The sequence below is a fragment of the Odocoileus virginianus genome, chromosome 3 (assembly GCF_023699985.2).
Source record: "Odocoileus virginianus isolate 20LAN1187 ecotype Illinois chromosome 3, Ovbor_1.2, whole genome shotgun sequence".
Lineage (NCBI taxonomy): Eukaryota > Metazoa > Chordata > Mammalia > Artiodactyla > Cervidae > Odocoileus > Odocoileus virginianus.
This window is the reverse complement of record NC_069676.1, coordinates 53,514,576-53,730,765: the sequence shown is the minus strand read 5'-3', so window position 1 is coordinate 53,730,765 and position 216,190 is coordinate 53,514,576. Positions and strand designations below refer to the sequence as shown.

General features: G+C 43.0%; 2 protein-coding genes, 1 long non-coding RNA gene and 1 other non-coding gene across 8 annotated transcripts; 2 read left to right on the top strand and 2 right to left on the bottom strand.

Annotated features, from left to right (window-relative positions):
* The first annotated feature begins 9,050 nt into the window (after positions 1–9,050).
* PLAC8L1 (PLAC8 like 1) lies at positions 9,051–30,217 on the top strand. The gene is made up of 4 exons (XM_020872306.2): positions 9,051–9,389; positions 17,334–17,470; positions 28,571–28,707; positions 29,962–30,217. Exons 1-4 carry the CDS (start codon positions 9,265–9,267, stop codon positions 30,100–30,102), a joined length of 540 nt encoding a protein of 179 aa, XP_020727965.2. The 5' UTR covers positions 9,051–9,264; the 3' UTR covers positions 30,103–30,217.
* Positions 30,218–32,470: 2,253 nt separating this feature from the next.
* Positions 32,471–176,433, bottom strand: SH3RF2 (SH3 domain containing ring finger 2). Of its 5 annotated transcripts, XM_020872209.2 has the most exons (12): positions 176,196–176,433; positions 174,572–175,061; positions 114,934–115,203; positions 111,124–111,219; positions 102,090–102,161; positions 101,366–101,689; positions 65,749–65,840; positions 64,113–64,283; positions 56,904–57,154; positions 53,027–53,382; positions 50,895–51,191; positions 32,471–35,332 (listed from the first exon to the last, which is right to left on the bottom strand). In XM_020872209.2, exons 2-11 carry the CDS (start codon positions 174,947–174,949, stop codon positions 50,928–50,930), a joined length of 2,274 nt encoding a protein of 757 aa, XP_020727868.2. In that variant the 5' UTR covers positions 174,950–175,061; positions 176,196–176,433; the 3' UTR covers positions 32,471–35,332; positions 50,895–50,927. The 5 variants fall into 5 exon arrangements, with proteins under 5 accessions (XP_020727868.2, XP_070321675.1, XP_020727874.2 ...); XM_070465574.1 differs by lacking the exon at positions 32,471–35,332 and having other exon boundaries at positions 50,860–51,191; positions 176,196–176,432; XM_020872215.2 differs by lacking the exon at positions 32,471–35,332 and having other exon boundaries at positions 50,860–51,191; positions 56,922–57,154; positions 176,196–176,432.
* LOC139034414 (uncharacterized) lies at positions 62,235–75,467 on the top strand. Its single transcript, XR_011486891.1, has 2 exons — positions 62,235–62,474; positions 63,186–75,467. It is a non-coding gene; the product is annotated as an uncharacterized lncRNA (long non-coding RNA).
* Positions 133,242–133,348, bottom strand: LOC139034496 (U6 spliceosomal RNA). The gene has a single exon (XR_011487042.1). It is a non-coding gene; the product is annotated as a U6 spliceosomal RNA (small nuclear RNA).
* Positions 176,434–216,190: the final 39,757 nt, after the last annotated feature.

Here is a 216,190-nt window from a genome sequence, read left to right as displayed (position 1 = left end):
GTTGTGTTTAAAGATCAAGCCAACAGTATTGCATATTTTTTTTTTTCTTTCTGGAATGTCTTTAGATATTGTCTGTGTCATCTCTTTTTATATGAGGAAAAAAGATATTGACTGACAGACAAGAAAAAATTTGCATTTCTTTTCTTTTTTTTTTTTTTTAAATTTGCATTTCTTGAAGGATTTCATGTGGAGAAAGACCATTTCTGATAATCCTAGGAAACTTGAATTCTAACTTTCAGATCATGTGAAGAGATTGTATTGAACTTCCTTAGTTTGCTTCATACAATTTGAGATTACAGGGCCTAGTTGAATACTTTATTACAGATTCATTAAGACAAATCATAGAATGTTAGAACTGAACAATCCTTTAGAGATCAAGAACATATCATTGTTTATCTGCTAGGAGCAGGCAGTATAGCAGAATAGATAAGATTACCTGCTCTGAGGTTAGACTAGCTAAGTTAGATTTCCATTTCTTCTACTTGCTACTTGTGTGCTTTTGGCCAGTTACTCAACCCATTTCTTCATCTATAAAATGAAATTAATAATGTACCTACTTTCTAGGCTTATTGTGAGATACTCAGAGGAAACAATCTAGGAAAATCTTATATATTAATAGCCTAGTGCCTGGCAAGTGGTAAACCTTCTGAAATGCTGCTGCTGCTGACCTTCAATGATTTGTACTGAATACTACTATACTACTATTATCAGGGTATAGTAGTAGTAGTGATAATCGACTTAGGAGTAATAGGATTACTATGGCTAATAATCATGTCATATTTGTTTGGTTCTTTTGGGGCAACTAATTCGTTTGCCCTCCATTAGATTCTTTTGTTTCTCCCTCAATCTGCATAGCTATAGTTACTCCCTAAATTAAAGTAATCCTTCCTGAGGCCTAAACAAAGGCTACTTAGGTTTAGTTTGGCAAATTAAATGAAGTGTGCTTGGTCAAAAAAAGAAAAAGAAAGGAAAATAATTTTAGTATTGTGAATGATTATGCCTGTTTTAATAAATGAGGCTATGAACCTATGCTTCCTTGGATTACAGGTGAGTTGGGATTCATGGATTCTCTGTTCCCTCAGTCTCAATTCCAATCTGTCTCTCTTAGAATAGATGTCTTGCTAGACTGAATATGTTTTTTGTGTTTAAAAATATGTAAGTTTTGTATAAGGAAGCCTCTAAATGTAAGCCTGTTATTTTATTTAATGTGCAACTGAAAAAAAACAGCAATTAATTGAAATACTGAGTTAAAAACAAGTTGCATTGGGCTTATTGTATTAATATCATAGGAGGTGGTTACCTTCCTAAATGAACAATGAAACAGAGTTCATCAACAAAGCAAAAACCTATGTAATCACCACACAATCAAGGAATAGCACAATACCAGCACCTCAGAAGCCTCCACCCATAAAGACAAACTTATGGCCCAGTGTATGAACAGTCTTTATACGTGTTCCATGTGAGATTTTAAAGAATGTTTATTTGGCAGTTGTAGAGTTCTACATATGTGCATTAGGTCATAGCTGCAGATTGAATTGTCCAAATCTATATCCTACTCTTCTGCTTTCTTAGTGTACTCTCTATTTGGAGATGTACTAAATCTCATGACCCTGGATTAATACATTTCTCCTCTAGTTCAGACAACTTTTGTTTTATATATAATATTTTATGCTGTGTTTGATGCTATATATAAAATTTTGATCTACATAAAATAGTTTTTGTTTTATATATAATATTATGATGCTTCTGATGTTATTCAGAAGACTGAATATCATCAGTCTTCTTTTGGTTAGTGTTCATATAGAATATCTTTTTCTATGCATTTACTTTTAACCTTCCATAGCTTTATTTTCTTTTTACATTTTATTGTGCCAAATTTTAAACCTTTCTAAAAGTTAAAGTAATCAACTAGTAAACACCCATATACCTATCACTGAGATTTATATTTGTTTCATTTATGCTCTCTCTTTAAACATACATTTAAAAAAATATATTTTGGAATAATTTTAGCTTTATAGAAAATTTGCATCTAATTATGGAACGGAGAAGGCCCCCCACTCCAGTACTCTTGCCTGGAAAATCCCATGGACAGAGGAGCCTGGGAGGCTGCAGTCCATGGGGTCGCGAAGAGTCGGGCACGACTGAGCGACTTCACTTTCACTTTTCACTTCCATGCATTGGAGAAGGAAATGGCAACCCACTCTAGTGTTCTTGCCTGGAGAATCCCAGGGACAGAGGAGCCTGGTGGGCTGCCGTCTATGGGGTCGCACAGAGTCGGACACGACTGAAGCGACTCAGCAGCAGCAGCCGCAGCAATGTATGGAAAGTTCCAGTACACCCTTCATTAGTTCCCCCAATATTAACATTTCATGTAACCTTGATTCAGTGGTCAAAAATAAGTAATATTGGTACACTGCTAATAATAACTAATATTTATATAATATATATTTAATATATAGTTATATATATAATAACTAATAACCACTAATAACTAATGTTTAGTTAATATTAGTAATATTAACTAAAGGCTTCATTAGGACTTTACCAGTTTTTCCACTAATGCCTTTTTGCTATTATAGGACCCTATCCATGGTACCACCTTGCACTTAGAATATACTTTTTAAGAATTTTGAGCCATTTGACAGTAAGTTGCAGAAACTGTGATAATTCATTTTTCAATACTTTAGCATGAACCCCTAAGAACTAGGACATTCTCCTATATAAAACACAATATACACATATCTTGCCCAAGAAATGTAACATTGGACATATATTTTATATGCACAGTATAGTTTAGCAATAGTAGGTAATAAGTGTTCCTAATACATGAAGTAATAAAATTTCCAAAATATCTCATCAATAAATTTTTTCAGGGGTCTACTCAGAGATTAGGCGTTACATTTTGTGTTCATGCCTCTTGATCTCCTTTACACTACAGCAGTTTCTCAGCTTTTCTTTTTCAGTCTTTCATCACAGTAAAATTTTTTATGGCACTCTATGCCAGTTGTTATTAAGTTTGCCTCACAGTCTAGATTTATCTGTTTTCTTCTGGTTGAATTCAGGTTTAAGTCTTGGCAAGAATACTACATGAGTGATATTTCCCATTGCATAATGTATTCATGATTGCTGGATTCATATATTGTTGGCATATTCCTATTACTGATGATGCTAAGTTTGATCGTTGATTAAAGTAGCATCTTCAGATTTCTCAACTGAATAAGTGATCTTTCCCTTTTATAATTAATAAATAGCCTGTAAGGTGATATTTTAAAAACGTATGTGAATATCCTCTTTGCTGGCAGACTTTGAGGAAATGGTAGCACTCATGGATAATTTTTCTGCCAGTAACTACACTGATAGTTCTTAATTTTATGGTTTTTTTCTCCATTTATTAGGTATCATTCTTCTGTAAAGAAGAGATTTCCCCTTTGTTCCCAGTTTTTGTCTTTTTTCATTCGTACAAACCACTATGGACTGGTGGATTCTTTTTTCATATGTGCCATAACCTATTACTATTGTTATGCTTTGACTGCCCAGCTTTTCCTGAGTTATTACCCAATGGGAGCCCCTTCAAGCTAGTTCCTGTGTCCTTTTGCTGTCTCCTCATCAGTCTTGGAACATTTCTTTGCTTACTGGTACAACAAGAAGTTTCCAGCTCACCTTGTATTGTCCTGTCCCAAAGCAGGAATCAATTTTTTTCTCCTAGGAGCCCTGCTTCATTTTAATGGAGAATGGTATTAAGAAATCAAGATCTGGGTGTTTTGTGTGCTCATTGCGCCTAAATTTTTTTTTTTAGGCCTTTCCAGTGGACAGAGCTAAGAAATACATGTATACATATTTTTAAAATCATAATTTTATCTAACGCTGCAATTCTTCCTTGCCTTCTCCCTGAAAATATCTGTATCTTTCTTCTCACAGAGTGAGAACTCTGGATCCCAAGAACTCATTTGGTCTGTTAATAATTTTAAAATTACCAATCCAGGGCTACTATGAATGACAAGTTTACTAAGTAGAGTTCAATATGGATTTTTTTGGAAAAAATTTGCAGTTCTTTATGTCCTTAAAATGTTTCACACTAAAACATATAGACAAAGTTCAAATGTTACCTGAATGAATTCCTTTTCATTTGTGGTTTTAATACAATCATTTGTCTCTCTTTTCATTCACTTTTATGCTTTGTTTTTTTCCCTTTTTATTTATTTTTTCAGTAATTAAAATACTTAACACTGTTCAAAAGTGAAAATTACACCCATTCAGAAATTTTTACTTTTTTGCACCACCTTCCCATATTCTGTAGCTAACCATTTCATTAGTTTGTAGATTATCTTTCCTGTGTTTCTTTATCCAAAAGCAAGCAAATGTTTATTTTTATGTACTTTACTTCTTCTTTTCTCATTTAAAAGTAGATGTTATAATTGCTTTATACCTTGTTTTTTTAACAACTTTATTTTTTGATTACTATATATGTAAGTATTTTTCTGTTTTAGTTCATGGAGGTCTCTTTCTTTCTTTGTCCTCCTCCTCCTCTTCCTTTGTCCCCTTCTGTCCCTCCTCTTCCTTCCTTTGTGTTGTAGTGTTATAAAGGTGTACCCTAATTCATTCAGCTAGTCTCTTATGGATGGGCGTTTAGGTTGTTTATAAGTTTCTGATGTTTTATAGAATCTGTATAGAATTATATAGTGACAAACTGTGGATGTGTAGTTTTATATTTGCGGAAGTGTATCTTAATAAATTTATAGCAGTGAGCTTGTACATTCAAGAGTAAATGTATATATAGTTTTGTTAGCAGATAATCTGGGCAAAACATATTAGGCAGAGGGTACAGCAGGTGTAAAAGCTCGTAGGCAGGGGCATGCGATGTGTTCCAGGAATAGAAAAGAGGCCACGTGAAGACCAGGCCTCGGGAGAACAAGTGACCTGCCCATATCCCATACACCAGTGGCAGAGCTGAGTTAGAGTCCTGGCCTCCATGTCTCCAGTCCGTTGCAACACACGTATTAGACAAGGAATGCATGCATGAGAGACAAGAATGCATTTGACCAAGGCCAGCAATGTCAGGGCTGTTAGGTCAGAAGGGGGAAAAGTTTCTTGGATTCGAGTCAGATAAGACTTGGCAAATGAGGTGGGACATGAAGGGTGATGAGGATTGGAGTAGCAGCTAGGAGAGAGCAGAGCCGTATTTCTAGCTTTTAGAACTATGTGTGGATGACTGCTTGGAGGTGAAAGTAAATGCATGGCTTGTTTGGGAGATGATGCCAGGAATGGAATGTTTATCTTGGCAGAATGCGGGAGAAATTGGAAATAGATAAGTTAGCAGTAAATTGGGCCTTATAATGATCCTTGGATTCTAGGCAGATATTCAAAGTTGATTTAATTACCTCAAGAATCATTGTACATTTTTGAGATAGGAATAAGATGACATGTTCCTTCATGTCTTTTATAGTTTGTGGTAATTGTGTCTGTTTTTCTCTTGAAAAATTCATTCACTTAGTCGTTCTAATGACTGTTTACTAGTTATCTATGTGCCTGGTTCTCAATGTTAGCTGATACTTTGGTATGCTGTTTTCTCTTAGATTCTTCACATCTGTCTTAGAGAATACTCAGTTGCCACCCAAGATTTCTAGCATCAGTTAAGTTTTCTAATTGCTCACTGCTCTCCTTAGAACTTAATTGGTTTTAAGGTAGGGAGGAAAAACCCTGCACACTTGAAAAACAAACAGGATAGGACATGATCCTTGCTCCTAAGTAAGGGCTTGAGGAATGTGACAAAGGAGTACTTAATGTCTTTTCACTTTGGAGAAGTAAGTGGTAGTTTGTTGTATCCCTTGTTTTCCTTATACTGGAGTTAGGTCTAGAACTGTGCTGTCTAATCATGTGTCTATAGAGGACTTGAAATGTGAGTAGTCTGAATTGAGCCACGAGGTAAAAGCATAGAATACACTTCAGATTTCAAAGACTTACTGTGACAAAGAGAACATAGAATACCTCTATAATAATTTTCTTTTATGTTGATTATGTGCTGAAATAATATTTTGAATAAATTAGATTAAATAAAATATATTAATGTCATTGATTTTGCTTTACTTTTTAAAAAAGGGCTACTGGGAAATTTTAAATTGCATATATGACTTGCATTTTATTTCTGTTGGATGGCATGGTCTATAGATAATGAGGTTTAGGTTAAACATTACTTCCTGTTGTCCCACTCTTAGTGATGCTAAATTTTATAATTTCTTCAATCCTTCATTTTAAAGATACATTTTGATTTTGATCACTTGCAGAACTTTCCATTATAAAGGTATATATTTTTAAAATCACTTTCAGAATGTTTGTTGTAAAGATACATTAAAAAAAAAACACTTTTTAGAACTTTCCATTGTAAAGATACATTTTGAGTATTTCTCCAGAGTTAAAATCGGTTATTTCTTTTACAAATCAAATCTGTAGAGTGATGATTTGGCATCTTGGGAATGTCCTATTCTCAATTTTTTGTCTGATGGTTTTATTACCCCAATCCTTTCCTGAATAAATTATGTTGGAGACTGTGAAAAAGAGTGATTTTTTTAATGCCAAAATATTACCAAACCAAACTTGGATTTGCTTGTCCGGTGTGCAGCAAAGCCAATTTACTGACAGTGGGTGTGGTGAAGGGAATTAAAGCATTTATTTGTGGGGTGCCAGGCAGGGTTAATGGGCTTCCCTGGTGGCTTAGATGCTAAAGAATGTGCCTGCAGTGCAGGAGACCCAGATTCGACCCCTGAGTTGAGAGGATCCCCTGGAGAAGGATTGGCAACCCACTCCAGTATTCTTGCCTAGAGAATCCCATGGACAGAGGAGCCTGGTGGGCTACAGTCCATGGGGTCACAAAGAGTCGGACTCGACTGAGTGATTAACACACAAGCAGGGATAATGAACGGGCAGCTTGTGCTCAAAAGACCGGAACTGTCTGATGGCTTTTAAGTAAGAGTTTTTAAAGACAACATTTGGGGTGAGGGTTGTAGCTCCTTCACTTTCTTCTGATTGGTTGATGGCGAAATAACAGGCTAACGTTTTGGGAACCTTAATCATCAGCTTTCTTGTTCCAGCCAGTTTCAGGTTTCTATGCTTATGGTTAGCAGATAATCACCATCTTCTACCAGGTTGGGGACGGTGGTTGGGGGGGCTTAGTTTCTGTAGAAAAACTCGAAGATATGCATCAGATTGTTAGGTATATCCTTTGAGGAGCTGGAACTCTGTTTTCTCACTGAACTGTTTGCTTTTCCTTTGTTTTTGCATTCCCTCACTTCCCTAATTAGTAATTTGCCTTAGTCTACTTAGTGGGAAGGCCTTCGAGACTAAAGGCATTTTCTGCAAATAAAGAACAGGGAACATGGAGGGATTTCTGTACCTGAGAGGCCCCTGCAATATCCTGTTCAATTTCAGTCCCCCCTTTTCTTTGATACTCTTTAATCCTGAGGGGAAGAAGGGCTGAACAAGAAAAAAAAGGCTTTTTCATAGCGTGGTAAGTCATGAACTCAGCAAGGGAACTCTGTTTTAGGGGATTGGGTTTCAGCTATCATTTCTTTTCCGTAAATAGTTGTCATTCTTCTATAAAGAAGGACATTCTTTTTTCTTCTTTCTCTTTTTCATTTATTTTTTAGGTGAAAGAGCTGTGTGGCATTTGGATTGGTCACTTTATTCAACAAATGCTGTGCTGTGCTCAATCACTCAGTCATGTCCAACTCTTTGCAACCCCATGAACTGCAGCCTGCCAGGCTTCTCTGTCCATGGGGATTCTCCAGGCAAGAATATTGGAGTTGGTTGCCATGCCCTTCTCCAGGGAATCTTTCTAACCCAGCGATCCGAGCCCAGATCTTCCACACTGTAGGCAGATTCTTTACCAACTGAGCCACCAGGGAAGCCCTGTATAACAGATGTTTGATGAGAGAAGCTGGGACAAATGAAATTTTAAAATACGGAACTAGCTTATGTTGCTCATTTGTCAAAGGAATCTTATTTTAATCTTTCTGCAACATTAGTACTCACTTCTTAATTTCTGTTATTCTTATAACCTTGAATTTTCATAGATAGCACATTTATTCAGCAAATTATAGAGTGCTTATTAATATTGTTTCAGACATGTGTTAAGCACTTGAAATAGAGTGGTGAGCAATGTGGCTGTCCTTCATGTAGGATTCATCCTTACAGTTAACAGGACAATGAGAGCCACCCGGACCTAGTGAATGAAGGCAGTCATGAAGCTATATCTGAAGGATCTTGATTGGGAGGGATTACATGGGCTTTTGCTAACAACCGTGTTCATGTAAATGCTTTGAAGTTCAGAACCCTAAACAGTCATTCTTTATGGTTCTCATAAGAAGAATGTACAGTGTAGTTGGCTCCTGCTGTCTTTCGAGTGTAACAATGAATTGTGATTGCAGACCTTTCCCCTCAGTGTGCAGTTTTCTTGAATTTTTCTTCTCTAGGAACATTTTTCTAGTTTTTCTGGTGTCCATGTCTCTGTAAGGTGTGCTTCAGAGACTCCTAAGACTCTGAAGATGCAGAGCAGTAGGGAGGCAATCACCAGCCAAGCCCTGCCTTGTTCACTAGATTCCATCTGGGCCATGTAGTGAAGAGGGAGTACCATTCTCCTGCTGTAATCAAAGAAGTCCATGGAAGAGTAGGAGACTTCTAGAACTGTGAAAATCCTTAGAGGGCTGGGACAACTTAGCATAGCTTAAACTTTAGAAAACCATCTTTTATGAGGTGGTTTCAAGCATGAACTCTGGGCTTAAATACTTTGTCTCTGGTCTCCGCCTCTGGGACTCATGTCTTCTTGCTGAATTGGACCAGCAGCCTTGGGGATGATGATGATGAGAGGCCCCTCCCTATCGCTTCTCAGCTATAAGGCATGGCTGAAATCTGTAACCTCTGAGTCCCCTAAGGACAGGTCAAGTGATGCTTAGCTAGATAAATGTTTGCTAGAGTTACCTCTTCAAGGGATTTTTCCACCAAAGAGAAGTTTTCTTTTTATTTAACTTAAGCTATATCTTCAGCAGTATCTCCTTTCATGTTAGTAAGATGGCCTTGCCCACAGTTAGGTGTGTACCTGCCTTTAAAGAAATAAGATACCTGTCAGTTACACTGCTATGACCTCAGGTTCCAGAATATCAAGGCAACATTCTTTAGGTGTTTCATTTTGGATTGAACCTAAGTTTAGAATCAGGCAGCTTATTGTTGAAGGGAAAAAGGATATCCCAAGAGACAAGAAAATACCTGTTAACTATGGATTGGTTTGGAAATGACTTCTGTAAGTTTCCTGAGGATGTTTCCTTTCTCAACACACGTGCACCTCTGTTGCTTTCACTCATATCATCTGAAGATGAACAACATTTTATCTCCAACTTGAGGTACGAAGTAGGGTGATTTTACCCCCAGCTTTCGCTACTTGATTGGAATATCAAATCAATCTCTTCTTATAAGGAGCCAGGAAAAAGAAAACTGGGCTCAGGAAGAAAGTAGCCTCTATCATTTCCCATGTGTACTTGAAAGGGAGGCAACTGACTAGTTCTTCCTGGCCTTGCTTGGCTAGTGAAAAGAGAAGACCTGACTTGGATGAAAGGGTGTCCGTATATTCTTAACTTAAAATGATGAGCCCTGATCAAGTGAAACTTTATTTCTGGTGGCTGCCAGTAATTTCCACCCTTTTGAAATCAAAACTCAAGAGTCTTGACTTCAGTTAAGAGTTTGAAATAATCAAGGAGGCTTCAGTGGAAGGCAGAATAAATTCTTAGTGCTGCAAGTCTCAATAAGGAAGATAGTGACATGACTACCACCACCACCCCCTCCTGCCCCCAGTCAAAGCACCGGATGTGTGGGGACATGCAGTGGGGAGTGTGTTTAGCTGCCTGAAGAGGTGAAGTTTAGAGTGAGGGTGAAATAGGGAGAGGCTGTGTATGTCATCCAGCTCTCTTCACTCACTTATTAGCAGCTGATAACGAGAATGACTGGAGTCAACCTCCTGCCTTTCACCAGTTGAAGCCCTTCTCTGCTTCTTTCCTTTTTGGTGACCAACCCTCTTGGTCTGCCTGGGACTGTCCATCCTGGGAAAACCCTTAGGCCAGGGCAAACTGGAATGATTAGTCCCCCTGATTGAATTTTGCGGTATTTGAGTAAGACATGTGACCGCTGAGAAACTGCCCCAGGTCCGCTTCCTCTGTTACTAGTTTCTCAGAAAACGGTATATATGTGCAAGATCCTTAATTTAAATAATAACAGTAACTGCTATCTACTATATGCCAAGTACCTGGTGTTTAATCCTCAGCGCAACTATGTAAGTAGGATATTTTAAATCCAGTTTTATGCAAGAGATCAGAGCTAAGGGCTGGAGCAGTTCGTGTTTTCCAAGGTCAAACAACTAGATTGCAGCTGAACCACATTTGACTTTAGTGTGTCTAAAACTAAGCTCTGTCCCCTTTGCACTAGTTGAAGAAGTTGCTGGATTTGATAGCAAATGGTTAGCTGCTCAGATTGAGAAGCTCTATGACCATCAGCTTTACCCTCTGCTTCCAAACTCATTCCTCTTAATGGTAGTATAAGATTCTACCTATAGAATATAGAGTAATATACAGAGTTACAAGCTGTGCGTGCATGTGTGCTTAGTCATGACCAATTCTTTGCAAAACTTTGGACTGTGGCCCTCCAGGCTCCTCAGTCCATGGGATTCTCCAGGCAAGAATATTGGAGGGGATTGCCATGCCTTCTTCCAGAGGATCTCCCTGACCCAGGATCTGAACCCATGTCTCCTGTGTCTTTTGCTTTAGCTGACGGGTTCTTTACCTGCTGAGCCATTGTGTGTGTGTGTGTGTGTGTGTGTGTGTGTGTGTGTGCTCAGTCACGTCCAACTCTTTGCGACTCTATGGACCGTAGCCCATTAGGCTCCTCTATGCATGGGACTCTCCAGGCAAGAATACTGGAGTGGGTTGCCATGTCTTCCTCCAGGGGATCTTCCCTACCCAGGGATCTAACCCTTGTCTCCTGTGTCTCTTCCATTGGCGGGTGGGTTCTTTACCGCTAGCGCCACCTAGGAAGCCCCCGCTTAGCCACTGGAGAAACCCATAATCTGTGTAGTTCAGTTCAGTTCAGTTGCTCAGTTATGTCTGACTCTTAGTGACCCCATGGACTGCAGCATGCTAGGCCTCCCTGTCCATCACCAACTCCCGGAGTTTACTCAAACTTATGTCCATTGAGTCGGTGATGCCATCCAACCACCTCATCCTCTGTCGTCCCCTTCTCCTCCCGTCATCAGTCTTTCCCAGCATCAGGGTCTCTTCAAATGAGTCCATTCTTTGCATAAGGTGGCCAAAGTATTGGAGTTTCAGCTTCAGCATCAGTCCTTCCAATGAATATTCAGGACTGATTTCCTTTAGGATGCGCTGGTTGGATCTCCTTGCAGTCCAAGGGACTCTCAAGAGTCTTCTCCAACACCACAGTTCAAAAGCATCAATTCTTTGGTGCTCAGCTTTCTTTATAGTCCAACTCTCACATCCATACATGACTACTGGAAAAACCATAGCTTTGACTAGACGGACATTTGTTGGCAAAGTAATGTCTCTGCTTTTTAATATGTTGTCTAGGTTGGTCATAACTTTTCTTCCAAGGAGTAAGTGTCTTTTAATTTAATGGCTGCAGTCACCATCTGCGGTGATTTTGGAGCCCCCCCAAATAAAGTCTGTCACTGTTTCCATTATTTCCCCATCTATTTGCCTTGAAGTGATGGGACTAGATGCCATGATCTTAGTTTTCTGAATGTTGAATCTGAAGCCAACTTTTTCACTTTAGTTGTGTCCAAAATCTGTGCAGGAAGCTACAATAACTACTTTAGTTTGATACCTGTAGCAGCCCCTGAATAACTATTCAATTTTTAAAGGAACTACGAAGTAACTGGCACATAGCAGATGCTCAGTTAAGGATAGCTATGCTTCTTATTTTAATTTTGACACATGAGCTATTATATTGAACTGAAATGTTTTAGCTAATGCATGTCAATTCAAACATAAAAATGGCCAAAGATCCAGAATATCCAAGGAAAGAAAATAATACAGTTCTTGAGTTCAAAATTAAGCAAACACATACACACAAAAACCAACTTTTTTTCCCCCACCAAGGAAAAGCTATCTCAGTTATTTGATTTGGAATAGAGAAGAGGCTTCCTTGCCATAATGAGGTGTTACACGTATAATGCTGAGGTAGAAGCAGAAAATTCTAGGGCTCTAAGCTACAAGTACATTTCTGGGGAAAATCTAATCTTGGGGCTCAGCTCTAAGAAATTCCTTTACTAAAATCATTGGAAACTCTCAGTGTAATAATGGAAGTCCCGACTTGTAGGGATCACATTAAGAGGTAAATGCACTGGGTTGTGTGGAGGCATGTAAGAAGCCTTTAGGTTACTCTCAATAAAAACTTGATGTTTTTATGTAATCAGTTCACACCTGAGAGTTGTGCCTTTACTAGAGGATGAAACACAGTTATGGTCACATAATTTATAGCTATATTTGAGGAGGACTCATATAACAGATATAACTTGTTGAAGGTGAAAGAGGAGAGTGAAAAGGCTGGTTTATAACTCAACATTCAAAAAACTAAGATCATGGCATCCAGTCCCATCACTTTAGGGCAAACAGAAGGGGAAAAAGTAGAAGCAGTGGTGGATTTTCTTTTCTTCAGCTCCAAAATCACTGTGGACAGTGACTGCAGCCATGAAATTAAAAGACACTTACTCCTTTGGAAGGAAAGTTATGACAAACCTAGACAGCATGTTAAAAAGCAGAGACATTACTTTGCCAACAAAGGTCCGTCTAGTCAAAGCTATGGTTTTTCCAGTGGTCATGTATGGATGTGAGAGCTGGACCATGAAGAAGGCTGAAGGCTGAAGACTGATGCTCTTGAACTGTGGTGTTGGAGAAGACTCTTGAGAGTCCCTTGGACTGCAAGGAGATTAAACCAGTCAATCCTAAAGGAAATCAGTCCTGAATATTCATTGGAAGGACTGATGCTGAAGCTGAAGCTCTAATACTTTGGCCACCAGATGTGAAAAGCCAACTCATTGGAAAAGACCCTGACACTGAGAAAGACTGAAGGCAGGAGGAGAAGAGGATGACAGGATGCGATGGTTAAATAGCATCACCGACTCAATGGACATGAAATTTAAGCAAACTCTGGGAGATAGTGAAGGACAGGGAAACCTGGTGTGTAGTCCATGGGGTTGCAAAGAGTTGGACACGACCGAGCACCTGAACAATAATAACAATATATAACGGAAGATATACGTGAATTCAGTTTTATGCAACTCAATAAATGTGTACCCACTAGGTTTCAAGGAGTGTTCTAGAGCCAGGGGATACAGGGAGAAAGCACAGGCGCCCCCTGACCTCAGGGAGTTCACATGGAAGCAGAGGAGATAAGATACATATAGAGGTAGTTTTTCTAGGACCAGTCTGAGTCTTCACAGGGCCTTAGTCTGCTCAGACTTCCATAACAAAATGCCACAGACTGGGTAGCTCACAAAACAGGTACTTTTCACAGTTCTGGAGGCTGGAAGTCTAAAATCAAGGTGCCAGCATGGTTGTGTCCTGGTTTGCAGCCTTCTCATTGTGTTTTTACATGGCCTTTCCTCTCTTATGAGCCAATAGTCCTAATGGACCAGGATCCCACCTCTATTCCTCATTCAACCTTAATTGTCTCCTCAAAGCCCTGTCTCAAAATGTGGTCACATTGGAGGCTAGCTAGGTCTTCAACATATGAATTGGGGGGGATATAATTCAGTCTATAACAATAGGCCCTAACCCACATTATAATGAATATATTAAAATGCACCCATACCAAATGTTATACCCATTATTATTATTATTATTTTGCTGCATAGTAAGTGAAAGGAATTTTATAATTCTGCTTTTGAAATTATTGGGCTCTGAGTAATTTATGATTGGCTGCTACTACTTAGCAGTCAGTCATTCTTGGAATTTTTTTTATTTTACAAAATTAGAAAATCATCAATTGTTTTCAAATGTAATGAAATAACGTCTGAATTCCAAATTTGACCTTAATGAGATAGATACTAGATTTTTATGTTTAATTGAGCATTAACTAATTTATATTTTGCAGTTTTTATATTTTGTAGCCAATATATTTTTTCCAGGTCTCAAATACTTCTGTAGGCTCTTGTAAAGCTTGCTAGGCCAAATGCCTTGTCTGTAATGTCAAATGGACGAAAGGGTGGGGATGTCTCTTAGCTCTGCTTCACACTCCTAGGTAGGTCACTCCTAACTTTCTTCGCTCTTCCAAACTCTGGTGTGGCATTCCCAGCTGTTGTGTCTCACTGGTACTATATCCTGGCTGTGTTCCAAGCACCCTTGTCCCTTCCACCCTACCTCGTAGTTTGTTGTCCTTGCCATCTCTGTTACATTGACATCACCATCTACCTGGTAGGAGACTCAGAAGTCATTGCAGTGATCATCAGTCTCCCAAGTCTCCCTGTTTCAGGTTTCAAGCTGTTATCAGGATGACTACATGGGAATTGCCTGGAAACTTTGAATATCGATTTCCATGCCTCATCCCTGGAGTCCTGTGTAGTGGTCTTGGGGCTTGGGTATCATAGGTCTTGGGAATTTTTTTTAACAAGCTAGTTGCTGTCAGGTTTGAGAAGGTGTGGACTTGGGCAGTATTGGTGGAATGAAACAAGAGATGTGGATATTCGTAACAAGAACAATGTTCCCTATATTATGATAACATGAAATCCCATTGGCTTTAATGTTCCATATCAGAGGTTCTCAAAGGACTCCCCAGCTGTTTCCAAAATGCCCCCAGAGTGTTGCCTTAAGGATGTTCAGGAGCATTCTCTCCTGGCCTCTAGTCTTTGTGTTCCAGAATAGGAAATGGCAGCCCACTCCAGTATTCTTGCCTGGGAAACCCCATGAACAGAGGAGCCTGGCAGGTTATAGTCTGTGGGGTCACAAGAGTCAGCCATGATTTAGCGACTGAGCATGCACACCCTGTAACAACAGCCATTACAGGAAGAAATTCTGCTGTCTCTTTATTTTCTCTCAAGTATGAGGCAGGCTCTTTATTTCTCCATAACACATCAGAGACCAAGTGCAAACTCATAATGAAGCTTGCTAAAAGAGCAGAGCAAAACGGAATAACTCCTATTATGTACAGGCTCACATGCATTTTCAGCCGCTCTACCCTACTCTTGACCCGCCCCTTCCAAGGCCAGACAGCAGTTTATCCTTCACTTTAGTACTCATTCCAGATATATCCCTATGGTAAGAGTTCAGGCAAAACTAACTTTCATTCCAAGAAAGAGATGGAAATTTTTTCTCACCTTGCTGTTGAAGCCTGTCCCCTGGGCCTGGTTTTTTATTTCAGAATGATTGAGCAGAATAGCTGTGCCCTTCAGGGAAAATCAAACCAAAGTTGTACTTTGTGGCTGCACTAGGACAATCATACATACAGTACTTTGGTGTCGAGATATATTCTGAAGTCCAGATTATTCACTTAAATGATACCATCTGTTCAACTTCAATAGCCTCATCCAGATTTAGATGTATGTACGCTTCGTCTAATTCTTTATTTGTCTTTTTAATAAAGGTTCAAAATCCTTGCAGTATAGCCTTACTCATGGTCACTTTGTTACACATGCTCTTGGCATAGTAAATGAATTATGTGTCCATCAGTTGATGTAATAACTGTATATGGTAGTTTTTTCTTTTTAAATTTGAACAAACAGAAAGCAGAGAGGTTAAGCAGCTTAACCAAGGTCAAGCTTCCAGGAAAGAGCACACTGAGGTTTGAACTGAGGCCCCTTGGTTCCAAATCTGTGAATCTAACTATTATGAAACAAGGAGAAGCGCTGAGGTAGACTGAATATTGAACTTGAGTAATGGGACTTGGAAGAGTAATGCCGTTAATTTAGTCCAGTTCAGTCGTTCAGTCGTGTCCGACTCTGCGACCCCATGAATCTCAGCACGCCAGGCCTCCCTGTCCATCACCAACTCCCGGAGTTTACTCAAAGTCATGTCCATCGAGTTGGTGATGCCATCCAGCCATCTCATCCTCTGTCATCCCCTTCTCCTCCTGCTCCTAATCCCTCCCAGCATCAGGGTCTTTTCCAATGAGTCAACTCTTCACATCAGGTGGCCAAAGTATTGGAGTTTCAGCTTCAGCATCAGTGCTTCCAATGAACACCCAGGACTGATCTCCTTTAGGATGGACTGGTTGGATCTCCTTGCAGTCCAAGGGACTCTCAAGAGTCTTCTCCAACACCACAGTTCAAAAGCATCCATTTTTTGGCCCTCAGCTTTCTTCACAGTCCAACTCTCACATCCATACATGACCACTGGAGAAACCACAGTCTTAACTAGATGGACCTTTGTTGGCAAAGTAATATCTCTGCTTTTTAATATGCAGCCTAGGTTGGTCATAACTTTCCTTCCAAGGAGTGTCTTTTAATTTCATGGCTGCAGTCACCATCTGCAGTGATTTTGGAGCCCCAAAAAATAAAGTCTGACACTGTTTCTACTGTTTTCCCATCTATTTGCCATGAATTGATGGAACAAGATGCCGTGATCTTAGTTTTCTGAATGTTGAGCTTTAAGCCAACTTTTTCACTCTCCTCTTTAACTTTCATCAAGAGGCTTTTTAGTTCCTCTTCACTTTCTGCCATAAGGGTGGTGTCATCTACATATCTGAGGTTATTGATATCTCTCCCGGCAATCTTGATTCCAGCCTGTGTTTCTTCCAACCCAGCATTTCTCATGATGTACTCTGCAGATAAGTTAAATAAGCAGGGTGACAATATACAGCTTTGACGTACTCCTTTTCCTATTTGGAACCAGTCTGTTGTTCTATGTCCAGTTCTAACTGTTGCTTCCTGACCTGCATATAGGTTTCTCAAGAGGCAGGCCAGGTGGTCTGGTATTCCCATCTCTTTCAGAATTTTCCACAGTTTATTGTGATCCACACAGTCAAAGGCTTTGGCATAGCCAATAAAGCAGAAATAGATGTTTTTCTGGAACTCTCTTGCTTTTTTGTTGATCCAGTGGATGTTGGCAATATGATCTCTGGTTCCTCTGCCTTTTCTAAAACCAGCTTGGGCATCTATGGGGGAAAAACTCGGAAGAGGTGGTGTGACGGAGGAGGAGGGAGGGAGGTGGTAAGGTCAGCTTGGGCTCTGGAACAACAGCCACTGGGCATCATTGGGTCTTTGTCTCTCTATCACTCTGTCCTGGCTTGAGGATTATCTTTCTGAATCGTCTTCTTTGTTTCCAAGTTAATCACCATCCTTGACTCTCTAGGAGCCGTGCACCAGCCCAGGCTGTGGTGAAGCAGCCTGTCTGGGGAGCCAGCGGCAGGACGGCAATCACAGCCATTGTCCGGACTGGTGGGGACTGGAGCACCGGCCTCTTCAGTGTCTGCAGAGATAAGAGGATCTGTATGTTTTTTCTCTTCCTTTAAGTTCTTTACTATTTTCTTTCCTGAGACACCAGTGGGTAGAAAAACTACATCAGGTGCAAGGACAGAAATTAAATGGTTTCAGACTAGTTGAACTAATATTCTAGTGACTCCAATATACTCCTTGGCAGGAAGAATTTTGTTTTCAGTTATGTGGATGTTTTGAAAGAGTAAGTGGTGACTTAAATTTTTTTTTAAATGACAAAATCCACTGTAAACAAAGATGCACAAAATGGGCTCCCTTGTCTGCAGCTGATGGAACATAAATTATTACAGGTTTCTTGGTGAATGGCTCATAATACCTGTAAAAACGACCTCAAGTGTGATGTAGCCTTTGACCTAGTAATTACATTTTTAGCCATTTAGTCTAAGGAAACAAATCATATGCAAGGTTTTAGCAGCGTCATTAAAATTGGCAGCACTGGTTATTGTAGCAACAATCTAGAACAAACTAAGGATTCAATGGGGGCTTCCATACCATGAATTATTATACAGCCTTGAAAAGTCATAAGTATCATAGAATGATACTTACTGAGATGGAAAGATTTTGGGATACATTTTTAAGTTAAAGAATCAGATTGTAAAACCACACACATTAGATATTATTTGAGGGAGGATATTTAGAGAATTATCTGGAAGGATACAAATACAAATGCTTACAGAAGTTGTCTCCAGATGGTATGATAATGAATAATTTTTCTTTTTGCTTATTTCTAGTATTTCTGTGTGAGGAAAGTGTATTACTCTTATAACAGTAAGACCAATCATAAAAAGAAGCTCCCTTTGTTGACTGAAATCTTTTCAGATGTTAGTTTAGCTGTGAAGTACCCACAATACTCTACTGCATGATTTTCTCCTGGGTTAAAGTTCAAAGCACATGGATTCTATTTTTACCTTAGGACTTTCTGACTGGTCTCTGGTACCACCTGTCAGTATCCTTTTCCAGGACCTGATGCTCTTGCCCTAAGGAGTAACTTGGTCACAGAATCTCCTTTTTGCTTGGGGGTGGTTTCCTTTCTGATGGATGAGGGCTAGTCTCTTAAATTCAATAGACTTGAATATTTTCAAAGAATATGGCTTCCCATCCTGTAGAGGCTCTGGCAAGATCTGAATTTGTCCTAAAGCCTCACAGGATGGATCAACCAGAGGCCTCTGAGCCATCATCCAATCCAAAGCTTATTCAGCTGGGTCTTGCTGAGTCAAAAGCTCTAAACCATTTTTGGTGTTCTGATCATCCAAGCCTGAGCCTTCATTGTTTGCCTGGGCCTCACAGACAGGAGACCTCCCAGCGCTAAACCATAGCTTCTGTCGCTGTCCCTTTGACCATCTGACCCAGAGCCAGGCAGATTTCTTCCTGCCATTGCTACCCATGTGAACTCCTGACCAGACAATTATGGCAACTGTTCTCTGATTCTCTCAGGGTTCTTCCTGGTTCTTGTCCACACTCTCTGACCTTGGTTGTTACCCACTATTGTAGTACAGAGAAGGCAGAATAACCATAGGGAGATACAGAGACCTTACCCCAGTTTGGGAACTGGACGATTTTCCTTTCATAGCTTGTAGCTGGTGATTGGGAGTTGGGGTATCAATGTATTTCCAAGTAGAGCAAAGCTTGATATATAGTGTAGTGGCTAAGAGAACATATTTGTGTTGGGTATAGTCCTCGCTTTAATCTTAACTCTTAACTTAATCTTAACTCTGCCTCTTACTGGCAATTTGACCTTGAACAAATTCTCAGAGTTTTCATTTTTTCACCTCTAAAATGAAGGTAAATAAAGGTGCCCACCTTAAAGATTGTCAAGGTTAAAACAGATAAGGCATAGAACCCACTCAAGAACACTGGTCTGGAACATAACTGGATCAAAATTCCTGTCCACCTATAGGCTCTGCATGTGGCCTTATTTAGAAACAGTCTTGCATTGTTGTCAAGTTAATAAGAGGTTATGCTAGATTAGGGTGGGCTCTAATCCAATGACTGGTATTCTTAAGGAAATTTGGACAGACAAACAGCAAAGATTGCCATGTGAAGACAGGCACAGATTAAATAATGCATCTATAAGCCAGAGACTGTCAAGGATTGCCAGAAACCACCAAAAGTTTGGAGACAAGAATGGAAAAGACTTTCCCCTAGAGCTTCCAGAGGACCAACTCTGCCAACACATTGACTTCAGACTTCTAGCCTCCAGAATTCTCCAGTGAGAGAACACTTTCTATTGTTTTGAGATGTCCAGTCTGCGATATTTTGTTATGGCAGCCCTAGGAAATTAATACCAAAGCAAACACTGAATTTCATTAGGCGGCTATGGGGGGCAGTTCACAAAATCAGGAAATAAAACAAAAACCTGCGCTTACAAGGGACAAGATGCATTATCAGGAGATAGTTGACAAACTGGTCAACTCCAAACATTTTAATCCTTATGCTTTCCTGTCTGGGAATTGCTCTGTCAGCAATGGAGCCCGTTTTGCCTAGCCTAAGTCATGCCTGCTGCTTGACCAGCCCAGGGCATTTTGAGTGACAGTTCTACCACTATGGCTGGCCATAGTGAAGGGGTATTTTCCTAAATTCACTACTGGGGTGTGTTACCAGGAACACCCCCCTCCCCACTGCAATAATACACAGTGATGACCTTAGTAATCTCAGGTATTAATATTGTTATTATAAATTTTTATCTTCCAGCATGTTGAGAGCACAGAGTAGAATCAGGAGACTTAGACTAGCTGCTGCCTAATTCCAAGAGTACTTAAAAAAAGTTGATTGAAGAAAGGACGGTTCCCCACCCCCTCCGCCTTAAACCCTGCACACTGGGTCTTCTGGGTCCCTGCTTGTCCACTTGAGAGCCCATTCTAGGGGCCAGGGAGGAAGGAAGGACATGTGAAGAATACAGTATTCTTTACAGTTGGATGTGACCTGCACAGGAGAGGCCATGGATATTATAGTACCAGGTGATGGCGAATGTTCTGTGTCCTAACTGATCTTCCCTGGATGGGCCTCTGCTTCGTGACTGCTCATAGAGTCTCCAAGCTCATTGTCTCACCAGAAAATTTAAAGGCAGTATGACCTTGTACACTGGTTGTCTGCTCCACAGTTCCCAGGACGCAGCTGGAGCACTAGTGCCATGAGTGGTGGATTTTTTTCCTTCTTTGTTTAAAAGGTCTACTTCAACCACAAAATTTTATTTCAAGCAAATCACTGTGACAGTAGTTGTGGCAAACTTGGAAACAAAAGGGAGATCTTCTTTCCATGACTTTGTTTCACATCAGGTTCCCATCCTGGAAACCGTTTTTTGCATTAAATGTTGAGAATGACTGCTACAATTTGTCATCCATTAAGCAAAGGGTACATTATGAGCAGTGATGATTTCCATTTATTTTTGACATTTTGATTCTTCATTTAATTGCGGTTCTACTTTTTAAACTGCCTCCCTCTTCCCACCTCAGCTTTTTCATCTGAATTCACACTGCACAGGGATTAGAAATAGGTGCTTCTATGTCCTTTGAAGATGCGGCTTCTGAAAGCTCAGATGAGAAGATGAAGCCAAGATGAAATAAGTGGCTGCGAAATGGCTTCATGGGTGAAAGGCTGGCCGTTCCAGCTGGGGATGTTTGTGATGTTGTCTCAGAGGAGGTTGACATGGAAGGTGTAATCAACCTGGGTTTATAATTCAGCCAGTATTTACCTATGTATAGTCATGTGATAGGTGTTGCAGACATAATAGTGAATAAGACAGAGATGGTTTCTGAGACGAGATAGGCAATAAGCAAATAGACAAAATAATTGCAGTGGTGCTAAATGCCATGGAGGAAATAAACAGGGTGTTCTGAAAGGAAATTATAGGGGGTAAGTAAAGGATGGCATCTCTGGGGAACTGACTTAAGTTGATTCCTGAAAGATGGGAAACAGCCAGCCACTAAAACCACCTTTCCTTTGGAGGCACCACAAGTGTCAGGTAACAAAGAGCTTTGTGTGGACGAGGAATCATCAGATGCCCAAGGTGAGGAGGGGGAAGCAGGCCAGGAATTTCTCTTTGGTTTTCTGGAAGAGGAAGAGACATGAAAAGGCCCCAGGCTGGGAGTCACATCCCTGAACTGTGTTTTGGGTACACTGCATACCATCTGCAAGCAGTGACAACTGGTCGTGCTCACTGGTCTTGCCCAGCAGAGATCTGACTAACAGGAGGCGCTTATGAATATTTCCTGAATGACAGACACATCAGTGAATGAATTTTAACCTGTATTCTCACTTGCTTCCTTCTTTCCTGCACTTCACTGAAACAATCATACAGAGTCAGGAGGGATATTGAGGTCACCTGGTCTGGGCCCTCAGCAGCTTGTCTAAGTTCTTCCTACAGGAGGCGTGGCAAGGACCTGACAGCCTTGGCTTTCTGAACATTTCTGGGGAGGGGGGCTCCTCTCCCTTGGAGCCAGCTCAGTGCTTTAAAAAAATGATTTTGAATAGATTACCAGGCACATGGTACAAAATTCAAAAGTACCTGTCCCTTTAGTATATGAAGAACAGGAAGTTCATCCCTGTTCTCCCGTGCTTCCCAGTTCTCCCCAGAGCCCATCACTCTCGCCTGAGTCCCAGTGTAGTCTGTAAAGATATAAACCATTTTAATGAAGATAGATTAATTTTTTTATTAGAAAAGTATCATATAATCATGGGAATAAAGAAAAGTATAAAAGATTATAAAAGAAGAAAGCTGTACCCTATAAATCCTGCCATCAGAGATAAACATTGTTAATATTTCAGTATCCTTCCAGATTTTTTCAGTATATGTGGTATATATAATTGATGCAAATAATGGAATTATAAACACACAATTCTGCATCTTTATTTTGTTTTAATTTAACAACATAGGTGATCAGACCTTATCAGCTCTTCTGGAGCTAATATTTTAAATGGCTGCATAGATTGCATTGTATGAATGTACCATAATTCATTTATCCACAAATGCTTATAAGCAGACCTTTTTGTGGTTTCCAGATGTTTTGCTGTTCAAACCAGTGCCCTGTGAGTGTATTCGTGTAGGTGCCATTTGGTACGTGTGTCCGTTGATCTGTTGGGTAATTGCTGAGGAGATAGTAATTGCTGACCTGCTGGTCAGATAGCATGTCCCATTTTACATCTCGACCGAAGTTGCCAAACAGCTCTCCATTTAGAAGTTGTACTAATTTACACTCCCACCCACCTCAGTGTATGAGCACGCTCTACTCCTTTTTTAAGAATCTTTTTTTGTTAGGTGATTCTGCCTTTTTGTGATAACTGATCTGAAATGTGCCTCGCTGCAGTTTCCACCCACCTTTCCTGCTTCTGCTCTCTGGGGCTCCACATGGTTCTGTGTGGTTCCTTTTTATCTTGACTCCCCCTGTGAGTTAGAGGGATGAATAGTGAGCCACATTCCATGCTTGAGGGTGGAGTTCATGTCAGAGAACAGGCCAGGAATATTTAGGCTGTGGAAGCTGACATAACCACCAGGCCTTTGAGTGTAAGAGGAAGAGGCTGAATTTATGGCTTGGATCTTTCTTGACCCTGAGTTTCTTTTACAAAGAAAAAAAATATACATATCTATATTTATATGTATGTGGCAACCCGCTCCAGTACTCTTGCCTGGAAAATCCCATGGATGGAGGAGTGTGGTGGGCTACAGTCCATGGGGTTGCAAAGAGTTGGACATGACTAAGCGACTTCATTTCACTTCACTTCATTGGAATATATAGGAGAAGGCAATGGCAACCCACTCCAGTGTTCTTGCCTGGAGAATCCCAGGGACGGTGGAGCCTGGTGGGCTGCCGTCTATGGAGTCGCACAGAGTCGGACACGACTGAAGTGACTTAGCAGCAGCAGCATTGGAATATATATGTGTGTGTGTTTGTATATATATACACATATATACTTGCATATACAAATAACACATGAATATGCTTATTTTATTTAAAAATGGAACATTACAGAAAACAGAACCATGTCACTCTTTTTCATTTACATATGTATCTATTAGTAATATATACTACTGCTTTGTAGCTCTTTAAACAAAGCATAAATGGTATTATGCTATAATATTATTATGCAGTTTGATTTTTTTTAACTCAAAATATATCTTAGAGATTTATCCCTGTTGTTACTTAATTTATCTTTTACTGCATTCTTAATCATCCCCTAGTATGATTTACACCATCATGGTTTATTTATGCTTTCATCTATCAATGTACACTTGTTTTAAATTTTAAGTCACAAATAATGCAGCACTGGATATCCTTGTACCTGTCTCTTTGTGTGCATGTGTAAGCATTACTCTTATATGTGGAATTACTGGATCCCAGAGTATTTAAAAACTTTACTTGATTCAGCCAAGTTGCTTTTGAAAGTGACTGTGCCAATTTCCACTCCCATCTGTCTGGGGAGTACCTATTTCTCTATGGTGTCCCACAACATTTGATATTGAAAAATTAAGAAAAATTCGGCATTCTTATTGGTAGTAAATGGTTTCTGATTGTCAATATGCAATTCCCTGATTACTAATAATGTTGAACAATTTTTCATGTTTGTTATTGGCCATTTGTGTTTCTTGTTTAGTGAATTACCTATTTGTGTCTTATGTTCATTTTCTTCTTTTGTTTAGTCCTTTATACATTGATTTGTAGGTTTTCTATATATTCTGGATACTAAACCTTGGTCTGTGATACAGGTAGCAGAATTTCCTCCGAGAGTCTCCTTCAGACAAAGGATTCCATCATCCTGCCCTGAGCAAGGATCTTTCATTTCCTAAAGAAGCTGCATAATTTCAGCCTGTCCTACAGAAATAAATACCAAGTGGTGGTAGTGAGGGCACTGTCTTGGAACACACAACCCCACAGTTGTTTACTAGATAAATATATAAAACGTGAGAACATATGGCATATGTGATATGTGTAGTTGTTGAGACTTTGGAGTCAGACTTATTTGAGTTCAAACGTGGCCTCTGCGCCTTCCTAATAAATGTATGAACTTGGGCAAATAGCTTAAATCCTCTGGGCTTTAGATTGCTCATCTGTAAAATGGGCCTAGTAAGAGTAAATTTTATAGGATTGTTGTAAGAATTGTGAGTTAATAGATGCAAAGTACTTTTAGCAGGGCTTGGCACATGGTAAAATCTGTATAATTACCAGCTATTATGTAATAAAACTTTGGCTTTTATAGTGCTTTGTTTTTATTGTATCTGGCTTCTGTCCCAAGGTAATTGAATTTTGGGTGTGTTTCCTCAGTATCTGTTACTGCCTCATAACGAACACTAAGATAACGTGGCTATACAATGGGAAGGCTTAAAAATAAAATTAACAGCATGTGTTATTTAAAAAGACATATGAGTCATAAAAATAAGGTACAAGAATTCCAGTGCACAAAACAACATCTTTACAAAAGGCTTTTGAGGGATGGTGGACATTTCTTTGTCAATTAAAGTGGTACGGTGCAGGCAATTGTATAAACACAATTTATTACTCATTTAGCTTGCCAGCTTTATAATTATGAAACTTTGATTAATTTTTTATTTGCAGAGATACACACTACTGTATTTTGTAATTCATGCATAAAATGAGTTTTGGTTGACTTCTATGTACCATGATTTCAAAGTTCCCTAAATCAGGGCTACATACCATATTACCACTCTGAACTCACATTAAGTTCATGGGCCACTTGCTATCATCTGACCTGTTCATACCAGTTGTCAGTGCTGTGTGGGGCCTGCTGATCTCGCTAGGAGTAATGATTTTTTAAATGTGGGATGAAACATCCTAGACTTAATCAAGGCTGAATTTAGTGTTTGCTTTGGGCCAAGTGATGACTGCAATACATAAGCTAGAGATTATCTCAAGATTCTTGATGAAAGAGAGGAAATAGACCTTCTGTTCCTGGAAGGTAGGCTGCTCCTTGTCCTCCTCCCACTCCAGCGCCTTGCCCTTTGTGCACATGTGCTCCCTCACCCCTTACATGAAATGGAAGAAGTCCAGAATTCAGGCACATAACCTGGAGGTTCTAAGATAAAACAGCATTCCTAGATTTCTGCTTCTTTGTTACTGAAACTGGGAGTGGGACTCTGTATTCCTGACTGTTGAAGAGGGAGGGAGGGATGAGGAGTCAGAGACTGGTCTTAGGGTGTTCTTCTTCTTCTTTAAAAATTTGTTTATTTTAATTGGAGGCTAATTACTTTACAATATTGTAGTGGTTTTTGCCATACATTGACATGAATCAGCCATGGGTGTACATGTGTTCCCCATCCTGAACCCCCCTCCCATCTTCCTCCCCATCCCATCCCTCTGGGTCATCCCAGTGCACCAGCCCGAGCATCCTGTCTCATGCATCAAACCTGGACTGATGATCTATTTCACATATGACGATATATGTTTTATGCTATGCTCTCAGATCACCCCACCCTTGCCTTCTCCCAGAGTCCAAAAGACTGTTCTATACATCTATGTCTCTTTTGCTGCCTCACATATAGAGTTATTGTTACCATCTTTCTAAATTCCATATATATACATTAGTATACTATATTGGTGTTTTTCTTTCTGGCTTACTTCACTTTGTATAATAGGCTCCAGTTTCATCTACCTCATTAGAACTGATTCAAATGTGTTCTTTTTAATGGCTGAATAATATTCCATTGTGTATATGTAGCACAGGTCTGTCGATGGACATCTAGGTTGCTTCCATGTCTTGGCTATTATAAACAGTGCTGTGATGAACATTGGGGTACACGTGTCTCTTTCAATTCTGGATTCCTTGGTGTATGCCCAGCAGTGGGATTGCTGGGTCACATGGCAGTTCTATTTAAACTTTTTTTAAGGAATTCCACACTGTTCTCCATAGTGGCTTTAGTTTGCATTCCCACCAACAGTGTAAGAGGGTTCCCTTTTCTCCACATCTTCTCCAGCATTTATTGTTTGTAGATTTTTGGATAGCAGCCATTCTGACCGCATGAGATGGTACCTCATTGTGATTTTGATTTGCATTTCTCTGATAATGAGTGATGTTGAGCATCTTTTCATGTGTTTGTTAGCTATCTGTATGTCTTTTTTTTTCTCTTGTATGTCTTCTTTGGTGAAATGTCTGTTTAGTTCTTTGGCCCATTTTTTGATTGGGTTTTTCATTTCTCTGGAATTGAGCTGTAGGAGTTGCTTGTATATTTTTTAGATTAATTCTTTGTCCATTGCTTCATTTGCTATTATTTTCTCCCATTCTTAAGGCTGTCTTTTTACCTTGCTTATAGTTTCCTTCATTGTGCAAAAGCTTTTAAGTTTAATTAGGTCCCATTTGTTAATTTTTGCTTTTATTCCCATTGCTCTTGGAGGTGGGTCATAGAGGATCCTGCTGTGATTTATGTCAGAGTGTTTTGCCTATGTTTTCCTCTAGGAGTTTTATAGTTTCTAGTCTTAGGTTTAGATCTTTAATCCATTTTGAATTTATTTTTGTGTATGGTGTTAGAAAGTGTTCTAGTTTCATTCTTTTACAAGTGGTTGACCAGTTTTCCCAGCACTACTTATTAAAGAGGTTGTCTTTTCTCCATTGTATATTCTTGCCTCTTTTGTCAAAGATAAGGTGTCCATAGGTGCGTGGATTTATCTCTGAGCTTTCTATTTTGTTCCATTGATCTATATTTCTGTCTTTGTGCCAGTACCATACTGTCTTGATAACTGTAGTTTTGTAGTAAAGCCTGAAGTCAGGCAGGTTGAAAATGGAATTATCAGTTAGAAAATGGATATATGATTTATAGCACATTTATACATTGGAATTACTACTCAACAATAAAAAGAACAAAGTATAGATGCCTATAACAACACTGATGAATCTCAAGAAACATGAGGTTGACCAATAGACAGTTATGAAACTAAACATGATCCACTTATATGAAGTTCTCAAAGAGGTAAAACCCCTCAATGGTAATAGAACTCAGAATAGTGATCACGTCTGGAGTGGGGTGGGAGGACTGGGATCATCCAGGAAGGGGCACAAAGGAGCTCTCTGGGGTGAGTGTTCTACACGTTTGGGTACTTTGGTGAATGTGATTGTCACAACTCATCCAACTCAATGTTTATGATCTGTGGATTTTCTTGTATATAAATTACGCCTCAATTATGTATTTACTGAATACATTTTTAAAGGTTATGGTTAATTTTTTTTGTTGTTCTTTCACAGTTCAGATTACTTGTATTCATCAATGTTGTCATCTTTTGCAATGATGTTAACATCTTAATCATTTACCAGGGGTTTATAACCTGCGGCCCAATGATAGCTTTCAATGGATCCTTGAACCCTGTGAAACTGAATGCACAATTTTGCATTTCTGTGTGCATGTATTTTTCTTTTCCCTTAAAAGTTCATAGCTATCACCATGTACTCAAAAGTGTCCATGACCTCAAAATGTATTTAAAACAGAACCTCTGTGTTAATGGTTCATGCAGGATGTGTAGGGAATGGTATCAGTAAGTTAAAGATGAATGAATGAATAAATGATCAACTGTTTCCAGTACATGTTTGAGGAACCAAGCCTCTGCTAGTTTACAGATTAAAACTGGTAGGTGTCAGTGACTCCATGAAACTGCAAACATTAGAGAAACCTTCAGGCCTGAGAAATAGAGTAAAGTCCTGATAAGAATAGCAGGCAGAATCAGTGTATCATAAAAGAGCATTCAATCACATATATAAAAAAGACACCTGCTATTCAAAAGTATTATATACTGTGTCTATTTTAAATATTGAAATTAGATAGATGAACATAATAGAAGCAACACATGTTTCAACTATAAAAATTATTTAATGCTTTTCTCTTGACAGTAAAAACAATTACTGTAGTGAATGTTAACAGAATTGTAGCAGATTCAGCTTCACCAGTGTTTAACAAAAGAAGACAATTTTGATGTGGCTCAGTTATGGCAATTTTCATACACTGAGTTTTGAGAATTGGTTATTCATCTTCAATCCCTGATTGTAGGGAGACAAAGCAGCATTAAATTGATGGCATAGGGTTGTAAATGCTCTTTGAGATGTGAAGTGGCTCCAAGCACCTCTGAGAACCTTGACTTGCTTTTATGTGATTATTGACAGGTTTCTGTGGTCTCTTTTGTCCCATGTGTCTTGAGTGTGACATCGCCAGGCATTATGGAGAGTGTTTTTGTTGGCCATTGTTACCTGGGTCCACCTTTGCACTGAGAATTGGCACCAGAGAGAGACATAAAATATGGGTAAGTGTGTTTGGATGTGTATGTATATGAGAACCTGGATGGATGCCTTTCAAACCTGTGATTATTTTTATAAATGAGGTGTGTGTGAGGATATTAAAAACACCATACATAGTGGAAGGCTTTGGGAAAGGAAAGGGAAGAAATTTCTGATTTCACTTGTTACTAGGATGTATATTAAACCAAAATGCCACATTTTGGAGGGTATTTCTAAGGGAGACCAGATTGTTGGCCAATGAGCCACTTCTGTTTCTCTCTTATTACATCAAGAGAAGACAGTTGTTGTTGTTTAGCTGCCCAGTTGTGTCCGACTCTTTGTGACCCCATGGACTGCAGCTTGCCAGGCCTCCCTGATCCTCACCATCTCCCAAAGTGTGCCCAAGTTCATGTCCATTGCATTGGTGATGCCATCCAGCCATCGCATCCTGTCGTGTCCTCCTCCTGCCCTTAATCTTTCCAATAATGACAGGTAGACATGAACCAAATTTGAAGGATAAACCTGGGATGATCTCACTTAAAACGGAGACTCTCTGGCATACACAGAATTCACTTAGGGGATTCCCTGAGGGCACTTCAAAGAACCAGACAATTTCTAGCGTGGTTGAGACTGAGGTACAAGGAGAGACTGAGGACAGACAAGTCATACCTACTCAGATGTGGACAGATAAAAAGGCATCTTTTTATCTATTCTTATGAAATGATCCCTAAGATGTATATTTAGCAAAAGAATATATATATATATATTTAAAATGTAATGTGTACGCATCTGTATATATCTGTATGCCTAGACTTAGAATTTATCTGGAAGTCTATATAAGAACTGCCCACAATGGTTGTCTCCTGACAGGTAACTGGGTGACCAGGGGGATTTACTTTTTACTTCCTCTCCCTTCTTACTGTGGGAATTTTGGATCATATATACTTATTACTCCAAATAAGTAAAGAAAATAATTAATTATAAATATTAAGTTCTAAGAGAAAAAAGAGATGTTGACAGAGGATTTTCTGTCAGTTAGACAGTGTTTCTCAAGTATGAAGCCCTGAGGGCTGGTCTCTGAATTGCAAGGCTTGATTAGCAGTCGAGGTGTTTGGCACCTGTAACCCCGGGGGGTTCGTGTCCGTGGGCAATGACTTCAGGGTGGTGGTGGATCTTGGGAGCAGTGGACGGGATGGGCCGCGAGGTAGTACTGTGGAGGTCTCCAGTAGCGGAGCTGAGCCTGTGTGACGGCCCCAGAACACACGCGGTTTCTCCCCTAGGGCACCCTGTGTGAGGACTGGCTGGCAGTATACTGCTGCTGGCCTTGCTCCATCTGCCAGGTGGCCCGGGAGCTCAAGGTGAGGACCTCCCAACTCTATGAAATCTATACGGCCCCTTCAACCAAAGAAACTTTTATTTGATAGAGCAAGAAAACTCCTTCCTCACTTGCCCACACCCTCCTCTTAAATCCCTCTTGTGGAGAGATTGTTCTTAAGTTTTCACTGAAGTAGTACGAAAATAAACGGCTTCCCACTACTGTGTTTACTGTTGTCCTTTCTTCACACATACCCCCTGATGAAGACACTTACTTGTCTGAAGTTGCTGTCCCAGCTCAGCCATGTTAGGCAGGTTAGAGAGGTAAGCTTTGTGCCCTCCACACCCTGTCTGGAGTTTGGAAGGTTGAATTTCACCCCCCATCTTCCCCTTTCACAAGGGATGTCTGGGAAGCTGGAAGAATTGTTAAATGGCTTTCTTATGCTAAGCCTCTTTTCCCAAAGTATCAATGATGGGGCAGAAGATGGTTAATTTAACTTTTGTTTTATCTTATTACTTTTAAATTTTTATTGGAGTATGGTTGATTTACAATGCTGTGTTAGTTTCAGGCGTACAGCGAAGTGAATCACATAAGACCTGGACTGGGCCCTAAACACCACTGTAATACAGGAGCACTGTCCTTCCTTTGTCCTGACTCCTTCAGTCCTGACTGCATAAAGGAGACAGCCTCAGCTTGTTGCTGACTTTGAACAACTCTCCAGTACTTATAAATCTTTAGCCCCAGACTCAAAGCCTTAGGTGGGCAGCTGTTGAATTGTGCCCCTCCCCCAACCCCTTTCTGCCAAAGATATGTTTAAGTCCTAACTCCTGGTATGTGTGAATGTGCCCTCATTTGGAAATAGTCTTGCAAATGTAATTAAGATGAGTTAGTAGGGTGGGCCCTAACCCAATATGGCTATTGTCCTTACAAGAAGAGACGAGACACAGAGGTAGAGACACACAGAGAGAAGACAGCTGTGTGAAGATGGAGGCAGAGACTGGAGTGGTGCTACCACAAACCACAGAGTGCCTGGGGGTACCTGAAGGTAGGAATTGTTGTTCAGTTGCTAAGTTGTGTCCAGCTCTTTGCCACCCCATGGACTGCAGCACACCAGGCTTCCCTGTCCTTCACTATCTCATGGAGTTTGCTCAAATGCATGTCCATCGAGTTGGTGATGCCATCCAACCATCTCACCATCTGTTGCCCCCTTCTCCTCCTGTCCTCAATCTTTTCCAGCATCAGGGTCTTTTCCAATCAGTCAGCTCTTCACATCAGGTGGCCAAAGTATTGGAGCTTCAGCTTTAGCATCAGCTGGGAGACGCAAGGGAATATCTTCTCCTAGAGGTTTCAGAGGGAGCACTGCCCAGCCAACATCTTGATTTTGGACTTCCAGCCTCCAGAACTGTGAGGGGATAAATTTACGTTGTTCTAAGCCATCCAGTTTGTGGTTCTTTGTTACAGCAGCTGTAGGAAACTAATTCACCCACCATCTACCACGTGAATAGAATACTCTTGTTTTTGTTAGCGTGGCAGCATAGAGCAGTGCTGAGGACCCTGGGTCTGAAGCTGAACTGCCTCCTTCACTTACTAATTGTGTAACTACAGGCAAATTTGTGAATCTGTCAGTACCTCAGTGTCTTCCTCTGTAAAATGACAGTGCTGACTTCACAGGGTTGTGAGGATTTTAACAAGTCAAGACACTTAGCTCAATGTTCAGAAAGGAGCAAGGACTTGGTAAATATTACCTACTATTACTATTTACTATTACCTTATATTCATAGTACATGATATACTCTTCCATTTACAGTTGGGATATAAAGTTTTCTATCAAGTTTTAGATTAAAATTAAGTTAATTAGAAGAAGAACATTAAGTAAATGATAATATAAATGGTTGGTGGATAGGGCAAATATTGTGAAGGTGGTAAAACATGAATTGAGTGCTTGTAGGTGCCAGGCACTGTTTCAGAACTCTACATATTTTAAGACATTTAATCCTTAATATTCGTCAGGAAAGTGCTATTATAGTTCCATTTTCCAGATAAGAACTTGAACCACAGAGAGGTTAAGTAACTTGCCCAAGGCCACACAGCTAGCTGGTGACAGGCAGTCAGACTCTTGAGGGTGTGGACTAAGCAAGCAGAGAATGTTTCTGGCCAAGAGGCTGTCTTGGCCCCTTGTGGTTTGACAAACCAGCATTTGTTCTAGGGAGGTGAACTCAGCCTGGTGAGCGTGGAAAGGAAGTGTCACTCACTCTGCCCCCCAGTCATCCCCACTGAAAATAGGCAATTCCTGTCTGACAAAGTCACTCCTCTCCTCCCAGCCCTGCTTCTGGATGTCCAGGGAAGCTGCCAGCAGCCAAAGCCCTATGGGAACAATAAAAGGCTCAGTGTTGACATTTAATACATGATAAAGTACTCCCCTCTCCAAGTCAGCTACTGAAAAAAAAAAAAAACAGGCCTGAGGGATGAGTCTATTAAGTGAAAAATAAACCTCTTTTATTGTTTTGAGCGAAAACACATAACTGCGTTTCACAAGTTTATATCTGGGAACAATATGAAATTTTGGCAAAGGAGACTGGGGTGACCGCTCCACTCTCACATGATGAGCCCTCGATGTGTGAAGAGTAGATGGCGTATCATTCACTGGCTACTGACCCAGGGCTTCTCTCGGCTGCGGTCAGAGGTGGTTAGAGGTGTGAGTGAACCTCTCCACACGGGAGCCCCGCCTCCACCCCCACCACTTTCCCTTTGCTTCTTCTGATCAGCCTGAGTGGTAGAGCAAACTTAACACACTTCTTTAGAGCCACAAATCCAGACAAGTGGGCTCTGGGCTCTAAAAGCGTTGAGTCTGCCAGTGAATCATGGCATATCAAACAGAATTAATACATGGATGGTTCTTTGAAAATGGACGGTGGAGAGTTGTCCTGAAGCAAGGTGGCTTAAGGGCCATGACTTCTGGTTGCCCCTAGAACTTGTCAAATCCGTGAAGAAAGAAAGTAACAAAAATTTGTGCTTCCTTCCCAGGAGAAAAGTTATCCAACATACAGTGTTTAAGTGAGAGACAGCAACCTTGATCTTAAGCTGTCTATTTCCTCGGACTTACAAGACACTGTCAGTGGTACAAATCTGAGTTACTCAACAGTGGAGGCTTCTTCTATGTATTTTTCTTCTCACTAGAAAATTCCTTTTGATTTTCTAAGATATAGAATGTGGAAAGGCTCTCTGATAACTCCTTGTGGGCAAACAGCACCCACACATAAACAACAGACATTTCAAAGTAATCCATTCAGATCATTATAAATTACAAAACCAGAAAACAAACACATGACATCCCACCACACCTTTTGGGTTTCCAGTGGCATATACTAACAAAGAAATATGCTGCCAGCCCTGGAACTCTCTATGTTTTAGAACAAAGATATGAAAAGTGTCCATGGCCCTATAAAATAATTTCTATATGTTTATATATTTTACATGTCTAAGGTTTATTTATACAATTGTCCATAATGACTAACATGTAATACCCCTTCTATAAACATTATTCACATACATATTACCTCATAAAAATTTTCTTTTGGTCTATTAAAAAATACTGTACTGAAAAAACAAGCAGAGACACAAGAGTCTATAGATTTTCTGCTGATATTTCCATGGAAAGGTGAAATTTTCTCTTCTTCTGTTTTCTCTTTCTTCCTTTTTCACCTAAATAATACCCTCTCCCCTGACCCAATATAAGAAGCAAGAATTCTAGAAGATGAAACTCAGAACTAATGATTAGCAAACTGTTCTCAGGTGCATTTCTGGCCTGACCTCATTCTAATCACTCAAATTCATCTGAATCTGCCTTCCCACACCTCCACCACTTTTGACCCATAGCCATTTGAAATCTATATCCTGAAGCTGACAGTACAGAGATGAAAACTTTAAGGAATGGGGGAGCTTTTCTTAAGCTTCTGAATATGGCTGGGAACAAATCAGGTTCTTTAATTTGTGCTTTGGGGAAAAAATATTTGTTTTACTGGCTAACCAGTTTCAAAGGAATAGCTAAATCTTCATGAAACCCTCCATGAAACTGTAAGCCGTGAAAAGATTCCAGAGATGAAAAAAACAGTATGTGTAAATATTGGGAGTGGTGGTTTCTTGCTGTTCTAAATGTGAGAGGCAGAGGCCAGTCTAAGAAGAAGCATATCTGAATGAGAGAGCCTTGAGGACACATTTATAATTAGCCAATGTGAACTAATGGTTTCTGGGCATTACAAGTTGTATTGTTTTCTCCAATCCAGTTTATACAACTTGCTTTTGTGTGGACAGCTTTCCTATACCTAATGTTTTGGTATATCATCTATAAAATTAAAATTCCTCCCAACTCTGACATTCTATGATTGCTCTGAAAAGTGAAGTCATTGAAACCTATCTATAGGTGAGCTGTAGGGCTTCATGGTTGTAACAAGTAGATTCCAGAATCTGAAGGCAGCATCTCCATATTCATTGCTTCCAGTGCTAAAGAGCAGCCAACCAAACCCGAATTCATAACAGAGAAAATGGAACCAAAGTTTAGTCACGGTGTTGAGAGAAAAGAGATGACTGACAGCTGGTGGCACCCTCATAGCCCACGTGTGAGAAGATGTCATTGCGGCATCAGCCTTTCTGTGGTCTCACTGGCCTCTTGCCTCCTCACTCACCTCTTGGCCAATAAAGCCAATGCTGTGGGGCTTCTAACAAAACCCCTCTGGATCAGGAAGTGTCAGGGTGAAAAGGCAGAATGGAATTGGAATGGGAAAGAATGCAGATCCGGTGGAGTGATGCAGCGTGTGGGGTCAAGGGAGGGGGTGAAGGCTGGGGACAGTGTGAAGCAGCCCTGGCCTCTGTGGCTTGAACACCTGAGAGGAGAACGTGATGCCGCCCCCGGCTCTGCTCCAATCCGAGCTGGAGCGACAGGCCAGACACATCTCTGGGAGGCACTCGGTGTCTGGTCTTTTCATTTGTCGGTTAGGTGCCAAGGTGTGAGAAACTGGCAAGAGGAAATTTGGCTTTGGCAGCAGAACAGAAAAACAGGAGGGCCAAGGGTCTGGTGTAACCTGTAAAGTCACATGGCTCATGTTTCCTCCAGCCTGGCCCACCACCCACTGATATTGAGGGAAGGCAGATTTACTTTTTCTCCTGTTCCCCTTCTGTCTTGGAGGCCAGTCTATCGGTATTCCTGTACCGTCCCTGATGTCCAGGGAGTATCACATGGCCCAGAACTCTGCACTGAGGAGTTTCCATCCAAGCAGACAGTTTGTCTCTTCAGGATCCCATTATTACTCCTCCTCCCAGGAAGGTTTCCAAGGTGGGATCTGTGAAGGTGAGAAGGATTTCAGAATCTATTTTGTGTAAATGCAGCCAGGTTCCAACTACAGTTCTTTAACATTTTAAAGTCTTTTGGGCAGGAATATGTCTTTTCATTTCACAAGAGAGAGACAGTGTTGTCCACTCATCATATCAGGAGACACATACTCTCTACTTTCCCATTTCTGTGGATGCTAACTTCGATCTTTCGGTTAAGGTGGTTGTTTACCAGCATTCTCCACTATCAAGTTGCTATTTTCCACTTTTTGATTAATAAGTATCTTTGGAGGAGATACTCTGAGCTCTTCAGGGTTTTACCCACTACTTTTAATATCCATGGGTGACTCTTGCCCAAGTCAGTGGCTAGTGTAGTGGTTACCAAATGGTCATTTAAAAAAAATTTCATCATTCCTTCTATATTTTGTAGCTGGGACTCTACTGTCAGGAAGAGCTTTTCCTTCTCTCTCATTACTCTATGTATATAGTATAGACTCAAGGATTCCTCTTTGATTACTTGTAAGGGTTATTATCCATTACTGCCAAAAATGAACAGTCTGGATCTATTGAAGAAATGCCAGGCAAACCCTAATTGAGAAACATTCTGTAAAATAAATGGCATATATTCTTTGAAATGCCAGAATCATAGCAGACAATGACTCAAGGAACTGTTCCAGATGAAAAGAAACTAAAGAGACAAATGTGTGGTCCTGGATGGGATCCTAGACAGGACATTAAAACCTTTCTTCTCTGTAGAGGAATAGGATAATTGGATAAGAGCTGTAGATTAGTTAATAGTGCCATATCAATGTCAATATCTTGATTTTGGAATTATATTGTTGTTAGGTAACATCTCTGTTTTTAGAAAATATACACTGAAATATTTTAGGGGAAAGTGAACATTTTTAGCTTGTTCTCAAATGGTTCAGAAAGATTTTATATATATAATTTATATTAAATTTTAATTTGACATTTAATTTGTATATATGTATATACATATTTAAAAGAGAGAGGGTCAAAACACACATGGGAAAATGTTAATATCTAGGGAACCTAGTAATGAAGGGTATACAGGAATCCCTTGTACATTTTTAGTAACATTTCTAGATATCTGAAATTATTTGAAATAATTTAAAATTCACAAGGCCTCAGAATGTCTTCAAAGCCTGAAATAGTGTATTTTGATTTCCAAACTCAGCTTGCATCCCTATCACCCCCACACATGTAGCCAGTGTCCTCCCCTCCCTGTGTGTCCCTTGGGACTTCTTCTTCCTGAGCACATTCGGGGGAAGTGCAGCCAACACTTCCAGCTTTCCCTTGTCCAGGTGAGGGCAGGCAGTTTGGATGGGCATCACAGGAGCTGGCTGCTCTCTACGACTTTGCTGCCAGTGCTTGGCTCTTGGCCCTTCTGAACGCAAATGAAGTCCCAGCTGACTATGCTGAAGTGGGACAGGAGAAAGCTAAGAGGGTAATGGGAAAGTGGTCCCAGAACATTGAGAAAGACTTGTTTTCTAAAAGACCCAGGCTCGGGGTTTGTCCATAAGTGAGTTCCACGAAAACCCAGTTAAACAGGAAATAAGTAGAAGAGGGAATTTTCCATTTCCTGTCCAAGGTCTTTCCTTTGGAGTCTGATTTCTTTTCTATCCAAGGACTCCTGCTGATTTAACAGGCCAGTTTTCTCCTTGGGGAAACTTTAGTGATGATCACAGCCTCACTCTTTTCAGGGTGACATGGGACAGTTGGATCTTGCAAGCAAAGTTTATGGGAAACAGCAATCTGGGGAGTCTGACTCGAACTCCCAACTCTTGAAAGGCTGAACTATGATTTGTTGTTACACAGAGTGTACTGAAGGAGGCTGAGCTTTCAAGCAGGCAGCCACATCTAGGCTAACCACTGAGCTTCTATACCCTCTCAGGGCCTCCCAGTGAATTGCAGGACTTACTCCTTTGTTGATGTGCTTCACTCACCATAACAGCAGGTAAGAGCCGTGGGGGGCTTACTGGGGCTGCTTCCTATTCAGTGGGAGAAGCAGGCATAAATACAGAGTCTTCCTCCCATCAGGATAATAAGTTACACAGGATCTGGAGTTATGCTGTCTCCATTGTCCATCCCCAAACGTGGGCAGGAGTTTCAGCCTGCTGTTCACAACTTTTATTTATTATTTAAAGATTTTTTATTATTATCTCTTTTGGTCAAGCCATACAGCAAATGGGATCTTAGTTCTCTGACCAGGGGTCGAACTCATGCCCCCTTCATTTGAAGCACAGAGTTTTAACCACTGGATCACCAAGTAAGTTCACAACTTTTAGTCCTTAAAAGGGACAGTGCCTGGGTTAGTCATATCCTGCTTCTTCTACCTTTGCCTAAGTGGGTACTGGCACTGATGCTGGGCACCTGCCTTTGGAGATGGGTCAACCCATAGCTATCCCAGTGGGCCCAGAAATGACTGCTTTGGTCTGCACATCAGGCCTGACATCAGCAGCTGGGAGCATATCCCTCTGAGACTGGAGGCAAAGTGATTTGAGTCAACTGCTTCTCGATCTCAAGGGAGTAGTAGCGGTTTGTTAGCTCTCTAAGTACCTTTACTGTGATGTAGCATTTCTGAGAGTCAGCAGAGGGACAGGGTAGTGATAGGAAATAACTGCCAATGGAGGGCTGACTGCCACATGGATCTGACCTTCCAGGTTGTGCTAAGTGATGCAGAAAGAACTTCAACTCTAGGATCCACTGACATCTTAATAGACACCTCAAAATCCTATCAGTGGCAGGAGGTGTGAATTTACCTGTGGCTGGCGTTGTGCTCTATTGGGTAGCAGCTCATATCAGTCCTGTGTCTACAGGCCAGGGTTTTAGGATTAGGCAGGTGATGATTCTTTGTTTATTAAGTGATCAGGGGACAGGTCTACTTGAAGTAGAAAACCCTGATGTCTGCAGGAAAACTTTGGTGTCTCATCTTAAATGATGTGGCAAGTAGCTTCCAGTGAACACTAGAATCCAATTGCCTGGATTTATTCCCAAGCTCCAGCATGTTCCAGCCGTGTGACCCCATGGAAACTATTTAATCTCTCTAGGTCTTAGTTTACTTATCTGTAAAATGGGCACAGTGATAGTGTTTACTTTGTCTGGTTATGGTGAGATTTTAAAATCAGTCAATACATCTTTTTCTTCTCTCATTGCCATGGCTAAGACTTTCAGAACTATGTTGAATAATAGTGGCAAGAGTGGGCACCCTTGTCTTGTTCTAGAAAAATGGTGCTGATGAACCTATTTTCAGGGTAGAAACAGAAATGCAGATGTAGAGAATGGACTTGTGGACACAGTGGGGAAAGAAGGTGGGATGAAATGAGGGAGTAGGATTGACATGTACACTACTGTGAGTAAAATAGACAGCTGATGGGGAGCTGCTTTTATAGTGGGGAGCTCAGCTCTGTGCTCTGTGATGACCTAGAGGGGTGGGATGGGGGGTGGAGGCTCAGGGCAGGGGGACATATGTGTACACGCAGCTGATTCACACCGTTTTACAGCAGCAACCAACACAACATTGTGGAGTAATTATCTTCCAATTAAAAATAAACAAAAGATGAAAATTTAAAAAAATCAGCCAATATAAGTAAAGCACATAAAAGAGTGTCTGGCACAAGGCAGGGTGTCTGTCTCTCATTATTGGTTCAAAAGTATTACTATAAATTAAGAGACCTCTTCAAGGTTATGTGTTAAAATCCTGCTTCTTGATTATCTCAAAGAACGGAAAACCATACAGGTGGATACAGATCATTAAATTGGCTCATGATCACACTCATTACCAGAGTTTCTTTTGCCTTAAAAACCTAAATAGAGTTATTAAATCTTATATCCTAATCAACAAAATGAGGATAACAATAGCTCAGTATTTATTATACTTTATATAATTGTCATGAGGTGGCCTCTATTATTCTTCTCACTATATAGGTGAGAAAACTGAGACTCAGAGAGGTGAGATGACTTACCCAAAGTGACATAATGAGTCACATTTGAGGTACAACGGGTGTTCTGATTCTATAGCCTGGGCTGTTCACTGCCATGCCAGAGAGAGGAGAGCGGAAGAGAGTGAAGGAGCTGGGGATGGGAAGGGGGAAGAAGGGAGGGAGGGAAGGGGAGAGGGAGGCTGGCAACTGGTAAGTATTCTCGGAATGAGTAAGTGGGCGTGGGAATTCAATAAACGTATCCTAACGATAACAAAGCAGATGACATTTCATGCCTTGTCTACATAATTCCAAACAACCATTTGACCGCTTAGAAAAATGAGATTGCTTTTTGCATGCTGCAGAATCACGGCTTTAAAGAGCTGCGAGGGCCAGTCCCTTTGGAAGGTGAGTTTTTGTGATCCTGCAATCCTGGAATGCTAATGCCTGATCCAAGCCCCTTGTTTGAGGGATGAAATGGGGCTGGAGAAAAGGGAAGCAAATGCCTCTAAGTTTGTGGCATCTCCTTTAAGTTTATTCTTCCTGTGAAGATCCTTCTTGGCAGGAAAAGGGAGGATTCATTTATTCTCCAATTGTTCATTCAACACATAATTGATTGATGACCAAAAATGTTTGATAAATGAATGAATTTCCTTGACACTTTGAACTTGTTCCTGTTCCTCTCGTTACTGTGCATGTCTGAGTTCTTCTCAGTCTTCGAATCTCAGCTCAAATCTGGCCTCCTTGGAGAAACCTTTCTTGTCCACTCTACCTAATGTCACTCATACCTCCCAGTCATTGTCCCACCAGTTTGTTTCCTTCATAGCATCTGTCATATAGAAATAATCCTGTGTGTTTAATCATTTTCCATTTATTGCCTTTCATGAAGGCAGGAATATTACTTGCTTTGCTTTGTTCACTGTTGTGAACTGTATGGAACTGTATGGAACAAAACCTCACACACAGTAGATGCTCAATCAATATTTGTTGAATGAAGATGAATGAATAAGTGAATGAGGTGACATTGATTTCTACCCAGGAAGAAAACATTCTGTGACTTTAAATGGAGATGGAGTGAGAGCTAGGATGTTGGCCTGGAGCCCCTTGGTCATAATGGCATGTCCAGCAGGGGTTTAACTAATCAGCACATACATTTCCTGAATTACAAAGTATGCCAGGGACATTTAATTTCTGTTAATTGGCACCGAGGAGGAGGGGTTGTTATCAAAATCACCAGCCAGCTGGAAGCATGTCCGTTGCAGACCTGTTTGCAAATCAGAATGGACATTTCATAAACCTTTTCAACCTTGTGAGGCCGCAAGTCCCCAGAGGGGCCGCACCAAGGTGCTCACTAGCTGCTTTCAGGGTCATAGACAGCCTTAAACCTCAGACCTTCAACAGATGGGAGGTAAGCTGTAGGGACAACCAGAAGACAAAGGACTGATGAGGGTTATGGCATGAGATGCTTTTAAAAATAACTGTCATATTGCCTCCACCCTGGCACCATTCACCTGCTGGTCTGAAAAGTGAAGAGAACAAAGAAGCTGAGAGTTTCTCGTCTTGCAGAGCCAGCCCCACTGCTTCCTTTCTGTGACCTTAGACAACTGATTGATCCTCAGAGCCTCAGATCTGTTTGATCTATAAATAGGGGACAATAACACCCAACTCATGGGATTGTTGTGAAGGTTAAGTGCGAAAAGGCATGTAAATAGTCATGACAGCTAACATCACAGTGTTTTCTATGAGCTGGGCATTGTGCTAGTGACTTCACGCCCTTTATCTCATTTAATCCCTACCAAACCATCAAAGAAAGCACAATTAGACCCTGCATTGTACAAACAAGGGGACTAAAGGTGGGGAAGATTAAATGACTTCCCCGTGGTAATACAGGGAAGAAACGAGAGTCTGGATTTGAATCCAGGTCACCTGACTCACTATGTTTGTAACCTCCCCGTAACAATCCTCTAAGGCAGTGGCCCCCAACCTTTTTCGACACCAGGGACCAGTTTTGTGGAAGATGATTTTTCCATGATTTAGCTGCAGGGGGATGGTTTGGGGATGGTTCAAGAGCATTACATCTATTGTGCACTTCATTTCCTTTATTACTTGGGTTCCCTGGTGGCTCAGCTTGGAAAGAATCCATCTGAAATGTGGGAGACCTGGGTTCGATCCCTGGGTTGGGAAGATCCCCTGGAAAAGGGAACTGGCTACCCATTCCAGTATTCTGGCCTGGAGAATTCCAGTCCATGGGGTCACAAAGAGTCGGACATGACTGAGTGACTTTCACTTTTATTTCCACTATTATTACATCAGCTCCACCTCAGATCATCAGGCATTAGATAGATTCTGGAGTTGGGGACCCCTGCTCTAAGGGATTAGACCAATACCTGGCATTTAGTACACATGTAATGAATGGCAGCTAGAAGGATCTATTCTTATTCTAGCATTTCTCCTGATCTTGCCATCACGCCTTTGTCATAACTGCAAAATTCACTGCTAGGGTCCCTTTTGCACACCAGCACCTGGCCTGTCTGTCTCACTTCATCTTCTCAATGACTTTGTGAAGTGCTGATTATTGTTTTCACTCTTCACATGAGTAAAGAAAGTCTCAGAGAGGTTAGTTAACTTGGTCCAAGATTAGACAGCCACAAAATAGTGGGGCCAGGATCTGAGCCCAGGGACATGTGATTCTAAAACCCAGGTGGTTTCCTCTCTATGTAATAACCATTCTCCATGCTACCATCTTTCAGAATATCTTCCTGCTCAGTGGAGCTCTCCTGACAACTAAAACACTCCTTGCGGGACTTCCCTGCTGGTCCAGTGGTTAAGATTTCACCTTCCAATGCAGGGGGTGTGGGTTCGATTCCTGGTTGGGGAGCTAAGATCCCATATGCCTCGTTGCCAAAAAACTGAAAACACAGAACAGAAGCAATGTTGTAATAAATTAAATAAGTGATTTCGCTCAACTGTGTCTGACTCTTTGTGACCCCATGGACTATAGCCTGCCAGGCTCCTCTGTCCATGGGATTTTCCAGGTAAGAATACTGGAGTGGATTGCCATTTGCTTCTTCAGGGGACCTTTCCAACCCAGGGATCGAACCCTGGTCTCCCTGATTGCAGGCAGACTACCGTCTGAGCCACCAGGGAAGCAATAAAAATAAAAATTGGTTCATATTAAAAAAAATAAAAGCAAAAAACCCCACTTTTTTTATCACTCCTGTCTTGCACATCTCTCTGTTTGATCGAGACTAGCTCTTTCTTATACTCCATTTCTGAATTGTGCCTCTCTATGTATGTATGGGTAATAGCTACCATTTATTGAATACTTTGATGTACTGCATACCACAATCGGGGCTGTACATGCAGGATCTCGTTTAATCCTGCTGAGAATCCAATGAGGTGGAGGTTCTGATTTCCATTTTATAGATGAAAAAGCAGGTTTAGGGAGGTGGTGTAGCTTTTCCAAGTTGCTTTAGTCATTTGCCAAAGGAAACATAACTAGTAAGTGACAAGCTGGGACCAAACCCCAGACAATCTGATTCCAAAACCCACCACTCTAGCTATTATGTTTTGTTGTTTCTCCATATCTTGTTAAGTTCCAGTGGACTGGGAACACAGCTAGAATAGCTACCACCAAATCCTTGTTGACTGATGTTTTAAAATTTAGTTCTTTACTGGAGGTCTCCATGAAGAAGGTCCAAGCTATCAAATTTGCCAACATCTAAAATGAATGTAAGCTTAAAAAAGAATTCAATTTATAAATAGAATGTGCAGGATGGAGTATTTGGAAATGTGGTTCTGATATCTAAAAGAAGCCTTCCCTTCCAAACAGTATGATCCCGTCTGTCTGTCTGACCGCTCTGTCCTTTGTCATGGAAGCTGCTGCCATCACTCTTGAGTGGTGACTGCCATGTCTTCCTCAGGGAGTGTGGTCCTTTGGGTCTCTTCTAGACAGAGAAGAAAAACATCTCCCAATGAACCAGGCAAGAATGAGGTGGGAATCCAGGTACGATCCTTTGAAGGTGATATTTGAATTCCTCTTTGGTCCTTCAGGTGTTTTTGCTGCCTCTTTATGTTTTGATTCAAGTTTGCTTTTGCTAATTTGTGAGAGTCTCCTGACTGCAAATAGTTTTCACAATTCACTCGGATGGTCCAGGGAGGAGTTCTTGTTTTCATGGGAAAGATGTTAGGATGGCTCTGGCCTCTAGGACATGTGTGGCCTACAGCAGTCAAACTCTGACATTGCAGATGGCCTTCATCAAGTCAGTCGGTCACGCTAGCAGTTTCTAACAGCATTAACCAAGGGTACACAGAGTGGCCTTTGTAAATGTGTTTTGCCTTTCTCTCCAGGTCTTGGCTGGCATCACTTTAGTCTTTACCAGACTGCAGCTCTTGTCCATCCAGCAGTGACCCTATTTGCATAATTAGCTTGCATCTGTGGGTCTGTATTTACTCCCCCAAAGCAATTGCCTTTGAACTTTGGATAAATACCAGCATGGAACACTGGAAGATGTCAGCTCACTGAGCCCTCTTGTTCCCACAGAGAAGATGAAAGTGGGGGTCATTTTTGAAATCATAACCCCCTTCTTCTGAACTGCGTATCATTTAGAGTGAGGACAAGCAAAACCAGAAATAGACTCGTGAAGAGGGAGAGATCTAGAGACCTCAGAATGATCATCGTGTTCTGATGTCAATGATCCAGAACCACATTGCAAGCTTTGGTTCTTTTTCAAGTTGTTGGCTGTGTCTGGCTGCCCTTGCAACAGGGGTAGATGTGCTTCTCAGATTTCTTTGTACAGAACATTCTCAGTCACCTTCTTTCCCACCCCTGCTTCTTGGTTGATAAGACCCGTAACTTATTCTCTGGGAGGTTTCACCCGAGTTAAACCATCCCCCGACTCCCATCTCCATCTTCATCCCTGTGGTTTCTGCAGAACACACACACTTTGCCTCCTCTCCAACTTCAACCATGTTACGTGTTTACAGTTGCTACTGAAGAAGAGGGACATGGTGATTCTTTTTTTCTTTTTTTTAAATGGAGCTTTCTGGGTCAGGGATTGAACTTGTGTCTCCTGCATTGGTAGGCAGATTCTTTACCACTGAGCCACCGGGGATGCCTGGGACATGGTGACTTAAGATTACGGTTTGGATTTAAGAGTTCTGGGTTCTAGTCCTTGTTACCTTGGACAGATCATTTGACCTCTGGGCCATAATTCTAATCTCTAAAGTGGAATAACAGCAGTACCTGCCATCACAGGGTTGGGTTGGATTGGATGGCATGCCACACGTACAGTGCTTGGTACACAGCAGGTGCTCAGAAAATGGTAACTATTATCACTGGATGAAGAGTTAGTAGTCTCCCTTCCATTTCAAACTCATTATGTGACCTTAGTCAAGCTGCTGAAACATCCTGAGTCTCAGTTTCTTGATCTGTAGTCTGTGGACAAAGATAGTTTTTCTCTGAGCATTTCATGGAGTTCTTGGAAGAATCTGGCAGCAGCAGCAAGATGTATTTTAGTTTCAGAATCTGAGAAGCTACTCTGGTTTCTGCAGTTGGCTACCCAGAGGCACCAGGCAAGGTGCAGATGAGAGCTGTGTTGAAAACCCTATATTCAAGGAATGTAGGCACAGTCGCAGCCCATATTTTCCTTATTCAGGAGCAACAGGGTCTCCTAAAGCAGCTGTACTTGGAAGAATTCTTGTAAAAACCCCTTTAAACTCGAATGCCTCAAAACCAGACATGCCAGTGCATCAAAATCTCAAATCCCAGCAATAAATCAAAGCGTTTGAGTCCCAGTGACAGAAACCAGATGGGAGTTTAAATATTCAGGCTGGGTGTGTATGGCCTCAGGTTGCAGTATCTTTTTTGACTAGTGTTTACTGAGTACCTCTATGAGCTGTGCTGAAAGTTCCATATGGTACATGAGTGGGATATGTACACAGGAATGATAAACAGGGGATTTAGGATAGAGGTTGTGAGGGAAGTGGGAGGTGGGGAAGGAAGGAATGAAACTGGGAGAAGCACACAGCAAGTTTCAATTATTTTTTAAAAAGCTAGGTGGTAGATAATATGGTTATTGGTTTCATGGTCCTATATAATTATGTCTATAGAACATTTAATTATAAAAGGGGAGAAAAGCAGAAAGAAGCGCCAAATCCAGAAAAGAAGTAGTGAGAAACACCATTCTGTGGGAGCCATATGTATTTTATCTATCCTGTTTACTCTATCCTTGTTGCCTCTCATAGAGCCTGGGCCGGGGTGCATGGTGAATAACTGTTGTTGGATGGATGGATGGGTGAATCTGTAATGCTCCTCCATGTCCCCCATCCCATCATCTTTGATCCCACCTCTGCTGCCTTCCATTTGTCAAAGTATAGGTCGATCAGCGGAAGGGCTTCCTGGGAACATTTTGTTTCTACTCTGGTCTAGGACACGATACTACAGCTTGGCAAACAGCAGATGGCTTGATCATCATTTAACATTGTTCTATTTCAGGCAAAACGTCCTTGTGAGTTTTATCCTCAATGACGCCAACCTGCTGTAAGGCTCTCTGGAGTTAATTCCCCCACTTGGTCTTACCTGCTGAGTGACTGTCTTTCATGGTCTCCTAAGAGGTTTCTGCAAGTACTAACATTCCTTTCACTCAACCCGAGGGGGAACTGGGGTCTTCACTCTCAAGACATGAGCGAGAGAAGCCTCAGTGGCAGCAGCTGCTGCCCCGGGAGGGCCCAGCTTGTTAAGCACGTGCTCCCAGCTGGAGAGGCCCTTGTCCTCCTGCTGCTTCAGCTGCTCGCTCCCCGGGCAGGGAGTCGGACGCTGTGGGGCCGGCCTGTGTGAACAGGCGGTGAGAGGATCAAGATGGGGGCCTGTTCATCTTGCTGAAGTGAAGTACGTGCCTCCTTACCTGCCTGTGAGGCAGCAGTGGAGCTGGGACACTGAAGTGCGTCATTTACACCTAGGAAACTCTTAGCTGAGAAAGACAGGTGAACAGGCATGGAAACTCCTGTCCTTCAAGTCAGCTCCTTGCCTCAGCTGAGGGCTGCAAAGGCAAATGTTAAGGGCTGAACAGTGGCCAGGATGGGGGCCAGGAAGAGTGATGGGCCTGATAGTAGTGCTCTCAACTTCTGAGTGACCTCTCTGGGCCTTACTCTGTGCAACAGGGTAACAGTCCAGACATTTCAGAATCAGTATGACATAGTGAAAGTGTTAGTCGCTCAGTTGTGTCTGACTTTTTGGGACCCTAGGCTCCTCTGTCCGTGGGATTTCCCAGGCAAGAATACTGGAGTGGGTAGTCGTTCCCTTCTCTAGGGGAATCTTCCCAACCAGGGGTCAAACCCAGGTCTCCTGCGCTGCAGGCAGTCTTTATTGTCGCAGCCACCAGGGAAGCCCAGTATGTCATAGGCGCCAGCTAATCAGAATGAAGAAGGGTTTCATTGCTGCAGGTCTCAACTGCAGCTGGCCTTAGCTTTTTAGCTTTTGGATGGGAGAGCGATGGGGAGGACCTGGAGAAAGAGCCAGGGTGTGGGAGTGGGGAGAGGCCCCGGGGAGCTCAGAGAATCTACTATTCACCTATCAGTACAGGATGCTTTCAATATATTGACAGCCAGTGTGACCATATTCCTGCTGAATGTCAGAGCCAAATGTCAGCACTACTATACCGTACAAGAAACGTGAACTTACTCTCCTTTGTTATGTACCTCTGAATCACTTGGGGAGCTTGTCGAAAACACATATGCTTAGTCCCCACCCCAGAACTACTGAACGGCATCCTGTAGGGCCCTGGCAGGGACCACTATGCTCCTGAGACGTGTGTGCCTGGATCAGCTGATATCCGGGGACCCAGCTGTATGTGGAAGGGGTTTAGAATGCTTCTGAGATGAAGTGGAGCACAGTCTGGAGGGGAACACGCCCAGTTCAGGTGCAGGTCATGTGAGTGAGTGAAGCAGGCTGCTGGGGTCAAGGCAAATTGAAGAGCACGTGTCCATTTCACTGAAATCTTGACCTTGCCGCAGCCCCCTCCGGATGGCTGCCCGTTGGGAACGCGGGCCTGGTGTAGATGGACTTTCTGAACGTCCCAGGGAAGCTGGAAGTCTGTGAGTCGGAAGTCTGTGAGTCAGAAATCAGCGATTTCGTTCGGCCTCTCACTGAGTCACAGGTGGGGCCACTGCTTTAAAATCTTCCTGCAGAAGCTCTGTCTATGGGAGGGCGCGGGGGAGGAGGTGTAGCTGGCCCCACGCGAGCTGGGAAGGAGACAGGCTTTAAGTGAGGACCTTGATGCTGTTTGTGTGCCTGCTCAGTTGCTCAGTCATGTCTGACTCTGTGCAACCCCACGGGTTGTAGCCCACCAGGCTCTTCTGTCCATGGGATTCTCCAGGCAAGAATACAGGAGTGAGTGCCATGCCCTCCTCCAGGGAATCTTCCTGACCCAGGAATTGAAGCCAGGTCTCTTACGTCTCCTGCACTGGCAGGCAGGTTTCTTTATCACTAGCTGCTTATGGCGACCATTTCCTCAAGTGTGGTCCTCAGAGTCTGTCCTCAACTGTGCCCCTCCTTCATCTCTCAGGTGTCCCCACCTCTGTTCCTGCCCCAGCAGAGCCTGCCCACAGCAGCTTTCCTTGCACTGAGGTGTCAGGGCCGATCACAGGGTGAAGGCGGGCCTCTTCTAGGGACTCCGAGTCTTGGCTGAGGGTATAGAGCTCTCACAGGAATGTCTGGCTTCAGACGTGAGGTGTTCCACACCCACCTGGGATCCCTGGAATGTTCCACACAGGAGCGGATTCTTTGTACTTGAGGACAAGAGAACTTGACTTGGTTGCTACATTTAAACCCACTGCCAGTGCTTCTTACCCCACTTGGACACCCTTTCTCCCATCCTTTTGCCTGCCTGACTCTTTCCTGTCCTTCAGGTCTCAGCTAGGTTACTTGGTCTCCTTTCAGCACCACAGCCCTGGGCAGGCCCTTATTTAGACTTTCTTGCCTGGAATTTCAATAACCCACTTTCTTAAAAACATTCAAGGCTAACCTTTTTCAGGTATTCACTATGTACCAGCATGACTTCAGTCACTTTATGTTACCTCAGTTAACCCTCACAATTACCCAGTGAGGCTGGCACTGTTATCAAGGCTTTTAAGAAGTCAAGGCCCAGAGAAGTCAAGTACCTTGCCCAGCATCACACAGCGAGCACGTGGTAAATGGGGACTGGACCTAGTCTGTGTGCATCAGAGCCGGCAGCTGTAACCAATGCGCTGTGCCTCCTCTCCATGGTCTGAAGTCGGTAAACTCACAGCAAGGATGCTCTTTTGGTTCATTGAGCATAGTCCCGAGTTAGGCTCTGAAGTTAGATAGCTTGAACTCAGGGTGAGGGCAGCTATCAAACTCGGTCTGCTACTGTCTGTGGTTACCCTACAAGCTGCAGCTTTCTAGGCTCTGTAATTGGAATAGTTACATTTGCCATATAAGGTTATGGTGGACATTATAGGAGAGGATGTAGTATCCAACATGGTGATGGAATAAATGACAGGAAGTGGCAGTGAGTTCAGCTTCTACCATCCTTTTCAAATCCTCAGGTGACTCAGCAGAGATGGGATTTGTTTCGGAGAGAGGGAATTTGCTGCTGAGGAGGGGGAAGGGGGCTGGATGGAATGGGATGGAATGGGAGTGGCCAGTCTGGCACTGCTTACAATTCTCAGAAAGGTTACTCTATAGCGATCGTGGGCAACGGGATGAATATTCTGTTTCCTTTGGAGGGCATGGATTGTGTCTTCGTTACACTCAAACAACCTGCTTTTCAGCCACAACAGTTAAAAATTAACTGGCTCTAGTGCTACTGAGGCAGAGAGTAAATGTTTGGTTGTCTGGGCATGTCACACGTCTGCCGCTCTGGGGGCAGATTGCTAAACTCATTGTGAGTGCTTTTTGGGGTAAATATGAGGGGTAGGTACTCATATTTCGAAAACTCATGCGATGCCTGCCTGTCTTGGTGACTTTTCTCCATTTCTCCATCTGGATGACTATTTTCACCTCACTGAATCATGCAGTTGGGGTGACGATTTTGTGGAGTAGACATGGGTCAGTATCTCACAGAAGCACCAGAACATGTTGCCATATTGGCCCTACCAACCCCAAAGGTCTGACATGTGCAGTAGTCCTTGGCAGGATGATGGTTTTGATTGTGTTTTATGAAGGTCTGGAAAAGTCTGGATAATTCAATTTGCCAAGTGTGTGGTTGGTATGTAAAAGATAAATGTTTTTAATCCCAGGATCTTTAAGAACTGTCCAGGGAGAAGGTCTAATTAGACTTGTCTTTTTTTTTTTTAAATGATATCCAGGCTTAGGATTAAATGGCATTCATGCACTGAAGTGCCCACATTGATGGGCATGCAATAAATGTTAAATCACAACAATTAAGTTTAATGAGAATTAATGGTTTGTCTTACAGCACTGTCTCTGCTCCCTGGGCTGCCCTTTAGCCTTGTTTACAAGGCTCTGCCTGGCTGTCCCACTCAGTCAGCCCCCATCTTAGTGGGATTGCCTAGCTTTGCAGACTCCGTCCTTCTTTCCCCACCTGCCAAGAATGTCAAGGTCAATCTCCTCCTCTTTGGTCTTCTTCCCTGACTGATTCCCTAACCCCCTGCCTTTCTCTCTCATTCTCATCATCTCTTCCTTCTTACTCCCTTTCCTCTCCAACTTTATTTGTCCAGTTCCTTTTTACAGACACTTTCCTCTAGAAGGGACCCCCACCTAGCTGTGGATTGCCATCTTCCCCATGATACTGTTACCTTATCCTGCAATCCAGGAAAACATCTAGTCTGCCCCAAATAGAAGAAACTAGTGGAAGTGAAGACTGTTTGCAGTGCAAACAGAATGAATATCTAAACTCAAACGCCTTATGAAGTTGTTTTTAAGCACATTGTGTTTTCTTGGGGAAGTCAGTCTAGAGCCAGGGATGAGTAATGGTTCACAGTGCCATACAGGACTCTCTCCATAAGTACATGCTTCCTTCTTATCTCCTGTGTAGGGCAGTATGTGGGCAAACAGATTGAGAAGCTTCAAGTATGACAGCAGTCAGCTTTCTCTCTGACCTTGTCTGGAGCAAAGCCAGGGAGCTGACTCTCTTTGGTTTAGAGGGTTCTTGGAATGTTCACAGCATTCATCTCACACCCCTCCCAAAAGTTCTCCCTTGGCAGCCAGGACTGTGACCCAATGGAAGGGAAAAAGATACAGTGCCTACTAGTGGCCTGTATCCAGGCCCCAGAAGATGGCAGAAGCTGTTCTAAGATGTTGAGGTCAAAGAAGTAATGCCAGTATTCTACTACTGTGACCGGCTGAACCCCCCCTTTAGAGCATCATAGAAATTCTACACAGAGCACAGGGAATGAGGGGTGCACACTTCACCTGGGACGAGAGTGGGCAGGATGAGCTCCCATTCCTTGGTCTGGGCAGTCATCTTGAGACATCGAATCATCACGTGTGCAAGGTCACCTAGTCTACCTTCCTAGCCAAGGCAGGAATCCCCGCTCCCACCTGCCCTTTCCTGGAGCTAAACAAGGCAGAACAAGGACCCATGCTCGAGTCCACAAAGAACAGCAGGACGCCCTCAGTGGAGGCATACTATATTTAAATGCAATTCACCTCTTTGGGGTCTAGGAAAAGCCACCTGTAGATTCATTTGCTGGGAAACGCGGTCTGCGTGGCTGAGGCAGTGGATGCCGGGGTCACGGTTTTGCTAAAAGCTGACTTCCTCCGGAGGTCTGTCTGCTGTCCAGAGTGGCAGCCGCTTCGGTGGGCGAACAGGATGGTCATCTCCGGGCCCGCGGGGGCTGCCTCAGGCTGGGACCCCTTTGGGTTGGCTGGCTGTTCAGGCTTCCCAGAGGTGTGGTGTTTGGCGGGAGGAGGGCTGTAGTTCTGAAATCTCACGGTTTTGACTTGCTGTAAGACAGGAGAGCAAAGGGTCATGGCTGAGGTGCGAGAACTGTACTGTTTCCCCCGGGACTTGGCTCACACTGTTCCTTTACCCTTGTCCCTTCTGGGAATGCCTCATTCGTGTGTTCCTCCAGCAAATGCTTGTGTCTGCCATGAGGGTCCACCGGGGATCACCACTCTGTCAGGTGCTATGTACAAATCCAAGAGTGAACAGAACTGCCCTGACAGATGACAGGGAGAACCAGTGCTTCCGTGGGGAAGAATAAGATGCTAAGGGAGTGGGTAGAAGTATCCAGTTGAAGCTGGAATGGGGCTTGTCAGGGAAGGCCTTCTAGAGGCAGAGTTATTTCAATCAAGAACTGAAGAACGACTGGGGATTATCTAGCAGAAATAGAAGGGGCAATTACCGACCTAAGAACCCAGGACCTAAGGGTCCTGGGCAATAGGGTATGATCCTTTCTAGAAGATATAAGTTCACCTCCCCTGTCTCTTCTTCACCTGCCAGTAAAGCCTGTCTTAAGGCCTACCTCTTCCTGAGGCCTACCTGCTGACTGCATCACGTTCTGTGATAAACTTATAAATCCTCAAAGCAGAGCCAGCAAACCAGCTCCCTGTCTATGTGGGAGTCACCACCTCACATTTGCATAAGCCTTTCCTCTCTCCCTTCTTTCCTAGCCTGTTACAAGACCTGTCTGGTACAGTCGTGTTTACCTTGCCATTCCCTGTCTTTTGTTTGTTTGTTTAGTCACTAAGTCATGTCTGACTCTTTTGTGACCCCATGGACTGTAAGCCCTCGAGGCTCCTCTGTCCATGGGATTCTCCAAGCAAGAATACTGGAGTGGGTTGCCATTCCCTTCTCCAGGGAATCTTCCTGACTTAGGGACTGAACCTGCATCACCTGCATTGCAGGCAGATTCTTTACTGCTGAGGCACCAGGGAAGCCCCAAAACTAAACGATAACAGTCACCTAATTTTCTTGTTACCTCCTCCATCCCACCATCTTTCTTTCCTCAAGGATATTACTGAGAACATAATACGTTTACAGAAATTCTTATGTGTTCTTATGGAAAAGCCATAACCACAAAGGTCCTGATAAGTCAATGGAGTAGTTATAACTCTGTGTGACCTTGACAAGTCACTTACACTCTCCTGTGTCTGTTACCTCTTCCATACTGTGAACAGATACACATTGTTCCCTGTGTAAGCACTTTACACATCTCATTTAATTTCCACTCCAGTCCTGTGAGGCTATGACTCTTCTTACTGCCGTTTTACAGATTAAGCAAAAGAATCTCAGAAAGGTGAGATGTTTTAACTGGAGTCACCAGCTAGCAAGCAGCAGAGCTGGAATTCAAAACAACATTGTGTCTGAGGCCAAAGCCATGCTTTTTCAAGTCACCCCTGGGCCTTGAAAGCAGGATGTATGAGATATTCTGGAAACATCAAGGAGATTCAGTAACATGTCCAGGGAGGATGGAGGTGGTATGACGATGTGGAGGGGGTTGTGTGTGAGGATTCCTTTGATTCCTTGTCCATTCAGAGTTGAAATCTCAGGAGCTGGGATACTGTGCAGTTAGGGGTCTAAAGAATCAGGTCCCCCTCATGTCACCTCATGGTCATGCATGCATATTCAGTTGTACCCAAACCTTTGTGACCCCCATGGACTATATTAGCCTGCCAAGCTCCTCTGTTCATAGAATGTTCCAGGCAAGAATACTGGAGTGGGTTGCCATTTCCTCCTCCAGGGGATCTTCCCAACCCAGGGACTGAACACACGTCTCTTGTGTCTCCTGCATTGGCAGGAGGATTCTTTACCGCTGCGCCATATCACCTACTCCTACCTTCTCGCTGCTTCTTGAGTTTTCTGGTTTCACCAGGATGGAGGGTGGGGCAGATGCAGGCGGTTTGGGGAGAGGCTCACTCTTGATGGGGATTTCTTTGCCTTCCATGATGAGGGAGCTGGCTGCCGTGTGGATCCTGGTGTCGCTGCCCCTGCTGACGCATGTGAGGGCAGGCTCCCCGGTGGGAGCGGGCTTGGGTCCCAGCTCTGCCACCACCGTGGAGGCTGAGGAGGGGGCTCCCTGTGGCTGGCAGAACTGGAACTGCTGAGGCTGGACCACCATGGTGGGGCTGCGTCTGAAGGAGCCCACCACGAGGGTAGGGATCCCCGACTGGACGGGTCTCTGCAGAGATCCATCTGGGGAATTACAAGACAGAGATATCAGCCCTGGGGCGGCTGACAGCAGCTGGGGGTGGTGAGGGGGGGCTGGGGAGGCAGTGCGTCCTGATATCCCAGAATAGTTAAGTGCTTTCCCAATTTGACTGTGCTCACATTCTCCCAGGGTCTTTCAAAGGTGACCTTATTCTTTTTTTGGTGCTGTTTGCCGATGCTGGCAGCCAGTGACTGGCTAGGTGAATGTTGGTGGGGGGTGGTGTCAGAAGGTGTATTACCTCCGTTTGTCCTCTGTCTGTCTCTCTGTCTCTCTTTCTCTCTCTCTGTCTCTTTCACACAAACACACATACACACTCCTATGTTCTCCTTCCAGGCCTTTAAGATGGGGCATGAAGAAGACAGTCCTAAAGAGAGGGCTTCACAGTGAGAAGAGAAGAGAAATGTCATACAGGCCAAAGAGGACACAAAAGCAGAGACAAAGCAAGTGACAGCAGACATTGAGATCACAAGGATGAGTCAGTTGAGAGGCATGAGCAGGAGGGAGAGGGGAAGGGACTCTGACCAGCTTCTTGAAGAAAATTCTGATGGAAGCATTAGGCCTGTAGTGTGGGGACCTCTGCTCTTCATCAGGTCTGTGGGGAGGAAAGCTGAGTGGGATTTAGAGACCATGTGTACTGGGCAAATGTGACAGTAGTTGGAAGCAAATCTGGAAAGGCTATTTCCAAGTTAGGGTTGGGAGCGGATGAGCTTCAGGAAGTCCCATGACACAGGCTCTGGAAACCGATCTCTTCTCAAGGAGCCAGGGGCCAGTCAGTCACATCACCTTCCTGCTCCTCGGCCCCGCTGGTTGTAAACTGGAGCTAACAACAGTACCTCATGGGCTGGGGTAAGATTATATTTTATGATGCATGCAAAGAGTTAGGATAGGATAGTGCCCAGAAAATAATAAATGCCCCCATGTTTTAAAACTTTTTAATTTTTTCCTTTTTAGGTAAAGGAGAAACAAACTGTAAAAATGCATGCCTGGTCCAGGAGTTTGGTTTTGCTCCTTTCACTTCCCTGAGCTCATTCCCTTTTTTTTTCTTTTTTCTTTTTTTGGTTTTAACTGAGATGAGCCTCCTCTGTAAAAGGAAGCCCTTTCCCTCAAATTCTCCAGAAGACAGGAGATCCCTACCCCTATCTCCAGGTCCTATGGGTGACCTGGAGAATCAGCAAGGTATTGCACTCTGAGGGGGGTAGTGGGAGAGACACCCTGAGCCGCATTGTGGGTCATTTCTCCATAAGGGCCTCCCAGCATTTGCAGCCACAGCAGAGACGTCAGTCCTCTGTGACACTCTATGGACACGGGTGTGAATCAAAGTTACGTGTGTCCAGCACAGAGGGCCCATCCAAGGCCATGTTCTGTGTCATGACCCTTCATCAGGATGGGTGTGAACATGAAAAGCAGACACTCACTCAAGAGAGTCAGTATTCTCAGCCACCGCCGGCAAGCCAGCCACCGCTTACAGGAGTCTGACCTTTCAATGTCGACATTTATTTTTCCACTGACAGCCCTGTGAGGTGCACATAGTCAATTCTCTGTCATTTCTCTTTGCTTTGGGGAGATTGATAGCTTGACCAGCCTCACCTTGGGGAAAGGGAGAGAGAGAGCTTCTGGGACCTAGAAAAGTCAAAGCCATGCTGGGCAGACCTGTCCTTGTCCTGTGCTTAGTCACTCAGTCGTGTCTGACTCTTTGCAACTCCAAGGACTGTAGTCCGCCAAGCACCTCTGTCCATAGGGATTCTCCAGGCAAGAATACCGGAGGGGGTTGCCATGCCCTCCTCCAGGGGATCTTCCCGACCCAGGGATCGAATCCAGGTCTCCCACATTGCAGGTGGATTCTTTACTGTCTGAGCCACCAGGGGAGCCCAGACCTGTCCTTAGGCTCTCGGAAATGAGTGAAAAATCAGTTTATTGCCATATCTGTTTATCTTATGGGTTCCTAATTTCCAAGAGGTTGGAGCTTATTACATGTGCACACAATGCAGTTGGTCAAAACTCCAAGTTGATCAAGACAGAGGTGAAGGAAGAGAGGCAGTGTCCGAAAGTAAGTGGGAAACATTGCCACGGGGATGTTCTTCTCGGTATTCATAAGTGTGAACATTTCAGCACTAAGTGAACTGATACATTCACATTATGGGTGGGCCTACCATGATCTGCTGAATTGTAAGCACTCTGATAATACTAGTATGACACTAAAGCTATAAAAGCAGCTCGCATTTCTGGAGTGCTTATTGTGTGCCAGGCACAGTGTCGTTACTATTAAATGGATTCTTTCATTACTCTGATGAGGTAGGTGCTATTTTTATTTTCATTTTTCAAACGAGAAAACTGAAGACCCAAGAAGTAAGTAACTTGCCCAAGGCTGTTGTGGTGGGATTACTTATTGTGTGTTTTGCAGGGACAAAGGGGAGGAAGGCACTGGAGGGTGCAGAAGGGAAACATGATTGGCTCGAATTAAGAGGCAAGACTGCTGGGATTGGTAGTCAAGCAAGCGACTGGAAGGCACTGAGAAAGAGTAGAACCGAGATAATTGCTTTAACTTTCTGGGGGCATTTTCCTGTGTGGCATATTGCCCCACAAGTGAATCCTTTGCTCTGACTAGTACTGCATTTTCACCTTTAATCATTTTTTTAAGATTGAAGGAGGGATGGCAGAGTCCAGTCTAAGTCAGGGGATGTAGAACAAATCAAGTTGACTTAGCTTGGCTTCTTGTCTTCTTCTAGAGAGGTGTACAAATATAGAGGTTTGATGTGTTATATAACAATGGGTCTCAGAAACTTTTTAGAACCCCCCCAAATGAAGTCTTATGCAGAGGTTCAATATATTAGAAGAGAAAAGCATGACTTTTAAGATGAAGGAAGTTACATAACTGCCATGTGTGCAATGTGGATGTTATATAAAAATAAAAGCAAGGTGCAGAACAATGTATTAAGATTACATGGTATGCATGTACATGGATGAGAACTTGGGACTGGGGGTGAAGGATTGGAAGGATATATTTGTACAATATAATGTAATTTTGTACAATATAATTTTTAAACTTGTACATATATTAGTTAAAGTGGGATTCAGGGGCTTTTAGCATAAACTCCTCTTTTCCTCCTCCATGCATCCTTCATTTCCATTTTGGTACCCACTGAGGGTTTCCACAGAGCACAGTTTGAGAAACACTGATCCAGCAAGTACTTTGGTCATTCTGTCTTAATAAGAACTAGCATCCAACCTAGGCCATGTTCTAATTATACTTTGGTACTCAGGGCTGGTATCATCCCAATCAGTGTGTATATATGTAGTGACTGAGGGCTGTGACCCTGAGATTGTCTGGCTTCATCTAATAAAACAACTTGATATTTGGGAAATGTAAAGCAACCTCAAAGCGAAGATCCTTGTTTTTGCCAAAAAAAAAAAAAAAAAAAAAAAAAAAACCCACAAAACAAAACCCCAAAACCACTCTGTTTGCCCAGAGTGAGATTGCTCCCATCCCTTAGGTCTAGGCACGTACCTCTCTGCCACCACTTACTCTTTCTCATGCTACCTCGTCCTTTGCGGAGAGAGCCCTGCCCCAGGGTCCCCAGGCTGGCTGGGCTCCGCACAGGGTTGACTATGGCCGTGGGCACGAAGACGGACTTGAAGGGCCGGCTCTGCCGGGGATCACTTTCTGAAATACTGCCTTGGGAGGACACAGAGGAGGTGGATAACGTCCATGCGGTGTAGAGACCAGGACTTCGGGAGTCTGGAACGCTAGATGTCTTTCTGGTTGTGCAATTTTTTTTTTTAAAGAAGAAATAGAAAAAGAAAAAGTTCAGTCAAGAGTCCAATCATATACCACAGTCAGCTCCCAACCATATACCACCTGTGTCCTCTCCTCACCTACTGCTACCCATATATACATACCACACAGAGTCTTACCTACAGAGGCCTCAGCTCCCACACCTGGATAACTGTGTGGGTGCGCTGAGGGAGGGAAGAGGTCTCCTACTGAGTCCTGGTGGGACAAGAAGATTTGAATTTCATCTTCTTTCCCTCCAGCTCTGATCACTCCTCATCCCATGTTCCTTCAGCCCTGAGTTTAGAGCATAATACCTGGTATGTGTTCATCTCACTTTGGAGGGGCAGTTTCTTGTTTGTTCAGTGACTTGTCCACCAGATTCTAAACTCTTTGAAGGCAGAGATTTTATATGACTTATTTTATATCTTCTGTGTTCTGCACATGGTGTTAAAGTGTTGAATGGCTGCCACAATGCACTTAGCACTGAAGCCAGTCATTTTGGGTCACACATATTGAGCACTTAGGCTCAGATGGTGAAGAATCTGCTTGCAATGCAGGAGACCTGGCCTAGATTCCTGGGTTGAGACAATCGCCTGGAGAAGGGAATGGCTACCCACTCCAGTATTCTTGCTTGGAAAATTCCAGAGGAGCCTGGCGGGCTCCACGGGGAGTCCATGGGGTTACAAAGAGTTGGACATGACTGAGTGACTAATACTTTCACTTTCACTGTATGTCTGGCGTTGGCCAAGTCCTTTGCCCACATTATCTCATGGGTTCTTCACAACAGCCTTCTGAGTTAGCAACTAGAAATACTACTGTTTTGTAGATTAAAAAAATACAGATTTACAGTTATTTGAGATTTGAACCTAGGTCTAGGCTGGCCCTTGTCACCCATGCTCTTATCACTGAGCTACACTACCTTCTGGCTAGTCAGAGCATTCATCATTTGGAAAACCCTGCATCCTGCTTGAAATAAACAAACCAAAGGAGCTGGTAGGCCCTACACATGCCTCCACAAAACCTAATCCTTTAGCCTTAGGCTCTAATTTTTAAGACTAGTATTTAAATTTTGAAAACAGCAATCTCGTGCCCATCGCTTTCCAGCCTGCAGCTCCCTGAACCCCGTGGGGAATGGCTGTCACTTTACACGCTCCTCTTGTCCTTGTCCCATCCTACCCCCAACGTCACCACCCCAGAGGAGTAGTCCATCAATCACCTTGTCACTCTGTTGATTCAGTAACCTCTGCTAATTCCCTGAAGCTAATCAACTCAGCCAAGGTCCTGGCACAAAGATGTCTCATGTAGTTTCCTTCCTGTCAATGCCTCCAGGTTTCTCTTTAGGTAACTTCCTCTTATTTCTCCTTTTTCTCTCCTTCTTTTGCTTAAAAAAGTGTATGTGGTTTAATAATGAGCCACCAGTATTGCACGGGATGGGAAACGCACCACGTAACGTGGCCATCTCTGCCCCTGCAGCATATGCGGCCACGTGCCCTGGGGACACATGCTTGTGGTGAGGGGGTTTCTGGCCACAGCTTTCATTCTCCTCTGGTCTCTGGGGATGCAGTTAGGGAAGTGCAGTGGGCTGGCCACCAGTCAGAGCTCAGATTACATTCTGGAGATGAGGGCTGGGCTGAGAGAACTCCCCAGCTCTGGCTTTCATGGCAGTCTGCATCTGCCTGTGTTTTAAACAAAGACCTCAAAGTGTAGGATGCTGCAAAATGGACCAGCAACAGGGAAGACAGGTTCCAAACTGGGTGGCAGTGGCAGCAAGTACAGAAAACAGTTAATGAGGCCCGAGTCAAGCTTATTCCACCAGTCCTTTCTTTGGACAACTGTTTACAAACTGAGGTGCAACCTCATTTTTCTGGGCCCAGCATGAGGCTGGATTCCAGAAACTTGTAAATTTCAAGTCCCTTTCCCAACACTGAACCCCTCTATGTTTTTTGGCAAAAAGGTCAACATGGGCCTCCCTGGTGGCTCAGGGGCAGCGAGCGAATCTGCCTGCCAGGGCAGGAGACCTGGGTTTGATCCCTGGTCCACGAGGGAGCAACTGAGCCCAAGTGCCACAAGTGCTGAACCAGTGCTCTGGAGCCCAGGAGCTGCAACGACTGAAGCCTGAGCACCCTAGAGCCTGTGCTTTGCAACGAGAGAGGCCACTGCAATGAAAAGCCCATGCACCACAACTAGAAAGTGGCTCCTGCTCACTGCAACTAGAAAAAAGCCCAAGCAGCAACAAAGAAGACCCAGAGACCCAGCACAGCATCTCCCCCAAAAAAACAACTCAGCACTTACGCAGCATGCTCTTCTAACATCAAAATGCTGTGCTAACATATATTCATTAATCCCATGACACCCGAGATCTGCCGACGTTATGACCCCTGTTTTCTAGATGGAGAGACCGAAAGGCATTCTGGGTTTCAAGGGGAGGTGAGCGTGTTGCCTCTGATTTGCCCCACTGCACCGCTTTGAGTGTGCCCCCCTTCCCACCTGAGATACAAGTCCTTAAGAGCTTGTGCAGTACATGAAAGGGGCATGCCACATGTGCCGTCTACCCTGCTCAGTGGTGGCAGCAGCCCCTTGGTAAGGCAAGAGCTTGCACTGTGACAGTCTGTATACAGTTCTGTGTAGCAAGTTAAAGGCCAGTGAGTGGTGGCCCACCTGTCACTTTTCTCTACCCCTTAGGCAACGGGATGGCATATGAGTCTGCTGAAGGCTGCCTGAAAGAGAAGTATCCCGGCTCTCTGGGCAGAAAGGCGTTTATTGGGAGGACAAAAAGGAGTGGAAAGAGCTTGGAAACAGGATCCTAGGGAGCCTGCTGGGAGTGGCGAGGCAGGAGTCTGAGGTGGGCAGAGTCTGATCAGGGGCTGCTACTTGAGTGCCCGCCGTGAACGGCCTTCAACTTGGCCCATCTGCTTCCCTCCCTCGTTCCTTCCTTGATCCCATTTCCAAGTTCTGAGAGGCTGAGCCTGTCCCTCAGCTGGTGATGAGCTGGGAGAGGGAGGCGAGAGGGAGAGTGAGGAGGAGGAGAAGGAATGGGGAGGAGCTGGCCTGCAGCCTCTGAAATGGGAGGATACAGGCCTCCGCTGAGACTGGGTGTGGAGGAGGAAACCCAAAAGCATGCAGGTGCTGCTAGGAAGGGCCTGAATGAAAACGTGGCAGGTGCTGTGTACCCCCGACCCGTGGGCTATCTCTGGGATCTGGAGACTAGGTCATGGTGGCAGAGATCTAGGGGTGGTCAGCACAGCTGGACAGGCTGGCGTTCCCCTCGAGCACAGAGCACTGGGGCTTCACACGGCACAGCAGCCTCTCCTCTTTGGTAATTCAAAGGCTTGCTTGCTGAACCGTAAATCAAAACCCTGGCATTTTGGTCAACTCTAGTCTCTCAGTTGATCCCCAGACTCTGTCTGGCTCAGTGCATTAGAAGATGATGCTGATTAAGAGTGAAGGTTCCAATCTCAGGGGGCACCTCACACCTTGGAGGTCTGGCTGTCTTAGAAAAGGCAGTCCTGTACACCACGGGGGCTGGAGGTAGTGCAGAGCCACCCCTGCAAACACACCATGAAAATGGGGGAAACCTCTCACCCACACAGAACCGAAGAGCAGAAAGGGACCTCGCGCATGTAGTCCAGCCCACTCAGTAGCAGAAACTCTGCTGACAAAGGATGGCCTCATTCAGCCCTGAGAACTGGGAGGAGCCAAGCCTCCCGCAGTGGGAAGGGTTGTTAAGAACAAGGGTGAGCTGCCCCCAGATAGACAAACTGAGCATGTCATCTGCATCCAAGGTTTCAGGGATGGAAACTTTCTCTGCATCTGGGAGGCTGTCAGAGAAAACACACACACAGGGAAAGCATGGATCTGCTGTCAGCTAATAGCCCTAAGGAGATTATACTGTGACAGTGACTTTCCTTTCCGGAAATGCTGATTTCCTGGAGGCAAACACTCCCATCAGCATCAACAGCATCTCAACATATGCACAGAGTCAGGTTTCTATGAGCCAGGGGTGGGGAGGGACTCATGGCCACCTACGGTGCTGCTGAAGATCCATCCACCATCTGACACACGGCCACCTTGGCTACAGTGAGTCCAGAAGCTCATCATTTGCCCAAGAATAGATCTACCTTGGAGAAAAGCCAAGGAGAGAATAGGAAGCTGGAGCCTTGAGCTACATTGGAAAAGAGTCCCATGTGCATTCAGTTAGGGTGATCTTAAGTCCAGGTTTTCCAAGGAGAGTTTGTTTACACCTGCTCTCCTGGCAGTGTCCCTCTTCTATCTCAAAAACGTCCTAGTTTGGATGATGAATTATACAGTGACTCTTACTTTAGTGGTTTTTTATGGAATAATCAGGACTTCGGGCTAAGGCCTGATGCAAACGCCCCAGTAGAGTAGTAGAGATGACCCTAGAGAGTTCACGATAGTTTCTTCCGTGGAAGACTATTCGTGATTTAAGGTAGGTGTTTGCTCTTCCCTGTCACTCCTGAACTATCCTCCCACTTTCCTCAAGACTTCCCAGCTTGGAGTCACAAGAACAGACTCTACCATCTCCTACTCTGCCTTGTTGCAGGCATTACTTTCCCTGTTTCCTTGGGGAATTAAGCTCCCAGCTCACGGTCATTCTCTCCACCACAATGGATCCTACCTTGATGATTTCATCTAGTCTTTGGGCTTTCATCTTAAACCTAGACTTCTTTCTTAAATGCTAGACTTGTATACGCAACCATTTACTAGGGATACTAAGGCATCTGAGACAACGTGCTGCAAACCAGGCTTTTGCTTCCCCTCACTAACACCTCAAGACCTGTTGTTCCTCTTTTGGATTTCAACTCCATCTCAGTAAAAGGCAACCTTGTCTTCAGTTACTCAGGACCCACTTTGAATCCTCTCTTTTTACATTCAGAATTGGATTTGTCAGAAAATCCTGTTGTTTCTACCTTTAGAATAAACCAAAATCTAGCCACCGCTCCTTCCCTCCCTCCACAGCCAGCACCTTCATTCATTTCACCGTCAACGTCCCCGTCCTCCCCCACTCCCACTCCACCCCCCAGATTCTTACCATATCCGCTTAACTAGTCTCTCTGCTTCCACCTTTCCTGTCTACAGTGTACTCTCAACCCAGCAACCAGAGGGGTTCTGATTACAACACAAGATAGGTCATGTCACGCTTCTGCTCCAAGCCCTGTTAACATGGTTGAAGTCACATTCCTCATTATGACTGAGCAAATTCTGAATCTGAATCCCTGTTACCACTCTGGCCTCATCTCTTAGGAGCCCCTCTCACTTCCCTAATCCAGTCCTCTCGGCCTTCACGTCAGTATACTCCTTCCCCGGGGCCTTTGATCTGTTCTTGCTGTTCCTTGGGCTTCCCACATCCCTCCCTTCTTCCTTCTCACTGCTCTGCCAGGCCACCCCTGACCAAACTATTAACATTGTAGTCACCCCCACGTAAATTCTATCCCCCTTTCCTGACTTATTTTTTCTTCTTAGACCTTATCAGCACACCACTTATATTCCTTATACATCTTATTTATTTTCTGTCCCTCCCACCAGAGCATAAGCTCCAGTGGGCAGAGATTTCTGTGTATTTTGTTCACTGGTGTTTCTCCAGTGTCTAGAAGGGTGCCTGACATACTGTGCTCAATATATATTTGCTGACTAAATGGATTAAAGCATCAGGTATAGGCATCCTTAGTTTGCCTTTGGAGATTTTGCAAATGTCTAACAAATTCCGAGAACCACTGAAGGGAGTAACTCTGACCCTCTATTCCAACTTTCTGGCATGCAAAGAAATCTTTTTGTCTGGATCTCTTGGTACCCACACTTTGCCTGTATTCTATCTAGAAAGGGGATCCGCCACCTCAATAAACACAAGTGCAGTCGTTTACTGAACCAGAATCTTCTAAGCTGTATTCACTGGTTCACTTTCCCCTGAGGGAACAAGCCTACTTCCTGGTCTATACAGTCTATTATGGTCTCTCTGACCTTGTCTTCTGCACTCAAACAATCCTATTGTCCTTCTAGGTTTATCCAGTGATGTAGCTTCTATTTCCTCACCATTGCAGCCCTCCTCTGGACACACTGCCCACCTACAGGAAGGTCCTCCAAACTGGCCATATATGACTCCTTCTCTGACCCCCATAGAGAACAGTGGGATTATCCCTTTCCTTGGAGTTATGACTCTCTGGTATGTCATAAAGGTAGTGTTTATGTGTGGTAAGGGGCTTGGGACCTTGTGATAGGCTTTGCCTGGACTTATAGGGGGTGGAGGCAGCACCGGACTTACAGGAGGCGCCATGGATACTTTCGGGGGCCTGTGTGTACTTGTGGAGTATGAGGTGGCTGGACAAACCACACAGCAGTGCAGTTGATGAATGTGCCAGAGAATGAAAACGGCTGGAAAAGCTGTTTGGAAAGAAGACCTGCAGGGTAACTAGCACATGACTGGGGGGTTGGATGTACGGGTAGTGGTCTGAGTCACGAAAACTCTGCCTAATGGCCCCACATCCTGGGACGTCTCCCAACGTGCTCCTAGAGGTCTTCTGATCATTGGGCTTTTCCATTGTGCTACGATTATGGAGTGTCTGGGTGAAGACAGTGAAGTGTGATTTGTGGGGGTTGTACGGTAGAACTGAAATCTAGTTCTTGAGCAGGCTGGTTACCTGCACATCACTTTCATCATCTGTAAAATAACGCCCACCTATTGGGATACTTGAGCATAGCCAAAGAGTTAAAAGATGCAAAAGCATCAATACTTGTAAAATGTGAAGAGCTATTTAAAAGATAACTATTTTACTATTTTTTTAAATTAATCATTAGGAGGATAGTGAAGCAAAAATTGTTTCTTGGCCCACACTCTGAAAGGATTGAGTCCTTCAGCCATTCAACTCAGAGATGGACTCTGGCCTAGATGATCCAACCCTCTGATGCCTGAGATTGGAGAGGACGCACCTGAAAATGGGGATGACGTAGTTGTTGGGGAAGATGCCGACTCGCCCGGTCACCAAGGAGACGCCCCTGAGCCAGCCGTCCTGGTACTTGCCCAGGACCCTGACGCCCTCTCCCTTCTGTAGGTCCAGTTCGTCGGGTCCATGGGCTGAGTAGGAGTGCAGAGCTATAAACCTGGGGAGATGCAGGGAAGTGGTGAAGTACGCTGGTGAGTGTGCCTAGTGGAGGGCATGGAACCAGCAAAGGGTGAAGGGAGAGGAAAACTCAGAGTCCATGACCCAGTGGTTAGCACTAAACATCCTTTAAGAATTGAAACCTCACTCTGTAAGGCAGATGGAAACGGTGGAACCTTGTTGAAGTTGCAGTGGAGGGGCCCAAATCCCTGCCCCCTTCATCTCCTTGCTCCTCCATAGAGTGCCCTGAAGCTCCAGGTCACTCACTGAGGTCACATCAGCATTTTGACATTGGGGAAACTGGCCGAGAATAGAGAAAGGAGTTGGTGACCAGGAATCAGTGGCAGAGTCGGGTCAAAAGCCAAAGTGATGGTTCTATCTAGGATGCTTGTTCACACTGCTTAGAGTACCCTCAAGACAGTGGTCAGAGACATCAAGGTTCAGGGAACCGAGGGGTCAGCATAGAAGCCTCTCTGATCCATTCCCTCTCCTGAGGGTAGTGACGTGTCTAACCCCCAAGACGCTAGCTTAATGTAGGCAGCAGATCGACATGGGGAAGTGGGAGGCAAGGGTTAATTTCATTGTTTAGGCACACAGTGGAATGAATATTGGCTGCATTGTGGGATGGAGGAGAATGTGCTTGAAACGTGGTAGAAATGTTCTTGGGTTGGAGCAGTGACTTTCCACTCTGGAGTCCACATAGTAGGTTGGGTAGGTAACATCCAGGTATGAGCTTGGGGTGAAGACCCTGGGGAGTAGTTAGGCTGTGGAAGGAGAATAATTACCCAACTAAAGGCATTAAAAATAACCCACTTTGGTTTCCCAGGTTTGGGGTTAAAAGTTTATGGCTTCGAGCTGGATAGACGCTAAGGCAGCAGTTTCCAACCTTTTTGGCGCCAATGGGATGGTTGCAGGATGATTCAAGTGCACGTTCAAGTGCACAAAGTACATTTATTGTGCACTTTGTCTCTATTATTATTATACCAGCTCCACCTCAGATCATCAGCATTAGAGCCCAGAGGTTGGGGACAACTGCTCTAAGGACTTGGAGGCACTGACAGGTTTTATCAAAGGGGCTAGGAGAATGTTCTCATCTGCAAGATTTCTTTCCCTCCTGAAATGTTGTATTTATTTCTCACTGATACAGTGGCATCTATTGATGACCAAGCATTGTGAATCTAAACAAAGACAACAGAAATCACTCAGTACCCAATCTCCCTGTAGGGTTTTGGTACATAAACTAGTCTCTTTCTGCTTTTGTAAAATAATGAGCCAGGATGATGTAGTTTGGTAATTTGTATTTTTCATTATTATTTCCTTTGGACATTGTAAAGGAAGGGAAGCTGTTGTTTCTCTGCATGGGATGGCTGGGGACGGGGGATGCTCAATGACAGAGGGATGGCAAAGATGACCCCTCTGTGACAGGACCAGGAGTGGAGGGTTGAACTCATTTTTTTTTTACTCACATGTTAGCTGAGAGGTGTTGCTGGGAGCCAGGAAGACTGACAATGGCTGTGGAATGTCCTGGGGAGGCAGGTGCAGGGTGATAGGTGCTGACCTGCAGAAACAGCAAGCATTAGGAGCCAGACCCACAGCAGAGCTGCTGCATTCTGACGCAACTGAAAACCAACAGGCACGCCCAGCACCACCCATCGTGTGCCTTTTTCTCTGTGGTTTGTGGCTGTGGGCAGAGCAGAGTGGTGGTGGATTGGTTTATGGTCTGCTGAGGTGGTATGCCAGGGTCACATTCCGAAAGACTGCTCAGATAAGGCCTGGGATGAAGGCCTGATCGACTTACAGCCAACAGAGCACTGCCAGGCTCTGCCTTATGTTCCCCCGGCCCCTCTCCACCCATTTCCTAGTGCGCTCACCTCCCTCTAAGAAAACCTGTTCGCGAAAAATGATACGATGGCTAATGTTGGGAACGCTCGCCAGGCAGTTTTAAGTGCTTCGTAAGTATCAGCTAGTTTAATCCTTATTAATGGTACTAGTATCATCCTTATTTTTGAATGAGAAACTGAGGGAAAGAGAAAAATCACTCAACAAGAATGAACCAACATTTAAAACCAGGTACTCCAGGTCCTGAGCCCACACTCTCACTAGTGTTAGTATTAACACACACACACACACACACACACACACACCAGTTTATCCTGTGACTTAGTGATGGTGAATCTGCAAACTCTTCACTTTTCCAGGCTGAGAGAGGGGGCAAAAATTCTAAAAGCATCTGGAAACTGCCAGCTATCCTGAGGCTTCACTTAGTATCTAATGTCTTACCTTGCTTATTTTCTTCGTGGCACATATCACAGACTGTGATTGTTTCCTTGTTTATTTACTGACCATCCCCCATCACTAGACTACAAGTTCATGAGGAAGGGACTACATCTTGTTTATCTTTATGTTTCTTATATGCATAATATGTTACTTGTAACTTAATGAATGAATGAAAACATCTTTCTACCCACTACATCAAATACTAATGAAACCTCAACTATCTCCATGCCATCCAGAGTAAATACATTCAACCAGTCTTCAGTTATCTACCTTTAAGTGATGGTAACTACATATATGTGCCTTTTTAGGACTGTGCTTTGTGGGTACAACTATTATTTGCAGAATGTGTGTTTGAGCAGTTGTGAATCCATTACTTGAGTATGTATGTACAAGTGTGTATGTTTATTCAGAACCTGTGACAATTGTATGTACATGTTTGATGGCACTGGTCTATTGTATGTCTTATGTTCATGCATGTGGGTCAGATAAGCATGTATGCTATGTGTGATATATGTATGTATGGTTGTGAGTGTCTATCTGGAATTCTGTGTATATGTCTATGAACTCTAGAGGTGTGTGCAAGAAGACATGGATATAGTTTTATGTGTGTGTCTGTGTCAATGATTGTATAAATGTATGTATAGTTGTGTATGTATGTGTGATGTTTCAACTCAGTTATAGGATCAGAAAACCATTCCAGTTAGATAGTAAGAAGGGTTAGCAAGAGTATAGAGAAATCTAAACCCTCATACAGTGTTGGTGGAAATGTAAAATGGTTCCAGCCTTTTGGAAAATAGTTTTGCAGTCCCTCAAATAATTCATAGATTTACCATATGATTCATTAAGTCTGACATTCAAGAGAAATGAAAACATACATCCACACTAAAGCTTGTATGTGAATTTTACAGCAGTATTATTTATAATAGACAAAAGGTGCCTACTTTTGTCTAATGTCTAAATGTCTACTGGCTGAAGAATGAATAAAGAAAACATGGTATATCTATACAATGGAATAATATCTTTACAATGGAATATTATTCAACCACAAAAGAAATGAAGTATTGATAAATACCAGAACATGGATAAACTGTGAAAACATTATGCTAATTGAAAAAAGCAAGACACAAGAAACATTACATAGTTCTGTTTATATACCTTAAATGGGTTAAATGTAAAATATATTTTATGGTATGTAAAATATGATATGGTATATAAAATATATTTTAATAAGCTTTTTAAAAAGTCCCAAACTATATGATTATCTCAATAGATGTATGAAAAGCTTTTTACAAAGTTTGACATCCATTATGATAAAAACTCTCCAGAAAGCAGGCATAGAAGGAACATACCTCAACATAATAAAGGTTTGCCATATATGACAAACCCACAGCTAGCATCATATTTAATGGTGAAAAGCTGAAAGTATTTCCCCTAAGATCAGGAATAAGACAAGGAGGTCCATTCTCACTAGTTCTGTTCAACACAGTTTTGGAAGTCCTAGCCGCAGCAATGAGAGAAAAAAAGAAATAAAAGGAATCCAAATTGGAAAAGAAGAAGTCAAACTGTTACTGTCTGCAGGTGACATGATACTACACAGAGAAAATCCTAAAGACACCACCAGAAAAACTACTGATAGCTCAGAGCTCATCAAGAGCTCTAGTAGTAAAGTTGCAGGATACAAAGTTCATATAGAAATTTGTTGCATTTCTATATGCTAATAATGCAAGATCAGAAGAAGAAATCTAGGAAACAGTCCAACTTGGTGGGGAATCAGTATTATTAAAATGACCACACTACTTAAGGTAACCTACAGATTCACTGCAATCCATATCAAAATATCAAAGGCATTTTTTTAACAGACCTAAAATAATTTAAAAATCTATATGAAAACACAAAAGACTCCAAATAGCCAAAACAATCTTGAGAAAGAAGAACAGAGCTGGAGGGATGACAGTCCTTGACCTCAGATTATAGTACAAAGTTACAGTAAAAAAAAATGGTACTGGCACAAAAACAGACACACAGATCAATGGAACAGGTTAGACAGCCCAGAAATAAATCTATGTACTTATATTCAATTAATCTATGACAAAGGAATCAATATACAATGGAGAAAAGACAGTCTTTTCAATAAATGATGCTGAAAAAACTGGTCAGCTACATGTAAAAGAAATTAGAACATTGTCAAATACCAGGTACAAAAATAAACTCAAAAGGATTAAAGACCTAAATGTAACACTGGATACTATAAAACTCTTAGAGTAAAATATAGGCAGAAAACTCTTTGATATAAATTGTAGCAGTATTTTTGGATCTGTCTCCTAAAGTAAAGGAAATAAATGCAAAAATAAACAAATGGGACCTAGTTAAAAAAGTTTTTGCACAGCAAAGGTAACCATTGACAAAATAAAAAGACAGCCTACTGAATGGGAGAAAGTATTTGTAAATAATATGACCAGTAAGAGATTAATATCCAACATATATAAATAGCCCACACAACTCAACATTAAAAAAACAAAATGATATGATTAAAAAATGGACAGAAGAATGGAATAGACATTTTTCCAAAGAGGAAATGCAGATGGTAAACAGGCACAGGAAAAGATGCTCAACACTGCTAATCATTAGGGAAATGCAAATCAAAACCACAATGATATATCACCTCATACCAGCCAGAATGGATGACTATCATCAAAATGAACACAAATAACAAATGTTGGTGAGAATATGAAGAAAAGGAAATCCTCATACACTATTGGTGGGAATGTAAACTGGTGAAGCCACTGTGGAAAACAGTATGGAAGTTTCTCAAAAAACTAAAAATAGATCTAACATATGACCCAGCAGTTTGACTCCTGAGTGCATGTCCAAAAAACCCAAAAACATTAATTTGAAAAGATATTCTCACCCTAATGCTTAGAGCAGCATATTTTACAATTGCCAAGATATGGAAGCGATGTAAGTGTACATCAACAGGTGAATGGATAATGAAGATATGGCACATATACACACACAATGGAATATTACTCAGCCAGTAAAAAAGAACAAAATTTTGCTATTTGCAAGAACATGGATGGACTTGGAGGGCATTATGCTAAGTGAAATAAGAAAGAGAAAGACAAATACTATATGATATTACTTAATACCTTTTTCGCTGTATAACTCTATTATCGAAATCTCATCACTACTGCTGCTTTCTTGTGATTTTTTTTGGCAAAATGTGTGTATGCATATACCAACATCATATATCTGTATCTGTTTATTTTTTAATTTATAGAAAAATGCCACATTATGGACACTATTCTATTGCTTTTTCCTTGTATTAATACATTTTTAAGATTTTGGGGGCTTCCCTGGTTTCTCAGTGGTAAAGAGTCTGCCTGCAGTACAGGATGTGGCAGATCCCCTGGAGAAGGAAACTGCAACCTATTCCAGTATTCTTGCCTGGAAAATCCTACGGACAGAGGAGCCTGGTAGCTGACAGTCCATGCGGTTGCAAAAGAGTTGGGACATGACTTGGTGACTAAGAACAACAATAAATAGTGGAATCTAAAAAATACAACAAACTAGTGAATATAACAAATAGAAGGCAGACTGACAGATACAGAGAGCAAACTTGGGGCTGCCAGTGTGAAGAGTGGGGAGGAACAATATAGGGGTGGGGGAGTGGGAGGTACAAGTTATTGGGATACAAGATAGGCTACAAGGATGTATTGACAACATAGGGGATATAGCCAATATTTTGTAATAATTGTAAGTGGAAAGTGACCTTTAAAAATTTATTTTAAAAAACCCCCCAAGACATTCCTTGGTCATCCATCTGAAAGTCTCCAATACTTCATAAAGTGTTGTGCACTTTGCAATCAAACATTGTCACACTGGTTCCCTCAAACAAGCTGCCGGCTTTGGGCTAGGCTGCTCCTCCCCTGCGACTGGGCAAGATGTAATCCTTCTGGGATTGGGAGATGTGCCTCGTTAGGTGAACAACTAATCTTATGTTTGTGAAGGCTGTTGGATCACTGATTAAGCAGGATGAACTTCACATAACAGCTGTGACTTTCCATTGTTATGCTTGAGTAAAAAGTCCTACTGTCCTAGGCACTATTAATCATTTAGGGAGGAGGAAGATGCCAGAATGCAAAGAAAACCATCCCTCCATTACACCTAAAGTAGTTCTCTTTTTACTTCTTTAGGTCTTCAGCTGGAGAGGTGGGTATTTCGCTCCTAATTGGAACAGGGAAACCTGCCAGAACTGAAATCACTGGGTTTGTGTTGGATTTCTTTCTAAGGTGAAATGGGAAGGGAGGCCAGATTTTCAGTTTGAGGTGTCAGGGAGGAGAAGGGAGAATACAAGTGGGGAAGGAGAAGGAGGGAGAGAGGGAGACTGTGGACAGCTCCGAGAGTGGGGGAGGGAGTCAGAGTCTGGACAGAGACACACGGGGGAAAGAGGAAGATCCGGAGGGATAGAGGAAGGAAGAAGAAAGGGGAGATAAAGATTGGGGAAACTCTTATAACTCATTCAGAAGACAAATAGCCCAATTAAAAGATGGGCAAAAGGGACTCCCCTGTTGGTCCAGTGGTTAAGAATCCATCTTGCAATGCAAGAAATGTGAGCTTGATCCCTGGTTGGGGAACTAAGACCCACATGCCACGGAGCAACTAAGCCCATGGGCTGCAACTACTGATCTGGTGTACCACAGCCAGAGAGTCCATGCAACGAAAGATTCTGCGTGAAACAACCAAGATTCTACATGCCCACAACCAAGACTGACTGCAGCCAAATGAATTTTTTAAAATGGGCAAAGGACATCACAAAAGAAGATAATATCAAGTGGCCAGTAAGCACATGGAAAAACGTTCAACATCAACGATAATCAGGAAAATGCCATCAGCAGATGAATGGATAAGGAAGCTGTGGTACATATACACCATGGAATATTACTCAGCCATTAAAAAGAATTCATTTGAATCAGTTCTAATGAGATGGATGAAACTGGAGCCCATTATACAGAGTGAAGTAAGCCAGAAAGATAAAGAACATTACAGCATACTAACACATATATGTGGAATTTAGAAAGATGGTAATGATAACCTTATATGCAAAACAGAAAAAGAGACACAGATGTACAGAACAGACTTCTGGACTCTGTGGGAGAAGGCGAGTGTGGGATGTTTCGAAAGAACAGCATGTATATTATCTATAGTGAAACAGATCACCAGCCCAGGTGGGATGCATGAGACAAGTGCTCGGGCCTGGTGCACTGGGAAGACCCAGAAAAATCGGGTGGAGAGGGAGGTGGGAGGGGGGATCGGGATGGGGAATACATGTAGCTCCAAGGCTGATTCATGTCAATGTATGACAAAACCCACTGAAATGTTGTGAAGTAATTAGCCTCCAACTAATAAAAATAAATGAAAAGAAAAAAAAATTAAAACCACCGTGAGATACTACTACAAACCTATGAGAATGGCTGAAATTAAAACGACTGACCATACCGAGTGTCAGTCAGTGAGGATGTGGAACAACTAGAATTCTTATCTGCTCCTGGCGGGTGCCACAGGACAATGAATTGGCCATTTTTTATTAAAGTAAAACATACGTTTACCACACTGCAATTCTACTCACAGGTTTTTACTTAAGAGAAATGCAAACTTATGTCTATACAAGGACTTGTATAGGAATGTTCATAGCAGCTTTATTCGTTTTAGCCAGAAGCTGAAAACAACCCGAAGGCCAATCAGCTGGTGAATGAACAAACGGTGGTACAAATACAATGGAAAACCCCTCAGCAATACATGCAATGATGTGGATGAATCGTAACATCATCCTAAGTAAAAGCAGCAGGACACACAAAACTACATACTCTGTGATGCCATTTATGTAACATTCTTAAAAAAAACAAAAGTATAGTGACAGGTTAAGAATTGCCAAGAGCCAGGGATGGGGAGAGATGATTCATTGCAAAGGGGCACAAGGAAACTTTTGAGGGTGATAGAAATATTCTATATCTTGGTTTCAGTAGTCATCACATGCCTTTTAACATCTGCCAAGTCATTGAGCTGTATACTTAAAATCGTTGAACTTTATTGTATGTAACTATAACTCAGTAAAGCTGTTAAAAAATATGACTATATTATCTAGCTGGCAGGAAATGACCTTAGCTTGACCCAGCCCAAGCGCTGGAATTAGTCAGCAAAGGATACAGGGGTGATAGGTTAACCTAACAGTGGGCTAGTGATCTTCATATGGCAGGGGGCCACCTGAATATGGGAAAAATCAAATGTGGATACCTAGGGATCAGACAGAGATTCCATCAGTAAGGTGAAAACAAAAATGAATGAATGTATGGAGTGAGAGCAAGAAAAAGCCAGGGAGGGAGGACAGCCAGAACAAGACAGAGACGAAGGCCCCACCCGGTAAAAGAAGACAGCCAGGTAGATGGCCAGCTTCTGAGGAAGGCAGGTCTGTTCCTGTCAGTGGTATTCAAGACACAGGCCCAGCCTGTTGGAATGAAAGGGCCTCCGGTGGGTGGTTTCCTGAGGTCACCTATGACCTCGGGTCCCCGTGCCACAAAGGGTTTGTGAGGCTACCTCTGAGGTCCTCTAGGCTCCGGTGCTTCCTGGGGTAGGATCCGGGGACCTGAGCAGGATGAGAGAAGTGCTGGTATTCCAGAATGTGGGTGGGAATTTCTGCTCTGTTATAAAAGCATTTTTTCCTCCTTTTGAAGGAAATGACTCATTGAAAAGAAGGCTTTATCAGGAACAGAGGAATGCACAGCTGTGTGGCCTCTGGGCGTTTTCAGGTGTTAAGTAAGGGAGGAGAGGGGGCTCGGGCCTGGCAGGCCGCTGCAGTATTCCGCTGGCCCTGGCCTCCCAGATCACTTGGGACTCAGCACCCCAGCCCAGGCCTCTGGAGGCAGCTCTAGCCTGCTCAGGCGTTTGGCTCTGCGACTTGAGCATTTTCTAGCATATGTGATCTTGGGCAAAGATCAAATTCTGTGGCTCCTCCATTTCCTTATCTGTAAAATGAGGGCAATAATGGTATTTCTCTCCTAGAGTTGTTATGAGGATTGAATAAAAGAACCCATGTGTATTATTTAGCACAGTGTAAGTGCTCAATACATATTGCTTATTAAAAAATTTTTTTTTTTCTATTGAAACAGTTGATTTACAATGTTATGTGAGTTTCAGGTACAGAGCAAAGTGATTCAGTCACATGTTGGGTCGCTCAATTGCATCTGACTCTGCGACTCCATGGACTGTAGCCCGCCAGGCTCCTCCAGGCAGGAATACTGGAGTGGGTTGCCATTCCCTTTTCCATATCTTCCCAACCCAGGGATTGAACAGGGGTCTCCTGCATTGCAGGCAGATTCCTTACCATCTGAGCCATCAGGGAATCCCTATTCAGTTATATATAGATATAAATATATATAGATATAAATACATGTGTGTGTGTGCTCAGTAACTAAGTTGTGTTTGACTCTTAGTGACCACATGGACTGTAGCCTGTCAGGCTCCTCGGTCCATGGGATTTTCCAGGCAAAAATTCTGGAGTGGGTTGCCATTTCCTCCTCCAGGGGATCTTCCCGACCCAGGGATTGAACCCACATCTCCTGCATCTCCTTCATTGGCAGGCAGATTCTTTACCACTGAGCCACCTAGAAGTATTCTTTAAAATTCTCTTCATTATAGGTTATTACACGATGTTGCAGAGAGTTCCCTGTTCTTTACAGTGGGTTCTTGTTTTCTGTTTCATATATCGGAGGGTGTATATTTTAATTAAATATTCCTTATTTTGAGCTACTAAGAGATTAGCTGCTGCGCGGGGTGTGGGTGGTGTGGGTGGAGCACCTCCTTTTACGTGACAGCCCTGCCAGGTCTTGGACTGAGAGCAGGACCCAGGAGTGAGGTGGGGATGGGAATAAGCAAGCCTCCTCTCTTCTCTTCTAGAGGTGCTTTCAGGTTCCTGGCTTGCCAAAATATGTTTGCTGTCCCCCACCCCGCCCCTGCTGTGGTACTCAGCTGTCTTTTCTGGGGCTCATGCCTCTCGGGAGCTTGCTGGCCATGGGGCGCGCTCCTCCTCAACAGAGCGTGAGCCAGCCCCTGTGGGCCAGCATCTCAGGAGGCCCAGGAACGAACAAGGGCCTGAACCTATGGAATGTTCACTCGGGGCTGGGAGAAGGGCTGCATTTTAGAGACAGAAAATTAAGTATCATATGGTAGTTTCTATACCACCACTATGGATAATCTAGAGTTGACCATCGAACTTTACAGAGTTAAAAATTCCTTCTACTCTTTTATTACGAGAGACTTGAACCATATTCAACAGTTGCAGTGTGTGGGCCATATTTGGTCCCCAGCGCTGGAGCTAATGGAACGACCAAGACACATAGAGTTCCTTCGTCAGGTGGACCTCTCCCTGTATACTGGGGAAGGCGCTTAAACCCACAGCTACATAAACACAGCACATGTTGGCATGGAGGACAGGGTGGGGCTCAAAGTGCTCTGGGCGCTGCTGGGAGAGGCTTGCCTCGGTCTCCAAGAGGTATTTCACTCACACGCTGCAATTCCAACACTAATTTGTGACACACAGGCCTCATTTTTGTCATCCTCATTTCTGCAGATAAGCTGAGATGGAAAGATTACGTGATATTCAGGCACATGTGGGTGGTTAAATTGACACCAGGAGCCCTTTTAAGTGCTGACCAAGGTTAGCACTTGGGGCTTGCCTGGTGGCTCAGCTGGTAAAGAATTCGCCTGCAATGTGGGAGACCTGGGTTTGATCCCTGGGTTGGGAAGATCCCCTGGAGAAGGGAAAGGCTACCCACTCCAGTATTCTGGCCTGGAGAATTCCATGGACTATTCCATGGGGTCGCAAAGAGTCGGACACGACTGAGCGATTTTCACTTTCAAGGTTAGCACTTAACTCCACTTCCCTAGAGAGCTCACGTCTGTGAGGCATGCTTGGGGATCCCAGAAAAGCCTTCTAGCCAAATTCAGCATTCATTTTTTAAAGAAAAAGAATTGTATTTATTTATTTATTGGCTATGCTGAGTCTTCACTGCCAGTTGTGGCAAACAGGGGCTGCTGTCTAGTTGTGGTGCGTGGGCTTCTCATCGCAGCGGCTTCTCTCGTTGCAGAGCACAGGCTCTAGAGCACAGGTGTTTCAGTGGTCGCAGCAGGTAAGCTCGATAGCTGAGGCTCTCAGGCTCCAGAGCACAGGCTCCGAAGTTGTGGCGCATGGGCTTATTTGCTCTGTGGCATGTGGGATCTTCTCAGACCAGGGATTGAACCTGGATCCCCTGTATTGGCAAGAGTATTCTTTACCTCTGAGCCACCAGGGAAGCCCTCAGAGCTCTGTTTTTAGGGTCACAGGTATGTCATGTTCCTGATGACCACTGTTCCTGGCCAGCGTCTCCTGTAATAGACAATAGATCTGGAGACAGGTAGGCTATGAAGTGGTTTTCTGTTTGTTCATTTTTCTTCTTCATTCCCTGGCAGAAGCGAGGTCCTTACAGTGTCAGAACTCCGTTTACCAGACCGCTCCCCTTCCTTCTCTAAGCCGGTCTCAGAGCCAGCCCAGCCTGCAGTCCCTCCCTATTCTGGATGAGCAGGGAGCAGCTACCCAATGCTATGATCTGTCCTGAGAATAAAATCGTCTGAGGAACAGAACTCAGGAGCTGGCAGCAGGTTACTTTGGGTCCATCTCAAAAAGTATCTTCTAGGGGACTTCCCTGGCGATCCAGTGGCTAAGACTCCTTGCTCCCAATGCAGGGGGCGAGGGTTTGATCCCTGGTCAGGGAACTAAGATCACACATGCTGTGAGACATGGCAAAAAATTAAAAAAAAATTTTTAAAAATGTCTTCTAAAGTACATAGTGAGGTCAGTAGGGGTAATCCTGTGTAATGCTGTGAAGACAACGCCATTTCCATCTTCCAGGGGGTCATCAAAGCTTAGAATATTCTCTGTGATCTGGCTCCTGCCCCCTCTCCAGCCTCACCTTCCTCCCACCCCCCACCCTCCCCCCTTCACTTCCTTCAGCCGTGGGTCTTTTTTCAGCTCTTTGAGCAGATCACACTGTTTCTGTCACCCCTGCCCTTTCCAGACCCCCACCCCACCTCTGCTCTGTTATGTTCCCTTGTTGCTGACATTTAAAATTTTATATATATATATATATATATACACTATGCATGAAATGTGCATATAATTTTTTTGTTATTTAAAGAAGAAGAATGAAACTAACATCTGCATACAGCACCACCCAATTCAGAAAACAGAATAAAAACAGGAATTGAACACTGTGCTTAGAGGCCCTCTGCATATTCCTCTGTAATCAGATCTCTTCCCTCCTCCCAGAGCTGACAATGCAGAAATTTAGCTAATGGTTCCGGCACTTTTCTATGCAACTTTTACCATGTCGGAATACATTCCTAAACCACATGTTGTTGAGGTTTGCCTGTTTTTCTGAACACAGGGCGTATGGATGCATGTTGCGTGTGTTCTTCTGTGACGTGCGTTTTTCTGTTTTAACACTAGGTTTTTGTGGTTGGTTTTCACTGCTGTCTCATATTTCATCATGTGCACCTACCACCATCTAATCATCCTATCATTTATGTGACATTTGAGTGATTTTCAGCTCGGGGCTGTCCTGAATGATGTTGCTAGGAACATTCTTGTCTATGCCCCCCGTGCACACGTACAAGAGTTCCCCTAGGATCTATGCCTGTGTGTAGAATTGATGGGCTGTAGGGTAGGAGCCTGCTCAGTTTTATTAGGCAATATCAAACTGGTTCCCAGCATGGCTGTAACAATTTACACCTCTCCCAGCAGTGAATGACAATTCCTGTTACCCCAGTGTGTGGGAATGCTGAGCTTTTTAATACCTGTCTGTGGTGGGTGTGAAATGATATCTCATTGTGGTTTCAAATGAATTTCTCTGAGTACTAATGAGCTTGGGTTCCTTTTTGAATGTTTATGGGCCATTCTTATTTCTTATATGCAATGCCTGTTTATTTTCTTTGTATATTTTCCCCTTCTCTTGGGTTATTTTCTTATTAAGTTATGGAGTTCTAATATTTTGGATATGAATTTTTTTGTAGCTTGCATTTTTTACTCTGTGGTGTCCTTTGAAGAGCTGAAGTTTTTAATAGAGTCAAATTTACAATATATTCCCTTATGGTTTATACTTTTGAAGAATCTTGAATATGATTTTTTTTTTTTTATCCCAAGGTCATAAAGATATACTTCTATATTGTCTTCTAAAAGTTTTATAGTTTTGTCTTTCCCATTTAAGTCTTTAACCCACCTGGAATTGATTTTTTGACAAGGGAGAAATCCAATTTCATCTTTTTCCACATGGATACCCAATTAACCCAGCACCATAGTTCATTCTTCCCTTCTGATCTGCAAAGCCTGCTCTGTCATAAATCAAGTCTTCATGCTGTATCTGTTTCTAGGTTTTCCAGTATGTTCCATTGGTTTAATAGAATCTCTATGCTAAATCCAGGCCATCTTAATTACTATAGGTTTAAAATAAAATTTGATATCTGATAGGGTAGGTCCCATTCTTCACCCTAACCAAATTCTATCTTCTTTCTTAGAAGTATCTTGGTCATTGGCTTTTTGTCCTTCCATTTGAATTTTAGAATCACCTTTTGAGTTCCACACAAAGAGCCCACTGGGATTTGAATTTGTAAAAAAATTGGGCGAGAATCAACATCCTAAAAACTGTGAGTCTTTCTATCCAAGAGCATAATTCTTCATTTATTTTAGGTCTTTTTTACAATTTTATTTAAGCATAGCTGATTTACAATCTTTTGTTAATTTCTGCTGTTTAGCCAAGTGATTCAGTTATACATGTATGTATTCTTTTTCATATTCTTTTCCATTATTATCACAGACATCAAATATATTACAGTTCCCAGTACTATACAGTAGGACCTTGTTGTTTATCTGCTCTGTATTTTGCACTGGCTAATCTCAAACTCCCAATCCTTCCCTCCCCCAACCTTCTTTAGGTCTTCTTTAATATCTTTTAGTAAAGTTTTATACATTTTCTCCAAAAAGGGCCCGCATATCTTTTGTTGGACTTATAAACTGAGTTGCTATGGTAAATGATATATATCTTTAAAAAAAATTATTTTTCTGTTTTTCTTTTCAGAATACAGAAATGCAGTGAACTTTTTTGTATTGATTTGTATGTAGTAACTTTGCTAAGTTCTTATTTATTCCTAATACACTTTTCTAGATTGTTTTGAATTTTCTATATAGACAACAATATCATCTGTAAATAGTGACAGATATGTTTCTTCTTTTCAAATATTTAAGCTTTTACTTTTTTTCCCTATCTTCCTTCCTATCTTTCCTTTTTTTCCAGGTGCTCTGGGAGGGACTGTGTTGAGATGAAACATGATGGACATTTTATTCTTTTTCCTAATCTTAAAGAGAATGCCTGCAACGTCTTACCATTATGTATGATACTTGCTGTAGACTATATAAATTCCACTTATCATGTTCCCTTTTACTTCTAGCTTGCTAAGATTTTTAAATATGCATAATGAATAGCTATAGAATTTTATCAAACCCTTTTCTATATCTATTGAAAAGGTCTTTTTTTCCCTTTAATTTGTTAATGAGATAGATTATACCGACTAATTTTGTAACATTAAACTAACCCTTCAGTCTAGGGAAAATGCCAACTTAATCATGGTATATTCTATTTCCAGACATTTTTGGATTTGCTTTGCTAATAGACACTTGAGGGGTTTTGCATCTATGTTTATAAGTGAGGTAAAACTCAAATTTTCCTTTCTTATGTTGTTGTTTTCTGGTTTTTGAAATTACAAATATCAGCCTCATGAGATGAGTTGGGATATATTTTTTTTTTCTTTCCTTCTTTAGAAGAGTTTGTAAAAAGGGAAACTATCCTCTCCTTGAAAATGTGAAAAAACTCACATGTAAACCTGTCTGGGCCTGGGGTTTTCTTTGCAGTAAGATTTTAAATTTCTTTAATGGTTATAATACAATTCTAGAGGGTTGCCAAGAGCTATGTCTCAGACATAAAATATTTTTCATAAACCTTGTTTGCTGGAGATAAAGTCCTGCTTAACTTATTTGCCTACTGGCCTCTGCCGGGGCTTCCTTTGTGGCTCAGCTGGTAAAGAATCTGCCTGCAATGTGGGAGACCTGGGTTCAATCCCTGGGTTGGGAAGATCCCCTGCAGAAGGGAAAGATTACCCACTCCAGTATTCTGGCCTGGAGAATTCCATGGACTGTATAGTACATGACGTTGAAAAGAGTCGGACACGACTGAGCGACTTTCACTTTCACTGGCCTCTGCTGGGGAGGAATGTGGTATCGGAACATCTGTATAGAAGCTTGGAAAACCACAGCTGATGTGGTCCCCCACACTGTCAGTTCAAGCCCTTAGCATCTCCAGGCTATCACCGCATTACTCAAGAAGAACCCCATGGGGACAGTCACTGATTCAGTGGATTTTGTATAACTCCTTGAGACACTATGCAGCTATAGCTAAGAGAATGGACTTCAGGGGCCGTCTGAACTGAGTTTGAAATTTGGCAGTCTAACCGACTGTATGAGGTTCAGACATATTTCCTCCCAGCCTTAATTTCCTCATCTATAAAAAGGGGCGATAACAATACCCACGTCATCAGATTCTCATAAGGATTCAATTGGAACATGAATGCAAAGTACTTTGCACAACCTAATTGTAACATTGCTACTATTAGGAGAAGGGAGACATACAAAGCAGAAATGTGAGAAGCAGCAGAAGACAGGACTTTCTCTATGTTGTAGGTGCCAGGAACTGGGGAGTGGGGGGTGAGGAGTGAGGAGGGGGAATGGGGAGTTAGTTTCTAATGGGGACAGTTTCAGTTTAGGAAGGTAGAAGATTTGGGGGATAGATGATGGTAAGATTTGCATAATGGTGTGAGTGTATTTGTTGTCACTGAACTGTACAGTTAAATATGGTTAAAATAGTATGTTTCCTATTATGTGACTCTTACCCATTTACCACCATAAAAAACATCAAAAAAGAAGAAGAAAATAGGGCTTTCTCAATGAGACTGGATTTTAAGGAGGAAATATTCTTTCTCTGGGATTCAAGGGCCAGCTTCAATAGTCCAGATTACCTTTGAGAAAGACCCAGTGATGGGTGACTAGCCTTGTATGTGGGACATGTATTCAGGAGTCTCTTTCCTAACACTGGACTGGCCTGTTCTCATGCATGCTGAGGTTCCAGTGAAGGAGGGCTCTGGCACCTCTCCACAGCTGGACTTTGCACTGACTTCTTGAGAAAATGCAAAAACAACCTAGAGGAGTGTGATGGGGAGGGAGGTGGAAGAGAAATTTAAGAAGAGAGGGGACATATGTATATCTATGGTGATTCATGTTGAGGTATGGCAGAAACATCACAATATTGTAATTATCTTCCAATGAAAAATAAAATAAAATTTAAAACAAACAAAAAACCCCACACCTCAAACCAGAAAGGCAAAATCTTCTTTTTTAAGTTCAGTCCTCTATTTGGGCAAAGAATGTCCCCAGCTCTGCTACTCCCCTTCCATTTTTGACCTCATGTCTTCCTGAGCCCAAGAGCTTGCTGCCTGCAAGGCAGGATTTTAGTACCAAAGCAGAGTCTGATGACTTGAGTGCCATCAGTACCTTCTGAACTGCTGGGCTATACCAAAACCTTAATTACAACTCTTGCCCTCCTAGTCATAACAGTCCATTTGAAGAAGTAACTGCTTGGCAATAACTATAATTAAATCCTCTCACTGGGCTTCCTTAGGGGCTATAAAAACCTAAACAAGCAAAGTTCCTCTTGAGTCTGCTGTGGGTCCTCTCATGGTCTTTATTCATAGGAGATGCTTGTCAGGCATCTACTGAGTACCAAACTTTGTGCCAGATCCTGGGGATGGATGACAAAGGCCACTGCTCACCAGGATAGCACAGACTGAATGAGAACTCTTCTGTCTGTCCTACACCTGGGTCCTGCCCTCACATCTTTCAGACAAGAACAATTTCTGAATATCTAGAAATTCACATGTTCTCCTTGCCTCTGATACAGACATCATGTCTTAGAAAGTGGCTTTTTATGATGGAGAGAATGGAGCAGACAGTTATTTGTTGAAATAAGAAAAACAGACCCACAGGAGAGCTAGATGGAGAGAGCAGCAGACGAAGACCAGTCAAGAGACAGCCTGGGATCATTGTACAAAACGTGGGTTCTGAATGCAAATTTTTCTAGGTACAGCTCCTCACTTTATGACTCTTTCAGCATGTTACCCTGGGGAAGTTATTTTACCAGCCTGGCCCTAAATTCCTTCATCTGTTTTAGGTGAGGTTTAATAGGATTTTCTCTAAGGACTGTCAGTGTTTATAGGTTTACTTTGGGAGAGTCAGTGGAGAAGGAAATTGCAACAGGACTTTTAATGGTTAAAAAAATTTCCTTCTAAAGAATTTAGTGAAGGGAATTCCCTGGTGTTCTGGTGGTTAGGACTTGGTGCTTTCACTGCTGAGGGCCTGGGTTCAATCCCTGGTTGGGGAAATAGGATCCCACAGTGGTGTGGTGCTGTTGAAAGAAAAAAAAAAAAAAATTAGTGAGCCCAGGAATCATGTGACAATGTGAAGTTCACTTGGCATCTTCAGAAAGCTGATTACTTGCCACACATCCATTGTCTCATTATTTTAAAAATTTCTCAAAGGATATCATAGCAACCCTAACGGATATTTTTAAGAAGAGAAAAAAGATAATCACTCACTACCCCTCCACATTATTGAAGTAGTTGTCTTTGCTACTTCTGAGTAATTAAGTCCCCTTAGTAAATGAAGGATTTACAATCTTAGAAACTATAGGATCTAGAGTTGTCATGGTACCCTGGAACACTGCCTGATGTATTTTGGTTGACAAGTTGGCTTTCCTCTTCTGGATTATTGTTACAGGAGACACTTGGCAGACCTCTGATGTGGTTGTCAAACTAACAATTTTTCCTTCCCATGGGGTTGATAGAATGTGGTTGTAAAGTCCACTGAAATCCAGAGGTCCTTTCTTGAGACAAGCTCAGGAATCTACAGTGAGTGAAAAGAAGATGTAGGATTTCCAGTGCAGGAACTTATAGCCCCTTTCTGGACAGCGTGCTTATTGGCTTTATAAGATTCTGTAGAAATCAGAAGAAACTTGTCTACTACAGTCTCAACTTAGATTTCAGTAGCTCTGGTTGTCTGCCCAGAGGGGTCAGTCTGTGGTGCCTCCACAGACTTTAGCGCAATTCTGTATGTCCTGAGTGGACCACACCAGCTTATAACCCTAGACTGTATGCACAACTGATGGACCTCACTTTTCAGGGCACTGCATCCGACAGGAAATAAAGGGAGAGCACAACCTTTCAGACAAATTCCATTTCCAGGTGTCATATTTTCATCTCACTATGGTTGGAAGGAATGAAACCATGGACTTGCACTAAGAAGGAGGCCCTTGCTTAGAACAACTGTCAACTTATTGGTTTTCCCAGCCTGTAGAACAGTGGCTTAGCACTCAATAAATGTCTGCTGAGTCTGCTTCCAGAAAGGTCCATGTCTGAACCATCTGGGAGAGATGTGAAGATACTATCCTCCCAACTCTCTTTTCTGTTGGCATTTAGAATTTGTTAAAACCAAACAAAAGAGTCATATATATTTTTTGGTGTGTGAGGGGGAAGTTTTACTTTTTGTTCTTTGTCTTCTCTTGATGTTCCTTAGCTCAGCCTCTTCTCACAAACTGAGTCTCAGTGTCCATGGAATTGGACTAACAGGCCTCCTGTACCATTCGAGGATGAATGTCTGATGCCTTTTGATTGTCAAGCATTCTGAGCGTTCCCAGCCTTGAGTGAGGCAATGAGAGATGGGTTGAAGAGAAGGCACAATCTTTGCCCTAAAGGAGTGTCTAATCTCACTGAGATAAGATAGAGAACACCACAACAGATCTTGGAAATCACAACCACCTAAAGGGCTAATATTTAAATTGCTCCCTAGGGCTCCCACATTCCTAAGCACCCTATTAGCTCAAGTCCTCTTCACAACACACCAAAGGGCTAAGTATTAGGCTGGTGCAAACGTTGTGGTTTTTGCTTTGTTGAAATTTGCTGTTTGATATTGGAATACATTCTTAAATAAGTGCAGTAATCTTATATGTCATTTTAATGTGCATTTCTCGCTTCATGCTTTTTGCTAATGACTTATTATTTGCTGTTTATTTTTATATTTATTTTAGAGTATGGTAATGATGTTAGACAAAAAGCAGATTCGAGCGATTTTCTTTTTGAGTTCAAAATGGGTCGTAAAGCAGCAGAGACAACTCGCAACATCAACGCAGTTGGTCCAGGAATTGTTAATGAACGTACAGTGCAGTGGCAGTTCAAGAAGTTTTGCCAAGAAGATGAGAGCTTTGAAGATGAGGAGCACAGTGTCCTGCCATCAAAAATTGATAACAACCAATTGAGAGCAATCACTGAAGCTGGTCCTCTAACATCTACATAAGAAGTTGTTGAAGAACTCAGTGTTGACCATTCTATGGTCATTAGGCATTTGAAATTGGAAAGGTGAAAATGTTCGATATGTCAGTGCTCACGAGCTGACTGCAAATCAAAAAGTTGCTGTTTTCAAGTGTTGTATTCTTTTAGTCTATGCAACAACAATGAACCATTTCTAGATCGAGTTGTGACGTGTGATGAAAAGTGGATTTTATATATGACAACAGGTGATGACCAGCTCAGTTTTTGGACTGAGAAGCTCCAAAGAGCTTCCAAAAGCCAAATTCACACCAAAGACAAGGTCATGATCACTGTTTGGTGGTCTGCTGCCCGTCTGATCCACTACAGCTTTCTGAATCTCTGTGAAACCACTATATCTGAGAAGTATGCTCAGCAGGTTGATGAGATAGACCGAAAACTGCAATGCCTGCAGCTGGCATTGGTCGATAGAAAGGGCCCAATTCTTCCCCACAACAACACCCAATCGCATGTTGCACAACTAACACTTCAGAAAGTTGAATGCGTTCATCTGTGAAAGTGTTAGCCACTCAGTCCAGTTGGACTCTTTGTGACCCCATGAACTGTAGCACATCAGGCTCCTCTATTCATGGATTTCTCTAGGAAAGAATACTGGAGTGGATAGCCATTCTTTCTCCAGAGGATCTTCCTGACCCAGGGATCGTACCTGGGTCTCCTGCATTGCAGGCAGATTCTTTACCATCTGAGTCACTAGAGAAGCCCTATATTCACCTGACCATTCGACAACTGACTGCCACTTCTTCAAGTATCTTGACAATTTTTTGCAGGCAAAATGCTTCCACAACCAGGAGGCAGAAAATGCTTTCCAAGAGTTCCATGAATCCCAAAGCATGGATTTTTACGCTACAGGAATAAGCAAATTTATTTCTAGTTGGCAAAAATATGTTGCTTGTAGTGGTTCCTATTTTGGTTAATAAAGATGTGTTTGAGCCTAGTTATAATGATTTAAAATTCACAGTTCAAATTTGCAATTACATTTGCACCAACCTAGTACTATTATTATCATCACCAGTCCCATTTTACAGATGAAAGTCAAGGTAAAAATCCATTACAGAAATTTGACCAAGGCCATAGAACTGGCAAGTGAGCAGAGCTGGGGTTCAAACCTAAACATCCGGACTTGAGAGCTAGCCCTCGAGCTCCCTACATAGTGTTCAAAGCAGTGTGTGCAGTTGGGAGGTTGGATCAGAGGCTGTCAGGGCTGGAGGCTCCTGAGAGTGCGTGAGTCAGCGAGGGCTGATGTCTGTACCTTATCTGCTGGGCTGAGCCAGGACAAGTTTGCCTGTTTTCTGGGAACCCTGCAAGCATGCCTGGGAACAGATCTCCCAGACCTTTGTCTCCCAGGGTTTCATGGCACACAATTATGGCTTTCATAAGGCACAGGCAGTGGGACATAAGGCGGACTTTGGCTTTGGGTGGAGGCTTGGCAAAGCCTGATGGGGAGGAACAGCTGCATTTGGAATCACACTTGATGCTCAGGTGGCCGCTGGCCAAAACAGGGATGTCACCACACCCAGGTCCATTATCCTGATTATGAGCCAGATGGAATGGCTGTCCCTTATGTAATAGTCAAAGCTATATATATATATATATATATATATATATACACATATATATATATTTTTTTTTTTTTTACAGTTGTGGTAAGGGGACTGAGGTTCTTATTAACTATATTTGAACCTTGGAAAACTTGAAGCCCAATCCACTTGGCTTTATTTATTTATTAATATTTATTTTTATTTATTTGACTGTGCCAGGTCTTAGTTGTGGCATGCAAACTCTTAGTGGTGGCATAAGGGATTTAGTTCTCTGACCAGGAATCAAACCCCGGCCCCCTGTATTGGAAGCTTAGAATCCGAGCAACTGGACCACGGGGGAAGTCCCTCCTCTCGGCTTTACAACTCTAGTATATGAGAGCTGCAGCTTCCTTGGTGGCTCAGACGGTAAACAATCTGCCTGCCAAGCAGGATACTCAGGTTCGATCCCTGGGACAAGAAGATACCCTGGAGAAGGAAGCGGCAACCCACTCCAGTATTCTTGCCTGGAGAATCCCATGGGCAGAGGAGCCTGTCGGGCTGTAGTCCATGGAGTCACAAAAGAGTTGAACATGACTTAGCGAACTAACCAAGGGCAACAACATACGAGAGCTGCAAGGGACTGTGGAAATAGTCTAACCTAATCTCCTGAGCCTCTGAAGGGGAAACGGCATGCTAAAAGTCACACGTGGGATTTGGTGGCAGAGTCAGGTCAGGTCCCCACTGTGAGAAGGGATCCTGTGATGGTAGCTGGTTCAAGTGGTTGGTTTACATGGTTTGTTTGCCAGACTATGTTTCATTCATTTTGCCAAGTATTTTTTGAGACTTCCCTGTACCTGGCTCTGACCTCAGGGAGTTTATATTCTAATGAGGGAGGAGACAAAACAATAAACACAAAAATGAAAAATGAGGCAAGAGACTCAAATATATGTGCTAGGAAGGAAACAGAATAATGGGAGGGGCTGGCACTGGAGAGGGTGTTTTTGATTCCAGTCTTCCCACCTGGTTAGGATGACCTTGGCCATGAATGTTATCCAAATCGACAGGCTGCCCACCCTTTGCACCTGGAAAGTGTGCCTTCTGGGCACTTCAGCTTTGGGGTAGGTCCTGTCCCCTGCAGTGCACAGAGGGTTGGGGCTGAGGACACATCCTCTGAAGGCACATTTTTTCCATATATGGGAGGCCACAGTCTGGGAGGCAGTTGTCTGGCCCCACGCCCAGGGGCGCAGGTGTTTTTGTCCTCTGACAGAAGCCCTAGACACTAAAGCACTAAAGCACGGGCACACCCTCAGCAAGGGAGGGTGTTGATTAAGTGCTAAATCCCCAGGGCTGGCAGGGCGTGAGCAAGCAAGGCACAACGGGATCAGTAGACTGGGCGGTAACACCCTTCATCCTCTTTATGTGGCATTTGTAGGGAGCCCATCACCTACCTTCACTTGTATGCTTATTTCTCCTTTTCTCTTCGGCTGTGCCATGGGGGACCTTAGTTCCCTGACTAGGAATCGAATCTGTACATTCCGCAGTAGAAGTGTGCAGCCTTAACCACTGGCCTGCCAGGGAAGTCCTACACTTAGTTCTTTGTTCAGTTCCTCACTCTTACAAGCATTCCCTCACTGATACGCTCATTCACATCTCCTTCCTTTCATCCGACACCCCAATCACTTGATCATTCCTTCATTCATCCATTTCTCAATCTCTTGTTTAGGTTTATTGACTCAGACACCTTGGTACACTCACTGGGTTTCATCCACTTTTTCACTCCACATCAACTAACATTTCCTAAACACGTCCCCATGCTGGGCTTAACTAGAATTAACCCTGGAGGGGGTCAGGAGGCCCCAGTTACCTTATGGTTAAGGGGTTTAGGGTAAGAAGACAGCAGTTTCATAAAAGCCAAAACAAGATGTGAGGTGACAGCTATACACCAAGAGGCAGAGATGAATGGCTGAGGGGGTTCAACCAGCTGGTGCCTCTGGTGTCTCGCAGGCATCTGAGCTGCCTCTTCCCTTGTGTGGCTGCAAGTGACCAGGTACATGTGTTCTCACCAAGGCATCAGGACCTCAGAACTCACTAGGAACACTGTTAGTGTTAACTGCAGCTGACTCTTGGCGATCCTATGGACTGTAGTCTGCCAGGCTCCTCTGTCCATGGAATTCTCAGGCCAGAATACTGGAGTGGACAATACAGAAAGAATGAGTGGGTCTGTGAGCCAATATGACTTTATTCTGGGGGATTTCCCTGGTGGTCCAGTGGTAAGACTCTGCACTCCCAATGTGGGGGAGCGGGGTTGGGTTTGATCCCCTGTCAGGGAACTAGATTTTGCATGCCTCACAGCGTGGCCAGAAAGTTAAAAAAAGACAAAAAGTCTTGAGTTTTGGATACTGGAAATGGGATTTCATTTAATTTTTACACATCATGGAGTACTCTTCTTTTGAGCCTCTCCTACCCCCAACCAATTAAACCTGCAAACACCTTCGCAGCTATGGGCCATACAAAACCAGGCTGAAGGCAGCATCTGGCCAGAGGCCTATAGTTTGCCATTTAAACTGCTCCCCCAAATAAATGAATAGTGGATAATTTCCAGGTGTCAATAGCAGAAATAGTTTGTAGAGTATAGTCCTTCTCTGGCAACTGAGAGATGAGGGCCCAGCAAGGGCCTAATCTTAGGCATGGGGAAAATGATTTTGAACATCAAGGGCAGACATTCTCCAATCTCATTCATGTTCTGCCCACTTGAAAGGGATGCAAGAAAATGACTAAAGAATCGTGAATGCTCTCTATGACCTGGTATACGTTGCTTCAAATATATTAACAGTTGGTCTTCCCAAGGCTTGCCCAGGACTTGGCACATGACAGGAAGTCAGCAAATCTTTATCAAATGAATGGCTGTCTGGCATGTGGTGGGCACGCCATGTTTGTGAACAGGATGGGGAAGGCAAGGAGCCTTCCCTAATCAGTGGCAGCTCAGGTCAAGGTCAAGGCCAGGGTAGCGGGCAGAGCAGATAGCTCAGTTAGGCGGCTTGAACCTAGCCCAGTGGGAGGGAAGGGTCTGTTCCTGTGACTCTGCCCTCTCTTGTCCTCAGAGCTGCCCTCGACTCAGCCGTGAGAAAGCACATTGCCCTAGCTGATGTGTCTGGAAACAGACAACCTGGTGTTTGCAATGCTCTCTGCACATGTAAGCAGGTTTTACTATGTATTAGTTGTGCAATTTGCCACCAGGGCTGGACTGTTTAGGAATGGGAAGAGAGGAAGAAGGATGGGTTTGGCATCTTTCAAAGCTTGTGCTTTGAAAATACAATAAACAAGTTTTTTCTATGAAAAAAAAAATGGCCCATTTCCCCAGAAGTTTCTCTCTCCTTTTCTTTTTTGAGTACATGATTACTCACTGAAAATAAAATTCCTCAAGCATTAACAAAGGGCTGTGATGGGGCTTTTATTTTGTTTTTCTTTGAGAGCAATTTGTTAAGAGCAGGCTCCTTGTGCCCTCTGTGGAAACCCTCACCTACGGAGAAGGCTTGATTTTTAGCTATGACTTGAGAAAGCATGAAAGCAGTTAATTTGCTGAAAAAACCCAGATGTACCCCTAGTCCAGTACAACTGCAGATGATGCCAGCTAGGATGATACAGAATCACAGAATCTTGGATTATGGGCATGTACATGGATGGCAAATACAAGTCACACCTGCCTCCTTTTCCTACTCCTGGGCCCATGATAGACATTACTAATCAATCCCATAATTCCTTCCCAACGAGCCTGGTTGCTGCCCTCGATTTGCTCTTAAACTGTCCCTGCGAATGATCAAGTTGGTATATGAGAAGTCCCACTCCTGCCACCCGGGTGGGGAAAGAGTATGGGCTTGGAAGAGAGTCAGATCCGAATCTTCTAACCCAAATCTTGAAATGTACTTGCTGGGTAGTATTTAGCTAATTACTTAGCGTCTCTGGGTCACAGTTCCTCCATCTAACATGGAAGTAATTACATCTCTTCATAGTGCTCCCAGAAGCTGGTCTGTATGTAGGACCCTGGCACTGGGCCTGACACCTGCTACCCATGCCACAAAATTAGCTCCTTCCCCTCCGAGCTGAGCAGAGTGGAAAGTATACCTGTTCCAACAATCCAGTCAATATGCAGGTTCCCTTGAGCCTCTCCATCCCGGGCACATGAGTCTCCAATTGCACATGTCCAGTGATGGCACTGGCAGGTCTACCTCTCCTGCCTTTGGAAAGTTCCAGTTTCCTCCAAAGCCCTTATATTCTTGGCATGTGTTTGGGAAGAAGGGGCTGCTATTCAGAAAGGGCGTTTGCCTTGCACAGACCATATGTTAGCTGCCATTAAAGGAAAAAAAAATTAACTTAATTTTGTTTTGTTTTTTTGGCCCACATCACTGTGGGTCTAGTTCCCCAACCAGGGATTGAACCTGTGCCCCCTGAATAGGAAGCACTAATCTAACCACTGGGCCTCCAGGGAAGTCCCCTTAGCTGCCATTTATTCTGCATGTACTATATGCCAGGCCCTGGGCTATGTCCTGCACATCAGCAGTCCACAGTTGGGGCTGATTTTGACCCTTGGGGACATTTGACAATGTCTGGAGGCATTTTTTGTTGCCACAGCCGGGTGGTGGGTGCTCCTGGCATCTAGTAGGTAGAGGCCAAGGATGCTGCTAAACACCCTGTGATGCATAAGACAGTCCCCACAACAAAAAGTTATCTAGCTCCAAATGTCAGTGCTGGGGTGGAGAAATCCTGTGTGTGAATATCTCATTCACTTTCGTAACAGGTCTGTGTGAAAGGTGCTCTTACTGAGTCTTTGCAAGTTTGAGCCACATGGACAAGGTCCCTGTGCATTAAGGACTGTCCATGATCCCACATTTCTGTATACAACCCCCCTTGTCCCTGACTGTACCCCACTTTTCTCTTTCTCTTGTCCTTCTATTTTATTTTTCCTTCTTGCTGAATTCTGTGTGTGTGTGTGTATGTGTTTATGCGTGCTGCAGGCCCTGGCGGCCTTGGGGATCAGTTACCCTTGCTCCTGGCTCCCAGAGCTATGGCGTCTGCGTTAAAATGTCTGCAAAGCAGGCTGGGCCACTCCTTTTTTCACCCAGGCAGGGCTGGGGCTCCAGGATTAATTGGGCAGAATGATGATGTAAAGTTTAAACTCTTGTTGGAGAAATGCTGAATCAAAGAAGCAAGCCGGGTTAATTACTGAACTTGCTTTGGTCACCAGAAACAAGAATGGCTTTTCCCCAGGGACCTCAGAGAACCTGGGCAGGGCTGGGATCTGAGACTGCAGGCCTCACGGGGCACCAAGAGCTGCTGTTTTTCTGGTGTAACTTCAGGATAAAGTTACTGGGACCAAGGAGAGGGACGCAATTCAACATCTCCTTTCCCCTGGCCTACTCCCTTTATCCTTCTGGTCTCCACCTGAAGGTCACAGCCTCCAGGCAGGCTTCCCTGACCATGCTGAGTCTCTTCACTTCCCATTCTTCAACCTCACAGCACTTTGCACATCTACAACCACGAAATCAGGTATTTATAGTATTTTGGTTAGTATTTGTCTTCCCTGCTGGTCTGGAGTGTCCATGAGCATAGGGACCACATCTGTCTGGTCCACTGTATCACCTGTGCCTGGTGCATGGGGGGATCCAACTGCTGCTTCACTGGCTGCTTCACTGGTGGACCATGAGGCACTTGGGCGACCAGATCAGGTAAGGATGTGGCTTAGAGAAAAAGCTGAAAGGTACCAACAGAAGATGGTGGAAACAAGACCTTGCCTCAGTCTCTACCCTGGTCTCCTCCTGTGTCCAGTCTTTTTTCCTGGCTTTTCTCCTATGGGTTCCCCATGGAGTTACAGTTGAGAGGCTGAGCTGAGCAAGTACAATTGCCCCAGGGGCATCCTGGATACAAGCCCAAAGCCATACTCCTGCCCTACTTCCACAATTATCATTGCTTATCAATGAAACACAGGGACTTTTGGAAGCCTCTGCACTCCCAGGCAGGCTCTGACAGAGCATCCTTCTGAAGCGTGCTGCTGGTGAACGGCATGCTCCGCACAGGCCAGCCCCGGGGCATGGGCATGGGGACCTGACCCAACATTAATCACACAGTGAACATTTATTGAGCCATTTTCTCCTGCCAACTCCTGGCCATTAGCTCATATACATGCACCACCTCATTTTATCCTCATAGCAACCTTAAGAGGTTAAAAAAAAAGAAAAAAAGAATCACTACACCAGTTCCATTTTATAGATGGAAAAACAGAGGCCCAGAGAGATGAAGTAACTTGCCTGATGTCACGCTGCTCAGTAAGAAGCAGAATGAGAGCTGGCTGACCCCTAAAGCCCTTACTTTCATTCTCTCACTATACTACTTCTCCTTAAAGTACCAAGAAGTTCTTTGTTAATAAGCTCTTAGAGAACTCTACCTGACACTTACTGGGCCTGAGAAAGCTTTGCAGTAGCCAGAAAGGAAACAGGACTCTTGTGTAAAAGTGTGCTTGAGGGAAGACTGGAGGACCCACAACCATGACCATCATTAACTAAATAATAGGAACAGTTCTTTGGGTGCCATTTACATTTTGAGTGTGCTATTCACTAACAGAGCAACAGAATGCTCAGGTCTATTTGATTATTCCACCTAGAAGATGAGAAAACTGGGACCTAGAGAGGCAAAATGCTTGCCCCAGAGTCATTTGGCTGGGTGGGAGGGAGCCCTTGGGATCAGATTCTTAGGCCTAACTGGTGACAAAGTGGCATGTCAGGTGGTGACAGCATGAGCGCTGTGCCAAGAACTGCTACTGCAGCCTGGGACTACATGGCTCAAGGGCAAGGCATTAATGATGTAGTAAAAGGACTTTTAGTTTGGTCTTAAACTGCAATTAATTTATTTTATTTCGGGGAAAGACATTGACTCAAGGAATCACCTCTTCCTGCCGATTTTCTTACATATAAAATGAGACAAGATCACTCTCAGGTCAGCCAGGAGTTGTGAAAAATATACCTTAGGGAATTCAGATTGGGAGGGTCACCTAGATCTTGGAAGATGTCTCTCTCATTGCTGGGTTTAAGCCAGGGGTCCTCCTCAATCACACCAAATGATGCTATGTTCTAAACCAGGGGTCCCCAGCCTCCAGGATTTAATGCCTGATGATCTGAGCTGACGCTGATGTAATAATAGAAATAAAGTGCACAATAAAAGTAATATGCTTGAACCATCCTGCAACTATCCCACCCGCCTCCTGCCTCCCAGGTCTATGAAAAACTGTCTTCCACGAAACTGGTCCCTGGTGCCCAAAAGGTTGGGGACCCCTGTTCAAAATGCCCTGCTTGGAAGCAAGCAGGTAAAAGCAATGGTGACAGCTTAGTTGGTTACGGCTCATCCCTGCAAAGACCGTGGGTGGAAGGACCTACCCATTTTGCGGATGAGGACTTGAGGCTCGGTGGGGTAAGGTACTTAGTTCATTGTCACTTAGTCATTAGGAGGTAAAGTCATGGCATGAAGCTTTGAGAAGGACTCAGAGCCCTTCTATTCATACTAAGAGCCTTTCCTCTATAGGGAAACATTAAAAACCACCCCCAAATCTAACAGCAGTCTCCATAGGCTCCTGCAGCATTTTCAGTACTTGGTTTCTAATAATCTATGCAATGGGAGAGATTTCTTCTTGGCTCTCATGATATCTTTCCTGTGCTGTTTATGTTCCTTCCCTCTTGCAGACACACGAACACCAAACCAGTCTGTAAACCCACATTTGGAAACAGAAATCATCTCCTTATCCCCACAGCAACCCCGAAGCCCTTTCTTCTCCGGGCAGACCAAACCTGGTCTTAGCCCAGCTGAGAGCCGATCCTCAGGAGGCGGCCTGAGGGCAGTGATAAGGCTGTAAACAAGGAGGCTGGCACAGGCAGGCAGCGGAGATTAGCCTAGCTGGCAGCGACCAGTGGAAAAAGGGGTAGCAGTTCGGGAGTAGCCAGAAAAGAGAAGGTGCTGAGAAATGAGTCCTGTCTTTGAACCAGGGGAACGCCCAGGAACAAACAAGGAAGACAGAGAAAGACAAACAGGGAGCAGGTGGTAGAGAATAAATATATAGTGGTTAACTCTGGAGTCCCCAGTAGACCTTGAGGGCCTACGATATGAAAGTTTGGAGATCATTGTGAGATAATGTATTTAAAAGTCCCAGGGAAGGATCTTACACATCATCAGCGCTTAGAAAGTAGTAATCATTCTTAAAGAAGCATTGTAGTTTAAAATTCAGGAGGGCTGCATCAGCAGACGAATGGATGAGGAAGCTGTGGTACATATACACCATGGAATATTCCTCAGCCATTAAAAAGAATTCATTTGAATCAGTTCTAATGAGATGGGTGAAACTGGAGCCCATTATACAGAGTGAAGTAAGCCAGAGAGATAAAGACCAATACAGTATACTAACGCATATATATGGAATTTAGAAAGATGGTAACGATAACCCTATATGCAAAACAGAAAAAGAGACACTGATGTATAGAACAGAATTTTGGACTCTGTGGGAGAAGGCGAGGGTGGGATGTTTTGAGAGAACAGCATCAAAACATGTATATTATCAAGGGTGAAACAGATCACCAGCCCAGGTTGGATGCATGAGACAAGTGCTTGGGGCTGGTGCACTGGGAAGACCCAGAGGGATGGGATGGGGAGGGAGGTGGGAGGGGGGATCGAGATGGGGAATACATGTAAATCCATGGCTGATTCATGTCAATGTATGACAAAAACCACTACAATATTGTAAAGTAATTAGCCTCCAACTGATAAAAATAAATGGGAAAAAAAAATTCAGGACGGCTGATAGATTTAGAATGTCATCTTTTTGCAACCCCCAATAAATGGTCATGAATGGCTCCTCATGAATGGAGGAGGGGAGTGTGTTGACACTGCATAGCCATAACCAGTAATACCCAGAATGTGGAAAATGCAACAAGACAAATGACTTGGCTCTTTTGTACATGTCCATAGCAAAGGATAAATGAGAGAGAGAGAGAGAGAGAGAGAGAGAGAGAGAGAAGATGAAAGCAAGAGAACCTGTAGAATAAAAGAAATCTAACAGACGCATCAACCCAATGCAAGGTGTTTACATCATTTAGATGCCATTGAAACAAACCATCTTATAAAAAAACATGTATAAAGCAAATATAGAAATTGGAACATGGGCTGAATAATGCTTTAAAGAAATTATTGTGATAATGGGATTGTGCTTGTGTTAAACTCTTAGGGAAAAATACTGATATTTTAAAAGAGACACTGAGATGTGTACAGATGAAATAATATGATGTCTGAGTTTTTCTTTAAGATGACTGATGGGGGAGCAGGCTCAGGAGTGGGGATACAGCTGAAATAAGATTGATCCAGGAGTGGATAATTGTTGAAACAGGGTGATACGTACAGGATGGTTCATTGTGTTCTTTTTTAAACTTTTGTACATGTTTGAAATTTCCTGTTCAGAAAAGTTCCAAAAATTTACAGGAGAGTGATTTAAGAGAAATCTAGCAACTAACTACTAAGAAATTTTAACTGCTAACATTTTTGATAGTAATAGAAATGGAAGCCAAACACTTTATATCCATTTTACATCTTTTGATTTTCCCAACAACTTTGTGAGGTAGGGGTTCTTCCTATTTTCTTGATGGAAACTGAATGAAGCTTAGAGTGTCTCCTGATTTGTCTGAAGTCTCACTGCTGGGATGGGGGACAGGCATCTGGGTCTAAGGCTGGAGGGGTTTCCCCTATGACACTGCTTCTCTAGGTGGCTCCTGACTCTTCTTTACCCAGCGGATCTGGCAAAGTAGAGGGTGGCAGAGGCCCTCTGCTTCTACTCTGTGTCTTTTTTTTTTTTTTTGCTTTCAGATGTCTGCCAGGGAAGTTCTGCTAAGGCATTAACTGATAATGTATGAGAACAGTTTAAGGGGCTGTCTTCACCCAAGGGGTGTGCTCTTGACCATTTAATAAAGATATCTCAAGCAGCTGTTAGGTTCCATAGGAGGTACTTTGGGGCAGATAATGAAGACATGACACAGAACAGTTTGAGGGGCCAAGTGTCCATTTAATGGAGCCTCCCCACTTTCCACCCATGAATCTTTGAGGCCAGTTTGGCCAGTTCAAGAGAGCTCCGACAGCATCATTGTGAGTAGGGATTTGCTGTGTGAAAATTTTAAAGACAAAATTTATATTGGGAGATATCAAAATAAGAATATAAATATAGGGTTAAGCTTATTTCTGTAAATTACCTTAGATGGAGGATAAGCTAAGAATCTTAAACATACATTAGCACTGAGACTGTGTCCAGAGGAAAAAAAAAGATGTTACTACTCAGTAAAAAGCATCTCTCATGGCCATCCTGAGTACTGGAAGTTCGGGTAGGGAGACTTCTCCAAAAGGTGAAGACAAAGGGACATTGGAGATCTGGACTTAGAGTTGAAGCTCCCAGAAACTACTTCATTCAGGATATTTAAGATATTCGATCAAAAGGAGAGTCAGCTTTATAGACCTCGGAATTCCCTAAGGTGCATGACAGTTCATCTTCCCAGGAGCCAGTGAAAAGATGCTTAGACTTGCCGTTATCAGCCTGGGATGGGATGGAGGAGGCCTGGGTGTGGGAATCGCACACTAAGGAGTGATTTCAGTGACCTGACTTCCCCTCTCTGTCTCACCTCTTTTGTTTTCTGGGTAATCAGAAGAGTGAAAGAGGATTGGTAGTTACTGGGTCGGCAAAAGTTCCCTGAATGAAATTTTTGGCCAATGCGATATTTAAGTAAATCAGAGGCCTCTATCTTTGTTTTTGATTCTTGAGGTAAAATATGCTATTAGAAAACTTATTGGGGTTTTGGAACGTCAACAGCAACATACATGAATAAAACTCCAACCCTGCCCCTAAGAAGTTTGCAATCTAGTGAACCTTTAAGATACATACGAGGTACTTCCAGCACAGAGAACCCAGCTGTAGACAATACGGTGTGAACACAGGGGAAAAGTGAATTCTGCAGAAGAGGAGTGGCAGATGTTTCCTTGAAGAAATGGTGTGCATACAGGGCTTGGGGTGTGGATGTGTTTGTGACAGGCCATTGCACCAAAAATAAATTCTAGGAGGAGTAACATTTATTTATTTCATGAACATTATTCATTGCTTAGAATAATGCAGGCACTGTGCTGGGTACAAGGGCAAAAAGCCAAGAGGCGGCCCAGTGTCTGCTGTACTCGTGAATGTTGAGGGATCACGCAACTTTCGTGTGTGTATGCTCATGTGTGGACTTCCCAGGTGGCACTAGTGGTAAAGAACCTGCCTGCCAATGCAGGAGATGTAAGAGACTTGAGTTTGACCCATAGGTCAGGAAGATCCCCTGGAGGAGGGCATGGCAACCCACTCCAGTATTCTTGCCTGGAGAATCCCATGGACAGAGGAGCCTGACAGGCTACAGCCCATAAGGTTGCAAGGAGTTGGACACGACTGAAGTGACTTAGCATGCAGGCCTGCATGCTCATGTGCACACGTATAGGGGAGAAGCAGCGAGGCTGGAAGATTATAGTCAGATGAGGGAGGGTCTAGAATGCCCTTAACTATTTAGGAGAGAGAGCACAGGTCTGCCCTCAAATCCTGGGTCTTTCCAGCTTTAAGGCTTTGAAAAAGTTTCCAAATTGTTCTGTCCCATAGTTTGGGCTGTTTGGTAAAATGGGCATGTGAACACCTACTCGGAAGAGTTGTGAGAAGAGTCATAACGTCTGTACTTCATCTCTTATAGTTTCTTTTTTCTTTTCGTTTTTTCTTGAGAGTTATGTCTTATTTGGTGAACATTTTTAGGGCTGAAGCAGCATCTCAAGTAACCCTGAGAGAACTGCTCTGAGGAGGCAAGGGAGGAAGTCTTATAGTCTCTGACTTTCAGTGGCCACTTAATTCATGGCAGTATTACAGCCTCTGAAGACTGTAGAGAACCGCTGGTGGTCTCGGGAGGAGAAGCAGCATATCAGATTTGGGTTTTCAAGAGGATGGAGGCCACAATGAGGAAGCTAACGAATGCCCTCTTCTCTGCATCCAGAGCACTTCACACGTGTCTTAGTTCTGCACGTAATTACTCTGGACTTCTGCTTTCTAAACTATATTGCCTCCCATCTTTATAGATTTTTGCCGTATCTACTTCCCACTTGTACCTTGTTAACTTACTGTTCTTAAAAAAAAAAAAGCTTTGAAATTTTAATAAAACAAAATTTTTTTTACAGACTTCTGTGAACATAAAACTGGCATCTCTTATATGATACAGAGGATAACCATCCAACAACATGATAAAAACATGCAGTGTTATGAAGTTCAGACATGGGCAGCTGGTGGCTGAAGCCCTGAGCCTGATACCTTGCTCTCTCTTCCTGATGCAAGGAGATTAGCACCCTGGTACAGGATGTTCCAGAAAGACCAGCTCCAAACTGAGACTTTCTGATATCACCAAAAGGCTTGGGGAAAACTGGAAAGGGAATACCTGTCTCTACGACAGTTCTTGACTGTAAAATTCCAAGTATCTTCATGAGCAAAGTCCGTGCAGGTGCCAACAGGGGCCTCATCTCATTTCAGGAAGTCCCAACTCCACTAGAGTCATTTATGTTTTATATCCCTGCTAGACTGTGAATTCCTTGGGGACAGGCACTTACTCCTGCTGCCTTCAGTGCTGCACATAAAACTTGGCCACAGTCGGTAGTTCATAAAGGAACAAAGTGATATTAAATGAAGACCTTCTTGAGGTACAGAAGGCTTAGGACAAATTCTTTACTGAGGGGTGGGCAGGGAAGAGAAGGCCTTGGAGTCTACAGGGAATCAAATGAAGACATGCAAGGAAAGGGAGGCTAAAGACTTTCAAGATTTTGCCAGATGACATCTTTGCTGATGGCATAGTGGAGTGACAAGAGTCTATGAGCCAGAATCACATGATTCTAGGGTCAGTACAGACTCTTGCTGTTCACTAATTACATGAACTTTGGCCAAACTGTTTTTCTCTCGGGGCCTTAATTACTTTGCTATAAAGCGGTAACAATACCTCTCCTACAAAGGCTCTTACCGTATTTTAGAATGTCGGGCAGCACTCAGGAGACTGGCACTTCCCTCCCTCCTTCCTATCCTTTTACTTTCAATACATGTTTGAGGTTATTACTGCTGTTCTTATTGCTTTGGTATAGAATACCCAGGACTTGCTATGGTTACTAGTACACTGTAAGCACTCAACAGATGTCTACTGGCTGGAAGAGTTACAATGACCTGTGGTCTTTCTGTAGAAAACAATTCCTCCTCCCATCTTCCCTCTCTATGTATATGTCACCACTGTCTGCCCAGATGTTTAAATCAAATGTCTTGATTCCTTGATTTACTGAGAACCTACTAGGGACTCTGTACCATAGATGGTGCTGGGATGTGGAAGGAAGGAGGGGCTTGAGAAGGCAGATCCAGTCACAGCTCTGAAGGATATTAGAGACAAAGGAAATAGGAGACCTTGTCACTGGCTCAACTTGCTTCTCATCTTTAGATATAGCTCTTAGGTGGGACATTTTACAAGGGTGTTTTTGACAATATCTGGGCAAACGTAGAAATACTGATAATCCAGTGCCATCTGAATCTAGAAAAGGCTATCAGTACTGTGCAGTGGTTCCTTGGGGACAGGATATGCCAAAGCTACACTTTGGAATTCTCACCATTTGTGAAAATTAAGAAGAAATACTGTTGGATTGATTGAAAAGTTCAGTTGGGGTTTTTCGTAAGATGGTACAGAAACCTGAACGAACTTTTTGGCCACCCGATGCCTGGGCTTCTCAGGTGGCACTAGGGGTAAGGAATCCACCTGCCACTGCAGGAGATGCAAGAGATGCAGGTTCAGTCTCCAGGTGAGGAAGATCCCCTGGAGGAGGGCATGGAAACCCACTCCAGTATTCTTGCCTGGAAAATTCCATGGACAGAGGAGCCTGGCGGGTTACAGTCCATGGAGTCGCAAAGAGTCAGACAGCTGAGAGCAGTGTTAGTTATTAGTTAATGCTTGTTTGGATTCCTGCTAGGATTCTCTACTCTGGTCCAGCCTCTCTGTCTGTGAGATAAATTGACCAGGAAAAAGAATTTAAAAAGCACATGGAAAGTGACTCTTGGCTAAATCCTTTGGAAAGCTAACTTATAGCTGAGTGAGCTAGCCTAGGTCTACTGGATGTGGGCTGTACTTCAAATACCTATGTCTGTATAGAAAGAATGATTTCAGAAGATTCTGCTGGTCTTTCACTTAAGTATGTCACTAGGTCCCCATGTTGGAGGGCATGTGTGTGTGTGTGTGTGTGTGTGTATAGGGAGTGTTGAACTTTGGGCACAAACTGTGTGTGTACTTATAAAAAAGCATTTGGAGTGTGTGTATAGGAAGGGAAGGAAATTCCTGATTTTTTAATGAAAGAAGAGTGTATGAGCAGGGTAGAGTGTAATTGTGTGTGCGCGGTGTGTATGTAATGCAAGTGGCGGGCAGAACGACATCCACAGCCAGCCCTCTAGAGATGCAGACAGTGGCATAAGGTCTGAAGTGCTGTTGGAAGTGATTGTTTTCCTTTTAGACCCAGCTCACAGGTCTTTGAGGAGCCCTTGACTTTCTCCTCCTCCTTGACTTGTTAAAAACGGATTAGAGTCCAATTAAGTCATTTAATCCCAAGGTAGAGAATCATGTTTAAAAACAAGATTTACAGCTTAAAAAAAATTGCACGTTGAGGTCTGTCCTTTCAAGTTGCCACCTGCATGGTTCCAAAGAGTGTTTATAGCAGAATACCCGACATGCAGTTCTTAATTACTTTGCCTCATACCTCCGGTCCTTCATCTTTTAAAGCATCCTTCAACCTAAACAGCCTCATGCTGTCAGAAGTACATCTGCACTGCTGGGTGGTCAGGATTGCCTTTTGGCTTATCTCCCTACAGTAGGCAATTCAGGGGCCAGGCTTAACAATAACAGTGGTAGTATCAATAATAATAGTATTAAGAGCTAATGCTTATTGGGTACTCAGTATGTGCCAGGCACGGTACTAAGCACTTTATATATATTATCTTATTAAACGTGTCATAGGAAAGCACCACGACTGGCTTCATGAGTGTGTGACATGTGGAGTCACATGTGGCTCTCTGCTCCGAAGGGCCCTTCACTTGGTTTCATGCTCTGCTGTTGCCATCTTGAAATTCTTAATCATTTTTGATCTGCATTTTCACTTTTCATTGAGCCTTGTAAAGTATATAGCTAGTCCTGCAAACACCCAATAACCCATAGTTTCTCTTTTTTCTTTTCCTTCCCTTCCATGTGATGTCTGACACATTGCCAGCAGATGAAACAGTGAATGTCAGACTGTGATCCCAGAAAACATGCTATTATTGCTCAGGAGGGATGTTCTCTAAGGGGTAGGAACCATGCCATGGCTCTTAGCATGGGAAAGCAACCCTCTGCCTCTAAACCTCTCTCTTCTCATCTGTGAAACGGGGGTAACAATAATAGTAATACCTAGCTCATAGGCTGTTTCAAGGGTGAAATGAGATCATGTAAAGACAGCTCTGACATATAATACATTTGACATTAGTTATTATTAATGCATTATAAGGGCTTAGCAGGTACTGAATATCCAATATTGCCTGTGACATGGTGTGGACCACTTGCCCAACTCCAGGGTGGCCTTCTCCTGGGGGTTTGTTCCCTACCTGTCCCATGGAGCTGGGGGAAGCATCCGCTTTCTCCACGTGCTGGGTGCTCACAGAGGGGTTGCTGGAGCTGATGAGCACTGGGGTGCTGATCTCCACCATGTGGCGCCCCGAGGGAGAATGCACCATCCTGTTGAGGGTGTTCAAGGCTGTTGTGATGGAGAACTGGCCGGGCCCCTTCCTCCTGGATCCCGGGCCCCTTCGGAGGGTGGGCGTGTTGGTTGCCTTGCCTCTGCAGGGGGAGGACACCAGGGACAGGTTTTTCGTGTGGGACGATGGACGGCCTTTGTTCTTCTCTAGGAGGTGTCTTGCGGTGAGGTTTGGCTGAAAAGATGAAAGATCCAATAAGAATTTAGTCATCCTGACCTCGTGTGAGCAGCTATAACTTCCCCAGGCTAATCTGAAGCCAGCACCAATGCCACCACCTCAGGTGTCACTCCTTGGACAGTTTCCATCTTTTATCCATAAGTCCCAATCCCTCTCCTGTATCAATCAATTCTCACAACTCGCTTGCATCATAGGTACAACTCTACTGAGGGCTGAAGAATTTAAAACAAGCCATGATACTCTGCTCTGATTTGCCCATCTCTCTCAGCATCATCGCAGCTTCCTTTACCTGGAAGACCCTTCCCTTTTCTTCTAGCTCCCCCTGAGACCCCCCTCCCCCAACCTTGATTCAACTGCTTGTCCTTCAGCTTTCCCACTGTACATTGTAATCATTTACCTTCCTTTCCTCCACTGGACTGTCAGCTACCTGAGGGCAGGGTGTTCTCTGCTGTATCCCAGGGTGGTGTTCCTATGGGTTTGTGGAAGAATGGGTGGATGAAGTTGCTCAGGTTCACACATTTGATAAGTTTGACCAGAATGTAAATCCATTCAGGACCCTGGATCATCTAAGGCTAAGACTATCTTCTACTACTTCTTTTAAATACTTTGATCTCATCTCCATTCTCTCTTGTTCTATACCTCTTAGTGCTGGTACATCAGAAAAACAGACAATCCCCTTACCATGATTTGTGGTGTAAATATCTACCAGCAATTTAACCACTGTCTAGCAAGATTCCTGTAAACCTACCACCAGCCCTTGCCATCGACTTCCAGCCAGTTCTAGCGCTAGCACCACCACTGACTGTACTGTATTTTTTGAATACTCTGCCTGTCAAGCACCCCATGAGTTCATGTCCTTCAGAAATCGGAAATATGCTGACAAAAGGGATGGTGTGAATAAACTTTCGAGGACAATTAAAACGTGTCTTCATCATAATGCTTGTCACCAGGTGCTCTCTAAAATTGCACATCTCATTCTAATTCTGAAATTCAGTGATAGAGGGAAAAAGGAATTTGCTCATTTAAGAACTGTTTTTTCATTAAGCACTTTCTAATGAAAATGTTCAGATGATTAAGATGATTAATAGAGTTGAGATAGAAAATTTTAAAGGAGAGGTAGTTTCTGCCTCCAGAAGCTTATAATATTGGGGAAAAAAACCATCAAGTGGGAAAGGGGCATTATTACTTTAAAGATAAGAGAGTTGAGGCCCAAAAGGGGTGATTTATACATGGTAGAGCCAGCACATAAACAACTAAACAAGAAAATATCAGGCAGGGACTTCCCTGGTGGTCCAGTGGCTAAAACTTCCTGCTGCCAAGGCAGAGAGCATGGGTTTCATTCCTGGTAATATTATAGGATCTATTCATAGATCCTATAAGCAGCAACTAAGAGTTAGCCTGCCAAAATTAAAGATCCATTTGTCACCATTAAGACCCAGCACAACCAAATGAATAAATAAATAAAGCTTAGGCAGTAATAAATGCTCTTATGTGTCAGAGAGTGACAGGGGGTGGAGGCTACTTCAGATTTGGGGGGTTTGGTGAGGTGTCAAGGAAGACCTGCTGAGAAGGTGACATTCAAGCTAAGACATAGATGCCAAGAAGGAACAGCCATGTGAAGATGGGGATAAAAATATGCCAGGTAGCAGGGTAAGCTAGTGGAAGAATCCCCAAGAGGGGGCAAGCTCAGACTGTTTGAGTAAAAGACGTGAAAGAATCAGAAAGGAGAATGGTCTAGAGCGAGTGAGGAGCAGGTGGCAAAGAGGAGACCACGGAGACGGGCAGGAGTTGGATCACACCAGGCTGGGAGGCTTCAAGTTTATTCTAAGTGTAACAGGAAGCGTTTGGCAGGATTGGGGTAGAAGGGTGACATGATCTGATTTATGCCTTTATTTAAAAGCTCATGCTATGGTTTGGCAGTTTCTTACTTAGCATCTGACCCAGCAGTCCCACTCCTAGGTAATTACCCAAGAGAAATAAAAGCTTAGGCTCACTCAAAAACTGGCATACAAGTGTTTATAGCTGCTTTAGTGTTAGCTGCCAAATAACTGGAAACAACCGCAATGTCTTTCAACTGGTGAGTGAGTAACCGACTCTGGCACATCCCTACCGTGGAATATGACTTGACAATAAAAATGGATGAGCTTCATATACACCCAACAACACGGATGAACCTCAGGGGTGCTATGCTAAGTGAAGGGAGCCAGACTCTGAAGGCTGCATTCTATTCCATTCCATTTCTATGACCTTCAGGAAAAGGAAAACTGCAGGGTCAGAACACAGATCAGTGGGGTGTCCGGGAGCAGGAGTCAGGGAAGGAGCTGACTTCAAAGGGGCAGTCTGCCTTTGTATTTTGGGGGAGGTATAGGAACTATTTTACATCTTGATGGTGATGTGGTTATACTGTATGCATTTATCAGAAAAGCAGAAAGACCTATTAAGAGGCTACTCCATTGCTTAGTTAGAAAATGACTGTGCCTTTGACTAGTAGATTGGAGACAAGTGAACAGATTCCAGGACCTTTCAGGAGGTAGATCCACAGGACTGGGAGTTTGACAGAAGCATGGGGTGGGGAAGAGGACTGATTTGTGTGCCTAGGTCAGCAGTAGAGCCATTTGCTGGATCGAGTAACATTTGCTGATGGGGAGCAATCATGATGCTTGGGAGACGATGGTTAAGTTGTCCCTTAAAAGATCAAATTTTACTGTATGTAAATAAAAATACATACATCAAAAGCTCATTCTGGCTGCTATTCAGAAGTGTCAGGCAGGAAGGAGGGTGATCAATTGGGAAATTACTGAAGTTACTTAGGGCAGTTCTAGTGGAAGCCTGGACCATGCCTCACGTCCCCGCAGAGCACACCTCCCACTACTGTTCCCCCGGGAAGAGGATAATACACCCTCTGAGCTGAATGAGTAAAATTCTTTCTGGTCATTCACAGCCACAACGAAATAAATATATATTTTTTCTGGTTCTACCTAATTTTTCTGTCCCTAGGTGAGCAACACTGTGAGTATTTTCCATCAGCAACACAGACAAAGAGCCCCATGTGACTGTAGGTCTTCCCTGTCCTCTGCCAGTGTGATTAATAGCTCAGCCGGGGAAGGACTGCAGAGCTCTTCAATTTGCACTCACTCATTCAAAACAATATCCTTGAGGTTCATTGGGCTGAGCGAGGTTCACATGACCCAGGCAGGCCCCACAGGAGGAGTCCTGACAAGAACTGGCATAAGCTTGGCATTTGTTTTATCACCTTTTATCCAGGTGCAATTCAATAAGTCAAATGATACATTAACAAGAAAAATTCTGTTGATGCCAAAAACGCCCCACTTTGTTGCTCCCAGAAGGAAGCTCTCCTTCCTTCCAGTTGTTCTGCATGGCCTTGGTGGTTCAAAACTTATTTAAAGAGTTCTCAGCAAGTGCTGGTCTTAATGAAATGACTGGAGTCAACATTTAAGTGCTGCTTTAAAAAGCTCAATTTGGATTTCAAGTAATTTTTGAAAACCAGGTTCCCAGATTAGAGCAACCACTTGATTATCTTTCCCCCTCCTAGCAATTAGAAGAACAAATGAAGCGATGGCTAGTTTGATGATGATCGTGAGGGTTCTTGTAATCACTAATTTTAGAGGTGGAGTGGTGGGGAGAGTATCCAAATGAATAATCATTAAGTGTAGAAGTTTTGGGAAAGAAGGGTATCAGAAATGGGTAATAAAATCAGTGATGCCTTGTTTTCCCATACTGATGAAGAAGCTTCTTGAAATAATACAAGGGACTATGTAAGCTCTAATCTACAAAAATTTAAGCACCTACTATGCATCCAGCTAGGGATTAGTTGAGGGGCTTCCCTGGTAGCTCAACTGGTAAGGAATCCACCTGCAATGCAGGAGACCCCAGTTCAATTCCTGGGTGGAGAAGTTCCCCTGAAGAAGGGATAGGCTACCCACTCCAGTATTCTTGCGCTTCCCTGGTAGCTCAGATGGTAAAGAATCAGCCTGCAATGCGGGAGACCTGGGTTTGATCCCTGGGTTGAGAAGATCCCCTGGAGAAGGGAAAGGCCACCCACTCCAGTATTCTTGCCTAGAGAATTCCATGAACAGAGGAGCTTGGTAGGATACAGTCCATGGGGTTGCAAAGAGTCGGACCCGACTGAGAAACTAAACTCAGCACAGGGTTTACTTGTAGCTGATCTCTGTCCTTGGAGACATAACCACCATCTCCCAAACATCACAATTGTTCCTCTTCACCAAGTGTTGCTTCATCCAGCAGATAGCCCTACCACTGACCTAGGCACACAAAGCCAAAAGTGGGGTGTTATCCTTGACCACTTCCTGGCCCCTGTCCCCCACTCCTGTGGATCTACCTACTCAAAGGTCCTGGAATCTGTCCACTTGTTTCCAATCTACTAGTCAAAGCCACAGTCATTTTCTAACTGAGTGATGGAGTAGCTCAGTTGATCTTTCTGCTTTTTTTTTTTTTTAATCCCTCCTCCTCAAATCATTTTCCCCACTGCATTCAGAGCAATCTTTAAGAAACCCAAATCTGGATTTCCCAGGAGGGTAAAGAATTCACCTGCCAATGTAGGGCACATGGGTTTGATCCACATGCCATGGAGCAACGAAGCCCGTGTGCCACAGCTACTGAGCCTGTGCTCTAGAGCCCATGAGCCACAACTACCCAGTCCATGTGAAGCAACAAGTGAAGCCTGTGGGGCTAGATCCTGTGCTTCCCAAACAAGAGAAGCCACCACAGTGAGGAGCCCCTCTCTCTGCAGCCAGAGAAAGCCCATGTGCAGCACCGAAGGCCCAGCACAGCCGAAACGTAAAAACAATAATCAAAAATAGAAGCCCAAATCTGAAGGAGCCACTGCCTCATTTTAAATATTTCAGTTGTGTCCACTGATTTCTGGGTCAAGTTTAAACTTCTTATGCTATGGCAGGAATGCTCAGCACATATTCCATGTGATCCTCTATACTTGCCAGCTGGCTTTAGGACAGAAGGGATTATGTGACTCGTTCAGGCCAATGAACTATGAGTAGGAGTGACAAATGTCACAGAGCTGAGGCCTTTGCTGGTGTACAACTCCCTCTTCTTTACTCTTCCCCTGCCATGAAACCTAGGAAGTCCATGTGTTCCAGATGGCATAGCTTTAAGATGGCCCAGCCTCATCCTGCAGGGTTCCTCAGTGACTGTGTGAGCACGGCCTCTTACCACTGTGTGGTGAGCAAGTAATATGGATTAGATATAACTTTTCTTGTGACGCCACTGAGATATGGGGGCTGTTTATCACCATGGCATAACCTGGCTCATCTGGACTAATGCAGGAAGGTTTACAAGGTCCCCTCTGGTCTGGTTCCCATTTGTTCCCCTGGCTTTGTTTTCCTGTCTCTCTCTTACTCTCTAAGCTCCAGCTCTAGTATTTTTTGGTTCTTTGGAGGCTACCACCCTTCCTTATCCTGCAGGACATTTGCACATATTGCCTCCAGTCCCCCAAACTCTCTTCCCTCCATTCTTACCTAAACAACTCCTAATCACTTGTCAGGTCTTGGTTTACAAGGCATCTGCTAACACCCTACTCAAGTAAGTTGCACATCATACCCTCCTCCCCCCAGTAATTCCCTCCCCTTCACTTTTTGCATCATTCATCACACTTATAATTACTTATTAATGTCTCCCTTACAGTCCTTGAAATTAGGGACCCATATCTGATTTGTGTCACTAGAACTTAGCACAAGACCTGACATAGCAGGCATTCAATGAAAAATTAGTTGCACGATTGAATATATATTTAGGATGAGGGATGAGGTCATGTTGAAAGGATGGTTCTCTGAGGTTTTTTCCCAGTCAGTTGGAACACTTCCCAAATATTTTTTCATTCATTTGCTTGTGAAGCTAATTTTTTTAAAACTTATTTTTAAACACAGTATCTGCTCTGTGTTGGGCTAGCCTGTGAAGTACAATGCACATATTCATCAGGTGTTCAGAGAAGAAAGAGACAGCTGAATGTTCCAACTAGTTACTGGAATTTTATGGAAAAATAGGTTTCTAGTTGAGCCTCATAAAATGAGTGAAATTGAACAAGTAGAGAACTCAGTGGGTATACCTGGATGGGGCTTCAACAAGAGAAAAGGCACTATCGTTCGGTGGTGAGAGTAGGAGGCCCAGCCTCTCTGGACCCTTCCATCTTTCCCTCCCTTCCATCTTTCCTTCCTTCCATACAGACGGGGCCGCCGGGGGTGGGACAGAGGGAACCTCAACACCTGGGCAGTGTTCTGGGCACTCCACTCACTTCACAACCTGCTCTGGCTCTTCAGATGGAAATACTGGTCCCTTCTCTGCAACTCTGCCTCTGTTTCATTTCACCCCACCCTCCTTTTACTTCTTTTATAGTTCGGCATTGCTCACTTTTAAAGCTTTGTGCTTGGTAAGCGCTCAACAAATGTAGTTAACCATGAAACCTCTCTTTCAAATTTGTGATGACCTGCTTCAAGCTGGGGTGAGGCTGACGGCTAGAGAGGTTAGAGGCTATAGATGATATATTATCTGGAGAAACAGGGAGATAACCTAACAGGTGTTCTTTCTTTCTTTTAAAGTAGATTAAAAAAAATAGAAGTAATCTGTGCTAATTTCTGAAGATTTACAAAATACAGGGTGGGAGAAGAAAATGGAAATCATTTAGAGTCGCACCATCTGGTGATCACGACTGTTAATATCTTGGTACATATTCTCCCAGTCCTTTATCCATTTATGCACACACACACACACACACACACACACATTTATAAAGCTAGTTTCATGAGTTACTTTGTTTTTTAAAAATTGTGGTGAAAAAATACATAGCAAATTGACCATAATCATCATCTTTAAGTATACAATTTGTTAACGTTAATTATAGTCACAGTCACATTTTTGAGAAACAAAACTCTAGAACTTCATTTTCTAAATCTTGAACTCTACAAGCATTAAAATTTATTTTAGCTAACAATCCTAAGTGATCAGTGCAAAGAAATAGAGGAAAACAATAGAATGGGAAAGACTAGAGATCTCTTCAAGGAAATTAGAGATACCAAGGGAACATTTCATGCAAAGATGGGCACAATAAAGGACAGAAATGGTATGGACCTAACAGAAGCAGAAGATATTAAGAAGAGGTGGCAAGAGTACACAGAAGAACTGTACAAAAAAGATCTTCATTACCCAGATAATCACGATGGTGTGATCACTCACCTAGAGTCAGACATCCTGGGGTGTGAGGTCAAGTGGGCCTTAGGAAGCATCATGACAAACAAAGCTAGTGGAGGTGATGGAATTCCAGCTGAGCTATTTCAAATCCTAAAAGATGATGCTATTAAAGTGCTGCATTCAATATGCCAGCAAATTTGGAAAACTCAGCAGTGGCCACAGAACTGGAAAAGGTCAGTTTTCATTCCAATCCCAAAGAAAGGCAATGCCAAAGAAAGTTCAATCTACCACACAATTGCACTCATCTCACACTCTAGCAAAGTGATGCTCAAAACTCTCCATGCCAGGCTGCAACAGTATGTGAACTGAGAACTTCCAGATGTTCAAGCTGGATTTAGAAAAGGCAGAGGAACCAGAGATCAAATTGCCAACATCTGTTGGATCATTGAAAAAGCAAGAGAGTTCCAGAAAAGCATCTACTTCTGCTTCACTAACTATGCCAAAGCCTTTGACTGTATGGATCACAACAAACTGGAAAATTCTTAAAGAGATGAGAATACCAGACCACTTTACCTGCCTCCTGAGAAATCTGTACACAGGTCAAGAGGCAACAGTTAGAACCGTACATGGAACAATGGACTGGTTCCAAATTGGGAAAGGAGTACATCAAGGCTGTATAATGTCACCTTGCTTATTTAACTTATATTCAGAGTACATCATGTGAAATGCTGGACTGGATGAAGCACAAGCTGGAATCAAGATTTCTGGGGGAAATATCAATAACCTCAGATATGCAGATGACATCACCCTTATGGCAGAAAGCAAAGAGGAACTAAAGAGCCTCTTGATGAAAGTGAAAGAGGAGACTGAAAAGTTGGCTTAAAACTCAACATTCAAAAAACTAAGATCATGGCATCTGGTCCCATCACTTCATGGCAAATAGATGGAGAAACAAGGGAAACAGTGACAGACTTTATTTTCTTGGGCTCCAAAATCACCACAGATGGTGACTGCAGCCATGAAATTAAAACATGCTTGCTCCTTGGAAGAAAAGCTATGACCAACATAGACAGCATATTAAAAAGCGGAGACATTACCTTACCAACAAAGGTCCATCTAATCAAAGCTATGGTTTTCTCCAGTAGTCATGTATAAATGTGAGAATTGGATGTAAAGAAATCTGAGCACCGAAGAATTGATGCTTTTAAACTGTGGTGTTGAAAAAGACTCTTGAGAGTCCCTTGGACTACAAGGAGATCCAATAAATTCATCCTGAAGGAAATCAGTTCTGAATATTCATTGGATGGGCTGATGCTGAAGCTGAAGCTCCAATACTTTGTCCACCTGCTGCAAAGAACTGACTCCTTGGAAAAGTCCCTGATACTGGGAAAGATTGAAGGCAGGAGGAGAAGAGGATGACAGAAGATGAGATGGTTGGATGGCATCACCGAGTCAATGGATATGAGTTTGAGCAAGCTCTGGGAGTTGGTGATGGACAGGGAAGCCTGGTGTGTTGCAGTCCATCAGGCTGCAAAGAGTTGGACATGACTGAACTACTAACTGAACTGAACAATAAATCACAAACATCTTTCTATAATACCAGATACTCCCTGATATTGAGTATTATCTTTTAACATTTTATTTTTAATGGGCTTGTATTTTTCCATCACCATAATTAAAAAAAACCCTAAATCCTTATTGCTGTGTAGTTAGATTATTTCTGACTTTTCATCACTAGGCACAATGCTATGGTAAACATTTTTGTGCATTTTGTACATACTTCTTTGCACATTTGTTTTATTATTTCCTTATAATCAACTCTCAGGTGTGGAATTCATGACTCACAGGAGATGTACATTTTCAACATCCTTGATAGAGTTTAAGTCTGGAGATGAGAGATAATGGCTATTTGTACTCCCATCAGCAGAATGAAAAGGCCTATTTTCCCACACTCTTGCAAGAAATGGGTATTTTGTAATAAAAAAAACTTTTTTGGCCTCACAGCATGGCATGTGGGACACTAGTTTCTGGACCAGGGATCAAACCTGTGCCCCCTGCATTGGAATCACGGAGTCTTAACCAGTGGACCACCAGAGAAGTTCAGAAGTGGGTATTATGGACTAGCATCTTTTCTTTCAAGACTAGTTAGTTCTGAAATAAGCCTCATATCAAATAGAAATTGCTCTCAGGCATCACTGTAGCCTATGTATAATTCTAACCTCACATCAGATGTAGATTTGATAGTCACGTACCTCTACAAACAAGATTGGGAAGATACCGACTTTATCTCCAAGCTTGCCTTCTGCCCAGTTCTCATCCACTCGGCTGATCACAGTGATGATATCATCCTGAAAGACAGAAAGTCTCCTGGTTAGCTTTTACTCTCAGTTTTCTGGGAGGGAAAGCTTTCCATGGAGATCAGCTTGGAGTCTCAGACGGTGTAAGGTGCAAGTAAGGTAACTTTTTCACAGTCTATTTACAAAATCTCTGCTAAAATACTCTTTTCTCCATAAAGGGCAGTATTGGGTCACTAAGACCAAAAGAGGAGTAGAAATAATCTGGAGCATCAAGGAAATCCATTAAGAAAACTTGGAAATGTCTCTAATGTTCCATCACCAGCAGAATCAGGGCTTTTCATTTAAATTAATCTGATGAGAAATCAACATGGAAGACGTAGGGAGACAGACTTTTGGCTTAGCAAAAGGAAGAATGTATTGTACTCTGATTTTGAACACTTTTCAGAACAAGTTCAATTTTTAATGTATCAAACATAAGATGGCTTTTTATTCAAGTTTTTATTATCAAAGGTTATATGGAGATTTGTAGAAATGTTTGGAAACGTAAATAGGCAAAACAAAGAATTCTATCACAATATAGATACAATCAGTGTTAACCTCTTGGTTAACATGTTTTTCTTCCAGGTTCTTTTATATGAAGATAAAATACATATAAATAAATATATAAAATTATAATATATTTTATATTTAATATAAAAATTAGAAACCAAAATTTTAAAAACTTTTTCTAAAACATGTATACAGGCATACAATAAAGCATAAATATTTTAGATGTAAAGCTTGATGAAGTTTTATAATTGAATATATCTACAAAGCCCCCATCTGGAGCAAGAGATATGAATATTTCCAGTACCTAGATGGCTCTTGTGCTTTTCCCTGACACCTAGCAAGAGGTTACCTCCACTCTGACTCTAGCATATATATTCATTTGACTTCTTTTGTATTCATTCAAATGAAGTCATATAGGATACACTGTTTTTTTCCCTTAGCATCAGGTCAGGAACATCTTTCCATGTCCACACCTGTTCATTGACCTAAGTCTGAATATTCATCCATCTAAATCTGAATATTCATCCACTGATCTCTCTGATCTATGTCCCTTAGTAATGTAGATGAATCCAAATCTAAATTCATTATGGCACTATACCATTTCTTAGATTTCTTTGTCCTTATTATAATCTACAATTACACATGTTTACATTATGGTTGCTATAATGTCTGTCTATCCCATCAGACCATAAACTCTATGTCTGTAGGGCCTGGATCTATTTTGATCATTTTTGTCTCCAGGACCTTATACAGTGGCTTCCTTTTAGCAGTCAACCAGTTAGTTTTTATTATTTTTTTATTGAGGTATAGTTGATGTGCAATATAAGTTTTAGGTGTACAACACAGTGATTCACAATTTTTAAAACAATCAGTATTTCTTGAATGCATGCATGGGTGAATGAATGAATGCATGTGTGAATAAACTGGAAAATTTACCGAGACAGAAAATACCAGGAAAAGAGTAGCTTTGGGAGAAAAGACCTTGAGTTTTTTTTAGACATGCTGAATTTAGGAAGACCATGAGATTTCCTAGTGAAGTCTCAGTCTATGATAGTCTTCTGCCACTGTGCTGCGCTCAGTCATGTCAGACTCTTTGTGACTCTATAAACTGTAGCCGACAGGCTCTCTGTTCGTTGGATTTTCTGGGCAAGAATACTGGAGTGGGCTACCATTTCCTCCTCCAAGGGATCTTCCCAACCCAAGGATCGAACCAGTGTCTCCTGAATCGGCAGACAGATCTTTAACGATGAACCATTGGGGAAACCCTGATAATCTTCTAGGAGGGAGCAAATCCTCTCTTCTGAGTCCTTTGTCATAATTTCCCATTTATGTGTCCGCTCCTTCCACTAGACTGCTGGCTCCATGAAGATATGGACAATGACTCTCCACTGTATCTGCATAGACAGCTTGGTACATGGGTGAATTCAACAAATGAACAAGTTCTTGGGTAAGTGTCCCGGTTTGCAAATTCCCAGAGAGGGGACACAAAAGCAGATATGCTCCCTGCCTATGTCTTCCTCTGGCTGTATCCCCAGAGCTCAGTGCCTAATGCCAGGCACAAAGTAAATACTCAATAAACGCGTGTGGAATTGAGCAGCTGTCCTCTGGCTGTAGCCAAAGTATAAAATATGCAGGTCGGCTACAGAATGGTATTCTTGAGGGGACTCACTCTGAGGTGTGAAGACAATAACAAAGATCAGTATTTCATAATATGGAGGACAGTGAAGTTATCTGGTCTGAGGGAATCTGAAGCAAATCTCATTTCAGGGAGTGATGGAAGAAAAATGTTTTACAAAACAAAAGACTTTCCTGAACTTACTGTAGCAGTGCTACTTGCACTTGTATTTGACTTAAGTTGCAAAGAATAAAAATTACCCCAACTTTGGTTTCTATGAGAAAATTTGAATGTTTAGGGAATAATAAATACTGAATTTTGTTGTTGCTCGTGTTGTCTGTATGTTGCTAACTCTTTGCATCTCCATGGACTGCAGCGTACCAGGCTTCCCTGTCCTCCACTACCTCCTGGAGGTTGCTCAAATTCGAGACTTAGATTACAGTTGACCCTCTGAATCCATGGACTCTGCATCCTCAGGATTCCATGTGTCCTGGATCCACCCCTCACCCCAAATATACAGGGATGGCTATCATCTAGACTTTAGCAGACTTGTTACTTACAGATGGTGAAGAATCAGCCAATAAAAAAGAGAGGTTAAAAAAATCATAGGTAACTGGTGTCCTTGGAAAATGTATCTTGTAAGAGGTTATTTATGTGTAAAGATATAATTATGCTATTCTGTGTGTTTGGAGTGGTTTTTAAAAATTTACTGATTTATCTATGGTTGCGATGGGTCTTTGTTGCTACACACGGAGTTTCTCTAGTTGCAGAGAGTGAGGGTCGTTCTTTGCTGTGGTGTGCAGGCTTCTCATTGCGGTGGCTTCTGATGTTGAGGAGCACAGGCTCTAGGCAGGCAGGCTTCAGTAGTTGCTGTTTAGAGTGTTTTGAATGCAATGTCTACAGACAAAATAGTGTTGTAAACAAGCAGTAGTGAACTTGGTCAGCAAGAATATCCTTACAGACACTCAATGAAGAGGTAAGATCGGTAGTTCTATACAGCATGCTATTAAACTATGTTTACAATTTTCTATCTGTTTCTCCCACTACTCTGCCCAAGCACAGATGCTGTGACATATTCGTGCTATCTCCCCAGTGTCTGAAAAGAACAGGTGGTCAAAAGTGACTGCAGAATGAATGAATGAATGAGTGTTTGGATACTTAGTTTCATAATTGCAATACAAATGTTTGAGGACTGCCATCAAACTCCTGTTAGATTTCTCTGGTGACTTCACCTCCATATAATTTGAACTATACATACACATAACATATATTGGCACACATTGTTCATCGGTGTTTGGTCACTAAGTCGTGTCCGACTCTTTGAGACCCCATGGACTGTAGTCCACCAGGTTCCTCTGTCCATGGAATTCTCCAGGCAAGAATACTGGAGTGGGTTGCCATTTCCTCCTTCAGATCTTCCTAAGCCAGGGATCAAACCTGCGTCTCCTGCATTGGCAGGCGGATTCTTTACCACTGAGCTAGCAGGGAAGCCTGTATAAAATGTAATTTTAAAAAATCAACAAATATTAAACAAACACCTTAAGTTCTACCACAGCCTTTATGTGGTCACTGGCGACTTTGGTGGCCGCCCGGAATCTCACCTTGAGGAAGGTCAGGCAGTCCTGGTTCTCACTCCTGTCCTTGTCGCGAAGGTCAAAGTTGTAGAGGGCCCGGCAGAGTGGGGGTGGCTGGGGCAGCTGCTTGATGACCTGCACGGAGCTGGCTGGGAAGACTCCACTGACTCCGTTAATCTCCCCCTGGTACAGGTTCTCATCCAGCTGTCTTCGGAGGAGGATGACATCTCCCTTATTAAACCTCAGGTCACCGGGGTTCTGCCCTCGGTAGTTGCATAAGGCCTTGGCTCGAGGAACCTGCAGTGACACAGATTAAGAAAATATGTATGGCTTAGAGGCCGGAGGGACCAAGGGGTCACATTAGGTACTAATGACAGAGCACCTTCCACGCACTAAGTGCCAGAGGTGGATTTCCTTGTTTGACCTTTGAGACAGACAGTATTACCCCCGTTTCTGTGGTGGAGAGACTGAGGCACAGAGGGTGTAGTAACTCACTTAAGGTGGCACAGCTGGGAAATGGCGATAGGGGGCTTGAAGTCAGACAACCTGATTTTAGAGACCCTGTTCTTAATCACTATGCAGGGAGCAGGACTTTGGACTTGACTGCAACTATGGGAACTTGAGTAAGACCGTGACTCTTGCTAGGAATACTGATTGTGAATTCTGGCTTCACCTCTTTGCTACTGTGTGACTACAGTCAAGTTATTTCATCTTTCACTTATAAGATGAAGCGATAACAATATCTACCTTATTAGAGTTGCTGTGAGGACTAAAGAATATTAATGATGCATTTGTGTATTGTTTCATATTTTGCATAGAGTGTGCTCAATAGATGACACCTCTTAGAATGATCATCTGTAATGTAGGGCTATTGATATCAGTTCTACCTACTCCTCCATGTTAATGGAAAGAAAACTGAGGTGAAAACTCCCTGAAAATAGAAAGTGCTATGTGAGAGTGATACACCATAATTTGTCTTCAGCCTTGTCTAGAAACTGAAAACCCCATGTGTGTTTGGATCTTTAGCAAGCACAACTAAGACAAATTAACAGTCAGAAATCAATCATCACTTTAAAAAAATCAGCTAAAGAACTGTCATTTGTCAAATCAGTTGTCAGTCTAAATAATTATTTCAGTCAAATGCATTTTTTTTCCTAACTGAAACGAGTTTCTCCACAGAGAAATGGTCTCACTCTGGTCTTGCTTGAAGTCAGTTTGACAAATGGAAAGTTCTAGTAACTTGGGTTTTATAAGAAGCTCTTCAGTGTCACCTGCAATTGTATTGTGTTTTCCTCAGTCATTGGGTGGAGTAGCCCCTCGGCTGGGGACAGTCTTGCTATTTATGAGGGGGAGGTAAGGAGACATTAATTCAGTTCTTCAAGGACCTTCTGAGTCTTCAATGTTCATTTAAAAATGAACTGCAAACAGCTTAGGGATCGAGATAAGACCTGAACAGCACCATATTGCTAACGGGATGGCAGACCAGTGCTTTTCTGCTGGTCCCTGGGGAGTTAGACAACCACAGGAGCACAGCTCATCTGGTGGACAAGTGAGCCAAGATGTATGTACTGGAGGTTTAACCCAGTGTTGTGTATAAACAGAATCAGTTGAATGAATTATGATACACCCATACAATGGATATATGCAATCATTAAAGTTGATGATGTTGATCTATAATTAACAACATTGAGAGTTACTCATATTGTTAAGTATAACAGAAGAGATTAAAAACAGTTATGTATGCTAGACTTTCTTTATATATATATATATATATATATATATATATATATATATATATATATATTTACCTGGGGAAAATGTTAGATGGCTGTACACTAACAGTTGAAAAGTGGTTATTTCTAAATGGTGAGATTTTTGAATATTTCAAATAAAATTTCCCTAAGTGCTTTGATGAGTTTTCTAGCTTTTCTACAAGGGAGTAATTGTGTTGTCTATTAAAATTGGGTGGTAAAAAGAAAATGAATGAAGCTGGGGGGTGAGAAGTGAAAGGTATGGGAGGAATTTAGGAAGAAATTAAGCCAAGCTAAGTAGGCTTAACAAACCATGAAACTACCCTTTGGAGAAGCTGTTCCCTTACATGAGAAGTAAGCAGGAGGAAGCAGAATGACAGGAGAGGATTTCTGGGGGATGATCTAAATCTGTTAGACTCCCAGGGTGAGCTGTATCAGGGAGTAACGGTTGTCAGTCTCTATGCTTTCTCTCAGTTTTATGTCGTAATATAAATCACATTTTTCTGGGTACGTCAGCATCTGGCACACACAGGTCACATTTACCAGCTCTGCTGAAGCTGAAGCTCCAATACTTTGGCCACTTGATTCGAAGAACTGACTCAGGGGAAAAGACCCTGATGCTGGGAAGGATTGAAGGCGGGAGGAGAAGGGGACGACAGAGGATGAGATGGTTGGATGGCATCACCGACTCAATGGACATGAGTTTGAGCAAGCTCCGAGAGATGGTGACAGACACGGAAACCTGGCACGCTGCAGTCCATGGGGTCACAAAGAGTTGGACATGACTGAGCGACTGAACTGAACTCAACTAGCAGCTACATCTGGCCAAAAGGATATAAAAACATTTTAGGAAATGTCCTTACTGAGAGGGACTGACTTTATTTTCCTTTCCTCCATTTTGTTGTGGGGAATGTGGACATGATTGCTGGAGCTCTCACTGCCATCTTGAACAATGAGGATGAAAGTCTCACCTGAAAAGGGGGGGAAGTAGTCTGCATGGTGGAGCTGCTAGGCAAGTCCTGGATTACTTTACTTCCCAATTTTTATCCGAAAGCTAAATGAACTTCCATCTTGCCTAATACACTGTCATTTTTGATTCGTAAAAGGAAAGGAAAGCACAGGAAGGAGGAATGAAAAATTAGGAAAAAAAAGAATTTAAGCCCTTTGACTTTGCATAATAAGGATGATATCAATAACTAATATTTATTGAGTGTTTCTTCCTATGTACCAGATACTGTGCTAAGCACCCCACAATATCTTTTATTTAATTCTTACCACCTGTGATTAGAAAACTGGGGATCAAAGAGGTTAAAAATTTGCCTAAGTTCATGAACTGTTTAGCTGCATTTTTATGACACTTTCCCACCCATCCAAGTTTGATGCCTCTGGTCTGAGTTACATTTTATTCTAACTAAAATAGGAGCAATGGAGATTCAACGTAGGTGTTGTAAATGGCCAAGTTGCTTTTTTCCTTTCTTTTCTGGAAGACATTCCCATACAAGTGGCTTATATATTTTAATGACCACTGAGCAAGTATATTAAACTAAAACTGCAAAAACTGCTTAAATCTCTTTGAAGAGACATAAACTTTGAAACCCTGAGATAGTACTGATTGTCTGACCATCTTCGTCTTATCTCCATCTCCCCTCAGTAGGGATAAAGGATTGTGGAAGCAGATTGTAAATTCTACTTTTAACATGAAAATATTTTTCATCACCTTTTCTCTTCATTCTCCCCTTTTATTCTCAGTTCTACATTCATACTTATAGGAAACATTGGCTTCTGTGTTGTAAAGGTGGTGGAGGTGGGGCTGGGGATGGGGAAGAAGAAAGAGAGAGAATCTGAAGAGGGGAAGGAAATGAACATTTATTGTGGCTCTGGCAAGCCATAGAAATTTGTCTTATTGCCCTACTGTGGGTTTCCCAGGTGGATCAGTGGTAAAGAGTCCACCTGCAGTCTAGGAGACATAGGAGATGTAGGTTTGATCCCTGAGTCGGGAAGATCCCCTGGAGAAGGAAATGGCAACCCACTCTAGCATTCTTGCCTGGAAAGTCCCATGGACAGAGGAGCCTGGCAGGTTACTTACCATCCATGGGGTTGCAATAGAGTCAGACACGACTTAGCGACTAAGCAACAACAATAATTGCACTTTCCATGTAGTATCTCATTCACATGATCTCAAAACCTGTGAAATAGTTTTATCTTAACTTTATCAATGATGAAACAGAAGTTCTGAGATGTTCAACGTTCAGGCAAAGTCACACAGCCAATGACCAGCGGCCCTGAGACTGACTTCCGTTCATTTGACCTCAAAGCCCTGACTTTTGTTTCATCCTCCTGAAATCACCTAGTATGTTATCCATCATAAAATTCATTTGGGGTGTTGTTTTATAATCAAAATCTGAGCAGAGTTTGAATGTGATTTGCTTGCTGCTGGTCACATTAGCATGAATTATTGAACTCCAGAGCCCTCATGTAAAAGTTAAGCACCTGAAGAGACTCAGCTGGACCAGATTCTATCTGGCCCTCAAAGGTTCTCTCAAGGGAAAATGACTCCAAGTTCCACATCAGCCATCACCTGGAGTATGGCTGGAAACAGCTTTTACCACCCTGTTTTCTGTATTGACAGGTGCAGGTGGGAGGGGCCATGAGGATGAAGCGAGTGTGGAGGTTTCAGAGTCAGGTCATAACCAAATGTTTTTCCTGGTGCTTTTCAAAAAGCCAGATAATCCAATGGAAGGCTGAGTGTGTGGCTAACAAGCTTTCCTTTTCTGAGATTCAAAAGGCTTAATAAGTCAATGTGCCGGTCTATTGATCTGTCACCTCAGTAGGGTCTGAAAGCCTTGAGGGCCATTCTTTGAGGGAAGATAAAGCACAGGACACTGAAATAAGGAAACAGGGGCATGCAGAGATATTCATGGTAAAATTATGTTGCAGTATTTATGTGTGTTACTAGTAAAATGGCAGGCGCCCCTTCTCTGAGGATCCACCGGTTTGGTCTCCATCTTCTCAGAGGCATGTCATTCACTCTGGTCACACCACATACACATGGGTATGTGGCCCAGGCTGGCCATTAATAAACTAAGTAAGGCCCTGTGGGGGCCTTTCTGGGGACAGGACTAACCCCTATTCAGTGCCATGTCCTCTGCTTTTTGTTTATATGAAAAAAGTTTTAGCCTCCTAAGGCTTCTCTGAGTTTCAGAAAACAAATTTAAGATGAGAAAATGCAGAAACAAGAACAGCCAAGTAAGACACAATAAATAGTTTAGCCATAATACAAAGTCAAGGACCTTTTGTTTCTCATCAAGGATGATAGGTAATATTCTGAGCCATGTCCTTGAGTTGTTTTATAGATACCAAAATCCCCATCAGGTGAAAAAAGTGATGACCACATACACATAGAACTCAGACCAGTCAAAACCTAAAGGTTGATGATGTTAACTCGCCAAATACCACCCAGTTACCTCTCCACCAACCAATCAGAACAATATCCATGAGCTGATCAGGCATCCTGCAACCCTCTCCTTCATCTTGCCTTTAAAATCCCTTCCCCGAAATCCTTTGGGGAGTTGGATCTTTTGAGCATTAGCCACCCATTCTCCCTGCTTGGTGTTCTGCAATTAATGCTGCACTTTCCTCACCACGACCAATGTCAGTAGATTGGTTTTACCTTGTGAGTGGACCCAAGTTTGGCTCAGTAACAGAGTGCCCAAATCCTCCTGGTATAATGCTGGTACAGGGCAGGCATGTGCTCCAAATAGGGTCAGTTAGAATCTTCTTTGATGTGTGATATACAGACACCCAAGAAGAGAGTGTTTCTTTTGGATCATGAGCCTGGAAGTGGTGAGCCTTGGACTACCAGTGATGATATTTCCCAGACACCAGACACACCTTCTTGAATGAAGGTGCAGAAGGCAGAAGAACTAGTGATATCATGAGATAAACAGGTAACTATAATAGGTATTGATGGATAGAGCCTTGGCAATAATATTTGAATGCCTACATCCAGCTATGACTCAAGGATACACAGTTAAATGAGATGATATTCTCAATGTATTGTTTATTATTGAAATTGCCTGGAATTGTTTTCTGACCCCTGAAACTGAAAAAGTCTTGATTAATACATACTACAACCCTATAGACAGTAAAACTGCAAAACAGAGAAATAACCAAATGGCAGAATTAAAAAACAGCAGCAGGTCTATCTGCCAATGAGCTCAGAGCTTATTTCCAATTGGAAAATAAAGGAGGAGGTAGGTGGATTGATAACAGGGTAAGAGAAAAGGAGCCCAAATTGAGTGGAACCATCACAGTGAGTCCTGACAAGGGAAAAAGCTTTGCTGCAGTGGGCATTAGCCTGCTCCTGGGTAACGAGCTGTTTACCATCATGAGTGGCACTCCCCACTTGTTTAGAAAGAGGCTGGCCTGGTTCTCTACTCCTGGCATTGGGTGGGGCCAAAACCAACGTGCTGACCTAACAGCTTGCCTCCCTGCGCTGGTCACAAGATGGCCCATCATGGGAGGATGGAGCCAAGAGAAAAACATCCTGGCCTTTGGCTCAAGTTATCAGTCACCAGGCTATGAATTCCCTACCGGATAAATTAGGGTTCATGTCTGAAACACCTCTGAAATTCTATCTCTGAGGCCTGGACACAAATAGGTGTTTAACAAATGCTTGGTGAATGAATGAATTTGTGAATTAATCCAGAAACATCCAGGAATTGCCATTCTTGGAGGGAAAGAATGCATATTAGATTACTAATTATGACTGATAATAATTATTTGAAAGATCTATTGGCATGAGCTAGAAAGTAAAAAAAAAAAAAGGAGAGTTGGGGTCCTATTTTCCAAATTGTCCTGAATTTTAACAATTTAGTGCTACACATACTCAGAAAGGGTTCCATACTCAAATAGGCTCAGGAATCACTGAGTTGAACAAAGTCATACAGGCTTGTTTGCTGGCAGGCTTCTCAGAAGCTCCACTCCGCTAGTGTGACTTCGTGTTGCCATCTGAAGCACTTTGCAGATTGGCAGGAGCCCGGGGAATGCTGGGTAAAGTAAACGTAACTTCCCCGGTGACTTCACTCTGCTCATGAGGCAAAGGGTCAAGCTGACTGGCCTGGGTCCTCACTTCCTAGTTGCTTTCTTGGCCAGCTGAGCCATCCTGCCTCCTTCCCTCATGGTGACAATCCTTTGGGAGCAGGTATCAGAGGCAAGGGAGTATATTTAAGAAAGCGTTTGCTTGCCCTTGTGCTCATGTATCTCTGGTGAGGAGGGAGACCCCCACCCTCCCAGCACTCACTCAACAACATCATATCTGACTGGCCTTGATAAATCCCAGACCATCTGTTGCAGGGGGCTTGAGATCACCAGAAGGTCTGAATCTGGACATTCCTATCTGAGGCCAGGCTTATGAGACATACTATGAGAATTTCTTTTTATCACAGAGAATTTCACCTGCTCAGGGAGTGGTACTAGGGTGCAATAGAACACATATGTTAAAGTCAAGGAAGACGGTTTGCATTCTGGCTTTGGTAACTGGCCAAATCACTTAGCCTTCTTGCTTCTTAGTATGGATCATTCATAAATTGGGGCTAATACTAATACTTCTTTGTGTAGTAAACTCGATAAATCTGTGTTAGCCAAACTCTGCAGATTCCAGTGGAAGATTTGGCCCATTCACCTGACATAACCTCTAAGTTCCTGGAAAATCCTGCCTGACAAGAGGAACTGTTTGCTTGGAGCCTTGGGACATAGCAGATAGTCTAGGTGAACAATGTGATTTATGCTGGGGGAGAGGTTGGGTTATGCAGTAAAATCTTGACCTCTGGAGGGGCTAGAGACTAAGGCCAACTGCATGGGAAGCCAGTGACACCTACCGGACTGACCCCCCAATAAGAACCCTGGACATCGAGTCTTGGGCAAGCTTCCTTGGTTGGCAGTACTTCATGTGTGTTGTCATGCACTGTTACAGGGAGAAATAAGTGCTGTCTGTGCCACTCATCTGGGAGAGGACGACTAAAAGCTGTGCCAGGTCTCTCCCGGATTCTATCCTGTGTGCCTTTCTTTTTTTTCATTTCTGACTTTAGTCTGTATCCTTTCACTGTAATAAACTGTAACTGCATATAAGGGGGTTCTCTAATGGTTTAGACGGAAAAGAATCTGCCTGCAATGTGGAAGACCTAGGTTCGATCCCTGGATTGGGAAGATCCCCTGGAGAAGGGAATGGCCACACACACACATTCTTGCCTGGAAAATCCCATGGACAGAGGAGCCTGGCAGGCTATGTATAACAGATTTGTTCAGTTCTGTGAGCCCTTCTAGGGAGTCACTGAATCCTGGGGATTCTTGGGGACCCTGAACACACTTTCTCATGGGTTTTCTGAGAGACCTAATGAGATAAATTAAACAGTGAGTAAAATTCTTAGCAAATAAGAAGTATTTAAATTAGAATGCTTGGAGATTTTTTTGCCCAAAGGAGGAGAGGGGAGTAATGAGCTTGCTGTTATACCTTCTGGACTGACTTTTCCAGTCGTACGTCTTACTCTTTCTTTCAAGAAGTATTTTTTAAAAATATTTATTTGGCTACACCAACTCTTAGTTGTGGCACGTGGAATCTTTCAGTTGTGGCTTGTGAACTCTCAGCTGTGACACGCAAACTCTTAGTTGCAGCATGTGGGATCCAATTTCCTGACCAGGGATCGAACCTGGGCTACTTGTATTGGGAACACAGAGTCTTAACCACTGGGCCATCAGGGAAGTCCCTTACGTATATTTGAGTGCCAACTATGCCAGGTCTTGTCTAGTTGTAGGGGGAAACAAAGATCAAACTTATAAGTAAACAATTATGTACATAACTAGAAGTTGGAGTGTTATAGGGGAGAATAGGGAGGTGAGAGACACTGAGGAATAGAAGGTGAACCAGTGCAAGGAAGATTCTTATTATTGGTTCTATAGCTAAACATCTCCATTGTAAAGCAATTATCCTTCAATTTAAAAAATGTCTCTTCTGTCCTGTGACTTCTGTCATGTATCTCTCTCCTCTTTCCCTGAAGTCTTCTGTCTCAGGCCTCTTCTGCTTCTGGGCAGAGAGCTGAGAGGGCACAGACCCACGTCTGCCTTCTGTATCTACAGCCACTGTGAGTCAGTGGGCATGGCATTTCTTCCTTCCCACCCTAATCAAATATCAATCAGGCACCCAGAACATGCCAGCCTTTTTTCCCCTGGTCCCTCCTGCCTCCTTTCTGAGTTACCAGGGATCCTAAAGCAGGAATTAAATTAAATTCACCCATTCCAGTCCATTTTAGTTCACTGATACCTAAAATGTTGATATTCACTCTTGCCATCTCCTCTTTGACCACTTCTGATTTACCTTGATTCATGAATCTAACATTTCAGGTTCCTATGCAACATTGCTTTTTACAGCATCAGACTTTACTTTCATCACCAGTCACATCCACAACAGGGTATTGTTTTCGCTTTGGCTCCATCTCTTCATTCTTTTTGGAGTTATTTCTCCACTGATCTCCAGTAGCATGTTGGGGACCTACCGACCTGGGGAGTTCATCTTTTAGTGTCATATCTTTTTGCCTCTTCATACTGTTCATGGGGTTCTCAAGGCAAGAATACTGAAGTGGTTTGCCATTGCCTTCTCCAGTGGACCATGTTTTGTCAGAACTCTCCACAATGACCCATCTGTCCTGGGTGGCCCTACATGACATGACTCATAGTTTCATTGAGTTAGACAAGGCTGTGGTCCATATGGGGGCTTCCTTGATAGCTCAGTTGGTAAAGTATCCACCTGCAATGCAGGAGACCCTGGTTCAATTCCTGGCTTGGGAAGATCCCCTGGAGAAGGGATAGACTACCCACTTGAATATTCCTGGGCTTCCCTTGTGGCTCAGCTGGTAAAGAATCCATTTGCAATGTGAGAGACCTGTGTTTGATCCCTGGGTTAGTTTGATTAGTTTTTTGTGATTGTGGTTTTCATTCTGTCCACGCCCGATAAGGAAAAGAGGCTTATGGAAGCTTCCTGATGGGAGAGACTGACTGTGGGAGAAACTGGGTCTTGTTCTGATGGGCGGGGCCGTGCTCAGTAAATCTTTAATCCAATTTTCTATTGATGGGCAGGACTCTGTTCCCTCCCTGTTTGCCTTGAGATCAAACTATGGTGGAGGTAATGAAGATAATGGCAACTTCCTTCAAAAGGTCTCCTGTATACACTGCCACACTCAAAATCACTGCAGATGGTGACTGCAGCCATGATTGCTCCTTGGAAGAAAAGCTATGACCAACCTAGACAGCTTATTAGAAAGCAGAGATATGTTACTTTGCTGACAAAGGTCCGTCTAGTCAAAGCTATGGTTTTTACAGTAGTCATGTATGGATGTGAGAGTTGGAATATAAGGAAAGCTGAATGCCAAAGAATTGATGATTTTGAGTTGTGGTGTTGGAGAAGACTCTTGAGAGTCCCTTGGACTGCAAGGAGACCCAACCAGTCAGACCTAAAGGAAATCAGTCCTGAATATTCATTGGAAGGACTGATGCTGAAGCTGAAACTCCAATACTTTGGCCACCTGATGCAAAGAACTGACTCTTTGGAAAAGACCCTGATGCTGGGAAAGATTGAAGGTGGGAGGAGAAGGGGACAAGAGAGGATGAGATGGTTGGATGGCATCACCGACTTGATGGACATGAATTGAGCAAGCTCTGGGAGTTGGTGATGGACAGGGAAGCCTGGTGTGCTGCAGTCCATGGGGTCGAAAGAGTCAGACACGACTGAGTGAACTGAACTGAAAGCAGGAAAGGGCTTCCCCGGTAGCTCAGCTGGTAAAGAATCTGCCTGCAATGCAGGAGACCCTGGTTCGATTCCTGGGTTGGGAAAATCCCCTGGAGGAGGTCATGGCAACCCACTCCAGTATTTTTGCCTGGAGAATCCCTATGGACAGAGGGAGGCTACAGTCCATGGGGTTGCAAAGAATCAGACATGACTGAGCGACTAAGCACAGCACAGCAAAGCAGAAAAAGGGGGAAGAAAGCAGGAGTTCACAGCAGTGGTCAGAGACAGAACCACCTACAACCAGTAGCCTCTTTTCAGGGTCACTATTAGCATGCTTTCATTTTTCCTTCCAAACATTTCTATGAGATTGCTTTGGGGGTGATTTCATCCCCCCAGCACAGGAAGTAATCCCCAACACATTCATAGTGATATCCCTGGCTCCTGACATCAGCTGGTTTTTGATACACAGCTTGGGGTTGCTTTTGAGATGAGTGGGGTCTCTGGTCCTGAAGCTGTTGGTGGCCTTGTCTTCCTCCAGGTAGGGCACAGGGGACCTTGGAGGAAGGGCTGGAGGTGTGTGGGAGCCTGAAAGACAAAGGGAGGAGCCATCTCACCCATTCTGGGGGGCCATTCTGCCCTCATTCATTTTTCCCACTCCCCGAGAGAGCTTTTCCTGTAGGTGTGGTGCTTGGTTTATGAGTGTCTTTCCATATGGTTTGAGAAGCTGAGCCCAAGGCACCGTAGAGGGAGGAAACATGAGTCAAATGACCCTCCCACCATCACCGCCACTACTCCCCTTGGGGGGGAAGCTCTGCTCGCATGTACACTGGCTTTCTCCTCCAGGTTCTTTCTATCTTTTGCCTCCACGTGGAGGTTTCTGGAGTGGAAGGAGCAATGACACAGTTAAACAGCACAGTGTTTCTGATCACGGAGCCGTCTGGTCTGGGCACTGGAGGTGGCCCCAAGATGTGACACCCAACTTATAGACTTGGTCCTTGAAGCACTGCACCTCTCTGGGCCTCAGTTTCCTTAACTGCAAAGCGAAGAAGGTGAATTTTACCTTTCCTTCCAATGTTCATGATAATGGAAGATTAAGTGGATAATTAAAGCTCCAGGAGGATCTCTGTTTTTTCCCTTTTTTATTAAACTTTTAATTTTGTATTGGAGTGTGGCCGATCAACAATGTTGTGATAGTTTTAGGAGGACGGCAAAGGGACTCAGCCATACATATGTACGTATCCATTCTCCCCCACACTCCCTCCCATTTGGGCGGCCACATGACATTGAGCAGAGTTCCTGTTAGGGGAACTACTTTAGAATATACCAGAATATACCAGAAATAAGGGCATGGGATGAGACAAAACCAAACTGGCAAAATGTTGCTAGCCATTGAAGAGTCATGGGTAGAGGCACTTTATTCCACCACTCTCTCTGCTCTCGGGTATGTGTTCCTCCAGAGAATGGCTGGTGAGTAAAGATGTCACACAGGATAGGATGTGAAAAGGAATGAAGGGATGTGAGTGCCCCAGACCCTCAGGGAAAGTGACTTTGGCGAGCGGAGCTGAAGTGGCTGGGCTTGTCTTCTGCTGTCCCAAAGTTACATCTGGGTTTCAAATGCTTTACTTCTTAATCTCCCTCCTTTCAGCCCTGGGTGTTTTTGTGTATGTGTGCCCACTCAGATGTATTGGCATCTTAATCTGGTGATACCCAAAGAAAAAGTCTGCATGACCTTTGCTGAAAATAGACAGCCCTGGGAAGTTAGAAATCTCCGCTCTCAGTTCAGCTGTCCCTGAGACAAGACTGTCACCACCAGGACCTTCTGCACCTCTGCAGTCGTGTCTGCCTCTTTGAAATAAAAATTCACAGCATCCCTCTCCTTTTTATCAAATGGAACAGACGTGACCTTAGAGGAGAGTACCCTGCTTGCCTACAGAGCTGGACCTGATGTTAGGAGTGAGTGACTGGACATCAGAGAAATACTGAAGACCCGCAAGTCACCTGTCACACTGGGCACTGGATCATTGGAGTGGGAAGCTTGAATTTAGGGAAATCCTCTGAATGTCCCTGAGAAATAGAAACTGCTTCTGAGGGCTAAGCCATAGAAGTATTCCAGCAGTTATTTGCAATCATATTCCCAATAAGACAAAGTCTGTAGTCTTCCTAGGAATATGAGATGTTGCAGAATACATGGATGGTTGTTTTTTTCCATAAGGTCTTGTCAAATAGATGCCAATATCTTTGGCATGGAGTCTACGTCTTCGGCATCTCGGTCTTTGGGAAGCCTTTGCTGTCTCATCCCACAAGGTTGAGTTGAGCCTCCTTTTCTGTGAGCCACTGCACCCTACACTTCCCCCGGCACAACTCTCATCCCCCTGTATCGTAACTGCCGGTTTACTTGTCTGCTTGTCCATCAGATTTGAACTCTGCCTCAGCACAGTCTACAATTTGTCCATCTTTGTACTTCCCATGGGCTTCCCACGTGTCACTAGAGGCAAAGAACCCTCCTGGCAATGCAGTAGATGTAAAGAGGTGCAGGTTCGATCCCGGGGTCAGGAAGATCCCCTGGAGAAAGGCATGACAACCCACTCCAGTATTCTTGCCTAGAGAATTTCATGAATAGAAGAGCCTGGTGGGCTCCTGTCCACAGAGTCACAAAGAGTTGGACACGACCGAAGCAACATGATGTGTACAAAGCACTCACACCTGACAAAGCAATGCCATCGACTTATTATCCAACACAAATGTACTGAAAACCTACACTAGTTAGACAGATGCTGTCTCTGCATTTATGGGACTTATATTCTAGAGGCACCTAGTAACTCAATATTTGTATTTGTTGAATGAAAGCATCTGTTAGATGAATGAAAGAATGCATATTAAGCCACACCACTGCCACTTAAATTCAACTCCAACCTTGATATTTTGCCATCTCTGCTCCTGACATAAAATTCTAGTAGGCCCAACTAGCTATTTTTCCAGGATTGAAGAGTATCCAGGCATGCTAGCCACAGATAAAAACAGTATTTCTCTAGGTCATCCTTAAAAAAAGGCCGCATTACTTGAAATGTGCTTTGAGCTATGTCCGTGTCCCCATTTTGCCAATGTATACCTGCCTTGGAGCCTCCTACTGCTACAGACTTTTTCTTGCCCACATGTCCTCTTCATCAAGGGTCTAATCTCCACTGCAGGAAGCCATGATGAGTGACAAAAAATGCCAGCTGGCAGCCCCAGGAAAGGGAGCAGAAGGGAGCAAGGAGGTATCTTTTTCTGCCTATTCAGAACATTGAAGTCCAATTTCTCGCCAGCCATGTGAGCCAAAGACAGCGGCTCCCAACAGCTGTTGATCTGAGAGGCTCCGGTCCCAGCCCTGTGACCCGGGCGTCACTGACACTCCTCATCCACGTCTGAGAGCAGGCTGGCATGAAAGGGTGGCTCTGCTGTTCTCTTCCGTGAGGGCTGGATTTGGGTGGGCCTGCTTCAGATGGCAGAAAAAAAAGAGAGACCCACTCTGTGAAGAATCTTTCTGGTTGTGGATGGACATTCCTTGATAATTGCTGCCCCAGTGTTCCTCATGTTCCCATCCCTTTCCTCCTCATCTTGGTGGTGTGCTGGTTAATGAGCTTTCCAACAAAGGGGAAAAGATGGCTCTGATATGTAGTGTTTGCCAATTTCCATGATGTAAATACCCTACCTGGGCTACCAACCTGGCATCGCTGAACATGGAGTTGGGAAGACAGGAGATGTGTGTTATTGCCTTTCGTGGGCCCAGAGGAGCTGAGTTCAATGCCGTGACACAGCCCGATGCCAGGACATCGCTAATTCACACTGGCTCCAGGGGTAAAAGACTGTACAGACCAGTACAGTTTTCTTTCTGCAACTGGGACTTTAGGATATGGGTGGTGAAATACTCCTGCATCTGTTAGGTCACTGGGCTCTAACCATCATGCTGCATGGTTAGAGTTATGCTTATTTGGTGAGGAAGAAATCGAGGCCCAGGAAGCTCGGACCAGCCTCAGCTCTCAGAGCTGGGTTTGCTCAGTCCCTGTCTCTCCACTCTTCACCCTGGTCGTTCTCCTCCCACCCTGATCACTGCGGTTCAACCATGCATCGTCCTGTACTACCAATGCCACATGCACGCTTACTTCTAATGTTCTTCCAGGATGTTCTTTCAGCATTCCACCCTCTTCTTCTCCTGCCCAACTGCTACTTCACTTTTAGGTCTCAGCTTAAACTGTGTGTCCATGAAAGCCCATGTCAGGGCAGGGGTCTCTTCCAGGTACTTTAATGACACTCCCTAGCACCACCCCCATCACAGTGTTGTTCAAATGGCTTGTTAATGAATCTGCCTCCTCCAAGACTGTAAACTTGGTGAGGGCAGAAACTTTTTTTAAAGTTTTTGTTTTATATTGGAGTACCATTGATTAAAAATGTTGTGATAGTTTCAGGTGTACAACAAAGTGATTCAGTTAGACATGTGTCTTTTCTTTTTCAAATTCTTTTCCCATTTAGGTAGTTAATAGCATTGAGTAGACTTCCCTTTGCTGTACAGTAGATCCTTGTTGGTTATCCATTTTAAATATAGCAGTGTGTACATATCCATCCCACACTGAGGGCAGAAACTTTTATTGGGTTCACCATTGATCCTAGTGCCAAACACAGTCTATGGCCCAATAAGTATTTTTAGAATGAATGAACCCATGAACGATGGTCTCCTAACCCTACACTCACAGAAGGTTTTGCTTTCCACACTATTTCCTATCAGGATCCCCAGAGAATCCATTTTCTTAGATTGGTTGAGGCTTTCTGCTAGAAAGCATAGCCAGCTAGACTGCTCACCATCCAGAGGAGCCTCCCCCCTCCCCGCCCCGGGCTCTGCCAAGTGTCACTGAAACAAGCTGAGAAACCTGTTCGGTGTGCTCTGAAAAGTGCTCGTTACACACATGCCAAGACAAAGACACAAGGCAGGAAGAAGATTCCAGACAGAAGCACCTGCCCCTCTGGGAAAGGAAGAATGGTTGGGAGATTCTGGAACCAGCACGCCCTAGAACTTGCAAGCCTGAGCCTTCCGGCTTGGCCTTGATTCCCTCAATTTCCCTCCGAGGAGGCAGGGTAGGGTCAGGGCTGCTAGTGCGCTGGGAGCTGCTTTCCTTTTAGCATCACGGAATCTCGTACGTAGCTGCGTGTCTCATTGCAAACATAAGATCATTGTCTGTAAACACAGGTGGCTGCCACTTAAAACAGGCAGGGGTGGTCTGGCACATGTGAGTGACTTCTCTTATATTACATAAGCCTGCCTAGTAATGCAAACTTTGGGGTGGGCATCTTTGATCTTGAGCACAAATGAGGAAAAAATAATTAAACAGTCATAGAGGATATGACGATGTCTCTAGAAACATTCTGTCCAAATGTCTGTCTGTGATGATGGAAATGTGTTATTCTGCACTGTCCAATACAGTATCTACCAGCCACACATGATTACTGAGTACTGCCATATGGCTGTTGTGAAGGAGGAACTGGATTTCAGATTTTATTGATTTTTAATTCATACAAATGTAAATAGCCACATGTGGCTAGTGGCTATTATACTGGACAGCACCGCTCTGGATATAACAGTTAAAAGAAACACAGAAAGGGGAATTCCCTGGTGGTCCAGTGGTTAGGACTCTGTGCTTCACCGCGGAGGGCACAATCTTGATTCTGGTTGGGCAACTACAATCCCACAAGCTGCGTGGTGTGGCCAAAAAAAAAAGAGAGAGCGAGAAATATAAAGAACTGAAGAACATACTAAATGACACAACAAGATGCAAAAGAAAAATTCAAAAAGTGGGAAACTATAAGACAAATGACTGAATTCCTCTAATGAGAGATAAGAGAAAGTGTTGTATATGTGTGTGAAATAGAGAGATTAAAAGACATGTAAGATGTAAATCCATGGCTAATTCATTTCAATGTATGACAAAAACCACTGCAATGATGTAAAATAATTAGCCTCCAACTAATAAAAATAAGTGGAAAAAAAAATTTCATGAGAAAAAAAAAATAAAAGACATGTAAGAAGTATATCAATCAAGTGGTAATGTGTGGTCATTGGTGGATCCGGATTCAAACAACACAATCATTAAAAACTTGTGAGACACAAGAAGCTCAAACCAGTGCTCTGTGACAACCTAGAGAGGTGGAATGGGGTGGGAGGTGGGAGAGAGGTTCAAGAAGGAGGGACACATATACCTACGGCTGATTCGTATTGATATATGACAGAAACCAACAGATTATTGTAACATAATTCTCCTTCAATTAAAAATAAATAAATTAAAAACAAACTTCTGAGACAATTGGGGAAATCTGAACACTAATTGGATTTTTGATGATATCAAGGAATTTTTAGATGTGATAATGGTATTGAGGCTATTTTTTTTTTTTTGAGGCTATGTTTTAAAAAAGAATCCTTCATTATTTTTTTAAGCTATTTTTTCCATTTATTTTTATTAGTTGGAGGCTAATTACTTTACAATATTACTTGCCATACATTGACATGAATCAGCCATGGATTTACATGTGTTCCCCATCTTGAACCCCCCTCCCACCTCTCTCCCCATCCCATCCCTCTGGGTCTTCCCAGTGCACCAGCCCTGAGCACTTGTCTCATGCATCCAACCTGGACTGGCGATCTGTTTCACACTTGATAATATATATGTTTCAATGCTATTCTCTCAGATCATCCCACCCTCGCCTTCTCCCATAGAGTCCAAAAGTCTGTTCTATACATCTGTGTCTCTTTTTCTATCCTGCATATAGGATTATCGTTACCATCTTTTTAAATTCCATATATATGCGTTAGTATACTGTATTGGTGTTTATCTTTCTGGCTCACTTCACTCTGTATAATGGGCCCCAGTTTTATCCATCTCATTAGAACTGATTCAAATGTATTCTTTTTTAATGGCTGAGTAATATTCCATTGTGTATATGTACCACAGCTTCCTTATCCTTTCGTCTGCTGATGGGCATCTAGGTTGCTTCCATGTCCTGGCTATTGCAAACAGTGCTGCGATGAACATTGGGGTGCACGTATCTCTTTCAGGTCTGGTTTCCTCGGTGTGTATGCCCAGGAGTGGGATTGCTGGGTCATATGGCACTTCTAATTCCAGTTTTTTAAGGAATTCCACACTGTTCTCCATAGTGGCTGTACTAGTTTGCATTCCCACCAACAGTGTAAGAGGGTTCCCTTTTCTCCACACCCTCTCCAGCATTTATTGCTTGTAGACTTTTGGATAGCAGCCATTCTGACTGGCGTGTAATGGTACCTCATTGAGGTTTTGATTTGCATTTCTCTGATAATGAGTGATGTTGAGCATCTTTTCATGTGTTTGCTAGCCATCTGTATGTCTTCTTTGGAGAAATGTCTGTTTAGATCTTTGGCCCATTTTTTGATTGGGTCATTTATTTCTCTGGAATTGAGCTGCAGGAGTTGCTTGTATATTTTTGAGATTAATCCTTTGTCGGTTGCTTCGTTTGCTATTATCTTCTCCCATTCTGAAGGCTGTCTTTTCACCTTGCTTATAGTTTCCTTTGTTGTGCAAAAGCTTTTAAGTTTAATTAGGTCCCATTTGTTTATTTTTGTATTTATTTCCAATATTCTGGGAGGTGGGTCATAGAGGATCTTGCTGTGATTTACGTTGGACAGTGTTTTGCCTATGTTCTCCTCTAGGAGTTTTATAGTTTCTGGTCTTACATTTAGATCTCTAATCCATTTTGAGTTTATTTTTGTGTATGGTGTTAGAAAGTGTTCTAGTTTCATTCTTTTAAAAAATATAGAACGCTTCACGAATTTGCATGTCATCCTTGCACAGGGGCCATGCTAATCTTCTCTGTATCATTCCAATTTTAGTATATGTGTTGCCAAAGCGAGCACAAGAATCCTTATCTTTTAAAGGCACCTATTGAGATGTGCACAGATAAATAAAGATGATACATGAATTTTATCTCAACTTCATGTAGTGGAAGGGGAAAGCAGGGTATAAGTGAAATAAGACTGGATAATCGTGGAAGCCAAGTGATGACTACACAGCAGCTCAGCATTATTATTTTGTGGTTTTTATATTAAGAAACTTTCATAATAAAAAGTTTTAGGGGTCTAAACAGCAAAGTGATTCAGTTATACATACATATATGTATATAAACATACATACATACATATACATTCTTTTTTATATTTTTTCCATTATAGTTTATCACAGGATATTGAATATAGTTCTCTGTGCTATAGAGTAGGACCTTGTTGTTTATGCATCATACACACAACAGCTTGCACATGCTGACCCCATATCCCCACTCACTCCTCTTCCAATCCTCCCCCGTGGCAACTGCAAGGCTGTTCTCTATGTCCATGAGTCTGTTTCTGTTTCATAGTTAGGTTCATTTGTGTCATATTTTAGACTGCACATATAAGTGATATTATATGGTGTTTGTTTTTCTCTTTCTGACTTCACTTAATATGATAATCTCTAGTTGCATCCGTGTTGAGGCAAATGGCATTATTGCATTATTTTTTTATGGCTGAGTAGTATTCCATTGCATATATGTACCACATCTTCTCTGTTCATCTGTCAATGGACATTTAGGTCGTTTCCATGTCTTGACTATTGTGAATAGTGCTGCTATGAACATAGGGGTGCATGTATCTTTTTAAATTAGAATTTTGTCTGGATATAAACCCAGAAATGGGATTGCTGGATCATATGATAGCTCTATTTTTAGTTTTCTGAGGAACCTCCATACTGTTCTCCATAGTACCAACTTACAATCCCACCAACAATGTAGCAGCTCCCTTTCCTCCACACTCTCTCTAGCATTTATAGCTTTCAGAATTTTTGATGATGGCCATTCTGACTGGTGTGAGGTGGTACCTCATTGTAGTTTTGATTTGCATTTCTCTGATAATGAGCAATATTGTGTGTCTTTACATGAGGCACCTTCGTTTTTTAATACCTTCTCAATTTCACATTGAGAAATCAATTTGGATACACTGATCAAGATTTAAACTGGGTGTTTTTTTTTTGCTTTGTTTTTTTGACCCAGAAATCCTAGTTCTAGGAATTTTTCCTTCAGACATATGGAAGAATCTATAAAAGATTATGGAGTGGGGAATCATTTATAAGAGTGAAGAATTGGAAATAGTTTAAATGTCCTTCAGCCATGAAGTGGTTAAATAAATGCTGGCATGTAGCCAGTGAGGAGTGCTAAAGAGCTTGAGAGAGGATGCGATACATTGGCATGGACCACCATCAGAAAGATGTCCTCCATGATATACTTTTAGGTAAAAAAGAAAACAAAATTGCAAAAAAAAAAAAAAAAAAATATGTGTACTATGATCCAATAGAAAACTACATATTTGTTGCTGTTTAGTCACTAAGTTGTGTCTGATTCTTTTGCCACCCCATGGATGTAGACCACCAGGCTCCTCTGTCCATGGGATTTCTCAAGCAAGAATATTGGAGTGGGTTGCCATCTCCAGGGGATCTTCGCAAACTAGGAATTGAACTTGCATCTCCTCGGTTGGCAGGTGAATTCTTTTGCCACTGAGCCATCAGGGAAGCCCACACATGTGTATGTATACATATTTTATCAGTGTGTAAGCACAGAAAAAGCCTGAGGGAAAACAATATGAAACTGGGGAGGGGAGGAGCTTAAAGAAGTACCACGAATAATAAACAGCTGGCTTTTCCATCAGACAATCTGGCTGCTCTGATCTGAATGTTGTGTCCCTCAAAAATTTTTATGTTAAAATCCTAACCCCCAAAGATGATAGAATTAGGATGTGGGGCTTAGCAAGGTGCTTAGCTCATGAGGATGGAGCCTTCATGAACAAGATTAGTGTTTTTGTAAAAAGGACTCCACAGAACTCCCTAGCTCTCTGCCGTATGAGGACAGAAGGGAGAAGACCTGAACTATGAACCAGGAATAGGGCTATCACCAGAACAAGACTAGGCTGGTGCCTTGATTGTAAACTTCCCAGCCTCCAGAACTGTGGGAAAGAAATTTCTGTGGTTTATAAGCTACCTGGTCTGTGGTATTTGTTACAGCAGCCTGAATGCCCTGACACTGGCCCTTGTTCCCAGAAGAAAATGAAGGCAGCATCTGTGACCGAGAAGTTTCTTTGGTTAAGTTCAGTGGTTCAGTGGTTAAGACTCTGTGTTTCCAATGCAAGGGGGCATGTGTTCAATCCCTGGCCAGGGAACTAAAATCCCACATCTGTGCAGCTCAGCCAAAAAAAAAAAAAAGTTTGTTTTTATGGTAATAATAGCCACCAGTTACTGAGTGACATCCTGTGCCTAGCATGGTGCTAAGAAATCTATACACACATCTCTCACCTACAGGCTCTGAAGTCAAGCTCAGATTCTCCCACTTGCTAAGTGTGGGACCATGGACACTTCAGCTGTTTCCTCATAAATAAAATAGAAGGGAAAATAGTACCCAACTCATGGTTATGAGAATTCAGTGACATAAGGCATATTAAGTGCCTGGCACATATAAGTATCTCATTATTGTCTTTCTTTAGCATTTCAACAAGTTTACAAGGTAAATACTAAATTCATCCATTTGACAGATGGGAAAACTGAGTCTTAGAGGCAGTGGTGTTCTGGCACCAGCTTGCATGAATTTAGGAGAGCTAATTGTTAAATTTTCATGAAGTTTTTGAGTTGGTTGACCATCATGCAGGTAGCTTGAAATTAGCTGAGATGGGAGTGTGTACACCATGGAAATCAGTAAACACTGCATTCCCACTGAGCCGTTTGTTAAACATTTACCAGCACTCTATCACTTAGAGCAGTTAAATCACTTGTGTCTAAACCCCGTGGCTGGTAAAAGGCAGAGCCTGGATTTGAGCCCTGCTCTACTCAGCTTCAAAGATCTTAATGTTTAGATAGGGTTTGTCTGAGTAAATCTCTCCTTACAAGTGAGAATTCTCATCTCCTGGACAAAGCTAGTAGGATCATGCTCTTCAATACCATGTCCCTAGAAATAAGGTTCTCAAATTTTAGAGCACCTGAGATTTACCTGAAGGGCTTGCTGAAACACAGATTGCTGGCGATCTCAGAATTTCTTCTGCATTTTGGGGTGGGGTTCAATCATTTGCATTGCTAACCAGTTCCCAGGTGATGCTGATCCTGCTGGTCTGGGGACCCCAGGTGGGGAACGATGGTTCTGGCGCAAACTCTAAAGCTTTGTGCTGTATATCTTCCATCATCCTAGTGGTTTGACTAACTCTTCTCTGATTAAAAGATGGGAGCACTTCCATACTGGTCCAGCTCTAGAGCTTTCTACAGGAGACCATTTTGGCAAGAGGTTTATCCTCCCAGCAGTCTGAGCAGAAGGAGACAGGAACCAAATCTTGGTGCCTCTCTCTCTGGTTGGCCCCATTTAGCTCTGGCTGGTATCCCAGGAGCCTGAGCTGCTCCCCACACACAGCGGGAGGCAGATGAAAAAAAAAAAAAAGGAACATTTGAAAGTCTATCTTTAAAGCCTGGCAGAAAGTGAGCTGCCCTATAATTACACCAAGTGAACTAGTTACAACTTCTCTCGTATTGATGTAGGATTATTAAGAGATTGCTCACACAGCCCTGTGGAATTCAACTAACGAATTTAGAGATATTTTGTTAAACCACCCTTCTCTTCTAACCACTTTCTGCCTCTTAAATATGATAGAACACAAAACCAGGAAGGCAAATGAAGCAAATCCTGAATTAATGTTCCTCATCAGAACGTGATTGCTGCTTTTAAAACAGCATAACTTTCCTAACCTAATGTTCTGACTTAAGTATCTCTCTCTCTTTCTTTTTTTGGTAAATGGGGAGAAAGCAAAAGAGCACTGAGGGACTTTCCTGGAGGTACAGTGGTTAAAACTTTGCCTTCCAATGCAGGGGGTTTGGGTTTGATCCCTGGTTAGGGAGCTAAGATCTTACACATGCCTCACTCTAAAAAACCAGAACATAAATAACAGAAGCAGTACTGTAACAAATTCAATAAAGACTTTAAAAATGGTCTGCATTAAAAAAAAAAATCTTGAAAAAAAAAAAGAGGGCATGGAGATATATATATAAAAGTCACCTGTGGCCATCACTGCAAAGGAATATAGAGAAACTGGGATGTGAATCTGACTGTCCCAAGTCCAGATTTAATCCATTCTCCCTGCAACAGTCTTCTGTGGACACCCCAGTTAATTGTGCAGAGAAGGGAATAGATGTGGCCGATGGACTGAGGGGGCCACTTTTGCAATCCTGGGCTTGGGAAACTCTCTTGCCTTAAAATGTACTGTGGGCTTATACCATTTGGATCTGCTTTGAATAAAGAAATCGGGGGACGTGGATCTGGGAATATGAATTCTTTAATTTTTAAATTTTATATTGGAATATAGTTGATTTACAACATTGTGTTAATTTCAGGTGGACAGCAAGGTGACCCAGCCATACATACACATATCTCTATCGTTTTTCAGGGGAATACGAATTCTTGCCGGCAATTGGGATTCCAATTTCTTGAGAGTAGGCACTAAATCTTATTAATCTTTGTAGCTCCATATTCCTGAGCATATAATTAGAGTTCAATACACTCAGCAAATGCTTATGAATGACAGAATGCTATTGTGGAAAGAACAGGGGCTTTAGAGTCAGAGCCACTTGCATTCAAATCCCAGCCCTATCTCTGACTCTCTGTGTCATCTGAAGCAAGTTATTTAGCCTCTTTGACACTTGTCTTCCTCATCTGTAAAATGGGGGTCAATCAGTCCACGAGATTTTGTGCATGCTGATACAGCTTTGGACACTGGGGCTACGTCAGTAAAGCAGTCAGAATTTCTGTCCACAAGATCTATTAGAGCTCCTGTCTCAACCTGCCTTTCACGAAGCCCACATATGAGACAAGGGTCCGAGTTCCTGGTTTCAAATCCTGCCTCAACCCCACTACCTAGCTGTGACATCTCAGCAAGTGAATGGTAATAGGACCAGCTGCATGGAGATGCTGTCAAGACCTCTGCACCACATATACACGTGTGCCTATATGTATATTTGGGCAGGTAAGTTACACAAGAGGCCTGCCCTCCTGCCAAGCAGCTGATATGGTCACATGTCAGGGTTGGATAAGCAGAGGTTGGATTCAGCCCTCATGATACCTCTTTGGCTGGGTTCCATGTGCAAATACACATAAAGCTCCTAGAAGAAATTCCCTGGTGGTCCAGGAGATAGGACTCCACACTTTCACTGCTGAGGGCCTGGCTTGCATTCAATCTCTGGTTGGGGAGCTAAGATTCCACAAGCCGCAAGGTGCGGCCAAAAAAAAATCTAGAACAGCACTTGGCTATCTTTAATCAATAAATGCTATCTTTTATTATTGTGGGTGTATGATGAGACTTTTCTTTTTTCTTTTGAACTTTTTATCTTGTATTGTGGTATAGCCGATTAATAATGTTGCCATAGTTTCAGGTGAACAGGGAAGAAATTCAGCCATACATGTTACATGTATCCATTCTCACCCAAACGCCCCTCCCATCCAGGCTGCCACATGACATTGAGCAGAGTTCCCCGTGCCGCACACTAGGACCTTGTTGGTTATCCATTTTAAATATAGCAGTGTGTACATGTCCATCCCAAACTCCCTAACTATCCCTTCCTCTGTCAGCCAGAAGTTTGTTTATAAGTCTGGAATCTCTTTCTGTTGTGTAAGTTCATTTGTATCATTTCTTTTTAGATTCTACATATAAAAGATGAGGTGTATGATGAGACTTTAATGTATGTAAGGCATCTATAGTATATAGTTGGTGAATACTATATAGTATATATAGTATACTATATAGTATATAGTTGGTGAATAGCTGTTAATTCCCTTCCTTGAGTCTGTGGAAAAATAATAAACATATATGTCAGAACAAAGTGTAGGTGACCGGCAACCATTAGCTACCTTGTCTTTTCTTTTATTATAGTAGGTGCAGGAGGTAGTTTGACCTAACGAAAAGAGCTCTGGGCTAGCAATCAGAAGACTTGAGGGACTTCTTTGCTGGTCTGGTGGCCAAGGCTCCAAGCTCCCAAAGCAGGGGGCCTTGGTTCAATCCCTGGTCAGGGAACTAGATTCCATATGCCGCAACTGAGAGTTTGCATGCTAAGAGTTCGCTAAAGCTCCTGCATGCTGCAACTAAGACCTGGTGCAGCCAAATTAAAAACAAAAACAAAACTTGGGTTCTGGCTTCCATTCACCCATTGCTCGCCTCTAATTGTTCAACTGACATTCACAAAGCCTCAGTTTTCTCATCTGTCACTGAGAAGAGGGTGTGGGTTGGTCCAGGTTGTGTTTCGCCCTTGTGACGTGAATGCACTTCACTGTAACGAGTTCGTGCCCTGTACAGTGTGTGTATAGACAAAAGGGTATGTGCCAGACTCTGCAACATGGTGAGTGGGTGAGTCTTTGAGTGACTTTCTGTTCTAACATGCTCCATTATTGACACTAACTGAGAAGACAGGACTTGCCCAGGATCACACAGTGGGTCAGCTCTACATGGTTTCAAATGACCTGAGCTTAGAGAACCACGGGGAGGATTGGCTGGAGTGCCTAGCTGTCAACTGGATGGCCGAGGCACGTGCGCGTCTCTTTCACGTCCTGGGCTTGCCTGGGCTCACTGGGTTACAGTGGCGATATCACTTCTGCTCAATTTGGCCTAAGAGTCTATCCAGCTCAGATCCTTTATCAGTCAGTGACTAATATCTTTCACTTCCCATTGACTTTTCCAGTTAGAACAAGACTATTCAAATTCCCAGTCGGGCATGAATGAGGCAATCTTTCTCTCAATTTGGGGAGTGAAACTGTGGCATGGTGGTTTCTAAGCAGTTAGTCATTTTCATCTTTAGGCAAGTGCATGTCAATTGAAATATCCCCTTTTGTTTTCCCTTCTTAACTCAATCTGTAAAAGAGTGAATGAAAGTCATTATTTATCATCGAGTGTTTACTGTGAATCAGGAATCAGGCTAAAGCAGCTTTAGATGCAATATCTCATTCAATCTTGATAACTAGACTACAAGGCGGGTTTTTTTTTTTTTTTTTTTTTTTTTGGCTGTGTTGTGCAGCATGTGGCATCTTCTATTCCTCAACCAAGAACTGAACCTGTGCCCCCTGAGTTGGGAGCATAGGGTCTTAACTGCTTGACTGCCGGGGAAGTCCTGAGGCAGTTATTACTGATGTTTTACAGGCAAAGAAATTTGAAGCTCAGAGAGGAGGCGTTGCCTGCCCAAGGTCACACAGCTGATAAACAGGTGGTGGAGTCTGAGAACGAAGCCCAGCCTCTTGCATCCTACATTTATTAAAGATCCCTCTTCAGGTAGTGCTACAGGAGTGGCTTCACGGTTGTACTTGCTGGATATTCCAGGTCAATTAACTCCACAAATATTACTAAATCCGTCACATGCAAAGGAAAGTTCTTTGTTGCTGTGCATGTGACGTGTCACTGCCTTGCTCAGGCTGCACAGTATTTGTATATGTTGTTCATGGCAGGTGTGGAACTTTTCAACACCCTTCATTCCTTGTTGAGTGTCTGCTATAAGTTACATTTACTGGCTAGTTAGTACTATGTCCTAAGACAGCATCTCAACTGAGTCTCAGAACAGTCCATGAGGTAGGTCCTCTTGTCCCAACCCTCAGAAAAGGGACGTGAGGCACCGAGCAACGCCACAGCTTGTGAATGGCGGGGGCCAGGTATGAGGAAAAACTGTCTTCTGTTTCCTTGGCCTCTCTGCTGAGGGTGCAGTGCCCCTGTGTAAAGTCAGAACTCAGCTCAGATTTAAGGCTTGGTCAGACTCCTGCAGGGTTGACTGTGAACTGTAAGGTCAATGGTTTCACTCATCTCTCCCTCTGGGCAGGAGGGGACCAGCTGGGGGCGTTGTCAAGTCAAACAGCGCAGGCAGTGGGGGTGGGGGCCAGGGTAGCCATACTGCCAGCCCCAAATTGGTGCAGGGGTCTGTGTCTAAACCCTTCCTTTCCCTCACACTGCTGGCTGAGAGTCATCTTCTGTCTGCGGGAGGAGGCTTCCTGTGCTGCCTGGAGCTGCTCTGTGCAGACATCGGAGGGAAGTCAGGGCTGTACAATGTTCAGCCATCTTCTTGGAGCAAGGGTTGGAAAATACTAGTTCCAAGGACTGATGCTGAGTAGTACTTTTGGAGCAATCGAGGTATAGTGACTGTTGGAAAACCGAGCTCCAGGGTCACCTGGGAAGGATGGAACGCCCAGGAATAGAACAGGACATTGCAAATGAGCCGTGAAAAACAGGCCCAGGCTCCGGCCCAGCCACCTGGGCCCAGATGTGCTCCTGCAGAAATTTGGCAGAAGGTGGGTATAGGATACTGCCTGGATGAGCTGGCATCTCCAAGGTGCCAGACTGCAGTGCTTCATTCCAGGTTCTGAAAAACCCAGGTGGGCCAGAAAATGGTTCAGAAGCTGAGACTCATCAATGGTCCCACCAGCTTCAGTTCATGTTTTTCTAACTGGCTGCTTCCTGCTGAACCAATCCAATATATTATAGACCTAAGATTTCCTTATTGATTGCCAACTCTTTTAGGAACAAATTTGCAATTACTGGGAAACCCTTTTCTCTCTTATTTCTTTATTCTCTCTTTTATTTTCTTTCTCTCTCCCATTCTCAGCTCTCTTAAAACATAGAATAGTAGTTATAAACTTGGACAGTGGAATCTATCTAGTAGAAATGATTGTAAATTCTGGTTTTACTTTTTACACTATGTAAACTTGAGAAATGGAGTTGATTTGAACCCTAGTTTTCTCTTTTGCAAAATGGGAATATTAGTAACACCTACTGCACGTGGGGATAAAATAAACGTAAAGATGACTGGCACAGGATCTTGCACACAATACATGGTTAATAAATGTTATGCATGCTCAGTCACTTCACTTTGTGACCCCATGGACTGTAGCCTACCAAGCTCCTCTGTCCATGGAATTCTCCAGGCATGAATACTGGAGTGGGTTGCCATTTCCTCCTCCAGGGGATCTTCCCGACCCAGGGATGGAACCCATGTTTCTTGTGTTTCCTGCATTGGTAGGCAGATTTTTTTTTTTTTTTTTTTTTTTTACCACTAGCGCTACCTGGGAAGCCCAACATGGCTTAAAGGCCACTGTCAACTTCATCAGCTTCATTATTGCTCTTTCTTTCTCTGTTGTTCCTAGATCTCTCTTGTTTCAGAAACTTCCTGCTACAGGAATATGTTGTTCCTGTGTCTTCAACCCTCTTTGCCAAGTTCTTTAACTGGCTGTCTCTTATCCATCTTTCAAGTCTCGGTTGAGGTGTCGTTCATTCAAAGCCTTTCCTGACTTCCAAGCACAGGTCAGGTGTCTCTCCAGGGGATCTTTCCTTCTCCAACCACAGCTCTTAATATCCTACATTCTAATTGCATGCTCACATGCCCGTCTTGCTCCAGTGAAGTGTGAGTTCCTCAAGGGCAAGGTTGGTAGTTTGGTTCCTCTGTATCCCTCACACCTTGCTGTGTGCTTACCACTGTGACTCAAGCAGCAAATAGGACCAAGGTTCACCCCCACGGAGCTCAAACTAGGATCAGGGTAATGGATAATGCCAGCCCCAGCTCCTCTCAAAATCTCTCAGCCAAATAGGCCAGGTGGTTTGCCGTGGTGGTAGATCATCTGAGGTAAAGATAATATTGGTAGCCTCTGTAACTCGCAGAAGGGTGCAAAGGCTGTAGGAGCAACCGCAGAGCAGATGTTTCCTGCTGGCATCATGTGGCCCCAGATACTCACACGTTGAGGCGGTGCTTGGGTTAGGAGAGGACTTTGCATCTAGTCCATTGCCCCGTCTGCGGCTGTGGACAGTCACTCATGATTACCCTGTGAATAGCACCCTGGAGCCTTATCTGCAGGGAGAAGTCAAGTATTTGGGGTGGTAGTCGTGGAGATGGGGGGACTCCACACCCTTCTAATGCCTTTACTTCTGCACTGCTTTTGGAGTGCACCAGTTGGTCCTGAAGAGTAGAAATGGAGCCTCTGATATTCTGGTAGGATGCTAGAGGAGTCCCTGTCTTCTCTACCTAATATGATTAAGAATGTGACCTCTCTCTTCCTTCTTTCCTCCGTCCCTCCTCTTTTGGTATTATTAGTTTTATTTATTTATTTTCCAGAGGAATTGATGCAAGCAAAATAAGCTAAATAACATGTTCAAGGTCATCTGATGAATGAATGGTCTAGTAAGGACTAAAACAAAGTCTCTCCGGTTCTAAATTCCAAGAAGTATATTCACTGAAGAGAGAAAGTAGGTTCATATCCCAGTTTTTCCCCTCCTAGCTGAGTGACTTTGGCCCAGTCTCTTCCTCTTTATAACGAGGATGATGATACCATCAACCTCATGCACTTGTTGTGGGACTAAAGGAAATAGTTCACATACAATGCTCAGAACTTCGTTAAATGCTCAAATTTGTTAGACATCATCAATGTAACTTTCACTTTTTGGCTATTCCAGGTCTTGTGTTTTGTCTTGTGTCTTAACGTTGCAGATGGGTCTTAATCTGACCATTCTGGATTGATAGTCTTATGTACCAACACTGCTGGGATCAGCTCAGACCATGTGATTTTTGTTTTTTTTTTCTCACCACAACACCTAGCACGTGGCTGGACACAGTGGACATCTTGATCGGTTATTCAAGCCTGGATGCTTGCTTCCCCCATCCTAGAAAACAGCATGGTGTTGAGGAATAAACACAAGCTTTAGAGCTATTTGCTGGCTGGGAGACTTCAGAAAAACAGCCCGTCTTAATTTCTACTTTCCACATCAGTCAAGTGGAAAGAATAACCCCCACCCTGTATAGTCCCTGCAGAGGTGAAATGACATGTGAGGAGCCCCGCATGCACTGATCCCTTCTCTTCCCTCAACCAGCTCCTGTAACTAGGACAGTTACCTCCTGATGCTGGGATCCGGAGGGAAAGAAAGAGAGGCAGACTGCTGTTTACTGGCTTGTTGCTTCATTTACTTACAAACCAATAAACCCTGCTTGTCAGCTTTTGACTGGTAGGAAAAGTTTCTAAGCCCAAGGGCTCAGCTTGTAGATGAAACAAATATGGCTTCTTGCAGTTTTCAAGTCCAGACACAGTCATGCAAATAATATTCATAGGCTGTTTGGGGCTGAATTTCTAAGTTCTTACAAGACAAAGCGGAGCCCTGATCTAAGAAGAACCAGCCCAGTGCAAAGGAAACCTCAAAACTTGAGACTATTTAGGGTTGGAAGTCCTTGGAACTGGGTTCTCATTAATATTCCTTATGACTCAAAAATGAGTCAAAGCTTTGTAAAGAGATTGATTTCCCTCCTTCTTTTCAAATGCTCTGAGAATAATGTGGAGATCAAACTGCATTTCTAAGCATGTCAAGGAAAATTACACATTCATTAATTGTCAGAACATCTGAAAATCACTAAATTCACTTCTCTCTTAAAAAAAATTCTCAAAGCTCTTAATTCCCAGGGGGTTGGGAAAAACTGCAAGAATAGTTTTCTCATGCTGACTTTCATTTCATTTGCTAGAGTAAGATGGGGCCCATTCAACACTCAATAGGAAGGAAAACAAACATAGCACAGTGGTCAAGAGTACTGGGTGGGCAAATCTGATTAAAAATGCACAGAGAGGCTGAACAGACACCTTTCCAAAGAAGACATACAGATGGCCAACAGGCACGTGAAACGAGGCTTAACATCACTAATTGTCAGGAAAATGCAATTCAAAACCAAAGTGAGAGATGAGTTCACACCTGTCAGAATGGCTATTATCAAAAAGACAGCAAATAATAAGTGTTGGCAAGGATATGGAGAAAAGGGAACCCGCATATACTGTTGGTGCCACCACTATGGAAGATGGTATGGAGATGCTTCAAAGAAATTAAAAATAAAACTAACCATATAATCCAGCTATTCCACTTCTGGGTATTTTTACAAAGAATATGAAAATAGTAATCCAAAAATTTATTTGTACCCTATGTTCATTGTGGCAGTATTTATAACACATGAGATATGGAAATAACCTAAGTGCCCATCAACGAATGAATGGATAAAGAAGAAAAAAAGATATGGCTGTGTACACACACACAGACACACAATGGAATACTACTCAGCTATACAAAAGATGAAATCTTGCCATTTGCAACAACATGGATGGACCTTGACAGTGTTATGATAAGTGAAATAATTCAGACAGATACAGACAGATACTGTACGTATGACTTCACTCCTATGTGGAATAAAAAAAGCTATAGACAAACCAAAACAAAGTCAATGAACAAATCAAACAAAAACAAACACACACGCAGGGTAGTGATTATCAGAGGGGAAGGGATGGGCAGCGGGGGAAGAGTTTGAAATGGGTAAAATGAATTAACTGTATGGTGACAGATGGAAAGCAAATTTTTGGTGGTGAGCACATTGTAGGCTATACAGAAGTAGGAATATAATATTGCACACATGAAATATATAATGCTATAAATCAATGTTACTTCAAGAAACAAACAAGCCACTAAGAGGTGATGAGAGAATGCTGGTTTGGGCTCAGACTATATCAAATGCCAACTCAGCCCTTACTGGCAGTAGAAATCTGGGCAAGCAAGCTATTTAATGTTTCTTTTTTTTCCTTCAAGCAATACATGTTGATTTTCAAATTTGTATGTAAACATGTAATTCAGGGAAACATTGAAAAATAAGAGAAATTTTAGAGACTAGACTTTCAGATACTTAAATATACTATGAAGTCTTTATAATAAAAGTGTGGTATAAAATATAAATCCATAATGTGACACACTTCAATTAATATAAGTTAATGGTGACATCACAATTTATTAGAGAAAAAATTTTTATTTTTATTTTAAAAAATTAAGTTAAAATATAATAAAATGTTGGAGAAGTATTCCAAATATTTAATTTTTCTTGAGTCTCAGTTTCCAGGATATAAAATGGGATGATGTTGGTACAGTTACCCAAGGTTTCTGTGAGGATTAAATGAGTTAATACATGTAAAGCCCTGAGAGAAAGGGTTTGGTCATGATTAGCCATTATTATTATTATTAGGCAAAATGAGTAGGTTCTTTGCACATCAATCTCTTCTTTCTTGTTAAGTAGAGTATTTTCAGTTTAAAGGGGTAGGGAGAGAATAAGTCCTAGGAGAATGTGCTCACGATATGTGATGCTACAGGATGACTTTGGTCATTCAAAATCCTGGGAACCACACACACGTCAGTGGGTATACTGACCACCCCATCCCGATCTGCCTGGTGTTATCTGACAACTCACAGCTGGGATCCTTCTTTCCTCTAAGCTGGTTTACCCTCTCACCTCTGTAGCTGCTACAAAAATCAGGTGGAGAAACAGGAGGTGTTCAAATCTGCCCTCCAGCCCTTTCCATCACCTCAGCTACATGACAACCTGGAGTCCTTCTGATCAAATTCACCCACGATTGAAATTGTTTTTTTCTCATCTCCTTCCCTCCCATCCTTCCTTTCCTTCCACTTCCCACCAATTCCTGTTTCTTTGAATTCCCATTGCATTGTCAGCCCTACACTGCCTACTTGATGATGCCATTCAGCCTTGAATTTTTTTCTTTAGTTCTTCCATAAATAAGTCTTTTCTTCCAGCAAAATTCTAAATTCAAGGGCAGGAGTTGTGTTTCCTTCTTCTTTATAACCTATATAGGGTTTAGCTCTCACTAGATTTTTTTCGCACTATGCATTTTTAACTTGATGTACAGTTGACATATAATCTTATGTCAGTTAGAGGTGTACAATATACTGATTTGTAATTTTAAAGGTTACACTCCATTTATAGTTATTATAAAATATTGGTTATATTCCTGAGTTGTATAATATATTCTTGTAGCTTATTTTATACCTAATAGTTTGTACCTCTTAATCCACTACTTGCATATTGCCCCTCCCCCTTTCCTCTTCCCATTGGTAACCACTGTGTGTGTGTGTGTGTGTGTGTGTGTGTGTGCGTGTGTTAAGTCGCTTCAGTTGTGGCTGACTCTTCGTGACTGTATGGGCTGTAGCCCACTAGGCTCCTCTGTCCATGGGATTCTCCAGGAAAGAAAACTGGAGTGGATTGCCATGCCCTCCTCCAGGGGATCTTCCTGACCCAGGGATGGAACCTGCATCTTTTATGTCTCCTTCATTGGCGGGTGGATTCTTTACCACTAGTGCCACCTGGGAAGCCCTAGTAACCACTAGTTTGTTCTATCTGTGAGTTTGTTTCTTTTTTGTTTTATTCACTAGCTTGCTGTTTTTATTCAGATTCCATATATAACTAATATCATGTAGTATTTGTCTTTTTTTAGTCTGTTTGACTTACTTCACATAGCATAATACCCTCCAAGTCCAGCTGCATTGCTGCAAATGGCAACATTCGTTATTTTTTATGGCTGAGTAGTATTCCATTGTGTATATATATGTGGTATATATACCACATCTTCTTTATTCATTCATCTTTTATGGATACTTAGATCAGCTTATAAATAATGCTGCTATGAACATTGAGGTGCATGTATCTTTTTGAAATAGTGTTTTCATCATACCCAGGAGTGCGATAGATGGATCATATGGTAAACACTCTTTTTAGTGTTTCTGAGGAACTTCCATACTGTTTCAATAGTGATCACACCAATTCATATTCCACCAACAGTGTACAAGGGTGCCCTTTTCACCATATCCTCATCAACATGTATTTATGTTATTTTTGATGACAGACATTCTGACAGTGCACTGTACATTTTTAATAAACACTTGATGGCTTGATTTATCTGTTTGGCAGCAGCAAGTAAATAAATTACATATTCTGGATATAGAAAATTTGTTCTAGATTAAAAAATATGTTCAAATATGTTCTAGTCTGGCTGGATATCTGGCTGAACTTAAGAACAAATTCAGGTACCTCTATGCTGCTCCTAACAGTTCTTTAAAATATATGTGATTAAGAAGAAATAAATCTTATCTATAAAAAGTCTAGGAACTTCCCTGGGGGTCCATTGGTTAAGACTTTGCCTTCCAATGCAGGGGGTGTGGGTTCGATTCCTGGTGGAGGAGCTAAGATTCCACATGCCTCCCAGCCAAAAAACAAAACATGAAATAGAAGCAATATTATAACAAATTCAATAAAGACTTAAAATTAAAAAAAAAATCTAGAAATTATAAAATGTATTAAGAAGATATAGCTCCCTTTTTTGCTCTCTCCTCTGTTCTACTTTCTGGACAGTAGTGTGGTATTACTTGTTTAGTCGTGTCTGACTCTTTGCAACACCATGGACTATAGCCTACCAGGCTCCTCTGTCCATGGGATTCTTCAGACAGTAATACTGGAGTGGGTAGCCATTTCCTTCTCCAGGGGATCTTTCAACCCAGGGATCGAAACTGGGTCTTCTGCATTGCAGGCAGACTGAAGTTTGATGTCTATGCTTCTGATTTGCACTATTCAATATGGAAGCCACATGTGGCTACCAAGCACCTACAATGTGGCTAGTAAAATTTAATGTGCTGCAGGCACACACTAGATTTCAAAGACTTGGTGTTCGAAAAGAACAAAAATATCTTGTAATTTTATATTGATTACATGCTGAAATGATATATTTTGATATATCAGATTAAAATACATTATTAAAATTTAATGTGGCCATAAAAAAAGCTAAATTATATACGTGGCTCACATTATATTAGAGAATACTGTTCTAGGATTTTTTTCTATGCATATACAAATCCATATAAATGCACAAACATGTGTAAAGATAATTTTAACAAAAATATCCACATAGCACATGTAGATATGCTCTGCATTTTGCTTTTTTTCATTTAGCTATACTTTGTGGGCATGCTTTATTAGTATATTTAGATCTATCTTCATTTTAAAATATGGCAATAGACATTCTGTTGTATAGATAGATCATTGTTTATTTGATCATTTCTTACAACTGGGGCTGTTGCCAGTATTTTCTTTTATAAGCAATGATGCAGAGTTTAAGCATCTATACACAAATATTGTTAAGCACTTCACTAATATTTCACAAGTGACATTATTAAATTAATAAGTACACATATCTCAAATTTTGATAGATTAAGCCAAATTTAAACGCTTTTTGAGAATCTGATGAAGGTATGGACTCTCTCTCCAGGAAATTGCACACAGGCAAATATGTGTATGGTCATCCATAGAGTGTCAGGAATTCAAGGATCTCCTGAAATCAAAGTTAAGAAGTACATGTACACACTGCTCTATGGAAAATGATAACCAACAAAGCCCAGCTGTATAGCAGAGGTAACTCTGCTCAGGGTTATGTGGCAGCCTGGATGGGAGGGCAGTCTGGGGGAGAATGGATACACATATATGTATGGCTGAGACCCTTTACTGTTCAACTGAAATTATCACAACATTGTTAATCGGCTATACTTCTATATAAAATAAAATTTTAAAATAAAATATAAACAAAACCCGAACAACAAAAACAAACAAAAAAAAAAGTTAAGGAGTCTACTGCTGGTGAAACAACTTGCCTTAAATTCAGCTTCTAGGAGTCCTGACTATTGACTAGAAGAGACAGACAAGCCCACAGTGGTCCAGCACCACGGGTGGAGGCAGATCTAACTCCACACCCTGGTGGTAGGCAGACCTGGGTTCAGAGCCCCACTCTGAGGCTTACACCTTGAGCTCACCCAGCCTCAGTCTCCTCCACCATGAAGCAGAGGAACACAGCCTACCTCTCGAGGTCTGACAGGCACTAAACAAATATTATTTCTCTTTTGGCACTTTTGCTGAAGGATTTTACCCTGAGGCATCTTTGATCCACCGACAGTTAACAGACTGCCCTCAGGGCTTGGTACCTGGTCAGTGACCAACTCGAACAGGAGTCATAAAATGGAGAATGAGAAGAGTGAATTCATATCTATGTTGAGCTTACTTAAAGGCTGGGCGCCTTTTCCCTACACAAAAGTATTGTTTTGAAGCAGTTGCCTAAGTAGGAACCATTTAAAACAGTATTCAACTCAAACCAGGGCTCCCGTTCCAGTATTGGGGTTCCAACTGGCAGATTTTCACCTAAAGGATAAGAGCTAAAGGTTAAAAAGAAAAAGGCCTTTTGAAGGATCTTTGGTCCCTGTTTATGAAATCATTAATTCTATTTGCTTCATGATGACCCATCTTATCACCTCTTCACTCCCACCCATGAAGTCTGGATTATTCTGAGTGTAAGAACCACATCTCCTCTGTCTCTTGGATCCCCCAGCATCTGGTACAGGACTGGATATAGAACGTGTATTTTAATTCTTGTGAACTAGAACCCCTTTCAAGAGGTCCTCAATACAGAGAAGAGAGGTCTGTTTATTTTTTTTTCCAAATTATTCAGAAAATTGGTCTGAAAATTATGCAAGCAACAATAGTTAACATTTACTGAGCATTTACAAGGTGTCAAACATTGCTATAAACCATTGCATACATTGCCTTCCTTTTTGCTCACAACCTCAAGGTATAGGTGTTATTGATTCCACTTTAAAGGTGAGGGAATTGAGTCCCCAAACAGGTCTCAGCTAGGTCACTTCTCTGTCTCACTTCCATTGTCCTCTCTCTGCCATGCCCTCCTCACAGTGTCCCTACTTTGCCCTCACCCAGTCCTTCACACAAACACAGCCAGGATGATCCTTAGAAAACCTAAATTAGGTCATACCCTTTCCATCTGACGCTTGTGGTGGCTTCTCATAGCCTTTAAAATCTGACTGGCCCCGCCTTCCTCTCCCTTTCCCGGCGACTCCCCGCCCCTTCTGCACAAGGCCTGAGGGCGGGTCCTCTAACAGTCCACTTTCTCTTCGGCTGCGGCCTCTGCATAAGCCACATCCCTGCCTTGGATACTCCTGCCCAGCTCTTTAGCTGGGTCATCCCAACTGATCCTTCACTCCCTTGGGAAGTAACTTTTTCTCATTCCTGATTCTCATTTTACATAAGACTCCCTCATCAACTTTTTTAATTGAAAAAATTTATTGAAAAAGACCCTGATGCTGGGAAAGACCAAGGGCAAAAGGAGAAGGGGATGACAGAGGACAAGACAGTTGGATGGTATCACCGACTCAATGGACACGAGTCTGAGCAAACTCTGGGGAATAGTGAGGGACAGGGAAGCCTGGTGAGGTGCAGTTCATGGGGTCACAAACAGCTGGACACGACTTAGTGACTGAATAACAACAACATCAACTCCTGTCTAAAATATCCCTCCCCAAGAGTAGGCTAGAGCTTTTGGACCTTTTTCTTCTTATTACCAGACACACCTTAGAATGTCACATGTGTCTATCTCTATGTTTTACTACTTAGCCTCTCTGATGAGATGGCACGCTCTGTGACAGTGGAAGCTGCATCTCCATTTCTCTCCACTGCGCCCCTCCACACCTCGCAGTATGTCTGGCATATGGTGGCTGACAAATATCCGTTGAAAGGATGAATGACACTTAGAGTGGCTCATCTCAAAACTGATTATCTCACCTCTTTTCAACTTTGAAACCCCCAAAATGCCCACTCTATTGCTCTCTGTGCAAAAGGCAATGTTTGTTGAAATGAATACAATCGAGTTTCAACTTTCTTTTCTTTCTGGCAGTTTAACAGAAGACTGCCATCATCCTAGTCCAAAATGGTGATGGCTCGAGATAGCAAAATGATGATTGCTCAGAATAGTCTTACGATGATGTGTAACACAGTGAGTCAATTGACCATTGACTGTTGGGCTAATATAGCCCCAGATAAACAAGTGCACTCACATCACTCTTCATTTGATAGCTACCTACAGAATCAAACAGAAACTGAGGGTAAACACCTCTGACACAACAGGGTGGTGCCATTTCTGGGAGAAAACCTGAAAAATTGCAATTGGCTAAAGTAGGGCTCTTCTAGCTTTTGCTTTTTGAAAAACCTTGTCAGAAATAACAAAAGCCTCAAAAATGAGTTGGCCATTTAATTATTCTCAGCACATACAAGAAAATGTCTTTCTACTGAGCATTTTTTGTGAGAACAAAGTGGAGTGTGAAGCAGATCACTTAAGGATTCATAGTCCAAATTGACACAGCATGCGTCTATAACATGTTCGCCTCTGGTTTTGTTGTAAATAGAATTGAACTAGAACTGCAGTTTTCATACTTTCTAATAATATGGAGACACGGCAATAAAAACCCAAAACAATTAAGGGGGACTCCAAGGAATCAAAGAGCTGGGGATGAGGGAGAGGGTTGAGGAAGGTCACCTGATGTTATTTAATCCAGCCCCTGTGTTCAGGGGGCTTGAAGGTAGATAGCTACAAGAGAAGATAGGAGGGGGTTTGGTGTTTAATCAGCCTGACAGGACTGATCAGCTTAGTAGTTTTTCATTACATGAAAACAAATTCTCTTCTGCAATAGTTTAAGGTATTGTGCTCCATTTGTTTCCTTTTTCTTCCGTCCTTCCTCTCTTTCTTCCTTTCTTTATTTTGGGTTCAGTGTGGTTATAGCTCCCAGTATAAAGTTTTTCATTTCTTACCCAGCTGAGCTTAATCCCTTCATTCTTTGGACCTCTTTTTTATTGGGTAAGGGGAAGGTTTATGCCAGCCCACAGCTAACTCTATAAAGTCATTCATTTTTTGTTTATCCATCCACCCATGAATCCAGTATTTATTTTGTGCAAGCTATAAAAGAAAGAAATAATTGAGCACACACACACAACAGAATATTATTCACCTAAAAAAAGAATGAAAAAATGTCATTTGCAGCATCATGGACGGATGTAGAGATTATCATACTAAGCGAAGTCAACCAGAGAAAGACAAATATCATATGATATCTCTTACACATGGAATAAAAAAAAATGACACAGAGGAACTTATTTACAAAACAAAAATAGACTAACGGATATAGAAATCAAATTTTTGGTTACCGAAGGAGAAGAGGGTGGGGGAGGGATAAATGAGGTATATGAGATTAACAAATATATACAACCACATATAAGACAGAATAACAACAAGGTGCTACTGCAGAGCACAGAGAAATATATTTAGTATCTCCTAATAACTTACAGTGGAAAAGAATCTGAAAAAGAATATATAAGATAGACATTGCATTGTAAAAGGGTTTTCTTTTCTCTACACCCTCTCTAGCATCTGTTATTTGTAGACTTTTTGATGATGGCCATTCTGACCCGTGTGAGGTGATACCTCATTGTTATATATATATGGAATCATTTTGCTGTAAACCTGAAAACATTATAAATCAACTATACTTCAATTAAAAAAAAAATTAAGAACAAAAAGAAGTGGCATTTGAATAGGACCCTTAAACTGTGGGCAGGATTTTGATACACTCAGCTATGGGGTGGTGAAAAGGTTGGATGGAAAGTCAAACAGTTCAGGGAAATAATAAAACATTGGGAGAGGTACTTGGTATTTTGGTTTGTTTTTGCTTTTAACTGCCATGCATAACAGTTAATCCTAAATAATACTAAAGATGTGCCCAGGATTTCGGTGTATTCTTACTGAGATGTTTGCACAGGCTCTTCTCCTTCTGTCAGCCACCTTTCCTTTATTCCCTAATAATTTTGGCCTAGTCCCTGTAGTGCAGATGGCTGACCCCACCCTGCTCTCTGTGGCCACGTGACCTAGTCCTGACCAGTCAGAGTGTTCCTTACATCCCACCCACAGCAATTTCTCAGAGGGTCTCATAAGACACAAGGCAAGCTAATTAGCATTTCTGGTATAGAGTTGTCAAGGAGAATACCCTCAGTTTCTCTAAGAGTAACAGCCTTAAGAATGTTGTAGAGTTTGACTGCCAATATCTTCCTCCTGGAAAGAACTTTTCTAAGAGTGAAGAAAGCAGTGGCAAGTAGGGCAGAGACAGAGAGCTATGGAATTCAGATTGCCATGAACCCTCAGACCCTGACACTCCTAAGATCCGTTCTTCAAATCTCCATGAAACAACCTATCCTCTAGTCACTCTCCCCCCCGCCCCCGCCCCTTTTATTTTGCTTAACTTAGTTTGGCAAGTTTTGCAAACTGCAACTGAAAACATCTTCACACATAAAGCTGATAAACTGTGTTGACACAAGGGAAATTTTCTTGGATAAGCTGGTCTAAACAGTAACAATAAAAATTGACATTTCAGGTTGACATCTGGTTTGGCCAACTTCTCATGCTTGATAAGTTGACCGCTTCAATCAGCAACTTCAGTTAAAATGATAAAACCACTGTGTTTATAAGACAAGCCTAAGTAGATGCCCTGACTTTGAATTCTTTACACCAAAACCACAAAGTTCTTTTAACCGTGAATCACCATTATTATTCGTATATTTTAGAGTCTTGATCCCTTTCATTCCAGAGAATTCTGAAATAGTTCCCTATCTGCACCTAGGATTTTCTGAATGTTGACTTCATCTGCCTCTGAAAGGTTATCTCTTCCTCTGGCTCCCTCCTTCCCCACAGGGAGAAAGAGGCAGGATGGTCTGGAGAAGAGTCAGCAAGCTTTCCTGAGAAATGAGAAAACTCTAATGACTCAACGCGTGCTGATTTCTACTACCAAATTAGGGAAAGACTGTCACAAGTGACAGCTAAAGATAACCCTCTGAGGAATTTTCCCTACTACACTCTTTTGAATTGACATTTGACATGAAGCAAAAAAAAAGATGGATGCAGATGCAGGAATACAGTGGTTCCTGAAAAATCCTACTGTCTTCAAAAACCATACCAGTTTACCCTCTTCATTTTATCTCCACAGGCAACTTTCCAAGAGTCAAAGCTGTGTAATGCTCACTGCTGGAGGATGTGTTAGCAAAGCTAATTTCAGCATCTGTATAAAATTTTCCATCAGTGGCGTGCTGCTATCAAATATCACGCTACCTGTGAAAGCTCTTTGAGGGACTGCATTTTAACTTCCTGCCTTATTTTCAGTGAAACTGAGAATTGTATTTGTCATCTGCCTTGCCTATTGGACTCTTTGATCCCAGTTTTGACCCTACTAATATATCTTTAAGTGCCAATATCAATTTTACATGCTGTTAATGTTCTTCCTAGGTAAGAATCTCATCTTCTATTTCAGCAGACTTCCATTGGTAAAAATGCCAGGTTTCCATTTATCAGAAATATTACACCCCCCTTTTCCCTCAGCAAGAAGAAATCAGACAGCCATGAACGTTAGACATAAATGAGTTATGTCAGCCTGCACACCTCTAAACAAAAGTTCAGGGACGAAATACTTTAGATACAAGGAAACCAGCGGAACACAGGACTTTAATTTCATCTTAGTTTAGTCAGTATCAGACACAAAGGAGTCTTGGGATTTGGAATCAGGTATTATTTGTTAAAGTTTCAGGATTATTTCAGTCCAACAGGTATTTACTATGTGCCAGGCAAAGAGCTGGACACGACTCAGGGAGCACTCATGCACACAGGCCCTGAGCGAGGTGGTGTTGGAAAAGGATTTTCTTTCTGGGGCTGTGGAGCTAGAGCGATGTAACGCTCAGCTGTCTGCTGTCATGCTTCTTGTGGTATGTGTTCATGATTCTTTTGAGTGCCATGTATCTGAACTCCTTTTCTATGTTTAGAGAGTCACCCCCCCTTACGAATTTTAGCACATGGGAGAAACTGCCTCAAAATTACGAAGCTGTAAATCCCTGCTTTATTGGTACCATTTTCAACCAGGGGCCAGGCTCTGTCAGTGACAGAGATCTGACTTGGACTTCAAATTGGGAGTGAGTGACACAAGAAGGCACCCAGGGAAGACTCATCTCCACTTCTGTGGGAAGGTGGTGGGCATAATACAAAGGTGACCTCCAACTGCAGTATCAGGAGGAGGGTCATGGTTGGGGCCGGGGGAGATTCAGTGTTCAGTGTCTGCAAGGTCCACCCTGGAAGTCAGCACTTGGTCATCTGAGGTGGTGTTCCTGGCAAAGTGGCTTCAAGTCAGTCTTGCAGCCTTTCCAGAAATTCTGTGAATTTAGTAATCCTGACTCTTACTTTTATTACTAGTACCTCTACACCTTGTTGTTGTTTAGTTGCTCAATCATGTCTGACTCTTTGTGATTCCATGGACTACAGCCTGCTAGGCTCTTCTGTCCATGGGATTTCCCAGGCAAGAATACTGGAGTGTGTTGCCATTCCCTTCTCCAGGGGATCTTCCCAACCCAGGGATCGAACCCTAGTCTTCTACATGGGCAGGCGGATTCTTTACCACTGAACCACAGGGAAGTACACTATTACTACTACTACTATTATTATTTGCAGTGGATTCTCTTGTTTGCAACTAGGAACCCTGGGGGATGCACCTTCTTCCATCCACATTATGGAGAATGTTATTTGTAATTGGGCAGAATAATGCCATTATAGGGAAAGAAGTGGAGTTATGATATAGGGGTAATCTTGCAAGACAATCTGGGTCCTTTGAGGTCCTGAGACCAGCTTTCTGATCTTCCCGTTTCATGAGTTAACAAACTCCCACTTCTGTTTGAGCTCATTTGAGGTGGGTTTCTGTCACTTGCAAGTAAAAGAGTTCAGATGAACACAGATGAAAGCAAATGAATATTATGTATCAGGAGGCTCAAAAATATTCATCCCCTTTGAGCCAGTAATCACTTTTCTATTCTTTGGAAATAATTTAAAATGTTTAAAAGACAAAACCAAAATAGTGGTTGCGATTAGGCAAATGCTTGCATAAGAAAGGGCTTTCAGAGCACAATATCCATGAAATTAGAGCCACTTGAAGTCAATGCCAGGCTCACCTCTTTCATACCTTTTGTTTCACATAGGAAAGATTTTTCTTTCACTGCCATCCTAGCATTGTTCTATGTCTCTCTGTGTAGTTTGTCCCTTGTTCTTTCCCCCAAGTCTTTAGAAACTGCCTCTTGAGGCTCCAAATTGGCGTAAACTGTAAGACCGTGGAAACGTTTACATGCGTTTCAGCCCAAACTGCAGCTGAGCGCCAGAGGTCTCAAAGTGCCCTTACCAGGCCACGCTGCAAAACACTACACGTGATCTGAATGTGCTCATGTTTCTAAAGGAGTGCTTTATGCTGAAATCTGTTTTGGAGGCCTCTGATACAAGTCCAGCAAACTCATTACAATGGCCTGGGCAAGAGGCAAGGCAGTTAAAATACAAGGTGCTCAGGCCAAGATTCAGAAAGCCTGGCATTGCTCCTGCTGTCTATTCACAGGTAAACTGTGTAGCCTTGGCTAGTCTTTTCTTCTTGCTAAGCCTCAGACTCTATATTTGTATAGGAAGACACTGCCAGGCGGTTTCTTATGGTCCTTTTCAGCTCTGAAAAGGACCTGTGCTTTGTGATTCCTTACAAGGTGATATTTTTAAAGAAAGCCTGAGATGAACTTGGGTTAAGAGCACCTTTTACATAACACCAGTCTCGGTCAGGCCTCAGGCAGAGTCATGGGAGGAATTCGTTTGGATGGGTTTCCCCCTTGAAGGAATCTGTCTTTCTGAGTCCTCAGAGTCAAGTCTCCTAAAACAGCACCTAAGGATGCAAGCCTGACATGGCCCCAATTCTGCTCCTGGCTGGGGGCACCCAGGGAGTTGGTCTGAGTTCTGGACACTGGCTCTGGACAACCCAGTGATTCAGACTTTGTTGTTAGTGTTCAGTCGCTAAGTTGTGTCCGACTCTTTGCGACCCCATGAACTGCAGCACGCCAGGCTCCCCTGTCCTTCATTTAATATCAAGAACAGGCATTTGACACAACATTGTAAATCAACTATACATCAATAAAATAAAATAAAAACAACCATTTGAAAAGACAAAGCTGACTTACAGATCAGGAAACAGGCTCAGAGAGTTTCAGTGACAGCCAGCCAGTGAAAGAGCTGGGATCAGACTCAAGTCTTTTGGCTTTAATGCCTGTGCTTTCCCTTGTGCCTGACTGACATTCTGCCAGTCAACACCACTGACCTGTTCAGACAGGGGGACATGGGGCTGATCCTCACCTCCTCTTGGGTTTAATGTGACACTAGAGCACCTTAAAGTCACCAGCTATGACCACATCCAGCTTTGTCTCTTGATCTCTGTGATGCCCTAAGCAAATTATTCATTCTGAGCCTCAGTCTCCCTACCTGTAAAACGGGATGAAGGTAAATGGTATCTATATTACACAGAAGTTGCAAGAATTAAATGGAAGGGCTTCACATAGTGAGTTTTCAGTGAGGTTTCAAGGGTCCAGTTTGCATACCCAAACCCATCAAGTTTCACTATTTCTACTTCCAAGTGTATTCTCAAGCCCATCCACTTCTCTCCATCAAACATAGCATCTTAGTTCAGGTCACACATCCAGAAGACTTGAAATTGCTCTTCTATTCAGTTGGCCAAAAAAGTTCACTTGGGTTTCTCTGTAACATCACACAGAAAATCCTAAATGAAAATTTTGGCCAACCCAGTACTTCCATTCTTGTTCCCTAGAGATTCACTTCCCACCCAAGAGCCAAAGTAATATATTAAATTGAAAATCAGGTCAGATGGTGTCCCTGCTTTAGTCTTTCTCATTGTATCCAGGATCTGAGTTCCCTTCTTGACCATGGCTTCTTGATCCCTGTAGACCTTCCCTTGCAACCTTTTCTCATGCCTCTCACCTCACTGCTTATCATTCCTTAGCCAAGCGGGTGTTTGGTCAGTTCCCCAAACTCAGCGAGTTCCTTCCGGGATCAGGCTCATGATGTCCTCTACCACCAGAACCCATCCTCTCCTCATCACAGAGCTGCCTTCTTTTCATCACTCAGATCTCGGCACAAATGCCTCCCCTGATCAAGGATCTTCCCTTTCACCCTCTGTTTCATATCCGTGTAGAGATAAAAGTTAGTTTATACAGCAGACACTTGGCACAATTTGTGATTATCTTGGTTATTTCGTGTGCATGTAAGTGGCACAGTTAGTGCTCTGCCCTTATCTTCTCAGGTCCCGTTCCCATTTCTGTGCAATTCAGCTTCACTTCCAATACCCAGCACCTGCAGTTCTGTAGGAAGACTTCCCTTGAGCTACCAGAACATACTGTGCCCCTTGGGGTAGCTCTTAACCAATGACTGACAGGTATAGGGGTTTAAATGCTCCAGATCTCTCACCTCTTGGCCACAGTAATTAAGGTCTGAGTTTTACATTGTTTCCTACAGTTTTTCCAAAGGGTTAAGTATCAGTAACCCACTGTGGTGAGTGGCTTCAAAACACACCTTAACTAGTCACCTCCCTCTCCTGTATGAGGTCCCACTCCCTGATCAATGTCGTCATGCATCCCAAATTATCTATGAGCACTCAACCCTCATGTCAGAGTCTGATTCCTGGGGGAACCCAGCTAAGACCATGGCTTTTTTGTTCTTTTATCGATCCCAGGAGAGTGTACATTTTATGTCTATCTTGTTCATGGTTATATCCTGCTGCCTAGTTTTCTGTCTGGTACACAGTGAGAACACTCAATATATAATTTTGTAATGAGTACCTACTAGTGATATTACTACTGCAATGTAGCACATTTTCCTTTCATTGAATTTAGTTTATACCACTAACCTACCTTGCTTTGTTGGTGGCTCAGATGGTAAGGAATCTGCCTGCAATGCGAGAGACCCAGGTTCGATCCCCGGGTCAGGAAGATCCTCTGGAGAAGGGAATGGCAACCCACTCTAGTATTCTTGCCTGGAGAATTCCATGGACAGAGGAGCCTGGACAGCTACAGTCCATGGGGTTGCAGAGTCAGACACAACTGAGCGACTAACACACATATCTTGCACCCATATAATGTTACATGTTTCTTCCCAAATGTACAGAATAAAAAATATTTGTCTTCCACAGTGCTTTCAAGAGTAGCATTCCTGTTACAGTATTGTTTTAGCAAGGTTTATTATGGCTGGAGGCTCTTTACTGGAAGAGATCTCAAGAGACATTCTCTAAGACTGTGTCATTGCTTCCTGAAATTCCAGCGTGGAGATACTTGAGAGATCTTTTATAAGACAGAACTGCTTATGTTTTAGATAGTTTAAGCAAAGGGCAACTGGGTCCTGTACCAGCTGCCCCCAGTAGAATAAGATGGACAACTATGCAAAGACGGGGGCAATAATAATACTAAACAATAGCAAAAATCCCCAACAGTAGGAATGTAAATTTGTGTAGCCACTGTAGAGAACAGTATGGAGGTTCCTCAAGACCCTGAAAATAGAACTACCACGAGATGCAGCAATTCCATTCCTGGGCATACATGTGAAAAATACCAAAACCTCTAATTTGAAAAGATAACATGCACCCCCATATTCATAGCAGCACTATTTACATGTGCCAAGATATGGGAGCAACCCAAGTGCCCATAAACAGATGAATGAATGAAGATGCGGTATATATAAATACAATGGAATATTATTCAGCCATGAAAAAGAATGAAATTTTGCCACTTGCAACAATGTACAAGTTGTGTCCCAACTCTTTTGCAACCCCATGGACTGTAGCCTTCCAGGTTCCTCTTTCCATGGGATTTCCCAGGCAACAATAATGGAGTGGGTTGCCATTTCTTTCTCCAGGGGATCTTCCTGACCCAGGGACTGAACCTGTGCCTCCTGCATCAGCAGGTGGATTCTTTACCACTGAACCACCAGAGAAGCCTTGAAAAGGGAGAAATTTATGCATCTTTTTCTTTAAAACATAAATGCAAATACTTCTGAATCATTTCCATATTCTGTAAAATCTTTGGTACAGTGGAATTCAGAGACTCAGAGAATCTGACTTTTTCTTTAACCATAGTAACTGCTAACATTTACTAAGCACTCAGATACATTTCATGTCACAGGGCTGGTTCTCAGCTAAGCCAGGATTAAAAGCTGACTTTCCTGAATTTCAGGCTCTATTTTTCACCACCTATAATAGACCATTTTGCCTGTCCTGATGATAGGTTTCTGAAAGGAATGGAGCATAAATATTTTGTTTTAACTCTGTTTAACTTCAAGTAAAGCAGACCAGCTTTGGATCAAAGCCTGACATGTCTCCTGATAACGTATCTCCCCAAGGTTGCTCCCCTCCACCCCTGCTACTCCCACACACTTGTTTCATTGATCAGCTTCTCCCTTTCCTCCTCCTTCTCCCTGGCTTTTTTGCCCCTGTCTACATCTCCCATGTGTCTTTTCTGCCTTTCTCTATCCCTACCTTTCTCTTTTCTCTGACTCCATTTCCTCCTCTGTCTCCCTCTCTATTCCCCCACTTAGACGCATTTCTACTAGTTAAACCCTTCAATTTATGACCAAGTGGCATCCAGTTAAGACACAGCATATCATGCACATGGAGCTGGATTGGTTAGAGATTACCTCGTCCTCTGGAAGTCTATCAACCACATTAGAATGGTGGTGTCGGTGCCAACAGAAAGTGACTGGTAATGGCAGATGGTGCAGGGCTCCCTGGGCTGCCAAGGGAGCACCACAGTTGTTCTAGACACCCTAACTGATCTGGTTAAGAGCCCAGTCATTGGATGTAGGCAAACCTGGTTCAAATCCTGTCTCTTCCTTCATCTGTAAAATGAGAAAACATCATGGACTTCAAGAGGTTGTTGGGAGAACTCAAGAAAACCATATTTCTTTCACAGTGTCTGGGGCATGGTGTGTGCTACATGATGGTCATAGTTATTAAGGTGCTAATGAGAAATGTCCACCTCCCCTCTGGCTTCTCTCTCTTCTGGTCCCACCTTCCTTGCCCAAGCCATCAGGACGAGCATGCCATGTGATGGAATTTGCCTGATTCTCTAGGCCGTGGGACAGCAGTAGAACAGAGAAGTTTGAAAACCCAGGACCTGTCTCAACCACAAGGTTCTATGATTGTGGGGGGAAAAAAAATCTTAGTTATTCAAAAAATTAAGAAAACAAAAAAATAAATAGAAACACGCATGCATGCTAAGCACTTCAGTCATGTCCAACTCTTTGTGACTCCATGGGCTGTAGCCAGCCAGGCTCCTCTGTGCCTGGGATTTCCCAGGCAAGAATGCTGGAGTGGGTTGCCATGCCTTCCCCTGGGGATCTTCCCAACCAGGGATTGAAGTTGTGTCTCTTATGTCTCCTGTATTCGCAGGCGGGTATTTTACCTCTAGTGCCACGTGGGAAGCCCCCCTCCCCCGCCGCAAAAAACATATTTAATAGCAAATTCTTTTCCTTGCTCACACAAAGGGAAGTAAAAGGAGTAGATGGAAAGTGTTCTTTTTGTGAAAATCCTGCATCCTGGGTCCTTTTTATGATCTCTCAAGAAGAAGAAAACACTGCCATCTCCTTCTGTTCTTCAATCATTCCATTCCTTCTTCCTTCCAGCATGCAACCAATCTCCTTGGATTTCCCTTATCCACAAAAGTTCACCACTCCGAGGAGAAACTTGAAATCCAGAAGATTACCTCTCCTGCTCCTCCAGAGGGCCAGAAAGAGAAGTTTTCTCTTTTTCCCCTCCTTTTCTCTGCCATTTCCGTATACTGAAGAAAAGCCCCAAATAAGATTTATGGCAGCCCTGCCTTTCTCCCATCCAGGAAGCTCGGTAATGTCACAGCCAAGCACCCTTCCTGAGCACAGCTCTGCAGAGATCTATTCCTGCTCCATGCCCACTGACTCTGCCGCATTGCCTTGGCAACCAATTAAAATACTCCTATGTGTATGGCGATATCATCCTTAATTCTGCAAAACCAGGGGAACCTGCTCAGAGGAATGCACTTGCCAGTTTTTCTGTTCTCTCTATCTGACTCCATACTGGTCTTCCTTTTTCCACCTCTGAATCCCCTGCAAGCACTTGCGTGCCATTCCTAACACACCTGGCCTTGAGTCAAGAAACACCATGGTCAACAAGACAGGGGCTGAAAGGCATCCGGGGGGTGAGATAGCAGGGATGTCTCCTTTCCTCTTGTCCCAGGGGAAAACACCAGGGCCTTGAAGATGCTGAATCTAACTGCAGTTTCTTGCATTATCACCAACACTAGGCATTCAGTACTTCAATATTTATTGAATGCTGTTTGCATTTCAGGCACTCTGAAATGCAAGACAAGACACCCCCTTAGCCCCAGGAGCTTACATATGCTGGGAGGCTGGAGGGTAGCCTCTGAAAGCCCGAGGAGGAAGCCACGGCCGACTGGCTTGGGCTCTGGGACAGAGGGCTGATTTCCTGGAGGAGCAACGGGGACACTGAGATGGAAAAATGGGCTGCAGCCAGCCACGTGGATCCATTTCCCAGTTAGGCAAGTGTGAACCACTTGCCTACTCCAACACTGGCAGGTGGCTGATACCTTTAAATGGGGGTGGTTAGCGTCAGGCACCCTGGGAAGTATTTGCCTTATTTCTCCTTAGGTTAACAGTGAATAATCAAGTTCTCTCATCAATCCTCTTGGCTTTCCATGTTGTGAGTGTGAACGGCAGCCAAAAGGCATATTTTTTGAAACCAGTGGTGTGGGGACCATGATGCCAGGACTCATCACCCAGTGTACATGCCTCTCAGTGTATTTTGAGGTTTGCAGTCCTCAGTGTCACGGGTTGCTGTGAATGGTCAAGAATAAGACTAGCTGCAGGGACTTCCCTGGTGGTCCAGTGGCTAAGACTCCACACTCGCAACGCAGGGTCTGGAGTTCAGTCCCTGGTCAGGGAACTAGACCCCACATGCTGCATCTAAAGTGTTTGCATGCAGCAGCTAAAGTTCTCAAGTGCCACAACTAAGACCCAGTGTAGCCAAATAAAGAAATAAATAAAATTAAAAACAAACAAAAAAAGACTAGCTGCATTTAGGTCTTCCCTGGTGGCTCAGTGGTAAAGAATCTGCCTGCCAATATAAGAGATGCAGGTTTAATCCATGGGTCAGGAAGATCCCCTGGAGAAGGAAATGGCAACCTACTCCAGTATTCTTGCCTGGAGAATCCCATGGACAGAGGAACCTGGTGGGCTACAGTCCATGGGATCGCAAAGAGTCAGACATGACTGAGTGACTAGACAACAAGCTGCATTAAAAAAAATAAAATAAAATGTAACCTCAACAACTGCCCTGAACACAAATACGGGAATGCTCAATTTTGATCTGCAGCCATTTTCTCCCATTGTGTTATATGAAATCTTCTTGAGCACAAACCTCTTATGTGTGAAGTAGACAGAAATGGTAGCAGTCATCTCAGATTTGTAGAGTTAAATGAGTTTCTGTAGATTCTGTAGTAAAAAGTGCTTTACTCAGTGCCTGACACAGTAAGTCCTTTGTTTTAACACTTATTACCTGCCTCGTAATTATTACCTTACGTGGCTGCCTCCCAAAAGTCCATGAGCTCTTTAAGGCAGGGTTTCAGCCATTTTGGTGAATTATTCAGTTTTCCTGGGTCTCTTCCATGTGTTCATGTTAATAAGAATCATATATTATTTGCTTTTGTTCTTCACTAGAGCTTGGCATTGGGTCTTACTCATAAAAGGCATCCTGTATATGCTTGCTGATTGAATGAGGCATAGGAAATAATAATAATGCCTCACAATTATTATCAAGAAGTAGTATGTGTCACGCCCTGTGCTAAGAACTTAACAAGAGTTGTCTTGACATCCTCCAAATGAAGCCACGATCACTGTTACCCCCATGTCTTCAATGCAGTAAAATAGCAGGCTGACCGCAATAAGCGTGGTAGTGCTTTACAAGTTAACCGACCTGGATGAGTTCGAGCAAACAGCTCGCCCTTACTCAAAGCGTACCTCGCCAGACCGGTGCTAAGCACTTCACAGGGATTGACTCACTGAATCCTCCCAAGAACCCTAGGAGCTGAGTTCCCTATTTTCATCTTGTAGCCATGATGCTCAGAGTGACTAAATAACGACCAGAAGCACACAGCCAGTAGACATGAATGACGAGCCTTGGTTCTGAATCACAGCGTTATCTTGTTTGCTTATCTCATTGGAAGTCTAAGGTCAGAGCAGCAGAAAATTACAATATATATTTGAAAAATGATACTAAAAGACTTATTCCTCTTACCCAGAAAGAAGTTTAAAAATATACATGTGAATATCTATTTGTCTATCTACACACACACACACACACACGTACACATACACACCAGGAGGCAATGAGGAGCTATTAATTGGTACAGAGTTTCACATGGGATGATGAAAAGTTCTGCAGACAGATGGATAGTGGTGATGGGTGCACAACAATGTAAATATACTTAATGCGACTGCCCTATACACACAACAATGGCTAAAAATGTCAATTTTATGTTGTATATATTATATACATGTATAACATAGGTTTATCAGCCTGAGAGGTGCAGGAGTCATGTTCCTACCTGAAATGCTGCCTTCCTTCATGGAGGAGGCCAGGCCAGTTTAGCACATAACTCGCTGGCGAATTCTTCTGATGCTTCATCCTTTCTGTCACTGGGGCTAAGTGTAAATTAACTCATCATGAATATTTTCCCCTCCATCAGAGGAGTACATAGCATTTGTGGATTCCAACACAGGAATGTGGTCATATATGGAGACACATTTCCTATCCTCTTAGGGTTAACAAGTCATGAGCTAAGTGGCTTTGAACTTGGCCCACTATGTTTTCTGGGCAGTACTGTCTGTCACCCCAAAAGGTATTTAATAAGGTGTTTCACCTCCAGAATATTTCATCCACCACATGGCTTTATGCCTAATATAATATGCTGCTCATTCTTCATAGAGCTTTGTCATGGCTCAATTCAGGAAGAGCCCATTTCCGCATTATGAGGGGTTATTATTCTATGACTCCATAAAGTCTACCAAAAACGTGAATGTGTTCATTCATTAATTCAAAAAACATTTGAGGGTTCCTAATCTGGGCCAGGCTGTAGGTATATGCTCCAACATGGTACTGAGACCCAGACCCAGGACAAGTTGCCTGTTGTGCTGGTGCTTGGATAAAAGATTGAAAAATGACAGCGATCTAAAGTGAACTCAGCTGCTATTTGAGTCCTGGAGTCTGAGCCCATGAGCATTCCTGCGATGAGCTTTCAATGGTGTGAGCTTTCAAGATGGAGCCTGGCACGTAGCAGGCCCTTAGAAGCAGTCTGTTGAATGCCCTGGTTTCTGAGTCAGGCATCGGGAACAGTTTGACCCTGGCGGCTGACACAGACCCACGTTGCAGGAGGCAGCTCATGACGGACAGACTTGCCTTTCCCTGCCCTGTGTTCTACCCCTAGCTGTGGATGTGCTGGCTAGAGTTCCTGCATGCTGGGGTTGTCAGGTAACCTGACCATTTCAATGAAAAAGAGTGGTCCGTCTGTCAGTGAAGTGGAAACTGCTCCTCAGTTTACCCAGGGAGTTTGGCCACCTGCTCAGAGCAGAGATATCTTGTTTGGCTGCTCTGAATCCATCAGGTAGATACAACCCATAGGCCACGTGATGACATGGAAGCAGACACAGACTTCATTACAGAGTAATTGACATGTGCCTTCCTAGTGGTGGTTTTGAAGCAGATAACCAGTCATGCCAACTCCTCTTCATCTCTTTCTCCCTCTCTTCCAACTTCCATTCTGTTCAAGATATCTCATTGCTCCTAGCCCCCAGGTGCCCAGGCTAGACCCTGCCTTTTCAAGCCCTGACTGTGTCCTTTGTAACCATTAAAATGCCCATTTTTTAAAAGGAAGTTTCTTTTTTTAGCCAAACTTCATTTCCCTTAAACTGAACCACCTCCTCATTTGACATTTTCATAAACCATTATCTTTTGAGTCTAAGACTTCTTTGTCTTAATCACTTTATTGGGTTATAATTTATATACCAAAAATGTACTCTTTTAAGTGTACGATTTGATGAATTTAGACAAACCTATATAACACCACATAAAACATTTGCATTACCCAAAAAGCACTATAGTTTGCCATTTCTGGAATTTTATATAAATGGAATCAGACAATATGTACTCTTCAGTAAGACAGTCCTTTTTTCACATCTTAACATTTCTAAAATTGGATGTATCTTACAGTGAACATCTAATATAGTAGTTCTTTTTTTATTCCCTTTAGGGCTATAACTAAATAATGTATCTTATAATAGATAATATCTTTAAATCAGGGATATGTATGTATATATTTATACACATATGCTTAATACACGTATCTAATTAGTTGGTTTTACCATCAGACAGTAAGCACTGGGAAGGTAGAAATCTTTCCTTTGTTGTGTAGATTCCCAAAGTACCTATGGCTGACTACTGACAGAAACTAGGGGACTTTGTTGATGGTCCAGTAGTTAAGATTCTATACTTTCAATGCAAGGGATGTGGGTTTGATCCCTGGTGGGGGAACTAAGACCCCATATGATGTGTGCATGACCAAAAAATAAAATGATAGACGCTAAATAAATACTTCAGAAAGTGGTGGTAGCAAGTTTCAAAAAGTTTTCCAAAAATATCTTCTAACGACTAAAACTTGCTTACAACTCTTCTTGGAATGCATCAATAGTCACTAATTATAATAGGAATTCTCTTTGAGGGCTCAGCTATCCCTGCATTAGTATGAGACAACATTTCCCAAAATTTGTTCTGTGGACAATTAATATAACTCACGGCACTAATAAAAGTGTTAGGGTTACCGCTGTCACAGGAATTTGGGAAATGTCTCTTATCACTGTCCGCTAGTTGGAGATTCACCATTCTTTAGTGCTAAAAGTACGGGAAAGTCCTGCAGCAAAGAAAAAAGGTTTAACTCTGTTTCAACCTGAGGTTTCTTTGACTCTGGAGTTTTATGGAACCTCCATTAATCACTTACATAATACAGTTTGTCAAAGACAGGTCTAACACATAAGCATAGATTCAAAAATGAGAAAGAGGAACTTCCCTGCTGGTCCAGTGGTTGATAATCTGCCTTCCAACCCAGGGGACACAGGTTTGATCCTTGGTCCAGGAGCTAAAATCCCATAAGCCACAGGGCAACTAAGCCTGAGTGCCACAAGTATTGAGCTAGGTCTTCTAGAGCCCACGCTCGGGAGCAAAAGAAGCCCCGGTGTGATGCAACAGAGAAATCCCCCGTGCCCAGCGAAGAATCTGCACACCTCAACAAAGACCCAGAGCAGGCCAGATGAAACAATAAAGATAAATGAAACAAATGAAAAAGGGGGAAGACATTGAGATTGAAGAGAACCATATGTGAGCTGGTCCCTGCTCAGCCAAAAGCTATGCAGTGGCGTCTGGAATGAGATAGATGGGGATGCTCTTTGCGTGTCAAGGGCTGAACAAGCACTTTCCCTTGTTCCATAATCTCTTCATAGTATGAAGGGACACGTGGGCAGACAACCTTTCCTAAGAGGCATTGAAACAACACAAAATATGCACCGACTAATCACTTAGGTGACATGCCCCAGTACACGTGATGGATAATTGAGGTTGAGTAAGGAGAACCTATTGCCCCCACCATCTGCTTGGGCCATCTCCCCCGGGGGATGCGCTGTTATTTGTCTTCTGGCCAGATACCTCTAACTGATGAGAAAACTGAAGCAGTTATAGGATACTTTGCTAAAACAGAGAGAAGCCCACCCACAGGAATTACCCTGATTGCTTAAATGATGGCAAAATCCTTCTCCAAAATAGCATTGACCCAATACACACAGACATGAAGGGACATCAGAGCGGACCAGGTGAAAATCAGGTAGAGACTCAAAACAAGCGCTTCCTTTCATTTTTAAAAATGTTATTTTAAACATTGTCATAAAGTAAAATTGACTTTTTCCCCTCTTGGCACATATTCATATGAATGTTAACACACACATAGATTCATTTAACTGTCACCACAAACAGGATACAGGATAGTCCCTCCATCCCATAAAATTCCCTCACGCTATCCTTTATAAATCCTCTCCCAACCCATAACCCCTGGTCACCACTGAAAACCACACTTTTTCATCACTGTAGTTTTGTGCCTTTGTTTTTGGGCTACACCACTTGGCATGTGGGATCTTAGTTCTCCAACCAGGGATTGAACCCATGTCACCTGCATTGGGAGTGTGGAGTCTTAATAACTGGACCACCAGGGGAGTCCCTAGTTTTGTCTTTTCAGGGAAAACCCCTTTTTCTTTTGTTACCCCTTTGCTTAATTTTTGAACAGAGGTCTCTGTATGTTTATGTGTGGGTACAAAAAACTCCAAATCCAATGCTTCAGACTTTCCTCTATTGTTACTGTTTTGTTACTTAACATTTACCATAGTATACTAAGCCTTTTACATACATCATCTCAATGTAACCTTATGACATACGTACACCATGAATATTACCAGTGCACAAATATGGAAACTGGGGCTCAGAGAGGTTAAGTGACTTGCCTGAGGCCTCACAGCTCAAAAGTGATTGAATACCAGCACAAAGTCAGCTCTGATTGACCACAGTCCTTAAACAGTAATCAGGGAAATGGGGAGGACTGTAACTAAGAAGGTGGTACATCGACACAGGTTGGGGATCAAGTCATTTTGGAGACATATGGTTTTGTAAAAGGTTTGCAAAGGTGGGAGGGGCTGGAGAACTATCTGGGTCTCCTGACTTCTCAAGCTTGGCTCCTCCACTTGCCACATCCAGGCCTCGCTGACCCACTGCCATCTGCCTGCTGTCTTCAGGGGCTTGGGATGGTTTAACTGCCTTGCAAATTTAGTAGAGATGACCATGTGTGTCGCAGCACTGCTGTAGGACACAGCAGCTGAGACCCAGGAAAGGGCCTGGATGCCTTTTGGTTTCTCCCCAGCCTCAATTCCCCCCTGTACCTTCTGACCTCATTTTTTCATCTCAGCTGCTTGCCACACCAGCTGAAGAAGTTTCTAGGACACAGCCACCTGGTCTGTGTGCTGGGGGTGGCAGGTGTGTTCTTGTTGAGGTAGGGCAAGCAAGACAGGAATGTGTGTGGTTGGCATGATGTTTAACAAAGAAGGAAGAGAGTCTGGCCCTGCAAGACCCAGGGTGGCAACATTTATGTTGGGGATAGAAAGATGCAGGGGAAGGGAAAGACAGATGCTAATGAAGCATTGGCAATGTTGGGAAAGTGGGCCAGGTTGTTGCTCTGTGTATGGTGTTTTGCTGAGCTCGCCATTTGGGGAAGAGAAGCTGGCTAGCATTGTTTTCTCCTAGAATCCATTCTTAGCTCCTAAAGGGTCTTGGAAATGAGCTGCCAAGCCAGTGCATGCTGGGAGGAATCACACATCTGAATTATGGCATCACATCCTTTGGAGACACACATACCAACCAAAAATCAGGGTACCAGGGACCATCTCTGCGGGACGCTTGATTAACAAGAGAGATGGTACATAATTTAGCATGGAAAGTCTTGAGTTGCTTTAATAACAATAACAATACCAGCTAAAATTTATTGACCACGTAATATGAACCAATCATGGTGCTACGAGCTAAGTGACATGAATTTTCTTGTTTATTTCTCCCCAACAACCCGCAGAGGTAGGTACTGCTATTATCTCCAGGTTACAGAGGGGAATTGGAGGCTGGCCCTGAGGTTCATCCAAAGTATGCAACTATCGAGAGGCAGAACCAGAATCTGAATTCCGGCTTTTTCAAAGCCTAACTTTGCAAGTTTTTAGCTTCACTGCTTTCCTGCCTGTTCTAAATCAGAAATACTATTAAAGGGTAGTGGAGGAAAGAGGAAGAATGATCAGCAATTCAGAAGCCCATAATCTTCTCGAAGATTTGCAAAGTTCCTTTGGCTCGGCCACAATATGGGAAGGAATAAGAACCAGTGACATCAACACTGACATGGGTCCTCCAGGAGTCTGTTGATCTTACCTGTTGGCTTGAAATAATTGCATGCTGTAGAAACCTACAGCCATTTCTCAAGTTTTCTTTTTACACAACTGGCTTGGGAGGGTTTTAGACAGGTAGGCACAATGGACTACTTTTTTTTTCTCTCTTGGGTTGGCACTGTGAAGTGTGGCTCTTGGTTCCACCCTGGTATACTGGCTAGCACAAAAAGTACCAGACCTCTTTGAGCCAACAGAAAGATCTCGATGAGCTTGTTTTTTAGATAAGGCAAGGTGAGCAGAACAAACTTTGGACTTAAAAAGCTCCTGAACAGGAAATTAAATGAACTCTTTGAGAATGCCACCTTAACACTGAGTCCTCTGGAAGAAGTGTTTTGCAAAATGGTACCCCGTGACAACAGGTTGTTTATGCCCTATTAGTAGAGTACTTTATACTTAGTATTATACTGGCCTGGACTCCTTGTAGACTCAAATTCAATAATAACACCTATTACACTCTTCTGCAAGGACTATCACTCCTGCTGTGTTTTGTAGAATGTCTCATGCATGACAGGGCACAATAAACAGTCAATAATAATGTTTACTATGATAACGATCTTCCAAATGCCTTTCATCTAAGGATCTCAAAGTGCCTTGAAAACACTCATTAGTTAAGCCTCACCATGGCTCTCCACTCTTATAATATATTTTCCCATTTTACAGAATTTTAAATTGAGACCCAGCACGCTGAAGTGGCTTGCCCACAGTCATATAGTCAGTTTAAATGAATGATAATGATGATGCTTTGCATTTATCTAGCGTAGGTTTTCTAAGGTGATATGAGTATGTTGTAAAGATAATGTTTACACTCTCCTGGAGGAAGAGGGGTAGCAAGTATTATTAACAGTTGACTGGGTTGGGTAAACTGAGGCCAAGAGGGCAAGTAGCTTGATGAGGATTTGGCTGAGGATGTAAGGCCACACCTCTGTCTCTCAGAACAGTGTGTAGACTCTCAGATAATCTGCAATTGTCTGAACCCAGGGATGCATCATTGCTTTCACACTTCAGGAAAGGCAGCTAGATTTGGGGGGAGTAGAACAGGATGCAGCATTATAGCTGTATTTACGTCCAGGAATAGTTTGTTCACATCCCCACTGACAGAGTCAAAAGGGATGTGATGAGCCACGTGGAGAAAGGTGGGCTCAGGAAAGGGAGGAAATGGGTGAGGGTGTGGAGTGGCCCCTGCCTCTGCCCTCTCATAGAGCATCTTCACTAAACCAGGTGCTGCTGGAAAGCAGGGGCTCTCAATGGCTTGGTTTGTCTCAGCCTCATGGCAGGACTCCAGTGCAGCTCGGAGAATGGGCACAACCCCGTCACCGGCCCCTTGGTCTGAAGTGACGGGTCCTCGTGAAAGACTTCTAGGGACACACAGGATCTTACTGGCTGTCTCTTATTCCTATAAGAGAACAAGAGCTCTAGTTCCTATAGCTCCCCATGCCAGGAGGGACCTGGGAATTCTCTGTGGTTCAAAAAGTAGGTAGCTGTGGCTCCATCTGTTGCTACCTTTTCTTAGCAACATAGCCACATCAAAAAGATGAAAGCATGAACAAAAATATGCGAAGGTGACAGAGGACTTGCCTCCTCCCAGTCTCCCAACACTCTCTGAGTGATGGATGATACTCAGCCCTGCAGGGAGGCAAGTCAGACTTTGCAGGGTGAGGGAGGAGAGAGGTTGCTGGGTCTTAGGAATTCAAAGGGAGATCTGCTGACCCGAGATACAGCCTGATGCTCTGTAAACACAGCCTGCCTGAGAAAGCTGGTTCCCCTACCCCTCCTTTTCCAAGCCTGTGGATTCTGATTGATGGCTAGACCTAGGGCTAATAAGGAGCCTGAAAGGAGGGCGCCAAGCCCTTTTGTGGAATGTGCTCTCACACACAGGAACAATGGCAATAAAAAGTCTGCTGTGAAGAAATCACACTGGTGCCCGGTTTCTTCCTGCTCTCCTTTTGGAAAGTTTCCACACTACCCTGCTGCATGGGGGGCTTAAGGGTGCAGGGAACCCAAGAAGTAATAGGCTGTTGAGAAGAGCATTTGAGAAACTTATCCTGAATGCACACCCAAGCCTATTCTCCTTCAATGGGAAGGAGTCCGGGGAAGACCCTCCCACCCTCTGCTACTCTTCACAGTGGGGAGTCATGGTTAAAGTTGTGGTTAGCTGCCAGGGTTAAAGCTTGCTTTATGTGGCACTTCACAGAATTTCTGAGTATGCCAACCACCCAGGCCACGGCATGCCATGCCCACTTGGACACACTGACTCTGGGAGTGACAGCCACTAATCTTTCTGGAGCCCAAGACCATGATCTTCTCTCAAGTTATCCCCTTCCCCAGCTTCCCAGAATGAGGCTCACAGGAAGGTCACATAAAGTCCCAAGGATGTGCCCACAAGGCTGGACAGGACGATTCACATTGTCCAAACACAAAATGCATTACTGGGTGATATCCTGTGGCTCACCTGGGGTGCTTCATTTTTCATGGCAGGCTCTGATGTGCATTTTCTGTATGCTTTATTCATTTTGTAAAGTAAGACACATCTTCAGGTCTCCTGTATATGTCGGTTGTTCTTCACAGCCCAGCCTTTCCTGTCAATCACTACACCCACATAGGTGCTTCTTTCCCGATCGAACTTTGTGTATCCACTGTCTTGATAACTTTGAGTGATTGTGAATGAGTGTTGTCATCATGGCACTTTATGACTGGGAGTGGAAGGATGGATTTGGGTAAAATGCAAACAAAATCTGACACTTAGTAACTTCTCTGAGATCTCAAAAGTGACAAGCAGTTGGATTTGGTTTTCTTTTTCTCATCTTCTGTGCATTTCCCATGCCCTGGTTTGGCCTCAGAACAGCAGAAATGAAAGACCAAGAATATAATCAAAGGACTTCCTGGGTGGTCCAGTGATTAAGAATCCACCTGCCAGTTCAGGGGACATGGGTTCGATCCCTGGTCCTTGAAGATCCCACATGTCAGTAATAACTAGGCTATGCACCACAATTTCTGAGCACAGGCTCTATAGCCGTGCTTCCAAGCAAGAGAAGCCGCTGCAGTGAGAAGCCTGCACACCACAAGGAAGACCCAGTGCAGTCAAAAATAAACACATGCATAAATAAACAATCAAGAAGGCTTTCCATGTTCTACCACCTTCTGGACTAGAAGCAGGGAGGACCTGGGTAGCTTGAAGAATTTTAAGAGCTCCTGATTGGACTGGATAGGCTCATGGTTCCACTGAGTCTCCGTACGACAAACCACCCACAGAAACTTATCCTCAGGGAATCCTCGGCAGCGGCCCTTTGAAACCGAGCTAAAAGAAGAGAAGCCCCAACTGCTGGCGCACATACACCCAACCTCCAAGGAAACACGAAGGAACAGATGAGATCTTTCTTACCCCATCCATGTGGATTCTGACGTTAGGCACCAGCCGGAAAGGACTGCACTGCGGACCTCTGGGGTGAGTCCTGCTCCTCCTGCCGTCCTGCGGGGTCAGCACGCCGGGCCGGCGGAAGGACCCCCCTCTCCCCGAGGCCTGTCCGGCCCGCACGCCGTCCAGAAGGCGCACGAGCAGCAGGTTGGCCGGCAGCGCCTCGATGCTGCAAAACACCAGGGTCCTGCACTCGGGGCACCTCAGCTCCTTGTGGGCCTTGAAAATCCTCTGGAGACATGGCTTGCAGAAGGTGTGCTGGCAAGGGAGAACTTTGGCGGTGACATCGAGCTTTTCAAGGCACACGGGGCACTCCAGAAGATCAAGTAACGTCACGTCATCCATTTTATTTTAAAACTCCAGTCCTGACCTGGAGGGGCAGAGTCCACATGGTCGGGTCAGCTGAGTCAGTGGGGCAGAGACAGGGCTTCTTGAGAGCGTCAGGATGCCCGCTTGTCTGAAGGAGAAAGGAAGAGGGAAAAAACTGTGACTGCCTTCAGAGGTATATCCCACCTACAGGAGGCAGAGCCTCATAAGGCGGCTCGCAGGGACTTTGTTTCCGCACCCAAGTTTGAGATGACTCATTCTGATTCAGTGCTAGCAGGTAGAGACCTCGACTCCTGCCTGCTGGAGGATGCGAGGGAGCAGCCAGTACAGCTTCTGACTGCTTGCCGGACTAACTTACTCATTGCCTCTCCGTGAGCAAGGCGGGAGCGAGCAGACAGAACTGACCCGGGGCTCCAAGGATGAAGCCTTCCAGTAGCCCGTCTGATTCATGTCAGTGTATGGCAAAAACCACTACGATATTGTAAAGTAATTAGCCTCCAACTAATAAAAATAAATGAAAAAAAAAAAAAAAGGCCCCTCAGGATGCAACTTCTCTGAAGCTATTTTCTCTTTCCCTTCTTTAAATGTATCTGTTATCTGCATCACACTGATAACAAGCTGTTTACATAAGTGTATGGGAATCTCCCGTAGTTGTAGAATTCTGTCCTTCACAGTACATCTTCCCCCTTTATTTTGTTCTAGCAATGTACAATTTCTACGAGAATCTAATTTTCAAAAATTCTTTTGCCTCACCTCCAGGCTGTGGAGCTTGAAAGTTTTTTTCTTTCTTTTCGTTCCTCTTTTTTGCCTTCTTACCTTGATTATCTTAGCCTCAGAGACACTACCCCTCCCATAGGATAAAGTTGCACAGCCTGTTTCGTTACTTTGACAACTGTTCTCAGTTTCGACTGAAGCAGAGAGGAATTTGGGATTGTGGTCACAACCTGCAAGAACCAAGATGGGGCAGCGTACACAGGTGTGTGTACCTCTGTGTGTGTGTATTCTGAAAATCATCCTTGTTCCAGAAACAGTTTCCTTGTGGATGTCTGAGAAGTCCCCTCTTAAGGAGAGTGGCTTGGGAACAGGTCCCAGTCCCTCTCAGCTCCAGGGCTGAAGGGAACGCGTTGCGGGAGGGTTGGCACAAACCGGTGGCCGCACTGGTGGAGACAGGCAGACAGGACAAGCCGGGCTGAGAGAAGGCGCCCGGCCTCCTGAGACAGCTCCAGAGATGTCAGCACGTGGAGGTGTGCGGGGGGTCACTAACCTTGAGCTTGTCACCCGGGGCTGAGTTCAGCTCAGCACGGTCCCCCTCGATGCTCCGCCAGGCTCCCTCCACCGGCTTCCGCTTCCCCGGGAGCTGCTGCTGCTGCCGCCGCCGCTTTGAAAACTTTAACTCGAGTCTTAACTCATTTCATGGATCGCCTTACCCAGCCCAGTTAACGCTTTCACCGCCGTTCTGTCCTTTGCGCTTTCACACTCTGCTACGGATCCTTCCTTTGTGGGAGTCGATTTCAGGGAAAAGATTACAAGTGGGCAAAATACAAGTCAATTTACTCTAAGGTTAAATATTTACAAAGTTTATATTTCCCCTTCCTCATTTTCTGTCCTTTCCTGGAAATTAAAACACAGTCAAGTTAATGAACATGCCACGGTGATTGTGTTTATTTCAAACCTTTATGAGGATTTCCTGAAAAGTTCAAACATATTAAGGTAGCTGTGAACACAAAGATAAACCGGTCACCTAAAAACTACTGCCCTATAAAATCAGTCAGTCCTTGAACTGTGAGATTTGAGATGGACTTGAGCGATCTATTTGCTCAATCTTATGAAATAAAAAAAAACAACAACAAACAACAGTGTTGTGGTAGTCCAGACACATCCTTGAAAAATCAAAGCACAGGAGGACTTTTTAAAAAAAGAAAAGTAGAAATTACCTGGTGGTCTAGTGGTTGGAATTCTGAACTTTCTCTGCCAAGGGCTGGGTTTGGCCCCTGGTCAGGAAGCTAAAATCCCACAAGTCACCAAGCTATGTAGCACGGGCCAAATAATAATAATAAATTTACAAAGGTAAAAAGAAAATGTAATATTCCAGCTTCCCTTACCCTACCCACTGGAGCCTTTTATAGCCCCAAATAATGCTTATACTTCTATTTCTTGATTTATCAATAATATATTTCATTTAACACTTTACACTACAAAGTTATCCAATAAAGTAAATAATAATAATCTTATCATTAATACCTAACAACAGAGTAGTGTAGCTTTCATCTGTGCCAAGCATTGTTGTAAATATTTTATCTTCATGAACTCACTTAATCCTTCTATCAACCCCACGATACACTGGCCTCTTACCCTCATTTTATGAAGGAAAGAGAGACCTGAGACATTAAATAAGTCATCCCAGGAGACACAGTGAGCAAGAGGCAGGTGATCTGTGACCTTCATTATCATGTCCTGCGGTGATACAACTTTAAGAGGGGGAGAGATGGTTGAGGTGAGCTGGACCTCATCTAAGACAGCAGAAAGTCAAAAGATAATGAATGAAGTGACCAATCAAATTCTTTGGCAGATGAGGCTGCTGAGAGATTCTTGAAGTTGGGAGATTCCTTGAAGCTGCCCAGTGAGTTAGGGGCAGAGCTGGGACTAGATAGTGGGTGTTCTCCTTTTACTGTGTCTTCTCTCTCAGATATAAGGCTGACAATTCCTTATGAGGCAGAAAGCAAACAGATTGTGGTGATTTGTTTGTTTTTAAAAGTTCTTCCGTGTCAGTTCTGAAAAAGCAAGCATGCTTGAAGTTCAAAACAGGAGAGATCTTAAGGATGGAGCAGATGAAGTCCTATGTCCCCCTCAAGTGTAGAGCCCTACTTTGGATCCGTGTCAATTTCAGAGATCACTTTCAATTCTTTTTTTTTTCCTCTCCCTTTTATGGAGGGTGTTTTGAGCTTCAACACCACCACACCTCACTCTATTACCTGTCTCCTTCAATTTATTTCCCCTTTAGATTTTGTGCTTATCAGGACGCCCCTTGCCATTTGAGACCTTTTGGTGTCCCCGCTTGATAAAGCTGATCTACCTCCTCTGTGAGTGGCCCCTGTCCTTTTACCCTGCAGAGGGGGCCACTCCTGTGGGAGCTCTACCTGCTCCCCTCTCCTGTTCTTGGACATCCTCTCTCTCTTACATACCCACATCTGCACCTTCACACACTGGCACACACGTGTGCACAAGGACAAGTAATCTAACATTTATGCCCCAGAGCAGTGCTAAGTCTTTGAACAGACTATCTCCCTTTCCTGCCAACCACCCTACAAGGCGAATGCTACAACTTTCCCAGAGTCACAGAGGTTGTGATCTAGGTTGGCCTAATTCCAGGGCCTAGGTTCCTTATCATTATCGTTCCCCGTGTTATAAAGTTATGTATTTGCCCTAAGTACACCGTGTATGTTTACATAAGTGTTTGTAAAGATACATATGCAATATTATGGATGCCTCCTGTAACCTACCCCATCTCTTGGCTCCTCCCTATTCCTGTGTGGCCAGTCATCTCAAAAAGCTTCAGATTCTCCCATCCCTGAGAACACTCCATTTCAGGAAGTCAGAACAGATCCAGTGCTACTATATTTAACTATTAAAAATTCTTCAGAATCAAATGGTGATGGTAGAATTTCCAACACTAATGTGGGGCAGAGAAAGTTTACACTGAACAGGAGTGGTGTTTTAGCACCTTTCAGATCACACCCTGTAGGTGGTCCCTACCACCGCCCACCTACGAGGTTAGTCTTAGTGGAAATTTGAGGAGAAATTTTCTTTTGAAGCTTCTGAAGCAGGGAAAGAGTTTTCAATGGGGATTTCATCCTGGCTTACCCAAATGCAAACCTGGCGTCAAATCAACTGAACAACCAGTCCTCCAAAACAAACAAAAAGGTTAACTCTGCAAGGCTTCCCAGACTCCAGGCTCAGGCCACCACCCTCACCCCAACACTCCTGTTTATATTTGTACGATTATGTACTGATTACAGACTGTGCTCTTTTTAAATACCTGCTGTGTGATATTTACGAGCTTCTGCTGCTTGTATGTACAAGCATACCTTGATTTATGTTTAAAAAAAAAATCTGATCCTAAGTGTTCCCCTATGCAATATCCCTCAGTAGATTCCCATTGACTTTAGGATACAATCGAGATCTTTTTCTGACCTGTCAGGCCAGACGTGATATGGTTCCTGCTCACTCATCAATTTACCCCCATGTCTCCCCCTTCACTCATCCACTCCAGTCCCACTGGATTTTTCTTTTTACTCGGGATAGTTTAAGTTTTTCTACCATAGGGTATTTGTTCACATTTCTTCTTTCTGCCTGCAACTTGCTTTCTAGTTGCTCTCTTCCTAGTTACACTCCCACACTTTGTTTTCTTCACCTCCTCCTCTGCAGGTTTTAGCTTAAATGCCACTTCCTCCAGGAAGCCTTCCTTGATTCTCATTACTAGATAGTTTATCATCCTATGCTTCATGACAGTTATCACAATTGTAATTCAGTAATTTTTGTAATAATTTGTTGAATCCTTGATTCCCGCCAATAGACGGCAAGTTCCAAGAGAGCAAAGCACTTATAATAGACAAAGTACTCTATCCCTTGTACTTAACATAGTAATTGGCATGTAGTTAATGCTTAATAAATGTTTGTTGGGTAAATTTATGAATGAATGGCATAATTTTTTAAAAAATTATGTCTGGGCGCGGGGCGTGCGGCCGGGGAGCGCAGGCCGGCGTCGGGGGTTGTGAGAGCCGGGAGCGCGGCCCGGCGCACTGGGGCGAGGGCGGCGGGTGAGCGGCGAGCCTGGCCGGGGTCGGGGGGAGCGGGGAGCGTGAGCTGGGAACGTGGGAGCGGCGAGCCGAGCCGGCCGCAGGAGCCGTGTGAGCGGAGTATGTGGATCCTTTATCTGGAGCTGCTGGCCGAAGAGGAAAAAAGACATTAAATGGACAAGTAGAAGGTAATTTTAACAAAACTTACAGATTTGTCAGCAGAACTAGACTTAGAACTGATGAGAGGAAGAACAAGAAAAATTATGATGGAGATGAAAATAACCATTCACAGGTCAAAGCACAGATTAATGATGTGAGCTACCTGAATGACTGAACTCAGTCATCTGAAAGTGCTTCCCAGGATGGTGATGTCTTTACTCTAAGATTTCCACGTTGCAAGTAGAACCGCTTGGCTTGAGGTATAAAGGGGAGAATACGTTAGTATTGTGGAGTGTGAAATTCATGGAAATAATATTGACCTTAAAGCAAGAAGAAGAGAATAGAAGAAATGCTGACATGTTATATGAAAAAATTAGGGAGCAGTTAAGAAGAAAGGAAGACCAATATAGTAAAGAAGCTGAAATGAAACAGCAACTTGAACTCACTCTCAGAGCACTAGATGGAACTGAAGACTGAGAAATGATCTGAATCAGTGTCTCTCCAGGTTATAGAAGAATGACATGACACTCAGAACCAGCTTTCTGGAGAACGGAATGCCAGAATCTTGCAGGAGGAAATCCTGGCCAATCACCTTGCCAAAGAAAAGCAGAAAGAAATGGCTGATAAGGAAATGAACTCTTAGACATTACAAAAAGGTATTGAAAGTTATGGAAGCAGCAAATAATCTCATGGTTGTCTAAGAAGAGCTCTCCAAGTTTTACCTATCACCATCCGTGTATGCACTGTGAGTGAAGTAAGAGGCTTATTCTGTGTTGATGTGTTTGCACCAGAGAAGTGGCCGTGGTCTGATGTATGAGGACAGGTGGAGTTGGAAGACCTGCTGCTTACTTATATTTCTAGCTTCTTCCTTCCCAGAGTTGTTATAGCTAATGAGTTAACTGATGTTTTTGTAGAAGTGCTTAGTGTAGCTGTCAATAGGTTTAATTCTTATAATTGACTATTAAGATGTTAGAACAGTAACATATTCTCAAGAAAAAACTTTTCACAAAATTTAATCTGTTTAAATATGTACAGAGCTAAGGCTCTTATTGTAGGGCAGTTGTTTAGGTTAGGTATCAGATGTATATTTTTTAAAGCTAGCAAGTGGTGGTGTGTACTGGAGGTATTTGTCATATTTGTTGGGATAGTTTTATTTTTATTCATGTCATTTTGAATTAATTTGGGAAACATTTCAGCATTGAATCATTTATTTTTATAGCCTCTCAACTGTTTCAAGGCATCTACTTCTAATAAAATCATAATTTGGAACTCAAAAAAAAAAAAAAAAAAAATTATGTCTGAGTAGGGACTTCCCTGGTGGTCCAGTGGTTAAGACTCCATGCTTCTAATGTAACCGGTGTAGGTTTGATCCTTGGTCCAGAACTAAGATCCTGCATGCCTCGTGGTGTGGCCAGAAAAAAAAAAATTATATCTGGGCTGTTGATAATAGTTTTATGTTGGAGACCTCTTGAATGTCACGTTGTTCTCTGCCTCACATCTTATACTAAGAAGTTTTGCCAGATTCAAGTGGTTGCTACCTGGCACTGTGAGGACCCTGCCATGTACCTTCTGCTTCCTGCTCCAGAGCTTCTCTGATGTTGCAATACGGGATGCCCATGGGAACTTGTTCTCTAGTCACAAGTGCATGATCCAAAAGTGTGGACCACCTTTCACTAATGGTGAGTCTATGGTAAATGCTTCTTCCTCTCATCCTTTGGAATGAGCAGTCCTGAGATTTCATAAGACTCTTCAGAAGGTTCGGTGGCTTCTCAGGTGGTGATAGTGGTAAAGAAACTGCTTGTAGATGCAGGAGACATAATAGGTGAGGGTTTGCTCCCTGGGCCGCGAAGATCCCCTGGAGGAAGGCACAGCAACCACTCTAGTATTCTTGCCTAGAGAATTCCATGGACAGAGGAGCCTGGCAGGCTACAGTTCATGGGATTGCAAAGAGTCAGACACGACTGAAGTGACTAAGACGCATGTTCAAAAGGTTCTGTGGCATGAGTACCACTCACTTATTGGGTGGCTAATGCAATAATGCATCCTCATATCATCTGTCCTTCATTCCCTGTATGACTCTTTCATCCCTAAACTTTGCTCCCAAATAAATTACCTTCAAGCAAGCAAGTGTTTGTCTCAGGCTAAGATAGGGTCTTTCAAATTTTAAAATTAAATCATGAAACAGGTGTACAGATAGTTTTGTCAATCAAATTGGCTTACTCATTGGAGTTATCATTTTAGAGATGTGCTCCTTTCATTTAATCTGTTCTTAACCCTTTGGAGGTCTTGGGAGTGTTTCCATAAACCTAATCATTTGTAAACAAATCCATAAGTCCATTAAAGGAGTTCAGTTGCTGGAAATCTGAGGTATGTCAAAGGGTCATGAAGACTCTCTTGACTATCCCTGGACTCTTGTTGGCAGACCCCATGCTTTGTAATTCCTAGCTCTCTGTCCTCAGTACCTAGTATAAATTTGAATATAGGTTTTAAATATTTGAATGAAGCTCTATTATCTGATTCCATGATGCTGAATTTGTCCTTGTGATTTGGTTTTCTAATGGTATTGGGAAACCTTTGGAACTATTCAAGGATCAGAGACAAGCGGACATTCTTCCAAGAGTGGAAATGTATAGGAAAGCAGAATGGCAGTGGTTGAAAGGCTATTAGATGTTTTGGCTTTTTTGAACTGAAATTTCCCTTCTAATCAGAAGGATGTCTGCAGGTCAGGAGTATACTTCAGGGAATTCCTATGCAATCACCAGAACCACAGTGACCCAAAGTCCTGGCAAGGGTAAAGAGTCATGTCAAATTTTCTCAAGATGACTGTGCATGCATGCGTGCTCAGTTGTGTTTCTTCTCTTTGCTACCCCATGGACTGTAGCCTGCCAGGTTCCTCTGTCCATGGAATTTCCCAGTTAAGAATACTGGAGTGGATTACCATGCCCTCCCCCAGGGGATCTTCCTGACCCAGGAAGTGAACCCAAGTCTCCTGCATCTCCTGTATTGCAGGCAGATGCTTTACTGCTGAGCCTCTGGGAAAGCCCAGAGATGACTAAAGGTCTTTAAATTTCATGAAAAATGAACCAGCAGTCACCTAGTCTGAATCTTTGCCCTGCCTGTATCTAGATGGATTACTTGGGCTGATTATTCCATTCTTCTATCCCTTGGATTCCTCATGTTTCCAATGAAGGTAGTAATGAAACCTATCTCATTGAGTTGTTCTGAGGGTCTATGAAATGATGTATTGAATAAATACTTAATAGTTATAGAATTCTCTTCACCTTTTTCATTTGGGGAGGCAGATCCCATAAGAGAACCAGGAGTCAGGTTGTTCTCCCTCTCTCCCAAGCTCAACTCACAGGTAGAATATGCCAGGCCAGGTGACTGGTCAATTTTTTATTGACCAAAATGCTTTCACAGGACTTCCTAGTGATCCAGTGGTTAAGACTCTGTACTTCCACTGCACAGGGTGCAGGTTGGATCCCTGGTTGGGGAGCTAGTTGGGGAACTAGATCCCTGTTTGGTTGCTTTTAGCCATAATCACATTTTTTTTTTTTTACATCAAATCACTTTTTTGTTGAAATAAATTTATTTTAAAAGGGAACTTCAAAAATACTCTGTAAATGGAAAACCAGTTTCATCTGCTGCAATTTGAAGGCAAAAGTGCGTTTCATTAAACTTATAAAATGCCATTGAATTCCAGTTGACTGATATTGCCTGCCTACCTCTGAACTTGAAGCCTGAACAGTTTGTTAAAGAGGGAGAATTACCAAGTATGAAAGAGGCGTTGAAGACTAGCCCTAAACTGAGGCTTTCTCCTTGATGTAATCAAAGGCCTGAAAGAGAAATGAATGATTTTCTCCCTGTGTGACTCACTGTTACTTATTTTGTGTTGGAGTACCCCCGCTTTTTGAAACCACCCTAGTAAAGGAATTGGAGTGATGCAAAGTACCAAAAGAAGGACAGAATCCTACCTGCTTTCTGTGCCATAAATGTTGATTCAACCACCTCTGCATTGGGTGAGAGAGTTTTACTTGCATTTCTTCCCCTTAATTTTTAATAAAAGACAATAGTCTACTATGTATCATTGTATTCTTTCCTCTATGGGGGATTGGAAAGGAATGCTAAAGGCAGCTGTGTGAGAGTTTTAAAGGCATCTGCAGATGTAGGAAAGAGAGAATACATCTTACAATTCTATTAATATTAAAAAAAAAAATTCAGCTGTTTAAATCCAAGTAAAGTCTGTGGCCTAGTTATTGTACTGGGTTGGCCAAAAAGTTCATTCAGGTTTTTCCATACCATCTTACAGAAAAACCGAAATGACCTTTTTGGCCTACCTAATATTATGCCGTGTTACACTTTTTATGCTGGATTATTTTTATATATGATGCTATCACTGAGGGAAAATTGGTGAAGGGTCCAAGGGATTTCCCCATACTACTTCCATGTTTGCAACTTCTCATGAGTCTGTAATCATTTTAAAAAAAAGAAAGAAAGAAAAAGAAACCAGTAAAAAATTAGCTACAGTTTTACAAATATGTCCCTATTTGACACTGAGATACCACTTCTAGAAATTTATGCTAATGGAACATATATATACCCAAATATGTTCCTCATATAATTATTTGTGGTATTTTATTTTATTTTTTTCATTTATTTTTATTAGTTGGAGGCTAATTACTTTACATCATTACAGTAGTTTTTGTCATACATTGAAATGAATTAGCCATGGATTTACATGTATTCCCCATCCCGGTCCCCCCTCCCATCTCCCTCTCCACCCGATCCCTCTGGGTCTTCCCAGTGCACCAGGCCCGAGCACTTGTCTCATGTACCCAACCTGGGCTGGTGATCTGTTTCACCCTAGATAATATACATGTTTCGATGCTGTTCTTGAAACATCCCACCCTCGCCTTCTCCCACAGAGTCCACAAGTCTGTTCTATACATCTGAGTCTCTTTTTCTGTTTTGCATATAGGTATTTGTGGTATTTTAAAACATCCTTAATGTCCAACAATAGGGTAATGGATAAACGGATAAATAAATAGTGGAGTAGATGGATAGAAGATAGACACATATTAAAACTATTGAAAATTATAGTGGAGATGTATATTTAATGACATAAAGGACATACACAATTAAGTGATGATAGAAACTCACAAGCAATATGAGCCCAGTTATTTAAGAATGTTAAGTAGAAATATAATATTAAGACTAGAAGAATGTATGCCCAAATGTCAGTGACAGTTACTTCTGCCCACTGGACTTATCAATTGATTTTAATTTTTTAATTTTGCTCAGGTGTGTTTGTAATTTTTCTACAATGAATATATATTACTGGTATAATAAAGTTTTCAAAGATAATAAAAATAGCTTAAATCACTATAGATTTACTAAAACATTTACAAGAGTTAAATCCTATAACACTAATAGTCTATGAATTACAATGGATAAGATAGCCATTGAAAAGAAAAATAAATACCAAAGCTCCAAAATTGCTGTATGTAGACACTTTAATCCATAACAGATACTGTGCCTTACAGAAGAAAAGGGCTGGGAGCAGTTATTTCACTCAAAACCAGTCTTTCTCCTCTTCCTTTACTGTTTCCTTTCTGATGAAATCAGTAAATATTCTGATTCAAAACCATAAGCAGGATGCAACCTTAATACTTACTAAATTCAGGGCAAGTCTGTGCAAGAATTGACTATTTGCCTGGGCTATTGTGTAACCACAATCTTGTGCTTTTGATCAGAGGTGGGAAAGTTGCAAAACTTAGTAATTCCCTGAATGCCCTGATTAGTCCTACATGCCTTTCTTCATAAGTAGGTCTTCTAGGATAATAGGAAAATACATGATAAACAGATACCTTCCTCTTTTTTTAAAAGAAAGGATTAGAATTATTTTACTCTAACTACTGTAAATATTTGTCAAGTCAATTAGACATTTTTTGGGCCCTGTGATATGCTGACTATTTATTAATTATCCAATATATAAAATGTTACTCAGACCTATAAATTGTTTCTCTTCCAAATAATCTCTGTTCCATGGTGCAGGAACCATGTCTGTGTTGCTCATTTGTGCCTGAGACAAATAAATATTTGCTGAGTGGTGAGGATGAGTCATTTGTGCTTGGAATTCTTACTGCATTCCTAGGGAGAAAGCCTGACACTTGGAATCTTCAGACATGCTTTGAAACTTGCCTCTGCCACTAACAGCGCTGTGTTCTCGGGTGTTCAAAAGTTCTAAGCTCCACCAGTCCACAAAAGTGCTATCAGTAATACATAATTCTCAGGAATGACATTAGGAATAAACTTCCTAATATGTATGGGTAGCCCTTAGAATAGTCTAGTGCACAGTAGTTGCTTGAAAGATATTAGCTGTCAACACCCAAGCTCCTTATTTGTCCTAGCTGTAATTGGTTCCTTGCTGCCATTGTTTCTAACTTATTATAGTGGTTAACAGCATAGGCTCTGAAGTCAGAAGGCCTATGCTGTCTCTTATGTTTTTAATTTTTATTGGAGTATAGTTGCTCTACAAGGTTGTGTTTCTGTTGCACAGCAAAGTGAATCAGCTACACACACACATACATATATATATATACATATCCCTTCTGTTTTTGGCTTCCCCTCCCATTTAGCTCATCACAGAGCACTGAGTGGAGTTCCCTGTGCGATACAACAGGTTCTCATCAGTCATTTATTTTATACACAGTAGCATATATATGTCAATCCCAATCTCCCAATTCTTCTCACCTTCTCTTCCTCCCTTGGTATCCATGCATTTGTTCTCTACATCTGTGTCTCTATTTCTGCTTTGCAAATAAGTTTATCTGTACAATTTTTTCTAGATTCTGGATATAAGTGATATTATACAATATTTGTTTTTCTTTCTGACATGCCATCTTATTAAATAAGAGGATGACTTAGAGAAAATTGATTAAACATCATATAATTGGTTTTCTCATCTGTAAAAGAGGGATGATAATAATAGCACTCACTCCATAGGATTGCTGTAAGCATACCCTGAGAAGATGCTTATAAAATGCTTCAAAGAGTGTGATACAGAGTTAGTTCTAAGTAAAGGTTAGCCATTATCCTCTTACCAGACCTCTTATTATTTATCATGTTGTATCTAAAGTACAGCTTAACATTGAGCCCAACTTCTGGCTTTTTTTCTGAAGGAGTTATTCATTCTGATTTGACCATTACATGATTATCAACTCACAGAGTAGCTGCCCAGTGGCTTATGTGGTCTTGGGCATTGTAGCATCTTATACACTTTAAGTGGGAGTGGAGGTTGGCCATTGGGTTAGAACAAATACTAACAATAAACATTATTCTGTGACAGATTCTATGCAAAGAACAGTAACCCTATTCTTACCCCAATCTTAATAGATGAGGAGATAGGCTTAGAGAAGTTTTTGTTTTGCCCCAGCTAGTGCTTGGGGGAAGTCAGGACTTATGTCCAGGCAATCTCTACTCTTAACCTTCAAGTCATCCCACTTGCTGCATTTATCATATAAAGAGAGACTATTTTAGTCAAATCCTTGTTGTAATTTTGATCCCAGATTTTAATCTTTAGTTCCCTCAAAACTTGGAAACAACCTTCACACAGTAATATCAGGGTTATATACAAGGAACAGAAATGAAAATAAGCCTGAAACATAAAGAGAGAAAGTATAGGGAGTATTTTTTTAAATAGATAAAACAACAAGAAGTATCAAAGAACTAAATAAAAACTAATCAATATATTTGTATAAAAATTTCTTTGATTTTACTGTTTAAATAGCCAGGACATGGAAGCAGCCTAAATGTCCATCGACAGATGAATGGATAAAGAAGGTGTGGTACATATATACATTGGAATATTTCTCAGCTATAAAAAGGAAATAATTGGATCACTTGTAATGATGTGGATGAACCTAGAGTCTGTCATGCACAATGAAGTAAGAAAGAGAAAAACAAATATGGTATATTAACACATATTTGTGGAATCTAGAAAATAATACAGATGAACCTATTTGCAGGGCAGGAATAGAGATGTAGATGGAGAGAACAGACATGTGGACATGGTGTGGGGGGAGGGAAGGGTGAGACAAATTGGGATTTTAGGACTGACATATATACACTACCATGTGTAAAATAGATGGCTAATGGGAAGCTGCTGTGTAGTACAGGGAGCTCAGCTCAGTGCTCTGTGATGATGTAGAGGGATGGGATGGGGGTGGATGGATGGGAGAAAGGCTCAAGAAGAAGAGGATATATGTATACATATAGCTGATTCACTTCGTGGTACAGCAGAGATTAGCATAACCTTGTAAAGCAGCTGTACGCCAATAAAAAATGAAAAAAAATTCCTTTGGCTTATAACAACAAATGGAGAATTCCATAAATATAACCAGAATTATGATATCGTTTGTTTTCATGCCCAGTTTATGAGGTGACTGTGAAATAATTTTTAGCTGGAACTCTAAAATATATTTGTCCTGCTGTATCTGCATTTTCCGTTTGCAATATTATCTTTGTGGTGATCATCTGTGGGTAGATCAGGAGTATAAGAGTGTGGTTATTCAAGAAGAGGGCTCACATTTTGGACAGTTCATCTCTTTTTTAAAAATTTATTTATTGACATAGAGTTGATTTACAAAGTGTTAATTTCTGCTGTATAGCAAAGTGATTCAGTTATACACATATTTATATTCTTTTTCATATGCTTTTTATTTGTGATTTATCACAAGATATTGAATATAGTTCCCTGTGCTATACACTAGGACCTTGTTGTTTACCCATTCTGTATATAATAGTTTGCATCTGCTGGTCTCAAGCTCCCAATCCCTCCCTCACTTCTTCCCCCCTCCCCCCGTGGCAACCACAAGTCCGTTCTCTATGTTTGTGAGTTGGACGATTCATCTCTGATTCCTCTCTCCAGTCTCAACCACTCCTTACCTCTTGCTTGGGGATAAAAAATGGCTTGGATTCTAACCCAACTTCAGTATTTTGGCCTTATGTATTGAAATTTGAAATATGCATTATTCTCTTTTACTAATTTCACATTTTGAAGTTTATTCAACAAAAATGCCCAGGACTTCCCTGGTGGTCCAGTGGTTAAGAATATGCCTGCCAATGCAGGGGGCACAGGTTCAATCCCCGGTCCCAGAAGATTCCACCTGCAAGGGGCAACTGACCCTGTGTACCACAACTACTAGAGCCAGCACTCCACAGAGCCCGTGCTCGACAACAGGAGAAACCACCGGAATGAGAAGCCCCTGCACCACAACTAGAGAGTAACTCCCATTCGCCACAACTAGAGAAAGCCCACATGCAGAAGCGAAGACCCAGCACAGCCAAAGATAATACATTTTGTATTATTTTGTAAATACAATTTTAAAAAATGAAAAATGTCCAAATATACACAGATACAGACAAGGATTTTTACTGTTACCTTTTCTTTATAACTGAAGATAAATGGGGCTAACCTAAATAACTGCCAGGAAGGGACCATAGTGATATGGTCATTTAGAGGAATACATAGGTAGAGTTGTGTGTATTAATCCAGATATACTAGAAAAGAGAAAATTATAGGCAGCGCCTCATAATACTCGTATTATGGAACGGTTGCATAAGGATCAACATCAGTGATTGCAAACTCAAATGCATATGGGGGCCAGACTGGTTTTATAGATGGGTCAGGTAAGGACTGTAACAACCTTGAGAGCACATCCGATGTGGAAGTAACTGGTACTACTCAGCTTCAGACAGTCATTACTGGTAGTGGGGTGGATCTTTGGATTTTCCAAGAGAAGCTGTAAGTGATGGTACTTTTCATGCTACTCTGTGACACTCTGTTTCCCTCTCTGCCACCTTCAAATCTCAACAAAAATATCTCAGATACAAGAACATTTTGATGTTTAGTTCATGGCAACTAATAGAAATATTAAAAAAAAAAAACTGTATGAGGTCATCTGTAAACTGGATTTGTCTTGCAGGTTCATGTCATGTCAGTCTCTAAAATACTCCTGCATGTGTGCAAGCTTAAAAGGGAAAAAAAGCTTAAAAAAAAAAAAAAAGGAAGAATAGCTTGGGCTTTGCTGCCATCAACATAGATGCATGTTCTGAGTGCTTCCCATGTGTCTGGCCCTGTGTTGTAGCCCTATGAGAGTGAGATATTTGCATGTAGCTCCCAGCTTTGGAGGTGACATCAAATCAAACAGACTGAAGAGTCCTGTGGTGAGGGTCAGCACACCGTGCCTCGGGAGACCCCAGTGGAAGTTGGGGAAGACTTCCCTCAAGAGGTGGCACCTGGGCTAAGTTGGGAGAGATGAGCAGGAGGAGTTAGCCTGGTAAAGGAATGGAGGGGGCTGTTGAGAGACCCCACAGGCGTAAAGGCATGAAGGCAGGAGAGGACCTGGAGTCTTCCGGGAACAGCCCGTACTCTGTAGAGCCTGAGTACTGGGTTTGTGGAAGGAGATGTCAGGCTTTCGGGCCAACGTGGGCAGCTACCTGGTCACTTGACAGAGCAGCCTGGTTGCCTGGACCCCATCCTGAAAGCACCTGAAAGCCAAAGACTAGTTTTTAGCTAGGGAGTTTTGGGGCTGCTTTATATCAATATCTGGAGTAGAAAATGGTACTCTTCTCCAGCATTCTTGCTTGGGAAATCCCATGGACAGAGGAGCCTGGCAGACTACAGTTCATGGGGCTGCAAAGGGTCAGACACGACTGAGCTCAGCTCACATATGTCAATATATTTCTGTCAACAAATATTTTCACCCAGAGTTTTCATTTTGTGTTCCCTTGATTCTACGAACCAAGAGGGAGGGGGTGGAAATACTGGTGTGTTTTTCTGAAGTGAAAAGAAAGAGCAATGTGTTAAAAAAGAAATAACATGCTACAAAATGATGGCTGAGAAACAGTAGCTTTAAGTTTTTTATCTTCCTGTGCTGCTTGATTTTAGACATTTCATGACATGTTGTACATTGTCTGCAAGTTAATTAAGCCATCGACTTGGAAGGTAGCTGGTAAATTCCAAACCAGTTTCGAGGGTGTGTATATATTCTGTGTGGGGAGCTGGTTAAAGGCATCTGAAACATTATGATAATCCTCGCTGAGTATTGCTAGAATTTTCTACTGGCAATTCACCCATTTCTGGCATCATTACCCACAAAAGGCTTGGCTTCCCTGGAAAGGTAGATGAATACTCAGTTAATAGGAAGAGAATAAGCATGTTTAACTTGGTAAGAACTTGACTTCCCTGTCCCACAAGGGGAGAGGGAAAAGTCGGTGGTTTTTTGAGAGAGAAGGGAGGGAAGCGAGGAGCAGCCCGGGGTGGCTGATGACGCTGTGAAAGCCCCACAATTGCTGTCGAGGTGGTTTTTCACCCCTGGAGCAGGGTGATCTCATTCGTTGCTCCCTATGCACTCAGCCCTGGCTTTCTGTTCTTTCTGCCATGAGGACACCTGCATTGGCTGAATGTGTAAATGTGCCCCAGGGAGGCTGTGAGGATTCTTAGAGGCAGACTAAGCAGGATTCAGGTGCTACTCTGCAACTTACTTAGCTGTGAGAGCCTGGGAAAGTGGCTTATCCTACCTGGTCTGATCTCAGAATGCTTACCTGGCCTGGTCTTCTGTGACAAGGGAATGAGATGAGATGTTTGGGTACAGTGACTGGCACATAACTGACGTTCAATAGACGTTCTTTCCTGACCCTTGACTAAAACTCTTGGGTTGGCCAAAAATTTCATTAAGGTTTGTCTGTCAGATGTTAGGGAAAAACCTGACTGAACTTTGGGACCAACCCAGTACTTTTAATTGGTTTCCATAGGAATAGATATGTGAATCCCAGACTCTCTCCCCAGCTTACTTTTCACCAGTAAGGAAACACATTGTTTAGAGAAGTGGGAACTTGGGGAAGAGAATACCCTGTATTCCAGTCCTGGTGTTACTACTCACTTGGGACAGGTCACTTGATAGTTTTGAGACTTAGGTTTCTTCTCTGTAAAATGGGAACAGAGATGCCCAACACTTCCTACATCTTCCACGGTCACTGTAAGGACTCAGTGAGGTGAGCCAGCGTTCCCAAACACAAGAGCATCAGAATCACCCAGTGAACGTGAAAGTCACTCAGTTGTGTCCGACGCTTAGTGATCCCATGGACTGTACAGTCCGTGGAATTCTCCAGGCCAGAATACTGGAGCGGGTAGCCTTTTCCTTCTCCAGGGGATCTTCCCAACCCAGGGATCGAACCCAGGTCTCTTGCATTGCAGGAGGATTCTTTACCAGTTGAGCCGCAAGGGAAGCCCCAGAATCACACAGTCACCTTGTTAAAACAGATTGCTGGATGAATGGATAAGGAAGCTGTGGTACATATACACCATGGAATATTACTCAGCCATTAAAAAGAATTCATTTGAATCAGTTCTAATGAGATGGATGAAACTGGAGCCCATTATACAGAGTGAAGTAAGCCAGAAAGATAAAGACCATTACAGTATACTAACACATATATATGGAATTTAGAAAGATGGTAATGATAACCCTATATGCAAAACAGAAAAAGAGACTCAGATGTACAGAACAGACTTTGGGACTCTGTGGGAGAAGGTGAGGGTGGGATGTTTCAAGAACAGCATCAAAACATGTATATTATCTAGGGTGAAACAGATCACCAGCCCAGGTTGGATGCATGAGACAAGTGCTTGGGGCTGGTGCACTGGGAAGACCCAGAGGGATGGGGTGGAGAGGGAGGTGGGAGGGGGGACCGGGATGGGGAATACATGTAAATTCATGGCTAATTCATTTCAATGTATGACAAAAACCACTGCAATGTTGTAAAGTAATTAGCCTCCAACTAATAAAAATAAATGGAAAAAAAAAAAAACAACAGATTGCTGGACTCCTCCTGCAGGGGTTCTGATTCTTAAGTCTCGAGGGAGGCTGAGAAATTGCATTTCTAACCAATTCCCGGGTAGGGCTGATACGGTGGTCCCATGCCACACTTTGACGACAAGACAGGCTGTCAACACCAGATAGAAGTAAGCTACTATCATTCTTTGTTTTTTTTTTTTTTTTTTTGAGTAGGGGTCACAATGTAGTCTGAATTTTGCAATATGGAGTTCATAATCTGAGCCACAGTCATCTTGGTATTGTTTTTGCTGACTGTATAGAGCTTCTCCATCTTTGATTGCAAAGAATATAATCAATCTGATTTTAGTATTGAACATCTGGTGATGTCCATGTGTAGTCATCTCTTGTGTTGTTGGAAGAGGGTGTTTGCTATGGCCAATATAGTCTTTAATTTCAGACTTAAATTGAAGAAAATAGGTAAAATCACTAGGCCATTCAGGTATGACCTAAATCAAATCCCTTATAACTATACAGTGGAAGTGACAAATAGATTCAAGGGATTAGACCCGATAGAGTGCCTGAAGAGCTATGGAAGGAGGTTTGTAACATTGTACAGGAGGCAGTGATCAAACCATCCCTAAGAAAAAGAAATGCAAAAAGGCAAAATGCTTGTCTGAGGAGGCCTTACAGATAGCTGAGAAAAGAAGAGAAGCAAAAGGCAAAGGAGAAAAGGAAAGATATACCCATCTGAATGAAGAGTTCCAAAGAATAGCAAGGAGAGATAAGGAAGCCTTCCTAAATGAACAACACAAAGAAATAGAGGAAAACAATAGAATGGGAAAGACTACAGATTTCAAGAAAATGATAGAAGACAAGGGAACATTTCATGCAAATTTGGCCCAATAAAGGACAGAAATGGTATGGCCCTAACAGAAGCAGAAGATATTAAGAAGAGGTGCAAGAATACACAGAAAAACTATACAAAAAAGATCTTAATGACCTGGATAACCATGATGGTGATCACTCACCTAGAGCCAGACATCCTGGAATGTGAAGTCAAGTGGATCTTAGGAAGCATCACTATGAGCAAAGCTAGTGGAGGTGATGGAATTCCAGCTGAGCTATTTCAAATCCTAAAAGATGATGCTGTGAAAGTGCTGCACTCAATATGCCAGCAGATTTGGAAAACTCAGCAGTGGCCACAGGACTGGAAATGATGTTTTCATCCCAATCCCAAAGAAAGGCAATGCCAAAGACTGTTCAAACTACTGCATAATTGCACTCATTTCACATGCTAGCAAGGTCATACTCAGAATCTTCCAAGCTAGACTTTAACAATATGTGAACTGAGAACTCCCAGATGTACAAGCTGGATTTAGAAAAGACAGAGGAACCTGAAATCAAGTTCCCAACATTCGTTGGATCATTGAAAAAGCAAGAGAACTATAGGAAAAGTGTCTACTTCTTCTTCACTGACTATGCCAAAGCCTTTGACTGTGTGGATCACAACAAACTGTGGAAAATTCTTCAAGAGATAGGAATACCAGGACACCTTACCTGCCTCCTGATAAACCTATATGCAGGTCAAGAAGCCACAGTTAGAATCGGACACGGAATAGCAACAGACTGGTTCCATATTGGGAAAAGAGTATGTCAAGGCTATACATTGTCACCCTGCTTATTTAACTTAGATGTGTTGTACATCATACAAAATGCTGGGTTGGATTAAGCACAAGTTGTAATCAAGATTGCAGGGAGAAATATCGATAACCTCAGATATGCAGATGACACCACCTTTATGGCAGAAAGCAAAGAAGAACTAAAGAGCCTTTTAATGAAGGTGAAACAGAGTGAAAAGCTGTTTTAAAACTCAACATTCAAAAAACAAAGATCATGGCATCCAGTCCTATCACTTCATGGAAAATGGGGAAACAATGGACATAGTGAGAGATTTTATTTTCTTGGGCTCTAAAATCACTGCAGATGGTGACTGCAGCCATGAAATTAAAAGATGTTCACTCATTGGAAGAAAAGCTATGAAAAACCTAGATAGTACATTAAAAAGCAGAGATATTACTTTGCCAACAAAGGTCTATATAGTCTAAGTTATGGTTTTTCCAGTAGTCATGTACAGATGTGAGAACTGGACCATAAGGAAGGCTGAGCACCAAAGAATTGATGCTTTCAAACTATGCTGTTGGAGAAGACTCTTGAGAGTCTCTTGGACTGCAAGGAGGTCCAACCAGTCCATCCTAAAGGAGATCAACCCTGACTATTCATTGGAAGGACTGATGCTGAAGCTGAAGCTCCAGTACTTTGGCCACCTGTTGCAAAGAGCCGACTCACTGGACAAGACCCTGGGAAGGATTGAAGGCAGGAGGAGAAGGGGACGATGGAAGATTAGATGGTTGGATGGCATCACCGACTTAACGGACATGAGTTTGAGCAAGTTCTGGGAGTTGGTGAGGGACAGGGAGGCCTGGCATGCTGCAGCCGTGGGCTCACAGAGAGGTGGACATGAGTGAGCGACTGAGCAACAGCAATAGCAACATAATGTAGCGGTTTCCCTGGTGGCTCAATGGCAAAGAGTCTGCCTGCAATGCAGGAGACACAGGAGACGTGGGTTCAGTCCCTGGGTCAGGACGATCCCCTGGAGTAGGAAATGGTGACCCACTCCAGTATTCTTGCCTGGAGTATCCCATGGACAGAGGAGCCTGGTGGGCTACAGTCCATGGGGTTGCAAAGATTCAGACAGTTTAGCAACTGAGCAGGCACATGTACATATAATGTAGTAACCATCACTTGGCTAACATTCTAATTATAGGTTTCTTATTTTGGTTGTGTCAAATAGTTGTTTAATTTTGAAAATTTAAGTGGAACTAATATAAGTGGTGAGGAGGAAGACTTTTGTGTTCTAGTGGGTTAGAATCCACCTTTGCTCCAAAGGACATCTATGTGATGCAGATATAGGAGTGAGGGGCCTGGACTGATCAGGTGTCAATACAATTTTTATCAGCCTGCCGTGCTTGTGATGTGCTGGTTTAAAAAACACATTTCTGTAACATTCTCCTATTGTACAAGACTCTTTACCAGGTATTAAGGGCACATTTTAAGGAAATTCTGGTAAATGACAGGAGACTTCCATAGGCCAGAATCTCTTCTGGTAACTTGTAAAAAAACCCCATCATCCTTAGGATTTTTAAGTACATAAAGGATGGATCTTCCCATTGAGGAACTCATCGGTCCTGGCTATTTTATTTTAGAAGGTGGATGGAAAAGATAAAGGGGCATGGTGACATTTCTGTCACTTGATGATCAGTCTGAGCTACAGATCTGAAATTAACAGCTTCTCCCTGACCCACCCCCAACCAGTACTTAAATTCTCCTTTGTCATTGTTTCTCAAAGAAATCACGTCATAAGAAATGCTACCTGGACCTGCAGATCCTTCAAACATAGCCAAGGCAGGAGATTCAGTGTTACATTAGGGTTAGGAGTTTAGGTTCTGGGGTCAGATAGATGGGCCCACCTCTTCACTTTCTGGCTTGGAGACTGTGACCTTGACGAGTAAACTTCTAAACACCCATTTTCTTATCTAAATTGAGGACAGTAGTGGTACTTACTCCAAAGAGGCCTTGGGAGGGTTAGGTAAGAATGTGAAGACTCAATGTGTGAGTGCTAAGTTGCTTCAGTCGTGTCTGACTTTATGTGATTCTATGGACTGTAGCCTGCCGGGCTCCTCCATCCATGGGAATTTTCCAGGCAGGAATACTGGAGTGGGTTACCATGCCCTCCATCTGGGGAACTTCCCCACCCAGGGATTGAACCTGTATCTCCTGCATTGCAGGCGGATTCTTAACCCATGGAACTGCCTGGGAAGTGAAGGCTCAATAAACGACAACTATTGTTACTGCGAGGAGATTTTTAAGAGTTTAGAATCGGGCCAACTGCTGAATGCCCCCCCCCCCCCCCCCCCCCCACACTGAGCTATCACGTTTCCAGAATCATCCAACAATGTTCAGATGGCTTGTGGAGCTTAGATTGTCCATTTTCTCCAATTTGTTTGTATGGTTTTGGATTGAAAGATAAGGGAGGAGTCTTTTGCATGGGGACTGGGGAAAGAAATAGGGGCACAGGGACGGTGGATGGTGTGTGAGGGGTCTGACCCTGCCTGGAGCCAGGAAGTGATGCTCAGCCCCTGTAAGGGAGGGCTTAGAGCCGCAAGCTGAAGGACCTATTCTCCCCCGGCCATGGGGGACATCAGTAAGTCAAAGGCCAAGGTGACAAAACGCAGAGTTGGGAAAAGGACTTACAATGGCGCCACGGGTGCAATGAGAACATAAGGGGCCCGGGTCTGCCTCACCTCTCAAGGGCTTGGGGTCCCAGGAGGCAGCATCCTGGGCAGGAAAGCAGTGTTTTAACAGAAGCCACGGCATCCATGGAGATGCCAAGCTAATTCCCATGGGGACCTGCGAGTGGGTAGTAGTTATTCATGAAGAACATGAGGGGACTTGTCTGAAGGTTCTCCCTCTGCATGCAGAGAAGTCCCTAAATAACGGGGTGGGAGGAACCACAGTTACACAGGTGGGAACCAGGGAGGAGTAGGGACATTTGGGTGATGTCGCTGAAGCCTGCCGCAGAGTGCTGGACACTCGGTAACCATCTAGGAACTGGTCTTTTGACTGATAATTTATTTGTTTGCTGTGCTGGGTCTTGGCTGGGACATGTGGGATCTTTTAACTGCGACAAGTGAACTCTTGGTTGCAGCACGTAGGATCTAGTTCCCTGACCAGGGATGGAACCTGGGCCCCCTGTGTTGGGCATTTGGAGTCTTAGCCCCGGGACCACCAGGGAGGTGTTCAGGGACTGGTCATTATTCCCAGCTGTTTCCAGCTACCTGGCCTTCCCCTGTGCCCATGGGACTGGGCAAGTTCTGCTTGAGCATCGAAGAACATGGGGACTCTCAACCCCTCCTTCCATGGAACTCTCTGGAGAATGCAGAGCAGGAAATTAAGTCTACACAAAGTAATTTTTTCCTCATCAGAACCACAAAGTATCTACTCCTGAGAGGAAAGAGTAGGTTAGGTCTGAGCTTCTAGGAAACAGTGATGATCCTGACTGTATTTGCTGGGCCCTAGACTTGGAGTCAGAAGACCTGGTGCAGACCCCAGATCTGGTACCTCTGAGCTCTGAGGTCATAGGCTAATTATCTAACTTCCTTGTCTATAACGTGGGGACAAAATTGCCTGCCTACCTACCAGATAATAAATGTAACAGTGCTTTGTAAACTGTCAAGTTCTGTTTAGGGAATTAAGGAAAGTGGTTTTGGTGTGGCTGATGACAGCTCCTAGGGCTACTGGCATTCAATCAAGGGATGGTCTGATTCCACAATGAAGACTCATGAGGGATTAATTCAGGCGTGGAGACAGGTGAAGGATGGGAGGGGTTTGGGGACATCCCTGGACACTCCTACTCCTGAGTCTGGTCCATGGGATGTCATCAGGAGGCAATGGTGACTGGGTCATTCTGAAGATGTGGGAGGTGCCTCTCCTCTCTCTCCTGCGGTGGCTGTTTATCCCTGTCTCCCTTCTAGGCTGTGCTCATCTACATCAGGGACTGCATTCTCTTCTCATTGTTGTCCAGCCCCTGACACAGGGCCTGCCATGGTGAGGGTTCTGCCAGGGTTTATGGAACGACTCAATCAGTGCCTGAGAGGGTGTATTTTCTGGTTTGGGACCGTGGTCCTTGTCTCTGTTCTGCACACTTACTCTCTTTCTCACATTGCTTCTCTTTCTAAAATGTCCTTAAAGTAAGTCAAAGCTCTGGGGAGACTGGAACATGGGGACACAAATTCACAGGTTGAAAAAACAGGAAACCCTGAGAAAGAACAATAAGAATTGCTTTCTGTTCTGATCCATTTGTATCTTGGGGATCAACTCTGGGGAAGAATCAGTTTGGGAATTGGTTGCTGGTGGTGGGTGGGGTGTGGAGAGTTTCTCTGTCTTGAGGCAGCAATACTATTCTGTGACTTTAAGGAGATGGGGACTCCCAAGACTACCCTGGAAATAAGTGCTTTTTCTAAAAGAACAGGGAGCTTACAAAATATACATAGCAATGGCTCCCATTGTTGTTAGGGTGGAAACAGGTGTTCTGTGAGTTTCTTGGATGCTGCTATGATTCTAGGGAATATCTTGATTTTATGTTGGTTTCCATTGTTGCTCCCCTAAACATTTTAGGAATAGTGACAGCAGTGACATTGTTGAGGATGGTGCCCTTTCTCTGAGGATTTGCCTTATACCATCGTGTTTCATTTCTCACAACAGCTCTATAAGATTAGTTACAATCTTGACCCCATTTTACAGATGAGGAAACTGAGGCCCAGAGAACTTAAGTGATTTCCCCAAGGTCACACAACCAGTCAACTTAATTTGAACCATGTCTGAATCCTGGCCTGAAAGCTACATCCATGCCCTCTTCCACCTCCCTGAATGGCCTCCTTTGAAAAGTGTAAGGTTGAGTTTACGGTGAAACTGTATAGACTTTCCTCTGAAGTATATTCTAGGCAGTTCAAATAAAGCCCTTCAAAATACAGACTGTGTGAATTTCCCTGACAAAAAATTCTCCCCCCTCTTAATCCCTCCCTAACACCATGGAGAGCGGTCCCCTCCCCCTCCAAGGTTTAGCCTGGAGCCTAGGGGAGAAAATGGAACAAGAAAACAATGAAATAAAACAAAAGGCCTGGAGGCCTGTAACCAGTCATGAATGAAACACACTTCTCCAGCCTCACAAAGTGTCAGATTATCTTTGTTCTGAAAGCTCTGGTTTCACAGAGCATCAATTTCTCGTAATAATAAGCCTTTTTATTCCTCAAACTAATGACGCAGCCTGGTCTTGAGGATTCGTATCATGTCTGTTGCTCATCCAGGATGACAGACACCCTGACAGCTTGTCACTTCCCTTCTTTTCTCTCCCTTTCCCGTTACACATGATTCCCGCCTCAGCGCAAGCAGCGGCTCTCAGCGGCATCTCCGCTTTCCTCCTCTGCTGGCTCACTCCCACACAGCTGCGCACAGCTCTTTGAGTTTCCATGAATAGGCTCATCTTTCTCCCCACCTCATCCACCCTTCCATGGTGACTCCTGTCAGCCGGTGTGCTGGGGGCGCTTCCTCATGGGGGCTGGGCATTTCAGGCTGTATGTTTGAGCTAACACTTATCACGCACTGGAGAAGGAAATGGCAACCCACTCCAGTATCCTTGCCTGGAAAATCTCATGGACAGAGGAGGCTGGTGGGCTGCAGTCCACGGGGTGGCAAAGAGTCGGGCACGACTGAGCGACTAACACTTACTTACTTACTTATCATGCATGGGCTCTGTTCCCAGCACATGCTGAGAGCTTTGAATGAATTATCTTGTTTGCTACTTGTAACATCCCGATGAGGTGGATCCTGGTGATAAACCCACTGTACAGACGAGGAAACTGAGGCACAAGGTGTCCAAGGACACACAGTCCTCTAGAGTCTAGAATCTATGTTCCTAACCAGCAGGGCTCATCAGCTTAGGTTTTGTTCTGGAAACTTCTTTGTGAAAATCAGAATCTTGAGGGTTAATCTCTGGTTTTTCAAGTTTTCAGCCCACAGGTCCCTAGACAATCAAGGTGGACAGTAACCTCAGAAAGATCAAGTCAAGCAGTAGCAATAATTAGAGGGAGTTACAGAATATCCATAGACTGTTTAAGATAATCGAAGCCTGACCACACTCTCCCTGGAAGGACAGCATGGGCATGGTGGTGGGAATGCCCCTGCTCCTGCCTCCATCTGTCGCCTCCTGCTAGACCTCCTCCCCGTCATCTGCATCTTCCCCACACTTCTGTCATCACAACCGTCTAGACACGTAGGTCGGGTGGCTTGAAGGACGGCAGTTTTTCCTATTTCAGGTGGGTCAAGATCACGTGGGAAGCTCATATAAAATGCAAGTTCTGGAAATTCTGATTTAGAAGGCCTGGGAGAAGGATGTAGAATTTTCATTTTCCAAGCTCCTTTGGTGATCCTGATGCAAGAAGTCTCCAAGTCACTGCTCACTTTTTTGAGTTTTTTTTTTTTTTTTAACATAGATCATTTTGAATGTCTTTATTGAACTTGTTACAGACCTGCTTTGGGTTTAATGATTTAATTTCATTAAAAATTATTTAATTTTTAATGATTTTTTTGCTCTGGGCGCATATGGGGTCTTAGCTCCCTGAGCAGGGACTGAATCCCCAGCCCCTGCATTCGAAGATGAAATGTTCACCACAAACTGCTAGAGAAGTCCCCAAGCCACTATTTAAAAGTAACTGCTGCTTCTCAAACTATAGCATTGGGACAAGGAAGCAAAAAGCACCGGTTTATCAGTGACCTGATTTTGTCTTCAGCCATCTCTCACAGACTCAGGAAAGCATGACTGTAATCCCTGGAGCCCAGAATTGCTGAGTTGCCCTCACTCTCTGCTCCTCATCCTTCACCTCTGTTACTGGGGAGGATGCAGCTGAGGAGCTGTTCATCTTTATCTGCTGTGCTTATTGTAGGGGCTCAGTAGTATGTGTTATTATTTTCTAATCTTCTTAACTTGGATGAAGATTTTTATCTGCTGGTCTAAGATCTCCTACTTAGGGACTCCCTAACCTTTGACTCCCCATTTAGACCAACTGGATTGATCAGGAAAGAATAGGGAAGATGCTGCGCTAGAGGCAGATTATAAAGACAGCTGCATGTAGGTGAAGGTTAGGTGTAGACACAGCTGAAGTTGCCCCCAACTTGCTTTCCTCTTTACCTTGTGCTGATGGCCCCACCTCCCACAGGAGACCTTTTTCCCAAGAAGGGGAGTGGCCACCCTTCCCATCCCAGATATAATCTCCTTTGCAGCACTCCCATTGTTCTGCTCAATTAACAGCCAATCCGTCAACGTCAAGTTGCCTGTAATCACTGGCTCTATCAAGTTAGTAATAAACCTCTGAATAGGTCATTGTGCAATTAGTTATTTCATTTTCTTTGGTCTGTATTGTGCTTCTAAAATCAGAGCTTTTCTGATGTTCACATAGGCTGTAGGTAGTGCCTGAAACATAGAAGGTGCTCCATAAATGTTTGTTGATTAAGTACTATAATTCTGTAAACCCACAATTTTTTGAGGACCATTTGTCCCCAGAGGAGATTCTGTAGGCCGGATCAGTATAATTTCATATTAAGTTCTGCTCTTCTTCTCAGACAAAATACAAAAATTCTGAGTCATGTATTAAGTGTTTCATCTGCTGGATCATTGAAAAAGCAAGAGAGTTCCAGAAAAACATCTATTTCTGTTTTATTGACTATGCTAAAGCCTTCGACTGTGTGAATCACAATAAATTGTGGAAAATTCTTCAAGAGATGGGAATACCAGACCACCTAACCTGCCTCCTGAGAAATATGTATGCAGGTCAAGAAGCAACAGTTAGAACTGGACATGGAACAACAGACTGGTTCCAAATAGGATAAGGAGTACGTCAAGGCTGTATACTGTCACTCTATTTATTTAACTTATATGCAGAGTACATCATGAGAAACGCTGGGCTGGAGGAAGCACAAGCTGGAATCAAGATTGCCGGGAGAAATATCAATCACCTCAGATATGCAGATGACATCACCCTTATGGCAGAAAGTGAAGAAGAACTAACGAGCCTTTGATGAAAATGGAAGAGGAGAGTGAAAAAGTTGGCTTAAAGCTCAACATTCAGAAAACTAAGATTATGGCATTCAGTCCCATCACTTCATGGCAAATAGATGGGGAAACAGTGGAAACAGTGGCTGACTTTATTTTTTTGAGCTCCAAAATCACTGAAGATGGTGATTGCAGCCATGAAATTAAAAGACACTTACTCCTTGGAAGGAAAGTTATGACCAACCTAGACAGCATATTAAAAAGCAGAAAGATTACGTTGCCAACAAATGTCCATCTAGTCAAGGCTATGGTTTTTCCAGTGGTCATGTATGGATGTAAGAATTGGACTATAAAGAAAGCTGAGTGCCAAAAAATTGATACTTATGAACTGTGGTGTTGGAGAAGACTCAAGAATCCCTTGGATTGCAAGGAGTTCCAACCAGTCCATCCTAAAGGAGATCAGTCCTGAGTGTTCATTGGAAGGACTGATGTTGAAGCTGAAACTCCAATACTTTGGACACCTGATGCGAAGAGCTGACTCACTGGGAAAGACCCTGATGCTGGGAAAGATAGAGGGCAGGAGGAGAAGGGGACCACAGAGGATGAGATGGTTGGATGACATCGCCAACTCAATCAACATGGGTTTGGGTGGACTCCGGGAGTTGGTGATGGACAAGGAGGCCTGGCATGCTGCAGTTCATGGGGTCACAAAGAATCAGACACGACTAAGTGACTGAACGGAACTGAAAGCAAATTTAAAAGACTGTCTGTTCTGAGACCATGTGAAGTGAAAGTGTCAATTACTCAGTTGTGTCCAGGTCTTTGTGACTTTGAGTCCAAGTCTTTGAGCCCTCCAGGCTCCTCTGTCCATGGGATTCTCCAGGCAAGAACACTGGAGTAGGCTGCCATGCCCTCCTTCAGGGGTTCTTCCTGACCCAAGGATTGAACCTGGGTCTCTTACATTGCAGGCGGATTCTTTACCTTCGGTTGTTGTTGTTCAGTTGCTAAATTGTGTCCGACTTTGTGACCCCAATGGACTGCAGCATACCAGACTTCCTTGTCCTTCACTATCTCTTGGAGTTCACTCAAATTCTATTGTATTGTATTGGTCTATTAAGTTGCTGATGCTATGCAATTCTCTCACCCTCTGTTGCCCCCTTATCCTGCCCTCAATCTTTCCCAGCATCAGGGTCTTTTCCAATGAGTTGGCTCTTCACATCAGGTGTCCAAAGTATTGGAGCTTCAGCTTCAGCATGGAGCTAAATTTAGAAGGCTGTCTATTCTGAGACTATGTTCTTCCTAATTTGGGGATGTTAAAATTACCATTATTCTATGAGGTGATAGCAAGAGATGTGACTGTATTGACTCAACTGACTCCCCATCCTTTTTTTTTGGGGGGTAGGTACCAACATCTCTTGACTAGAGGACTGAAGTAGCCTACAGAAGTTATCTGCCTGAAACCACTTCACCTCTCTTATCTGTCCAGACTTTCAGTTACAATACAGAGAAGCAGATTCTATCTGACTTGAGTATTTCCTCAAAGATAGACTATTTAAAAGAGGGTAGGCCTAAAGACATGGCACTATCCTGAGTTGCATCCTGGAAGAGAAAAAGGATATTAGTGGAAAGACTGGTGAAATCCAGATGAAGTTTGTAGTTTAGTTAATGGTATGGTAATCTATCATTTGTTAGTGTTTTCCTTATGCTGAGTACACCATGGTTATGTAAGATGTGACAATAGGAGAAACTGGGTGAAGGGTATAGGAAGTCTGTGTACCATTACCATTTTTGTAGCTTTTCCAAGAACCTAAGATTATTCCAAAATAAAAGTTCATTTAAAAAAATGCTCACAATCCATGTGAGGCTTCCCCTGGGGCTCAGCAGTAAAGATTCTGCCTGCAATTCGGGAGACCTGGATTCAGTTCCTGGGTTGGGCAGATCCCCTGGAGAAGGGCATGGCAAGCTACTCCATTATGCTTGCCTGGAAAATCCCAGGGACAGAGGAGCCTGGTGGGCTATAGAGTCCATAGCGTCACAAAGGGTTGGACACTACTGAAGTGACTGAGTATGCACACATAGTTCCTTGTGCTTAAAAACCATTTGACCAGAGTTACCTTTTCAAAATGTAAACCAGAGCACATCAGTATCTTTCTTAGTATTTCAATGACTTCCCACTGCGCTGGAAATAAAATCCCACAGGCACACCAGGATCTTGGGTATCAATATCGCTTGTATCTCCCATCTCATCTCTGGTCCTTCCTCTCTGCCTTTGATGACTTTGGTCACAGTGGCTGTCCTGCATTTTCTTGACTAGGCCACACTTATCCCCTCTTTAGGCCTTTCTTTCTTTCTTTTTAAATTTATATTTTGGCTGTGCTGGGTTTCGTTGCTGTGTGCAGGCTTTCCCTAGTTGCAGTGAGTGGGAGCTACTCTGTTGCGGTGTTTGGGTTTCTCACTGCAGCGGCTACTGTCTCGTTTCAGATCAGGGGTCTACGGCACATGGGCTCAGCAGCTGTGGAGCATGGGCTTAGCAGCTCCGTGGCATGTGGGATCTTTTCAGACCAGGGACTGAACCCATGTCCCCTGCAATGGCAGGTGAATTCTTAACCACTCCGCCACCAGGGAAGCCTGCCCTCCTTAGGCCTTTCCACTGCCTCCACCTAGAACCCTCTTCCCCAGATGTCCACGTGGCTGGCTCCTCAGGACGCTTAGGGCTCTTCTGCAGTGCTCTTGCGGTCCGCCCCGTCCAGCGTAGCTTCCCTGCCGATCTGTCACCGTCGTTCCCTCCACTTTGCTTTGTGTTCTTCAAAACACCTAACACCTTCTATTAAATTACTTACATGATGTGTCTGCTGGTTATTTGTTTATTGTCTCCTACTGCCTTTGGATATTAGCTCCATGAGGGCTAAGTCTCTTCAGTCGTGTCTGACTCTGTGCGACACTATTGACTGTAGCCCGCCAGGCTCCTCTGTCCGTGGGGTTCTCCAGACAGGAATACTAAAGTGGGTTGCAATGCTCTCCTCCAGGGGATCTTCCCAACTCAAGGATCGAACCCTCATCTCTTACATCTCCTGCATTGGCAGGTGAATTCTTTACCATTAGCGCCACCTGGGGATCCCAGCTCCATAAGGACAGGAATTTATGTTCATCACTGGATTCCTATCACCTAGAGCAGTGTCTGGCGCATACCAGAGGCTCTCTAATTATTTGTTGAAGGAAAGAAAGAAGGGGTATTTCACACAGGAAGCCTTCCTGACCGCTGCTCAGGGATAAGACTCCCCGATTCTGGTCCTGTGGACTCCTGCACTTCTCTCTCCCACAGCTCTTGCCCGACTGGGTTGTAACTGTCCACTACAACCTGACTGGGTTGTAACAGTCCGCTGGGTTGTAACGGTGTCCCTCACCAGGCCCTGAGGGCAGGTGGCTAAAATGATCTGATTGATCCACCTGCGTACTTTCAGAGGTGGCACCTAACTGGGATAGAGGGGCATTCATGGGTGGAACTCACAGGGCCTCTGGCTTGAATGCTTGCTGACTGTCTTGGGGAGTCCAAGATGAACCCTGTTTTAGACAGGACCAGTCACTGAGTACTTCATTCATCTTTGGATCATCACTGTCTAATATTAGAGTATACTCAGTAGGGACTTCCCTGGTGGTTTAGTGGTTAAGATTCCATGCTTCCACCACAGGGGGTGTGGGTGGGATCCCACATGCCCCGTTGCACAGCCCCCACCCCCCCAAAATAGAATACACTGCATAGGGAATTCCCCAGTTGTCCAACAATGGTACAGGACTCTGTGCTTCTGCTGCCGGGCACCTGGGTTCAATTTCTGGTTGGGAAACTAAGATTGTGCAAACCGCTCAGTGCAGCCAAAAATAAAATAAAATTAAAAAGAAGAACATACTCAATAAATACACACTTTTTGATAAATAAGGAAGAGCATGGGAAAAAGTCGTCTAGCTGTGGGACCTTAGGGGGAATCAGAAATGGACTTGAAAATTCAGCCAGTGTCTAAGCACTGCCCACAGAGGAGGCTTCCCCGCTGGCTCAGGGGTAAAGAGTCTGCCTGCCAATGCAAGAGATGTAAGAGATGCAGGTTCGATCCCTGGGTCAGGAAGATTCCCCTGGAGGAGGGCATGGCAACCCCCTCTGGTATTCTTGCCTAGATAATCCCATGGAGAGAAAAGCCTGGTGGACTACAGTCCATGGGGTCGCAAACATGACTGAAGAGAGCAAACATGCCCACACAGAGGAGTGAACTGGGGGCTTCGCTCCGTTCTGTCTTGGTCTCAATTCAGTTCTTCCTGTGTTTCATCTTCTATGTACTTCCTTGGGCCCTTGTCAGCCACGATTTCTCCAGGTATCAGTTTTATTGGCCGTCTTGTCTTCCTTTCATTTTAGCCTCTCTTACTTCCCCTCTGTGGTTGAGATAAAATCTTTCCCAAACAGCTGCCGCAGCAGACTTGCTAAGTCTTGCTCAGCCATGAACCACAATGTGCAGGGAAAGGAAATTAACCTCTTCCCCCAATTAAGTATAGGTCCTTCATCTTCTCTGGTTTATGCAAGAAAAGGGCAGAACTGTGGAAAGAGTGTGTTACTTGGGGTTAGGGTAGATGGGTTTACAAACCTTGTCTTGTAAAGAGTGAGTAAACTTGGGCAGGAAATGTAACCTCCCAGGGCCTCGATCTCCTCATCCACAGAGCAGGGATGTGACTGTTGATGGACATGTGTGTGCCCATGTGCACACACTCATGTACCCACACTTCACATAGCTTCACACTTCACACTTCACCTTCTTATCCTTTCAATCTTACCTTCAATCTTCTTATCTGCTTTATGTAAAGCAGGTCCCTCGGCCTCAGCCATAGCACGTATTGCAATTTACAGTGAGGTGATTTACATGTTTTGTGTTATCTCCACAGTCAGAGTGCAGGTCGGCACTGCAGTTAATTGGCAACACAGTATCCTAGACACTGCAACAGCAGATACTATAGAGATGCTATAGTATTGTGTCATTATTTATACTTACATTATTTTTATGGGCAGTGGGGAATTCTTGAAAAGAAGGAAAATGAAAATCTCTGGGCAAAAAGATTCTCTTTGCATGGTTAGTGTAGAGAGTGATTTAGATTCACAAAGGTCAAGTTGTGGTCTGAGGGTGCCAGTCAAAAGGACTTATTTCCCAAGGAGAGGTGGCATGCGTTTTACTGATTGTCAATTTATGACCAGCTCCCGAGTTTGAGAAGATAAAGTTTCTTGGATGCCTCTTCCCCTCCAGCCTGCTTATGTAGTTTCAATTTATTTTAGTAATGAATTCAGTTGGCATTTTCCCTCTGGAACCCTGTTATTAAAACAAACTTGACAGAAACTCTGCTTGCAGGGACAACAGCATAGGAACGAAATGAACTCAATGTACTATATGAGTCCCAATATTGGTTCAGCCTCAGCGTGACACTTAGAATGAGTGAGAGCAATGGGAATCTCGTTAATCCTCACAATTTAGTGCCAGCCTCAGGGAGAGGAGAAAATCACGCTTGATCGTCCTGACCCGTTAGTCTTGTAAATGTGTGAGAGAGAGGAATTAATGGGGGGCAGTAAAGGGAGCAGGACCATTCATTTCAACTCCTTGGTCATCTGTTGGCAGATCTAAGAAAAAGACTAATTGAGAAGAATTTATAGGAGAAGTGAAATGAGGCTGCAGTCTGAATGCTCAGACAAAGAGGGACTGTCTCTCACTCATCTTTCATTTATTGAGCATCTGCTGCGTGCTGGGTGCTATTCGAGGCCATGTGGATTGAGTGTAAAGAAGTCAGTCGAAGTCCTTGTCCTCAACGAGCTGAAGTTCTGTTGGGAAGAGACAGACAACAACCAAATGACCAAAATAACGAGTAAGGTCAGTAAAGAAAATAGGGCAGGGTCGAGTTATCAGGGATGGGGGTGGTAGGGACTGCTTTAGGTTGACGGTCAGGCAAGACTTCTCCAAACATGTGACATGGGAGTGAAAAACAGATGTTTGGTGGGAGCAGCTGCCTGGGGAATCAAAGTTCATTGCAGCTCAGCTGAGGAGCAGAACGAAGTGGTGGGGGAGCTGTGAAGTGAGCTCACCATCAGCGAGAAAACCAAAAGGTCTCTCCAGCATTAAATGTATAAATAATGAACATGTCCACATTCTTTACTACTTAACTAGTGGTATTTATTATTTAACCATCAGTGTGATCTTAGATGGGGCTTCCCTGATGGCTCAGATGGTGAAGAATCTGCCTGCAATGCTGGAGACTTGAGTTCGATCCCTGGGCAGGGAACCTTCCATGGAGAAGGAAATGGCTACCCACTCCAGTATTCTTGCCTGGAGAATCCCTGGACAGAGGAGCCTGGCGGGCTACAGTCCACGGGGTCACAAAGAGTCAGACACGACTGAAGCGACTGTGCACACATGTACGTGTGATCTTAGATAAGTTACCCGTCACTCTCATTTGACAGCCGTAACATGGCAGTAATAATGAGCACACACTTTCTGGCTGTGTTATGAGAGTTATACATGTTGGTAATAAGTACAGATAATTATTAAGTGCTTATTGTGTGCTAAGCGTTTCATGTATCAAAGACCACTTAATCTTCTTGCTCACCCTCTTGATAAGGTTAGAAGCTAACAACATAATCCTCATTTTGCTATTGAGGCAACAGCGCAGAGAGGGTGAGGAATTTGTTCCAAGTCACCCAGCCGGTGAGGGACAGGCTGGGGATCTGAATCACAGAGTGCTGAGCGGAGCTCCCCATGCTGGATAGCTGTTAGAATCTGCGTGTTAGAAAATGCCATTCAGAAGTCAGTGATTTGCGATTGAGTTGGAAGCCAGATCTTCTGATTCTCAGTCCCACAGTCTTTTCCCCAGAGTGCGCCTCCCTGGAGTTTTTGCTTATTATAATTAAGCATATTTTGAAAGGAACTCTCAGAAACACACACTGAATTTGCTTCCGCAGAGCCAGCTGTTTGCGAAACAATAGGTTCAATTTTCTTCCTTAATACCGCTTCTATTAACATTTAAAAGATTCCCTCCATATTCATTGTTCCTATTTTAAGCTTAAAAAAGATACCTGAGTGTTTCAGTCTTCATCAGCTAATGAAAGCCACCGGGACTGTGCTGGGGCACCGCCTCTGCCCCCGCCACCCTGGCCTTGCTCTGGGCGTCTGTCTCCCTCCTCCTCATGTGCGACTCGGGAATCCCAGGTCTCCTGACACGTCTCAGGGAGGAAACGTGGTTCCCTATGGGAACCTGAGTGAGTGTTTTTGTTGTTTGCATATGGTCATCCCTAAGTTCTTGGATCCCTACCTAGAGTTGAACTTTTCACTTGGACAACTTAAGAAGAAAAGTCTCCTGGGTCGGATTGTTAGAACATAGAACATCCTCTGAGACTAGAGGAAAGCACCTTTGAGCTCACTGCCTTGTCGGGCAACTGCAGGAACAAGCAGGAGAAGGAACGACAGAGGAGAAGTAAGGCGATTAGAGCACCTTTCCCTTGATCTTTCTCTGAGGCCAGTGCAGGGGTGTAACCCAGTCCACACATGTCCTCTGGAGTGGAGACCCGAAGATTTGGCCACCTAGAAGTCTAACAGGCAACTAAGTTAACTTGATGGCGACAAATGCCTGACCTTCTCCCTCATTCTCACTCCTCTCTCGGCCTTCCCCAACATCTGTTAATAAAAACTTTGTCCTTTGAGGTGAGGGAAAACGTTGGCGCCTCCCCGACACTGATTCTGATGCTGATCACATCTTACCACCTTCGCGGCTGCCACCATGGACCTAGCCACCAGCCTCTCTCTCTTGATTCCATGTGCTTTCACTGGTGACCTTCTCCACACTCAATGTGGTAACCAGAGCGGGCCTTTGAAATCAGCATGATGCATGCTTCTCCTCCACTCAAAACTCTCCAGTGGCTTCCTGACCTTGAACAAAGGTTTAGTTCTCAAAATGGCCTAGTAAACCCTCGGCTTCCCTGGTGGTCCAGGGGTTAAGTGTCTTGCAATGCAGGGGACACCGGGTCAGTCCCTGCTTTGGGAAGATCCCACAAGCTGGAGCAACTAAGCTTGAGAGCCACAGCTACTGAGCCCACATGCTCTAGAGCCTGTGTTCCTCCACAAGAGAAGCCACTTCAATGAGCAACGCATGCACTGCAACTAGAGAGTAGCCCCCACTCAGCGCAACTAGAGAAAGCTCACATGCAGCAAAGAAGACCCAGCACAACCAAAAATAACTAAACAAAATTATATTAAGCCCCCTGGGATCCTGCCCGTGCCCAGTTATTGTTCTAATCCCATTTGACCTACCCTCCTTGTTCACTCTAGAATATACATTCCATGAGGACAGGGATATTTGGCTGTTCCCCCCCCCGCCCCACACTCTTTTTCCAGTGCCGAGAATAGTGTCTAACACACAGTAGGCACTTAGACATATTTCTTAAGTGAATGAATGTGATAAGGGATTCACATAGTGCCTGACTATATGAAGTCTTGAATCACTTCACTAAAAGAAAACCAGTTCAAATGGAATGTGATTGGATCACTTCCAATGTGACGGAAATTTAGGGGTACATTACTTTCAGGTAGCTTTGTCCAGGAGCTCAAATGAAGCCATTCGTCATGGATTTCCTTTGTCTATTGTCTTTTTTCTTCCCTGTTAGTTTTATTCTTGGTGACCATAAACTTCAGCTGACCTAGCTCTAATCAGAAACGTCTCCCTGAACCGGCTACTGGGATGAAATTGTCCCATTGGTCAAGTTGATTCATCTGCCCACCTTGGAGCAGAATGAGAGAATAGGGGTATAAGGCCCCCCAATACTCCATAGAACAAGACAGGTGGAGGACTGCTTCTATAAAGGGAAGTATAGGTTCATCCCTCTTTATCACCAGATTGATCTTTGTAAAACATGGTTTTGATCTTGCCATTATTATTCTCTAGGATCTTCACTGACTCTCTATTGAAATAAATGCTGAAATCCTAGGGCTGGCATTCAAGGCTCTTCATAATGTGATCCCTGTCTATTCCTCCAGTTTATATCTCACTGTTCCCACTCATCTTCCCTTTATGGCAGAAGTACTGGATTGTGTGCTATCCTTGGAACACCATTTATTCATTTGTCTGTATCTTTTTCTTACTAAGCACCTACTTTTTCTTACTAAGTGCCTTTGTTCTTTTGGTGCCCACTCTCCTGAATGCCTTTTGCCTCCTCTATATGTATAAAAGCCAACACATTATTTATGGCCCAGGTTAAGTACCATATTTTCTGAGATGTCCTCATTCTCTCCCCCTCATCCCCCACTATTCAACTTAGAATTATTTATTCCATAGAAAGTTTTATTCCTCTTGTGAGACAGCATTTTTTTTAGCTTTAGGTTAATGAATATATGTATATGTATATGTATATGTATATATATAGTCAGTTGCTCAGTCATGTCTGACTCTTTGTGATCCCACTGACTGTAGCCCACTAGGCTCCTCCGTCCATGGGATTTCCCAGGCAAGAATACTGGAGTGGGTTGCCATTTCCTCTTCCAGGGGATCTTCCCATCCCCTGTGTCTCCTGCATTGGCAGGCAGATTCTTTACCACTGAGTTACCTGGGAAGCATATATATATAAAAGAATATATAATATATCTATTATATTCATGTATATATACATATATATAGTCATTACTAGGCACATATATTCACTTTTCTTCTATTGGACTCTAAATTCTTTGGGGGTTTGGGCATTTCCTCCCACTCTATAGCCGGCCAGTTATAATAGTGTTGTACACATAGTAGATATCTAAGAGCTGTTTGTGAAATGAATGAATTACAAACTGAAATGATTTAAACTTTGTTTTCCCTGCTGCATCATCACATCTATCATCATCATGTATGAAATGTCCTATTTGTATTGGACATCTACATGTATAGTATGTTAGGATTTTTCAAATATCTGGGGTATTTTCATCTTATTTACTTTTTATAATGGTATTCTGAACTGGATATTATCTCTATTTTAAGGATGAAAAACTGAATCTCATATCAGTTAACTTTTTGGCTGCATGTAGTAAAGATAAGACTTGGATTCAAACCTTTTGACTATCAGTCTTGAATATTTTGGCAAGAGGTGAGTGAGAGCAACTCGTGTCAGCATCAGTACCATAGGAAGCTTATTGGTTAATCAGTGACCATAAAGAACCAGGTTTTCTGGTACTCACACTGCTGTGTGGGGCCATCCCTCAGTGACTCTGAACTTGGACATGGAACATGTTTTGACTGATGGGATTTTTGCAAGTGTGAGGTAAACAGAGGCTTGATAAATTGCTGGTCAATTGAGACTTGCCTACTTGGAATGTTCCTTCTTGGAACCCAACTGACATGCCCTAAAAAGTCCACGCCCCATGGAGACACCAGATGCTCCCTCCAGCCCACAGCCCCAGCAGAGTCTTCAGCAGCCACACAGCAGCGACAGCCAGCGTGAGTGAACCTGCTGGGTGCAGCGAGGGTCCCAGGTGGTCCGGCCAAGGCCAGCCTCCGGATGACTGCAGTTCCAGCCAGAGTCTTCAGGGAGAAGAAAGCGGCTGCGGCTTAAAGCCATTACACTGAAATTCAAGGCAGCGTGGCCTTGAGCAATAGGTGACAGAAGCATCAGGCAAGCATCTGATTTATTCCAAGTTCACCTGCCTGGTCCTGAACCAATCACCATGGCCAGGGTGGTGGGGTCTTTTGCCTCCTTGAGGACCTCATGGAGCAGGGGAAGAGAGACTCCCAAAAACGGGTCTGGGAAATTGTGCAGGACAGACAAATAATGTAGGTAACCCACTCCAGTGTTCTTGCCTGGAGAACCCCAGGGACGGCAGAGCCTGGTGGGCTGCCGTCTGTGGGGTCGCACAGAGTCGGATACGACTGAAGCGACTCAGCAGCAGCAGCAGCCAAGCCTGGTAGAGACTGCAGAAGGCAGCATAGCTCCTCGGGAGGCAGATGGAGCTTCTTCACACCAGGGAGTTGCAGATTGTCAGAGTGAACAAGCTCACGTCCAGATACTGGCAATGTGCAAGTAACTGGGCAAGTAAGGCCCAGAAAAGGACATTTCTAGAGTCAGGACTCACCAATCGTTGGGACAGGAGTCCAGGGTCCCAGCCCCTCCTCTGGGTCTTTTTCTGTCGCCCAGGTTTCCTCCGTGGTGATGATTGGCTGGTGTGGGGTACAGGTGGGGCCAGTGTGTGTGTTTCTAGGGTGATCTGGGGTGGATGGGAGTGGCCCTGGGCTGGGGGTTTAGGTCTGGTGATGTCACTCTCCCAGACTTCTGTGTTCAGCACTCAGTACCCCTCTGGCCGGAGACCTGTGTTCACATAGAATCAGCTGCCTGCATTTGCGGGTAACCAGAGCTACCTCACCTTCAGTCACCCCCGCTCCTCAGCCTTTGGCACACAGCTGATGGTTAAACCAGGCAGTCTAGGACACATCTCCGAAGTGTTGTAAAATTTTCACGGCAGGCTGGGGGGTGGAGTGGGGAGGAAGTACTTACAGACAACATTTGGGACCTCAGGCTTCATGGAATGCCCTGCTTGATGTGAATTTGTGGCTCTTTAGACAATTTAAGATCAATTTTTGTGAAATTTCCCAGAACACTTTGTTTCCTCAGGCAAAAAATGGCTTTTGCTGCGTGAATAGCACTTGAGCATCTGCTCCAGAGGAAGACAATCAATTGTGGCCTCTGACAAATCAATAAATATAGGTAGGAGGCAAGATTCTTTGTGTTCACCATATCCATCACTCTCTCTCTTCCCATCACCACTGGAGATAGAGCTGTAGGATGTTCATTCTGAGAGAGAATTTGGAGTTTATTTGGGCTACTGATGCTTTCAGAGATGGGAAAACAGGCTCAGCGAGTCCTAAGGGCTTGAGTCCCACAGCAGTCCTGTGGATTGAGTTGGGATTTGAGTTAGTAGATGAGTTTTTTTGGACAGATCCGGATGTTTGTTGCTGTGTGGGCTTTCTCTAGTTGCTGCCAGCAGCAGCTACTTACTCATCGTTGCTGTGTCTCCTCTCGTTGTGGAGCACGAGCTCTCGGGGCTCAGGAGTGGCTCACAGGCTTAGTTGCTCTGCGGCCTGTGGGATCTTCTCGAACTAGGAATCCAACTCATGTCCCCTACACGGGCAGGCTGACTCTTAACCACTCGTCCACCAGCCCTGAAATCTTTTTATGACTTTGGTGGCAGCTCTAACATAGGATAGAGAGTAGGTCTTGAAGAGAGGAGATAGGAAGGATGCTGCATTTCCAAGGAAACTTGTCTGTAGCAGGGAGACCATAGGAAGTGGAGAGAATGATCTAAATTTCTCCAGTAGAGACTCTGGACCTCACTGTCTGTCTTTAGCCACAAACAAGACACTTGGATCTAAAATCTTTAAGAGGTTTTTCTACTCACAAGTCCCCATAGGAAATTAGCCATGTTTGTTTTGTTTTCTCAGGGTCCTGACCTACTTCTCTGAGGTTTGGTGGGGTAGGGGTGGGGTTAAACCATTCACCCAAGATCACACAGTCAGAAGGAGCTGATTCCAGAGCCTGTGCCCTTTGCATCACCCTGCACTGCCTTTTAGGGGGCCAGGCACAATACTTACTGTAAATGGAATCCAAGGTATTTTGTCCCAGAGAAAAAGAGTCACAGGGAAAAGGTAGAAGTTTATTTATACTAGATGCTGCCCAATGCAGTTGCTGAGGATGTAAGCTCCACGTCTAGGTTCAAATGCAAGTTCCAGCAGTTATATATGTGTGACCTTGGGGTGCATTTGTCCCCTACAAGGTCTTATTACTTCTTACCTATATAATGGACGTAAACATTTATTTCATAGTGTGGTCATTTGTGTGAAGTGAAGTGAAAGTTGCTCAGTCATGTCTGATTCTTTGCGACCAATTCTTTGGACTATACAGTCCATGGAATTCTCCAAGCCAGAATACTGGAGTGGGTGGTCTTTCCCTTCTCCAGGGGATCTTCCCAACCCAGGGATCAAACCCAGGTCTCCTGTGTTGCAGGCGGATTCTTTACCAGCTAAGCCTATCCTTGGAGTGGGTAGCCTATCCCTTCTCCAGTGGATCTTCCTGACCCAGGAATTGAACTGGGGTCTCCTGCATTGGAAGCAGATTCTTTACCAACTGAGCTATGAGGGAAGCCCCATGCTGTAATTAGTGTAAAAATGAGATAATGCTAGTCAACTGTGCTTGGCACTCAAGTGCTCAAAAATATGAGCTGTTATGTGGTTCTATCATGCACAGTATTAATTGGGGGACAGAATGGTGCAAGAAGGGCAAGTATAAAAGAGAAGAGAAACATTCTCTTCACGCTTAATTTGACGTCACGCACTGATTCCTTTGCATGTCCCGAGCACACTCCTCTCCTCCCTGGTGGATCAGGTTAGATCAGCTCATTTCAAAGGTGAGAGAAGAGTGAAACTGTTCACTGGGAAACCCAATTGGATGTGCATAAAGGTACATGTAAGAGGATAATCTTTGAAAGATCATTTATAATAGAGAAAACCCAGAAATAACCTAAATGTTAGTTTATGAGGAGCAGTTTACATTACTTATGGTACAGGACAGTTAGTGCCGCAGAGTACCTCCACATGCTTAGGATAAATCATCTCTGATTCATTTTTTCTCCCTCTCACTCCCCATGTGAACACCTTCAGTAATTCCTGTTGACTCTACCTTCAAAATATATGCAGAATGTAGCAAGTTCTCATCACCTGCTACCACCCTGATCTTAAAATATTATCATCTTTCATAGATATTTGCACT

Coding starts and splice junctions, on each gene's coding strand:
- SH3RF2 (XM_020872209.2), bottom strand. CDS start 174,949: ATGGATGACGTGACGTTACTTGATCTTCTGGAGTGCCCCGTGTGCCTT. Junction 111,220..114,933: donor ACTGCCTGACCTTCCTCAAG/GTGAGATTCCGG, acceptor TCTGTCTTTCAG/GATGATATCATCACTGTGAT. Junction 51,192..53,026: donor ACTCAAGAAGCAGCGAGAAG/GTAGGAGTAGGT, acceptor CCTGTCTTACAG/CAAGTCAAAACCGTGAGATT.
- PLAC8L1 (XM_020872306.2), top strand. CDS start 9,265: ATGGATTGGTTTGGAAATGACTTCTGTAAGTTTCCTGAGGATGTTTCC. Junction 17,471..28,570: donor CTGCAGAGATAAGAGGATCT/GTATGTTTTTTC, acceptor GATTATTGACAG/GTTTCTGTGGTCTCTTTTGT. Junction 28,708..29,961: donor GAGAGAGACATAAAATATGG/GTAAGTGTGTTT, acceptor TTTCTCCCCTAG/GGCACCCTGTGTGAGGACTG.